Below are 243,844 nucleotides of genomic sequence, written 5' to 3' on the forward strand. Positions count from 1 at the left end.
CACCTTTTCTATCAGCATGGCGGGTGGTGTTGGCACGAGCACACACAGTTTCACTGCACACCCTGTTCATAATCACAAGGTTACTGTTCATTGTTCCACACGACCCAGTGGACATGAGTGACAAGGTGGGCAGCCGGACTCTGTGCTACTGTGGGGATAATTACCTCATGACGACAAAGTGAACTTTGATGTAGAGTCTCCTGCTGTAATGCTTTAATGACCTTAGAGCTGGTATTTCTGTACTTCTCTGTATGTGTTTGCGTGGAAAAAGCATGCACATGCTCCACACACATACATAGGTGCTGTAAAAGAGGACACACACACACAGGGTCTCTCACGCACACACTCACACACACATACTAAGCTTGAGCTGCCAGTAGGCTTGATGTCAATCAAGTGGGTGTCTAATTAAAAGTAACAGGAGGAAGCTGCTGGGGACAGCAATCGCTATCGGACTCCCATTTTCATATGAATGGCCTTTTTTAATTAAACTCAACAGCTAATAAGCCTCAGTATCCAGACCATGTAGCAGTTTAACAGACAAAGAGCCACAAAGAAACACACACACACACAGAGGATAATGGGGAATGAGAGGTAAAGACAGTAGGATGAATAATGAAGAGTCAGAAGCAGAGTGATGCATTGCCTTTGAACCTGTTGGCTCTCCTTTGTTTGTGGAGGCGCTTTGCCAGCAGCTATTGTTGTCAACAAAGTTTATTTAGCGCTGATGGTATTAAAGAACACAGTCCAACAGAATTTGCCTTTGCCATTAGACAGGAAGAAATGAAAGAGGGGTAAAAGCAAGAGCGCAGAGCACTATCGCGTCCTCAGATGAAAAGGAGAGTCTACAAGCAATTTGGGCACGTGTGTGTGAGTTACTCTGCCTCACAGCTGAAGGCTAATTCTAACCGTGTTTGAGTTAGGGTGACTGGATCAAACATAAAGCAGCATTAAAACCAAAACAGCTGTCTTTATTTAAGACGAGAGAGGCAAAACAATAAAGTGTTTCAGCAAATTAATTTGGTCCTGATAAAACGAAACATTACAGAAGCAAACTCTCACAATAAAACGCAATCGTATCCATCGGTGGATTTAGCAGCTATTGAAATAAAATGAAAAGCGTATGATTCAGCGGCGTGGTTTTATTCCTTACTATTGTAATGTTGGGATTTGCGCTGCCAAGCTCCTACAGTAACATTTACCAGCTCTAAATAACGCTTTGTTCACGGCCCAGACATAATTAATGCACTGATCCTCTTCTATAATATAATTAGCAAGCCACTCAAATCTGCTATTTTTGAAAAAAAAAAAAAAGGGACAGATTTTCTTCTTCATCATCCCTCGCTCTTACATCAACAACATGCCAGCAATCGTAGATAATCACGCCAGGTTGCCAAGACGTGTATGAAGAGAGAATGGGGACAAAGGGCTAAATAAACACGGCGTATGATTCCCATACTCCTAAGATTTCTCTGTGCAGGAGATTATGGTTCGGTTTTAACAAACAAGACAAATCTCCATTTTCCCAACCTTTTACAGCAGATAAAGGGCCTTGGATCCCTTTTCCACACTAAATCCCAGATCAACTTCTCCTTAGCTATTCAAACCACCCAGCAGGTTGTTTCTAAAAAGGCTTGAAAGTGAGCAGAGAGATAGCCAGCCCTGGCATCTCAAATGAGCTCTCTCTGCGCCGCCGTGACGTACGCGCGACTCGCTAATTCTCCCTCTTTCTCACTTCTTCAGAAACTTTTAACATCATGACCCCGAGAAACATTTGCAAACTATAACAATAAAATTAACATGTAATGAGCAAAATAATTGCACATCAAACGCTGCTCGACGGTGGAGCGCGAGCTCGGAAGAAAGGGCCCAATTTACAGATTACATGGCTCATGACTACCGAAGTTCAAAACACAGAGAAATTGGTTGTGAAGTGAGAAAAAAGGGCCCTTCCAAAACGGCTCCGAAGCATTCTTTAAACTTGTGTAATGGATACGCTGCGGGCAACTGGGCGAATTTACCATGCAAAGAATCTCCATTCTGCACGCAGCACTTCAAAGGAGAAAGGAACTGAGTTTCAGGGAGCCAGTGGGCACGGGGAGAGGGGGGAATGAACTCGGCGATGCACATTTGTCTCCTGGAGTGACAGAAATTGGCGGGGGGTGTTCAAAATGAGAGATTTAGCTGATCTAGGGCAGAGTAGTAGTTCAGTCAACACCACAGTGCTTCCCCAATCTTCAAAAACAGAAGAAAATCATAATACAGAGAAGAAGAAATGCTGAGAAAGTTAAAATGGAAGGCAAATGAAAAGTCAGAGAGGATGGGAGACATTTTTCTCTCCGCTGCTAGCAAGAAAAAGCGAGCGAGAGAGAGAGCGGGAGAGAGCAAACGAAAGACGGAGAGATAGAAGATAGAACGAAAGATGGCTCGGGCGTTGTATTTTTCTCTATCGGGCAGCGCTCTTTTATGTAGTGTTGGTAGAGGAAGTAGAGGGGAGCGAGAGATTACATTAGCAATGATAAAGTGACCAACGCCATGCCGTGTCTTACCATCAGATATACACAACCACAGACTGCACCAAAAAACAGTGCAGAGATAAACCCTGGACTGCGGTGGACAACTGATATCGCATACACGTCTGATTTTGCCAAAATAAAAACCTGGTGTGAAATGCTGGGGCTAAATTGTGTCAACGTGACTTTATACGTGTATACAGACACACGAAGCTGTATATTTTTGTTGCTTTTAAAGGTTCTTATCGCTAAAAAATGCTGAAAGTAGGCCAAAGAAGCTGCATGCTAAAATGCTGAAAGGTCAAAAAGTAAAGGGCTTCCTCAACCAAACCAAACGTACCAAACCAAAGTGCTCAGAAGAGAAACTTCCCTCGGTCACAATGTTTCGTGCTCAGTTCTCCCATCGCCTCCACTTTCACCCCTCACTCGCTCCGTCTCTCCTCCATCCCCCTCTCTGTCTCACAAGGCTGTATCCTTCTCCCTTTCCTGGAGTCTTATCTGATGGGAGCTCTGCCACTGTTTGCATAAAACACTGTTTATAAGGGGTTGCATATGTTAAAACATTAAAGCGCACACTAGAGCACATCCACACACACAACTAGTGCTGCGCGCAGATGAGTCGCGCTGTTATGAGCTTGCTAAAAGCTGTGCCGCTGACATGGAAGGGATTTGTTCTTCGTACATATTATGGGGTACACAAAACAAAAATTACACTGAGCACAAATGTTTAACAGCAGGCCATTGAATTACTAAACTCTCACCCGAATGCATTAATGATGTCGTATCAGCTCAGTTTTGTAGTACAAGTACACCAAGCTCAGCTGAATACTAACAAGGAAATCTGGGCTCTTAATTGATTTATCAATTATCAACAAGGTTTTCAATTTATCAGCTAACAGGTTCAGCACTAAATGATCAATCCCAGAAATGGTTACTATATATTAAGTAAATTTAGTATTTGTATGTGCAATGCCATTTTTAAACAAAGACAGACATATATGCGTAGCATAGATAACAATGCAACTGCTGTTCACTAACGATGATAGCAGCAATTCATGCCATCGTTAGGTCTTTTATGAGATTGGATTATCCATTCACATGATCATTATATTAGCTTATTCTGCTCTCTTTGATAAAGCAGAGGCCAGTGATAATTGCTGTGGCTGCAGCTTACACAAACCATTAGTCTTTCCATCAGTCTTGCTTCATTTTCCATATTTTGCCCAGTGTGCCACTCGCCTATTGCACTCAATTAAAATTCCGCCATTTGTTTTCCCTCAAAATTAGGTTACTTCTGCAAATTTACACTAATTTACTTAACTTGCGCAAACGTCAGGCTCCAGCCGTTCAAAAAGCTCAGCTGTTTGTTTAACATGCAACTTGAACTCTGCGACTTTTTACGTCAGCCCTTCCTCCACCGGTTGCCTCTCTGTCTCCATCCCGCTCCCTTAAACCCACAAATGACCCATTAATGCTTCATGTAGCTTAAGCCAGAGGCACCTTCCCCTTGGGTTGAAACTGTGAACTAGAGGAGGTTTGATCAGCGAGTTGTATCAAAATATCGAAATGTGGTTTCGACTGGTCAGCCACGGAACTTCCTGGGGTAGTTTTCCTCTCAGATCGCACCTCTAGAAAATGTCTCCCTGATCTCCCCGATGCCAACAATGGCTCTCTATGCTTCTATCGGTCGTGTCAACACGTCTTTTCCTGTGTGGACAGAGCCCTTTAAACTGAACAACCAGGGAGTAAGGTTCCCAGGAAGCCGAGGAGTGAGAGTTGTGTATAGATTGGAAAGGGTGCTGTCAACAAAGTCGAGCCTTCTGCCCTGACTCGTGACCCGACTACTTCCGGGTCGTGTCGCAATCGCCCTCCTGAAGGTTATTCAGAGTGCCAGCAGTGTTTCACATGACCTCCAACACATAACATTCCTCAGCACTAAAATCATGAAAAGCTTTCCCTCTCTCTCCTCTCTCCCACATATTGCACTTGTCCACTCTCTGTCTGCTTCTGTCACATCCGATCATGTCAGTCTAGCCACACAGACTGACTGAGATGTCGGCCATGGCTGTGTGATGTATGGAGTTTAAGCTATGAAAGGGAGGCGGCGGCGGCGGGGGGGGGGGGGGGGGGGGGGGCAGTGTTAGCAGATGGGTCATTGGGGTTAATGAAGATCATAGCGAGCCTAAGGATCTTTCTTTGGGCACGCGTGACTGAAGATCATCATCATTAGAGCTGAGAGTTATGCAGCTATGAACTCATGATGAAGCAATGATCATGCTCATTTGTCATGTCTATGGGGTGTGTAACTCATTCACTCAATGAAAGTGTTGTGCTTTGACACTAATAAATCTCATTACTTTGCTTTACAAGTGATATGCACTCAGACCACTTCATGATGCGCATAGAATGCACTCCTATAAACCGCGCCCTATGAACCAAATTCTGCTTTTATTTTTAAAGTGGTGGTTACGATGATGCATCTATCCACTCCATTAACAAACACAATGTAAAAAAAATTACAAAATTATAAAAAATGTAATGCAACACAGTAGGGCTGCTCAATTAATCGAATTTTAATCACGATTACGATCTGGGCTTTCAACGATCATTAAAAATGACTAAGCCGATTATTAGCCCCTCCCTCATTTATCCGCGACACCTTAAAGGCCGGTCTGTGAAAATATTGTCGGGCATAAACCGGTCCGTGGCGCAAAAAAGGTTGGAGACCGCTGATTAAGAGGACCCGAGGGAAGCTCGGAAAGCTAAGCAGAAGTTATTTGGAGAGTGACTGCCGTTGGTTGAAAAGAGAGTTTAAAAAAAAAAAACTTCAGTGGTGTTGCACACTATTTTATATTATTTTTTTAAAGTCATTGTTAACCCTTTAAAGCCGGTCAGAGCAGCACGCTCCGTTTTGCGTAACTATTTTTAAATCCCTGTAGAACCTGAACCGTGTAAGCTAGCGCAATAATTTGTTTTGCATATGAAACCGGAGGAGTTGTACTTACATCTTATGCCATCAGCTTGTCCTCGGTCACGGTTTCCTTCCACATATAGCTTTGCAAAAATTGCATAAAAAGCGCTTGCAGGAACAAAAACATAATATTCCAAAAACACGCTTTGCCGATCCGATCAGCTGTTCGTAACACTTCCCACAGTGAAATGATGCACATGCTGTTTTCTTTGCAAATTTGCATCATAGGATTGTTTTTTGTTTTTCCTGCAGTATATAAAAATTGCTGTATCTCCAAAATAAAACTATGAAGACACTCAAAATAAATTTCCTGTGGTGGGAAACTATTTTTTGCAACTTTATTGTATTTAAAGTTTTGAGGGATAAACCTCTTAAATTTCTCCAAGTAGGAATATATGTAAACAAAACAAAAGCGATTTTCAATTTTTTTTGTAGTTTATTGCACTTTTTTGCAATTTATGTAATTACTATGGACTTAATGCATACATATTATTAAAATATGGGCTATAACAGTTGTATTGATGTATAGCAACTTGAAATGCTCCCACAAATGGCACTACAGCATGTAAAAAAAATAATATAAGCTCTGGTGGACTTGGTTCTATAGTAGGTCTTAAAGGGTTAAATAAATATCGTCAAATAATCGTGATCTCAATTTCAGTGAAAATAATCGTGATTATCATTTTTGCCATAATCGAGCAGCCCTACAACACAGTACAGTAACCTTAATAGGTTGAAATTGAAATGAGGAGGTATTTTAAGCAAATTAAACCCAGATACTGTTCATATATAAGAGAAACAGATGAAAACATCTGCTACTGGCTTATTCAGTTAATCAAACAAAAACAAAATATTTCATCATCAGGTTTGAGTTGCTGGACTTCAGTACCAGCACCCGATGACATTTTTCTTTGTAACTTTTAGTCACTCTGAAATCGATTTTCTGTAACAAAATACATGCATAATTCTAAATTGGAATGTTTAAAACAGTTTAAACACCACACAAAAGTAATGTTTTCCTACCATTGTTGTCACGGCCAACTTTTTATTTTTGCATTTAGGTTGCTTTTTAAAAGTCTAGTCTTTTCAAGCTGCTGACAAAAAACTAATTAGAAATCGTTTTGATAATTAGGAGTGTGTGACATATCCACAGAATTATATCACAAAATTTCAAGTAAGTTTTGGATAATTGTATTTTTGACAATATCGAAACAGCTACTGAGTGTTTTTTTTTGTTTGTTTTGTTATTGTTGAGTGTTGCTTTTATTGTTTGCACCAATAAATGCTGCATGTCGGTTCAAACAAACAAAGGCCATCGTCTCTCCTTTTTTCCAATGGGCTACTGTCGCTGATGATAGACTAATTTAAAGTGTGATTCTACTGCCACAGGCTGCTAGCAGCAGCATTATGGTGCAACAGTAACACAGCATAAGTTAAATTGCAGAATAAAAGTAGACTAAGTAGTGTTTTCTCTGGAAATTTTAACGAAAAATATCACATACATGCTCAGCACTTCATCTTGATAAGGACATAAACTAATGTAACTTTGTAACTCTTAGGAGCCTGCACAATATTGCTATTTAATAAAACTAATGTAGGTTTCCTTCGAATGGAGCCTTAGCTTGACGCTCCGCTTAGTCCCTCTTTCAATATCCAAAAAAACCCCAAAACAACAGTCCTTGATAGTTTCTCAATATTTACTTCAAAAGTCCAAACAGGTACACAGCAACAGAATTCCAAATTACGAAAACTTATAAATCTCAATTCAAAATGGATGAAGAGAGATTGCGAGGTCAAAAAACCATGTGGCTCCACTCTCCTCTCGCCCAACTTCCTGTTTTTTCTGCACTATCAAAATAAAAGCATACATTTCAAATTAAACTGCATGTAGGCTTCTACACTGAAAATGAAAAATATTTTCCAACTCGGATATTTTATCTTAGGATGAGTTTTTTTTAACCTTTACACCTTTAGCAGGAGCGGTTTTCTCACATATTTTTGTAAATCGTTGTTTGTTGGAAGTTGTTGAAGTAGCTCTTTTTACTAAATCATCATCAGGCTGACACACGACTCTCGCTGTCAGACGTGTCTGGGCTTGTCTCGTGTGCTAGGGAATGTAAAGTCATGGCAACTCTATATCATCAGTACTGTGACATTACACATGTTTTATGACAGTATCATGGCTGATATGATATGACTCAGCCCTGCTACTAATAAATTCAATCTTTTAGTTAATTTTCAAGCAGAAATTCCAAACATCCCCTGGTCATAGTGACTTCTACTACAGATTTGTTATCTGCTTCATATCATTGGGTTTTGAACAGTGGTTCAGAAGGGCTTTCCAAATTACAAAAGACTACTTACGCTATATTTCACATTTAATAAACCAAAAAATAGCAACAACTAAGTATAAGATGTTAATCTTCTTAATATAATGATCACAGCGTACACACGCACAGATATATATCCAAATGAAACTGCACGAAAATCATCAAAAAGAAACATATTTCTAACATCTGTGTGTCTTAAAAAAAACGTTGATTATAAATCCCAACTTTTTTGATTTTTGTACATACTATGTTAATTCCATCATCCCCCCTGTGAATGCAATGTTCTGTTCTCTGTTTGTGTTTCTTTCACAGGTCACTTTCAATATACTTTGCCTGTATGCAACTTAACAGGCACCATAATTTGCTCCCATGTTGAAATCGAGAGCAGGTTGCTGCTAGTGTTTAAAAAATATTCTGTATTCATACAACAGTACATATGTGTGAAAACTAGTGAAAGACTAATAATAAACCTTGTATCAGCAGGTTAGATGTTTACAATCATCTTCATTCTTAAAATCAAACTTTTTTCATTCTCATTTTATTGCAAACATGTCATATTATACTACATTTCATTCTATAAAATAGCCCACTTTGTCATTTACTCTAGTTTGAGACTCACAGAGAGCCTTTAAAGTTCTCAGTGAACCCCGCGTTCTCATACACAGGCAGTCATGTCTGAACCCTTAGGGCAGATCAGAGGTATTGAGGGTGGACTGAGGTCACGTGATGCGCTCCCACAATTTAGAAATTCTGCATCAACAACAGGAAGTAGACTTTAGCAATGGCCTAATGGACAGTCATTATGCTTTCTGGCCCTGTTCACTCTCATTTGTTCTTCTAGTGTGAGAACATAGAGCTTCTAGCCCCCCGGCATATAAAGACAGTGATATCTGCACTTTGTTCATTATGCTGCACAAGTGATAGCCCATTTTCTCATTTCTTGGCTTTTATTCGTTTTAATTCATCCGCTAGTTGAGCCATTTCCCCGACCGTGCTGCTCTGCTCAGTCTCCAGGTCTCTACTCTATCTCTTAATTCCCCTGTGATTGGTGGAACTGAATGAAGCACCAAAGAAATAAAAAATGCATCTGCAAAGTTTCTACCGCTGCAAACTATTACTAAATTGTCTGTGTCTTTAAAGCCAAAAAAGAAAGAAAAAAGGAAAAAAAGCCATTCATTGTGTAAGGCTACACTGTGTTAAAAATTTGAGCATGTGGAGAGGTGGCAGTGATGAAGGCAGGTAATCAATGCACGCCTTTCCTCAAACACAAGACAACTTTTAATTCCTCCATTGTCTTTCTTCCAAAGTTAGATAACCTAGTATTGTTTGTTACAGCTGCTGACAGCGTTCTGTCTTCCTGTCTCAGCACCTGTCCACATGACTAAAATGGCCATGGATGGATAGAAGAAAGGCTGAAGCGCAGGCAATACGGCCGCAATTGTTAAAGTACGCTTGAGAGACAGCCAAAAGAGACAGACCCACCAAAGTGGGCCAAAAGAAAGCTAACTGAATGGTATGCGCATGATGTGTGTGTATTTAGGGGGCAGCGTGGATGGGAGATGTCAACATTTTTCCTTCAGAGTGCCCATCTCCATTTGCATAATTTCCATTCCCCACGGGCCACAAAGAAAGGACGGAGATGCTCATACAAAACCCAAATTGACGAGGGAACAATGGTGGCCTGAAGGGTCATTTTGCGGGGGGCTAAAATTTTCTAAATCAAAGTTTAATATTTTGTCAGGTTAATACTGGAAAGGCACTACTTTGCCAAAGCTCAATCATACCTCGGCTTTGTCTGATTCGACGAGCAAAATACTCTGAAGGTGAACAGTCGTCAAATATTCAAGAAAGAAAGAGAAAGAAAACAAAGCCTTTCATTTTTTTTATGTGACAGAATCGTACGATAGTGCTGGAAGACAAATATGAAAAGCATGTGAGAGCGCTCAGAGGATGGTGGGATGGTGGACGTATCAGTGATTAATGCTCCATCCTTCCAAACTTGGGTTTCAAATGCATAATTCAGCAGAGAGGACCCCTGAAATCATGTAAAACGTTAGCTTGTATGGACAAATGTTCAACAAAGGTTTGATTTAACTGAAAACAAAAAAATAGTTGCAGTTGCTCTATTGAAAGTTTTCTCCATTGGGTAAAAAGGTACACACAGCTGGCAGAGGGGCAGGTGTAGGGAGTGAGAGTGGATGATGTGAGGGCGAATGCGAGGGAGGGCAGGCAGGCAAAGATGGATGATGGATGGTGTTGATACAGAAGGCAGCAGCACTGCTTTATCTAGGCAGCACAAGGCAGACTTGCTGAGGTGATGGGTGGGCTGTCAGCCCTTTGTTTATGGACCACCGCCCATCTCCCATCTCCAATATGCCCCAAAAACTAAGATCATTCAAAAATAGGCTACTACCTACTGCCTTTTGTCTCTCCATCTCCAACTGTCACCCTTTTTCATTTTATGCTCTGACAAATGGCGTAAAGGAAGTTTGTTTCAGACGTACAGAAGGAAAAAGACGGACTCTATAACAGAGTCCATTCAATTTCTCTCCTTTGATTGGCAAATGTGGGGGGAGGAATAGAAATATTACATTCATTACGATCATTTTAACTTTTGATTATGGACTGTGTCTCTCACACGTTTGAGTCGACGGAGGAGGGCAGAGAATAAAGAGAGACAGAGAGCGTAGGGAAGAAGTGAATCTAATCCAACCACATCCCCACGAGTTGCACGCTTCCAATTAACAACTGCTTGGTTTATCAGTCTCCAACGGGTGATTGCTGTTTTTAATCATTTTCTTTCTCTACACGTTTTTTCCCCTCCCTCCACTCTATCAGTTCTTCCCACTCTTATCATCTAACCCCCTCCCCGTGCTGTCTCGCTTCCCACCCCATCTCCGTTGAGCGCTGCCTCTGTTTCATCGTTGTTCTCGGGGAGCTGTTCTCTCACGCTGAGTCCAACATTAAAGCCGCGTCTGACTATAAAATAAAAACTTTGATGTGTGACTTAAAAACCTGCCTGCAGTTATTTCTCGACCACTGACGCAGCACCTTCCACAGTGAATTATCGCACAAAAGTGAATGAAACTCCGAAGCTATTGTGTGATGGAGACACAACACCTGAAAAACAGGAGAAAAGAGCAGAGACCCGTGCACTGACCCACGGTATTAGGTAAAGCTTGAGTCTGTGGCTCTCGCCTGTTCTCCTGACTCATCTGGAAATGTAAGGCGTCTGTGGCCCTTTACAAACATCTCCCCTTTCAGCTGCCTTTGTTAGTCTGATTGATTTGAAGACCTGAAATGTGCCTGTCACCCTGATCGATCTGTCCATTTCACATAGGGAGGGTGGAGTTATCCCTCCACCCGTTGGCATGGTAATAAATGGGGGCTGACAGGCAGGTGACGGAGCAGCAGTTATGGCTTCTTTAATTTACCCGACGCCTCACACTGACAGAGACTCATAACAAGGTGACACGGCGCAGTAATGGTTACGCTCAGTCACCTCTTGTCAGGCAGAGAGATGAGAGCGGGGGCGGAGGTGTATGATTTGTGTGGATTTGGTTCGTGTGGCGTTCGCTGATTCGACGCCGCTGCCTCTCCTCCCTCTGGTCAAGGTGTTATTGAGAGCGGAGCCGTTATCTCTGTCGATGAGGTCGCCCGCTGCCTCACTAACGGGAGCAGAGCAGCCACACCAATCCCCGCGAGCTCAGCAGTGTGTCTGGGTGGGTCGTTGCTAGCCACATCCTCCTGGGTGGGCCATAACTCATCCTCATATGGGGATAGGGCCTTATCTCAGTCCCCCTCCGCAGGCCTGCCCCTCGCCTGCTCTGTCTTGGGGAAAAGATTTTCTGGTGCCCCGGTGTGTGAGTTATAGTTGGGGTTAAGGTGACTGAATGGGCCCGTCTTTCTGGGTTGTCTCCGTGAATTTATGTCTGTGTGGGCAGAGGAATGTGGAGCTGCACGCGTGCACTGTGATCCTAAGATTTATTCATCATGCAAACACCCCTAAGTTGTGTATGCCTCTATTCTATGAGGTAAAACATTATTGTCACAAGTTATTCAATCATGTGAAGGGCATCGTTACAGTTACATCTGAGGGTCGTACCCCACCACCACCACCTCTGCATGCACATGCACACTCCCCTCACCCACCTACCCTATCCTCACCGCCTCTCTCTGTCATCTGGGCCTATCAATCAAAAATGTATTAAGTCCGGAGTCGGGGCCGATCAAAGGCAGAATTCCTGGGAGGAGAGCAGATAAGGCCTATCTCATTAATAAGTGCTTTACCATCGTAGGGGCCTGCGCGCCTCGCCACACCCAGCCTGCCTTCCTTTGATATCTAATTATCCATCCGTTTCATTCTGTCAGAGAGGGAGGAGAGGGACGACTCAGTGTCATCACAAGCAAAATACTGTTGCGCGCGCGTGTGTCTGCATGTATCAAGATACGGGCAAGGGGCTGCACCAAAACACTGTGACATGCAGCAAATCCAAACATGCAGAGAGTGGCACATGTAAACAAATGCAAATAAGATGTTCTTGCAGAAGCGGCTGGGCCCGTGTTTGTACGGCACCCCTCCTGAAAAGCTGTCACGCATACAGTGTGAGCCTGAGATGGAGAGAGGGATCTGTTTTTCAAACTGTTATTCCAAGAGCCAATCGCTGCTTAGAAGTGGCTTACAGACCTACCTTTTAACAATCTCTAGGAGCAATGGCTTCTCCAAAGAGCTGAGGAGGGATAAGGTTGTTGTGGGTGAGGAGAGAAACAAGACATTAAAACATCAAGGTAAGATATGGAGGGGAGGGGACAATGGGAGGAGGTTCAGGGGTTAAGAGGATTTTTTAAGAAACACTGGGTAAAGACCAATGGACAAAAGAAGAAGAAGAAATGAAGAAGGAAGGGAGAGGCAGACAGGAGAAATGAGAGAATGGGAATTGGGAGGGAGAGAAAGAGCAGGGCATTCTTTTCCCTCCTCTCCTTGGTTTTCTGTAAGAGTAGCTCAGGAAGATAAGGCTAAAAGGTCCGTCAGTCTGTTGTGGAACAATTCGTTCTGTGTCTCTCTCTCAAGATACTGCCTTTCTCTCTGTCTAATGGCACAACTCAGATTTCTAGCGATGCCTCTTGTGATATGGCTCATCTCTGGTGGCACAGTTTACTGACATCACTTGTCCAATACAATATAGTCCCCTGCAATAAAGGAACAAACCAGCCTCGAGTCTAATGTGACAGAAAAATTCTTAAAACACTTTGGGCTGTATCTCTTTAAAGAAAAGCCCTTTATTATAGCTAATATTCAAACCAGTGTCATTTATTGATATAAAGAAAGACTATTCAAAGGCACAATAAAGGGCTGAAATTATGTCTTCATTCAACCAAGCTGTTTAAACCCTCGTCCCTAATCGCTCAAAGCAGAGCTCGGAGACAAACACAAACCAAGGAGGATTTAGAAGAACAAAACCAACACAAAACACAGGCCCATGTGCCTAACAAAGACTCCAAAGTCTGCCTCCCATCCCATGTCCTGTTTTAAAAAGAGACCTTCATCTCTTGCTGTTCCTGTTATGAAGAGACTTTCTTCAAGGAGGCGTGTCAAAGACATGGGTCACAATGTTTACAAAGACGACTTTTAATCCAGTCAGAGCATCCCCACAGCTTTTATTTCCTGTTTCATGGGATTAAAATTAAATGAAATATATTAAAACAAAATTAATTTATGGCTGAAAAACATTTTTTTTTCCAGTTTTAAAGGTTTTAAAGACTGAGCGGAAATCTACAAAGGTAATAATTAGCCAAAGAAGTACATTAGTTTCAATTCTATTTTGCATTTTTCCAAAGAATTTCTAATGCGAGTCCAGAAAACAAAGACAGTCTTTGAATATTATTCAAAAAGACATCAAAAACTCTCAGTTTTTGGTTTTCCCTGATCAACAAAAGTGACTTTCCCCATCCAATGTTAACACACCACTTTAAAAAAAATCTGTGTTTTTATATGAAACAAACCAAGAGCAAAGGAACAAACAAAAAGTACAAAAAAGATACACACACACACACACACACACACACACACCCTGCATCAGTACTCAATAAAGATACATATTAACACAATCCACTCCCTAGGACCTATGCCTTATGCATTGCTTAAAAAAAACCTAGATGAAGTCTCTACGTTTGCCTCTGTCAATGAAAGTTAGTGTCTCCAGACGAAACAAGGCATAAATGGATTCACCATCATATTGACGGCGAATCTGAATTCTTTCAACACAGTCCCAACAGTCTGGTCTTTGAATTCAGCTTCTTTTTTTTTTTTTTTTTAATACTCCAAGAAAATAGAGTTTGGGGCATAACTGGACTTTTATATATGTATATTTACATGTTAGCATACATCTCCAAAATATTAACAGGAAAGATGTAGCTCGACAGCAGTCATATACGTTTGCATCAACGCCTTGTACTGACAGTTTAAATATTCTGTGTATCATCTGTTTTTTTACTTTTTGCCTTTACTACATAGTCAAGTGAAGATGAAACAGGGAAAAGGGGAAACAAACGGGCAGCAAAGGGCTTTGGGTCAGGCGCAAACCGGGGAAGCTGCATTTAGCCTTGTAGCATATGGTCACCTACTCAACCTGTGAGCCAAACCAGGACCTTGTTTTTTTCGTTTTAAAACAGGCATACAGTGGGGCAAAAAAGTATTTAGTCAGCCACCGATTGTGCAAGTTCCCCCGCCTAAAATGATGACAGAGGTCAGTAATTTGCACCAGAGGTACACTTCAACTGTGAGAGACAGAATGTGAAAAAAAAATCCATGAATCCACATGGTAGGATTTGTAAAGAATTTATTCGTAAATCAGGGTGGAAAATAAGTATTTGGTCAATAACAAAAATACAACTCAATACTTTGTAACATAACCTTTGTTGGCAATAACAGAGGTCAAACGTTTACTATAGGTCTTTACCAGGTTTGCACACACAGTAGCTGGTATTTTGGCCCATTCCTCCATGCAGATCTTCTCGAGAGCAGTGATGTTTTGGGGCTGTCGCCGAGCAACACGGACTTTCAACTCCCGCCACAGATTTTCTATGGGGTTGAGGTCTGGAGACTGGCTAGGCCACTCCAGGACTTTCAAATGCTTCTTACGGAGCCACTCCTTTGTTTCCCGGGCGGTGTGTTTTGGATCATTGTCATGTTGGAAGACCCAGCCTCGTTTCATCTTCAAAGTTCTCACTGATGGAAGGAGGTTTTGGCTCCAAATCTCACGATACATGGCCCCATTCATTCTGTCCTTAACACGGATCAGTCGTCCTGTCCCCTTGGCAGAAAAACAGCCCCATAGCATGATGTTTCCACCCCCATGCTTCACAGTAGGTATGGTGTTCTTGGGATGCAACTCAGTATTCTTCTTCCTCCAAACACGACGAGTTGAGTTTATACCAAAAAGTTCTACTTTGGTTTCATCTGACCACATGACATTCTCCCAATCCTCTCCTGTATCATCCATGTGCTCTCTGGCAAACTTCAGACGGGCCTGGACATGCACTGGCTTCAGCAGCGGAACACGTCTGGCACTGCGGGATTTGATTCCCTGCCGTTGTAGTGTGTTACTGATGGTGACCTTTGTTACTTTGGTCCCAGCTCTCTGCAGGTCATTCACCAGGTCCCCCCGTGTGGTTCTGGGATCTTTGCTCACCGTTCTCATGATCAGTTTGACCCCACGGGATGAGATCTTGCGTGGAGCCCCAGATCGAGGGAGATTATCAGTGGTCTTGTATGTCTTCCATTTTCTGATGATTGCTCCCACAGTTGATTTTTTCACACCAAGCTGCTTGCCTATTGTAGATTCACTCTTCCCAGTCTGGTGCAGGTCTACAATACTTTTCCTGGTGTCCTTCGAAAGCTCTTTGGTCTTGGCCATGGCGGAGTTTGGAGTCTGACTGTTTGAGGCTGTGGACAGGTGTCTTTTATACAGATGATGAGTTCAAACAGGTGCCATTCATACAGGTAACGAGTGGGGGACAGAAAAGCTTCTTACAGAAGACGTTACAGGTCTGTGAGAGCCAGAGATTTTCCTTGTTTGAGGTGACCAAATACTTATTTTCCACCCTGATTTACGAATAAATTCTTTACAAATCCTACCATGTGAATTCATGGATTTTCTTTTCACATTCTGTCTCTCACAGTTGAAGTGTACCTCTGGTGCAAATTACTGACCTCTGTCATCATTTTAAGTGGGGGAACTTGCACAATCGGTGGCTGACTAAATACTTTTTTGCCCCACTGTATGTCTGTGAAGGTTCTCAGTCATCTAGGTCATTGTAGTCTAAGTAGCTTGGAAAGAAAAGTGTCTGGACTTCCTTAACTTTCCTTGAAGACGTTTCCCATCTCATCTGAGAAGCTTCTTCCAATCGCTTAATTATCCTGTGATTATTCATTAGGATACATAGCTAATATCCCATAATACTTACACATGTCCTCTCCGTAATTTCCTTAAGTGCTGATGACAGTATGCACATTACGTGTTTATTCTTTAAGAGCATAATGAGAATATTATTTTAGCTGTAAATACTTGAAGAAGTGTTTCTTTTGAATTTGATATCTCTGAGACAATTGGTCAAAGTTGTCTTAGAAAACTACCTAAAGGTGCATTTTGTGCCAGGTATAAACTGTTTATCACCCCAGATAGGTGTAAACTGGGACAATGAAGGTCTGTCAATCATATGTTTCTGTGCAGCATGCCAGACTGTAAATGTATTTTTAAAGAAAGCATCCATGGTAGATTTTAATTCTAGTCTTACCCAGGCTGCGGTAGTGTTGTATGGAAATAGTATCATGCTGAAGTCAGCTGGGCAGCCATTTAGCTCTCACAGGGCAAGTATAATAACCTAAGGCCAGGTCCAGGTTTCCTAATGTTCCATATGAGCCGACTAAATAATCTTTTATAGTTACTATAAAACATTTTTAGTAGCAGCAATGGGATTGTTTGAAAATAATGCGGGGATTTAGACATAATAGTCATTTTTAATATATTTATACATCCAACAATGGAAATACAAGAATTTGTCCTGTTACAATTTCTTTTGTGCATATTTGCCCCACTTGACATCACATCACATCACATCATGAAACAAATGTTAATGTTAGACAATGACAGCCTGAGTAAATGCAAAATGCAGTTTTAAATGAAAAACTAATCGCCCCTAAACTAAACTGGTTGTGCCGCTCTTGGCAGTGAGAACGGTTCTATCAATAACAGCAAGTTATCCATGTCCTGAAGCAGCAAAGCAGCCAGATATAAAGGGACTCAAACCCTCCAAGACGTTCACCTTTTATCTCGTCAGTCCACAGAAGTTTTCACTAAAAGTCTTCGGGATTATCAAGATGTTTTCTGGCAAACGTACGTTCTGAGATCTTTTGATCTACCTCACAGTCGAATCAGGATTTCCCTCTTGTCATCATTTAAAAACTACATGTTTTATTTAATTGTGTTATCTTTGCTAATATTACATTTTTTGGATGGTCTTAAAAATTTAAGTGTGACAAATGTACAGAATGTACAGATCAGTAAGCGTCCAATTATTTTTGCATTTTTTTAGATTAGTCAGAAAAGATATGATATAATCTGCAAATACAGAAATGTGATGCTGCCCTAAAATTGTGGAATCCTCGCCTTTTTGCACAAAGCTTTGTTGATAATCGTTTATTAGCTGGGGAGCTTCTGTGCAGATAACTACAAAGTATTCTAAGGATTTTTGTGTTAAATCCAATTTAAACTAATTGGTCTATATGATGAACATTCAGTTGGGGATTTATTTGGTTTTAATATGAGGGTTATTAGAGCTAATCTTAATGAATCTCAAAGAGTTCCTCTATCAAGGGACTCCTCATACCTATCAAGATAAGGGCTAGTGTATCATATTTGATCCATACAAATATTTTAATATAAACATTACTGTCACAGTCTGGCGAGGGCAGACTGTATGAATTGAAAAAAGGACCCAAAATGCAGACTCCAAGGAACAGGGAAAAAAACTTGAATTTTAACAAAAAGCGAGCCGTTTAATACGGCTGGTAAAAAAGGTCCAAACAAAGGGCAAGGCAAACTGAAGCAAAATTAACACAAACCTAAACTGGGAAATCTAAACAAACAATAAGCAAAACCTAGACAAGGCACTTGGAAGCATGGCATAGCATAGGAAACATGGTGTGGACAACAGACAACCTGACAATGACACACTGAAAACAGAGGACTTAAATACACAGGAGGTGATTAGGGGAAGTGGAAACACATGGAGGAACAGCTGACACTAATCTGACATAACGAGACAAAGGAAGCAAAGTTGACTACACTGACATAGGACACAGACCTTCAAAATAAAACAGGAAACATGAGACACAGACAAGACAATATAACCTTGACACAACTTAAGACACGCAGCATGAAACACATAGGGTGAGGGAAACTTAAATACAGGGGAAGAAAACACAAGGAGTCTAATAACCAAATTCACCTGCTTGCTGCTACTACTGCACATTCACCCAGTGTATATACTATATGTATGTATATATATATATATATATAATGTTCTTCCTCTACACCCCCCCCCCCCCCCAATTTTTGCACATGTCGAGGAGCGTGTCAGGCTACATTTCACTGTGTGTTATACTTGTATAACTATGCATGTGACAAATAAAGAACCTTGAACCTTGAACCTTGAACTTCACTAATCTAATGAACTTAAACATAAACAACATCCAAATAAACTAAAACTTAAAACGCTGGGTCAACAGACCCAGGAACGTGACAATTATGTTTTTTTAATTTGTCAAACGGTTCCATAAATGCTCTGTTTTTAAAAACATATTTTCTGTTCTTTATTTCATGGTACAGGCTTTAAAGGGTTACATTTTTTTATAAAACTCTATCAGGTACTAATGTCTAAGGTCTTCCATTGTACTATGCAGTACTTCTTGTTCCTCCTCTGATAATGATGGCAGCTGTAGCCGGTCAAGAAATGCATTCTGATGTATATAGTGACATATGAAAATATATAACTGTATCATTTATCTATCCAGGATCCATCCCAAACTACCAGACACAGTCGTTATACTACTTACTGTTAGCTCAGCTTGGATTGTCTTTAACATCAAAGCGAACAATTTTCCAGCCTTTTCCCTCTTGGACATAGTAGGCTTGATTGACCCGCATTAAACTTTTAGCCACTTTGTCAGCTGTTAGTTTGTCATAATTGTCTCTAAGAATTAACACAGCAGTTAATCAGTGGATAATCAGCTGCTCTCTGTCTCACTCACTCTCTCACTAACCCTCTCTGTTTCTGACCTGTTGTGTATCTGCCTGAGGGTTTGAATAACTGTCTGGTGCCAGGCTGCCTCACCCCAAAGGCCTTGTGGGAGATGAAGAAGAGGTCAGCAGAGGTGTGGGGGAGTGTTTTTGGTGTGTGTTAATGTGCGTGTGTGAAAGTGCATGTGCTTGACTGATGCAGTTCATATACCCCGGATAGACAGAGAGAAGGAACGGAAGAAAAGGGTAGTGTTTCACTGACAAGACATGGGAATAGGTGGAAAATGAGATGACTGTACACAGTCATGGAAGCTAGAACGTTTCATAAGTAGTAAAAAAATAGGTACCAAACCATTATTATACACTCACATTTGTTCTCAAAGCTAAGCAAAGCTAAAAGGAGTTTTGATAATTATAAATTATTACATAACACACTCAAGACACAAATGCGGCTGCAACCACAGCTCATCCTTTCACCTTGAATGGTGACTGGGTGTGAGAGAACACATCTGACCCACATGCACATGAAAGCGAAGTCAGTTCACTGGTATGAACCTCTGATAGAGCTCCAGGGTTGCCTACCTGGGTGGCAGTGTGCCTTGCCCAATATCCGCGAATGAAAAAGTCTGGTTGTGATTTGGTTCAGCAGACACCAAGCGAGAGCAGAATCTTCCTTCACTTTCTTTTCTTTTTTTTATTCCCAGGATGCCTTGGCTAACGTGGGGTAGGAAGGGGTGACAGAGAGGTCAGGGGGGCTCCAGTTGACTGTGCCCGGAGGGGGAATCCTGGGGAGGGATAGTAGAATAGTAGGTGGGTGGATGGGTGGCGGGGTGGGGGTATCCCTCAGGAGCTTGGCCCCTCCCAAAACAAAACAAATAAACAGAGTGGTCCTCTGATCTAATCTGGCTCTAAATCTGCCCTCCAAACAGGCTGCCTGGAAAGGCTGCGACGCCGGACAGCGGCTTGTCGTATCTTTTACAGCAACTTTAAAGTAGCACGACCACAGCGCTTTACAGGCTCTTATCACTGTGATTTTACAGTAAAGCCGAGGAAAACACGTTTACACTGATGCAGTTATGTAATCAGTGTAAACATGAAGGGTACCTGCAATATTCTCCAAAGACGCACTGTATGTTTGACTCAACTATTACCGCAGACACCTAGATTGAATTCACTGACATTCAGTCATGTAGGATTATTTCCTGAGCTACTGCCTGAGAAAGCTCAGTGTTTGGCTCTTTAAATTCCCGCTCCAAACACTGCTTGTTTTTCTGTGTTTTGAAGCTTTGCTACAGTTTAGACTGTGGACTAAACTTCTCACTGTCTAACTGCTACCCCAACACAGCGTTAAACCAATTCCTCCTCCTTAGCCGAGCGCCCACCAATCCCAGCGCGGCGTTCTGTCAGCTGACCAGTGAGAAAAGATAAGGGTGAGATTAGACCAATCAGGGGTCAGGCTGAGGTTATCACAACCACTCCAAAACTAAAACAGATGGAGAACGGAGCGCAGCACAACTCAACATCTACTGTCAGACTCATATTTGTAGGCCATGTATTCTCTCGCTCTGCTGGACTGGAAGAATGTCAGGCTTAGTTTTGGTTTTGAATTCTGGGTCATGTTGCTTTAGCAAAAGTCAGAGGCATACGATACGATACATGATAAGATTTGTAAGTCCTACACAGTAGTTAAACCTCTGCATAGCTGCACTTACATACAGATGCACATTGAGGCAAGGTTTCATCAAGTAAAATGTTAAAGTAATCATTTGTGATGCCCAAAACTCCCCTCAAGGGAGCAGAAATAAAAACGTGTCCAGTTTGGCTTGAACATCTCTTCTGTCGTCTGTCAGTCTGCTTGTGCCTTTCCCCCCTACTTTGTCTATTTTTGCATAATTGTTTGCTTATTTTCTTCATTATCTCAGCATCTGGAATTCAACTCCCTGCAGTGATAAACATTAGGCCCCTCTCAGTCTCTTTCTCCTTCCTTCTCTCTCCAAATCCTTGCACCTAGATCAGATGTAATTGTGATTAACAACGCTGTGACAAGAGGACACAAGACTTTCGTCACGACGGAAAAGCAAGCAAACAAACAAACACGATGAGATAAAATAGCAAAAATATGTTCAACATCTTATCACAGATGCTAACTGTTTCCGTATGCGAGGAGGAGGAGGGGAGGCGGCGGCCATGGAGAGGAGCGGAGCGGTGCACGTGAGGGAGTGAAAGAGGAACTTGAGAATATCCTCCCTGTGCCTTTGGCCTGCGCCTGACTTCAGAGCTAAGCCCGCTCTCAAGAGAAGGTCAACACCAGGTTCAACTTTTCACCTCGGCAGCCTGAGAGAACACACTAAATACCAAGGATTACACCAAGGTGCGCCGCAATATCGCCCAGCCTTCCAGGGCAATTCAGAACTGACCTACACAGCCCATTTAAAGAAAGGAAATGCATTTTGAGTATAAAATGTCTACTGCTATAGGGTTAGATGCACTTAAGCGTATGAGCTCAAACAGCATTCATAAAATAAGCACAGAAATAAAAGTATTATTTCATTACATGTGTCACATTTAGCCAGGTAGACAGTCTACAGTCAGGAGTCACGCCTTGTCCTTTATGATCTATATGTGGTTACGCACATGTGTGCTGGTACAGCAATGTCAGCGCAAGTCAGGTGTAACCGCACCGACAGACAGACAGACGGGCAGTCGGCCGGCTGGCGTCAGCAGCCACACGCCTGTCACAACACACCGCACGGCAAGAAGTCACATACCGCAGCGCCCACACTGTGTGCGCACAATGAGCGCTCAGTCTCCCGCATCACGCACCAGCGGCAGCAGCAATGTGAAATATTCACACGGGGACAAAAGGTGGAGAGACGGGTGGGCGAGGGGGGAAGACCTGCGAGGGGAGGACGGAGAACATAGTTTAAGAAGATCAAGTTCAGAATGGAAAGAAGTGACAAGAAGTAATAACGTGACAAACTCGGGAGATTTCAGAGAGATGCCATGTTGTGTGACTGAGGCAGGCATTCTTGCGTGTTCGTGGTTTGTGTACAATGAGGAAGAAAAGTTCATGAGGGAGAGATGATTAACGATAAAATAAGTAAGATGTACATTGATGAGTAAAGAAAAGGACAATGCAACTATTTTTACTTCCATGATTTTCAGTAATAATCAACTTCTGCCTGAAGCAATTAGTTACAAGTCGTATAGAACACAAAGCCTCCTATATGTGAGGATTTTCTGCTAGTCTCTCTTTTTCAGAGTTAACTGAATGTTTCTTGATGGGAATGAATTATTTCATTTACATCTTTAGTTTGGGCTCTGTCATTATAGCACAGGTGACAGGTAACTGATTAATCAAAATCCCAATCAACAGATTAGGCATCACCAATCAAATTAAAAACTTTTTTCTATTTTGCATGGAAAATTTGCCTTCTTCTTTAAAATATAATATCTATGCTACAATAAAATGTGAAAATAATTGTACATCTGTACATGAGAAACTGCAAAGCTCACTCAGGAAACTGCTGTATGCAAGCCTGAGTACAGAGCCTGAATTTACAGATACTACATGTTTGAAGTTCTCCTGCACTCTAGTGGAGGACCAGGAGATCTACACTTTAACCCTGCTGCTGCTCCACAAACTCCTTGTTAAAACCTCCTTTAATTCAGATTGACTTGATGTTAGTGACCTTGTGGAGATCTGTGAGACGAATGGCAAAGATATTAATATCAGCCATGTGTGAAGAAGTCACTCGGGCATTTTCTGCAACAACGGCCAAACAGAGTACAGGAGTGGGCCCTCTGAAGCTATTGCCCACACTGTGAGCCGTGGACATCTGGCGTTGATCAGCAAAGCTTACACTAACACATACATACAAAGAGATGGACACACATAGGCAAACACTTCTGCAAAGAACCCCCTTCAGAAAATCCCTCTCAACTCCTGAACTTCCGACATGACCTGAGTCAACACACTTGCCCTGGACCTGTTGGTGCACACACTGTGTAATAGGAGCTGGAGAGTTGTAACAGTACAAGGAGTTTTCACACCCTTCATACAAGTTTGCACAGCTATTCTTGGTAGTATATCACTTGGACTTCTATTCTCTGTGGCTAGCCAAACCTCAGTCCAAACCACCGGGGTTTTCCCTGCTCAGAATGTGCCTTTGGGGGGGGATTGAGTATGCATGTACGCACAACTGGTCAGTGCACTGTAAAGGTAATCAGTCTGTGTTACCGTATTTAACTAAAATCCATGCATTTTTCTGTTATTTCTGACCACTTTAAAAACAAAATTGTCTGTAAAGCTTGAGTAAATGAAACCCCAATTAAAAATAATTTTATTATAATGCTGAAAATTTTACTTTGGCTCTGGCTGAAACTTATTTGAAGGACAATTTAAAAAAGAATCCTTTGTGCAGTAAAGACCCCGACCAGGACCCTAAATTACCGTTGGCCTCATTAGGAGCAGGGATTGGTCCCCAAGAGGACCACTGGCTCTGACGGGATCTGTTTTTATACTGGATAAGGTCCCAAAGACACAAAGAAAACAAAACCGCGTAGACACACAAACACAATATATTTCAGGCTCACTGCGTTGGGGCAACTACAGCACCAAACCACCAATGCATGCAATAACATACAACAAAACTGTGGCTGTGATTGTTAATAAGACAACTACATTTCAAAGTGAACATCCTGATAGCTCAACATGTCCTGAACCTTTCTGCTAAAAATGTTTCCACTGTGTAGTAAATGCCATGCAGTGAAAGTCAGATAAACAAATAAAATTTCAATATTAGACACATAACCAGAGTAAATACAAATTGCTGTTTATAAATGATGATGTCATTTATTAAGGGATAAAAGCTATGAAACCTATCTGGCCCTGTGTGAAAAAGCAAATCCCCCCTAAACCTAATAACTGGTTGTGCCACTCTTGGCACTAAGAACAGCAACGAAGCATTTGTGATAACTGGCCAAAGGTCTTTCACATCACTGTTGAAGAATTTTGGACCACTGTTCTTCACAGATTTATTTAATTGAGCCACATTAGGAGATTCAAGTATAAAAGGCCCGTTTAAGGTCATGCTAAAACACCTTAGTCCTGCTGCTTAACCCGCGGGTGCTTGAACTTCAGCACATGAACTGATTCCAGACATTTTTCCATTGAGATTTTCTTGCAGAGAACAAAATTCATGGTTCCATCGATTACAGCAAGTAGTCCAGGTCCTGAAGCTGAAAAAAGCCCTGTTTTATCACACTACCGTCACTATCTTTGACTGTTGGTTAGTTTTACACCAGATTCAACAGGACTTAAATCAGAAAGTTGAACTTCAAGGTGCCTTAAAGCAAATGTGAGCCATGCCTTTGTGTTCTCTTTGGTCAGCAGTGGTTTTCTCCTTGGACCTCTCCCACAGATGACATTTTTGCCCAGTCTCTCTTATTTGTGGATAATGGCTCTCACCGTGGTTCACTGGAGTCCCAAAGCCTTAAAAATGGCCTCGTAACCTTTTCCTGACTGATAGACGTGAATGATTTTGGCATTATGTGCTGGTTTTTGAGATCTGTAAGCCTACTTTGTCAGACTGGTTCTATTTAAGTAATTGCTTGACTCAACAAGTCTGAAAGTAATCAGGCCTGGGTGTGGCACACCTTTCTTTTGAACAGACCTCTGCTCAGGTGGAGTTCTGTATGGAGTTAAATAATATTGCCAAAGAAATTGTATTTCTATCCACCGGCTATCTAGACTAGGCCAACTAAAAATCCCATTTATATTCGGTTTTGTCCAAACAAACAAACACAAGGTTTTCTAATTATGTGTCAGTGACCGCAGGTATGTTCACTGTATCTGCGCTGTAAGGGCTTTCTAAAGGATATAGCTTCGATTATTTATGACAAAATAATATTAACTAAAGAAACATCTGTAGTCAGTGAGAGGTGATACAATTTTGAACTGTTGTCACTGCCTCCTTTGTGTTTTTTTCTGTTAGATGTTTGTCTCTCTCTTTCTCTCTCTCTCTCTCTCGCTCTCTCACACACACACACACACACACACACACACACACACACACTATACAGCGTGATAACCATTTTGCTGTTTTGCAGTCTTGGAAGAATGACGTACCTCATATCCGCGCGTTTAAAGCAGGTCTGCCCCATGTTACCTGCCTCAGGTGGGTACCGTGTTCAGTGGGACACTGCCTGTTAACAAATGGCTGTACTTGCTGAAGGTGTTTGTAAGGGTAGCCTGCACCGCAGGGCTCTGGCCTACACATAAGGCAATATTTATTTCAATGTGACGTCGTTATAATCTTTCCTAAAACAATTCAAAACCGAGTAAACATAAAGTAATTCTGGGTTGTTTATGAGATGTGATATTAAGCATATAAAACACGTAAAGAAGACGTTCGTGCATTAGCATCTTATAAGCTAGTGACCAATTGGACCGTTCGCTTTTTTCTTTGTAACTGAAGGCACAGGTTTACCTGAGCTGTTTTTCATCGTCTCTCCATGTTTGTTCATTTCAAAGTATTTCCACTGCTCATCTCTCTCTGTAGTATCTCACTATTATATGATTGTCCCATTGTGAGTGGTGTATATATCTTTGACTTCCAGTTGGTGGCGCAGTCGCACGTTTATATGAGCTACTAATGATGAGTTGAACGTGTTGCTGCGCTGATTTACTGAGGACACATGTAAACGATCAGCTGTCGTTAGTACGTCCAACAGTGCTTTGTCAGCATACAATCACAGGTTGTTTTGAGGCTGAAAGTTTTTACTGAGGATGCATGACGTCAACGAATTTAGAAAAGTTATATAGATATGGTTTTTATCAAATGTGAAAACATCAAGTCACTGTAACGAGTTAGTCATTGTTTAATTAAAAAAAATGTTTTTAAGTGCACGAGTAGTTACAATGATGCATCTACTACTTACCAAGCACAACTCTGAATAATAATAATAATAATAATAATAATAATAATAATGATAATTTGCACGATTTACACAATTTACACAAACACATCCTTTCACGAAAAGTTAAAAGTTTCGCAATTTAGCATCGTCAAGTTTAGTTTAAACTTACAAAAGACCATCTTGATCCTTTTTGCCATATTCAATAATCAGAGCCATAAAACATGAAAGTCTTGATCGTGCCAGATGTGTGTGACACATTTCATAACTTTTCAAGCTTTCCAAACCCCACCACTTCACATTGCAGCGAGCCACAAGGGCAAAGATTCAGGATTTTACTTAATACATTTTACACCAACATACATTTTCTTATAGAAACTGTATCACAAACTCTTTATTACTGGTTGAATAAAGGGAATTAGTGTAGACAGCTTGAGCTAGGAAATTAATAAAGCAATTAAGGTAATGTTATTCAACCAACAGCAGCCTTTTAAAGGAACGTTTTAAAAAGATTAAAAGATTTAATAATTGATAAAATTATAATGTTAATTATATTATGATAAAAAATTGGAGGATATGCCCTCTGAAGTCTGAGAACTACTGCTTTAAAGTCAAAACTAACTTTCCAAATATTTCTAAAAAGGACTGTCATGAACCAAGCAGCCAGGAACACACAGGCACAAATGTAATCTTCAAAAAAAAAAAAAGGGTTTTATTATGCCTCAAAAAGGACAAGATGATTCCAAAAATTCAAAATGACAAAAAATAAACTTTTTTTAAGAACCAAGTGGGCCCATAAAAGAGGTTAACTTAACAAAACTCAACTCAAAAGTCACTTAACAAAACATAACTCAACAAACTGACCTGCCCAAATGAGAAACAGCTCCAGTTATATAGCAAATGAATAAACCATTATATACACCAAAGGTGAAAACTAGAGATAACAGCTAACCATCATTCAAGAAGAACCCCATTCCCCCTACATGATCACAATAGATGGTCCAGTCCATTCTATTGGCTTTTGCATTTAAACCAGCTCCATCCTCAGCCCCCTCTTTCAGCCAAACCAGGAAGGACTGGAGTGGAGGCCAGGTAACTCAGAAAGAACAGAAATATAATTAATATAACACATACCCATATAAAATAACAAACTGCAAAACAGAGTCTATGCCACCCTTTGGACTATAGCCTAGTGCCGTCATGCATTACAGGTAAACTCAAAATATCAAAAGTTAACTTATGATCACAGAAGCTTTAGAGCATAATGTAAACATAAGACAAAAAGATCAAATGAATATTACCCAAGTATTTCAATTGTGTGGTTGCATGCAGCCATCACAAGGACAACCCTACCCAGTGGTCCTGTTACACGTATAACCCCAGAAGATCACAATTTATCTGAGTTCTACACTGAAATGGAAAATGTATGTGTATGGGTGCATCAGGTCAGACAGGTACTGCAGGGCCAGGGCATTGAGGGTTTTTTAAGTGAGAAAAAGGATATAAGTAATGCGTGATGTGACCAGGAATCAATGGAAATTTATGAGGGTGGGGGTGATGTGTTCCCAGAGCTTGGTGCATGTTAGAAGCCTAGCAGCTTACCTGCTGCTTTCTGGCAGGTAGCTCCATGCCCTCCTGGGTTTTAAATGCACCTTAGAACACACATGCATCAACACTACAATGAGCGGGTGGAGGGAGGTTTGGAGTCTTCTCTCACCCCCATTCTCTGCGACCTGCTGGAGCGGGGGGGCTAGGAGGAGGAGTTGGCCGTCCGACTGCGGTCTGGAGTGTGGGGCCTCCCTGCTGCTGCGGAGTCGGGGCGGTCTGCCTCCCCCCACCGCAGGGAAAAGGGTAACACCACCTGGGTCTGGGTGCAGTTCCCCCTCCAGGGGCAAGGGTACCTAGACCCGGTTCGTAGAGTACGCTTGGGGAGTGTGATCGTGTGTACAGCGTCTCTTTATGTCTGTCTCCACGTTGGTTGAGTGTGGAGTAAGTGCATATGAGAGCATGAGGGTGGGAATGGATGTTTGTATCTGTGTGTGCCTGTATTTCTGTGTCTATATGTCAGGTTGGGTGTCAGGCGCCACCTCTCTGGGGACATCTTAGGCCCTCCAAGGTTTGGAGGCCTATCTCCACCTACCACCACTTCCCCTGCCAGTGGCGGACTCCCTCAGATATCGGTGCGTTGGTGGTTCTTTGTGTCCGGGGATGGGCGTCCAGGTACACACCGGCTCACTCCTTGGCGGCCGCTTATCGGGGCCTGGAGCCTGGGGCTCGCTCGGGCCACTTCGGAGGTGGGGTGCCCCCGGCCTCTCGGCCTGGGGCTCGGTCACTCAGGCACGGCTGGCTGCCGGCGGAGCTCACGGGCGCGTCACTGCAACTCCCCCTGGCTTCTGCTCCGCGGCTGCTGAGTGAGCCCTCATCTGGGACTCTCCTCAGCTCTTTCTGGGACAGTGGCGCGGCTGCCCCTCTGTTGGTCTTCCTTGGTCTCTTGTATTCTGGGGGCCTCTGGATGTCTGGAGTTTTGATCTCCTCCACACCTGCTTCATGCCCTGGAGGACGGGGCTGTGGCCCCCCCACACCCTCTAGCAGATTATTACATGAAGGAACCTTTAAAAAAAAAGGTCCATGCTCACAGGTGTACACACGGGTGATCACACCCACAAACTACACCCTTTCTGGCTCCTACCTCAAAGCACACTGTGTTCTGTTGATCTTATGTGCTGCACAATAATGTTTAATATTTAGTATTTACTGTCATATTCCCATATATCATTGTGATGCTGTTTATTCTATTACTCTTGTTCTCTTCTGCTTGTTTTCTTTTTTCTTTCTCAAATCAAATCAAATTCAAATTTATTTGTCACGTACACAGTCATACACAGTACGATATGTAGTGAAATGCTTGGACAACTGCTCGTGACCTAAAGAGAACAAAAAAGGAAAAGGCTATGAATAAGATAGGAAATAAATATGAAAAATTAAAAAGGGTAAATTTAACTAGGAAGGAATAAAATATAAATTAAGGTTAAAAATGAAATAACTGTACAACACAAATTAGAATGAAGGGTGATCCAGGTGATTGATATATGCATTTTTTTTTCTCTACCCGTTCTGTTGGTTTATGTTTTTTGCCCTTCTCCCCCGTCCCTCTTCTCAGCTGTTTCTCTTTCCCTCTTTCTTTCTCCCCTTCTTTCCCCCAGTCAAGTCTGTCCCGTATTCAGTAAGTGAAAATAAAATAAACAATAAAAGGTGAATCAAATGGACCATTACGGCAAGGCTGGGATGGTCAATTTGGTAAAGTAAATCCGTTGGGCATCTTTCTTTGCCTTTAGACAACAATTCTGAAGGCAAAAGAGCCAAACGGGACAGGCAAAAAAAGAAAAAAAAAGAAAAAAAAAACCTAGCAGCTGAGTTTCTGGACATACTGGAGCCTGTCCAGGACTCCAGGACCTCACTGCAATAATCCAGCCAGTTGGTGAAAAAGTCATGGATGAGGGTCTCTGCTCATCAGGTGACATTTCATTTATATGAGACTGGAATGGAAGTGTGAAACTCAAATTGTCACCCAGATTGTGAACTTCTGGGGATAGTAGGATGTGGCGACCGACTATCAGAATCAGAATCAGAATCAGAATACTTTATTGATCCCTGGGGGAAATTATTTTTTGTTACAGTGCTCCACTTTAAACCAACATTAAGACAAGACAGACAATACACTAACTAAGAATAGTACAATATATACATATATATACATACATAAGTCACTTATAAATAAATATTTGGAAAAGAAACATGTGTAGTTGTAGCAGTAACCAGTGTGTTAAGTGGATGCGTTGTACAGGGAGATGGCCACAGGCAGGAATGATTTCCTGTGTCGTTCAGTGGTGCTTTTCGGTAATCTCAGTCTCTCACTGAACGAGCTCCTGTGACTGACCAACATGTCATGGAGTGGGTGGGAGGTGTTATCCAACATTGTCTTTATCTTGGACAGCATCCGCCTCTCCGACACCACCTTGAGGGAGTCCAGCTCCATCCCCACAACATTGCTGGCCTTACGGATCAGTTTATTAAGTCTGTTGGCATCTGCGACCCTCAGCCTGCTCCCCCAGCATGCAACAGCTTAGAGGATTGCACTGGCCACAACAGACTCATAGAAAATCCTCAGCATTTTCTGGCATATGTTGAAGGACCTCAGTCGCCTCAAAAAATAGAGACGACTCTGGCCCTTCCTGTAAAGTGCTGTGGTGTTTTTAGCCCAGTCCAGTTTATTGTCAATGTGTACTCCAAGGTATTTATAGTCCTCCACAATGTCAACACTGACCCCCTGGATTGAAACAGGGGTCAAGTGTTTCCTGGTCTTCCTGAAGTCCACGATCAGTTCCTTGGTCTTTGCCACGTTGAGCTGCAGATGATTCTGCTCACACCACGTGACAAAGGAGTCGACCACAGCCCGGTACTCTGTCTCATCATCCCTGCTGATGCATCCAACCACCGCAGAGTCATCAGAAAACTTCTGAAGATGGCAGGTCTCTGTGCAGTGGCTGAAGTCTGTGGTGTAGAGGGTGAAGAGGAAGGGGGAGAGGACAGTCCCCTGTGGTGCCCCTGTGTTGCTAATCACCTTGTCAGACACACACTGTGGGAGACGTACATATTGTGGTCTTCCTGTCAGGTAATCAACAATCCAGGACACCAGAGAAGCATCCACCTGCATCGCTGCTAACTTATCACCCAGGAGGGTCGGCCTGATGGTGTTGAAAGCACTGGAAAAGTCAAACATGACCCTCACAGTGCTCGCCGGCTGGTCCAGATGGGTGTAGACACGATTGAGCAGGTAGATGATGGCGTCCTCTGTTCCGAGACGAGGCTGATAAGCGAACTGAAGGGGATCCAGATGTGGTCTTACTATGGGTCGCAGCTGGTCCAGGATGAGCCTTTCCAGGGTCTTCATGATGTGGGAGGTCAGTGCCACGGGCCTGTAATCCTGGGGGCCACTGGGACGGGGCGTCTTTGGTACAGGGACGAGGCATGATGTCTTCCACATCACCGGGACCCTCTGCAGACTCAGACTCAGCATAAACAGTTTATGAAAGACTCCACACAGCTGGGGGGCACAGGCCTTGAGGACGAGGGGACTCACTCCGTCTGGTCCAGCAGACTTGCCTGAGTGAAGTCTCCTCATTTGCATCTCAACCTGGTATTGAGTGAAGGTGATGGGTGGGGGAGGGGTGTCAGGAATCTCACAGGAGGCAACATGTGAAGAGAGAGGCTGGCACAGTGGTGTGGCTCTGGATTCCAGGCTGACTGCAGGTGAGGTTGTGGGGGTGGGAGCAGACACTGTGGTGTCGAATCTATTGAAAAACAGATTCAACTCGTCGGCTCTATTCTCACCTCCCTCAGCTCCCCTGCTGTTGGTTGGCCTGAACCCAGTGATGGTCTTCATGCCCCTCCACACCTCTCTCATGCTGTTCTGCTGGAGTTTCCACTCCAGCTTCCTCCTGTAATTGTCCTTAGCCTCTCTGATCTTGTCCTTTAGTAACACCTGGACCTTCCTCACCTCCTCTTTGTTGCCCCCTCTGAAAGCCCTCTTCTTGTTGTTGAGGAGGGCTTTGATGTCCTTAGTCACCCACGGCTTGTTATTTGGGTAACAATGAACAGTCTGAGCTGGAACAATGGAGTTGGTGCAGAAAGTTATGTAGTCTGTGATACACTCAGTAAGCCCATTGATGTCCTCGGCGTGAGGCTCACAGAGTGTTTCCCAGTCGGTCACCTCGAAACAGCCCTGTAGTTCCGCTATTGCCTCCTCTGACCACCTCCTAACAGTCCTGGTGGTCACAGGTTCCCTCCTCACAATTGGCACATAGCGGGGGGTGAGGTGAATCAGGTTATGATCTGACCTACCAAGTGGGGGGAGGGAGGAGGAGCTGTATGCATCCTTGACGTTAGCATACAGTAAGTCTAAAGTTTTCTCTCCCCTGGTGGGACAGTCCACATATTGTTTGAATGTTGGTAGTGTATTGTCCAGTGATACATGGTTGAAGTCACCCGAGATCACAATAAAGGCACTCGGGTGCTGAGTCTGTAGCCGAGCTATGGCAGAGTGGATAGTGTCACATGCAGCTGTGGGGTTAGCAGAGGGGGGAACATAGACAGCCACCAAGATGACGTGAGAGAATTCCCTGGGTAAATAATACGGCCTGAGTCCAACAGCACACAGTTCAGTGTCCGGGCAACAAATCCTTTCTTTGATTGTTATGTTGGCAGGGTTACACCACCGGTTGTTAACTAAAACAGCAAGCCCACCTCCTTTACGCTTACCGCTAGCGATGCTGTCCCTGTCCGCCCGAACAGTGTGGAAGCCTTCCACGGAAGCATTCTCATCGGGAATGTCCTGGTGCAGCCATGATTCGGTGAAACACATCAGGCTACACTCTCGGTATTCCCTCTGACTCCGTACCAGTGCTGAGAGCTCGTCGATTTTACTTGCCAACGATCGCACATTTCCCATCACGATAGACGGCAGACACGGTTTAAACCACCTCCTCGCTTCGAGCCTCCGCTGTCTCACCGTCACCTTTTTTCTTCTCTTCTGTCCTTGACCTCTGCATCCCCGATGTGTTTTCCTCCAAATTTCAGCTGGTACTTCTGCGGGCACTTCTGCGGGCCTGGCCAGCGAGCCGGTGTGCCAAAAAGTGATTGTCTGCCAAAAACTGATTTCCAGTGTTTCTGTGTATTTTTTTATGTGTAATATCTTTACGTATGTTCGTAAATAGACTTCAGTGAACAGGGGATACAAAGGGGTTACATAAAGAATTAAAAAATTATCTGTTTTTTAAGTATCTTTACAACTTGTACTTACATTATAACCAATCCGGTCCTTTATCCCCACTTAAAATATTTTTACAGAACTATTGTAATATTTGCTGCCGTTTCTGCTGTCCTGTTGGGCAACTTACTCTTACAAAATACATTTTTAATGTTAATGAGATTTTTTTTACTGCATAAATAAAGGTTATATAAAAGTCGCTGCCAAAAACTGATTGCGGCTTGTATCTTGTTACACGAATGTTGTTTGTGGCTCAAGATGACTTTATGTCATCCATAAGGGATGCATTTGACATATGTTTAACATATTATAGCCCAACAAGTTACTTATAGCACTTTAAATATGAGCAATCGCTTTTTGGCAAATACCGGAAATCAGTTTTTGGCAGACAATCACTTTTTGGCACAACACCGGCCGGCATCAGGGCGATCAGCTGATCTCTGGAGTAAACAGTCCGTGCGTGTAGGAGATGTGCCGCGGTCCCGTTCCATGATAAAAGTAACAGTTCCACGGCCACCAGAAGAACAAAAACTCTCTCAATCCACATGATTGAGTAAGAGATAGAAAACGGAGGAAAATACAAGTCAGAAAAAAAAGAATACGTAAGAAAAAAGAGCTAAACTAAGAGAAAAGCAGGAGCGACTGTAACAGGCTGCACGCTGGTTGGCGCATGCGCACTAATAAGGCCACAACAATAAGTTCTGTTTTATTACTGTTGAGCTTGACTAGGTTAGATGACATCTGTGTTATAATTGCAGCTGACATGACCAAACTCAGCCTGCTAACCAGTTTTTCAACAGCTGAAGCACAGAAAATGTGAACACTGTGTGCCATTCTCAAGTCCAATATCTTTTTTTTTTTTATGCTGACAGGGAGCACTTTTTTAAAAAGCAAAATATTTATTTAATTCCAAGAAAGCATGGAGAAATGAATGCAGTATGTCATATATGCAGACTATTCAGAAAGCTTTACCTGCCATGTTATTTGTGTCATCATTAAATCTATCTTGACTCACACACTGTCATTGTGTGAGTAAAGCAAACTATCTCACTGATGCTGTTTGACTAAATAACATTTAGCAGGAGAGGTTCGATTACACTCTGTAATGCCAGACGGACACAAACACGTACACTCAAAATATACTGTAACGTGATATGCTTGCATTAATATAAGCATGCACTTGCTTTCAGTTTTTGCATGTGTCACTTTGAAATAGAAAACACCCAGCGACTCACTACAATGCCTTCTCATCACACACCACCCAGAGCATGTAAATCTACCCTGCAGCTCCCAGTGCAATGCTGATCGCACTTTGCGTTTTCAAATAGCCGTAAAAAGGTCTGACACGGTGTAGTCTGAGGCTGTTCCATCGATCAGGCCTCTTCCCTCGTTGTCAACAAACCAGCAGGCGATGCTTTCTCCATTCTTCACATCCTTGTTGAAGTCTTTTTGCCAGTGTCTACAGAATATATAGATGTTTTTTTTCAAGGATGATTTGCACATACATGAAAGGAAACTAACTTTAAGGCTGAGTGAATATTATGCACACTTCTAAAATTTAAGAAGTCGCCTCACCTTGTCACATTCAGCCTTTGCCCCTTCACGTACATGGTGGCATCCAGTTTCTCCTGGCCTTCACCTGGATGCAGGTCTGTCAGCTCAAACACAACCCCACGGTAGAACTGACCTGCAGGAAAATAGCTTATGTGACATCTTTTGTTTCTGTTTTAAGAATTAGTTTTTAGTAAAAACAAAAGAGCTACACCAGGTGTGTCGAACTCCAGGCCTCGAGGGCCGGTGTCCTGCAGTTTTTATATCTCACCCTAGGTCAGCACACCTGAATCAAATGATTAGTTCATTACCAGGCCTCTGGATAACTTCAAGACATGTTGAGGAGGTCATTTAGCCTTTACGGTGTGTTGTCTTGTATCAAGGTTACATCTAAAACCTGCAGGACACCGGCCCTCGAGGCCTGGAGTTCGACACCTGTGAGCTACACAGTCACTTTATTACTATATCAAAGCTTCTTGCAGTTTAATACCTAGCAGACCATGAACTGAAGCAGACAAGTGCTGGCTGTCCAGAGTGTAGAAACCCAGGTAGTCTTGGTGGTCGTGGCGTCTCTTCCAAACCTTTGTGTGTCGGATGACCCTGAATTTCACTGAGTGCCTCAGCGTCACTGTCAGACTGCAGTTTTTAACTAGGTTGAGCTCCATACTTGGTCAGAGGCATCCAAGTTGGAAAACACATGAAAAAATGAAGGAAAAAAACTAACGTCATTTGCAAATGTGATTAAAGTACATATAGTAATTAGTGGGACTGAAAAATGGTTTAAAATATTTAATAATTTCAACTTTACGCATGTGTTTTGCCTGGGGATTTTACTCACTTGGCATCTCTGAGTGAGGTGGCATCAGACCACAGCAGCTTGACCTGCTTGTCATTGTAGAAAACAGAGATATCCTGAATGCTCACATCCAGTCTCACCCCCAGGTTCTGATGTGTGATACCAAAACGGCCAAAGTAGGTGTTCACGTTACCATCCAGAGCAACTTTCTTCTTGCTAATTATTTGGCCATTCACCACAAAGCCTGAAATGAGGGAGGATAATGAATTTGGAAAATTTGAAAAAAGAAAATTCTCCCATTAGAACGAGTCCTTCAGTATCTTCTTGATGCATGCTCAATCGTCCAGGTAAGTAAATCCCCAAAGTTTGATTCTGTTCATCTGGACGTAGTGGGAGAAATGTTTCATCTCTCATCCAAGTGACTCAGCTGACTGCAGGTTTCCCCAATCTTATAAACAGTACATTTGCATAATGACTGAAACCAGCCCACTGAAGGAACAATAGGCTGGGAGGTCAGTTCCTTGATCATTACAGTAGTGCTAGTTTCAGTTGTTATGCAAATGTACCATTTATGAGACTGGAGAAACCTGCAGTCAGCTGAGACTGAAGAAGTCACTTGGATGAGAGATGAACCGTTTCTCCCACTGAAAACGCTACCTCCAGATGAACAGAATCAAAGTTTGGGGAGTCCTTCAGAAAGACTCAGGACAGACCTGATTTGGGGTCTCTGACCAGACTGAAAATGGTTCCTGGTTTGTCGTTGATGTTGAAGCACAGAGCGTCGTTTTTATCTGGAAGCTCTATCATAAAATGGGGATCTCCATCAACTGCAGCAAGTAAGTCTAGAAAAAAAAGGTATATCTGAGTAAAAAGCTAATTTAATTATTGAGCTGACAGGTGTGTTATTATAATAAAACAGAGTCTGCACCAACAGTAAAACTATCTTACCTGCCCTTATGACAGCAGTGTACAGCCTGGTTTTTCAGAATTAAATGTTTTCAGTTAAATACACTTACTTAACATTTTATTAGGTACATCTTGGTAGTACGAGGCTGGACCCCACTTACCTTGAAAGCAGCCTTAATTCTTTGTGAAACGTGTTAAACAAGGCTCTGGTAACAGTTCTCAGACATTTTGGCCCAAATTGACATACCATGACCCCATTAATACATTAGTATTACTAATATTGTAACATTGTATTTGATATGGCAGATGTCTTAAATAATGACGGTCAAAACATTCACAACTCCTGAGTTTCTTGAGTCTTCTATGAATGTTTTCATTAACTGTATAAGGAAGCTGTAATGCTTACCTATTATAATAGCATGAAATGAAACAAAAACAAAACAAAACACTGAAACCACCTGTCAACTATTTAAGTCCGTAAAAATGTTACATATGAAACACTTACGATCAATTACACGCGAGCCGACAGCAGGCGATGCATGTGCACCTGCTAAAAGCACAGTTTCCTTCATATGCATTGTGCAAGTCAGATAAGATAAGAAAGGCTTTACTTTACCCAGATTTGGGAAATTCTTCTCTTATAGCAGTTTAAAAAGTAAATGAAAACACATTAAATTCCATTCAAAGACTTCCCATACCCATGTGTCTTTCTGCTTGCTGTCGCTGGCCTGTAAAATAGGAAAGTTCATGAAGCACTTACAGTTGGTAAGGTGGGTAGATATATGCTGGTAGGAACGTAGTACTAACTTTGTCATAGTTGTTTAAGGTATTTACACAGATCTGATCTTATAAGCATAGGTATTGTGCTTCACATAAGTATAAAGATGGATGAAAGCCACTAGCTTAGAATCTTAAGTTGAAAGCAGAAAAGAATGAAAAGTAATGAGACTCCACTTGATGTTCGGACTACAACAGTCAATTACAGCTCGGTTCATTTACAGTTCGTGAAATTCCATATTCAGCCACAGTAAGACTGAATAATAAGGCTCATTTGTATGAGCACTAACATAGATCTGAAGTCAAACTCATGTTGTAAAGGAAATACTTTAATAATGTGCTCTCCCTTTTCTCACCCCGTGGGCAAACACTTCCACCGAGAAGTTTTCCACGTCATTTTCCTTCAGCTGACCAGCGACCACGATCTCTGAGCCGTTGAACAGCTGGCTGTAGTGAGTTTTGGTTAAGAAGTCTGTATTCTCTGAATAACGCAGATCCACCTCCAAGAGCAGAGGGCTGGACACTTCCTCGTAGAAACCCTGCAACAAAGACACAAAATTGTTGCCATTTATGTAAGGCACAAACTAGCATTTCTACGCTTGCATTGATTTTCATGTTACAGTCATTAATGTTCTTAATTTCTTGCCTTACCTTGAGTTGAATGGCAGCATCTGAACCCTCAAAAATTCTGCGGGCCACTCCTTTATTTTGCCTGCACATAACATCCAGGAAGGAGTAATCCACATCATTTCCAAATCCAAGACAGAACAGAGACATGATTCCTCCAATAGCAGAAAATACATTCTGCTGGATTAGCTGGGGGCTGGTCACCCCTGCAGACACAAACACACTTACATATGAGCATGCATTAAAAAGCTTCCATTTCCAATGAAATTGTCGAGTTGGGTGTCAGCTTTACATAACAAATCAGTTCCATCTTACTCCCTAACATTGTTAATATTCATTTATATGCTATTATAAATGAGTAAAAAAATGCTGCGGATACAGGTTCCTCTCGCGTTCTTAGCTCAGGGTGAGCAGGTGGGTGAGCTGGTGGTGGGCCCAGCAGTTGCTTCGTGGCTTCCTCCGGTGAGCACCTGCCAGCCACATGCCGCTCCCACCTAAGGAGTGGGGATGGGTGAGGCAGCAGGCAGCGTCCTGGCTGATTGCAGGCCCCGCCCCACCACCTACCCCCATCGCCTGACTGAGGCCGCTGAGCCTGGCGGCCCTCCCCCTGGGAGCCGGCACGGGCGCCGGAGCAGCCCGGACCCCTGTCTCTCCCTGCTGTCCCATACGTGGATCCACCACAATTTTCAACACACAGAATGTTTAAGATTGTCTCACCACTGTTTGGCATCCCGTCAGTCAGTAGAAAAATCATATCCATACTCCTCTCTGGAACTTTCTTTTCTTTTCTTTCTTTCTTCAGCAAACTAACTGCATCCAGTATAGCACTGTTGATGTTGGTGCCTGAAAAGCAACAATGCTTTGAGTAACATGAAAATCTCATCATGTTCAAACTTTTACTTTACTCTTTTACTTGTTAAGCCTTGACCAAAAGATTGATAATATTCTCTCTATGCAGTATGACTGGATTCTGTTTAATTAGACTATAGCTCTGTACAAAAGTTCTGAAGACGTTTATTAAAGTTCTGAAATGAAAACACCACCTTGATTGTTTAATCTACACAAAACCTAAAAGTGTAAAAAAAATAATATTACTCTGTTTTCTATGGTATTTTGAGCATGACTCTTTCTTGGCCATGGCAGCTACTTCCTGTAGCTGTCTGTGGTCACTAATCATTGAATTGTTCTTTGTCCAGGGTGAAACAATTGTACAGGATAATTGTTTAAGAAATAAATAAAATTAATAAATTTCTCTAATCTACACATGGATAAATTATATATACATACACCTGCGTAATATTGGATTAAATATCACTTAGCAAGTTGCACCTCAACTAGATCCAATTGATAGCCATCAACAAGCTTCTGGCATAATTCTATATCAAATCACTCTTCTTAGCAGAATTGGTACAGTTCGCTTAAATCAGTTGGTTTAGAGGCATAAACCTTTAAAATGTAGCTCACAGATTTTCAATAGGGTTTAGGCTGCGGCTTTAGGAAGTTAGAAAGTTAATTTCAGAAGGTCATTGTTGCCCTGCTACAAATATTTTCCTGTTGGAACACCCGATTGTGTCCAAGTTCAATCATTTAGCAGCTGATCTGAGGTGAAGTTGAAGAGTTTGGAGGTAATCCTGCTTCTTCATTATTCCACCGATGTTGTGCAATGTACCAGTACCTCTTGCAGCAAATATATGATGATCACCCTGCTTGACAGCCTGTTCCGTGTTCTTAGGTTTGAAAGCCTCTCCTTTACTTCTCCAAATATTCTTCTCGTCATTGATATCAGATAGCTCAATCTTTGTCTTGTTTGACCATAAAACTTTTCCCTAAAGAACATCTGACTCGTCCATGTGGACTGCTGCAAATTTCATTTGAGCTTAAAGATGTCGATTTTGGTGCTGGGGTGTCTTTCTTGGTCGGCACCCTCTCAGTCCTTGATAGTGACGGTGGTGTTCCAGCAGTCTCCAGTTCATTGTAGCCTTGAGCCTTTGTGGTTTCTGTGACGTTCCTCAATATTCTGATGAATTTCCTCCCATCTGAAGATGACAGTTTGGGTCTTCTTACCAGTGTTGGTCAAGTAATCATGTTACTTTACTGATTACTTATTTTCAAAAGTAATTAATTACTTACTTTTTAAAAACATGATTTACAACCTGAATAGGTGATAAAGCGATAGATCATTCAGCCCAATTCTACTTTTTCTGCATCATCCATCATACAAAATGTAATCAAATGGAAAAGTCTCTTTTTAAAACTTGTTTTATTAGTTTTAATCCTTTAGCTTTATGCATCAAGCAAAAATGTAATTATATGCAACATTCTCTGACTGGAAACCTATTTTCAGCACATAAAATATTTTTTTGTGTTTACACTCACTCTTTCAAATATTTGCGAGGAAAACCCAGCAGAAAATAAATAAAATCAAAGACTAGCGGTCCTGTTGCTCTATTTTCACCTGTAAAGCAGGAGTGGTGTAGGCGGAGGTTTACCCTGGTGCAGGTGTGCCGCAGCGGTCAGTTGAAGAATCCGCGAGTTTCTCTGTGAATTTCCCATTACGTCGTTGCGCACTCGGTGCTTGCTTGGAAGTTTAGGGGGTTTTTTTCGCTGTAAAAAGAAGTTTTCTTCCCACGCACAACGGACACTAATGTTTTTGTCACTTTTTATGGAATCAAACTCAAAGTAAGGTCAGTACTTCCACGCTTTAAACGCTGCACGCTCATACTCTCTCCGTACTCGATATATTATCCATTGTTGATCTGCACACAGCTGTTGCCACGAATGTCACACTCGCTTAGGTCACTGTCATGAGACATTCTCAAAAAAAAAAAAAATAACGGTTTGAGTAACAGTGTTCCTACGGGAAAGTAACGGTAATCTAATTACCGTTTTTGCAATAGTAATCCCTTACTTTACTCGTTACTTGAAAAAAAGTAATCAGATTACAGTAACGCGTTACTGCCCACCTCTGCTTCTTACAGACCTTGGCAAAAAACTTGTGCAATTGAAGTGATGATCTTGGAATCTGCAGTCGCTTAGAAATTGGCCCGAGAGACCTTCCCGATTTGTGTAACTCTACACAATCTTCGCTGAGTTCCTTGTATATTTTCATTGTTCTGAGTATTGTTCAATCCAGTGAGGGATAACAAACTTTTTTTTTTTTTTTTATACTGGCAAAGAACTAATCAGTCATGATGACTAACAAGAAGTTAAAAGGTCTTGGCCTTGTCAAAACAAGATTTAAATGGGTGTATGTATACTTTTGCCCCAGTGTGGACTAAAGAAATTCATAAATAAATTAAAACTTGTCTATTTGTTTCATTAAAGTATGCCATACAATCAATCCACACTGGAAAAAGAATAGTTTAGAGAAGTCATTAAAAGCCCAAAATTACCATGAAATTCATGCCCGTGATGACTATGTAAACGTCTGATTACAACTGTACATGTTTAGTGGCAACCTCACACTCAAAACTTGACAAAGTTGCTTGTTTTAGCTATATAACAGTAACAGAGCAGAATGATGCCAGCCTTGTTGTGCAGTTGTCAATGACCCAGAATTTTGCCATTTTTCACTCATTCAATAATGCAGATAATAAGCAGAATAAAGAAAAAAAAATCACTGTACATAAAATTCAGCAATACTTACTTCCACTGTCCTGTATTTTCTTTACATAGTCAATGGCGTCAGAAACATTTCTCTTTGTTGCTTTGGTAAGATAATCCTTCCAGTAACTAATCTTACGCTCAAACAGGAGGATACCAAAGTGGTCCTCTTCGTGAAGGTCTTGCAGAATGGCAACCATTGATTCTCGGGTCTTTATATGTTTACAAAACATATATGGAGATGAACACACTGTCATGCATACAGTATGTAATTTGCCTCTAATTAGTCCCCTACCTGTTCAATCTTTGCTCCATGCATCGATCCACTAGTGTCAATTACATACACCACATTCTTTGGGACTCTGGCCAGGTCAGGGGGAGAAAAGAAGTGCACAAAGTATCCATTTACTGCCTGAAGGGAAAGAGTACTTTGGGTTAAGATGAGCAAGGAAATGTATAGCAGACAAATACAGCTAGGGAAGTAAACGTAAGACTAAAAGCAAAATAATGATTGCAGCTTCCAGTTCTATAAATAAAACTGCTGTCTATATGAGTGTGTTTGAGATCAGTAAAAATTCTGTGCTTTAGCTGAGATAAAGGCTGCTTGTGTGCTGCTTTAAGTTCTGTCTCATCAGCTGACCTGAACTTCCCCCAGGCTTGTTGCTCGTTTCACATCATACTTGATGATGAAATCTCCATTAATTAATGAGCCCTTACAACCTGGACATTTCTGTTGCTGCTCCACTGTTGGTGAGAATGAGATGTGTGCCTGAGAAACAGAAAAGTTTCATTTCACTTTAGATTATTGTAGATATATCCTTTATACCTAAATGCTACATTGTAAAAACACAAGGACAGACATCTTGCCAAAATATCACCTTTGTGTCTGTGACAGTTTTCTCTATCAGAGGGATCAGCTCATTGGTGAGGAACGTTGCAGAAGCCTCAACAAAAGCAATGCCTTGAGGCTCATAGATGTCTGCCTCAATCTGTCACACCATCCATGGAAGTAAATGAAGCATAAAAGAAGAGGTCATTATGGCGTAAAGACTCACTAAGTCAACGCAAGTTCCTTACACAAACTACTTCAGACAGCCCATCATTAATCATCATGAAGAACAATAAAAGTGAAAAGTGAGTCCTACCTGAAACTCCTGCACTGGTTGTTCTACTTTGACTCGGATCAAGATCTCATAACTGCCCAGTGTTCTCTGAAGGAGCTCCTCGTAGATCAGAATGAAAGACACGCTGCTCTGGGCAGCAATGTTTACAGATACAGAAAACATTTCCATCTTTCTTCCAGAAGCCCTGCAATAATAGATATGGATTACATTATTGCAGGTTAAGGGTGGAGGTTGGGATGTTTAATCTTTATCTTATTCCAGTATACTTGACAAGTCCAGCAGTCTTTCCAGAAGAAACAGCCTTCTCATACTGCTCCTTGGCGCTCTCTTTCTCCTTCACCTCTCCAACATACACCTGACCATCAATTTCCCTGTGACCCACGAGGATATGTGTCAACATTAAAGGAGGATGCGCTCTATGATCATTGTCAAAAATGCTGTACTATTGACTGACATGCTAAAGTTGGTGATGAAGGCCATCTTGGGCAACTCTACTTCAAAAAAGATTTCCTGGGATGAGTTCTCCTTGTTTAGCGCCTTGGAAGACATGACCGTGTGTGCGAAACGAGACGACACTGTGCAGGTGATTCGAATGCTTTGCACTTCCACCTTTTGAATAAATGGAAAATGTAATGTGCTGACAGAAAAAGATTATTAGTGTAGTTCAAGAGAATTATTGTTAGGTCTGTCTGGCACAGACCCACCGCTGGAACGAGACAATTCTACTACAACAGCAAAAAGCATTGGACACCAAACAGAGCTCTTTGTTTGATCTCGTGCACGAGGGAGAGAACTGTGACGAGCGCCATTCCTTCTGCTCGAACCCCAGTCGCTCTCGTCTGCTCCCTCGTAGCACTGCTCTTTATTGTGGTTACATGAATATGCATAAGTTCATTAACATGACGTCTTACACAGGTATACATGTGAACAAAGAGTACCTTGTCTGCGTGTACGTGTGTGTGTGTGTGGTCAAGATGTGACCCTGTGAAGACTCCCCAAAGCTGGTGCCAGGAGTCCAGCGGTCCACCTAAACAAAGGGCTCTTATACTTAAGCAGATACAAAGTAGGTGTCCTCCTATACCATAAATCAGTAAGAGAAGGTACGACCGCTCTCATGACCTTAAGATGTGTGTGTTTGCCAGAGTGCTCCGGGAGGCACGCAAAGTCTTTGCAGACTGCTAAGGATCAGACCTCTATCATTATGCAATCGATTATAAAACTAAGTATATGTGAGCATATATTTCTAAGCATAAATGACAACCCACATGTTAACCCAACAATTATAAAATTTTACAACAACCAATTTAATAAAAGCACAAGAAAAATTAAAAAGTATTTGCCTCTTTCTTGATTTTTTCATACCGTATTTCTCACACTTACATGCTTCAGATCATGCAGTTTATAAATGATGATTTAATTTATTAAGGGAGACAAAGTTATCAAAGTTATTAAATCCATTTGGCTCCCTACTCTTTCCCTCCTAATCCTAATAACTGGTTGCACCACCCTTGGCAGCACAAACTGGAATCAAGCATTTGTAATAAGTGGCAATGAGTCTGAAATCACCTCGCATGTGGAGGAATTTGGCCCACTTTTCTGAATTATTTTCATTCAGCCACACTGGAGGGTTTTTGAGCATGATCGGCCTGTATTGCTTTTTTTTTTTGTTTGTTTGTTTGGGGTTTTTTGAGCCATTTGGACTTGCTAGTATGTTTCAGATCATTGTCCTGCTGCATAACCCAGGTGTGCTTGAGCTCCAGAGAATGAACTTTGTGATCTTCTGGATGAGTTGTTGATGGCTTCTGGGGTAATTTTGGTCAATTTCTGGATATTGGCTCTCGCCATGGTTCACTGGAGTCCCAAAGCTTTAGAAATAGTTTATAACCCTTTCCAAACTGATAGATGTCACTGACTTTATTTCCCAGTCATTTCTTCAGATTATGGCATGATAATGTCATAGTTTTGTTTAATCTTTCTGCCTGCTTCACTTTGTCAGACCAGTTATACTTTTAGCGATTCCCTGATTCAACAGGTTTGATAGTTATCACACTTGGGTGTGGCTAGTGAAATTGAATACAGCTTTCCAACTAATGTTGTTAATTCATGATTTTACTTTTTCACATAAGGCCAAATAAGTTTGGTTTTTACATTAATAAATGAAATCCTCATTTAAAAATTGGATGTTGTATTTATTCTTTGTCTAATAATAAAATTGGTTTGATGATCTGAAACATTTAAGAGTGATAAATATGCCAAAAAAGAAATTAGGAAGAGGCAAGTACTTTTTCACAGCACTGCATAGCCTAGACCAGGTGTGTCAAACTCAAATACACAGTGGGCCAAAATTCAAAACTGGAACAAAGTCGCGAGCTAACGTTAATATTTATTGAAATATATTTATTCCTCCAGATATAAGAATGAATCTTTTCTTATGGACTCAAACACGTTTTGCTGAAAAACTGAATATGGAACAAGCAAAGCTTAATACTAAACAATATATATATTAGCTGTATAATACCAGTAGGCCAGCTCTAATAGTAATTTGGTGTGGCTTCGCGGGCCAAATGTAATTAGCCAGAGTTTGAAACCTATGGCCTAGACCCTAACATTAAAATTGCATGTAGTTTCTTATAAGCAGAGAGTAAATAAATACATTTTCAGTGGGCACCAGGGGGAGGGACAAGTGGGACAAGTGCAGCTGGAAGCGATAAACTTTACTGGAAGTATGGACTTAATTTTGGAAAAAGCTGGTAACACTACTGTAAGTTAGAAGTTATAAGTCATGTTGACCAGGGTCTATTTTTGAAAATTGTCCGCCTCTGTTTCTTACATTTGCAGAGCTTGAACTTCTTTTCTGTAAAAAGAAAATTGATAAATAGTTTCATGAACGTGTTTAGCAGGGTCAAAACATAAATGAATGACATATAAACAATGCACAGAATGAAGTATCAGCAAATGTGTCTACTTTCATAATTAGACACTGTGACATGAGTACCTTCATCGACCTGATGCCCACGGTTTCTTTGGTTTCCTGGAACACAGCACAGAATGACTGTAATGTTACTAAACAATTAAAAAGATGACTGTAAAAAGACAAGTATAAAAACTGCTTGTATCACCTACAACATGCAACGACACTTCTGCATTGAATTCTCAGAGCTTTATTTTAAACCATGTACCAATTATGCCAATCTGAAAAATTGGTGCTTTTGAAATATTTAATCTCAACTAAAATAACCTTCTCTACGTCTTGTAGAGGTTTTCCAGACACCGCGCTTCTAAAAGATTCTCAGATGTAAATGCAATAGTCACTCTCTGAGTTGTGACTCATGCTCTGTCCTGTATAAACTGAAGAAGTATTGTGCAATACTCAAGCGTATTTATTTTCAAAAATAAAAGCCTAACTCCAGACTACAAGTCTCTGCAAAAATGTGAAACCATGAAAGAAAACAAGACAAGAAACAAAGTTTGTAACGCTCACAATTTGAGTTACAGGTTAGAGTTATGTCTTCAAGTAACTATGTCACTTCTTTCAAAAGAAATGTTTAGATATGACACCACAGTTTTTCCCAATTTTACTCTATTAAGGAATAATGAAAAAAAAGTATGGACTGAAAAAGAAAACATTAAAACAGGAGTCTCTTTACATCCAAAAAGTGTACATAGCTTATTTAAGATACCTGTGTTAGAGCATCTCTCCTGGAAATAACCAGAGCGCCATAGGTCTGAGCTAGAAGACTGATGTAGACACAAGCAGACAGTAGCAGGACTCTCCACACCACAGGCATGTCTGGGAATGCAACAGCCTTTCCCGTGGCTGAAAACAAATGTGGAAGGAATTCTTAGCATTTGAGGAGTTTGTTCCTTCAGTGAGACTCCACCCACACTATGGTTGAAAAAGAGGAGGGTTACTCTGCTCCCACAACTGTTTACTAGAATATTGTCCTGTAAATTAGTGTGTGTGACTTCCTTAAAATAGTGTGTGCCAGGGACATTGGGAACACAAGGAAGCGAGTTAAAATTATCCAGTTCCAACTTGCCTATCCAGTGCCTGACTTGTGTGTGGGTGTGAAATTCATATTCTTTACGAAACTTTTACTTTTACAATACTTACTCACAGTTGTCTATTAAATATGGAAATATGACTCATGAAAAAAAGAAAGTAAATGTCAATAGCATGATGCTTGATAACAGCAAACATTTTAACCATGATTTTTAAGAAACTGCGGTTTTCACTTTTTAAGAATCATACGATTTTTAAAAAGTGTTTTCATATTGTGAAAAATCCTGTAAAACAAACTAAACTATAACTTTGATTTGGCGCTATATTAATAAAATTTGCTTGTTTTGAATTATGGGAGAGTTCAGGTAGAAGAAGGTGGAGGAATTATACTCTTAAAGTTATTTACAACAGACAGGCGGTTACATCAGAAAGTCATTTACAATGAAATGTATTCCCCACTTCTGTGTAATCCTTTATTGTAAATGTAAATGTTATTATGAAGTGATCAGACAAAAGAGGGTTTTCAGAGAATACTGTTATGTTCAATGTCTATGCCATATGTCAGAACAAGATCTTGAGTGTGATTACAGTGATGGGTGGGTTCTTTTACATTTTGCGGGAAAACAATTGATTCTAATAATAGGTTACATACATTTTTGAGGTTGTCATTTTTAGCATCTATTTAGGGAAATAAAATAAAAGAGGCCTATAAACCAGATAAAATATGATTAAATCCATTTGCAATCTGAAGAAAAACAAAATAAGAAAGAGTAATAAATATTGAAAAACAAGGCAATAAAGCAATAAAGATCCAGCTTGAAGATAGAAATTGAGTATAGATAACTCTATCTGAACTGTATATGGTGTACTTACCAAAATAATTGTAATGCCATGAATACGACTCCATGGGCGAATCATCATAATCATATTCTTGAACAGGGAGAACAAAAATCCAAATCAACACGAATACAACAAATTGACTTTGTCCCATAAATCTTTTTTGTGATTTATCGTAAAGACCATACAGATATTCATTATCTGAGAGCAATGAAGAGCATTTCCACACATCTTTGGACCAGTTAGTGCAGCAGGACTTGAAATAATAATTAGCAATAATTTAAAGTGGCACCAAATTTTAACTCAAGCAGTCACCAAGTCCTCCTATGTTTGTGAAAGATGCCATGGCATTTTATCTAGTTAACTGTGCCTCTTAATGCAGATCTGTAAATATCAGCAAAGTCAGACGTCATAGCTGGAGCACAATCTATCCTATCTGAACTGTATATGATGTACTTACCAATTGCGGGTGCTGGCTGGTAATGCCGTGGATGCGGCTGCGCAGGTATATAATTATATGCTTTGAACAGGGAGAATAAAATCCAAATCAACACGAATACAACAAATTGACTTTGTCCCATAAATCTTTTTTGTGATTTATCGTTAAAAAAAAAATCACTTACTCATTTTTTCAGCCTGCTGTCTTTGCTCTGTGAGAAAAAACAGACAGATAACAGTTTTAAACTGGAGCTCCAGCTTCTGCTTTTATACTTCACTAAAGGGGAATAATATGTGGAAAATGTAAACTCAGTCACCAGTTCTCTTCATGAATGAGCTGCAGCCATGCTTTGCTTTTGTGGTAAAGCTTGACTGCAGCCATTTCAAAGTGACACTTGACAAACACACACAACCACACGCACACACACCCCTCCGATTCATCAGTCAATATAGTTTTTGTCTCTTTAAGAAAAGCCAGTCCAGTGTTTTACATTTTTAAACTCTGTTTTCTCCAGGTACCTTCAGTCAGCTTGTCAGCAATAAGAGGGCTGCTTGTCGAGTCTTCGGTTTCGGGCTTGGTAACAACCATGGATGTGAGAGGGGTGACAAAGCTGTACTGCAGGGACATATCCAGGGCCTTGGCTGTTGTGTTGGCTTTCTCATCTGGTGTACCGCTCTTGCTGCCAGAAGGAAAATATATGTATTACTACAGGGAAATCTATAAAAGAACATCAAATGATTAAAATGAGCGTCCTGGTAAAAGAACAAGTGTCATCAAAGACTATATATCATACCATATTTCTTATGAGAACAATGTGCCTTAGCAGCCAAACTGAACTGATTTAAACTGACCTCTTGTCCAGTAACTGCTGGATAGTGAGGTAGGCCCACAACCGCTCGGTAAAATCTCCAAAGATGTACTCCTCGTCTGGGTAAAAAACATCCCAGTCTGCGGCACTCACTTGACCCTGGACTCTGAAGTCTTCTTCGAGCTTCAGGAGAAACAAAAGATAAAATCCATATGAACCAGAGTAAAACAAATAAATATAGGCTATGTCTACTCAATGTCTCAATGTTTCTGCCATTTCTTTTGTTTTTCTTTTTTTCCTCACCCCCTGTCCAACCACTTCCACCAGGAAGTTGTCAAGGTTGTCGTCAATTAAATGGCCAGCCACAACAATCTCTGTGCCATTAAACAAGTAGCTAAAGTGGCTGGTGGTCAGAGAATCCACTGCATTGTCAGGATAGTGCATGTCCACCTCTAAAAGTAGAGGGCTGGCCACTTCGTCATAGAAACCCTGAAATAAAAGCATACACACACTTTATCACTTTTGCTTATTCCAATTTTCTGTTATAAATTTAGCATGAAATATTGACTACATAATTCATAGGAATATGGCATAACTGCAGTGCTTTAAATGAAGATGTACCAAACATAAAATCAAAGAAAAAATGACAATGTTTGTCTGGCGCCAGAAATCGAACCCACAGAAGGGGGGCCTGAAAGCAGAAGGTTCAGCCTCCCATTCTACTTTAAAATAACCTAGGAACCACAAGTAAGAGAGCTCTAAGTGCCCTACTGAGGTGCTAAATTACTATGAGGTCTTTAAGAGAAGGCGGGGCCTGAGTATTTAAGAGCTTGTATGTGATGTAACAGGGAGCCAATAAAGAGAAGCCAGTCCCAGAGAAATATACTCTCTCTTTTTAGTCAGTACTCTCACTGCAACATTTTGGATCAACTGAAGTCTTTTAGAGAATTTTTTAGAAGTTAGAAATGCATGAACTAGTTTTTCAACATTATTCTGAAACAGGATTTTTGAAATTTCAGAATCAGAATCAGAATCAGAATGGGGTTTATTGCCAAATGTTGAGCAGGTTTACAACATTAGGAAATTGCTGCGGTGCTTCAGTGCAAACATGCTGTCATAAATAGCACTTAAATAGACATGGAAAAAAATAAAAGTAGGGATAAGAATTAAAAGTGCTACGTGGAAAGATATGTGCAAGAGATATACATGAGATATATACATGAGAATAAGAATTAAGAGTGCTACGTTGAAAGATATATACATGAGTGCAGGTGGTGATCAGTGCCAAACATAGAATGATGCAGTGACACAGCGTAGGGTCATGTGTTAGTGGCGGGTACAGTCATATGGTTATTGTTCATGTGTCCAACAGCAGAGGGGAAGAAACTGTTCTTATGGCGAGAGGTTCTGGTGCGAATGGACCGGAGCCTCCTGCCTGAGGGGAGCAGGTCAAACAGACTGTGTCCAGGGTGAGAAGGGTCAGCTGAGATCCGAGCTGCACGCCGCAATGTCCTGGAGGTGTACAGGTTCTGCAAAGATGGGAGTCTGCAGCCAATCACCTTCTCAGCAGAGCACACAACACGCTGCAGTCTCTGTTTGTCCCTGATAGTGGCTCCAGCGTACCACACGGTGATGGAGGAGGTGAGGATGGACTCGATGATTGCAGTGTAGAACTGCATCATCGTCCGTGTTGGCAGGTTGAATTTCTTCAGCTGCCTCAGGAAGTACATCCTCTGCTGGGCTTTCTTGATGACGGAGGTGATGGTGGGCTCCCACTTCAGGTCCTGGGTGATGGTGGTACCCAGGAAGCGGAATGAGTCCACAGAGGTGATGGGGGTGTCAGTCAGGATGATGGGGGGGAGTGGGGCTGTGTGCTTCCTGAAGTCCACAATAATCTCCACTGTCTTCTGGGCATTCAGCACCAGGTTGTTGTGGCTGCACCAGGACACCAGACGTTCAACCTCCCTCCTGTAGGCAGACTCGTCCCCGTCCGAGATGAGTCCAATAACGGTGGTGTCATCTGCAAACTTGATTAGCTTGACAGACTGGTGAGTGGAGGTGCAGCAGTTGGTGTACAGGGAGAAGAGCAGAGGAGAAAGAACACAGCCCTGAGGGGAGCCGGTGCTGATGGTCCGGGAGTCCGAGACATTCTTTCCCAGCCTCACATGCTGCTTCCTGTCCGTCAGGAAGTCAGTGATCCACCGGCAGATGGGATCAGGCACATTCATCTGGGAAAGCTTGTCTCGGAGATGGTCTGGAAGGATGGTGTTGAAGGCAGAGCTGAAGTCCACAAACAGGATCCTGGCGTAGGTTCCTGGGGAGTCCAGATGCTGCAGGATGAAGTGTAGGGCCATGTTGATGGCGTCGTCTACAGACCTGTTGGCTCTATATGCAAACTGCAGGGGGTCCAGGAGGGGGGCCGTGAGGGTCCTGAGATGGGAGAGAACTAGGCGCTCAAAAGACTTCATGATCACAGATGTCAGAGCCACGGGTCTGTAGTCATTTAGTCCAGTGATCCTAGGTTTCTTGGGGACAGGGATTATGGTGGAGGACTTGAAGCAGGCAGGCACATGACATGCCTGCAGTGAGGAGTTGAAAATGCCAGAAAACACTGGGGCCAGCTCGTTTGCACAGTGTCTGAGGGTGGCAGGAGACACACCGTCTGGGCCGGGAGCTTTCCGAGCATTCAGGTTCTTAAACTGCTTCCTCACATCTGCTTCATGAATATGAAGAGTTGTGGTGGGAGGAGGTGGTGTGAAATCCTCTTTTGTGTGGGGTGAGGAGGGGGGTGTTGTAGGTGAATGGTTTGAAGGTGGTGATGGCTCTATGTAGGGGGGAGAGGTGGAATTAGTGTCCAAAGTGTCTCTATTGTTGGGGCCGTTGGAGGTGTGAAGGCTGCCTGATGGCTCGTCAAAACGGCAGTAGAAGTCGTTAAGGGTGTTGGCTAAGAGCAAGTCATCAGTGGAGTGGGGGGTTTTAGGCTTGTAGTTTGTGATATTCCTAAAACCTTTCCACACAGAGGCCGAGTCATTCTCTGAGATCTGCTGCTGCATTTTCTCAGAGTGCTGATGTTTAGCAATGTCCACTTCTTTAGTGAACCTGTACTTGGCCTCTCTGTAGCAGTCCCTGTCTCCGCTTCTGAACGCCTTTCTCTTTTCCAGCCACAGCTTTTTGAGTTTAGGAGTAAACCAGGGTTTGTCATTGTTATAACTCACCCTGGCACAATGCTGTCCTCACAGAAGTGGATATAGGAGGTGACAGTGTCCGTAAACTCGTCCAAGGACCCCAAAGCGCTTTACATATCCAGTCATCCACACATTCACACACTGGTGATGGCAAGCTACATTGTAGCCACAGCCACCCTGGGGCGCACTGACAGAGGCGAGGCTGCCAGACACTGGCGCCACCGGGCCCTCTGACCACCACCAGTAGGCAACGGGTGAAGTGTCTTGCCCAAGGACACAACGACCGAGACTGGCCAAGCCGGGGCTCGAACCGGCAACCTTCCGATTACAAGGCGAACGCCCAACTCTTGAGCCACGATCGCCCCCAAGAAGACTGTTTACTTAGCCTAGCAGGGCGAAGGACACTGTCTCAGCTGAACTCTGGACACGCACACACATACATATACACTGATATGCACACACTCATCCCTCCTCTCTTTCCAAACGCCTTCGATGCTTGTTCCCTCCTGGGAACACGGCGGATCTGAATGGTAGCGCTGGGCAGTGTGGAGATACAGAAATTCTTTTATTGCTGCCATATAATCTGCATCATTATAATTGCATTAATAACATTCTTTACAGCATTATTTCATGTAATAATATTTCTCACAGTATTGATACTGCATTACATTTGTTTATTGAAGATGTCCATTTGAGGATCCTTCCATTATGTTAACTTTTATTACAAGTACGGTTAGACGTATTTTATACACATTGCATATCTGTGCTTATTTTGAGTTGATGTTCAGTTCATTAAGGGTCTTAAGCTTCACTGGCGTGACTGTCCAGGTGATACATGCTGAGGGAAACTAGAACATAGAAGGATAACTGCAATGCATGCTTACAGTACATATAATACATATAATCTAGGAATGTGTCCGGCCTGAGGCCTCAACTCATTTGGTGTCTTACTATATTTTATTCTACTTGGTAATAGATGATCAGAGTCAATAATTAGCCTCAGAGACCCTGAGGGCTTGAAGTTTATTACCTTGTATGGAAGGTATTATAGAAAAGAGAAGTTCTATGTCTGCTTATAGCTATTAAAGATGTACGATTAACTGTGACTAATGTCTGGAACCTATTTTAATCTGTCATTGACGCCATGGGGGGGGCGTGTACCCCACTGCTTTATAAGTAGCCAAAACATGCATTTTGGTCAGAAGACATATCTTGATGTTTTCTCCGGGCTGTTAATAAACTCATCGGTTGATTGCACTTTTCTGGGGCCTCCGTGGTTTGTGACACTGCTCTACATTGATTGATTTCGCGACAGCAGGATGGCTGCTGCGTTTGCTTCGGATTACTCCTCACCCCCCACCCGACCCTGTGGCTTGTCACGTGTTCCATAATGTTGTGCTGTGGACATTTGTGCTTTTTTTCCCCAATTCAATTCAATTTTATTTATATAGCGCCAAATCACAACAAAAGTCGCCTCAAGCCGCTTCATAGATACAGAGAAAAACCCAACAATCATATGACCCCCTATGAGCAAGCACTTTGGCAACAGTGGGAAGGAAAAACTCCCTTTTAACAGGAAGAAACCTCCGGCAGAACCAGGCTCAGGGAGGGGCGGCCATCTGCTGCGACCGGTTGGGGTGAGAGAAGGAAGACAGGATAAAAGACATGCTGTGGAAGAGAGACAGAGGTTAATAACAGATATGATTCAATGCAGAGAGGTCTATTAACACATAGTGAGTGAGAAAGGTGACTGGAAAGGAAAAACTCAATGCATCATGGGAATCCCCTGGCAGCCTACGTCTATTGCAGCATAACTAAAGGAGGATTCAGGGTCACCTGGTCCAGCCCTAACTATATGCTTTAGCAAAAAGGAAAGTTTTAAGCCTAATCTTAAAAGTAGAGATAGTGTCTGTCTCCCGAATCCAAACTGGAAGCTGGTTCCACAGAAGAGGGGCCTGAAATCTGAAGGTTCTCCCTCCCATTCTACTTTTAAATACTCTAGGAACAACAAGTAGGCCTGCAGAGCGAGAGCGAAGTGCTCTAATAGGGTGATATGGTACTACAAGATCATTAAGATAAGATGGGGCCTGATTATTTAAGACCTTGTATGTGAGGAGCAGGATTTTGAATTCTGGATTTAACAGGAAGCCAAAACAGGAGAAATCTGCTCTCTCTTTCTAGTCCCTGTCAGGACTCTTGCTGCAGCATTTTGGATTAACTGAAGGCTTTTCAGCGAGTTTTTTGGACATCCTGATAATAATGAATTGCAGTAGTCCAGCCTGGAAGTAATAAATGCATGAACTAGTTTTTCAGCGTCACTCTGAGACAGGATATTTCTAATTTTAGAGATGTTGCGCAAATGAAAGAATGCAGTCTTACATATTTGTTTAATATGTGCGTTGAAGGACATATCCTGGTCAAAAGTGACTCCAAGGTTCCTCACAGCGTTACTGGAGGCCACGGTAATGCCATCCAGAGTAAGAATCTGGTTAGATACCATATTTCTAAGCTTTTCAGGGCCGAGTACAATAACCTCAGTTTTATCTGAATTAAGAAGCAGAAAGTTAGCAGCCATCCAGGTCTTTATGTCTTTAAGACATTCCTGCAGTTTAACTAATTGGTGTGTGTTATCTGGCTTCATGGACAGATAGAGCTGGGTGTCATCTGCATAGCAGTGAAAATGTATGCTATGTCTTCTAATGATACTGCCTAAGGGAAGCATGTATAATGTAAACAGAATTGGTCCTAGCACTGAACCCTGTGGAACTCCTCAGTGTGTGAAGAGGACTCTCCATTTACATGTACAAATTGGAGTCTATTAGATAGATATGATACAAAACCACTGCAGTGCAGTACCTGTAATACCTACAGCATGTTCTAATCGCTCTAATAGGATATTATGGTCGACAGTATCGAATGCTGCACTAAGGTCTAGCAGGACAAGCACAGAGATGAGTCCACTGTCAGAGGCCATAAGAAGATCTTTTGTAACCTTCACTAAAGCTGTTTCTGTGCTGTGCTGAGCTCTGAAACCTGACTGAAACTCTTCAAATAAACCATTCCTCTGCAGATGATCTGTTAGCTGTCTGACAACTACTCTTTCAAGGATTTTCGATATGAAAGGAAAGTTGGAGATTGGCCTATGATTAGCTAAGACTGCTGGGTCTAGAGATGGCTTTTTGAGTAAAGGTTTAACTACAGCCAGCTTGAAGGCCTGTGGTACATAGCCGATTATGTGCCGGGGTGGCTGTAGCTCAGGTGGCAGAGCAGGTCAGCCACTAATCAGAAGGTCGGTGGTTCGATCCCAGGCTGCATGCCAAATATCCTTGGGCAAGATACTAACCCCATGTTTGCCTACTGGTGGTGGTCAGAGGGCCCGGTGGCGCCTGTGTCCGTCAGCCTCGCCTCTGTCAGTGCGCCCCAGGGCAGCTGTGGCTACAATGTAGCTTGCTATCGCCAGTGTGTGAATGTGTGTGAGAATGGGTGAATGACTGAATGTAGTGTAAAGCGCTTTGGGGTCCTATGGACTAGAAAAGCGCTATACAAATGCAGGCCATTTACCATTTACCATTATTAGAGATAGGTTGATCATATTTAAGATCGAAGAATTAATTAATGGCAGGACTTCTTTGAGCAGTTTTGTAGGAATGGGGTCTAAAAGACACATTGATGGTTTGGAGGAAGTAATTATTGAAGTTAACTCAGAAAGATCAACTGGAGAAAAAGAGTCTAACTTAACATCGATGGTACTAAGAATAGCTGTAGATAATATTACATCTGTGGGATGATTACTGGTAATTTTTTCTCTAATGATAAAAATTTTATTTGTGAAGAAGTTCATGAAGTCATTACTAGTTAACGTTAAAGGGATGGTTGGCTCAAAAGAGCTGACTTTTTGTCAGCCTGGCTACAGTGCTGAAGAGAAACCTGGGGTTGTTCTTATTTTCTTCAATCAGTGACGAATAGTAAGATGTTCTGGCTTTGCGGAGGGCTTTCTTATAAAGCAACAAACTATTTCTCCAGGCTAAATGATGATACTCTAAATTTGTGACACGCCATTTCCTCTCCAGATTACGAGTCATCTGCTTTAGGGTACGTATTTGAGAATTATACCACGGAGTCAGGTACTTCTGATTAGAGACCTTAGTTTTCACAGGAGCTACAGTATCCAGAGTCGTACGTAGTGAGGAGGTAAAATTATTAACAAGATAATCGACCTCTGTTGGAGTAGTATTCAGATAGCTGCTCTGCTCTATGTTGGTACAGGGCATTGAAGATGATTATATTCTTAAACTTAGTTACAGCGCTTTCAGAAAGACATCCACTTTGATAAAGTCTACTCTCCACCGCTGTGTAATCAATTATTGTAAATGTAAATGTTATCAGGAAATGATCAGACAGGAGAGGGTTTTCAGGAAACACTGTTAAATGTTCCGCTTCTATGCCATATGTTAAAACAAGATCTAGAGTGTGATTAAAGTGGTGGGTGGGTTCTTTTACAATGAGAGAAGCCAATTGAGTCTAATAACAGATTAAATGCCATGTTGAGGCTGTCATTTTTAGCATCTACATGGATGTTAAAATCACCCACAATAATTATTTTATCTGAGCTCAGAACTAAATTAGATATAAAGTCTGAGAAATCAGACAGAAACTCTGTGTAAGGCCCAGGTGGACGATAGATGATAACAAGTAAGACTGGTTTCTGAGTTTTACAGCTGGGGTGGACAATGTTAAGCATCAGGCTTTCAAATGAATTAAAAGTCTGTCTTGGTCTTTCATTAATTAATAGGGTGGTGTGAAAAATTGCTGCCACACCGCCCCCTCGGCCTGTGCTTCGAGATTTCTGGTAGTTAGAATGACTCGGGGGTGTTGATTCATTTAAACTAACATAATCATCTTGCTGCAACCAGGTTTCTGTAAGGCAGAGTAAATCAATTTGTTGATCAATTATTAAGTCACTTGGAGGAGAGAGACCTAATATTTAATAATCTACATTTCACTGTTTTACTCTTTGGTTCAGATGTGGATACTGTATTGTTCTTTCTTTGTAATTGTTTATGTTTAAGTTGTTTGTTGCTGGTTTTTAGTTTGTTTTTTGTCTTTTTGGGAGCTGACACAGTCTCTATGGAGACGGGTTTTTGGGGGGGGTAGCAGGAGGAGAGAAGCTGCAGAGAGGCGTGTAAGACTGCAACTCTGCTTCCTGGTCCCTTGTGCAGAGGAGTTTTTTTGTTTCCTGTTCTCATGCTGTCCTCCCAGGAGCCCAGCATGAGTGGAGGTCTCTTTTTTTCCCTCTTGTACTTTCCCATTGTAGTGTATATTTCAGTGTTTTTTCTGTAACGCTACCGATCTCCGACCTGTATCCCCATGTGATGCTATTTCACAGCAGGGCAACCTGCACGTGGCGAATAAAGCCTTGATTGATTGATTGATTGATTGATTGACTGATTGATATGAGTGCTTGTGTATAAATACACAAACAATACACATATGCTTTCAATTGTATAATTTAAGTGATCTAGATAGCTCTGTTTTGGAAGTTCAGTTAATGCTAGAAATGCGCATTAGAATTTGTATGTGCTTTTTGTAGTTTGTACGTGTTTTGTCTCTGGGGCCACCGCATATATTTATATATAAACATATATAAATAAACCCACTTTTTTATATTAGTAATTCCTTTTGTGCATAATTTTATATTATTGTTAATAATAAATTAATTAAAGCAACAAAACAACCTGAAGAGCCGGTTCGGAGCTGAAAGAGCCAACTCTTTTTAGTGAGTCAAGCCAAAAGAGCCAGTTCTCTAAAAAGAGCCGGAAATCCCATCACTGCTGCTGCTCTGTACAAGCTGCTGGGGGGCTGTTAACAATGGCCAAGCTATCGTTGCCCACATGGACTACAGGGCTCTGGCTAGCTGCAGGATTTTCAAGGGTCTGGAGCTGGGATTCCAACTCAGTGATTCTGGTTTCCAAAGCTACAAACAGGCTGCATTTATTCTAATTATAATTTGCAGGTGATTTAGCAGAAAGTATGTTTGGATAAAGCACACGAGGTTACACTGTGGAAGAAGTTATTATCTAAAGGTTTCTAAATAAGGGAGCTACACAGATTAGTGTGGAAGAGGAACTCGCACCTGGAGCTGAGCAGCAGCATCTGAAGCTTCAAAGATTCTGCGGGCCAGGCCTTTGTTTTGTTTGCTCATCACATCCAGGAAGGAATAATCCACATCATTTCCAAATCCAAGACAGTACAGAGACATTTTTCCCCCAATAGCTGTACGCACATTCTCCTGGATCTTGCCAGTGTTGCGCTCTCCTAAAAATGCATGCATGCAACACACAATGATAAAAATGCTAAACGCAATGTAATGTTAAATGCTGAACAAACATAATCTAGCCTATGGTATGTTTGCACTCTACATACTTACCCTCATTTGGCATTCCATCAGTCAGTAATATAATCATATCAGCACTTCTCTCTGGTAGCCTCTCCATCTGTCTGTCTTTGACCAGCATGTGTACAGCAGTCAACACTGCATCATTAATATTGGTTGCTAAAAGAAAAACACAATTCATGTTTTAAAATGCATAAACTATTAATGTTTTTGTGCTGTTAGGTGTTTGTTTTTTTGTTTTGTTTACTTGTTTTTTTGTATTTCTTACCTCCTCCGCTACGCATTCTTTTGATGTAATTCATGGCTTCATTTATGTTTTCCTTTGTTGCTTTGGTAAGTGAATCCTTCCAGGTTTCAATAACAGAATCAAACAGGATGATGGCAAAGTGGTCGTCTTCATGGACTTGTTGAAGAATGGCCAGCATAGCTTCTCTTGTCTACAAAGAGTCAGAGGATGACGTGTGTCCACGTGAACTTTGACATATTAGAAGCACATCAGGGGTCAGAACAACTTCTTACCTGCTCCATCTTTCTTCCACTCATTGATCCACTTATATCAATTACAAAGACCACATTCTTTGGGAGTTTGGGTAATTCAGGAGCAAAGAAGTGCACAAAGTATCCATTTACAATCTGAAGAAGAGACAGATTCCAAAAAGTAATGAATTTTAAAACAATGGTGTAATAAATCACTTTTTCAATTTGATCTTATTCAGTACTTGAAGCTTTCACTGACCTGTATGTCCCCAAGGTTCTTCTCTCGCTTCACATCATAGCTGACAATAAAATCTCCATCAATAAGTGTTCCATCACAACCTGGACACTTCCTCTGCTGCTCCATGGTTGGTGAGAAGGAGATGTGTGCCTGAAAAGGGAATAATACATACACAATTATGATCCCAACTGAGATTCAACCGTGCAATAAAATGCAGCACAATAATCAGAAGGTTTATTATTGTATGAAGGTACCTTTCTGTCTGTGACAGTTTTCTCCACCAGAGGGAGCAGCTCATTCGAGAGGAAGGTTGCATGGGCGTCAACATAAGAAATGCCCTGAGGCTCATAGATGTTTGTCACAATCTGTTTCCACAAAGGCAAACATGGAGACAAGAGATCATTTCTAATGTAAATCAGGAAATCACCCTATGGGGGTTAAAATGTCTTAATGCAGGGGTCACCAACCTTTTTGAAAGTGAGAGCTACTTCTTGGGTAGCGATTAATGTGAAGGGCTACCAGTTTGACACACACTTCTCAAATAACAAATTTCGTCAGTTTAACTTAATTATGTGTTATTATTAATAATTAATGATATTCATCTATGTACGGACACTAATTATGTTAATTATTTTTCACCATAATTATAAAGAATGCAAGTAGGAAACAAGGTAGGAAACCTAAATATCAATATGCAACGCTTTATTTCTATATGTCTCTGCAAGTATTTACATTTTGAAGTGATCACTTCTACAACATTTTCACTTACCACTAACAAATTTTAACAAATCATGCACTGTTACATACATTATTTTTGTATGTATGTAACATACAAAAAATCAACTTTCAAATTTTACAGAACTTTTCACCAAATTGGCAGCATTTTAAAGCAAATTGTCACATGTTACACTTAACAAACACATTTGTTTTTCAATAATTAAATTCAACTTTGACATGACACTGTAATGTTGCCACTGAGAACATCTAATATGGCTTTCTTTGTCTGTTAGTGGGAAACCTGGCATTGCATGCTGTTCACCAGTGTGTTGTAATCTGGGGTATAACTTGACACTGCAACTCTGAGTGAGTCTTGCAGATGTGCATCGGAGAGGCGTGTTCTGTGTTTGTTCTTGATGAAGTTCATGTCAGAAAAGGCTGATTCACAAAGATAGGTTGAACCAAACAGGCTGGCAACCTTCATAGCTGCTGTGCACACACCACTGTACTTTTCTGTGTCAACAAGGCACCAAAAGTTTGGTGCACCCAGATAGGCTTTGAGGTGGACGTCATTTTGCAATGTTACAATTTCGATTTCCACCTGTCCAGCATCCAAGCTGAACATTGAACTTAGTTGCTCAGCAATGCATGTTGTGTCCACATTCATGAAAGGATTGGAAACAAATGAGACACATGGCTCAAGCTGATCAAGGTCACAAAACCTGTTCTCAAACTCTTGACCAAGTCGGTTTATGACTTGAGTGTACTTTTCTGCAACTTTGTCAAAAGTCTCAGATGCAGAAGCATTGTCTTTCAGCACCATCTGCACAGAGGGAAAGTGCAGCACCTTTTTTCTCTGTAAATGCACAGAGAAAATGTTCATCTGGGCTTTAAATCCATTTAAAGCACTTATCATGTCAGCAACAGTCTTACCTTTGCCTTGCAGCTCACAGTTCAAATGGTTCAGTTTCCCAGTAAGGTCTGTTAAAAACGCAAGGTCAAGTGTCCACTCAGTGTCCTCCAGCAGAGATGTGTCTTCCCCTTTGGATTGCATGAACTCCTTGATTTCACCCAAAAGTGACAAAAAACGAAGCAAAATCCGTCCCCTGCTGAGCCATCGGATTTCCGTATGTAGTAGCAGGTCACCATATTCAGCTGACAGCTCCTCCAATAGCACCTTGAATGTTCTGTACTGTTTAGCTCTGGAGCGGATGCTGTTTATGATCTTCACGACGGGAGTCATGACGTGCTCGAAGCCGATCACCTTTGCGCATAACGCCTGCTGGTGAATGATGCAGTGGTAATGCATGAAGTTTGGGAACTCTGTGTCACCTTTACAGTGAGCGATGAATCCCGTATGTCGGCCGATCATAGCAGGAGCCCCGTCGGTAGTCACTGATACCAGCTTTTCCAACGGTACCTTTTTCTTCGCGAAAAACTCCTTCACCGCGTTATAGATGTCAACTCCCTTCGTAGTTGTCTTTAGCGGCAGTAGTGTCAGAAGTTCTTCTTTTGTGGAGAAACCATCAAATACCATCCGGATAAAGACCATCAGCTGTGCTGTACTGCTGCTGTCGACGGACTCGTCACACTGGATGCTAAACCAACTGCACTTTGCCAGATCCTGATCCAACTGATCGGCCAAGTTCCCGGACATAGCCGACACTCTTCTAACAATTGTAGTTGCCCCCAGCTGGACATCAGAGAGAGTGGAGATTACATCGTTTCCATATTTCTCGTCTTTAAGCACAGTTTTTGCAATTATCATCATTGCTTCTTTGAAATACTCCCAGTCTAAAAATGCCTTCTTTTTCTTAATCATGAAATGTGTAGCTCTAAATGAGGCTTCGGTTGCTTTTTGAGAGTTTTTCACCGGTCTCGTGAAAAAAGACTGCTGTTTGCTCAAACCTGCCTTTAATTCGCGGGCCTTTTCCGCTCGCAGTGTGCTGCCCTTTGGGTAGTTAGCATGGTAGCTTGTGTGACACGTTCGGAAATGTCTCTCCACGTTGTGCCGCTTTGCTGTTGCCACAGTTGCCCCGCAAATGAGACACACGCATGAATCTTTCACAGTGGTAAAAAAGAACTCTTCCTCCCATTAACTGTGAAAATTATGTTTTCTTCCTTTTTTCCGCCAAGTTTTCCTCATCTCCTCACCTTTGCCTTTGCTGGTCTTCACGGCAACTGTTTCCGTGGAGACCAGCTAGCACTATAAATATTAGATCATGATCTAATATTTAATAATAAACATTTTTTATATATTATCTCTAACAAATTAACACCAATGCAATTGTGATTAAAAAAAAAAATAGCAAGAAAAAATAAAAATAGATGCAGCTTACTGGTAAGTTGTTATGGTGAGCTATTTTTAGAACAGGCCCGCGGGCGACTCATGTGGTCCTTGCGGGCGACCTGGTGCCCGCGGGCACCGTGTTGGTGACCCCTGTCTTAATGCATGCTCAATCATCCAGGTAAGGAAATCCCAAAAAGTTCATTTGTGGATTCTGTTAGTGTGGACCTAGCGTTTTTAGAGGGAGAAATGTTTCGTCACTCATCCAAGTGACTTCTTCAATCTCAGCTGACTGCATGTTTGTGCAACCTGGATTCACCTGAAAGTCCTGAACCAGTGTTTTGGGTTTGACTCTGGTCAAAAGCTCATATCGGCCCAGTTTCCTCTGAAGGAGCTCCTCATATGTCAGGACAAAGGTCACGTTGCTTTCAGCTGCAATATTGACAGAGACTGAAAACTTCTCCATCTTTCTTCCAGAAGCCCTGGAAATAACAACAACAAAAATGTCGCAGAGATATCTGAGAGCTGTTCCGGTGAATTTACATGATCTGTGTTTCTGGTTCATCTGGACGACTCACTTGACGAGTCCAGCAGTCTGTCCAGAGGAAACAGCCTTCTCGTACTGTTTCTTAGCTTTCTCTTTGTCCTTCACCTCTCCGACATACACCTGACCCTCAATTTCCCTGTGAGGCACAAAGATGGAGATAGACATGAGGGATGTAAAGCACATAAATGGACACCAAGATAGTGACAAATTCAGCTTTGGAGCACAGTTGTGAAATGAAGGACTGGCCTATAAAACTGTCAGAATGATTAGAGAGGAAACAGACTAACATGCTGAAGTTTGTGATGAAAGCAGTCTTGGGCAGCTCCACTTCAAAAAAGATTTCCTGTGACGAGCTTGCTTTGTTGAACGCCTTGGAGGTCATGACAGTGTGGGCAAAACAAGAGGTCACAGTGCAGTCCACTGTCACACTGTGCACCTCCACCTGAGACAGAGACAGAAGGAAATGTAGGAAGATAAAAATGGGTTTCTCTCTATGAATCTGATTTTTTAATCTGAATTAAATCAACTCTCTCACATGTGTAATGAATCAGCATATAAGAAAAGAGCTGCCCTTTTATTTTCTGTTTAAAACACAATTGTTACTCTGCTCAGATCTTCACAAAAGCAGCAGGTGTTGCATAAATGTACAATTTATAATCTCTTGACCCTTTTTTTAAACACTCCTTGTTTGTATCACATCACTAAACTGAGCTGAGAGTATTTTACAAATTTTACCTGTGTGCTGTTCATCTGGATGGACTAGCTTAATATGTCCACCTGCTGTTTAAAGGAGTTTGCATTCTCCTTTCATGTTGCAGCATTGTTTTGGGTGGGATTTTTTTTGCCAAACTGACCTTTGGTAACTCACATATTCCTATTTGTTTATACATTAATGAGGTCTAGTTTATATCAAGTGTAGTGTTTGAATTAAAAAAGCCTTTCAAAGTAATGAAAGGTAGGGCTGTTCGATATAACGATACATATCGGATGACAATATAAAAACATCTATCGTTTCATTTTACGCTGTCGTTTGTTTCGTGGTGTCGCAAAATAAACTGTTGACGGCAATATTTTTTCCATCGTTCTGATGGTCACTTTAGTCAGTGGCGTGTCTAGAAAATTTTTGTTGGGGGGGCCAGGTATGGGCACAGATTTGGAGAAGGGTGGCAGATGTAATTGGCAGATAATGTTAAAAACAATTCTACCAACCATTAACCATAATTCAATAACCCTATAAACCTAATAACCGAATGCGCTTTTAACGCTTATTAGAATGAGATTTTAACCACTACGGTTTTTAGATACTGCGTCGATAAAGTACAAGAGATACAATCAGTGCTTTGTCAGTGTTTATTCAGCATTCAAGGACAGCAATATTTGCATAGTATATTTACTGAGATATAGTGCACATATGTTTTGGGCAAAAACATTATTGAATATTAAAATACGAACATTTTTAACATACACAGCAAATTCAAAAGTGTTAAATGTTTTGGTGTTAATAGTCTTCTTGCAAAAGTAGAGTTAATTTTACTCTAAGCAGAGTCACATTCTTTTAATGTAACTCTGAGGTGTAAAATGATAGTAGTTAAAATCGAGTGTTAAAAATGAGTGTTTCTCTGTCAAATCTGGAGGTGTTACAATGGAAACATTAACTCCTGACCTCTTAACTCTGAACTCCTAGAGGGGCTATGACACCAACAGAGTAAATTCACAGACTCCGCCCCCAGCACGGCTCCAATCGAAGCTGAAGTGAAGCCGTTTCAGAACATTTTGCTCTACATATTTGAGTTGTTTGCCATGCTTGGTAAGTCATTTTTTCAAAGATTGTTTCAATTGTTATTAGCTTTTACTTCTGTGGCTCTTTGGAGTTGAGACAAAGCTGTGTGGAAGGCATTAGCCATGTTGCTCGCTGATAGCATAATATTCTGTTTTAGCTAGCTGAAAGGTATTGTTTGCGGGCAAATACCACAGCCTTGGAAAAAAAGCTTGCATGTGAATTTTCAGTCAAACTTTTGGTCAAATACACCTAAAACAATGTCTAGAATGTGAAATGTTGGTATAATGGTGCTACTTGAAGCCTGAAAACGATCGCACATAAAAAATAAAAAATAAACGAGCAAACAGCAGTAGCAGGCGTCCTGACTGGGTTCTACGTTAGCATAGATCCCTCCAGAGTTTTGTGCACACGGTTTAGGTAAAAATTAAAAAGGCTGAGGTTTTACCTTTAGTTCAGTATTACCTGTTGCCTGCGTCCTTGTCTTTTGGGAAAATACTTTACACAAGTAATGGCTCAAAAAGGATTCTTTTTTTTTTTTTTTTTTTTTTTACTGTGCTGCAATTGTTTACTGGATTATTTGTGCCATTAATTAGTGTCAACTAATTTTTATTCGATCTCCGCACAGGATATGCTTGTGAAGATGGAATATGGGGGAGAGCAGAAGTGCGTTGAAGTTCCACAAAGGGATGAATGAAGGACATGCATATTGTATTGAAGAAATAAGTGTTGAGAATGCTGTTATTTGCATTTACCATGTCAGACCTTTTGATAAACAAAATTCTAATGAAAGTGAGAACATGTATACTGTTACATCTTTCAGAAAATGTTTTGAAATTGTGGTGCACAGTTCAGAATAAATGTTTTTCAAAAACCATTGCATCTTTTTAGTAAATGTTTATTTCCAAAAGAAATTTCTAGAAGTTCAGAACAGTAAAATTCCCGCTTTTTAGAATGAATTAGAAGATAACTCTTACGTAGTTAAACTAAAATACTCTTTGAGAGTTAATATATAAACTCTTAACACCAAGTGTTAAATTATCAACTCCAGACAGATTTGGTGTTTAACACTAAATCAGAGTTAACGTACCAACTCTCCAAAAAGAGTTAAATTAACACTCTCTGGTGTGGACCCATATAGACACTTTAATAGTGTTGAAATCAAATCCGACAGTGTTAATTTGGACATGATGGATTTGCTGTGTACAATTGGGCAAATTAGCCAATGCAAAACTTTATCTGCCTGTTAAAAAAAGAAGATAATCTTCTCACAAACTGGTGTTTGATTTTGAAACGGAAAAAGTGGGGAAACAACTGAAAAGACTAACATTTGAATAAAACCTGAAAGCAAGTAAATACTTTCTATGCTGCCTTATGGTAAACTTTGGTAATATTGATGTATAAAGAACAATACTGGCTGATGATGAAATACAGTCAGCTGGCATGGTGACACTGCCAGTATTAACCTGCAGGGCTGGACTGGGACAAAAAAAAAAAATCAGCCCGGGCATTTTGACTAGAGACCGGCCCACCATGTATTAAAGCCATAAAGCCTTTGAATGAAAACAAATGCTGTTGTGACAGTGATGTACAGTCTTGTTGGTATATGCATGATTTCTATACATTTTATGCCAGATAAAAACTTTGTTTGCAAGATTCAGATAATTATTTAATAAAAGTGAGACATTTTAAATGAGAATAAGAAAGTAAAGTATTTCTTTGTGCCCCCCTCTCCCTGTTAATGCCCTACCTGGCCCCCTGGAAACACTTTGCTAGATCCGCCCCTGCACAACTATCAGCTGTCAGCTACTTAGAAAAGGATCCTGGTGTTATTTGTCTCTCAGAAACAGTTCATAACTTCCCTTCAACTCATTCATGTCACCTAAAAGGTAAACCTGTTTCTCCATCACCTGTTCAGCTCTGATGATTCAGTAAGGACATCTCCTGGTTTCATCTTCATGTTTCCCTCTCACCAGATATCCAAACCGACATCATGACCAGCAGCTTTACAGCTGTGGCTCCAGCAAACATCAGCTGATACTAGAAATTAATATTAAATAAATTCTAACAACAGCTGATCAAGCTTAAACATGCTGCTGTTGTTTAGCGGGAAATCCGCTGGTTTCCTCTTTCTGGCGCAAAGTGGGCGATAAACAAACAAGAGAGGAAAGCCGATCAGCTGATCATTGATCAGTTTCATGATTGAAGTAGAAACAGGAGAGGGAGGGGGAGAGAATGAGAGAAGAAGAGGCAGCTGTGCAGCAAAGACACAGAATAACTCCAGCTTTGTGTCTTTTTTTTTCCATTCTAGCTGAAGTACGGGACAAACTGCGTCCCCTCTCAGCTCAATACGAAACATGTAATATTTTCTCTGAATGAGGGACCATTCCATTTTTTAAGGAGCCGTTGGCAACTCTACTAACTAACCTTATGAATAAAATAAAGTTCACTATCAATAACATCATAGCACCCACCCAGCTGTATAGAAACTCCGTCATACTAGCTAGCACGCAGAACGAGTTATTGTAACTGACTGTAAAAAGTCAGCACAACGAAAATAAACTCCACCTAAACTTGGTTTATATCTGACCCAGACAGACTGCAGGTCATAACTTCTTACCTGAAATTCAGTTCACCTGACACTTGGGCCGGCGGCCTCCTCGGGTCTCTCCTCCTCCTGCCTCCCCTTCCCTCATCCACCTGCTGGCCTCTGTGGAAGCTCCGCCATAGCCACCACCAAACAACTGAGTTATTTTTACACATCGGCCAGCATCTGGCCAGCCCACCACCTGTCATTGTTCATGCCATTACAAAAAAAAAAAAAAAAAAAAGTCATCAGGCCACTGGGTAAATGCCCGGTATGCCTGATGGCCAGTCCAGCTATGTTAACTTGTTAATCTTTTGCCGAAAAATTGTTTTTTGCGGTGCCGGCTCTCCTTCCTTTGCTAACATGATGCTCATAGTGCAGAAGCCGATGCTGCATTCACTTACAATCGGATATCTGAGCTTCACTGTGAAAACATAAATCGTACATTTGATATTTCATTGAATTTTATTGTTTTAGCTTCGGGGTGGCACCTGGGGTGGCCAGCCTGGTTGCGGGATGGCCTGTGCCCCCCCAGGCCACCCCGCTGGCACGCCACTGACTGTAGTGACTATATTAATTTCTTAAAGTTCTCTCTTTCTCTTATATTTAATATAACCACACTACTGACGGACAAGCGCCTGTTTTTATGCGTTGTCGTTAGCAACAGCGACGGTAACACCTTCGCGTGTCCGCTTGTTTATGTTCCACATAAACCTTTCACAATAAAGCTCAAGATCCTGTTGGGACTTTTCATAAACTGAATCATGTGAAAGAGCAGATTATTTACGGATGAGAAATAAAAAAGAGCCGTCAGGTGCTAAAAAATAAACCTTAGACTCAAACGTTAGAACAGGCTTTTCCCCGCAGCACGCCGTCTAATGAATACAAAGAAAACAGCGGCAGTTACAACTTATGTCTAAAAATGTATCGTTTCATGCATCGGTTAAAACACTCGACTCCAGGTAAAGGACGCGCAGCTGGAAATGCTTCACGCAAGTCGAGCTGCCCGAGATTCACAGAATTTACAGAAAATGTTAAATTTTTGTGATTTATATCGTTATGGGACGACAGAATTCTTATATCGGGATATGAGATTTTGGTCATATCGCACAGCCCTAATGAGAGGCTGTTATAATGAGTTTGCTCATTTGGGGAAAGTAATAGAAGACAGGAGAAATCTTTACAGATTAATCAGCAGCCCCGACACTACACTTTGATCACACAGTTTATTTGGCAGCCATCACTTCAGGTCCCTGTGAGCTTATCCACACATCCCATCGAGAACAACAAGCAGGTTTCTCTCCATGAATCTGATCTGTTAATCTGAATTAAATCAATTATCTCCCATCACCATTATCATCACCAGGAATATGAATGGATACATTTCTTACCATTGCTTCATTTGTACTTCTTTTCTGTAAGAAAAAAGGGCGATAGATTCAGTTCACACATAGTCTCTTTGTCTTAGTGAAAACACCTCATTAGGTTTAAATCACTGTTAAACTGCAGTTTCTAGTACTGCATCATATCAGCTCAACTTCATAACACAGATCACACCATTTTTTAAGACATATCTACTGGTAAACTGACAAATACATAAATATACGATGGAAATGTAGATCTTAGTGCTGCCTTGTTTTTTTTTAATGCGAATCGTTTGCCAAGTACCTGCAGTGATCTGGCAGCTCCTCTTCTTTCCTGAAATACACACACAGGATATTATGGAGAATACATGAAGTAAGTTTTAAGAAAAAACTCAGACAGTTTGTGATTAAGTTTTGCTTTGTTGTTTTAAATTAAATTACAGGACTACTTTCTGAGGACAATGCTGTCAAAATCATACCAAAATGTTTTTTCAGTTTCATATCACAAAAGTGTTTGACGTTACCTGTATGGCTTCATCGTGCCTGGAGATGACCAGAGCTCCTGAGGCTGAGCTGCTCAGCCAGAGGCAGGCGCAGCCCCACAGCAGCAGCAGGCGAACACCCAACAGTCCAGACATGATCAAACTCTGACTGAACACTGGCTGACTTCAGTGCAGAGCAAAACTCTCAGTGTCCTGTGGGAGGGACACGTATCTGTGTGTTTTCCTATATTGACCAGCTGCCCTAAGCTCAGTGTCCAGGAGGCTGTGAGGTGCTGTGAACCACAAAGATAATATTTGCTAGTTTGTGGAAGTCTGGGAGAGTGAATCCAATCGACACTTATTTAAACACTTAGCAAAGTGACAATAAAATCGACATCCATGGTTTCAAGATCAAGAAAGAAATCTGAAAAAGTTGGTTCTGTTCATCTGGACGTAACGTTTTCAGTGGGAGAAACGTTTCATCACTCATCCAAGTGACTTCTTCAGGCTCAGCTGACTGCAGGCTTCCCCAACCATATTGACAGAGACTGAAAACTACAGTGCTTTCTTCCAGAAGCCCTGTAAACAAATAAAAACAAATTAAAAAAGTAAAAACACAACAACAACAACAAGACTATCACACTATCACACTATCACACATTAACAGCTCCAGTTAATTTGTACAATCTGTCTTTCTGGTTCATCTGGACGACTCACTTGACGAGTCCAGCAGTCTGTCCAGAGGAAACAGCCTTCTCCTACCGTTTCTTAGCTTTCTCTTTCTCCTTCACCTCTCCGACAAACACATGACCCTCAATTTTCCTGTGAGGCACAAAGATGGTGATTGACATGAGGGATGTAAAGCACATAAATTGACTGCATGATAGTGACAAATTCAGCTTTGGAGCACAGTTGTGAAATGAAGGACTGTCCTATAAAAACTGTCAGAATGATTAGAGAGGAAACAGACCAATGTTGTTCCCTAAAACAGGGGAAATAGTGAGGAGAAGTGAAAGAATGGCACGGACACGCAGCTCTCACTCTCACGCGTCTGTATATAGTGACAATACTTTACATAACATTAACGGACAAAAACATATTTTTAACTTGCAGATGTTAGCTGACACAGTCACGAACTTTCCACAGCAATGAAATAATACTTTAAGTACTGCATGTCGTTCAGTAGTTAACTTTTACAGACAGTAACAGAAAAAAATCTTCACACAATATGGCGGAGTAATAGCGAAAACAAGCATACACAACAACAGAGGTTTTCAGCAAAAACAGTCCGCAATTCACATCTTCCGCTACAACGAACAATGATAATGGGCTAATAAGCAACAGTAACACATGCTGCCACGTTTATACAGATCTGTGCATGGCACTTACTATAAACAGGGGAAATAGTGAGGAGAGCCAGATCTTTGAAGTGAGCGACGCGAAACCGCTCCCAATGGATTTTTATTTTTTTTATTTTTCTCACGCTCTCTCTCGCACTTTTTTCCGCTTCTTCTTCTTCTTCTTTTACGTATTATTGGCGGTTGGCAAACAACTGCATGGTGCATTACCGACACCACTGGTATGGAGTGTGGACAGAAATCACGCTAAAAAACAAAACAAAATAAAAACAAACAAAAAAACCCACTTCATATCCTCCCAAACAACCTTCCTTCTCTCAAAAACTGAAACAATGCCTGATAACATTTATCCCCTGACTCCTTCTGCAGTAAATCTACAAGATCAAGTTTCATAGCAATGCTACTGAGATTTTGGACCAACCGTCTCCTCTCTACCGTATAATTCCGACACTGCAAAATAACATGCTCCAAAGTTTCATCCGCTCCACAATAATCACATTTCCCTGATGCATGTTTCCCTATCAAGAACAGTGTGGAATTCAAACCCGTATGCCCAAATCTCAGTCTTGACACCACCATCACCTCCTCTCGCCTACTCCTTCTTGTGGATCTCCTCACTCCCACCCCCCTTTGAATTTTATATAACCACCTTCCCCTCCTGTCTTCTTCCCACTGTTTCTGCCATCTACCTGCCTAAAATCTTCCACCCACTGCACTGCTAATAGAATCGCTATCATTTCTCCTGTAAACACAGACAATCCATTATTAATCCTCTTCCCAATTTTTACCATAAAGTCCGGAATTACTACTGCCACCCTCACTTGACTAGCTGGATTCTTTGAAGCATCCGTATATACTTGCACATACCCATAATACTGATCTATGAAACCCTGAATTGAGTGTAGACCACCTGCCCCGTCCTTACTCTTCTCAAAGAAAAATCTACAGCTGCTTCAGGAAGTATCCATGGAGGGATTGCAGGCACTCACCGACATATGTCTAAGTGGTCCAATTTAAGTTCCCTAGCTCTTCCCCCCACCACCTATCCAAAGCTCTTTAACTCCCTACTGCCCATCTCACAGCAAGGTCTAAGTACATCTAATGTAGGGTGACCCGTCCCCTGACCCTGTAAGTTTGCCCAATATGTCAATTTAAACTGTTCCCTCCTCAACCCTAGTGGCATTTCCCCCATCTCCACCTGCAAGGCTACAGTGGGAGTCATCCTAAATGCCCCTGTACAAAGTCTCAACACCTGATACTGAATCAAATCTAGCTTGCTAAGAGAAGTGTCTGCTGCCGAATTATATGCCAGACAACCATAATCTAACGTTGACCTTATCAATCCAGTGTATATAGCCCTCAGGGACTCCCTATCCGCGCCCCAATCCTTCCCAACCAAACACCTCAAAATGTTCAAAACTTTTTTACACTTATCCATAGTGGTGCAACGGATCAAAAATCTCACGGTTCGGATCGGATCACGGTTTTAAAGTCACGGATCGGATCAATTTTCGGATCAGCAAAAATAAAAAAAAGACAAAAATTCTACTTGCCATTTACTTATTTAAGTATTTTTTGCCTATTAAAAAACATTCAACTGAAGACTCATTCCACGCACTTATATAAAAACAAGTTAAGGTGCAATATGGACATTATGGACCATGCTGGGCAGCCTCTGCATCCTCTGCACAGAGCCATAAACAACCAGAGGCAGTGGCGGTCCTAGCCTGTTTCGCGCCCCGGGCGAACACCCCCCCCCGCCCCACACACACACACACACACACACACAAAACATATCAAGGATTATACATTAACATAAAACTGTTGTCGGAACCATACTGAATTTCGCCAGAGACACACAAACACACATATGAAGAGAGGGAGAGTATGCATTGTATGCAAACGGCTACCAAACAGCCATCATAATTCATCATACAATGAGAACAGGACGAATCAACAATTAACAAGGACTAATTAATATTAAAATCTGTAACATAATGTATTGTTTGGAATTTAGTCTGTTACTGTTAGTATTTTTACCATTTCTTTTTGGAGCAACTGTAACCCACATAATTTCCTTAGGGATTAATAAAGTATTCTGATTCTGATAGTTTCAGGATGACCTGCCATTATCCAATGACACATCTGCTTACCTGTATCTTTTGCTCGTTTCTCCTCCTCTTGTTTTCCCTTTTTTCTAAACTGAGGACCTGATGGCTTTGAACTTTTCTTTTCTATCTTCCATTGGTTTTAATTTTGCACTCCAGTATGAACACAAATCCCCCAACACGAGGATCACCACAACATAACCTAATAGACCTACACCTTAGTTCACAGATTTGCTTTGTCTAAGGTTTATTTCTGGGATTTCACACAACCTAGGATTCAAATCATGAATACATAATGGACTTGGATTTACATCATTATGAATGAAATGTGCTCTATTTGGAAGCAGCCGGCCCCCTCCCCTTTCGACGGGTTGTGTGTGAGACTTTAAATCATCAAACTGTAAATTATAAATTTTAAATTGTTATTGATCCCTTTACCCCTGGTCCCTAAAGTGTATATTTATTTTCTTACTCTTCTTATATATATTGTTTGTTTACTTGCACTGCTGTAACTGGAGCCTAGTCTCGTCTCTCTATATACTGGACTGTATGTAGCGAAGATGACAATAAAGTTTACTTTGACTTCAGCAGCGAGCAGGCGCACCGAGGGCTAAAGAATTTTGAAAAAACATCGGTGCAAATTATAAGTCTGTATCATAATGTCTGGTGTTTTCGTGTTTGTTGTTTTGTTTTTATTTTGTTTTATTTTGCGAGTTGGTTATTAGATGCTGCTCCAGCCAGCTAGAGAATCCCCCGCCGCCCCGCCCTCTCCTCCCAGTGCCGCAAGCAGCAGGCGCACCTCGCAAACGTGTCGCCCGTATCAAAACCCGCTACTGACCAGAGGAGTCTGTTCAGTGACATGTTGCTTCTCCCAAAGTCAAGGACCAGCAAGTCCTTTGTCCCACACGCCAACAAACTGTTTAACTCCTCGCTGGAGGGGAAACGGGGACAGAGGAGGGGGAACAAGTAGCTGTAGTGCCTTTTCACTGTGCAATAGTTTTTGTTAATATCCAACGGTGTAATAGACTCACAATACTTAAAATGTGCCGTTCCCTTGTATTCTTATTCCTATTTATTCTATTTATCTCTTTTGCATTCTCTGTATTTATAAATGTGTATATATGGTATATTTCTGCTCACATTCTGCAACTTCTGTTGGTGCTGTGCTACTGGAAACTGAATTTCCCGGAGGAACCCACCCGAGGGATAAATAAAGTTTCATCTAATCTAATGTAATCTATAGTGCAGTGCAGGGCTTTGTACCACCCCGCTGTGACGGTCACGTGGCTTTCCGTTGCCCTGGAGCTCCACCCAGGGGCGATTTTAGCCCATTTTTGGGGCATGAATCAAAGCACCCCCAAAGATTTCTTACTTTTTCGACTTTTTTTTTTTGACAATATTTGCTGTTTGTGTGACACACTACTAAAAATATAAAAAGCATACAGTACTTGGTTGAGACGTAACATTTTAACAACAAAAGTATAGATAACCCCCCCTCCCTCCCAAAATGGTTTGTTCCAGCTCTCCCCTACTCTGGCTCTAGCGTCCTTTTTGCCAGAGTGATGGTGGCTGAGACGCAGCTGAGTGGATGTGTAAGTGCCTGGCTTAAAACTAGCTACATTTAACCTTCAGTTACTCTTTATATAGTTAGGAAGGAGTCAGACCATGTTTCTTTTTAGCTGAAAAACATTACACCAGGTAACCTGCAGTGTTGAAAACGTGTTTTCCGACAATGTTGGCTACCCTACAATCCGTCCTGCTCTGTAGTAAAATCAGCGACATTTGACCGTCCTGTTGCTCCCATTGAAATGTATACAGCCTATTTAAAATCTAAAACTTAAAATTGTCCGTAGCCTAAAGTTGTTACCACTGTCCTGTTAGAAATGGATACTAACTAGCTAACTGACTGAATGCCCATTAACCTTATAACTCCTGTTGTGTGTGTGTACAGAGAGACAGCCAGGTTTATAAGGGATATAAGGAAGTTTTTTTCAAAAACAGGAGCCACATTCAAGTAAAAGTGTAAAATCAAATGATCCGTGAATCAGGAATAATGTTGGATCAGTGTTTGAATAATTATATCTTTTATTAGATGTGGTTTGGTTATTTGCCTTTTGGTTGAAAGTACACTGAGAGAGGACTTTTTCATTAGTGATCTTAATAGTATTTTTTTATATTAATGTAATTTTTCATCTAATTGTATGCAATCTATTTGTGTATGATTGTCAGTCCAAAGAGGGAGAGAGGAAAGAGGGGAATGTGAGGGGAAAGTAAGAACCAGGTAAGAAAACAGACAGGGGAACAGTGACAGGCAAAACAGAAACTGTTAAACTGACAAAGAGAAAAAACCTGGAAGTTGTGTTCCCCCTATATTAAAGGTGCTATACAGAATCTGCTAAATAAAAAAAAAACTGGGTTGAAACATTTTTGACCCTCTTTAACAACATTCCAACATAACATTATCATTGATTGGGGAGATTAAAATTAATGATATATTTTTATGTAGTTCAGCCACAACTCTACTAAAACCTCAGCCAGTAATAGGTAGGCCAACTTTTGGACCGTCCAGTTGTCTGTATGACTGCCGCAGTACTAGGGGTGGATTTTAATAATCAATTCATTGATTAAAATTGATTCTGGCTTGGATAACGTGATATCGATTCATTAAAATCCTGAATCGATTTTTTTTTTATATAAATGTATTTTTCCCAAAATTCCAGAATCTCAGGTGAAACGTCACAAAATTCTGACAACCACCAAACATTTAAAACAGTAAATGAGAGCAGGTACATGGCTTCTGCACAAAGACGTAAACACAAAGAGCGGACCGCGGATCAGAATCAGTGAGATGTCGCCTTTCTCACCCGACGGCACGGACACGGTCGGGGCTGAAAGCTGACAGCTCGCTGATTCAGATGTTTCGGCGGATCCGCGCTTTGTGTTTACGCCCTTTTTGCGCTGATTCTAAAGCTGTTCGTTTTATCTCTCTCCAAACAATATTGACTGAACCAGCAGCAAAAGAAGATCCAAACTAAGCTTCACATAAACATTGTCATACTTTTGCTGTTTTGCTTCCACCACAATAAGATCACACTTCATGCACAGCTCTCTCTCTCTCTGTACTTCAAGAACAGTTTCCCGTCTATCCCCGAAATTTGTTTTCTGCATTATTCATTTGCTTGTTAAGCACAAGACTACCGTTATTTACAGCGCTGTCGGCCGATGTTTTTTTTTTCCTTTTACTTCCGAAAAGAAAACCTAATTTCTGCCGTTCAATACTGAACAAATCTAAACTTTTTAAAATTATGCAAAATACAAAATGCTTAGCCGTGTCTCTAATAAAACCGCTGTAACTTCAGAGGTAATGTTCATATGTTGATTAATGTTTTTCTTTCGTTTTTGATGTACTGCAGAATATTTTTTAAAAATCCCAGGAAAACCACCTTCATGTTTTTCTGTGTTTTATCTTCAGCTACTTTGACACAAAGGCATCTGCTGTGATGCTCACACCTTTGATAAAGTCTCGCAAGTGTCAGCTTCCTTTTTATAGATACAAAAATATGTAAACGTACTGATTTGAATTATAATATTTCTGACTGTCTGAGGCAAAATTTCCCAGATTCAAATTGAATTGAATCAAATCGAATCGAATCGTTGATCGAATCGATTCAGGACCTTGTGAAACGGAATCGAATCAATTCTAGAAATCAGTGACGATACCCAGCCCTACGCAGTACGTACATCACATTTGCACACTATCAGAAAGTGCCAAATGGTGCCCTGGTGGAGTGAGGAGCTGTAAAGAGAAGCAGAGTGCTCTGTTTATATTCTAAAAATGTTTTAAGCTTGTTTCAAAAGATTCTGTACAGCAGCTTTAAATGTTTTCCAAAAGGACACTTACCTTTTCAGTGTTTCTCAAACTTTTTACAGTGTGTACTACCTGATAAAAATGTCAAGCTCTCCCAAGTACCACTATGAAAGCATGAAACTCATAAATCTTACAACACAAAATTAGTATTATTAAATTAGTAAAATTAGTATCTGCAGTAAAGATTTTTTCATACATTGTATACATTGTACCACAGGCAAAGTTGCCTCCATTTTTATAGTTTTTTTTATTAATATTTTGTAATAATTTATTTGTAATAATTTATTCTGTTTTGGGAGTGTTTTTTATGTATCTGTATTATATTATACATACACATTAAAAGTGAATCTCTGTCCAAAAAATGCAGTCAGTTTACTTTTTACTCACTATGAGCATCATTTATTATTCTCCCGCAGTAATTAAGGTTAGGATATGTTTTTTTTTTATTCCAATCCATTCTTCTTTTGCAGCATTTAAATAACCTTTATCAGATTTGATGGTTTTGTTACAGACTTTTCAAATAGGTGTTTTGTTTTTCTTTCACAAATGTGGGATTAAATTGTTAAAATGTACAAAACAGTGATGTCATGTTTTGTGATGAGGACCCAGGCACAGAGAGACTTGATGAATTTATCTTATGATTTAATAAAGAAATTTGCAGACTTGCACAGAGATGGTAAAATTATGATTACTGATAACGGAGAAGAAGACAACAGACGACGAGGACAGGGAGGAACAGGGGTTTAAATGCACCAAGGAGACAGTCATAGAGAACTTGGGACAACTGGAGACATTTAAGGATGCAGGGATTGACAGGGAAGAAGTATCATCGTGACGTGTAAAGTTTATCTTGCCTGGTTGGCTGTAGGGTGGCTGTAGCTCAGGTGGTAGAGCAGGTCATCTACAGATCGGAAGGTTGGTGGTTCGATTCTTGGCTTCCCCCAGTCTGCATGCCAAATATCCTTGGGCAAAATATTAACCCCAAATTGCTCACCGATGCAATGTGTGAATGTTACTTAGAAAGCACCTAGAACAATGTGCTTGTGTGAATGGGTGAATGCACAAGTTGTGTAAAGTGCTTTGAGTGCTCAGAAGAGTAGAAAAGCGCTATATAAGAACCAGTCCATAGTTGGGCAGCTCTCTGGGTGCTCAGCACCCCCAAAGCTCTAATCCTAGAATCGCCCCTGCCCACAGCCATCTTTGAAACATTGTTCAGGCATAACTGTATATATTGCATGACAAAGATGTTAAAAAAGCATAAATAACAGTAGTTGTTAAAAAAATACATTTTATTTGTAGCTCATAAAGGTCGATTTGTACGTATTAAAAAGCATTTGCTTTGATGATCATTACTGCTGCTCAAGTTAATAGAAAGATGCAAAATCTTATTTTGAGTTATTTCATAATGCAGGATTTATGTAAATCAGATTAGTTTTTCTATTTTGTATTTCTTTACAACTACAGTTTTACCACTTGTCAAATGAAGATTATGAGAGTAAAAAGTCAACTCTACAAACACCAAGCTAAACCTTTGTATTCACTGACAAAGGTTCCAAACATTGTGGAGGGAGTGTGTGTGAACAAACATCCACAGTTGTTAGGATGCCTGGGTCGTTGACCCAGGGTTTTGAGTTTATTATATTATTTCTAGTCTTTGGTTTCTTTGAGTTCTGTCTTATGGTTTATGTCTCTGTGTTCTCTAGTTGTTCTGTCTCCCCTGTCAGCTGTATCCCCTTGTCAAGTTCTCGTCTCTGTGTTATGTTTCCTGTTTTACTTTCTAAGTCCGTGTCTCATGTAAATGCATCTGATTTTGCTTCCTTTGTCTCGTTAGTCCTGATTTGCCCCAGCTATGTTTCCCTCCTGTTACCCATTCCCTGATTGCTCCCTCTGTGTATTTAAGCCCTGTGTTTCTCTGTCTCCGTGTCACAATCTACCCTTATCTAGCTGTGTGTTCTGGCTGTGTAAGTGTATTTTGTATTCCTAGTTTTGTTACACTTTTGAGTAGTGATGGGCAGATGAAGCTTCATGACGCACTGAAGCTTTTCATCCAATTGGTTCACCCCAGCGCAAAGTGTCTTGAAGCTTCATTTGCTCTAGTAGGACATCTACTGGATGTAAAAATATTAGTTGGCATGAATTTGAAGACTGTGGCCTTTTGCACACAGCCTGTAAATGTCAACAACAAAAGGAGTGTGTAAAACATCTATATTGTAGTGATGGCAGCATACTTTGTATATTTATACTGGCAGTATGGAAAATGATCATTTGGAAATGCTTAAAATGGAAATGATCATATACAGTGAGGTGAGGTGTGGTTGGGGTGTGGACAGTAGTTGTGCTTTTGTAACGTTGAGGTATTGACAGCTACACACTGAGGCTTTGAGCCTCAGTCCTGCCCACATTTTATTCTGTAAAAACTAAATTTTCACTGCTTTTATGACCTTTTTAGTGGGGAGAACATAGCTAGGATTTAATGATTTAACAAATCTTTTGAATCCTTTGTCCTCCACAATGCTAAATGGCTGGGAGTCCTCCATCACCATGCTAACCAGGTCTTCATCTATTTGAGATTGTTCTCCTGAGGAAAGACAACAACAAAAAAGCACAAATATAAATATCACACACATAACTTATTACACTTGTATAATATTGTTATATCATTTAGTAACATTACGGCATGCTATATTATCATGGCATTTGATGGTTCACCTGGTCTTGCTCCACAATTAGTGTTCCCCCTATTCTCATGCAAAGCTCTGTAGCGCCTAAGCATGGATGAGGTGTTGTTGTTATATCCCAGCCCCCTGGCACATAGCAAACACTTCACCTTGTACAAAAGTAAAGCCGCTTAACATAAATTGTATTGCACCACCAGTATTATGAAAATACATCTTCTGTAGAAATTTACATACCTTGTTGGGAGGAATAAAATCAAAATGTTCCCACACAGGGGAGGACATCCTCCTCTTCTTAGCTGGCTCCATTCTCTTCTGACTTTCTCTCCTCACTCTCATAAACCTCCAAACTGTCTCCAAACTGTCTCCAAACTCTCACTAACCGCAACTCTCCATCAAACACCTACATTTTGAATGAAGTCTGAGGGGTTTATATCGCTGTCATAGCTCGCGGCAAAGTTCGAACCACTTCATGAACCAGTCACGTGGTAAAGCCGGGCAGCGAGGCTTCGGACGTCATCATTTTCAGCTCCTCCCATAAATCAAGCAAGCCTCGATACGCTCATCGCAGAAACGCCCCCTCAATTACTCGACACAAGCTTTGAAGCCTCGATACAGAATGTCACATCACTACTTTTGAGTTCATGTTCCGCCTCTGAGTGTCTGCACATTGGGTCCTCCTACTACCACTTCTGCCTGTACACAGCCTTCACATAACAGAAGATCGCGACCAGAACATGGACCCCGCAGACTCATTTTCCTCGGAGTTCAACGCCGAGATGATGCGGATGGTGAGTCTGCTCGACCGCATTGCCCAGTCACAGGATTTACGGACTATGGCAGTCGGGCTAAGCGCAGTAGATGCCATCATTCGGCATAACCCTCAGCTTTCTCAGTTTGCTAAGGACACTAAGTTGGATGGCACCATTACTGCCTGGAGAGAGCAAGTCAGGGTTGGTGAGCTTGCTCTCTCACTCACTAAATCTTCCCCATCGCTGCTTCAGCAAGACACACACTCTCCACCTGCCTCTATGCTGCCACGGACTTCCTCTCCTTCCGGGACCTTGTTCACCTGTCCATTCACCTCTTTCCTGGCAGCTATGTGGTCGGAAGATCAGGAGGAGGTCTCCATTTCTTCACCGGTTCCTGTTTCCTTGTCCCGAAGGAAACGGCACCACCGCCACTCCTCTCCCCAGTCATCTGTTCTGCAACCTGGTCCTGCTGGAGGGTCCGAGGAGCCCGTCCGGCCTTCATCTGTTGTTCCCGCTGGGGGTTCTGGAGAACCGCACCAGCCTTTGTTTGCCTCTGCTGGAGGGTCCGAGGGGCCCGCCCAGCCTTCTGCCTCTGCTGGAGGGTCCGAGGGGCCTGTTCAGCCTTCTGTTCCTGCTGGGGGTTCTGGAGAGCTGCACCAGCCTTTGTTCGTCTCCGCTGGAGGGTCCGAGGGGCCCGTCCAGCAACCTGCCTCCGCTGCAGTGCCATCACCTGCGGCTCCCACGCTGTCGCCTGCAGCGCCACCACCTGCGGCTCACGCCGTCGCCTCCCACAGCCTCAGCTACAGCTACAGCTTTAGCTTCGCCTGGTCCAGCCTCAGCTACAGCTTCAGCTTTGCCTGGTCCTGCCTCGCCTGGTCCTGCCTCGCCCTGTCCGGCCTGCACGTCCTCGACCTGTCCGACCTGTCCAGCCTGCACGTCCTCGCCCTGTCCGGCCACCTTCCAGGCCGTTGGCTAGACATTGTCGTTGTTGCGGCCGGCCTCCGGACCTGCCCCGCCGTCGCCGTCCGCACGGTCGGCCCCCTGAACTGTTCGGGCTCCTGTGCTGTTGGCCCCCGGGCCGGCCCCCTGAACCGTTCTGTTTTGGACTCTGTTTTCTTGGGTTCCGGTGTGTTTCTGTTGTTGTTGTTGTTGTTGTTGGGTTTTTTGTTGTTGTTGTTTTGGACTCGTTTTGTTTTTTGGCCCTCTTGGTGCTCTTGTTTTGGTTTGTTTCGATGTGCTCGTTCAAGCCCAAAACACACTAGATTTTTACATTTTCGTTTTTAACATCATGCATCAGCATTGTTTTGGGAAATATTGATTAGATAGTAATAAAATGTTGGCATGTTTACGATGCCTGTTTCACATTTTCATTGCCCAGTTATAGCTCCTACTCTTACCAGTAGCTGAGATTACAGTTATAAAGAGAACTGATTTCATCTTATTGGTGCTGCCCTCAACAACAGTCCCAGTTTCTCATGTACCCCGTTGGGAAAATTAATTGTCCAGCCCTGTTTTGAAAGTGTCTAAGTTAAATACATTTTCCAGTAAATAGGAGGAAACACGAACAGTGTTTGAAACCATGAAAAAGGGACACATATTGACCAATCTTGAGCACATCTTTAATGACTGTTTTGCACATATTTTAATACAAGGAAACACTGAGACAGTCTCCAAGTACTTGACACTGTTGAGATTATTATGTATGCAGCACTATGAATGAAAGCTGTCTTGTGTTGGTTGCTGGTTATTGGTGCTGTAAGTGCCTGCGGATTTGAATATTTATTTAAAAGAATTGCATTTTGATGATTTCAGCAGCTGGTACGGCCGTGTGGCCTCTTCTTAAACAGATTTAAAAAGGCCGGAAACAATGTAGTCTCTCACATGTCCGTCAATGAGGCCAGTCCCATTATTGTGAATGAACCAGCACGGAACATTTTCCCCGTTCTTCACATCGTTCCTGAAATCCCTCTGCCAGCCTCTGTTGACAGAGAGAGATGTTTCATTTAGAAGATTCACACTGCGAGAGCACAAACACAGCAACAACACATTTAAAATTCATTTTGCATGCAAACACTTCCAGACTGAAGTCTTTAGTGTACCTGGTTACATTGAGCTCCTGTCCTTTCACATACATGGTGGCATCTGGTTTCTCTGGGACTTTTCCTGGATGCAAGTGTGCCACCTCATAGTTAATCCCATGATAGAACTGACCTGGAGGATGGTAAACCATTTAAATTATAAAAATATTTGAATTTGGACCCTTTCCAACACTGGTAATTGTAAATTATACCTAAATAATTTGAGTTTTGCTGTATTTGTTTTACTGATGCAAGAGATTAGTGGTCCTATATTGTTGTTAAATATTATTTATTAATAATTGCATTAACATAGAACATGGAAACATCTTCAAAATCATCAGTGATAAACCACAAATTTAGAGAAGAAATGTGTCATGTTGTACCTAGCAGGCCATGAACACCAGGGGACAGGAGGTGACTGTCCAGGGTGTAGAAACCCAAGTAGTCCCGGTGGTATGGGTGCTTCTTCCACACTTTGTGAAGCAAAATCACAAACTTAACTGAATCTCTTAGTGTTACAGTTAGGCTGCGATCCTTGGTCACAAGAAGATCCACACTGTAGGAGAAAGAATAAAAATCAATCATAAGAGCTTGAAAAGAAGGCAGTCTGACTTCTTTCAGTTTCATGGAAATGTTTCATCTCACATCTAAGAAACGTCTTTGATTCAAAAACCAAAAGGTGGAGAGTCCCAGGTATTTAAACCACAGTGAGGGTTGTGCCTTAGGAGGTGATCATTGGCTCATGATTAATCATGCAGAAAATCACATGAGCCAAAGTGTGAAAAAAAGCAGTGGATCATTACCACCAGACCTTTTGAGAGAAACCACTGTGAGACCTTGCCTCACCTGTCATGTGGCATACTCGTAAGACTCCCTGGATGATGGAGAAACTATGTAGACCTTTTTTTTTTTTTTGCTGTGACTTTAACAATGTAATCACTCACTTGGATCCTTTAATGGAGGCTGCGTCAGACCAAAGCAGTTTGACCCATTTGCCATCCTGGAACAGCGAGATGTCCTCAGTGCTCACCTCTAGCCTGACCCCAAGGGTCTGGTGGACAATGCCAAAACGCCAAAAATAGGTGTTTATTTTCCCATCAGGGGGAGTTTTCTTGTCTCCAATAATCTCACCATTCACCAAAATACCTGGAGACAGTGGGATCCAGTCAGTCACATGATATCTGGACTTTCTGGCACATATTGCATAACTCATGTATGAACTGAGGAAAAAAATATCAGTACAAGTTTTCGATCTATAAAATTATACATGAAGAAAAACAACGACGACACTAAGACTGCATTTCCTAAGTCTTAAGACAGCTGTGTACACGGGGCTGACCTGAATTTGAGTCTCTGACCAGGTTGAAAATGGTTCCTGGTTTGTCGTTGATGTTGAAACACAAAGCATCACCTCGGTCTGGTAGCTCTATCATGAAGTGAGGATCTCCATCCACTGCAGGGGCCCCAGAATAGTGTGACAGGAATAAATACATATTGCAGAAAAACACACAAGCAACATGAAGGTCATGACGTTCCACCCATGAAAAGTCCACACTCATGGGTGGAACCACGTCCATATACTTCATTTTAGTTCCAGCTACATAATCTTAAGTGTTGTTGTCAGTGTTTTGAAACACTGATACTGTTTTCAAAGAAATTCTGTCCATCACAGGCTCTATATTAAAGATGGAGATAGTTTCTGGATCCAAAAAGAGAAGCAAATATGGAGATGTCTTAAATCTGCTGTCATTCTTATGGCCAGCAGGGGGAGGCTTGTCAGGGTTTCAAAAAAAAAATTATATTTATCAATATCTTTGGGAAATGGCACACGGTTTCAGTGATCTATTTCCTGACTAATTTATAAACATGGGGTTCATTTTGTAAACTGTCCCCATTAGAATAAAAAGGAATTCAAAAGCAGCATATTAAGAAAGGACTACAAGTGAGCCTTTCCTTACTCAGAGCCAAAAAGATTGCTCTCCTTAATGTTTCATCTGCATCTATCCATTTTAACCAGAGTCTAAACATGTCTTTTCATTCAAAGAAATGGCATCTTTCTGGCATACTATTGAAAACATGCCAACAAAGCTAAAATTTAGATGAAGCCAAAATTAGTCATTATCTGAGAGCAATGAAGAGCATTTCCACACATCTTTGGACCAGTTAGTGCAGAAGGACTTGAAATAATAATTAGCAATAATTTAAAGTGGCACCAAATTTAAAGTGGAGCAGTCACCAAGTCCTATGTTTGTGAAAGATGCCATGGCATTTTATCTAGTTAACTGTGCCTCTTAATGCAGATCTGTAAATATCAGCAAAGTAAGACGTCATGGCTGGAGCACAATCTATCCTATCTGAACTGTATATGATGTACTTACCAAAATATGCGGGTGCTGGCTGGTAATGCCGTGGATACGACTGCGCAGGTATATAATTATATGCTTTGAACAGGGAGAATAAAATTCAAATCAACACGAATACAACAAATTGACTTTGTCCCATAAATCTTTTTTGTGATTTATCGTTACAAAAACAATCACTTACTCATTTTTTCAGCCTGCTGTCTTTGCTCTGTGAGAAAAAACAGACAGATAACAGTTTTAAACTGGAGCTCCAGCTTCTGCTTTTATACTTCACTAAAGAGGAATAATATGTGGAAAATGTAAACTCAGTCACCAGTTCTCTTCATGAATGAGCTGCAGCCATGCTTTGCTTTTGTGGTAAAGCTTGACTGCAGCCATTTCAAAGTGACACTTGACAAACACACACAACCACACACACACACACACAACCACACACGCACACACACACACACACACCTCTCCAATTCATCAGTCAATATAGTTTTTGTCTCTTTAAGAAAAGCCAGTCCAGTGTTTTACATTTTTAAACTCTGTTTTCTCCAGGTACCTTCAGTCAGCTTGTCAGCAATAAGAGGGCTGCTTGTCGAGTCTTCGGTTTCGGGCTTGGTAACAACCATGGATGTGAGAGGGGTGACAAAGCTGTACTGCAGGGACATATCCAGGGCCTTGGCTGTTGTGTTGGCTTTCTCATCTGGTGTACCGCTCTTGCTGCCAGAAGGAAAATATATGTATTACTACAGGGAAATCTATAAAAGAACATCAAATGATTAAAATGAGCGTCCTGGTAAAAGAACAAGTGTCATCAAAGACTACATATCATACCATATTTCTTATGAGAACAATGTGCCTTAGCAGCCAAACTGAACTGATTTAAACTGACCTCTTGTCCAGTAACTGCTGGATAGTGAGGTAGGCCCACAACCGCTCGGTAAAATCTCCAAAGATGTACTCCTCGTCTGGGTAAAAAACATCCCAGTCTGCAGCACTCACTTGACCCTGGACTCTGAAGTCTTCTTCGAGCTTCAGGAGAAACAAAAGATAAAATCCATATGAACCAGAGTAAAACAAATAAATATAGGCTATGTCTACTCAATGTCTCAATGTTTCTGCCATTTTTTGTGTTTTTCTTTTTTTCCTCACCCCCTGTCCAACCACTTCCACCAGGAAGTTGTCAAGGTCGTTGTCCATTAAATGACCAGCCACAACAATCTCTGTGCCATTAAACAAGTAGCTAAAGTGGCTGGTGGTCAGAGAATCCACTGCATTGTCAGGATAGTGCATGTCCACCTCTAAAAGTAGAGGGCTGGCCACTTCATCGTAGAAACCCTGAAATAAATACACACACTTTATCACATTTGCATGTTCCAATTTTCTATCGTAAACTCAGCATGAAATAGTGACGGCATGTAATTCATAGGAATATGGCATAACTGCAGTGCTTTAAATGAAAATCTAAGAAATCATGACAATGTCTGTCTGGCTCCTGAAATCAAACCCACAGAAGAGGGCCCTGAAAACTGAAGGGTTTGCCTCCCACTCTTCTTTTAAATAACCTGGGAACCACAAGTAAGAGAGCGAAGTGCTCTGTTCAGGTGCTACATTACTTTGTTTTGGTGGTCTTTAAGAGAAGGTGGGATCTGAGTATTTAACACCTTGTATATGAAGATTGAATTTGATTTGGGATGTAACAGGAAGCCAATAAAGAAAAGCCAGTATGGGAGAAATACTTACTGGCTTTTAGTCAGTACTCTCACTGCACCATTTTGGATCAACTGAAGGCTTTTAGTGAGTTTTTTTAGAAGTTAGAAATGCATGAACTAGTTTTTCAACATCATTCTGAAACAGGATGTTTGTAATTTCAGAGATATTGCGAAGATGCAAGAAAACAGTCCTGCATATTTGTTGATTATGCACATTTAAGGACATATCTTGGTTAAAAACAACTATGGCTTTAGGGGTTTTTTTTTCTGCAGCCGAAGTAATTAGTGTGTATTATCTGGCTTCACTGATAGATAAAGCTGGATATCATCTGCATAGAAATGAAAATGAAATGTACACTATGCCTTCTTGTTTTACTGCCTAAGGGAACCATGTATAATATAAACAGAAATGGTCCGAGCACAGAACCCTGCGGAACTCCATAACGAATCTTTGTGAAGAGGATTCCCCATTTACATGAACAAATTAGAGTCTATTAGATAGAATTTATTTAAAACGGTTACACTGCAGTACATTTGACACCTAAAGCATACTCTAATCGCATCTTTTAAGAGCAAAAAACTCTTTTTCCAGGCTCAATGAAGAACTTCTAATTAGTGAGAAACCATGTTCTTCTCCTCTTGAGTAAGGTATGCATTTGTGAGTTATAATAGGGTGTGAGGTACTTCTGATTTGAGGCTATTTTCAGGGAAGCAGTCAGTGGCAGGTTTTGATTTGGGTGACTTGGGCTGTTGACCAGGGCGGTATCGTGGTTGGGACGGCATCATGGCATCTGCAAAAAAAAGTTGCTTGCACCCATCCTGCCTTGACATCATGCCAGCACATTTTGGAGATTGCATAGGCACATGTCTATTTGCGAGGAGTAAGGGTGCCCTCCATTTATGAGGTGCCTGCTCCTTGCTGCACAGGGAGGAGAGGGGTGGAATGGCAGAGTACTCTCTGGCTGGCTAATGCGGCACCTAAAACCAGCTTGCAAAATAAAACTAAATTGAAAACCAAACAAATCAGGGCTGTCAACGTTAACGCCCTCATCACGATTAACACATTTAAAATTTTTAATGCAATTAATCCATCTGGAGCGCAGAATGACTCAAAATCGCTGGCATGTCTCTGTCAACGCATTTCGGTAGTTTGTCCAAGTTTATGTTGTAGGGTTGGGTGTTGATACTGGAGTGCAAAATTACTGATGGAAGATGGAAAAGAAAAGTTCAAAGCCATCAGGTCCTCAGCTTAGAAAAAAAAGAGAAAAGAAGAGAGAAACGAGCAAAAGATACAGGCAAGCAGATGTGTCTTTGGATAATAGCAGGTATTATGTATGACATGTATCCTGAAACAAGATAGCATTCATTAGTAGGGATTGGGACAACTTCTGTTTACCTTTCTTAGCCACTTGGCTATGATCGTAAGCAGTAGGCAGACAGTAGACACTGATGTGGTTTATTGACTCTTTTGGACTGTTTTCAGCACAATATTAATTAGCCATTAATTGGAAGAGCTGTAATGTTGATTTGTCTGCTATTCTCAATGCATGACGAATTATAATGACTGCTTGTTAGCCATTTGCATAGTCTCTCTCTCTCTCACTATATAAAATATTTATCTTGTTAATTTCAGTACGTTTCCATCATCAGTTTTCACAATAAGATATGTTAATGTATAATCCTTAATATGTTTTGTGTGTGTGTGTGTGTGTGTGTGTGTGTGTGTGTGTGTGTGTGTGTGTGTGTGTGTGTGTGTGTGTGTGTGTGTGTCAGGGGGTGGCAGAGGGAGTGTTTGCCCAGAGCACCAAACAGGCTAGGACTGCCCCAGGGAGCAGTGATGGTAATAATGCCATTAAAATGGTAAATGGTGAATGGCCTGTATTTATATAGCGCTTTACTAGTCCCTAAGGACCCCAAAGCGCTTTACATATCCAGTCATCCACCCATTCACACACACATTCACACACTGGTGATGGCAAGTAACGGTGTTACTTTTTTCAGCAATTAGTAATCTAACTAATTACTATTTCTGTCATTACAATGTCGTTACTGTTACTAAGAAGAAAATGCAGTGCAGACGCCTTACTATTTTTCAACACACAGAAGAAGGCTGAAGCTATGGTGGCCCTGAGAGGCCAAATGGACTGCAACTTCAGAAAACACTTGCAAAAAGAAAAATGCTGCCAAAAGAAAAATGCTGCAATAAGAAAAATGCTGCAAAAAGAAAAACACTTGCAAAAAGAAAAACACTTGCAAAAAGAAAAATGCTGCAAAAAGAAAAACGCTGCAAAAAGAAAAATGCTGCAAAAAGAAAATCGCTGCAAAAAGAAAAATGCTGCAAAAAGAAAAACACTTGCAAAAAGAAAAATGCTGCAAAAAGAAAAACACTTGCAAAAAGAAAAACACTTGCAAAAAGAAAAATGCTGCAAAAAGAAAAACGCTGCAAAAAGAAAAATGCTGCAAAAAGAAAAACACTTGCAAAAAGAAAAACACTTGCAAAAAGAAAAATGCTGCAAAAAGAAAAACGCTGCAAAAAGAAAAACGCTGCAAAAAGAAAAACACTTGCAAAAAGAAAAACACTTGCAAAAAGAAAAACACTTGCAAAAAGAAAAATGCTGCAAAAAGAAAAACGCTGCAAAAAGAAAAATGCTGCAAAAAGAAAATCGCTGCAAAAAGAAAAACACTTGCAAAAAGAAAAATGCTGCAAAAAGAAAAACACTTGCAAAAAGAAAAATGCTGCAAAAAGAAAAACGCTGCAAAAAGAAAAACACTTGCAAAAAGAAAAACACTTGCAAAAAGAAAAATGCTGCAAAAAGAAAAACGCTGCAAAAAGAAAAATGCTGCAAAAAGAAAAATGCTGCAAAAAGAAAAACACTGCAAAAAGAAAAATGCTGCAAAAAGAAAAACGCTGCAAAAAGAAAATCGCTGTAAAAAGAAAAATGCTGCAAAAAGAAAAACACTGCAAAAAGAAAAACACCTGCAAAAGCACACAAGACACAACGGAAATGTTTCTGGGGAGACAATAACCCGACAGACCAGTTGCACGAACCAAAACATGCTAACAAGTGCACTGGGACTGGGAGACACTTCAAAGAAGTGGAAGCGGGGCGGCCAAAGAGTAAGCTTTTGTAGGTTTTGCTTATAATAACCAGTCCGCTGTAACTGTATGCCAGGCGTTTATTATCAGCCAACATGAACGTCCGTACACTCGTTTTTAGGAAGTACACATAACATCTAGAGAGAACCACAGCGACACCTGCTGGAACTCTCCGTAACGGCAGCAACAGGAGGCAGTATGGACAAACATAACATTGCTGTTATCTACATCCCCCTTTTCAGTTTTTTTTTCTTCTTCTTAATTTTGCACTTTTCAGGCAAACCCAAATCAAACAACACCACCGTGATGGAAGAACTTATCAGGTTATGGATTACACAACAAAATGAGGCTTCAAATATCAAATGAAATTCACAGTAATCATTGTCATAACTGCGACAAATATGCAACAACATAACACGAGATAAAACACATTTCAAAACAGAAAATACAGCACCGGTGTGCTTTTAATCCACGTATTTACTATTCGGTTTAGACACTCTACCAGATCTGGTTCGGTACAAGTTGTCATCAGAGCGTACTTGGCATTTTGTAGGTGTTATCACCTGTTCTGACTGTTTTGTGCCATGTTGTGGTGGGTTGAGTTGAACTGTTTCATGTTTGTTGGTTTGTGTTTTATTAGGTTCAGTTTCATCCGCTCGTCGAGATGAGTCCAGTTCATCTTGTGTTGTAGCGAGCTTTTCGGGTTGAGGCTCGCTCACAGGCAGAAGATGTTGTCTGTTGCGCCTGTATTCTTTTCCACCCGACTCAACGACATATGAGCGAGGTTCAGCACATACTTTACTTACAACTCCAATCTTGTCATGTCCTCTCTGTGTTTGTAATCTCACCACCTCGTTTGGTGTTAATGGACTGAGCAGCTTGCTGGACTTGTCGTAGTGCTGTTTTTGAGTTTTACGCTTTTTTGTGAGTTGAGTTTTGATAGTGGTTGTCACTTTTGCTGTTGGTGTTAGCAGTTTTTTGCACACAGGAAGGGTTGACCGCGTTCGTCTTGATAGCAGCCTCTGTGCTGGTGAGCCAAGAATGTTGTCTCGTGGCGTGTTGCGTAGATGTAACAGGTTCAAATAGAAATCAGTTCCATCTCTTTTTGATGTTTCAAGGAGTCTTTTAGCACTCCGGACAGCTCTTTCACTGAGTCCATTTGACTGAGGGAACTCAGGGCTGCTTGTGACGTGTATGAACTCCCAGTGTGTGGCAAACTCACGAAAGGTCTGGCTGGTAAACTGGGTGCCATTGTCTGAGTACAGTTTCTGTGGTATCCCATGTACTGAGAAGTGGTGTTTGAGTTTGTTAATGACTGAGGCCGATGTTAGGTTTTCAAGTTTATCTATTTCAAACCATCCAGAATATGAATCCACGAGCACAAGGTAGTGGCGATTGTCCCATTCGAATAAGTCTGTGGCTGTGATGGACCAGGGAAGATCAGGAATTTGGTGTAGTTTCAGGGGTTGTTTTTGTTGGTGAGGCTTTAGACTGTTGCAAATGCTGCATGATTTGACTTTGTTCTCAATGTCAGAGTTTATTGTCAGCCAGAATACGCTGTCCCTTGCTCTCCTTTTTGTAGACTCCATGCCTGGATGTCCCTTGTGTAGTTCCTGCAGATAGGTTTCATGTAGTGATGCTGGAACGATGGCTCTGTTGCCTTTCATAATGACATTGTTGTCGATGATTAGTTCATCGTGGTAGCTGAAGAATGGTTTTATTTCTATAGGCACACTACTTGCTTGTTTTGGCCACCCCTGCTGGATGTAGCGAGCAAGTGTCTGTAGGGTAGCGTCCTTCGAGGTGTGTTCGGTGAGCTCTTGTAGGCGTTTTGGTGAGATGAGCTGAAGTGACATTACCTCGAAGTCGCGCCCCTCTTCCTTTAGAGGTTGCTCATCCAGCGTTGGTGTGCGAGAGAGTGTGTCTGCGATGTAAAGGTGTTTGCCTTTCTTGTACACCAGAGTCAAGTTGAACTTTTGTAATCGTAGCATCATGCGCTGTAGCCGTGCCGGGACTGTGTGGAAAGGTTTGTTTTGGATTGTGACCAAAGGCTGATGGTCAGTTTCAATCACCACTGGCTTTCCGTAGATGTAGTCGTAAAACCTGTAACATGCGAACACTACAGCTAGTAACTCCTTCTCTATCTGAGCGTACCTTCTCTCCGTTGGAGTTAAAGTTCTTGATGCATATGCCACAGGTTTGTCGTCCTGAAGGCATGCAGCCCCCAGACCATGCTGGGAAGCGTCACATGTGAGAGTCACTGGCTTGTGCATGTCATAGTATTGAAGTACTGGTGGGCTAGTGAGGCATGCTTTAAGTTTGTTGAAAGCATCCTGCTGATGTTGAGTCCAGCTCCACACCACATCCTTGTGAAGCAACTGACGAAGTGGTGCCGACAGTTCACTTAAGTTTGGGATGAACTTGCCCAGGTAGTTGATCATTCCCAGGAAACGTTGGAGAGACGTCTTGTCCTCTGGTGGTGGCATTTCATTGATCGCGGAGATTTTAGTTGGATCTGCTTTTAGTCCTTCGTCAGTGAATATGTGTCCCACGTAGCTCACTTCTTTAAGTCTGAACTTGCACTTTTTTGGATTCAGTTTGAGTTTTACTTGTCTGGCTCGCTCCAGAACCTTTTTTAAATTTTTGTCATGCTCCTCTATTCCTTTGCCTCCCACTATGATGTCATCCACTATCACTGCGCATGGATATCCCATGAATATTTGTTCCATGGCTCTCTGGAAGACTTCAGAAGCGGTGTTGATGCCAAAGGGCATCCTCAGGAATTTGAATCTGCCGAAAGGTGTTGCAAACGTAGTGAGAAGAGATGAGGCAGGATCTAGTTTGATTTGCCAGAAGGAGCTCTTTGCATCCAGAACTGAGAAGATGGTTGCTCCCGACATCTGAGCAGCTACTTCCTCCACAGTTCGCATGGGATGGTGAGGTCGCATTAGTGCCTTGTTCAGATCCCTTGGATCAATGCAGATACGAACATCATCTGTATTCTTTTTGTGTGTTGCGACCATGTTAGATACCCATTCCGTGGGCTCCTCCACTGGTTCAATTACTCCCAGGGCCTGCATTCTTTGAAGTTCCTCTTTAACTCTTTTCTGCATAGGAACAGGAACGCGTCTTGGAGGGTTGACGACAGGTGACACGTTTGGAGTGAGTTTCATTGAGTAAGTTATAGGTAAGTCACCGACTTCATCTTTAAACAGGTCTGTGTATTCATGAAACACTTTCTGCGCTAGTGTCTCATCCTGATCTGTGTCAACTTGGTAGACTTCCTTGCTGAAACTAACCAGTTTCATTCGCACGCTGTCCTTTAATCCGATGATGGGTTGCACATCGTGTTTTACAACTTGGAATTGCAGGTCATATAACTGTCCAGCTAGCTTGCACTTGAGAGTAACTGTGCCTGTGGTCTTGATCTTCGTGCCTCCAAAAGCAACAAGATTTACCTGTTTTTGTGACTTGAATAGGGTTTCGTTGTTGCCGATCTTTCTGTAAGTGTCTAGTGAGATTACGTTACATTTTGCCCCAGTGTCTACTTTTAGTTTGAGGGCCTTATCAGAAACTTTGACTGTGCAGTATCCTTCTTTGTTGTGATTGTTCTCACCCTCCATTGTTAGGTGCTCAATGCAAAATGTCTCATCACTGTCTGGGTCAGCATCCTCTGAAATTTGGTTCACTTGTTTGCCTCTGTGATGTGGTTTTGCTGATCTGCATTGTTTTTTGTAATGATTGTATTTTTTGCAGACGTGACACTGTTGTCCGAAAGCAGGACATTGCGCCCTGGATGCGAACCACCACAGTTTCTGCAATTTTGAATGTTCGTTAGAGGTTTATTTATTTTCCTTTTGAACTTGCCATGTTTAATCTGTACAGTGTCCACACTAGCAGATGTAATATGCTTTGGTGTAGAGAGGGCTTTGCTATGTTGATCTGTGAGCTCGCTTATTTGGCATATACGCACCGCCTTGGCAAGAGTGAGTTCCGTCTCTTTAAGAAGGGAACGTCTGACGCTGTCACTGGTTATACCACATACTAATCTGTCTCTGATTAACTCGTCTTGTAGTGCACCAAAGCTGCAGGTTCTGGCCATGTTCTTTAACGTGCTCACGTATGCTTCAATGGTTTCACCGGGTTTCTGTTGTCTTTTGTTAAAGTTATGCCTCTCCATTATGACATTGGTCTCTGGGTTGCAGATTTCCCTGAACTTTCTCTTTAGGCATGCGGGGTCTTCCCTCGATTCCGCGGCGACTTCTACTATGCCTTCAGCTGATATGACTGCGGGGGCATACGTGAATGATCGCTCTCTTTCAATGGCCTCTGGTCCCGCCAGATTGAGGAGTATATAGGCCTTAGTCTTAGCATTTTTGTCACTGTGGGCAGCGGCGATAAAGATGTCATATTCGCGCTCGAACTTACGCCAGTTTTCAGCGACGTTGCCGTCAAAGATGAGAGGATCTGGGCGCCGGAATCCGTCCGCCATGTTGTGCGGTGATTGCTTTTTTCGTCGTCCTTACCGGCTCCGCTTTTCTTCTTGGACTGTGCAGGCTTTCTAATATATCCCACTTCTGACACCATGTAGGTTTTGCTTATAATAACCAGTCCGCTGTAACTGTATGCCAGGCGTTTATTATCAGCCAACATGAACGTCCGTACACTCGTTTTTAGGAAGTACACATAACATCTAGAGAGAACCACAGCGACACCTGCTGAAACTCTCCGTAACGGCAGCAACAGGAGGCAGTATGGACAAACATAACATTGCTGTTATCTACAGCTTTCAAAAGTTAGTTCTGAATATTATGTCACTTATTTATGTGCAAATGTTTAATAATGAAGAACATTAAAACATTACTGTTGGCCACATGCCGGCAAAGTTATGTGACATTAGCGATGTTTGTACTTTTAGCGTTTACTTTGTTTTAAAGCCTATACTTTATACGCCGTTCGATAGTTGACCTTAATCTTACAGAGAATCTGACGATTTTGTGGATAATTAAAGTCAGTCATATATCCACAAACACAACAAGCTGAAAGTCAGTGAATGCTGCTCAGTTTGCGGTCCTGAATATCACGGCACAAGCAGGATTCACTACACTGTTAATGTTAGCTATGTTATATTGCTGCCTCTGTTCGGTGGTGTCGAGCCAAACGGACTTTAACGTGTGTTTGAACGAGCTGACGGTTTACTCGTTAAGCTGAAAGATATATATATATATATATATATATATATAAACCAACACCCAGCACGCCCCTGCGGGCGGTTTATCCTTCAAGCTCGGGTCCTCTACCAGAGGCCTGGGAGCTTGAGGGTCCTGCGCAGTATCTTAGCTGTTCCCAGGACTGCGCTCTTCTGGACAGAGATCTCCGATGTTATTCCCGGGATCTGCTGGAGCCACTCGCCTAGCTTGGGAGTCACCGCACCTAGTGCTCCGATTACCACGGGGACCACCGTTACCTTCACCCTCCACATCCTCTCGAATTCTTCTCTGAGCCCTTGGTATTTCTCCAGCTTCTCGTGTTCCTTCTTCCTGATATTGCTGTCATTCGGAACCGCTATATCGATCACTACGGCCGTCTTCTTCTGTTTGTCTACCACCACTATGTCCGGTTGGTTAGCCACCACCATTTTGTCCGTCTGTATCTGGAAGTCCCACAGGATCTTAGCTCGGTCATTCTCCACCACCCTTGGGGGCATCTCCCATTTTGACCTCGGGACTTCCAGGTTATACTCGGCACAGATGTTCCTGTACACTATGCCGGCCACTTGGTTATGGCGTTCCATGTATGCCTTGCCTGCTAGCATCTTGCACCCTGCTGTTATGTGCTGGATTGTCTCTGGGGCATCTTTACACAGCCTGCACTTGGGGTCTTGCCTGGTGTGATAGACCCCAGCCTCCATGGATCTTGTACTCAGAGCTTGTTCTTGTGCTGCCATGATTAGTGCCTCTGTGCTGTCTTTCAGTCCAACTTTGTCCAGCCACTGGTAGGATTTCTGGATATCAGCCACTGTGGTGCTGACACTCACCAGTCCCCGGCCCCCTTCCTTCAGCTTAGCGTACAGCCTCAGGGTGCTGGACTTGGGGTGAAACCCTCCATGCATGGTAAGGAGCTTTCTTGTCTTTATGTCAGTGGCTTCTATCTCCTCCTTTGGCCAGCCTATTACCCCAGCAGGGTACCTGATCACGGGCAGGGCGTACGTGTTGATGGCCCGGATCTTGTTTTTACCATTCAGCTGACTCCTCAGGACTTGCCTGACCCTCTGCAGGTACTTGGTGGTTGCAGCTTTTCTAGCGGCCTCTTCATGTTTCCCATTCGCCTGCGGGATCCCCAGGTACTTGTAACTGTCCTCTATGTCTGCAATGTTGCCTTCTGGTAGTTCAATCCCCTCAGTTCTGACTACCTTCCCTCTCTTTGTTACCATCCGACTACACTTCTCCAGTCCGAACGACATTCCAATGTCATTGCTGTATAGCCTGGTAGTGTGGATCAGTGAATCGATGTCTCGTTCACTCTTGGCATACAGCTTGATGTCATCCATGTACAGGAGGTGGCTGACAACTGAATCAGAATCAGAATCAGAAACTTTATTGTCATTGTCATGAGAACAACGAAATTAAGAATGGTCCCCGATCATTGCATCATCCCTAGCAATATCAAAATATAAATAAAACAATAAAATTCAATAAATAAAATAGATAGAATACTTAAAATACTAATAAGATATAACAGTAAAACATTCACATACATTCCCACACACATGCTTCAGACCGTGCATAGATTAACACAAGAGTGGCGTGATGGACATTTTTTTGTAGTATTCAGATGTGTTATTGCAGTTGGATAACAGCTGTGTTTTGAGTCTATGCTCCGTTCCGTAGTCGGTATCCGTAGTCGGTATCCGTAGTCGGTATCCGTAGTCGGTATCCGTAGTCGGTATCCGTAGCCAGTCTTGTTAATGATCTCACTGAGGGGGTTCAGGCCTATGCAGAACAGCAGTGGGGACAGAGCATCTCCTTGGTAGATCCCGCACTTGATGGTGACTTGTGCTATGGGCTTGGAGTTGGCCTCTAGTGTTGTACGCCACATCCCCATTGAGTTCCTGATGAAGGCTCTTAGGGTCCCATTGATCTTGTACAATTCTAGGCATTCCAGTATCCAGCTGTGGGGCATTGAGTCATAGGCCTTCTTGTAATCAATCCAGGCAGTGCACAGGTTGGTCAGTCTGGTCTTGCAGTCTCGGCTGACTGTTCTGTCTACCAGTAGCTGGTGTTTTGCGCCTCTGGTATTCTTGCCAATTCCTTTCTGTGTCCCGCTCATGTATTGACCCATGTGCCTGTTCATCTTAGCCGATATGATGCCTGACAGGAGCTTCCATGTAGTACTGAGGCAGGTTATTGGTCGGTAGTTGGAGGGGACCGGTCCCTTCTTGGGGTCCTTGGGGATCAGGACCATCCGACCTTCGGTTAGCCATTCCGGATGTCTCTCGTTAACTAGCAGCTGGTTCATTTGTGCTGCCAGACGCTCGTGGAGTGCAGTCAGCTTCTTTAGCCAATAGGCGTGAACCATGTCGGGCCCTGGTGCTGTCCAACTCTTCATACTGGAGACCCTTTCTTGGATATCTGCCACTGTGATGGTTACTGGACCCTGTTCAGGGAGGTCGCTGTGGTCTGCCCTCAGATCCACTAGCCACTGAGCATTGCCGTTATGGGTTGTGTCCTTCTCCCATATGCTCTTCCAGTATTGCTCCGTCTCCAGTCTCCAGTAGGGCTGAACGATTATGGAAAATAATCTAATTGCGATTTTTTGCCCCAATATTGCGATTGCGATGCGATATGCGATTATTTTTTAAGGTCTTTGTCTTCTGTATTATTAAACAAAGACAAGCAATACATCATATAGTATGGCCAATACTATATTACATTAATTTTAAACTGTTCTTTCCTGGAAGACAGACCTCTGTTATGATGACATGAGGTGATGCATGAATTGATGACTGACATTTTTATTTAACTTCTTCAATCACAACAGTATATTTGAACATACACAATAGTTAATTTTTAGCTTACAAACATCTGAGCATAAAGTGCTGACAAGGAACCCTGGTGTAAACATTAAAATGAAAGTCAGTACAATGTGCAGATTGCAGAAATATACATAAAAAAAATCAGTGGCTTTACCACACTCAGTTTTTCGACATCTGTGAACTACTAGACAGTCATTCAATTAAAAAATAATATTAAATAAATAAAACTAATAAATAAAAAATACACACATCTTACTGATCTCTGCAGTCAGTAACATTACACATAAAGTGCAAACATAATAGCAATTGTATAAACACACACACAAACACGCCTTTCAAATTTAAAGGCGTGAAATTGGACGGTCTAGTTCTGATTAGCGTCACCGCTGTCTCGGTGGAGTTTAATAAACTCGGCCGTCTGCTTCTTGCTATCTAAAATATAACCAGACACTGGTGTAAATTCTCGACTGTCTCATACTTCTGTTTAATAAGTTTTCTGTTTGACGTTTAGTCAGCTGTGTGAAAACCAAGGAGGAACCCACCCGGGGGATTAATAAAGTTTTATTTTATCTAATCTAATAACTTTAATCTCAGCCAAACCGATTTTTTCATACCGTATTTCTCACACTTACATGCTTCAGATCATACAGTTTATAAATGATGATTTAATTTATTAAGGGAGACAAAGTTATCAAAGTTATTAAATCCATTTGGCTCCCTACTCTTTCCCTCCTAATCCTAATAACTGGTTGCACCACCCTTGGCAGCACAAACTGGAATCAAGCATTTGTAATAAGTGGCAATGAGTCTGAAATCACCTCGCATGTGGAGGAATTTGGCCCACTTTTCTGAATTATTTTCATTCAGCCACACTGGAGGGTTTTTGAGCATGATCGGCCTGTATTGCTTTTTTTTTTTGTTTGTTTGTTTGGGGTTTTTTGAGCCATTTGGACTTGCTAGTATGTTTCAGATCATTGTCCTGCTGCATAACCCAGGTGTGCTTGAGCTCCAGAGAATGAACTTTGTGATCTTCTGGATGAGTTGTTGATGGCTTCTGGGGTAATTTTGGTCAATTTCTGGATATTGGCTCTCGCCATGGTTCACTGGAGTCCCAAAGCTTTAGAAATAGTTTATAACCCTTTCCAAACTGATAGATGTCACTGACTTTATTTCCCAGCCATTTCTTCAGATTATGGCATGATAATGTCATAGTTTTGTTTAATCTTTCTGCCTGCTTCACTTTGTCAGACCAGTTATACTTTTAGCGATTCCCTGATTCAACAGGTTTGATAGTTATCACACTTGGATGTGGCTAGTGAAATTGAATACAGCTTTCCAACTAATGTTGTTAATTCATGATTTTACTTTTTCACATAAGGCCAAATAAGTTTGGTTTTTACATTAATAAATGAAATCCTCATTTAAAAATTGGATGTTGTATTTATTCTTTGTCTAATAATAAAATTGGTTTGATGATCTGAAACATTTAAGAGTGATAAATATGCCAAAAAAGAAATTAGGAAGAAGCAAGTACTTTTTCACAGCACTGCATAGCCTAGACCAGGTGTGTCAAACTCAAATACACAGTGGGCCAAAATTCAAAACTGGAACAAAGTCGCGAGCTAACGTTAATATTTATTGAAATATATTTATTCCTCCAGATATAAGAATGAATCTTTTCTTATGGACTCAAACACGTTTTGCTGAAAAACTGAATATGGAACAAGCAAAGCTTAATACTAAACAATATATATATTAGCTGTATAATACCAGTAGGCCAGCTCTAATAGTAATTTGGTGTGGCTTCGCGGGCCAAATGTAATTAGCCAGAGTTTGAAACCTATGGCCTAGACCCTAACATTAAAATTGCATGTAGTTTCTTATAAGCAGAGAGTAAATAAATACATTTTCAGTGGGCACCAGGGGGAGGGACAAGTGGGACAAGTGCAGCTGGAAGCGATAAACTTTACTGGAAGTATGGACTTAATTTTGGAAAAAGCTAGTAACACTACTGTAAGTTAGAAGCTATAAGTCATGTTGACCAGGGTCTATTTTTGAAAATTGTCCGCCTCTGTTTCTTACATTTGCAGAGCTTGAACTTCTTTTCTGTAAAAAGAAAATTGATAAATAGTTTCATGAACGTGTTTAGCAGGGTCAAAACATAAATGAATGACATATAAACAATGCACAGAATGAAGTATCAGCAAATGTGTCTACTTTCATAATTAGACACTGTGACATGAGTACCTTCATCGACCTGATGCCCACGGTTTCTTTGGTTTCCTGGAACACAGCACAGAATGACTGTAATGTTACTAAACAATTAAAAAGATGACTGTAAAAAGACAAGTATAAAAACTGCTTGTATCACCTACAACATGCAACGACACCTCTGCATTGAATTCTCAGAGCTTTATTTTAAACCATGTACCAATTATGCCAATCTGAAAAATTGGTGCTTTTGAAATATTTAATCTCAACTAAAATAACCTTCTCTACGTCTTGTAGAGGTTTTCCAGACACCGCGCTTCTAAAAGATTCTCAGATGTAAATGCAATAGTCACTCTCTGAGTTGTGACTCATGCTCTGTCCTGTATAAACTGAAGAAGTATTGTGCAATACTCAAGCGTATTTATTTTCAAAAATAAAAGCCTAACTCCAGACTACAAGTCTCTGCAAAAATGTGAAACCATGAAAGAAAACAAGACAAGAAACAAAGTTTGTAACGCTCACAATTTGAGTTACAGGTTAGAGTTATGTCTTCAAGTAACTATGTCACTTCTTTCAAAAGAAATGTTTAGATATGACACCACAGTTTTTCCCAATTTTACTCTATTAAGGAATAATGAAAAAAAAGTATGGACTGAAAAAGAAAACATTAAAACAGGAGTCTCTTTACATCCAAAAAGTGTACATAGCTTATTTAAGATACCTGTGTTAGAGCATCTCTCCTGGAAATAACCAGAGCGCCATAGGTCTGAGCTAGAAGACTGATGTAGACACAAGCAGACAGTAGCAGGACTCTCCACACCACAGGCATGTCTGGGAATGCAACAGCCTTTCCCGTGGCTGAAAACAAATGTGGAAGGAATTCTTAGCATTTGAGGAGTTTGTTCCTTCAGTGAGACTCCACCCACACTATGGTTGAAAAAGAGGAGGGTTACTCTGCTCCCACAACTGTTTACTAGAATATTGTCCTGTAAATTAGTGTGTGTGACTTCCTTAAAATAGTGTGTGCCAGGGACATTGGGAACACAAGGAAGCGAGTTAAAATTATCCAGTTCCAACTTGCCTATCCAGTGCCTGACTTGTGTGTGGGTGTGAAATTCATATTCTTTACGAAACTTTTACTTTTACAATACTTACTCACAGTTGTCTATTAAATATGGAAATATGACTCATGAAAAAAAGAAAGTAAATGTCAATAGCATGATGCTTGATAACAGCAAACATTTTAACCATGATTTTTAAGAAACTGCGGTTTTCACTTTTTAAGAATCATACGATTTTTAAAAAGTGTTTTCATATTGTGAAAAATCCTGTAAAACAAACTAAACTATAACTTTGATTTGGCGCTATATTAATAAAATTTGCTTGTTTTGAATTATGGGAGAGTTCAGGTAGAAGAAGGTGGAGGAATTATACTCTTAAAGTTATTTACAACAGACAGGCGGTTACATCAGAAAGTCATTTACAATGAAATGCATTCCCCACTTCTGTGTAATCCTTTATTGTAAATGTAAATGTTATTATGAAGTGATCAGACAAAAGAGGGTTTTCAGAGAATACTGTTATGTTCAATGTCTATGCCATATGTCAGAACAAGATCTTGAGTGTGATTACAGTGATGGGTGGGTTCTTTTACATTTTGCGGGAAGACAATTGATTCTAATAATAGGTTACATACATTTTTGAGGTTGTCATTTTTAGCATCTATTTAGGGAAATAAAATAAAAGAGGCCTATAAACCAGATAAAATATGATTAAATCCATTTGCAATCTGAAGAAAAACAAAATAAGAAAGAGTAATAAATATTGAAAAACAAGGCAATAAAGCAATAAAGATCCAGCTTGAAGATAGAAATTGAGTATAGATAACTCTATCTGAACTGTATATGGTGTACTTACCAAAATATTTGTAATACCATGAATACGACGCCCTGGGCGAATCATCATGATCATATTCTTGAACAGGGAGAATAAAATCCAAATCAACACGAATACAACAAATTGACTTTGTCCCATAAATCTTTTTTGTGATTTATCGTTGAAAAAAAAAAAATCACTTACTCATTTTTTCAGCCTGCTGTCTTTGCTCTGTGAGAAAAAACAGACAGATAACAGTTTTAAACTGGAGCTCCAGCTTCTGCTTTTATACTTCACTAAAGGGGAATAATATGTGGAAAATGTAAACTCAGTCACCAGTTCTCTTTATGAATGAGCTGCAGCCATGCTTTGCTTTTGTGGTAAAGCTTGACTGCAGCCATTTCAAAGTGACACTTGACAAACACACACACACACACACACACACACACACACACACAGACCCCTCCGATTCATCAGTCAATATAGTTTTTGTCTCTTTAAGAAAAGCCAGTCCAGTGTTTTACATTTTTAAACTCTGTTTTCTCCAGGTACCTTCAGTCAGCTTGTCAGCAATAAGAGGGCTGCTTGTCGAGTCTTCGGTTTCGGGCTTGGTAACAACCATGGATGTGAGAGGGGTGACAAAGCTGTACTGCAGGGACATATCCAGGGCCTTGGCTGTTGTGTTGGCTTTCTCATCTGGTGTACCGCTCTTGCTGCCAGAAGGAAAATATATGTATTACTACAGGGAAATCTATAAAAGAACATCAAATGATTAAAATGAGCGTCCTGGTAAAAGAACAAGTGTCATCAAAGACTATATATCATACCATATTTCTTATGAGAACAATGTGCCTTAGCAGCCAAACTGAACTGATTTAAACTGACCTCTTGTCCAGTAACTGCTGGATAGTGAGGTAGGCCCACAACCGCTCGGTAAAATCTCCAAAGATGTACTCCTCGTCTGGGTAAAAAACATCCCAGTCTGCGGCACTCACTTGACCCTGGACTCTGAAGTCTTCTTCGAGCTTCAGGAGAAACAAAAGATAAAATCCATATGAACCAGAGTAAAACAAATAAATATAGGCTATGTCTACTCAATGTCTCAATGTTTCTGCCATTTCTTTTGTTTTTCTTTTTTTCCTCACCCCCTGTCCAACCACTTCCACCAGGAAGTTGTCAAGGTTGTCGTCAATTAAATGGCCAGCCACAACAATCTCTGTGCCATTAAACAAGTAGCTAAAGTGGCTGGTGGTCAGAGAATCCACTGCATTGTCAGGATAGTGCATGTCCACCTCTAAAAGTAGAGGGCTGGCCACTTCGTCATAGAAACCCTGAAATAAAAGCATACACACACTTTATCACTTTTGCTTATTCCAATTTTCTGTTATAAATTTAGCATGAAATATTGACTACATAATTCATAGGAATATGGCATAACTGCAGTGCTTTAAATGAAGATGTACCAAACATAAAATCAAAGAAAAAATGACAATGTTTGTCTGGCGCCAGAAATCGAACCCACAGAAGGGGGGCCTGAAAGCAGAAGGTTCAGCCTCCCATTCTACTTTAAAATAACCTAGGAACCACAAGTAAGAGAGCTCTAAGTGCCCTACTGAGGTGCTAAATTACTATGAGGTCTTTAAGAGAAGGCGGGGCCTGAGTATTTAAGAGCTTGTATGTGATGTAACAGGGAGCCAATAAAGAGAAGCCAGTCCCAGAGAAATATACTCTCTCTTTTTAGTCAGTACTCTCACTGCAACATTTTGGATCAACTGAAGTCTTTTAGAGAATTTTTTAGAAGTTAGAAATGCATGAACTAGTTTTTCAACATTATTCTGAAACAGGATTTTTGAAATTTCAGAATCAGAATCAGAATCAGAATGGGGTTTATTGCCAAATGTTGAGCAGGTTTACAACATTAGGAAATTGCTGCGGTGCTTCAGTGCAAACATGCTGTCATAAATAGCACTTAAATAGACATGGAAAAAAATAAAAGTAGGGATAAGAATTAAAAGTGCTACGTGGAAAGATATGTGCAAGAGATATACATGAGATATATACATGAGAATAAGAATTAAGAGTGCTACGTTGAAAGATATATACATGAGTGCAGGTGGTGATCAGTGCCAAACATAGAATGATGCAGTGACACAGCGTAGGGTCATGTGTTAGTGGCGGGTACAGTCATATGGTTATTGTTCATGTGTCCAACAGCAGAGGGGAAGAAACTGTTCTTATGGCGAGAGGTTCTGGTGCGAATGGACCGGAGCCTCCTGCCTGAGGGGAGCAGGTCAAACAGACTGTGTCCAGGGTGAGAAGGGTCAGCTGAGATCCGAGCTGCACGCCGCAATGTCCTGGAGGTGTACAGGTCCTGCAAAGATGGGAGTCTGCAGCCAATCACCTTCTCAGCAGAGCGCACAACACGCTGCAGTCTCTGTTTGTCCCTGATAGTGGCTCCAGCGTACCACACGGTGATGGAGGAGGTGAGGATGGACTCGATGATTGCAGTGTAGAATTGTATCATCGTCCGTGTTGGCAGGGTGAATTTCTTCAGCTGCCTCAGGAAGTACATCCTCTGCTGGGCTTTCTTGATGACGGAGGTGATGGTGGGCTCCCACTTCAGGTCCTGGGTGATGGTGGTACCCAGGAAGCGGAATGAGTCCACAGAGGTGATGGGGGTGTCAGTCAGGATGATGGGGGGGAGTGGGGCTGTGTGCTTCCTGAAGTCCACAATAATCTCCACTGTCTTCTGGGCATTCAGCACCAGGTTGTTGTGGCTGCACCAGGACACCAGACGTTCAACCTCCCTCCTGTAGGCAGACTCGTCCCCGTCCGAGATGAGTCCAATAACGGTGGTGTCATCTGCAAACTTGATTAGCTTGACAGACTGGTGGGTGGAGGTGCAGCAGTTGGTGTACAGGGAGAAGAGCAGAGGAGAAAGAACACAGCCCTGAGGGGAGCCGGTGCTGATGGTCCGGGAGTCCGAGACATTCTTTCCCAGCCTCACATGCTGCTTCCTGTCCGTCAGGAAGTCAGTGATCCACCGGCAGATGGGATCAGGCACATTCATCTGGGAAAGCTTGTCTCGGAGATGGTCTGGAAGGATGGTGTTGAAGGCAGAGCTGAAGTCCACAAACAGGATCCTGGCGTAGGTTCCTGGGGAGTCCAGATGCTGCAGGATGAAGTGTAGGGCCATGTTGATGGCGTCGTCTACAGACCTGTTGGCTCTATATGCAAACTGCAGGGGGTCCAGGAGGGGGGCCGTGAGGGTCCTGAGATGGGAGAGAACTAGGCGCTCAAAAGACTTCATGACCACAGATGTCAGAGCCACGGGTCTGTAGTCATTTAGTCCAGTGATCCTAGGTTTCTTGGGGACAGGGATTATGGTGGAGGACTTGAAGCAGGCAGGCACATGACATGCCTGCAGTGAGGAGTTGAAAATGCCAGAAAACACTGGGGCCAGCTCGTTTGCACAGTGTCTGAGGGTGGCAGGAGACACACCGTCTGGGCCGGGAGCTTTCCGAGCATTCAGGTTCTTAAACTGCTTCCTCACATCTGCTTCATGAATATGAAGAGTTGTGGTGGGAGGAGGTGGTGTGAAATCCTCTTTTGTGTGGGGTGAGGAGGGGGGTGTTGTAGGTGAACGGTTTGAAGGTGGTGATGGCTCTATGTAGGGGGGAGAGGTGGGGGAATTAGTGTCCAAAGTGTCTCTATTGTTGGGGCCGTTGGAGGTGTGAAGGCTGCCTGATGGCTCGTCAAAACGGCAGTAGAAGTCGTTAAGGGTGTTGGCTAAGAGCAAGTCATCAGTGGAGTGGGGGGTTTTAGGCTTGTAGTTTGTGATATTCCTAAAACCTTTCCACACAGAGGCCGAGTCATTCTCTGAGATCTGCTGCTGCATTTTCTCAGAGTGCTGATGTTTAGCAATGTCCACTTCTTTAGTGAACCTGTACTTGGCCTCTCTGTAGCAGTCCCTGTCTCCGCTTCTGAACGCCTTTCTCTTTTCCAGCCACAGCTTTTTGAGTTTAGGAGTAAACCAGGGTTTGTCATTGTTATAACTCACCCTGGCACAATGCTGTCCTCACAGAAGTGGATATAGGAGGTGACAGTGTCCGTAAACTCGTCCAAGGACCCCAAAGCGCTTTACATATCCAGTCATCCACACATTCACACACTGGTGATGGCAAGCTACATTGTAGCCACAGCCACCCTGGGGCGCACTGACAGAGGCGAGGCTGCCAGACACTGGCGCCACCGGGCCCTCTGACCACCACCAGTAGGCAACGGGTGAAGTGTCTTGCCCAAGGACACAACGACCGAGACTGGCCAAGCCGGGGCTCGAACCGGCAACCTCCCGATTACAAGGCGAACGCCCAACTCTTGAGCCACGATCGCCCCCAAGAAGACTGTTTACTTAGCCTAGCAGGGCGAAGGACACTGTCTCAGCTGAACTCTGGACACGCACACACATACATATACACTGATATGCACACACTCATCCCTCCTCTCTTTCCAAACGCCTTCGATGCTTGTTCCCTCCTGGGAACACGGCGGATCTGAATGGTAGCGCTGGGCAGTGTGGAGATACAGAAATTCTTTTATTGCTGCCATATAATCTGCATCATTATAATTGCATTAATAACATTCTTTACAGCATTATTTCATGTAATAATATTTCTCACAGTATTGATACTGCATTACATTTGTTTATTGAAGATGTCCATTTGAGGATCCTTCCATTATGTTAACTTTTATTACAAGTACGGTTAGACGTATTTTATACACATTGCATATCTGTGCTTATTTTGAGTTGATGTTCAGTTCATTAAGGGTCTTAAGCTTCACTGGCGTGACTGTCCAGGTGATACATGCTGAGGGAAACTAGAACATAGAAGGATAACTGCAATGCATGCTTACAGTACATATAATACATATAATCTAGGAATGTGTCCGGCCTGAGGCCTCAACTCATTTGGTGTCTTACTATATTTTATTCTACTTGGTAATAGATGATCAGAGTCAATAATTAGCCTCAGAGACCCTGAGGGCTTGAAGTTTATTACCTTGTATGGAAGGTATTATAGAAAAGAGAAGTTCTATGTCTGCTTATAGCTATTAAAGATGTACGATTAACTGTGACTAATGTCTGGAACCTATTTTAATCTGTCATTGACGCCATGGGGGGGGCGTGTACCCCACTGCATTTTGGTCAGAAGACATATGTTGATGTTTTCTCCGGGCTGTTAATAAACTCATCGGTTGATTGCACTTTTCTGGGGCCTCCGTGGTTTGTGACACTGCTCTACATTGATTGATTTCGCGACAGCAGGATGGCTGCTGCGTTTGCTTCGGATTACTCCTCACCCCCCACCCGACCCTGTGGCTTGTCACGTGTTCCATAATGTTGTGCTGTGGACATTTGTGCTTTTTTTCCCCAATTCAATTCAATTTTATTTATATAGCGCCAAATCACAACAAAAGTCGCCTCAAGCCGCTTCATAGATACAGAGAAAAACCCAACAATCATATGACCCCCTATGAGCAAGCACTTTGGCAACAGTGGGAAGGAAAAACTCCCTTTTAACAGGAAGAAACCTCCGGCAGAACCAGGCTCAGGGAGGGGCGGCCATCTGCTGCGACCGGTTGGGGTGAGAGAAGGAAGACAGGATAAAAGACATGCTGTGGAAGAGAGACAGAGGTTAATAACAGATATGATTCAATGCAGAGAGGTCTATTAACACATAGTGAGTGAGAAAGGTGACTGGAAAGGAAAAACTCAATGCATCATGGGAATCCCCTGGCAGCCTACGTCTATTGCAGCATAACTAAAGGAGGATTCAGGGTCACCTGGTCCAGCCCTAACTATATGCTTTAGCAAAAAGGAAAGTTTTAAGCCTAATCTTAAAAGTAGAGATAGTGTCTGTCTCCCGAATCCAAACTGGAAGCTGGTTCCACAGAAGAGGGGCCTGAAATCTGAAGGTTCTCCCTCCCATTCTACTTTTAAATACTCTAGGAACAACAAGTAGGCCTGCAGAGCGAGAGCGAAGTGCTCTAATAGGGTGATATGGTACTACAAGATCATTAAGATAAGATGGGGCCTGATTATTTAAGACCTTGTATGTGAGGAGCAGGATTTTGAATTCTGGATTTAACAGGAAGCCAAAACAGGAGAAATCTGCTCTCTCTTTCTAGTCCCTGTCAGGACTCTTGCTGCAGCATTTTGGATTAACTGAAGGCTTTTCAGCGAGTTTTTTGGACATCCTGATAATAATGAATTGCAGTAGTCCAGCCTGGAAGTAATAAATGCATGAACTAGTTTTTCAGCGTCACTCTGAGACAGGATATTTCTAATTTTAGAGATGTTGCGCAAATGAAAGAACGCAGTCTTACATATTTGTTTAATATGTGCGTTGAAGGACATATCCTGGTCAAAAGTGACTCCAAGGTTCCTCACAGCGTTACTGGAGGCCACGGTAATGCCATCCAGAGTAAGAATCTGGTTAGATACCATATTTCTAAGCTTTTCAGGGCCGAGTACAATAACCTCAGTTTTATCTGAATTAAGAAGCAGAAAGTTAGCAGCCATCCAGGTCTTTATGTCTTTAAGACATTCCTGCAGTTTAACTAATTGGTGTGTGTTATCTGGCTTCATGGACAGATAGAGCTGGGTGTCATCTGCATAGCAGTGAAAATGTATGCTATGTCTTCTAATGATACTGCCTAAGGGAAGCATGTATAATGTAAACAGAATTGGTCCTAGCACTGAACCCTGTGGAACTCCTCAGTGTGTGAAGAGGACTCTCCATTTACATGTACAAATTGGAGTCTATTAGATAGATATGATACAAACCACTGCAGTGCAGTACCTGTAATACCTACAGCATGTTCTAATCGCTCTAATAGGATATTATGGTCGACAGTATCGAATGCTGCACTAAGGTCTAGCAGGACAAGCACAGAGATGAGTCCACTGTCAGAGGCCATAAGAAGATCTTTTGTAACCTTCACTAAAGCTGTTTCTGTGCTGTGCTGAGCTCTGAAACCTGACTGAAACTCTTCAAATAAACCATTCCTCTGCAGATGATCTGTTAGCTGTCTGACAACTACTCTTTCAAGGATTTTCGATATGAAAGGAAAGTTGGAGATTGGCCTATGATTAGCTAAGACTGCTGGGTCTAGAGATGGCTTTTTGAGTAAAGGTTTAACTACAGCCAGCTTGAAGGCCTGTGGTACATAGCCGATTATGTGCCGGGGTGGCTGTAGCTCAGGTGGCAGAGCAGGTCAGCCACTAATCAGAAGGTCGGTGGTTCGATCCCAGGCTGCATGCCAAATATCCTTGGGCAAGATACTAACCCCATGTTTGCCTACTGGTGGTGGTCAGAGGGCCCGGTGGCGCCTGTGTCCGTCAGCCTCGCCTCTGTCAGTGCGCCCCAGGGCAGCTGTGGCTACAATGTAGCTTGCTATCGCCAGTGTGTGAATGTGTGTGAGAATGGGTGAATGACTGAATGTAGTGTAAAGCGCTTTGGGGTCCTATGGACTAGAAAAGCGCTATACAAATGCAGGCCATTTACCATTTACCATTATTAGAGATAGGTTGATCATATTTAAGATCGAAGAATTAATTAATGGCAGGACTTCTTTGAGCAGTTTTGTAGGAATGGGGTCTAAAAGACACATTGATGGTTTGGAGGAAGTAATTATTGAAGTTAACTCAGAAAGATCAACTGGAGAAAAAGAGTCTAACTTAACATCGATGGTACTAAGAATAGCTGTAGATAATATTACATCTGTGGGATGATTACTGGTAATTTTTTCTCTAATGATAAAAATTTTATTTGTGAAGAAGTTCATGAAGTCATTACTAGTTAACGTTAAAGGGATGGTTGGCTCAAAAGAGCTGACTTTTTGTCAGCCTGGCTACAGTGCTGAAGAGAAACCTGGGGTTGTTCTTATTTTCTTCAATCAGTGACGAATAGTAAGATGTTCTGGCTTTGCGGAGGGCTTTCTTATAAAGCAACAAACTATTTCTCCAGGCTAAATGATGATACTCTAAATTTGTGACACGCCATTTCCTCTCCAGATTACGAGTCATCTGCTTTAGGGTACGTATTTGAGAATTATACCACGGAGTCAGGTACTTCTGATTAGAGACCTTAGTTTTCACAGGAGCTACAGTATCCAGAGTCGTACGTAGTGAGGAGGTAAAATTATTAACAAGATAATCGACCTCTGTTGGAGTAGTATTCAGATAGCTGCTCTGCTCTATGTTGGTACAGGGCATTGAAGATGATAACAGTGGGTGGATTATATTCTTAAACTTAGTTACAGCGCTTTCAGAAAGACATCCACTTTGATAAAGTCTACTCTCCACCGCTGTGTAATCAATTATTGTAAATGTAAATGTTATCAGGAAATGATCAGACAGGAGAGGGTTTTCAGGAAACACTGTTAAATGTTCCGCTTCTATGCCATATGTTAAAACAAGATCTAGAGTGTGATTAAAGTGGTGGGTGGGTTCTTTTACAATGAGAGAAGCCAATTGAGTCTAATAACAGATTAAATGCCATGTTGAGGCTGTCATTTTTAGCATCTACATGGATGTTAAAATCACCCACAATAATTATTTTATCTGAGCTCAGAACTAAATTAGATATAAAGTCTGAGAAATCAGACAGAAACTCTGTGTAAGGCCCAGGTGGACGATAGATGATAACAAGTAAGACTGGTTTCTGAGTTTTACAGCTGGGGTGGACAATGTTAAGCATCAGGCTTTCAAATGAATTAAAAGTCTGTCTTGGTCTTTCATTAATTAATAGGGTGGTGTGAAAAATTGCTGCCACACCGCCCCCTCGGCCTGTGCTTCGAGATTTCTGGTAGTTAGAATGACTCGGGGGTGTTGATTCATTTAAACTAACATAATCATCTTGCTGCAACCAGGTTTCTGTAAGGCAGAGTAAATCAATTTGTTGATCAATTATTAAGTCACTTGGAGGAGAGAGACCTAATATTTAATAATCTACATTTCACTGTTTTACTCTTTGGTTCAGATGTGGATACTGTATTGTTCTTTCTTTGTAATTGTTTATGTTTAAGTTGTTTGTTGCTGGTTTTTAGTTTGTTTTTTGTCTTTTTGGGAGCTGACACAGTCTCTATGGAGACGGGTTTTTGGGGGGGGTAGCAGGAGGAGAGAAGCTGCAGAGAGGCGTGTAAGACTGCAACTCTGCTTCCTGGTCCCTTGTGCAGAGGAGTTTTTTTGTTTCCTGTTCTCATGCTGTCCTCCCAGGAGCCCAGCATGAGTGGAGGTCTCTTTTTTTCCCTCTTGTACTTTCCCATTGTAGTGTATATTTCAGTGTTTTTTCTGTAACGCTACCGATCTCCGACCTGTATCCCCATGTGATGCTATTTCACAGCAGGGCAACCTGCACGTGGCGAATAAAGCCTTGATTGATTGATTGATTGACTGATTGATATGAGTGCTTGTGTATAAATACACAAACAATACACATATGCTTTCAATTGTATAATTTAAGTGATCTAGATAGCTCTGTTTTGGAAGTTCAGTTAATGCTAGAAATGCGCATTAGAATTTGTATGTGCTTTTTGTAGTTTGTACGTGTTTTGTCTCTGGGGCCACCGCATATATTTATATATAAACATATATAAATAAACCCACTTTTTTATATTAGTAATTCCTTTTGTGCATAATTTTATATTATTGTTAATAATAAATTAATTAAAGCAACAAAACAACCTGAAGAGCCGGTTCGGAGCTGAAAGAGCCAACTCTTTTTAGTGAGTCAAGCCAAAAGAGCCAGTTCTCTAAAAAGAGCCGGAAATCCCATCACTGCTGCTGCTCTGTACAAGCTGCTGGGGGGCTGTTAACGATGGCCAAGCTATCGTTGCCCACATGGACTACAGGGCTCTGGCTAGCTGCAGGATTTTCAAGGGTCTGGAGCTGGGATTCCAACTCAGTGATTCTGGTTTCCAAAGCTACAAACAGGCTGCATTTATTCTAATTATAATTTGCAGGTGATTTAGCAGAAAGTATGTTTGGATAAAGCACACGAGGTTACACTGTGGAAGAAGTTATTATCTAAAGGTTTCTAAATAAGGGAGCTACACAGATTAGTGTGGAAGAGGAACTCGCACCTGGAGCTGAGCAGCAGCATCTGAAGCTTCAAAGATTCTGCGGGCCAGGCCTTTGTTTTGTTTGCTCATCACATCCAGGAAGGAATAATCCACATCATTTCCAAATCCAAGACAGTACAGAGACATTTTTCCCCCAATAGCTGTACGCACATTCTCCTGGATCTTGCCAGTGTTGCGCTCTCCTAAAAATGCATGCATGCAACACACAATGATAAAAATGCTAAACGCAATGTAATGTTAAATGCTGAACAAACATAATCTAGCCTATGGTATGTTTGCACTCTACATACTTACCCTCATTTGGCATTCCATCAGTCAGTAATATAATCATATCAGCACTTCTCTCTGGTAGCCTCTCCATCTGTCTGTCTTTGACCAGCATGTGTACAGCAGTCAACACTGCATCATTAATATTGGTTGCTAAAAGAAAAACACAATTCATGTTTTAAAATGCATAAACTATTAATGTTTTTGTGCTGTTAGGTGTTTGTTTTTTTGTTTTGTTTACTTGTTTTTTTGTATTTCTTACCTCCTCCGCTACGCATTCTTTTGATGTAATTCATGGCTTCATTTATGTTTTCCTTTGTTGCTTTGGTAAGTGAATCCTTCCAGGTTTCAATAACAGAATCAAACAGGATGATGGCAAAGTGGTCGTCTTCATGGACTTGTTGAAGAATGGCCAGCATAGCTTCTCTTGTCTACAAAGAGTCAGAGGATGACGTGTGTCCACATGAACTTTGACATATTAGAAGCACATCAGGGGTCAGAACAACTTCTTACCTGCTCCATCTTTCTTCCACTCATTGATCCACTTATATCAATTACAAAGACCACATTCTTTGGGAGTTTGGGTAATTCAGGAGCAAAGAAGTGCACAAAGTATCCATTTACAATCTGAAGAAGAGACAGATTCCAAAAAGTAATGAATTTTAAAACAATGGTGTAATAAATCACTTTTTCAATTTGATCTTATTCAGTACTTGAAGCTTTCACTGACCTGTATGTCCCCAAGGTTCTTCTCTCGCTTCACATCATAGCTGACAATAAAATCTCCATCAATAAGTGTTCCATCACAACCTGGACACTTCCTCTGCTGCTCCATGGTTGGTGAGAAGGAGATGTGTGCCTGAAAAGGGAATAATACATACACAATTATGATCCCAACTGAGATTCAACCGTGCAATAAAATGCAGCACAATAATCAGAAGGTTTATTATTGTATGAAGGTACCTTTCTGTCTGTGACAGTTTTCTCCACCAGAGGGAGCAGCTCATTCGAGAGGAAGGTTGCATGGGCGTCAACATAAGAAATGCCCTGAGGCTCATAGATGTTTGTCACAATCTGTTTCCACAAAGGCAAACATGGAGACAAGAGATCATTTCTAATGTAAATCAGGAAATCACCCTATGGGGGTTAAAATGTCTTAATGCAGGGGTCACCAACCTTTTTGAAAGTGAGAGCTACTTCTTGGGTAGCGATTAATGTGAAGGGCTACCAGTTTGACACACACTTCTCAAATAACAAATTTCCTCAGTTTAACTTAATTATGTGTTATTATTAATAATTAATGATATTCATCTATGTACGGACACTAATTATGTTAATTATTTTTCACCATAATTATAAAGAATGCAAGTAGGAAACAAGGTAGGAAACATAAATATCAATATGCAACGCTTTATTTCTATATGTCTCTGCAAGTATTTACATTTTGAAGTGATCACTTCTACAACATTTTCACTTACCACTAACAAATTTTAACAAATCATGCACTGTTACATACATTATTTTTGTATGTATGTAACATACAAAAAATCAACTTTCAAATTTTACAGAACTTTTCACCAAATTGGCAGCATTTTAAAGCAAATTGTCACATGTTACACTTAACAAACACATTTGTTTTTCAATAATTAAATTCAACTTTGACATGACACTGTAATGTTGCCACTGAGAACATCTAATATGGCTTTCTTTGTCTGTTAGTGGGAAACCTGGCATTGCATGCTGTTCACCAGTGTGTTGTAATCTGGGGTATAACTTGACACTGCAACTCTGAGTGAGTCTTGCAGATGTGCATCGGAGAGGCGTGTTCTGTGTTTGTTCTTGATGAAGTTCATGTCAGAAAAGGCTGATTCACAAAGATGGGTTGAACCAAACAGGCTGGCAACCTTCATAGCTGCTGTGCACACACCACTGTACTTTTCTGTGTCAACAAGGCACCAAAAGTTTGGTGCACCCAGATAGGCTTTGAGGTGGACGTCATTTTGCAATGTTACAATTTCGATTTCCACCTGTCCAGCATCCAAGCTGAACATTGAACTTAGTTGCTCAGCAATGCATGTTGTGTCCACATTCATGAAAGGATTGGAAACAAATGAGACACATGGCTCAAGCTGATCAAGGTCACAAAACCTGTTCTCAAACTCTTGACCAAGTCGGTTTATGACTTGAGTGTACTTTTCTGCAACTTTGTCAAAAGTCTCAGATGCAGAAGCATTGTCTTTCAGCACCATCTGCACAGAGGGAAAGTGCAGCACCTTTTTTCTCTGTAAATGCACAGAGAAAATGTTCATCTGGGCTTTAAATCCATTTAAAGCACTTATCATGTCAGCAACAGTCTTACCTTTGCCTTGCAGCTCACAGTTCAAATGGTTCAGTTTCCCAGTAAGGTCTGTTAAAAACGCAAGGTCAAGTGTCCACTCAGTGTCCTCCAGCAGAGATGTGTCTTCCCCTTTGGATTGCATGAACTCCTTGATTTCACCCAAAAGTGACAAAAAACGAAGCAAAATCCGTCCCCTGCTGAGCCATCGGATTTCCGTATGTAGTAGCAGGTCACCATATTCAGCTGACAGCTCCTCCAATAGCACCTTGAATGTTCTGTGCTGTTTAGCTCTGGAGCGGATGCTGTTTATGATCTTCACGACGGGAGTCATGACGTGCTCGAAGCCGATCACCTTTGCGCATAACGCCTGCTGGCGAATGATGCAGTGGTAATGCATGAAGTTTGGGAACTCTGTGTCACCTTTACAGTGAGCGATGAATCCCGTATGTCGGCCGATCATAGCAGGAGCCCCGTCGGTAGTCACTGATACCAGCTTTTCCAACGGTACCTTTTTCTTCGCGAAAAACTCCTTCACCGCGTTATAGATGTCAACTCCCTTCGTAGTTGTCTTTAGCGGCAGTAGTGTCAGAAGTTCTTCTTTTGTGGAGAAACCATCAAATACCATCCGGATAAAGACCATCAGCTGTGCTGTACTGCTGCTGTCGACGGACTCGTCACACTGGATGCTAAACCAACTGCACTTTGCCAGATCCTGATCCAACTGATCGGCCAAGTTCCCGGACATAGCCGACACTCTTCTAACAATTGTAGTTGCCCCCAGCTGGACATCAGAGAGAGTGGAGATTACATCGTTTCCATATTTCTCGTCTTTAAGCACAGTTTTTGCAATTATCATCATTGCTTCTTTGAAATACTCCCAGTCTAAAAATGCCTTCTTTTTCTTAATCATGAAATGTGTAGCTCTAAATGAGGCTTCGGTTGCTTTTTGAGAGTTTTTCACCGGTCTCGTGAAAAAAGACTGCTGTTTGCTCAAACCTGCCTTTAATTCGCGGGCCTTTTCCGCTCGCAGTGTGCTGCCCTTTGGGTAGTTAGCATGGTAGCTTAGGGCTGCTCAATTAATCGAATTTTAATCACGATTACGATCTGGGCTTTCAACGATCATTAAAAATGACTGAGCCGATTATTGGCCCCTCCCTCATTTATCCGCGACACCTTAAAAGCCGGTCCGTGGGGCATAAACCGGTCCGTGGCGCAAAAAAGGGTGGAGACCGCTGATTAAGAGGACCCGAGGGAAGCTCGGAAAGCTAAGCAGAAGTTATTTGGAGAGGAGAGTGACTGCCGCTGGTTGAAAAGAGAGGTAAAAAAAACTTCAGTGGTGTTGCACACTATTTTATATTATTTTTTAAAGTCATTATTCAATACGTTGTCATCGTTAACCCTTTAAAGCCGGTCAGAGCAGCACGCTCCGTTTTGTGTAACAATTTTTAAATCCCTGTAGAACCTGAACAGTGTAAGCTAGCGCAATAATTTGTTTTGCATATGAAACCGGAGGAGTTGTACTTACATCTGATGCCATCAGCTTGTCCTCGGTCACGGTTTCCTTCCACATAAAGCTTTGCAAAAATTGCATAAAAAGCGCTTGCAGGAACAAAAACATAATATTCCAGAAACACGCTTTGTGATCCGATCAGCTGTTCATAACACTTCCCACAGTGAAACGGAGTCAGCAGTGTTGCCAACTCCTCAGTAAGGAAAATCGCTATTGGTTGTCCTAAAAGTCGCTAGAAGTCGCTAAATGACGTCATCGCCAAATTTGCATAATAGGTCATGCTAATCTAATTGTAACCTATGTTGTTGGAGACATAAAGTGAGTAAAAAACGTCCTAAATGCATTTAGAATTTATTTAGAACTACAAATTAAATTTCTTTTAGCAATTATTGTTTTTTTTAATGTCACAATTCCAACCCTGCTCCTTTACCCGGGCTTGGACCGGCAAAAGTGACCCGAAATAGGCGCTCTGGTGGAGTTACTTTGTGTGTGTGTGTTTATAAGTAGTTTTAAACCTTGTGATCCACAAAACAGCATAAGAGTAAAAGAAGAACTGACTGCGTCACAGCACCCGCTACTTGTTGAGAGTAAAAGCAATAAGGGCTTTCACGTCTTTTTTTTAGCGGGTCTGAAAACTTGCTAAATATAGCGACAAAGTTGGCAACACTGGAAGTCGCGAACTATCGCATGTGCGCCATTTCCTGCCCGAAACCGGAAGTGACGTCATTTTCGCGGAAATGTAGTTTTTTACTTGTAGGTCTTAATTGCCTATACTGGTGTTTTTATAAGTCATGTTTGACTCTATACTTTTCTGAATAGTTTCTGTGATGCTTAGAACTCGAATTGTACTGCTGGAAATGGTTTATTTTGATGCACCTGCTGTTTTCTTTGCAAATTTGCATAATAGGATTGTTTTTTCGTTTTTCCTGCAGTATATAAAAATTGGTGTATCTCCAAAATAAAACTATGAAGACACTTAAAATAAATTTCCTGTTGTTGTAAACTATTTTTTGCAACTTTTTTTGTATTTCAAGTTTTGAGGGATAAACCTCTTAAATTTCTCCAAGTAGAAATATATGTAAAAAAAAAAAACCAAAAACGATTTTCTATTTTTTTGTAGTTTATTGTACTTTTTTGCAATTAATGTAATTACTATGGACTTAATGCATACATATTATTACAATATGGGCTATAACAGTTGTATTGATGTATAGCAACTTGAAATGCTCCCACAAATGGCACTACAACATGTAAAAAAAAAAAAATAATAATAATAATATAAGCTCTGGCGGACTTGGTTCTATAGTAGGTCGTAAGGGTTAAATAAATATCGTCAAATAATCGAGATCTCAATTTCAGTGAAAATAATCGTGATTATCATTTTTGCCATAATCGAGCAGCCCTATGGTAGCTTGTGTGACACGTTCGGAAATGTCTCTCCACGTTGTGCCGCTTTGCTGTTGCCACAGTTGCCCCGCAAATGAGACACACGCATGAATCTTTCACAGTGGTAAAAAAGAACTCTTCCTCCCATTAACTGTGAAAATTATGTTTTCTTCCTTTTTCCGCCATGTTTTCCTCATCTCCTCACCTTTGCCTTTGCTGGTCTTCACGGCAACTGTTTCCGTGGAGACCAGCTAGCACTATAAATATTAGATCATGATCTAATATTTAATAATAAACATTTTTTATATATTATCTCTAACAAATTAACACCAATGCAATTGTGATTAAAAAAAAAAATAGCAAGAAAAAATAAAAATAGATGCAGCTTACTGGTAAGTTGTTATGGTGAGCTATTTTTAGAACAGGCCCGCGGGCGACTCATGTGGTCCTTGCGGGCGACCTGGTGCCCGCGGGCACCGTGTTGGTGACCCCTGTCTTAATGCATGCTCAATCATCCAGGTAAGGAAATCCCAAAAAGTTCATTTGTGGATTCTGTTAGTGTGGACCTAGCGTTTTTAGAGGGAGAAATGTTTCGTCACTCATCCAAGTGACTTCTTCAATCTCAGCTGACTGCATGTTTGTGCAACCTGGATTCACCTGAAAGTCCTGAACCAGTGTTTTGGGTTTGACTCTGGTCAAAAGCTCATATCGGCCCAGTTTCCTCTGAAGGAGCTCCTCATATGTCAGGACAAAGGTCACGTTGCTTTCAGCTGCAATATTGACAGAGACTGAAAACTTCTCCATCTTTCTTCCAGAAGCCCTGGAAATAACAACAACAAAAATGTCGCAGAGATATCTGAGAGCTGTTCCGGTGAATTTACATGATCTGTGTTTCTGGTTCATCTGGACGACTCACTTGACGAGTCCAGCAGTCTGTCCAGAGGAAACAGCCTTCTCGTACTGTTTCTTAGCTTTCTCTTTGTCCTTCACCTCTCCGACATACACCTGACCCTCAATTTCCCTGTGAGGCACAAAGATGGAGATAGACATGAGGGATGTAAAGCACATAAATGGACACCAAGATAGTGACAAATTCAGCTTTGGAGCACAGTTGTGAAATGAAGGACTGGCCTATAAAACTGTCAGAATGATTAGAGAGGAAACAGACTAACATGCTGAAGTTTGTGATGAAAGCAGTCTTGGGCAGCTCCACTTCAAAAAAGATTTCCTGTGACGAGCTTGCTTTGTTGAACGCCTTGGAGGTCATGACAGTGTGGGCAAAACAAGAGGTCACAGTGCAGTCCACTGTCACACTGTGCACCTCCACCTGAGACAGAGACAGAAGGAAATGTAGGAAGATAAAAATGGGTTTCTCTCTATGAATCTGATTTTTTAATCTGAATTAAATCAACTCTCTCACATGTGTAATGAATCAGCATATAAGAAAAGAGCTGCCCTTTTATTTTCTGTTTAAAACACAATTGTTACTCTGCTCAGATCTTCACAAAAGCAGCAGGTGTTGCATAAATGTACAATTTATAATCTCTTGACCCTTTTTTTAAATACTCCTTGTTTGTATCACATCACTAAACTGAGCTGAGAGTATTTTACAAATTTTACCTGTGTGCTGTTCATCTGGATGGACTAGCTTAATATGTCCACCTGCTGTTTAAAGGAGTTTGCGTTCTCCTTTCATGTTGCAGCATTGTTTTGGGTGGGATTTTTTTTGCCAAACTGACCTTTGGTAACTCACATATTCCTATTTGTTTATACATTAATGAGGTCTAGTTTATATCAAGTGTAGTGTTTGAATTAAAAAAGCCTTTCAAAGTAATGAAAGGTAGGGCTGTTCGATATAACGATACATATCGGATGACAATATAAAAACATCTATCGTTTCATTTTACGCTGTCGTTTGTTTCGTGGTGTCGCAAAATAAACTGTTGACGGCAATATTTTTTCCATCGTTCTGATGGTCACTTTAGTCAGTGGCGTGTCTAGAAAATTTTTGTTGGGGGGGGCCAGGTATGGGCACAGATTTGGAGAAGGGTGGCAGATGTAATTGGCAGATAATGTTAAAAACAATTCTACCAACCATTAACCATAATTCAATAACCCTATAAACCTAATAACCGAATGCGCTTTTAACGCTTATTAGAATGAGATTTTAACCACTACGGTTTTTAGATACTGCGTCGATAAAGTACAAGAGATACAATCAGTGCTTTGTCAGTGTTTATTCAGCATTCAAGGACAGCAATATTTGCATAGTATATTTACTGAGATATAGTGCACATATGTTTTGGGCAAAAACATTATTGAATATTAAAATACGAACATTTTTAACATACAATTGGGCAAATTAGCCAATGCAAAACTTTATCTGCCTGTTAAAAAAAGAAGATAATCTTCTCACAAACTGGTGTTTGATTTTGAAACAGGAAAAAGTGGGGAAAAAAACTGAAAAGACTAACATTTGAATAAAACCTGAAAGCAAGTAAATACTTTCTATGCTGCCTTATGGTAAACTTTGGTAATATTGATGTATAAAGAACAATACTGGCTGATGATGAAATACAGTCAGCTGGCATGGTGACACTGCCAGTATTAACCTGCAGGGCTGGACTGGGACAAAAAAAAAAAAAAATCAGCCCGGGCATTTTGACTAGAGACCGGCCCACCATGTATTAAAGCCATAAAGCCTTTGAATGAAAACAAATGCTGTTGTGACAGTGATGTACAGTCTTGTTGGTATATGCATGATTTCTATACATTTTATGCCAGATAAAAACTTTGTTTGCAAGATTCAGATAATTATTTAATAAAAGTGAGACATTTTAAATGAGAATAAGAAAGTAAAGTATTTCTTTGTGCCCCCCTCTCCCTGTTAATGCCCTACCTGGCCCCCTGGAAACACTTTGCTAGATCCGCCCCTGCACAGCTATCAGCTGTCAGCTACTTAGAAAAGGATCCTGGTGTTATTTGTCTCTCAGAAACCGTTCATAACTTCCCTTCAACTCATTCATGTCACCTAAAAGGTAAACCTGTTTCTCCATCACCTGTTCAGCTCTGATGATTCAGTAAGGACATCTCCTGGTTTCATCTTCATGTTTCCCTCTCACCAGATATCCAAACCGACATCATGACCAGCAGCTTTACAGCTGTGGCTCCAGCAAACATCAGCTGATACTAGAAATTAATATTAAATAAATTCTAACAACAGCTGATCAAGCTTAAACATGCTGCTGTTGTTTAGCGGGAAATCCGCTGGTTTCCTCTTTCTGGCGCAAAGTGGGCGATAAACAAACAAGAGAGGAAAGCCGATCAGCTGATCATTGATCAGTTTCATGATTGAAGTAGAAACAGGAGAGGGAGGGGGAGAGAATGAGAGAAGAAGAGGCAGCTGTGCAGCAAAGACACAGAATAAATCCAGCTTTGTGTCTTTTTTTTCATTCTAGCTGAAGTACGGGACAAACTGCGTCCCCTCTCAGCTCAATACGAAACATGTAATATTTTCTCTGAATGAGGGACCATTCCATTTTTTAAGGAGCCGTTGGCAACTCTACTAACTAACCTTATGAATAAAATAAAGTTCACTATCAATAACATCATAGCACCCACCCAGCTGTATAGAAACTCCGTCATACTAGCTAGCACGCAGAACGAGTTATTGTAACTGACTGTAAAAAGTCAGCACAACGAAAATAAACTCCACCTAAACTTGGTTTATATCTGACCCAGACAGACTGCAGGTCATAACTTCTTACCTGAAATTCAGTTCACCTGACACTTGGGCCGGCGGCCTCCTCGGGTCTCTCCTCCTCCTGCCTCCCCTTCCCTCATCCACCTGCTGGCCTCTGTGGAAGCTCCGCCATAGCCACCACCAAACAACTGAGTTATTTTTACACATCGGCCAGCATCTGGCCAGCCCACCACCTGTCATTGTTCATGCCATTACAAAAAAAAAAAAAAAAAAAAAGTCATCAGGCCACTGGGTAAATGCCCGGTATGCCTGATGGCCAGTCCAGCTATGTTAACTTGTTAATCTTTTGCCGAAAAATTGTTTTTTGCGGTGCCGGCTCTCCTTCCTTTGCTAACATGATGCTCATAGTGCAGAAGCCGATGCTGCATTCACTTACAATCGGATATCTGAGCTTCACTGTGAAAACATAAATCGTACATTTGATATTTCATTGAATTTTATTGTTTTAGCTTCGGGGTGGCACCTGGGGTGGCCAGCCTGGTTGCGGGATGGCCTGTGCCCCCCCAGGCCACCCCGCTGGCACGCCACTGACTGTAGTGACTATATTAATTTCTTAAAGTTCTCTCTTTCTCTTATATTTAATATAACCACACTACTGACGGACAAGCGCCTGTTTTTATGCGTTGTCGTTAGCAACAGCGACGGTAACACCTTCGCGTGTCCGCTTGTTTATGTTCCACATAAACCTTTCACAATAAAGCTCAAGATCCTGTTGGGACTTTTCATAAACGTTAGAACAGGCTTTTCCCCGCAGCACGCCGTCTAATGAATACAAAGAAAACAGCGGCAGTTACAACTTATATCTAAAAATGTATCGTTTCATGCATCGGTTAAAACACTCGACTCCAGGTAAAGGACGCGCAGCTGGAAATGCTTCACGCAAGTCGAGCTGCCCGAGATTCACAGAATTTACAGAAAATGTTAAATTTTTGTGATTTATATCGTTATGGGACGATAGAATTCTTATATCGGGATATGATATTTTGGTCATATCGCACAGCCCTAATGAGAGGCTGTTATAATGAGTTTGCTCATTTGGGGAAAGTAATAGAAGACAGGAGAAATCTTTACAGATTAATCAGCAGCCCCGACACTACACTTTGATCACACAGTTTATTTGGCAGCCATCACTTCAGGTCCCTGTGAGCTTATCCACACATCCCATCGAGAACAACAAGCAGGTTTCTCTCCATGAATCTGATCTGTTAATCTGAATTAAATCAATTATCTCCCATCACCATTATCATCACCAGGAATATGAATGGATACATTTCTTACCATTGCTTCATTTGTACTTCTTTTCTGTAAGAAAAAAGGGCGATAGATTCAGTTCACACATAGTCTCTTTGTCTTAGTGAAAACACCTCATTAGGTTTAAATCACTGTTAAACTGCAGTTTCTAGTACTGCATCATATCAGCTCAACTTCATAACACAGATCACACCATTTTTTAAAACATATCTACTGGTAAACTGACAAATACATAAATATACGATGGAAATGTAGATCTTAGTGCTGCCTTGTTTTTTTTTAATGCGAATCGTTTGCCAAGTACCTGCAGTGATCTGGCAGCTCCTCTTCTTTCCTGAAATACACACACAGGATATTATGGAGAATACATGAAGTAAGTTTTAAGAAAAAACTCAGACAGTTTGTGATTAAGTTTTGCTTTGTTGTTTTAAATTAAATTACAGGACTACTTTCTGAGGACAATGCTGTCAAAATCATACCAAAATGTTTTTTCAGTTTCATATCACAAAAGTGTTTGACGTTACCTGTATGGCTTCATCGTGCCTGGAGATGACCAGAGCTCCTGAGGCTGAGCTGCTCAGCCAGAGGCAGGCGCAGCCCCACAGCAGCAGCAGGCGAACACCCAACAGTCCAGACATGATCAAACTCTGACTGAACACTGGCTGACTTCAGTGCAGAGCAAAACTCTCAGTGTCCTGTGGGAGGGACACGTATCTGTGTGTTTTCCTATATTGACCAGCTGCCCTAAGCTCAGTGTCCAGGAGTGTCCAGTGCTGTGAACCACAAAGATAATATTTGCTAGTTTGTGGAAGTCTGGGAGAGTGAATCCAATCGACACTTATTTAAACACTTAGCAAAGTGACAATAAAATCGACATCCATGGTTTCAAGATCAAGAAAGAAATCTGAAAAAGTTGGTTCTGTTCATCTGGACGTAACGTTTTCAGTGGGAGAAACGTTTCATCACTCATCCAAGTGACTTCTTCAGGCTCAGCTGACTGCAGGCTTCCCCAACCATATTGACAGAGACTGAAAACTACAGTGCTTTCTTCCAGAAGCCCTGTAAACAAATAAAAACAAATTAAAAAAGTAAAAACACAACAACAACAAGACTATCACACTATCACACATTAACAGCTCCAGTTAATTTGTACAATCTGTCTTTCTGGTTCATCTGGACGACTCACTTGACGAGTCCAGCAGTCTGTCCAGAGGAAACAGCCTTCTCCTACCGTTTCTTAGCTTTCTCTTTCTCCTTCACCTCTCCGACAAACACATGACCCTCAATTTTCCTGTGAGGCACAAAGATGGTGATTGACATGAGGGATGTAAAGCACATAAATTGACTGCATGATAGTGACAAATTCAGCTTTGGAGCACAGTTGTGAAATGAAGGACTGGCCTATAAAAACTGTCAGAATGATTAGAGAGGAAACAGACCAATGTTGTTCCCTAAAACAGGGGAAATAGTGAGGAGAAGTGAAAGAATGGCACGGACACGCAGCTCTCACTCTCACGCGTCTGTATATAGTGACAATACTTTACATAACATTAACGGACAAAAACATATTTTTAACTTGCAGATGTTAGCTGACACAGTCACGAACTTTCCACAGCAATGAAATAATACTTTAAGTACTGCATGTCGTTCAGTAGTTAACTTTTACAGACAGTAACAGAAAAAAATCTTCACACAATATGGCGGAGTAATAGCGAAAACAAGCATACACAACAACAGAGGTTTTCAGCAAAAACAGTCCGCAATTCACATCTTCCGCTACAACGAACAATGATAATGGGCTAATAAGCAACAGTAACACATGCTGCCACGTTTATACAGATCTGTGCATGGCACTTACTATAAACAGGGGAAATAGTGAGGAGAGCCAGATCTTTGAAGTGAGCGACGCGAAACCGCTCCCAATGGATTTTTATTTTTTTTATTTTTCTCACGCTCTCTCTCGCACTTTTTTCCGCTTCTTCTTCTTCTTCTTTTACGTATTATTGGCGGTTGGCAAACAACTGCATGGTGCATTACTGACACCACTGGTATGGAGTGTGGACAGAAATCACGCTAAAAAACAAAACAAAATAAAAACAAACAAAAAAACCCACTTCATATCCTCCCAAACAACCTTCCTTCTCTCAAAAACTGAAACAATGCCTGATAACATTTATCCCCTGACTCCTTCTGCAGTAAATCTACAAGATCAAGTTTCATAGCAATGCTACTGAGATTTTGGACCAACCGTCTCCTCTCTACCATATAATTCCGACACTGCAAAATAACATGCTCCAAAGTTTCATCCGCTCCACAATAATCACATTTCCCTGATGCATGTTTCCCTATCAAGAACAGTGTGGAATTCAAACCCGTATGCCCAAATCTCAGTCTTGACACCACCACCACCTCCTCTCGCCTACTCCTTCTTGTGGATCTCCTCACTCCCACCCCCCTTTGAATTTTATATAACCACCTTCCCCTCCTGTCTTCTTCCCACTGTTTCTGCCATCTACCTGCCTAAAATCTTCCACCCACTGCACTGCTAATAGAATCGCTATCATTTCTCCTGTAAACACAGACAATCCATTATTAATCCTCTTCCCAATTTTTACCATAAAGTCCGGAATTACTACTGCCACCCTCACTTGACTAGCTGGATTCTTTGAAGCATCCGTATATACTTGCACATACCCATAATACTGATCTATGAAACCCTGAATTGAGTGTAGACCACCTGCCCCGTCCTTACTCTTCTCAAAGAAAAATCTACAGCTGCTTCAGGAAGTATCCATGGAGGGATTGCAGGCACTCACCGACATATGTCTAAGTGGTCCAATTTAAGTTCCCTAGCTCTTCCCCCCACCACCTATCCAAAGCTCTTTAACTCCCTACTGCCCATCTCACAGCAAGGTCTAAGTACATCTAATGTAGGGTGACCCGTCCCCTGACCCTGTAAGTTTGCCCAATATGTCAATTTAAACTGTTCCCTCCTCAACCCTAGTGGCATTTCCCCCATCTCCACCTGCAAGGCTACAGTGGGAGTCATCCTAAATGCCCCTGTACAAAGTCTCAACACCTGATACTGAATCAAATCTAGCTTGCTAAGAGAAGTGTCTGCTGCCGAATTATATGCCAGACAACCATAATCTAACAATCCAGTGTATATAGCCCTCAGGGACTCCCTATCCGCGCCCCAATCCTTCCCAACCAAACACCTCAAAATGTTCAAAACTTTTTTACACTTATCAACGGATCAAAAATCTCACGGTTCGGATCGGATCACGGTTTTAAAGTCACGGATCGGATCAATTTTCGGATCAGCAAAAATAAAAAAAAGACAAAAATTCTACTTGCCATTTACTTATTTAAGTATTTTTTGCCTATTAAAAAACATTCAACTGAAGACTCATTCCACGCACTTATATAAAAACAAGTTAAGGTGCAATATGGACATTATGGACCATGCTGGGCAGCCTCTGCATCCTCTGCACAGAGCCATAAACAACCAGAGGCAGTGGCGGTCCTAGCCTGTTTCGCGCCCCGGGCGAACCCCCCCCCCCCCCCCCCGCCCCACACACACACACACACACACACACACACACAAAACATATCAAGGATTATACATTAACATAAAACTGTTGTCGGAACCATACTGAATTTCGCCAGAGACACACACACACACATATGAAGAGAGGGAGAGTATGCATTGTATGCAAACGGCTACCAAACAGCCATCATAATTCATCATACAATGAGAACAGGACGAATCAACAATTAACAAGGACTAATTAATATTAAAATCTGTAACATAATGTATTGTTTGGAATTTAGTCTGTTACTGTTAGTATTTTTACCATTTCTTTTTGGAGCAACTGTAACCCACATAATTTCCTTAGGGATTAATAAAGTATTCTGATTCTGATTGTTTCAGGATGACCTGCCATTATCCAATGACACATCTGCTTACCTGTATCTTTTGCTCGTTTCTCCTCCTCTTGTTTTCCCTTTTTTCTAAACTGAGGACCTGATGGCTTTGAACTTTTCTTTTCTATCTTCCATTGGTTTTAATTTTGCACTCCAGTATGAACACAAATCCCCCAACACGAGGATCACCACAACATAACCTAATAGACCTACACCTTAGTTCACAGATTTGCTTTGTCTAAGGTTTATTTCTGGGATTTCACACAACCTAGGATTCAAATCATGAATACATAATGGACTTGGATTTACATCATTATGAATGAAATGTGCTCTATTTGGAAGCAGCCGGCCCCCTCCCCTTTCGACGGGTTGTGTGTGAGACTTTAAATCATCAAACTGTAAATTATAAATTTTAAATTGTTATTGATCCCTTTACCCCTGGTCCCTAAAGTGTATATTTATTTTCTTACTCTTCTTATATATATTGTTTGTTTACTTGCACTGCTGTAACTGGAGCCTAGTCTCGTCTCTCTATATACTGGACTGTATGTAGCGAAGATGACAATAAAGTTTACTTTGACTTCAGCAGCGAGCAGGCGCACCGAGGGCTAAAGAATTTTGAAAAAACATCGGTGCAAATTATAAGTCTGTATCATAATGTCTGGTGTTTTCGTGTTTGTTGTTTTGTTTTTATTTTGTTTTATTTTGCGAGTTGGTTATTAGATGCTGCTCCAGCCAGCTAGAGAATCCCCCGCCGCCCCGCCCTCTCCTCCCAGTGCCGCAAGCAGCAGGCGCACCTCGCAAACGTGTCGCCCGTATCAAAACCCGCTACTGACCAGAGGAGTCTGTTCAGTGACATGTTGCTTCTCCCAAAGTCAAGGACCAGCAAGTCCTTTGTCCCACACGCCAACAAACTGTTTAACTCCTCGCTGGAGGGGAAACGGGGACAGAGGAGGGGGAACAAGTAGCTGTAGTGCCTTTTCACTGTGCAATAGTTTTTGTTAATATCCAACGGTGTAATAGACTCACAATACTTAAAATGTGCCGTTCCCTTGTATTCTTATTCCTATTTATTCTATTTATCCCTTTTGCATTCTCTGTATTTATAAATGTGTATATATGGTATATTTCTGCTCACATTCTGCAACTTCTGTTGGTGCTGTGCTACTGGAAACTGAATTTCCCGGAGGAACCCACCCGAGGGACAAATAAAGTTTCATCTAATCTAATGTAATCTATAGTGCAGTGCAGGGCTTTGTACCACCCCGCTGTGACGGTCACGTGGCTTTCCGTTGCCCTGGAGCTCCACCCAGGGGCGATTTTAGCCCATTTTTGGGGCATGAATCAAAGCACCCCCAAAGATTTCTTACTTTTTCGACTTTTTTTTTTTTTTGACAATATTTGCTGTTTGTGTGACACACTACTAAAAATATAAAAAGCATACAGTACTTGGTTGAGACGTAACATTTTAACAACAAAAGTATAGATAACCCCCCCTCCCTCCCAAAATGGTTTGTTCCAGCTCTCCCCTACTCTGGCTCTAGCGTCCTTTTTGCCAGAGTGATGGTGGCTGAGACGCAGCTGAGTGGATGTGTAAGTGCCTGGCTTAAAACTAGCTACATTTAACCTTCAGTTACTCTTTATATAGTTAGGAAGGAGTCAGACCATGTTTCTTTTTAGCTGAAAAACATTACACCAGGTAACCTGCAGTGTTGAAAACGTGTTTTCCGACAATGTTGGCTACCCTACAATCCGTCCTGCTCTGTAGTAAAATCAGCGACATTTGACCGTCCTGTTGCTCCCATTGAAATGTATACAGCCTATTTAAAATCTAAAACTTAAAATTGTCCGTAGCCTAAAGTTGTTACCACTGTCCTGTTAGAAATGGATACTAACTAGCTAACTGACTGAATGCCCATTAACCTTATAACTCCTGTTGTGTGTGTGTACAGAGAGACAGCCAGGTTTATAAGGGATATAAGGAAGTTTTTTTCAAAAACAGGAGCCACATTCAAGTAAAAGTGTAAAATCAAATGATCCGTGAATCAGGAATAATGTTGGATCAGTGTTTGAATAATTATATCTTTTATTAGATGTGGTTTGGTTATTTGCCTTTTGGTTGAAAGTACACTGAGAGAGGACTTTTTCATTAGTGATCTTAATAGTATTTTTTTATATTAATGTAATTTTTCATCTAATTGTATGCAATCTATTTGTGTATGATTGTCAGTCCAAAGAGGGAGAGAGGAAAGAGGGGAATGTGAGGGGAAAGTAAGAACCAGGTAAGAAAACAGACAGGGGAACAGTGACAGGCAAAACAGAAACTGTTAAACTGACAAAGAGAAAAAACCTGGAAGTTGTGTTCCCCCTATATTAAAGGTGCTATACAGAATCTGCTAAATAAAAAAAAACTGGGTTGAAACATTTTTGACCCTCTTTAACAACATTCCAACATAACATTATCATTGATTGGGGAGATTAAAATTAATGATATATTTTTATGTAGTTCAGCCACAACTCTACTAAAACCTCAGCCAGTAATAGGTAGGCCAACTTTTGGACCGTCCAGTTGTCTGTATGACTGCCGCAGTACTAGGGGTGGATTTTAATAATCAATTCATTGATTAAAATTGATTCTGGCTTGGATAACGTGATATCGATTCATTAAAATCCTGAATCGATTTTTTTTTTATATAAATGTATTTTTCCCAAAATTCCAGAATCTCAGGTGAAACGTCACAAAATTCTGACAACCACCAAACATTTAAAACAGTAAATGAGAGCAGGTACATGGCTTCTGCACAAAGACGTAAACACAAAGAGCGGACCGCGGATCAGAATCAGTGAGATGTCGCCTTTCTCACCCGACGGCACGGACACGGTCGGGGCTGAAAGCTGACAGCTCGCTGATTCAGATGTTTCGGCGGATCCGCGCTTTGTGTTTACGCCCTTTTTGCGCTGATTCTAAAGCTGTTCGTTTTATCTCTCTCCAAACAATATTGACTGAACCAGCAGCAAAAGAAGATCCAAACTAAGCTTCACATAAACATTGTCATACTTTTGCTGTTTTGCTTCCACCACAATAAGATCACACTTCATGCACAGCTCTCTCTCTCTCTGTACTTCAAGAACAGTTTCCCGTCTATCCCCGAAATTTGTTTTCTGCATTATTCATTTGCTTGTTAAGCACAAGACTACCGTTATTTACAGCGCTGTCGGCCGATGTTTTTTTTTTCCTTTTACTTACTTCCGAAAAGAAAACCTAATTTCTGCCGTTCAATACTGAACAAATCTAAACTTTTTAAAATTATGCAAAATACAAAATGCTTAGCCGTGTCTCTAATAAAACCGCTGTAACTTCAGAGGTAATGTTCATATGTTGATTAATGTTTTTCTTTCGTTTTTGATGTACTGCAGAATATTTTTTAAAAATCCCAGGAAAACCACCTTCATGTTTTTCTGTGTTTTATCTTCAGCTACTTTGACACAAAGGCATCTGCTGTGATGCTCACACCTTTGATAAAGTCTCGCAAGTGTCAGCTTCCTTTTTATAGATACAAAAATATGTAAACGTACTGATTTGAATTATAATATTTCTGACTGTCTGAGGCAAAATTTCCCAGATTCAAATTGAATTGAATCAAATCGAATCGAATCGTTGATCGAATCGATTCAGGACCTTGTGAAACGGAATCGAATCAATTCTAGAAATCAGTGACGATACCCAGCCCTACGCAGTACGTACATCACATTTGCACACTATCAGAAAGTGCCAAATGGTGCCCTGGTGGAGTGAGGAGCTGTAAAGAGAAGCAGAGTGCTCTGTTTATATTCTAAAAATGTTTTAAGCTTGTTTCAAAAGATTCTGTACAGCAGCTTTAAATGTTTTCCAAAAGGACACTTACCTTTTCAGTGTTTCTCAAACTTTTTACAGTGTGTACTACCTGATAAAAATGTCAAGCTCTCCCAAGTACCACTATGAAAGCATGAAACTCATAAATCTTACAACACAAAATTAGTACTATTAAATTAGTAAAATTAGTATCTGCAGTAAAGATTTTTTCATACATTGTATACATTGTACCACAGGCAAAGTTGCCTCCATTTTTATAGTTTTTTTTATTAATATTTTGTAATAATTTATTTGTAATAATTTATTCTGTTTTGGGAGTGTTTTTTATGTATCTGTATTATATTATACATACACATTAAAAGTGAATCTCTGTCCAAAAAATGCAGTCCGTTTACTTTTTACTCACTATGAGCATCATTTATTATTCTCCCGCAGTAATTAAGGTTAGGATATGTTTTTTTTTTTTATTCCAATCCATTCTTCTTTTGCAGCATTTAAATAACCTTTATCAGATTTGATGGTTTTGTTACAGACTTTTCAAATAGGTGTTTTGTTTTTCTTTCACAAATGTGGGATTAAATTGTTAAAATGTACAAAACAGTGATGTCATGTTTTGTGATGAGGACCCAGGCACAGAGAGACTTGATGAATTTATCTTATGATTTAATAAAGAAATTTGCAGACTTGCACAGAGATGGTAAAATTATGATTACTGATAACGGAGAAGAAGACAACAGACGACGAGGACAGGGAGGAACAGGGGTTTAAATGCACCAAGGAGACAGTCATAGAGAACTTGGGACAACTGGAGACATTTAAGGATGCAGGGATTGACAGGGAAGAAGTATCATCATGACGTGTAAAGTTTATCTTAACTGGTTGGCTGTAGGGTGGCTGTAGCTCAGGTGGTAGAGCAGGTCATCTACAGATCGGAAGGTTGGTGGTTCGATTCTTGGCTTCCCCCAGTCTGCATGCCAAATATCCTTGGGCAAAATATTAACCCCAAATTGCTCTCCGATGCAATGTGTGAATGTTACTTAGAAAGCACCTAGAACAATGTGCTTGTGTGAATGGGTGAATGCACAAGTTGTGTAAAGTGCTTTGAGTGCTCAGAAGAGTAGAAAAGCGCTATATAAGAACCAGTCCATAGTTGGGCAGCTCTCTGGGTGCTCAGCACCCCCAAAGCTCTAATCCTAGAATCGCCCCTGCCCACAGCCATCTTTGAAACATTGTTCAGGCATAACTGTATATATTGCATGACAAAGATGTTAAAAAAGCATAAATAACAGTAGTTGTTAAAAAAATACATTTTATTTGTAGCTCATAAAGGTCGATTTGTACGTATTAAAAAGCATTTGCTTTGATGATCATTACTGCTGCTCAAGTTAATAGAAAGATGCAAAATCTTATTTTGAGTTATTTCATAATGCAGGATTTATGTAAATCAGATTAGTTTTTCTATTTTGTATTTCTTTACAACTACAGTTTTACCACTTGTCAAATGAAGATTATGAGAGTAAAAAGTCAACTCTACAAACACCAAGCTAAACCTTTGTATTCACTGACAAAGGTTCCAAACATTGTGGAGGGAGTGTGTGTGAACAAACATCCGCAGTTGTTAGGATGCCTGGGTCGTTGACCCAGGGTTTTGAGTTTATTATATTATTTCTAGTCTTTGGTTTCTTTGAGTTCTGTCTTATGGTTTATGTCTCTGTGTTCTCTAGTTGTTCTGTCTCCCCTGTCAGCTGTATCCCCTTGTCAAGTTCTCGTCTCTGTGTTATGTTTCCTGTTTTACTTTCTAAGTCCGTGTCTCATGTAAATGCATCTGATTTTGCTTCCTTTGTCTCGTTAGTCCTGATTTGCCCCAGCTATGTTTCCCTCCTGTTACCCATTCCCTGATTGCTCCCTCTGTGTATTTAAGCCCTGTGTTTCTCTGTCTCCGTGTCACAATCTACCCTTATCTAGCTGTGTGTTCTGGCTGTGTAAGTGTATTTTGTATTCCTAGTTTTGTTACACTTTTGAGTAGTGATGGGCAGATGAAGCTTCATGACGCACTGAAGCTTTTCATCCAATTGGTTCACCCCAGCGCAAAGTGTCTTGAAGCTTCATTTGCTCTAGTAGGACATCTACTGGATGTAAAAATATTAGTTGGCATGAATTTGAAGACTGTGGCCTTTTGCACACAGCCTGTAAATGTCAACAACAAAAGGAGTGTGTAAAACATCTATATTGTAGTGATGGCAGCATACTTTGTATATTTATACTGGCAGTATGGAAAATGATCATTTGGAAATGCTTAAAATGGAAATGATCATATACAGTGAGGTGAGGTGTGGTTGGGGTGTGGACAGTAGTTGTGCTTTTGTAACGTTGAGGTATTGACAGCTACACACTGAGGCTTTGAGCCTCAGTCCTGCCCACATTTTATTCTGTAAAAACTAAATTTTCACTGCTTTTATGACCTTTTTAGTGGGGAGAACATAACTAGGATTTAATGATTTAACAAATCTTTTAAATCCTTTGTCCTCCACAATGCTAAATGGCTGGGAGTCCTCCATCACCATGCTAACCAGGTCTTCATCTATTTGAGATTGTTCTCCTGAGGAAAGACAACAACAAAAAAGCACAAATATAAATATCACACACATAACTTATTACACTTGTATAATATTGTTATATCATTTAGTAACATTACGGCATGCTATATTATCATGGCATTTGATGGTTCACCTGGTCTTGCTCCACAATTAGTGTTCCCCCTATTCTCATGCAAAGCTCTGTAGCGCCTAAGCATGGATGAGGTGTTGTTGTTATATCCCAGCCCCCTGGCACATAGCAAACACTTCACCTTGTACAAAAGTAAAGCCGCTTAACATAAATTGTATTGCACCACCAGTATTATGAAAATACATCTTCTGTAGAAATTTACATACCTTGTTGGGAGGAATAAAATCAAAATGTTCCCACACAGGGGAGGACATCCTCCTCTTCTTAGCTGGCTCCATTCTCTTCTGACTTTCTCTCCTCACTCTCATAAACCTCCAAACTGTCTCCAAACTCTCACTAACCGCAACTCTCCATCAAACACCTACATTTTGAATGAAGTCTGAGGGGTTTATATCGCTGTCATAGCTCGCGGCAAAGTTCGAACCACTTCATGAACCAGTCACGTGGTAAAGCCGGGCAGCGAGGCTTCGGACGTCATCATTTTCAGCTCCTCCCATAAATCAAGCAAGCCTCGATACGCTCATCGCAGAAACGCCCCCTCAATTACTCGACACAAGCTTTGAAGCCTCGATACAGAATGTCACATCACTACTTTTGAGTTCATGTTCCGCCTCTGAGTGTCTGCACATTGGGTCCTCCTACTACCACTTCTGCCTGTACACAGCCTTCACATAACAGAAGATCGCGACCAGAACATGGACCCCGCAGACTCATTTTCCTCGGAGTTCAACGCCGAGATGATGCGGATGGTGAGTCTGCTCGACCGCATTGCCCAGTCACAGGATTTACGGACTATGGCAGTCGGGCTAAGCGCAGTAGATGCCATCATTCGGCATAACCCTCAGCTTTCTCAGTTTGCTAAGGACACTAAGTTGGATGGCACCATTACTGCCTGGAGAGAGCAAGTCAGGGTTGGTGAGCTTGCTCTCTCACTCACTAAATCTTCCCCATCGCTGCTTCAGCAAGACACACACTCTCCACCTGCCTCTATGCTGCCACGGACTTCCTCTCCTTCCGGGACCTTGTTCACCTGTCCATTCACCTCTTTCCTGGCAGCTATGTGGTCGGAAGATCAGGAGGAGGTCTCCATTTCTTCACCGGTTCCTGTTTCCTTGTCCCGAAGGAAACGGCACCACCGCCACTCCTCTCCCCAGTCATCTGTTCTGCAACCTGGTCCTGCTGGAGGGTCCGAGGAGCCCGTCCGGCCTTCATCTGTTGTTCCCGCTGGGGGTTCTGGAGAACCGCACCAGCCTTTGTTTGCCTCTGCTGGAGGGTCCGAGGGGCCCGCCCAGCCTTCTGCCTCTGCTGGAGGGTCCGAGGGGCCTGTCCAGCCTTCTGTTCCTGCTGGGGGTTCTGGAGAGCTGCACCAGCCTTTGTTCGTCTCCGCTGGAGGGTCCGAGGGGCCCGTCCAGCAACCTGCCTCCGCTGCAGTGCCATCACCTGCGGCTCCCACGCTGTCGCCTGCAGCGCCACCACCTGCGGCTCACGCCGTCGCCTCCCACAGCCTCAACTACAGCTACAGCTTTAGCTTCGCCTGGTCCAGCCTCAGCTACAGCTTCAGCTTTGCCTGGTCCTGCCTCGCCTGGTCCTGCCTCGCCCTGTCCGGCCTGCACGTCCTCGACCTGTCCGACCTGTCCAGCCTGCACGTCCTCGCCCTGTCCGGCCACCTTCCAGGCCGTTGGCTAGACATTGTCGTTGTTGCGGCCGGCCTCCGGACCTGCCCCGCCGTCGCCGTCCGCACGGTCGGCCCCCTGAACTGTTCGGGCTCCTGTGCTGTTGGCCCCCGGGCCGGCCCCCTGAACCGTTCTGTTTTGGACTCTGTTTTCTTGGGTTCCGGTGTGTTTCTGTTGTTGTTGTTGTTGTTGGGTTTTTTGTTGTTGTTGTTTTGGACTCGTTTTGTTTTTTGGCCCTCTTGGTGCTCTTTTTTTGGTTTGTTTCGATGTGCTCGTTCAAGCCCAAAACACACTAGATTTTTACATTTTCGTTTTTAACATCATGCATCAGCATTGTTTTGGGAAATATTGATTAGATAGTAATAAAATGTTGGCATGTTTACGATGCCTGTTTCACATTTTCATTGCCCAGTTATAGCTTCTACTCTTACCAGTAGCTGAGATTACAGTTATAAAGAGAACTGATTTCATCTTATTGGTGCTGCCCTCAACAACAGTCCCAGTTTCTCATGTACCCCGTTGGGAAAATTAATTGTCCAGCCCTGTTTTGAAAGTGTCTAAGTTAAATACATTTTCCAGTAAATAGGAGGAAACACGAACAGTGTTTGAAACCATGAAAAAGGGACACATATTGACCAATCTTGAGCACATCTTTAATGACTGTTTTGCACATATTTTAATACAAGGAAACACTGAGACAGTCTCCAAGTACTTGACACTGTTGAGATTATTATGTATGCAGCACTATGAATGAAAGCTGTCTTGTGTTGGTTGCTGGTTATTGGTGCTGTAAGTGCCTGCGGATTTGAATATTTATTTAAAAGAATTGCATTTTGATGATTTCAGCAGCTGGTACGGCCGTGTGGCCTCTTCTTAAACAGATTTAAAAAGGCCGGAAACAATGTAGTCTCTCACATGTCCGTCAATGAGGCCAGTCCCATTATTGTGAATGAACCAGCACGGAACATTTTCCCCGTTCTTCACATCGTTCCTGAAATCCCTCTGCCAGCCTCTGTTGACAGAGAGAGATGTTTCATTTAGAAGATTCACACTGCGAGAGCACAAACACAGCAACAACACATTTAAAATTCATTTTGCATGCAAACACTTCCAGACTGAAGTCTTTAGTGTACCTAGTTACATTGAGCTCCTGTCCTTTCACATACATGGTGGCATCTGGTTTCTCTGGGACTTTTCCTGGATGCAAGTGTGCCACCTCATAGTTAATCCCATGATAGAACTGACCTGGAGGATGGTAAACCATTTAAATTATAAAAATATTTGAATTTGGACCCTTTCCAACACTGGTAATTGTAAATTATACCTAAATAATTTGAGTTTTGCTGTATTTGTTTTACTGATGCAAGAGATTAGTGGTCCTATATTGTTGTTAAATATTATTTATTAATAATTGCATTAACATAGAACATGGAAACATCTTCAAAATCATCAGTGATAAACCACAAATTTAGAGAAGAAATGTGTCATGTTGTACCTAGCAGGCCATGAACACCAGGGGACAGGAGGTGACTGTCCAGGGTGTAGAAACCCAAGTAGTCCCGGTGGTATGGGTGCTTCTTCCACACTTTGTGAAGCAAAATCACAAACTTAACTGAATCTCTTAGTGTTACAGTTAGGCTGCGATCCTTGGTCACAAGAAGATCCACACTGTAGGAGAAAGAATAAAAATCAATCATAAGAGCTTGAAAAGAAGGCAGTCTGACTTCTTTCAGTTTCATGGAAATGTTTCATCTCACATCTAAGAAACGTCTTTGATTCAAAAACCAAAAGGTGGAGAGTCCCAGGTATTTAAACCACAGTGAGGGTTGTGCCTTAGGAGGTGATCATTGGCTCATGATTAATCATGCAGAAAATCACATGAGCCAAAGTGTGAAAAAAAGCAGTGGATCATTACCACCAGACCTTTTGAGAGAAACCACTGTGAGACCTTGCCTCACCTGTCATGTGGCATACTCGTAAGACTCCCTGGATGATGGAGAAACTATGTAGACCTTTTTTTTTTTTTTGCTGTGACTTTAACAATGTAATCACTCACTTGGATCCTTTAATGGAGGCTGCGTCAGACCAAAGCAGTTTGACCCATTTGCCATCCTGGAACAGCAAGATGTCCTCAGTGCTCACCTCTAGCCTGACCCCAAGGGTCTGGTGGACAATGCCAAAACGCCAAAAATAGGTGTTTATTTTCCCATCAGGGGGAGTTTTCTTGTCTCCAATAATCTCACCATTCACCAAAATACCTGGAGACAGTGGGATCCAGTCAGTCACATGATATCTGGACTTTCTGGCACATATTGCATAACTCATGTATGAACTGAGGAAAAAAATATCAGTACAAGTTTTCGATCTATAAAATTATACATGAAGAAAAACAACGACGACACTAAGACTGCATTTCCTAAGTCTTAAGACAGCTGTGTACACGGGGCTGACCTGAATTTGAGTCTCTGACCAGGTTGAAAATGGTTCCTGGTTTGTCGTTGATGTTGAAACACAAAGCATCACCTCGGTCTGGTAGCTCTATCATGAAGTGAGGATCTCCATCCACTGCAGGGGCCCCAGAATAGTGTGACAGGAATAAATACATATTGCAGAAAAACACACAAGCAACATGAAGGTCATGACGTTCCACCCATGAAAAGTCCACACTCATGGGTGGAACCACGTCCATATACTTCATTTTAGTTCCAGCTACATAATCTTAAGTGTTGTTGTCAGTGTTTTGAAACACTGATACTGTTTTCAAAGAAAATCTGTCCATCACAGGCTCTATATTAAAGATGGAGATAGTTTCTGGATCCAAAAAGAGAAGCAAATATGGAGATGTCTTAAATCTGCTGTCATTCTTATGGCCAGCAGGGGGAGGCTTGTCAGGGTTTCAAAAAAAAAATTATATTTATCAATATCTTTGGGAAATGGCACACGGTTTCAGTGATCTATTTCCTGACTAATTTATAAACATGGGGTTCATTTTGTAAACTGTCCCCATTAGAATAAAAAGGAATTCAAAAGCAGCATATTAAGAAAGGACTACAAGTGAGCCTTTCCTTACTCAGAGCCAAAAAGATTGCTCTCCTTAATGTTTCATCTGCATCTATCCATTTTAACCAGAGTCTAAACATGTCTTTTCATTCAAAGAAATGGCATCTTTCTGGCATACTATTGAAAACATGCCAACAAAGCTAAAATTTAGATGAAGCCAAAATTAGTCATTATCTGAGAGCAATGAAGAGCATTTCCACACATCTTTGGACCAGTTAGTGCAGAAGGACTTGAAATAATAATTAGCAATAATTTAAAGTGGCACCAAATTTAAAGTGGAGCAGTCACCAAGTCCTATGTTTGTGAAAGATGCCATGGCATTTTATCTAGTTAACTGTGCCTCTTAATGCAGATCTGTAAATATCAGCAAAGTAAGACGTCATGGCTGGAGCACAATCTATCCTATCTGAACTGTATATGATGTACTTACCAAAATATGCGGGTGCTGGCTGGTAATGCCGTGGATACGACTGCGCAGGTATATAATTATATGCTTTGAACAGGGAGAATAAAATTCAAATCAACACGAATACAACAAATTGACTTTGTCCCATAAATCTTTTTTGTGATTTATCGTTACAAAAACAATCACTTACTCATTTTTTCAGCCTGCTGTCTTTGCTCTGTGAGAAAAAACAGACAGATAACAGTTTTAAACTGGAGCTCCAGCTTCTGCTTTTATACTTCACTAAAGAGGAATAATATGTGGAAAATGTAAACTCAGTCACCAGTTCTCTTCATGAATGAGCTGCAGCCATGCTTTGCTTTTGTGGTAAAGCTTGACTGCAGCCATTTCAAAGTGACACTTGACAAACACACACAACCACACACACACACACACAACCACACACGCACACACACACACACACACCTCTCCAATTCATCAGTCAATATAGTTTTTGTCTCTTTAAGAAAAGCCAGTCCAGTGTTTTACATTTTTAAACTCTGTTTTCTCCAGGTACCTTCAGTCAGCTTGTCAGCAATAAGAGGGCTGCTTGTCGAGTCTTCGGTTTCGGGCTTGGTAACAACCATGGATGTGAGAGGGGTGACAAAGCTGTACTGCAGGGACATATCCAGGGCCTTGGCTGTTGTGTTGGCTTTCTCATCTGGTGTACCGCTCTTGCTGCCAGAAGGAAAATATATGTATTACTACAGGGAAATCTATAAAAGAACATCAAATGATTAAAATGAGCGTCCTGGTAAAAGAACAAGTGTCATCAAAGACTACATATCATACCATATTTCTTATGAGAACAATGTGCCTTAGCAGCCAAACTGAACTGATTTAAACTGACCTCTTGTCCAGTAACTGCTGGATAGTGAGGTAGGCCCACAACCGCTCGGTAAAATCTCCAAAGATGTACTCCTCGTCTGGGTAAAAAACATCCCAGTCTGCAGCACTCACTTGACCCTGGACTCTGAAGTCTTCTTCGAGCTTCAGGAGAAACAAAAGATAAAATCCATATGAACCAGAGTAAAACAAATAAATATAGGCTATGTCTACTCAATGTCTCAATGTTTCTGCCATTTTTTGTGTTTTTCTTTTTTTCCTCACCCCCTGTCCAACCACTTCCACCAGGAAGTTGTCAAGGTCGTTGTCCATTAAATGACCAGCCACAACAATCTCTGTGCCATTAAACAAGTAGCTAAAGTGGCTGGTGGTCAGAGAATCCACTACATTGTCAGGATAGTGCATGTCCACCTCTAAAAGTAGAGGGCTGGCCACTTCATCGTAGAAACCCTGAAATAAATACACACACTTTATCACATTTGCATGTTCCAATTTTCTATCGTAAACTCAGCATGAAATAGTGACGGCATGTAATTCATAGGAATATGGCATAACTGCAGTGCTTTAAATGAAAATCTAAGAAATCATGACAATGTCTGTCTGGCTCCTGAAATCAAACCCACAGAAGAGGGCCCTGAAAACTGAAGGGTTTGCCTCCCACTCTTCTTTTAAATAACCTGGGAACCACAAGTAAGAGAGCGAAGTGCTCTGTTCAGGTGCTACATTACTTTGTTTTGGTGGTCTTTAAGAGAAGGTGGGATCTGAGTATTTAACACCTTGTATATGAAGATTGAATTTGATTTGGGATGTAACAGGAAGCCAATAAAGAAAAGCCAGTATGGGAGAAATACTTACTGGCTTTTAGTCAGTACTCTCACTGCACCATTTTGGATCAACTGAAGGCTTTTAGTGAGTTTTTTTAGAAGTTAGAAATGCATGAACTAGTTTTTCAACATCATTCTGAAACAGGATGTTTGTAATTTCAGAGATATTGCGAAGATGCAAGAAAACAGTCCTGCATATTTGTTGATTATGCACATTTAAGGACATATCTTGGTTAAAAACAACTATGGCTTTAGGGGTTTTTTTTTCTGCAGCCGAAGTAATTAGTGTGTATTATCTGGCTTCACTGATAGATAAAGCTGGATATCATCTGCATAGAAATGAAAATGAAATGTACACTATGCCTTCTTGTTTTACTGCCTAAGGGAACCATGTATAATATAAACAGAAATGGTCCGAGCACAGAACCCTGCGGAACTCCATAACGAATCTTTGTGAAGAGGATTCCCCATTTACATGAACAAATTAGAGTCTATTAGATAGAATTTATTTAAAACGGTTACACTGCAGTACATTTGACACCTAAAGCATACTCTAATCGCATCTTTTAAGAGCAAAAAACTCTTTTTCCAGGCTCAATGAAGAACTTCTAATTAGTGAGAAACCATGTTCTTCTCCTCTTGAGTAAGGTATGCATTTGTGAGTTATAATAGGGTGTGAGGTACTTCTGATTTGAGGCTATTTTCAGGGAAGCAGTCAGTGGCAGGTTTTGATTTGGGTGACTTGGGCTGTTGACCAGGGCGGTATCGTGGTTGGGACGGCATCATGGCATCTGCAAAAAAAAGTTGCTTGCACCCATCCTGCCTTGACATCATGCCAGCACATTTTGGAGATTGCATAGGCACATGTCTATTTGCGAGGAGTAAGGGTGCCCTCCATTTATGAGGTGCCTGCTCCTTACTGCACAGGGAGGAGAGGGGTGGAATGGCAGAGTACTCTCTGGCTGGCTAATGCGGCACCTAAAACCAGCTTGCAAAATAAAACTAAATTGAAAACCAAACAAATCAGGGCTGTCAACGTTAACGCCCTCATCACGATTAACACATTTAAAATTTTTAACGCAATTAATCCATCTGGAGCGCAGAATGACTCAAAATCGCTGGCATGTCTCTGTCAACGCATTTCGGTAGTTTGTCCAAGTTTATGTTGTAGGGTTGGGTGTTGATACTGGAGTGCAAAATTACTGATGGAAGATGGAAAAGAAAAGTTCAAAGCCATCAGGTCCTCAGCTTAGAAAAAAAAGAGAAAAGAAGAGAGAAACGAGCAAAAGATACAGGCAAGCAGATGTGTCTTTGGATAATAGCAGGTATTATGTATGACATGTATCCTGAAACAAGATAGCATTCATTAGTAGGGATTGGGACAACTTCTGTTTACCTTTCTTAGCCACTTGGCTATGATCGTAAGCAGTAGGCAGACAGTAGACACTGATGTGGTTTATTGACTCTTTTGGACTGTTTTCAGCACAATATTAATTAGCCATTAATTGGAAGAGCTGTAATGTTGATTTGTCTGCTATTCTCAATGCATGACGAATTATAATGACTGCTTGTTAGCCATTTGCATAGTCTCTCTCTCTCTCACTATATAAAATATTTATCTTGTTAATTTCAGTACGTTTCCATCATCAGTTTTCACAATAAGATATGTTAATGTATAATCCTTAATATGTTTTGTGTGTGTGTGTGTGTGTGTGTCAGGGGGTGGCAGAGGGAGTGTTTGCCCAGAGCACCAAACAGGCTAGGACTGCCCCAGGGAGCAGTGATGGTAATAATGCCATTAAAATGGTAAATGGTAAATGGCCTGTATTTATATAGCGCTTTACTAGTCCCTAAGGACCCCAAAGCGCTTTACATATCCAGTCATCCACCCATTCACACACACATTCACACACTGGTGATGGCAAGTAACGGTGTTACTTTTTTCAGCAATTAGTAATCTAACTAATTACTATTTCTGTCATTACAATGTCGTTACTGTTACTAAGAAGAAAATGCAGTGCAGACGCCTTACTATTTTTCAACACACAGAAGAAGGCTGAAGCTATGGTGGCCCTGAGAGGCCAAATGGACTGCAACTTCAGAAAACACTTGCAAAAAGAAAAATGCTGCCAAAAGAAAAATGCTGCAATAAGAAAAATGCTGCAAAAAGAAAAACACTTGCAAAAAGAAAAACACTTGCAAAAAGAAAAACACTTGCAAAAAGAAAAATGCTGCAAAAAGAAAAACGCTGCAAAAAGAAAAACACTGCAAAAAGAAAAACGCTGCAAAAAGAAAATCGCTGCAAAAAGAAAAACACTTGCAAAAAGAAAAATGCTGCAAAAAGAAAAACACTTGCAAAAAGAAAAACACTTGCAAAAAGAAAAATGCTGCAAAAAGAAAAACGCTGCAAAAAGAAAAATGCTGCAAAAAGAAAAACACTTGCAAAAAGAAAAACACTTGCAAAAAGAAAAATGCTGCAAAAAGAAAAATGCTGCAAAAAGAAAAATGCTGCAAAAAGAAAAATGCTGCAAAAAGAAAATCGCTGCAAAAAGAAAAATGCTGCAAAAAGAAAAACGCTGCAAAAAGAAAATCGCTGTAAAAAGAAAAATGCTGCAAAAAGAAAAACACTGCAAAAAGAAAAACACCTGCAAAAGCACACAAGACACAACGGAAATGTTTCTGGGGAGACAATAACCCGACAGACCAGTTGCACGAACCAAAACATGCTAACAAGTGCACTGGGACTGGGAGACACTTCAAAGAAGTGGAAGCGGGGCGGCCAAAGAGTAAGCTTTTGTAGGTTTTGCTTATAATAACCAGTCCGCTGTAACTGTATGCCAGGCGTTTATTATCAGCCAACATGAACGTCCGTACACTCGTTTTTAGGAAGTACACATAACATCTAGAGAGAACCACAGCGACACCTGCTGGAACTCTCCGTAACGGCAGCAACAGGAGGCAGTATGGACAAACATAACATTGCTGTTATCTACATCCCCCTTTTCAGTTTTTTTTTCTTCTTCTTAATTTTGCACTTTTCAGGCAAACCCAAATCAAACAACACCACCGTGATGGAAGAACTTATCAGGTTATGGATTACACAACAAAATGAGGCTTCAAATATCAAATGAAATTCACAGTAATCATTGTCATAACTGCGACAAATATGCAACAACATAACACGAGATAAAACACATTTCAAAACAGAAAATACAGCACCGGTGTGCTTTTAATCCACGTATTTACTATTCGGTTTAGACACTCTACCAGATCTGGTTCGGTACAAGTTGTCATCAGAGCGTACTTGGCATTTTGTAGGTGTTATCACCTGTTCTGACTGTTTTGTGCCATGTTGTGGTGGGTTGAGTTGAACTGTTTCATGTTTGTTGGTTTGTGTTTTATTAGGTTCAGTTTCATCCACTCGTCGAGATGAGTCCAGTTCATCTTGTGTTGTAGCGAGCTTTTCGGGTTGAGGCTCGCTCACAGGCAGAAGATGTTGTCTGTTGCGCCTGTATTCTTTTCCACCCGACTCAACGACATATGAGCGAGGTTCAGCACATACTTTACTTACAACTCCAATCTTGTCATGTCCTCTCTGTGTTTGTAATCTCACCACCTCGTTTGGTGTTAATGGACTGAGCAGCTTGCTGGACTTGTCGTAGTGCTGTTTTTGAGTTTTACGCTTTTTTGTGAGTTGAGTTTTGATAGTGGTTGTCACTTTTGCTGTTGGTGTTAGCAGTTTTTTGCACACAGGAAGGGTTGACCGCGTTCGTCTTGATAGCAGCCTCTGTGCTGGTGAGCCAAGAATGTTGTCTCGTGGCGTGTTGCGTAGATGTAACAGGTTCAAATAGAAATCAGTTCCATCTCTTTTTGATGTTTCAAGGAGTCTTTTAGCACTCCGGACAGCTCTTTCACTGAGTCCATTTGACTGAGGGAACTCAGGGCTGCTTGTGACGTGTATGAACTCCCAGTGTGTGGCAAACTCACGAAAGGTCTGGCTGGTAAACTGGGTGCCATTGTCTGAGTACAGTTTCTGTGGTATCCCATGTACTGAGAAGTGGTGTTTGAGTTTGTTAATGACTGAGGCCGATGTTAGGTTTTCAAGTTTATCTATTTCAAACCATCCAGAATATGAATCCACGAGCACAAGGTAGTGGCGATTGTCCCATTCGAATAAGTCTGTGGCTGTGATGGACCAGGGAAGATCAGGAATTTGGTGTAGTTTCAGGGGTTGTTTTTGTTGGTGAGGCTTTAGACTGTTGCAAATGCTGCATGATTTGACTTTGTTCTCAATGTCAGAGTTTATTGTCAGCCAGAATACGCTGTCCCTTGCTCTCCTTTTTGTAGACTCCATGCCTGGATGTCCCTTGTGTAGTTCCTGCAGATAGGTTTCATGTAGTGATGCTGGAACGATGGCTCTGTTGCCTTTCATAATGACATTGTTGTCGATGATTAGTTCATCGTGGTAGCTGAAGAATGGTTTTATTTCTATAGGCACACTACTTGCTTGTTTTGGCCACCCCTGCTGGATGTAGCGAGCAAGTGTCTGTAGGGTAGCGTCCTTCGAGGTGTGTTCGGTGAGCTCTTGTAGGCGTTTTGGTGAGATGAGCTGAAGTGACATTACCTCGAAGTCGCGCCCCTCTTCCTTTAGAGGTTGCTCATCCAGCGTTGGTGTGCGAGAGAGTGTGTCTGCGATGTAAAGGTGTTTGCCTTTCTTGTACACCAGAGTCAAGTTGAACTTTTGTAATCGTAGCATCATGCGCTGTAGCCGTGCCGGGACTGTGTGGAAAGGTTTGTTTTGGATTGTGACCAAAGGCTGATGGTCAGTTTCAATCACCACTGGCTTTCCGTAGATGTAGTCGTAAAACCTGTAACATGCGAACACTACAGCTAGTAACTCCTTCTCTATCTGAGCGTACCTTCTCTCCGTTGGAGTTAAAGTTCTTGATGCATATGCCACAGGTTTGTCGTCCTGAAGGCATGCAGCCCCCAGACCATGCTGGGAAGCGTCACATGTGAGAGTCACTGGCTTGTGCATGTCATAGTATTGAAGTACTGGTGGGCTAGTGAGGCATGCTTTAAGTTTGTTGAAAGCATCCTGCTGATGTTGAGTCCAGCTCCACACCACATCCTTGTGAAGCAACTGACGAAGTGGTGCCGACAGTTCACTTAAGTTTGGGATGAACTTGCCCAGGTAGTTGATCATTCCCAGGAAACGTTGGAGAGACGTCTTGTCCTCTGGTGGTGGCATTTCATTGATCGCGGAGATTTTAGTTGGATCTGCTTTTAGTCCTTCGTCAGTGAATATGTGTCCCACGTAGCTCACTTCTTTAAGTCTGAACTTGCACTTTTTTGGATTCAGTTTGAGTTTTACTTGTCTGGCTCGCTCCAGAACCTTTTTTAAATTTTTGTCATGCTCCTCTATTCCTTTGCCTCCCACTATGATGTCATCCACTATCACTGCGCATGGATATCCCATGAATATTTGTTCCATGGCTCTCTGGAAGACTTCAGAAGCGGTGTTGATGCCAAAGGGCATCCTCAGGAATTTGAATCTGCCGAAAGGTGTTGCAAACGTAGTGAGAAGAGATGAGGCAGGATCTAGTTTGATTTGCCAGAAGGAGCTCTTTGCATCCAGAACTGAGAAGATGGTTGCTCCCGACATCTGAGCAGCTACTTCCTCCACAGTTCGCATGGGATGGTGAGGTCGCATTAGTGCCTTGTTCAGATCCCTTGGATCAATGCAGATACGAACATCATCTGTATTCTTTTTGTGTGTTGCGACCATGTTAGATACCCATTCCGTGGGCTCCTCCACTGGTTCAATTACTCCCAGGGCCTGCATTCTTTGAAGTTCCTCTTTAACTCTTTTCTGCATAGGAACAGGAACGCGTCTTGGAGGGTTGACGACAGGTGACACGTTTGGAGTGAGTTTCATTGAGTAAGTTATAGGTAAGTCACCGACTTCATCTTTAAACAGGTCTGTGTATTCATGAAACACTTTCTGCGCTAGTGTCTCATCCTGATCTGTGTCAACTTGGTAGACTTCCTTGCTGAAACTAACCAGTTTCATTCGCACGCTGTCCTTTAATCCGATGATGGGTTGCACATCGTGTTTTACAACTTGGAATTGCAGGTCATATAACTGTCCAGCTAGCTTGCACTTGAGAGTAACTGTGCCTGTGGTCTTGATCTTCGTGCCTCCGAAAGCAACAAGATTTACCTGTTTTTGTGACTTGAATAGGGTTTCGTTGTTGCCGATCTTTCTGTAAGTGTCTAGTGAGATTACGTTACATTTTGCCCCAGTGTCTACTTTTAGTTTGAGGGCCTTATCAGAAACTTTGACTGTGCAGTATCCTTCTTTGTTGTGATTGTTCTCACCCTCCATTGTTAGGTGCTCAATGCAAAATGTCTCATCACTGTCTGGGTCAGCATCCTCTGAAATTTGGTTCACTTGTTTGCCTCTGTGATGTGGTTTTGCTGATCTGCATTGTTTTTTGTAATGATTGTATTTTTTGCAGACGTGACACTGTTGTCCGAAAGCAGGACATTGCTCCCTTTTGGCTGGATGCGAACCGCCACAGTTTCTGCAATTTTGAATGTTCGTTAGAGGTTTATTTATTTTCCTTTTGAACTTGCCATGTTTAATCTGTACAGTGTCCACACTAGCAGATGTAATATGCTTTGGTGTAGAGAGGGCTTTGCTATGTTGATCTGTGAGCTCGCTTATTTGGCATATACGCACCGCCTTGGCAAGAGTGAGTTCCGTCTCTTTAAGAAGGGAACGTCTGACGCTGTCACTGGTTATACCACATACTAATCTGTCTCTGATTAACTCGTCTTGTAGTGCACCAAAGCTGCAGGTTCTGGCCATGTTCTTTAACGTGCTCACGTATGCTTCAATGGTTTCACCGGGTTTCTGTTGTCTTTTGTTAAAGTTATGCCTCTCCATTATGACATTGGTCTCTGGGTTGCAGATTTCCCTGAATTTTCTCTTTAGGCATGCGGGGTCTTCCCTCGATTCCGCGGCGACTTCTACTATGCCTTCAGCTGATATGACTGCGGGGGCATACGTGAATGATCGCTCTCTTTCAATGGCCTCTGGTCCCGCCAGATTGAGGAGTATATAGGCCTTAGTCTTAGCATTTTTGTCACTGTGGGCAGCGGCGATAAAGATGTCATATTCGCGCTCGAACTTACGCCAGTTTTCAGCGACGTTGCCGTCAAAGATGAGAGGATCTGGGCGCCGGAATCCGTCCGCCATGTTGTGCGGTGATTGCTTTTTTCGTCGTCCTTACCGGCTCCGCTTTTCTTCTTGGACTGTGCAGGCTTTCTAATATATCCCACTTCTGACACCATGTAGGTTTTGCTTATAATAACCAGTCCGCTGTAACTGTATGCCAGGCGTTTATTATCAGCCAACATGAACGTCCGTACACTCGTTTTTAGGAAGTACACATAACATCTAGAGAGAACCACAGCGACACCTGCTGAAACTCTCCGTAACGGCAGCAACAGGAGGCAGTATGGACAAACATAACATTGCTGTTATCTACAGCTTTCAAAAGTTAGTTCTGAATATTATGTCACTTATTTATGTGCAAATGTTTAATAATGAAGAACATTAAAACATTACTGTTGGCCACATGCCGGCAAAGTTATGTGACATTAGCGATGTTTGTACTTTTAGCGTTTACTTTGTTTTAAAGCCTATACTTTATACGCCGTTCGATAGTTGACCTTAATCTTACAGAGAATCTGACGATTTTGTGGATAATTAAAGTCAGTCATATATCCACAAACACAACAAGCTGAAAGTCAGTGAATGCTGCTCAGTTTGCGGTCCTGAATATCACGGCACAAGCAGGATTCACTACACTGTTAATGTTAGCTATGTTATATTGCTGCCTCTGTTCGGTGGTGTCGAGCCAAACGGACTTTAACGTGTGTTTGAACGAGCTGACGGTTTACTCGTTAAGCTGAAAGATATATATATATATATAAACCAACACCCAGCACGCCCCTGCGGGCGGTTTATCCTTCAAGCTCGGGTCCTCTACCAGAGGCCTGGGAGCTTGAGGGTCCTGCGCAGTATCTTAGCTGTTCCCAGGACTGCGCTCTTCTGGACAGAGATCTCCGATGTTATTCCCGGGATCTGCTGGAGCCACTCGCCTAGCTTGGGAGTCACCGCACCTAGTGCTCCGATTACCACGGGGACCACCGTTACCTTCACCCTCCACATCCTCTCGAATTCTTCTCTGAGCCCTTGGTATTTCTCCAGCTTCTCGTGTTCCTTCTTCCTGATATTGCTGTCATTCGGAACCGCTATATCGATCACTACGGCCGTCTTCTTCTGTTTGTCTACCACCACTATGTCCGGTTGGTTAGCCACCACCATTTTGTCCGTCTGTATCTGGAAGTCCCACAGGATCTTAGCTCGGTCATTCTCCACCACCCTTGGGGGCATCTCCCATTTTGACCTCGGGACTTCCAGGTTATACTCGGCACAGATGTTCCTGTACACTATGCCGGCCACTTGGTTATGGCGTTCCATGTATGCCTTGCCTGCTAGCATCTTGCACCCTGCTGTTATGTGCTGGATTGTCTCTGGGGCATCTTTACACAGCCTGCACTTGGGGTCTTGCCTGGTGTGATAGACCCCAGCCTCCATGGATCTTGTACTCAGAGCTTGTTCTTGTGCTGCCATGATTAGTGCCTCTGTGCTGTCTTTCAGTCCAACTTTGTCCAGCCACTGGTAGGATTTCTGGATATCAGCCACTGTGGTGCTGACACTCACCAGTCCCCGGCCCCCTTCCTTCCGCTTAGCGTACAGCCTCAGGGTGCTGGACTTGGGGTGAAACCCTCCATGCATGGTAAGGAGCTTTCTTGTCTTTATGTCAGTGGCTTCTATCTCCTCCTTTGGCCAGCCTATTACCCCAGCAGGGTACCTGATCACGGGCAGGGCGTACGTGTTGATGGCCCGGATCTTGTTTTTACCATTCAGCTGACTCCTCAGGACTTGCCTGACCCTCTGCAGGTACTTGGTGGTTGCAGCTTTTCTAGCGGCCTCTTCATGTTTCCCATTCGCCTGCGGGATCCCCAGGTACTTGTAACTGTCCTCTATGTCTGCAATGTTGCCTTCTGGTAGTTCAATCCCCTCAGTTCTGACTACCTTCCCTCTCTTTGTTACCATCCGACTACACTTCTCCAGTCCGAACGACATTCCAATGTCATTGCTGTATAGCCTGGTAGTGTGGATCAGTGAATCGATGTCTCGTTCACTCTTGGCATACAGCTTGATGTCATCCATGTACAGGAGGTGGCTGACAACTGAATCAGAATCAGAATCAGAAACTTTATTGTCATTGTCATGAGAACAACGAAATTAAGAATGGTCCCCGATCATTGCATCATCCCTAGCAATATCAAAATATAAATAAAACAATAAAATTCAATAAATAAAATAGATAGAATACTTAAAATACTAATAAGATATAACAGTAAAACATTCACATACATTCCCACACACATGCTTCAGACCGTGCATAGATTAACACAAGAGTGGCGTGATGGACATTTTTTTGTAGTATTCAGATGTGTTATTGCAGTTGGATAACAGCTGTGTTTTGAGTCTATGCTCCGTTCCGTAGTCGGTATCCGTAGTCGGTATCCGTAGTCGGTATCCGTAGCCAGTCTTGTTAATGATCTCACTGAGGGGGTTCAGGCCTATGCAGAACAGCAGTGGGGACAGAGCATCTCCTTGGTAGATCCCGCACTTGATGGTGACTTGTGCTATGGGCTTGGAGTTGGCCTCTAGTGTTGTACGCCACATCCCCATTGAGTTCCTGATGAAGGCTCTTAGGGTCCCATTGATCTTGTACAATTCTAGGCATTCCAGTATCCAGCTGTGGGGCATTGAGTCATAGGCCTTCTTGTAATCAATCCAGGCAGTGCACAGGTTGGTCAGTCTGGTCTTGCAGTCTCGGCTGACTGTTCTGTCTACCAGTAGCTGGTGTTTTGCGCCTCTGGTATTCTTGCCAATTCCTTTCTGTGTCCCGCTCATGTATTGACCCATGTGCCTGTTCATCTTAGCCGATATGATGCCTGACAGGAGCTTCCATGTAGTACTGAGGCAGGTTATTGGTCGGTAGTTGGAGGGGACCGGTCCCTTCTTGGGGTCCTTGGGGATCAGGACCATCCGACCTTCGGTTAGCCATTCCGGATGTCTCTCGTTAACTAGCAGCTGGTTCATTTGTGCTGCCAGACGCTCGTGGAGTGCAGTCAGCTTCTTTAGCCAATAGGCGTGAACCATGTCGGGCCCTGGTGCTGTCCAACTCTTCATACTGGAGACCCTTTCTTGGATATCTGCCACTGTGATGGTTACTGGACCCTGTTCAGGGAGGTCGCTGTGGTCTGCCCTCAGATCCACTAGCCACTGAGCATTGCCGTTATGGGTTGTGTCCTTCTCCCATATGCTCTTCCAGTATTGCTCCGTCTCCAGTAGGGCTGAACGATTATGGAAAATAATCTAATTGCGATTTTTTTGCCCCAATATTGCGATTGCGATGCGATATGCGATTATTTTTTAAGGTCTTTGTCTTCTGTATTATTAAACAAAGACAAGCAATACATCATATAGTATGGGCAATACTATATTACATTAATTTTAAACTGTTCTTTCCTGGAAGACAGACCTCTGTTATGATGACATGAGGTGATGCATGAATTGATGACTGACATTTTTATTTAACTTCTTCAATCACAACAGTATATTTGAACATACACAATAGTTTATTTTTAGCTTACAAACATCTGAGCATAAAGTGCTGACAAGGAACCCTGGTGTAAACATTAAAATGAAAGTCAGTACAATGTGCAGATTACAGAAATATACATAAAAAAAATCAGTGGCTTTACCACACTCAGTTTTTCGACATCTGTGAACTACTAGACAGTCATTCAATTAAAAAATAATATTAAATAAATAAAACTAATAAATAAAAAATACACACATCTTACTGATCTCTGCAGTCAGTAACATTACACATAAAGTGCAAACATAATAGCAATTGTATAAACACACACACAAACACGCCTTTCAAATTTAAAGGCGTGAAATTGGACGGTCTAGTTCTGATTAGCGTCACCGCTGTCTCGGTGGAGTTTAATAAACTCGGCCGTCTGCTTCTTGCTATCTAAAATATAACCAGACACTGGTGTAAATTCTCGACTGTCTCATACTTCTGTTTAATAAGTTTTCTGTTTGACGTTTAGTCAGCTGTGTGAAAACCAAGGAGGAACCCACCCGGGGGATTAATAAAGTTTTATTTTATCTAATCTAATAACTTTAATCTCAGCCAAACCGATTTTTTCATACCGTATTTCTCACACTTACATGCTTCAGATCATGCAGTTTATAAATGATGATTTAATTTATTAAGGGAGACAAAGTTATCAAAGTTATTAAATCCATTTGGCTCCCTACTCTTTCCCTCCTAATCCTAATAACTGGTTGCACCACCCTTGGCAGCACAAACTGGAATCAAGCATTTGTAATAAGTGGCAATGAGTCTGAAATCACCTCGCATGTGGAGGAATTTGGCCCACTTTTCTGAATTATTTTCATTCAGCCACACTGGAGGGTTTTTGAGCATGATCGGCCTGTATTGCTTTTTTTTTTTGTTTGTTTGTTTGGGGTTTTTTGAGCCATTTGGACTTGCTAGTATGTTTCAGATCATTGTCCTGCTGCATAACCCAGGTGTGCTTGAGCTCCAGAGAATGAACTTTGTGATCTTCTGGATGAGTTGTTGATGGCTTCTGGGGTAATTTTGGTCAATTTCTGGATATTGGCTCTCGCCATGGTTCACTGGAGTCCCAAAGCTTTAGAAATAGTTTATAACCCTTTCCAAACTGATAGATGTCACTGACTTTATTTCCCAGCCATTTCTTCAGATTATGGCATGATAATGTCATAGTTTTGTTTAATCTTTCTGCCTGCTTCACTTTGTCAGACCAGTTATACTTTTAGCGATTCCCTGATTCAACAGGTTTGATAGTTATCACACTTGGATGTGGCTAGTGAAATTGAATACAGCTTTCCAACTAATGTTGTTAATTCATGATTTTACTTTTTCACATAAGGCCAAATAAGTTTGGTTTTTACATTAATAAATGAAATCCTCATTTAAAAATTGGATGTTGTATTTATTCTTTGTCTAATAATAAAATTGGTTTGATGATCTGAAACATTTAAGAGTGATAAATATGCCAAAAAAGAAATTAGGAAGAAGCAAGTACTTTTTCACAGCACTGCATAGCCTAGACCAGGTGTGTCAAACTCAAATACACAGTGGGCCAAAATTCAAAACTGGAACAAAGTCGCGAGCTAACGTTAATATTTATTGAAATATATTTATTCCTCCAGATATAAGAATGAATCTTTTCTTATGGACTCAAACACGTTTTGCTGAAAAACTGAATATGGAACAAGCAAAGCTTAATACTAAACAATATATATATTAGCTGTATAATACCAGTAGGCCAGCTCTAATAGTAATTTGGTGTGGCTTCGCGGGCCAAATGTAATTAGCCAGAGTTTGAAACCTATGGCCTAGACCCTAACATTAAAATTGCATGTAGTTTCTTATAAGCAGAGAGTAAATAAATACATTTTCAGTGGGCACCAGGGGGAGGGACAAGTGGGACAAGTGCAGCTGGAAGCGATAAACTTTACTGGAAGTATGGACTTAATTTTGGAAAAAGCTAGTAACACTACTGTAAGTTAGAAGCTATAAGTCATGTTGACCAGGGTCTATTTTTGAAAATTGTCCGCCTCTGTTTCTTACATTTGCAGAGCTTGAACTTCTTTTCTGTAAAAAGAAAATTGATAAATAGTTTCATGAACGTGTTTAGCAGGGTCAAAACATAAATGAATGACATATAAACAATGCACAGAATGAAGTATCAGCAAATGTGTCTACTTTCATAATTAGACACTGTGACATGAGTACCTTCATCGACCTGATGCCCACGGTTTCTTTGGTTTCCTGGAACACAGCACAGAATGACTGTAATGTTACTAAACAATTAAAAAGATGACTGTAAAAAGACAAGTATAAAAACTGCTTGTATCACCTACAACATGCAACGACACCTCTGCATTGAATTCTCAGAGCTTTATTTTAAACCATGTACCAATTATGCCAATCTGAAAAATTGGTGCTTTTGAAATATTTAATCTCAACTAAAATAACCTTCTCTACGTCTTGTAGAGGTTTTCCAGACACCGCGCTTCTAAAAGATTCTCAGATGTAAATGCAATAGTCACTCCCTGAGTTGTGACTCATGCTCTGTCCTGTATAAACTGAAGAAGTATTGTGCAATACTCAAGCGTATTTATTTTCAAAAATAAAAGCCTAACTCCAGACTACAAGTCTCTGCAAAAATGTGAAACCATGAAAGAAAACAAGACAAGAAACAAAGTTTGTAACGCTCACAATTTGAGTTACAGGTTAGAGTTATGTCTTCAAGTAACTATGTCACTTCTTTCAAAAGAAATGTTTAGATATGACACCACAGTTTTTCCCAATTTTACTCTATTAAGGAATAATGAAAAAAAAATATGGACTGAAAAAGAAAACATTAAAACAGGAGTCTCTTTACATCCAAAAAGTGTACATAGCTTATTTAAGATACCTGTGTTAGAGCATCTCTCCTGGAAATAACCAGAGCGCCATAGGTCTGAGCTAGAAGACTGATGTAGACACAAGCAGACAGTAGCAGGACTCTCCACACCACAGGCATGTCTGGGAATGCAACAGCCTTTCCCGTGGCTGAAAACAAATGTGGAAGGAATTCTTAGCATTTGAGGAGTTTGTTCCTTCAGTGAGACTCCACCCACACTATGGTTGAAAAAGAGGAGGGTTACTCTGCTCCCACAACTGTTTACTAGAATATTGTCCTGTAAATTAGTGTGTGTGACTTCCTTAAAATAGTGTGTGCCAGGGACATTGGGAACACAAGGAAGCGAGTTAAAATTATCCAGTTCCAACTTGCCTATCCAGTGCCTGACTTGTGTGTGGGTGTGAAATTCATATTCTTTACGAAACTTTTACTTTTACAATACTTACTCACAGTTGTCTATTAAATATGGAAATATGACTCATGAAAAAAAGAAAGTAAATGTCAATAGCATGATGCTTGATAACAGCAAACATTTTAACCATGATTTTTAAGAAACTGCGGTTTTCACTTTTTAAGAATCATACGATTTTTCATATGTTTTCATATTGTGAAAAATCCTGTAAAACAAACTAAACTATAACTTTGATTTGGCGCTATATTAATAAAATTTGCTTGTTTTGAATTATGGGAGAGTTCAGGTAGAAGAAGGTGGAGGAATTATACTCTTAAAGTTATTTACAACAGACAGGCGGTTACATCAGAAAGTCATTTACAATGAAATGCATTCCCCACTTCTGTGTAATCCTTTATTGTAAATGTAAATGTTATTATGAAGTGATCAGACAAAAGAGGGTTTTCAGAGAATACTGTTATGTTCAATGTCTATGCCATATGTCAGAACAAGATCTTGAGTGTGATTACAGTGATGGGTGGGTTCTTTTACATTTTGCGGGAAGACAATTGATTCTAATAATAGGTTACATACATTTTTGAGGTTGTCATTTTTAGCATCTATTTAGGGAAATAAAATAAAAGAGGCCTATAAACCAGATAAAATATGATTAAATCCATTTGCAATCTGAAGAAAAACAAAATAAGAAAGAGTAATAAATATTGAAAAACAAGGCAATAAAGCAATAAAGATCCAGCTTGAAGATAGAAATTGAGTATAGATAACTCTATCTGAACTGTATATGGTGTACTTACCAAAATATTTGTAATACCATGAATACGACGCCCTGGGCGAATCATCATAATCATATTCTTGAACAGGGAGAATAAAATCCAAATCAACACGAATACAACAAATTGACTTTGTCCCATAAATCTTTTTTGTGATTTATCGTTGAAAAAAAAAAAATCACTTACTCATTTTTTCAGCCTGCTGTCTTTGCTCTGTGAGAAAAAACAGACAGATAACAGTTTTAAACTGGAGCTCCAGCTTCTGCTTTTATACTTCACTAAAGGGGAATAATATGTGGAAAATGTAAACTCAGTCACCAGTTCTCTTTATGAATGAGCTGCAGCCATGCTTTGCTTTTGTGGTAAAGCTTGACTGCAGCCATTTCAAAGTGACACTTGACAAACACACACACACACACACACACACACACACACACACAGACCCCTCCGATTCATCAGTCAATATAGTTTTTGTCTCTTTAAGAAAAGCCAGTCCAGTGTTTTACATTTTTAAACTCTGTTTTCTCCAGGTACCTTCAGTCAGCTTGTCAGCAATAAGAGGGCTGCTTGTCGAGTCTTCGGTTTCGGGCTTGGTAACAACCATGGATGTGAGAGGGGTGACAAAGCTGTACTGCAGGGACATATCCAGGGCCTTGGCTGTTGTGTTGGCTTTCTCATCTGGTGTACCGCTCTTGCTGCCAGAAGGAAAATATATGTATTACTACAGGGAAATCTATAAAAGAACATCAAATGATTAAAATGAGCGTCCTGGTAAAAGAACAAGTGTCATCAAAGACTATATATCATACCATATTTCTTATTAGAACAATGTGCCTTAGCAGCCAAACTGAACTGATTTAAACTGACCTCTTGTCCAGTAACTGCTGGATAGTGAGGTAGGCCCACAACCGCTCGGTAAAATCTCCAAAGATGTACTCCTCGTCTGGGTAAAAAACATCCCAGTCTGCGGCACTCACTTGACCCTGGACTCTGAAGTCTTCTTCGAGCTTCAGGAGAAACAAAAGATAAAATCCATATGAACCAGAGTAAAACAAATAAATATAGGCTATGTCTACTCAATGTCTCAATGTTTCTGCCATTTCTTTTGTTTTTCTTTTTTTCCTCACCCCCTGTCCAACCACTTCCACCAGGAAGTTGTCAAGGTTGTCGTCAATTAAATGGCCAGCCACAACAATCTCTGTGCCATTAAACAAGTAGCTAAAGTGGCTGGTGGTCAGAGAATCCACTGCATTGTCAGGATAGTGCATGTCCACCTCTAAAAGTAGAGGGCTGGCCACTTCGTCATAGAAACCCTGAAATAAAAGCATACACACACTTTATCACTTTTGCTTATTCCAATTTTCTGTTATAAATTTAGCATGAAATATTGACTACATAATTCATAGGAATATGGCATAACTGCAGTGCTTTAAATGAAGATGTACCAAACATAAAATCAAAGAAAAAATGACAATGTTTGTCTGGCGCCAGAAATCGAACCCACAGAAGGGGGGCCTGAAAGCAGAAGGTTCAGCCTCCCATTCTACTTTAAAATAACCTAGGAACCACAAGTAAGAGAGCTCTAAGTGCCCTACTGAGGTGCTAAATTACTATGAGGTCTCTAAGAGAAGGCGGGGCCTGAGTATTTAAGAGCTTGTATGTGATGTAACAGGGAGCCAATAAAGAGAAGCCAGTCCCAGAGAAATATACTCTCTCTTTTTAGTCAGTACTCTCACTGCAACATTTTGGATCAACTGAAGTCTTTTAGAGAATTTTTTAGAAGTTAGAAATGCATGAACTAGTTTTTCAACATTATTCTGAAACAGGATTTTTGAAATTTCAGAATCGGAATCAGAATGGGGTTTATTGCCAAATGTTGAGCAGGTTTACAACGGTGCTGCGGTGCTTCAGTGCAAACATGCTGTCATAAATAGCACTTAAATAGACATGGAAAAAAATAAAAGTAGGGATAAGAATTAAAAGTGCTACGTGGAAAGATATGTGCAAGAGATATACATGAGATATATACATGAGAATAAGAATTAAGAGTGCTACGTTGAAAGATATATACATGAGTGCAGGTGGTGATCAGTGCCAAACATAGAATGATGCAGTGACACAGCGTAGGGTCATGTGTTAGTGGCGGGTACAGTCATATGGTTATTGTTCATGTGTCCAACAGCAGAGGGGAAGAAACTGTTCTTATGGCGAGAGGTTCTGGTGCGAATGGACCGGAGCCTCCTGCCTGAGGGGAGCAGGTCAAACAGACTGTGTCCAGGGTGAGAAGGGTCAGCTGAGATCCGAGCTGCACGCCGCAATGTCCTGGAGGTGTACAGGTTCTGCAAAGATGGGAGTCTGCAGCTAATCACCTTCTCAGCAGAGCGCACAACACGCTGCAGTCTCTGTTTGTCCCTGATAGTGGCTCCAGCGTACCACACGGTGATGGAGGAGGTGAGGATGGACTCGATGATTGCAGTGTAGAACTGCATCATCGTCCGTGTTGGCAGGTTGAATTTCTTCAGCTGCCTCAGGAAGTACATCCTCTGCTGGGCTTTCTTGATGACGGAGGTGATGGTGGGCTCCCACTTCAGGTCCTGGGTGATGGTGGTACCCAGGAAGCGGAATGAGTCCACAGAGGTGATGGGGGTGTCAGTCAGGATGATGGGGGGGAGTGGGGCTGTGTGCTTCCTGAAGTCCACAATAATCTCCACTGTCTTCTGGGCATTCAGCACCAGGTTGTTGTGGCTGCACCAGGACACCAGACGTTCAACCTCCCTCCTGTAGGCAGACTCGTCCCCGTCCGAGATGAGTCCAATAACGGTGGTGTCATCTGCAAACTTGATTAGCTTGACAGACTGGTGGGTGGAGGTGCAGCAGTTGGTGTACAGGGAGAAGAGCAGAGGAGAAAGAACACAGCCCTGAGGGGAGCCGGTGCTGATGGTCCGGGAGTCCGAGACATTCTTTCCCAGCCTCACATGCTGCTTCCTGTCCGTCAGGAAGTCAGTGATCCACCGGCAGATGGGATCAGGCACATTCATCTGGGAAAGCTTGTCTCGGAGATGGTCTGGAAGGATGGTGTTGAAGGCAGAGCTGAAGTCCACAAACAGGATCCTGGCGTAGGTTCCTGGGGAGTCCAGATGCTGCAGGATGAAGTGTAGGGCCATGTTGATGGCGTCGTCTACAGACCTGTTGGCTCTATATGCAAACTGCAGGGGGTCCAGGAGGGGGGCCGTGAGGGTCCTGAGATGGGAGAGAACTAGGCGCTCAAAAGACTTCATGACCACAGATGTCAGAGCCACGGGTCTGTAGTCATTTAGTCCAGTGATCCTAGGTTTCTTGGGGACAGGGATTATGGTGGAGGACTTGAAGCAGGCAGGCACATGACATGCCTGCAGTGAGGAGTTGAAAATGCCAGAAAACACTGGGGCCAGCTCGTTTGCACAGTGTCTGAGGGTGGCAGGAGACACACCGTCTGGGCCGGGAGCTTTCCGAGCATTCAGGTTCTTAAACTGCTTCCTCACATCTGCTTCATGAATATGAAGAGTTGTGGTGGGAGGAGGTGGTGTGAAATCCTCTTTTGTGTGGGGTGAGGAGGGGGGTGTTGTAGGTGAACGGTTTGAAGGTGGTGATGGCTCTATGTAGGGGGGAGAGGTGGGGGAATTAGTGTACAAAGTGTCTCTATTGTTGGGGCCGTTGGAGGTGTGAAGGCTACCTGATGGCTCGTCAAAACGGCAGTAGAAGTCGTTAAGGGTGTTGGCTAAGAGCAAGTCATCAGTGGAGTGGGGGGTTTTAGGCTTGTAGTTTGTGATATTCCTAAAACCTTTCCACACAGAGGCCGAGTCATTCTCTGAGATCTGCTGCTGCATTTTCTCAGAGTGCTGATGTTTAGCAATGTCCACTTCTTTAGTGAACCTGTACTTGGCCTCTCTGTAGCAGTCCCTGTCTCCGCTTCTGAACGCCTTTCTCTTTTCCAGCCACAGCTTTTTGAGTTTAGGAGTAAACCAGGGTTTGTCATTGTTATAACTCACCCTGGCACAATGCTGTCCTCACAGAAGTGGATATAGGAGGTGACAGTGTCCGTAAACTCGTCCAAGGACCCCAAAGCGCTTTACATATCCAGTCATCCACACATTCACACACTGGTGATGGCAAGCTACATTGTAGCCACAGCCACCCTGGGGCGCACTGACAGAGGCGAGGCTGCCAGACACTGGCGCCACCGGGCCCTCTGACCACCACCAGTAGGCAACGGGTGAAGTGTCTTGCCCAAGGACACAACGACCGAGACTGGCCAAGCCGGGGCTCGAACCGGCAACCTTCCGATTACAAGGCGAACGCCCAACTCTTGAGCCACGATCGCCCCCAAGAAGACTGTTTACTTAGCCTAGCAGGGCGAAGGACACTGTCTCAGCTGAACTCTGGACACGCACACACATACATATACACTGATATGCACACACTCATCCCTCCTCTCTTTCCAAACGCCTTCGATGCTTGTTCCCTCCTGGGAACACGGCGGATCTGAATGGTAGCGCTGGGCAGTGTGGAGATACAGAAATTCTTTTATTGCTGCCATATAATCTGCATCATTATAATTGCATTAATAACATTCTTTACAGCATTATTTCATGTAATAATATTTCTCACAGTATTGATACTGCATTACATTTGTTTATTGAAGATGTCCATTTGAGGATCCTTCCATTATGTTAACTTTTATTACAAGTACGGTTAGACGTATTTTATACACATTGCATATCTGTGCTTATTTTGAGTTGATGTTCAGTTCATTAAGGGTCTTAAGCTTCACTGGCGTGACTGTCCAGGTGATACATGCTGAGGGAAACTAGAACATAGAAGGATAACTGCAATGCATGCTTACAGTACATATAATACATATAATCTAGGAATGTGTCCGGCCTGAGGCCTCAACTCATTTGGTGTCTTACTATATTTTATTCTACTTGGTAATAGATGATCAGAGTCAATAATTAGCCTCAGAGACCCTGAGGGCTTGAAGTTTATTACCTTGTATGGAAGGTATTATAGAAAAGAGAAGTTCTATGTCTGCTTATAGCTATTAAAGATGTACGATTAACTGTGACTAATGTCTGGAGCCTATTTTAATCTGTCATTGACGCCATGGGGGGGGCGTGTACCCCACTGCTTTATAAGTAGCCAAAACATGCATTTTGGTCAGAAGACATATGTTGATGTTTTCTCCGGGCTGTTAATAAACTCATCGGTTGATTGCACTTTTCTGGGGCCTCCGTGGTTTGTGACACTGCTCTACATTGATTGATTTCGCGACAGCAGGATGGCTGCTGCGTTTGCTTCGGATTACTCCTCACCCCCCACCCGACCCTGTGGCTTGTCACGTGTTCCATAATGTTGTGCTGTGGACATTTGTGCTTTTTTTCCCCAATTCAATTCAATTTTATTTATATAGCGCCAAATCACAACAAAAGTCGCCTCAAGCCGCTTCATAGATACAGAGAAAAACCCAACAATCATATGACCCCCTATGAGCAAGCACTTTGGCAACAGTGGGAAGGAAAAACTCCCTTTTAACAGGAAGAAACCTCCGGCAGAACCAGGCTCAGGGAGGGGCGGCCATCTGCTGCGACCGGTTGGGGTGAGAGAAGGAAGACAGGATAAAAGACATGCTGTGGAAGAGAGACAGAGGTTAATAACAGATATGATTCAATGCAGAGAGGTCTATTAACACATAGTGAGTGAGAAAGGTGACTGGAAAGGAAAAACTCAATGCATCATGGGAATCCCCTGGCAGCCTACGTCTATTGCAGCATAACTAAAGGAGGATTCAGGGTCACCTGGTCCAGCCCTAACTATATGCTTTAGCAAAAAGGAAAGTTTTAAGCCTAATCTTAAAAGTAGAGATAGTGTCTGTCTCCCGAATCCAAACTGGAAGCTGGTTCCACAGAAGAGGGGCCTGAAATCTGAAGGTTCTCCCTCCCATTCTACTTTTAAATACTCTAGGAACAACAAGTAGGCCTGCAGAGCGAGAGCGAAGTGCTCTAATAGGGTGATATGGTACTACAAGATCATTAAGATAAGATGGGGCCTGATTATTTAAGACCTTGTATGTGAGGAGCAGGATTTTGAATTCTGGATTTAACAGGAAGCCAAAACAGGAGAAATCTGCTCTCTCTTTCTAGTCCCTGTCAGGACTCTTGCTGCAGCATTTTGGATTAACTGAAGGCTTTTCAGCGAGTTTTTTGGACATCCTGATAATAATGAATTGCAGTAGTCCAGCCTGGAAGTAATAAATGCATGAACTAGTTTTTCAGCGTCACTCTGAGACAGGATATTTCTAATTTTAGAGATGTTGCGCAAATGAAAGAATGCAGTCTTACATATTTGTTTAATATGTGCGTTGAAGGACATATCCTGGTCAAAAGTGACTCCAAGGTTCCTCACAGCGTTACTGGAGGCCACGGTAATGCCATCCAGAGTAAGAATCTGGTTAGATACCATATTTCTAAGCTTTTCAGGGCCGAGTACAATAACCTCAGTTTTATCTGAATTAAGAAGCAGAAAGTTAGCAGCCATCCAGGTCTTTATGTCTTTAAGACATTCCTGCAGTTTAACTAATTGGTGTGTGTTATCTGGCTTCATGGACAGATAGAGCTGGGTGTCATCTGCATAGCAGTGAAAATGTATGCTATGTCTTCTAATGATACTGCCTAAGGGAAGCATGTATAATGTAAACAGAATTGGTCCTAGCACTGAACCCTGTGGAACTCCTCAGTGTGTGAAGAGGACTCTCCATTTACATGTACAAATTGGAGTCTATTAGATAGATATGATACAAACCACTGCAGTGCAGTACCTGTAATACCTACAGCATGTTCTAATCGCTCTAATAGGATATTATGGTCGACAGTATCGAATGCTGCACTAAGGTCTAGCAGGACAAGCACAGAGATGAGTCCACTGTCAGAGGCCATAAGAAGATCTTTTGTAACCTTCACTAAAGCTGTTTCTGTGCTGTGCTGAGCTCTGAAACCTGACTGAAACTCTTCAAATAAACCATTCCTCTGCAGATGATCTGTTAGCTGTCTGACAACTACTCTTTCAAGGATTTTCGATATGAAAGGAAAGTTGGAGATTGGCCTATGATTAGCTAAGACTGCTGGGTCTAGAGATGGCTTTTTGAGTAAAGGTTTAACTACAGCCAGCTTGAAGGCCTGTGGTACATAGCCGATTATGTGCCGGGGTGGCTGTAGCTCAGGTGGCAGAGCAGGTCAGCCACTAATCAGAAGGTCGGTGGTTCGATCCCAGGCTGCATGCCAAATATCCTTGGGCAAGATACTAACCCCATGTTTGCCTACTGGTGGTGGTCAGAGGGCCCGGTGGCGCCTGTGTCCGTCAGCCTCGCCTCTGTCAGTGCGCCCCAGGGCAGCTGTGGCTACAATGTAGCTTGCTATCGCCAGTGTGTGAATGTGTGTGAGAATGGGTGAATGACTGAATGTAGTGTAAAGCGCTTTGGGGTCCTATGGACTAGAAAAGCGCTATACAAATGCAGGCCATTTACCATTTACCATTATTAGAGATAGGTTGATCATATTTAAGATCGAAGAATTAATTAATGGCAGGACTTCTTTGAGCAGTTTTGTAGGAATGGGGTCTAAAAGACACATTGATGGTTTGGAGGAAGTAATTATTGAAGTTAACTCAGAAAGATCAACTGGAGAAAAAGAGTCTAACTTAACATCGATGGTACTAAGAATAGCTGTAGATAATATTACATCTGTGGGATGATTACTGGTAATTTTTTCTCTAATGATAAAAATTTTATTTGTGAAGAAGTTCATGAAGTCATTACTAGTTAACGTTAAAGGGATGGTTGGCTCAAAAGAGCTGACTTTTTGTCAGCCTGGCTACAGTGCTGAAGAGAAACCTGGGGTTGTTCTTATTTTCTTCAATCAGTGACGAATAGTAAGATGTTCTGGCTTTGCGGAGGGCTTTCTTATAAAGCAACAAACTATTTCTCCAGGCTAAATGATGATACTCTAAATTTGTGACACGCCATTTCCTCTCCAGATTACGAGTCATCTGCTTTAGGGTACGTATTTGAGAATTATACCACGGAGTCAGGTACTTCTGATTAGAGACCTTAGTTTTCACAGGAGCTACAGTATCCAGAGTCGTACGTAGTGAGGAGGTAAAATTATTAACAAGATAATCGACCTCTGTTGGAGTAGTATTCAGATAGCTGCTCTGCTCTATGTTGGTACAGGGCATTGAAGATGATAACAGTGGGTGGATTATATTCTTAAACTTAGTTACAGCGCTTTCAGAAAGACATCCACTTTGATAAAGTCTACTCTCCACCGCTGTGTAATCAATTATTGTAAATGTAAATGTTATCAGGAAATGATCAGACAGGAGAGGGTTTTCAGGAAACACTGTTAAATGTTCCGCTTCTATGCCATATGTTAAAACAAGATCTAGAGTGTGATTAAAGTGGTGGGTGGGTTCTTTTACAATGAGAGAAGCCAATTGAGTCTAATAACAGATTAAATGCCATGTTGAGGCTGTCATTTTTAGCATCTACATGGATGTTAAAATCACCCACAATAATTATTTTATCTGAGCTCAGAACTAAATTAGATATAAAGTCTGAGAAATCAGACAGAAACTCTGTGTAAGGCCCAGGTGGACGATAGATGATAACAAGTAAGACTGGTTTCTGAGTTTTACAGCTGGGGTGGACAATGTTAAGCATCAGGCTTTCAAATGAATTAAAAGTCTGTCTTGGTCTTTCATTAATTAATAGGGTGGTGTGAAAAATTGCTGCCACACCGCCCCCTCGGCCTGTGCTTCGAGATTTCTGGTAGTTAGAATGACTCGGGGGTGTTGATTCATTTAAACTAACATAATCATCTTGCTGCAACCAGGTTTCTGTAAGGCAGAGTAAATCAATTTGTTGATCAATTATTAAGTCACTTGGAGGAGAGAGACCTAATATTTAATAATCTACATTTCACTGTTTTACTCTTTGGTTCAGATGTGGATACTGTATTGTTCTTTCTTTGTAATTGTTTATGTTTAAGTTGTTTGTTGCTGGTTTTTAGTTTGTTTTTTGTCTTTTTGGGAGCTGACACAGTCTCTATGGAGACGGGTTTTTGGGGGGGGTAGCAGGAGGAGAGAAGCTGCAGAGAGGCGTGTAAGACTGCAACTCTGCTTCCTGGTCCCTTGTGCAGAGGAGTTTTTTTGTTTCCTGTTCTCATGCTGTCCTCCCAGGAGCCCAGCATGAGTGGAGGTCTCTTTTTTTCCCTCTTGTACTTTCCCATTGTAGTGTATATTTCAGTGTTTTTTCTGTAACGCTACCGATCTCCGACCTGTATCCCCATGTGATGCTATTTCACAGCAGGGCAACCTGCACGTGGCGAATAAAGCCTTGATTGATTGATTGATTGATTGATTGACTGATTGATATGAGTGCTTGTGTATAAATACACAAACAATACACATATGCTTTCAATTGTATAATTTAAGTGATCTAGATAGCTCTGTTTTGGAAGTTCAGTTAATGCTAGAAATGCGCATTAGAATTTGTATGTGCTTTTTGTAGTTTGTACGCGTTTTGTCTCTGGGGCCACCGCATATATTTATATATAAACATATATAAATAAACCCACTTTTTTATATTAGTAATTCCTTTTGTGCATAATTTTATATTATTGTTAATAATAAATTAATTAAAGCAACAAAACAACCTGAAGAGCCGGTTCGGAGCTGAAAGAGCCAACTCTTTTTAGTGAGTCAAGCCAAAAGAGCCAGTTCTCTAAAAAGAGCCGGAAATCCCATCACTGCTGCTGCTCTGTACAAGCTGCTGGGGGGCTGTTAACGATGGCCAAGCTATCGTTGCCCACATGGACTACAGGGCTCTGGCTAGCTGCAGGATTTTCAAGGGTCTGGAGCTGGGATTCCAACTCAGTGATTCTGGTTTCCAAAGCTACAAACAGGCTGCATTTATTCTAATTATAATTTGCAGGTGATTTAGCAGAAAGTATGTTTGGATAAAGCACACGAGGTTACACTGTGGAAGAAGTTATTATCTAAAGGTTTCTAAATAAGGGAGCTACACAGATTAGTGTGGAAGAGGAACTCGCACCTGGAGCTGAGCAGCAGCATCTGAAGCTTCAAAGATTCTGCGGGCCAGGCCTTTGTTTTGTTTGCTCATCACATCCAGGAAGGAATAATCCACATCATTTCCAAATCCAAGACAGTACAGAGACATTTTTCCCCCAATAGCTGTACGCACATTCTCCTGGATCTTGCCAGTGTTGCGCTCTCCTAAAAATGCATGCATGCAACACACAATGATAAAAATGCTAAACGCAATGTAATGTTAAATGCTGAACAAACATAATCTAGCCTATGGTATGTTTGCACTCTACATACTTACCCTCATTTGGCATTCCATCAGTCAGTAATATAATCATATCAGCACTTCTCTCTGGTAGCCTCTCCATCTGTCTGTCTTTGACCAGCATGTGTACAGCAGTCAACACTGCATCATTAATATTGGTTGCTAAAAGAAAAACACAATTCATGTTTTAAAATGCATAAACTATTAATGTTTTTGTGCTGTTAGGTGTTTGTTTTTTTGTTTTGTTTACTTGTTTTTTTGTATTTCTTACCTCCTCTGCTATGTATTCTTTTGATGTAATTCATGGCTTCAGTTATGTTTTCCTTTGTTGCTTTGGTAAGTGAATCCTTCCAGGTTTCAATAACAGAATCAAACAGGATGATGGCAAAGTGGTCGTCTTCATGGACTTGTTGAAGAATGGCCAGCATAGCTTCTCTTGTCTACAAAGAGTCAGAGGATGACGTGTGTCCACGTGAACTTTGACATATTAGAAGCACATCAGGGGTCAGAACAACTTCTTACCTGCTCCATCTTTCTTCCACTCATTGATCCACTTATGTCAATTACAAAGACCACATTCTTTGGGAGTTTAGGTAATTCAGGAGCAAAGAAGTGCACAAAGTATCCATTTACAATCTGAAGAAGAGACAGATTCCAAAAAGTAATGAATTTTAAAACAATGGTGTAATAAATCACTTTTTCAATTTGATCTTATTCAGTACTTGAAGCTTTCACTGACCTGTATGTCCCCAAGGTTCTTCTCTCGCTTCACATCATAGCTGACAATAAAATCTCCATCAATAAGTGTTCCATCACAACCTGGACACTTCCTCTGCTGCTCCATGGTTGGTGAGAAGGAGATATGCGCCTGAAAAGGGAATAATACATACACAATTATGATCCCAACTGAGATTCAACCGTGCAATAAAATGCAGCACAATAATCAGAAGGTTTATTATTGTATGAAGGTACCTTTCTGTCTGTGACAGTTTTCTCCACCAGAGGGAGCAGCTCATTCGAGAGGAAGGTTGCATGGGCGTCAACATAAGAAATGCCCTGAGGCTCATAGATGTTTGTCACAATCTGTTTCCACAAAGGCAAACATGGAGACAAGAGATCATTTCTAATGTAAATCAGGAAATCACCCTATGGGGGTTAAAATGTCTTAATGCAGGGGTCACCAACCTTTTTGAAAGTGAGAGCTACTTCTTGGGTAGCGATTAATGTGAAGGGCTACCAGTTTGACACACACTTCTCAAATAACAAATTTCCTCAGTTTAACTTAATTATGTGTTATCATTAATAATTAATGATATTCATCTATGTACGGACACTAATTATGTTAATTATTTTTCACCATAATTATAAAGAATGCAAGTAGGAAACAAGGTAGGAAACATAAATATCAATATGCAACGCTTTATTTCTATATGTCTCTGCAAGTATTTACATTTTGAAGTGATCACTTCTACAACATTTTCACTTGCCACTAACAAATTTTAACAAATCATGCACTGTTACATACATTATTTTTGTATGTATGTAACATACAAAAAAATCAACTTTCAAATTTTACAGAACTTTTCACCAAATTGGCAGCATTTTAAAGCAAATTGTCACATGTTACACTTAACAAACACATTTGTTTTTCAATAATTAAATTCAACTTTGACATGACACTGTAATGTTGCCACTGAGAACATCTAATATGGCTTTCTTTGTCTGTTAGTGGGAAACCTGGCATTGCATGCTGTTCACCAGTGTGTTGTAATCTGGGGTATAACTTGACACTGCAACTCTGAGTGAGTCTTGCAGATGTGCATCGGAGAGGCGTGTTCTGTGTTTGTTCTTGATGAAGTTCATGTCAGAAAAGGCTGATTCACAAAGATAGGTTGAACCAAACAGGCTGGCAACCTTCATAGCTGCTGTGCACACACCACTGTACTTTTCTGTGTCAACAAGGCACCAAAAGTTTGGTGCACCCAGATAGGCTTTGAGGTGGACGTCATTTTGCAATGTTACAATTTCGATTTCCACCTGTCCAGCATCCAAGCTGAACATTGAACTTAGTTGCTCAGCAATGCATGTTGTGTCCACATTCATGAAAGGATTGGAAACAAATGAGACACATGGCTCAAGCTGATCAAGGTCACAAAACCTGTTCTCAAACTCTTGACCAAGTCAGTTTATGACTTGAGTGTACTTTTCTGCAACTTTGTCAAAAGTCTCAGATGCAGAAGCATTGTCTTTCAGCACCATCTGCACAGAGGGAAAGTGCAGCACCTTTTTTCTCTGTAAATGCACAGAGAAAATGTTCATCTGGGCTTTAAATCCATTTAAAGCACTTATCATGTCAGCAACAGTCTTACCTTTGCCTTGCAGCTCACAGTTCAAATGGTTCAGTTTCCCAGTAATGTCTGTTAAAAACGCAAGGTCAAGTGTCCACTCAGTGTCCTCCAGCAGAGATGTGTCTTCCCCTTTGGATTGCATGAACTCCTTGATTTCACCCAAAAGTGACAAAAAACGAAGCAAAATCCGTCCCCTGCTGAGCCATCGGATTTCCGTATGTAGTAGCAGGTCACCATATTCAGCTGACAGCTCCTCCAATAGCACCTTGAATGTTCTGTGCTGTTTAGCTCTGGAGCGGATGCTGTTTATGATCTTCACGACGGGAGTCATGACGTGCTCGAAGCCGATCACCTTTGCGCATAACGCCTGCTGGTGAATGATGCAGTGGTAATGCATGAAGTTTGGGAACTCTGTGTCACCTTTACAGTGAGCGATGAATCCCGTATGTCGGCCGATCATAGCAGGAGCCCCGTCGGTAGTCACTGATACCAGCTTTTCCAACGGTACCTTTTTCTTCGCGAAAAACTCCTTCACCGCGTTATAGATGTCAACTCCCTTCGTAGTTGTCTTTAGCGGCAGTAGTGTCAGAAGTTCTTCTTTTGTGGAGAAACCATCAAATACCATCCGGATAAAGACCATCAGCTGTGCTGTACTGCTGCTGTCGACGGACTCGTCACACTGGATGCTAAACCAACTGCACTTTGCCAGATCCTGATCCAACTGATCGGCCAAGTTCCCGGACATAGCCGACACTCTTCTAACAATTGTAGTTGCCCCCAGCTGGACATCAGAGAGAGTGGAGATTACATCGTTTCCATATTTCTCGTCTTTAAGCACAGTTTTTGCAATTATCATCATTGCTTCTTTGAAATACTCCCCGTCTAAAAATGCCTTCTTTTTCTTAATCATGAAATGTGTAGCTCTAAATGAGGCTTCGGTTGCTTTTTGAGAGTTTTTCACCGGTCTCGTGAAAAAAGACTGCTGTTTGCTCAAACCTGCCTTTAATTCGCGGGCCTTTTCCGCTCGCAGTGTGCTGCCCTTTGGGTAGTTAGCATGGTAGCTTGTGTGACACGTTCGGAAATGTCTCTCCACGTTGTGCCGCTTTGCTGTTGCCACAGTTGCCCCGCAAATGAGACACACGCATGAATCTTTCACAGTGGTAAAAAAAGAACTCTTCCTCCCATTAACTGTGAAAATTATGTTTTCTTCCTTTTTTCCGCCATGTTTTCCTCATCTCCTCACCTTTGCCTTTGCTGGTCTTCACGGCAACTGTTTCCGTGGAGACCAGCTAGCACTATAAATATTAGATCATGATCTAATATTTAATAATAAACATTTTTTTATATATTATCTCTAACAAATTAACACCAATGCAATTGTGATTAAAAAAAAATAGCAAGAAAAAATAAAAATAGATGCAGCTTACTGGTAAGTTGTTATGGTGAGCTATTTTTAGAACAGGCCCGCGGGCGACTCATGTGGTCCTTGCGGGCGACCTGGTGCCCGCGGGCACCGTGTTGGTGACCCCTGTCTTAATGCATGCTCAATCATCCAGGTAAGGAAATCCCAAAAAGTTCATTTGTGGATTCTGTTAGTGTGGACCTAGCGTTTTTAGAGGGAGAAATGTTTCGTCACTCATCCAAGTGACTTCTTCAATCTCAGCTGACTGCATGTTTGTGCAACCTGGATTCACCTGAAAGTCCTGAACCAGTGTTTTGGGTTTGACTCTGGTCAAAAGCTCATATCGGCCCAGTTTCCTCTGAAGGAGCTCCTCATATGTCAGGACAAAGGTCACGTTGCTTTCAGCTGCAATATTGACAGAGACTGAAAACTTCTCCATCTTTCTTCCAGAAGCCCTGGAAATAACAACAACAAAAATGTCGCAGAGATATCTGAGAGCTGTTCCGGTGAATTTACATGATCTGTGTTTCTGGTTCATCTGGACGACTCACTTGACGAGTCCAGCAGTCTGTCCAGAGGAAACAGCCTTCTCGTACTGTTTCTTAGCTTTCTCTTTGTCCTTCACCTCTCCGACATACACCTGACCCTCAATTTCCCTGTGAGGCACAAAGATGGAGATAGACATGAGGGATGTAAAGCACATAAATGGACACCAAGATAGTGACAAATTCAGCTTTGGAGCACAGTTGTGAAATGAAGGACTGGCCTATAAAACTGTCAGAATGATTAGAGAGGAAACAGACTAACATGCTGAAGTTTGTGATGAAAGCAGTCTTGGGCAGCTCCACTTCAAAAAAGATTTCCTGTGACGAGCTTGCTTTGTTGAACGCCTTGGAGGTCATGACAGTGTGGGCAAAACAAGAGGTCACAGTGCAGTCCACTGTCACACTGTGCACCTCCACCTGAGACAGAGACAGAAGGAAATGTAGGAAGATAAAAATGGGTTTCTCTCTATGAATCTGATTTTTTAATCTGAATTAAATCAACTCTCTCACATGTGTAATGAATCAGCATATAAGAAAAGAGCTGCCCTTTTATTTTCTGTTTAAAACACAATTGTTACTCTGCTCAGATCTTCACAAAAGCAGCAGGTGTTGCATAAATGTACAATTTATAATCTCTTGACCCTTTTTTTTTTTTTTTTTTTTTTAAACACTCCTTGTTTGTATCACATCACTAAACTGAGCTGAGAGTATTTTACAAATTTTACCTGTGTGCTGTTCATCTGGATGGACTAGCTTAATATGTCCACCTGCTGTTTAAAGGAGTTTGCGTTCTCCTTTCATGTTGCAGCATTGTTTTGGGTGGGATTTTTTTTGCCAAACTGACCTTTGGTAACTCACATATTCCTATTTGTTTATACATTAATGAGGTCTAGTTTATATCAAGTGTAGTGTTTGAATTAAAAAAGCCTTTCAAAGTAATGAAAGGTAGGGCTGTTCGATATAACGATACATATCGGATGACAATATAAAAACATCTATCGTTTCATTTTACGCTGTCGTTTGTTTCGTGGTGTCGCAAAATAAACTGTTGACGGCAATATTTTTTCCATCGTTCTGATGGTCACTTTAGTCAGTGGCGTGTCTAGAAAATTTTTGTTGGGGGGGCCAGGTATGGGCACAGATTTGGAGAAGGGTGGCAGATGTAATTGGCAGATAATGTTAAAAACAATTCTACCAACCATTAACCATAATTCAATAACCCTATAAACCTAATAACCGAATGCGCTTTTAACGCTTATTAGAATGAGATTTTAACCACTACGGTTTTTAGATACTGCGTCGATAAAGTACAAGAGATACAATCAGTGCTTTGTCAGTGTTTATTCAGCATTCAAGGACAGCAATATTTGCATAGTATATTTACTGAGATATAGTGCACATATGTTTTGGGCAAAAACATTATTGAATATTAAAATACGAACATTTTTAACATACAATTGGGCAAATTAGCCAATGCAAAACTTTATCTGCCTGTTAAAAAAAGAAGATAATCTTCTCACAAACTGGTGTTTGATTTTGAAACAGGAAAAAGTGGGGAAACAACTGAAAAGACTAACATTTGAATAAAACCTGAAAGCAAGTAAATACTTTCTATGCTGCCTTATGGTAAACTTTGGTAATATTGATGTATAAAGAACAATACTGGCTGATGATGAAATACAGTCAGCTGGCATGGTGACACTGCCAGTATTAACCTGCAGGGCTGGACTGGGACAAAAAAAAAATCAGCCCGGGCATTTTGACTAGAGACCGGCCCACCATGTATTAAAGCCATAAAGCCTTTGAATGAAAACAAATGCTGTTGTGACAGTGATGTACAGTCTTGTTGGTATATGCATGATTTCTATACATTTTATGTCAGATAAAAACTTTGTTTGCAAGATTCAGATAATTATTTAATAAAAGTGAGACATTTTAAATGAGAATAAGAAAGTAAAGTATTTCTTTGTGCCCCCCTCTCCCTGTTAATGCCCTACCTGGCCCCCTGGAAACACTTTGCTAGATCCGCCCCTGCACAGCTATCAGCTGTCAGCTACTTAGAAAAGGATCCTGGTGTTATTTGTCTCTCAGAAACAGTTCATAACTTCCCTTCAACTCATTCATGTCACCTAAAAGGTAAACCTGTTTCTCCATCACCTGTTCAGCTCTGATGATTCAGTAAGGACATCTCCTGGTTTCATCTTCATGTTTCCCTCTCACCAGATATCCAAACCGACATCATGACCAGCAGCTTTACAGCTGTGGCTCCAGCAAACATCAGCTGATACTAGAAATTAATATTAAATAAATTCTAACAACAGCTGATCAAGCTTAAACATGCTGCTGTTGTTTAGCGGGAAATACGCTGGTTTCCTCTTTCTGGCGCAAAGTGGGCGATAAACAAACAAGAGAGGAAAGCCGATCAGCTGATCATTGATCAGTTTCATGATTAAAGTAGGAACACGAGAGGGAGGGGGAGAGAATGAGAGAAGAAGAGGCAGCTGTGCAGCAAAGACACAGAATAACTCCAGCTTTGTGTCTTTTTTTTTTCATTCTAGCTGAAGTACGGGACAAACTGCGTCCCCTCTCAGCTCAATACGAAACATGTAATATTTTCTCTGAATGAGGGACCATTCCATTTTTTAAGGAGCCGTTGGCAACTCTACTAACTAACCTTATGAATAAAATAAAGTTCACTATCAATAACATCATAGCACCCACCCAGCTGTATAGAAACTCCGTCATACTAGCTAGCACGCAGAACAAGTTATTGTAACTGACTGTAAAAAGTCAGCACAACGAAAATAAACTCCACCTAAACTTGGTTTATATCTGACCCAGACAGACTGCAGGTCATAACTTCTTACCTGAAATTCAGTTCACCTGACACTTGGGCCGGCGGCCTCCTCGGGTCTCTCCTCCTCCTGCCTCCCCTTCCCTCATCCACCTGCTGGCCTCTGTGGAAGCTCCGCCATAGCCACCACCAAACAACTGAGTTATTTTTACACATCGGCCAGCATCTGGCCAGCCCACCACCTGTCATTGTTCATGCCATTACAAAAAAAAAAAAAAAAAAAAGTCATCAGGCCACTGGGTAAATGCCCGATGGCCAGTCCAGCTATGTTAACTTGTTAATCTTTTGCCGAAAAATTGTTTTTTGCGGTGCCGGCTCTCCTTCCTTTGCTAACATGATGCTCATAGTGCAGAAGCCGATGCTGCATTCACTTACAATCGGATATCTGAGCTTCACTGTGAAAACATAAATCGTACATTTGATATTTCATTGAATTTTATTGTTTTAGCTTCGGGGTGGCACCTGGGGTGGCCAGCCTGGTTGCGGGATGGCCTGTGCCCCCCCAGGCCACCCCGCTGGCACGCCACTGACTGTAGTGACTATATTAATTTCTTAAAGTTCTCTCTTTCTCTTATATTTAATATAACCACACTACTGACGGACAAGCGCCTGTTTTTATGCGTTGTCGTTAGCAACAGCGACGGTAACACCTTCGCGTGTCCACTTGTTTATGTTCCACATAAACCTTTCACAATAAAGCTCAAGATCCTGTTGGGACTTTTCATAAACGTTAGAACAGGCTTTTCCCCGCAGCACGCCGTCTAATGAATACAAAGAAAACAGCGGCAGTTACAACTTATATCTAAAAATGTATCGTTTCATGCATCGGTTAAAACACTCGACTCCAGGTAAAGGACGCGCAGCTGGAAATGCTTCACGCAAGTCGAGCTGCCCGAGATTCACAGAATTTACAGAAAATGTTAAATTTTTGTGATTTATATCGTTATGGGACGATAGAATTCTTATATCGGGATATGAGATTTTGGTCATATCGCACAGCCCTAATGAGAGGCTGTTATAATGAGTTTGCTCATTTGGGGAAAGTAATAGAAGACAGGAGAAATCTTTACAGATTAATCAGCAGCCCCGACACTACACTTTGATCACACAGTTTATTTGGCAGCCATCACTTCAGGTCCCTGTGAGCTTATCCACACATCCCATCGAGAACAACAAGCAGGTTTCTCTCCATGAATCTGATCTGTTAATCTGAATTAAATCAATTATCTCCCATCACCATTATCATCACCAGGAATATGAATGGATACATTTCTTACCATTGCTTCATTTGTACTTCTTTTCTGTAAGAAAAAAGGGCGATAGATTCAGTTCACACATAGTCTCTTTGTCTTAGTGAAAACACCTCATTAGGTTTAAATCACTGTTAAACTGCAGTTTCTAGTACTGCATCATATCAGCTCAACTTCATAACACAGATCACACCATTTTTTAAGACATATCTACTGGTAAACTGACAAATACATAAATATACGATGGAAATGTAGATCTTAGTGCTGCCTTGTTTTTTTTTAATGCGAATCGTTTGCCAAGTACCTGCAGTGATCTGGCAGCTCCTCTTCTTTCCTGAAATACACACACAGGATATTATGGAGAATACATGAAGTAAGTTTTAAGAAAAAACTCAGACAGTTTGTGATTAAGTTTTGCTTTGTTGTTTTAAATTAAATTACAGGACTACTTTCTGAGGACAATGCTGTCAAAATCATACCAAAATGTTTTTTCAGTTTCATATCACAAAAGTGTTTGACGTTACCTGTATGGCTTCATCGTGCCTGGAGATGACCAGAGCTCCTGAGGCTGAGCTGCTCAGCCAGAGGCAGGCGCAGCCCCACAGCAGCAGCAGGCGAACACCCAACAGTCCAGACATGATCAAACTCTGACTGAACACTGGCTGACTTCAGTGCAGAGCAAAACTCTCAGTGTCCTGTGGGAGGGACACGTATCTGTGTGTTTTCCTATATTGACCAGCTGCCCTAAGCTCAGTGTCCAGGAGGCTGTGAGGTGCTGTGAACCACAAAGATAATATTTGCTAGTTTGTGGAAGTCTGGGAGAGTGAATCCAATCGACACTTATTTAAACACTTAGCAAAGTGACAATAAAATCGACATCCATGGTTTCAAGATCAAGAAAGAAATCTGAAAAAGTTGGTTCTGTTCATCTGGACGTAACGTTTTCAGTGGGAGAAACGTTTCATCACTCATCCAAGTGACTTCTTCAGGCTCAGCTGACTGCAGGCTTCCCCAACCATATTGACAGAGACTGAAAACTACAGTGCTTTCTTCCAGAAGCCCTGTAAACAAATAAAAACAAATTAAAAAAGTAAAAACACAACAACAACAAGACTATCACACTATCACACATTAACAGCTCCAGTTAATTTGTACAATCTGTCTTTCTGGTTCATCTGGACGACTCACTTGACGAGTCCAGCAGTCTGTCCAGAGGAAACAGCCTTCTCCTACCGTTTCTTAGCTTTCTCTTTCTCCTTCACCTCTCCGACAAACACATGACCCTCAATTTTCCTGTGAGGCACAAAGATGGTGATTGACATGAGGGATGTAAAGCACATAAATTGACTGCATGATAGTGACAAATTCAGCTTTGGAGCACAGTTGTGAAATGAAGGACTGGCCTATAAAAACTGTCAGAATGATTAGAGAGGAAACAGACCAATGTTGTTCCCTAAAACAGGGGAAATAGTGAGGAGAAGTGAAAGAATGGCACGGACACGCAGCTCTCACTCTCACGCGTCTGTATATAGTGACAATACTTTACATAACATTAACGGACAAAAACATATTTTTAACTTGCAGATGTTAGCTGACACAGTCACGAACTTTCCACAGCAATGAAATAATACTTTAAGTACTGCATGTCGTTCAGTAGTTAACTTTTACAGACAGTAACAGAAAAAAAATCTTCACACAATATGGCGGAGTAATAGCGAAAACAAGCATACACAACAACAGAGGTTTTCAGCAAAAACAGTCCGCAATTCACATCTTCCGCTACAACGAACAATGATAATGGGCTAATAAGCAACAGTAACACATGCTGCCACGTTTATACAGATCTGTGCATGGCACTTACTATAAACAGGGGAAATAGTGAGGAGAGCCAGATCTTTGAAGTGAGCGACGCGAAACCGCTCCCAATGGATTTTTATTTTTTTTATTTTTCTCACGCTCTCTCTCGCACTTTTTTCCGCTTCTTCTTCTTCTTCTTTTACGTATTATTGGCGGTTGGCAAACAACTGCATGGTGCATTACCGACACCACTGGTATGGAGTGTGGACAGAAATCACGCTAAAAAACAAAACAAAATAAAAACAAACAAAAAAACCCACTTCATATCCTCCCAAACAACCTTCCTTCTCTCAAAAGCTGAAACAATGCCTGATAACATTTATCCCCTGACTCCTTCTGCAGTAACTCTACAAGATCAAGTTTCATAGCAATGCTACTGAGATTTTGGACCAACCGTCTCCTCTCTACCATATAATTCCGACACTGCAAAATAACATGCTCCAAAGTTTCATCCGCTCCACAATAATCACATTTCCCTGATGCATGTTTCCCTATCAAGAACAGTGTGGAATTCAAACCCGTATGCCCAAATCTCAGTCTTGACACCACCACCACCTCCTCTCGCCTACTCCTTCTTGTGGATCTCCTCACTCCCACCCCCCTTTGAATTTTATATAACCACCTTCCCCTCCTGTCTTCTTCCCACTGTTTCTGCCATCTACCTGCCTAAAATCTTCCACCCACTGCACTGCTAATAGAATCGCTATCATTTCTCCTGTAAACACAGACAATCCATTATTAATCCTCTTCCCAATTTTTACCATAAAGTCCGGAATTACTACTGCCACCCTCACTTGACTAGCTGGATTCTTTGAAGCATCCGTATATACTTGCACATACCCATAATACTGATCTATGAAACCCTGAATTGAGTGTAGACCACCTGCCCCGTCCTTACTCTTCTCAAAGAAAAATCTACAGCTGCTTCAGGAAGTATCCATGGAGGGATTGCAGGCACTCACCGACATATGTCTAAGTGGTCCAATTTAAGTTCCCTAGCTCTTCCCCCCACCACCTATCCAAAGCTCTTTAACTCCCTACTGCCCATCTCACAGCAAGCTCTAAGTACATCTAATGTAGGGTGACCCGTCCCCTGACCCTGTAAGTTTGCCCAATATGTCAATTTAAACTGTTCCCTCCTCAACCCTAGTGGCATTTCCCCCATCTCCACCTGCAAGGCTACAGTGGGAGTCATCCTAAATGCCCCTGTACAAAGTCTCAACACCTGATACTGAATCAAATCTAGCTTGCTAAGAGAAGTGTCTGCTGCCGAATTATATGCAGACAACCATAATCTAACGTTGACCTTATCAATCCAGTGTATATAGCCCTCAGGGACTCCCTATCCGCGCCCCAATCCTTCCCAACCAAACACCTCAAAATGTTCAAAACTTTTTTACACTTATCCATAGTGGTGCAACGGATCAAAAATCTCACGGTTCGGATCGGATCACGGTTTTAAAGTCACGGATCGGATCAATTTTCGGATCAGCAAAAATAAAAAAAAGACAAAAATTCTACTCGCCATTTACTTATTTAAGTATTTTTTGCCTATTAAAAAACATTCAACTGAAGACTCATTCCACGCACTTATATAAAAACAAGTTAAGGTGCAATATGGACATTATGGACCATGCTGGGCAGCCTCTGCATCCTCTGCACAGAGCCATAAACAACCAGAGGCAGTGGCGGTCCTAGCCTGTTTCGCGCCCCGGGCGAACCCCCCCCCCCCCCCCCGCCCCACACACACACACACACACACACACACACACACACACACACAAAACATATCAAGGATTATACATTAACATAAAACTGTTGTCGGAACCATACTGAATTTTAAAATCTGTAACATAATGTATTGTTTGGAATTTAGTCTGTTACTGTTAGTATTTTTACCATTTCTTTTTGGAGCAACTGTAACCCACATAATTTCCTTAGGGATTAATAAAGTATTCTGATTCTGATTGTTTCAGGATGACCTGCCATTATCCAATGACACATCTGCTTACCTGTATCTTTTGCTCGTTTCTCCTCCTCTTGTTTTCCCTTTTTTCTAAACTGAGGACCTGATGGCTTTGAACTTTTCTTTTCTATCTTCCATTGGTTTTAATTTTGCACTCCAGTATGAACACAAATCCCCCAACACGAGGATCACCACAACATAACCTAATAGACCTACACCTTAGTTCACAGATTTGCTTTGTCTAAGGTTTATTTCTGGGATTTCACACAACCTAGGATTCAAATCATGAATACATAATGGACTTGGATTTACATCATTATGAATGAAATGTGCTCTATTTGGAAGCAGCCGGCCCCCTCCCCTTTCGACGGGTTGTGTGTGAGACTTTAAATCATCAAACTGTAAATTATAAATTTTAAATTGTTATTGATCCCTTTACCCCTGGTCCCTAAAGTGTATATTTATTTTCTTACTCTTCTTATATATATTGTTTGTTTACTTGCACTGCTGTAACTGGAGCCTAGTCTCGTCTCTCTATATACTGGACTGTATGTAGCGAAGATGACAATAAAGTTTACTTTGACTTCAGCAGCGAGCAGGCGCACCGAGGGCTAAAGAATTTTGAAAAAACATCGGTGCAAATTATAAGTCTGTATCATAATGTCTGGTGTTTTCGTGTTTGTTGTTTTGTTTTTATTTTGTTTTATTTTGCGAGTTGGTTATTAGATGCTGCTCCAGCCAGCTAGAGAATCCCCCGCCGCCCCGCCCTCTCCTCCCGGTGCCGCAAGCAGCAGGCGCACCTCGCAAACGTGTCGCCCGTATCAAAAACCGCTACTGACCAGAGGAGTCTGTTCAGTGACATGTTGCTTCTCCCAAAGTCAAGGACCAGCAAGTCCTTTGTCCCACACGCCAACAAACTGTTTAACTCCTCGCTGGAGGGGAAACGGGGACAGAGGAGGGGGAACAAGTAGCTGTAGTGCCTTTTCACTGTGCAATAGTTTTTGTTAATATCCAACGGTGTAATAGACTCACAATACTTAAAATGTGCCGTTCCCTTGTATTCTTATTCCTATTTATTCTATTTATCTCTTTTGCATTCTCTGTATTTATAAATGTGTATATATGGTATATTTCTGCTCACATTCTGCAACTTCTGTTGGTGCTGTGCTACTGGAAACTGAATTTCCCGGAGGAACCCACCCGAGGGATAAATAAAGTTTCATCTAATCTAATGTAATCTATAGTGCAGTGCAGGGCTTTGTACCACCCCGCTGTGACGGTCACGTGGCTTTCCGTTGCCCTGGAGCTCCACCCAGGGGCGATTTTAGCCCATTTTTGGGGCATGAATCAAAGCACCCCCAAAGATTTCTTACTTTTTCGACTTTTTTTTTTTGACAATATTTGCTGTTTGTGTGACACACTACTAAAAATATAAAAAGCATACAGTACTTGGTTGAGACGTAACATTTTAACAACAAAAGTATAGATAACCCCCCTCCCTCCCAAAATGGTTTGTTCCAGCTCTCCCCTACTCTGGCTCTAGCGTCCTTTTTGCCAGAGTGATGGTGGCTGAGACGCAGCTGAGTGGATGTGTAAGTGCCTGGCTTAAAACTAGCTACATTTAACCTTCAGTTACTCTTTATATAGTTAGGAAGGAGTCAGACCATGTTTCTTTTTAGCTGAAAAACATTACACCAGGTAACCTGCAGTGTTGAAAACGTGTTTTCCGACAATGTTGGCTACCCTACAATCCGTCCTGCTCTGTAGTAAAATCAGCGACATTTGACCGTCCTGTTGCTCCCATTGAAATGTATACAGCCTATTTAAAATCTAAAACTTAAAATTGTCCGTAGCCTAAAGTTGTTACCACTGTCCTGTTAGAAATGGATACTAACTAGCTAACTGACTGAATGCCCATTAACCTTATAACTCCTGTTGTGTGTGTGTACAGAGAGACAGCCAGGTTTATAAGGGATATAAGGAAGTTTTTTTCAAAAACAGGAGCCACATTCAAGTAAAAGTGTAAAATCAAATGATCCGTGAATCAGGAATAATGTTGGATCAGTGTTTGAATAATTATATCTTTTATTAGATGTGGTTTGGTTATTTGCCTTTTGGTTGAAAGTACACTGAGAGAGGACTTTTTCATTAGTGATCTTAATAGTATTTTTTTATATTAATGTAATTTTTCATCTAATTGTATGCAATCTATTTGTGTATGATTGTCAGTCCAAAGAGGGAGAGAGGAAAGAGGGGAATGTGAGGGGAAAGTAAGAACCAGGTAAGAAAACAGACAGGGGAACAGTGACAGGCAAAACAGAAACTGTTAAACTGACAAAGAGAAAAAACCTGGAAGTTGTGTTCCCCCTATATTAAAGGTGCTATACAGAATCTGCTAAATAAAAAAAACTGGGTTGAAACATTTTTGACCCTCTTTAACAACATTCCAACATAACATTATCATTGATTGGGGAGATTAAAATTAATGATATATTTTTATGTAGTTCAGCCACAACTCTACTAAAACCTCAGCCAGTAATAGGTAGGCCAACTTTTGGACCGTCCAGTTGTCTGTATGACTGCCGCAGTACTAGGGGTGGATTTTAATAATCAATTCATTGATTAAAATTGATTCTGGCTTGGATAACGTGATATCGATTCATTAAAATCCTGAATCGATTTTTTTTATATATAAATGTATTTTTCCCAAAATTCCAGAATCTGAGGTGAAACGTCACAAAATTCTGACAACCACCAAACATTTAAAACAGTAAATGAGAGCAGGTACATGGCTTCTGCACAAAGACGTAAACACAAAGAGCGGACCGCGGATCAGAATCAGTGAGATGTCGCCTTTCTCACCCGACGGCACGGACACGGTCGGGGCTGAAAGCTGACAGCTCGCTGATTCAGATGTTTCGGCGGATCCGCGCTTTGTGTTTACGCCCTTTTTGCGCTGATTCTAAAGCTGTTCGTTTTATCTCTCTCCAAACAATATTGACTGAACCAGCAGCAAAAGAAGATCCAAACTAAGCTTCACATAAACATTGTCATACTTTTGCTGTTTTGCTTCCACCACAATAAGATCACACTTCATGCACAGCTCTCTCTCTCTCTGTACTTCAAGAACAGTTTCCCGTCTATCCCCGAAATTTGTTTTCTGCATTATTCATTTGCTTGTTAAGCACAAGACTACCGTTATTTACAGCGCTGTCGGCCGATGTTTTTTTTTTCCTTTTACTTACTTCCGAAAAGAAAACCTAATTTCTGCCGTTCAATACTGAACAAATCTAAACTTTTTAAAATTATGCAAAATACAAAATGCTTAGCCATGTCTCTAATAAAACCGCTGTAACTTCAGAGGTAATGTTCATATGTTGATTAATGTTTTTCTTTCGTTTTTGATGTACTGCAGAATATTTTTTAAAAATCCCAGGAAAACCACCTTCATGTTTTTCTGTGTTTTATCTTCAGCTACTTTGACACAAAGGCATCTGCTGTGATGCTCACACCTTTGATAAAGTCTCGCAAGTGTCAGCTTCCTTTTTATAGATACAAAAATATGTAAACGTACTGATTTGAATTATAATATTTCTGACTGTCTGAGGCAAAATTTCCCAGATTCAAATTGAATTGAATCAAATCGAATTGAATTGTATCGAATCGAATCGTTGATCGAATCGATTCAGGACCTTGTGAAACGGAATCGAATCAATTCTAGAAATCAGTGACGATACCCAGCCCTACGCAGTACGTACATCACATTTGCACACTATCAGAAAGTGCCAAATGGTGCCCTGGTGGAGTGAGGAGCTGTAAAGAGAAGCAGAGTGCTCTGTTTATATTCTAAAAATGTTTTAAGCTTGTTTCAAAAGATTCTGTACAGCAGCTTTAAATGTTTTCCAAAAGGACACTTACCTTTTCAGTGTTTCTCAAACTTTTTACAGTGTGTACTACCTGATAAAAATGTCAAGCTCTCCCAAGTACCACTATGAAAGCATGAAACTCATAAATCTTACAACACAAAATTAGTATTATTAAATTAGTAAAATTAGTATCTGCAGTAAAGATTTTTTCATACATTGTATACATTGTACCACAGGCAAAGTTGCCTCCATTTTTATAGTTTTTTTTATTAATATTTTGTAATAATTTATTTGTAATAATTTATTCTGTTTTGGGAGTGTTTTTTATGTATCTGTATTATATTATACATACACATTAAAAGTGAATCTCTGTCCAAAAAATGCAGTCAGTTTACTTTTTACTCACTATGAGCATCATTTATTATTCTCCCGCAGTAATTAAGGTTAGGATATGTTTTTTTTTTATTCCAATCCATTCTTCTTTTGCAGCATTTAAATAACCTTTATCAGATTTGATGGTTTTGTTACAGACTTTTCAAATAGGTGTTTTGTTTTTCTTTCACAAATGTGGGATTAAATTGTTAAAATGTACAAAACAGTGATGTCATGTTTTGTGATGAGGACCCAGGCACAGAGAGACTTGATGAATTTATCTTATGATTTAATAAAGAAATTTGCAGACTTGCACAGAGATGGTAAAATTATGATTACTGATAACGGAGAAGAAGACAACAGACGACGAGGACAGGGAGGAACAGGGGTTTAAATGCACCAAGGAGACAGTCATAGAGAACTTGGGACAACTGGAGACATTTAAGGATGCAGGGATTGACAGGGAAGAAGTATCATCGTGACGTGTAAAGTTTATCTTGCCTGGTTGGCTGTAGGGTGGCTGTAGCTCAGGTGGTAGAGCAGGTCATCTACAGATCGGAAGGTTGGTGGTTCGATTCTTGGCTTCCCCCAGTCTGCATGCCAAATATCCTTGGGCAAAATATTAACCCCAAATTGCTCACCGATGCAATGTGTGAATGTTACTTAGAAAGCACCTAGAACAATGTGCTTGTGTGAATGGGTGAATGCACAAGTTGTGTAAAGTGCTTTGAGTGCTCAGAAGAGTAGAAAAGCGCTATATAAGAACCAGTCCATAGTTGGGCAGCTCTCTGGGTGCTCAGCACCCCCAAAGCTCTAATCCTAGAATCGCCCCTGCCCACAGCCATCTTTGAAACATTGTTCAGGCATAACTGTATATATTGCATGACAAAGATGTTAAAAAAGCATAAATAACAGTAGTTGTTAAAAAAATACATTTTATTTGTAGCTCATAAAGGTCGATTTGTACGTATTAAAAAGCATTTGCTTTGATGATCATTACTGCTGCTCAAGTTAATAGAAAGATGCAAAATCTTATTTTGAGTTATTTCATAATGCAGGATTTATGTAAATCAGATTAGTTTTTCTATTTTGTATTTCTTTACAACTACAGTTTTACCACTTGTCAAATGAAGATTATGAGAGTAAAAAGTCAACTCTACAAACACCAAGCTAAACCTTTGTATTCACTGACAAAGGTTCCAAACATTGTGGAGGGAGTGTGTGTGAACAAACATCCACAGTTGTTAGGATGCCTGGGTCGTTGACCCAGGGTTTTGAGTTTATTATATTATTTCTAGTCTTTGGTTTCTTTGAGTTCTGTCTTATGGTTTATGTCTCTGTGTTCTCTAGTTGTTCTGTCTCCCCTGTCAGCTGTATCCCCTTGTCAAGTTCTCGTCTCTGTGTTATGTTTCCTGTTTTACTTTCTAAGTCCGTGTCTCATGTAAATGCATCTGATTTTGCTTCCTTTGTCTCGTTAGTCCTGATTTGCCCCAGCTATGTTTCCCTCCTGTTACCCATTCCCTGATTGCTCCCTCTGTGTATTTAAGCCCTGTGTTTCTCTGTCTCCGTGTCACAATCTACCCTTATCTAGCTGTGTGTTCTGGCTGTGTAAGTGTATTTTGTATTCCTAGTTTTGTTACACTTTTGAGTAGTGATGGGCAGATGAAGCTTCATGACGCACTGAAGCTTTTCATCCAATTGGTTCACCCCAGCGCAAAGTGTCTTGAAGCTTCATTTGCTCTAGTAGGACATCTACTGGATGTAAAAATATTAGTTGGCATGAATTTGAAGACTGTGGCCTTTTGCACACAGCCTGTAAATGTCAACAACAAAAGGAGTGTGTAAAACATCTATATTGTAGTGATGGCAGCATACTTTGTATATTTATACTGGCAGTATGGAAAATGATCATTTGGAAATGCTTAAAATGGAAATGATCATATACAGTGAGGTGAGGTGTGGTTGGGGTGTGGACAGTAGTTGTGCTTTTGTAACGTTGAGGTATTGACAGCTACACACTGAGGCTTTGAGCCTCAGTCCTGCCCACATTTTATTCTGTAAAAACTAAATTTTCACTGCTTTTATGACCTTTTTAGTGGGGAGAACATAGCTAGGATTTAATGATTTAACAAATCTTTTAAATCCTTTGTCCTCCACAATGCTAAATGGCTGGGAGTCCTCCATCACCATGCTAACCAGGTCTTCATCTATTTGAGATTGTTCTCCTGAGGAAAGACAACAACAAAAAAGCACAAATATAAATATCACACACATAACTTATTACACTTGTATAATATTGTTATATCATTTAGTAACATTACGGCATGCTATATTATCATGGCATTTGATGGTTCACCTGGTCTTGCTCCACAATTAGTGTTCCCCCTATTCTCATGCAAAGCTCTGTAGCGCCTAAGCATGGATGAGGTGTTGTTGTTATATCCCAGCCCCCTGGCACATAGCAAACACTTCACCTTGTACAAAAGTAAAGCCGCTTAACATAAATTGTATTGCACCACCAGTATTATGAAAATACATCTTCTGTAGAAATTTACATACCTTGTTGGGAGGAATAAAATCAAAATGTTCCCACACAGGGGAGGACATCCTCCTCTTCTTAGCTGGTGTAGCTGTTGCTGTTCTGAGAGTCTATTGTGCAAGTGGTGTGATATGCCCATGTAGAAAGGACGGCACTGCAACGCTGGACTTGCCCTTACTCTGGGCTCCCTCTTTATTCTGGCAACTGGTACAAAGAAAACAGCACACAGTCTTCATTAACAATCTGCAAAGCAACTGCAACATTCAGTTCACCAGCTTGGGAGTTTTTTTCCTTTGCTGAGGCATGCTCTGTGCAGCAATTTGGAACCTTAACAGTTGCAGTTGCTGTGTTTGTCCACCAGGTGGCTCCAACTATTCACAAAGCACATCAAGTTTGAGGAAATTCATTAAGCTATTTTCTAACTCTGTTACATCCACCCCCGCAGAATTTCACTCAAAATTAAAGATGCACAACCCACAGCATCCACCAAAATCAACAAAACAAAAGAGAAACCCAAAAGAAAACAGACCCGACATGGTTATATAGACACACCAACTCAAGAAGTATCCCCAAAAGGATGAAGCAGAGTGAGCGGCGCCAACTCACTACCAGCTCCTGGATGCAGGATGCCGTCTACACCCCACACAAACCATGCCCCACAGAAAAAGAAATGTCCCCGCATCGGGACCGAAGTTCATACATGGTGGTGCAATGGAAAACCAGAATGGAACAAAGAATACACCAAACTGGAAACCACAATGTAGAAAATAAAAAAAACTTACTGAAAAGCCTGACGTAATGACTTAGAGACTTTGCCAATCATCTGACTTGCATCATTAACAACCTCTTGAGTGGACATTACATGGAGCAACCGATTGACTGGTTTGACAATGCGTCCAAAACGAGATCTGACTGGTTGTACATCGCCAGGACCAGAGTGGGTGGAAGGCGTGAGTTGTCTGTTCCCTCCCTGAGTGATAGTCGAGGGGGCCGATAAGCAGTCTCGTTCAGAGGTCACTGAACCGGCTTGATGGTGCAAATCACTCACACTCTCAGGCTCATCAGCCATGCTCAAAACATGACCAGAGGGCTCAGCGCCCTCACAGCTGTCCGAACGTGCAGCCGACAATTTGTCAACCCATTGCCGAGTTCTGTTCACAGAATCCCCACTCTCTGAGAAAGACAGCAATCCCGTCGCATCCATGGCATCGCCAGATCCAGCTTCAGAAGAAGACTGAAAGGTGCGATCTGCGTGACTGTCCACGTCCACAGGCAAGAAGTTAACAAGCATCAACAGGTTACGGTGCACAACCCTCTCCTGTCCAGTGATAGGATTCTTGATCACATATGTGTGAGTAGCAGGTTTCACACCAACGACAGTGTATATGGCGGACTCCCACCTGTCTGCTGTTTTTCGCTTCCCTCTCTCACGTCTGTTGGAAACCAGGACTCTATCACCCGTAGCGATCAAGTTCCCCTTCACACGGCGGTTATAGAGCTCAGCCTGACGTCTCTGTTCTTTGTCAACATGTCCTTGAGCAATAGCCATTGCCTCTTGAAGATCCTTTGTCAGGGACACCACGTAGCTATCATAACAACCGATTTCAGGATCTTTCAGTATGCTTTTGAACAGCACATCAACTGGAAGACGGGGGACCCTACCAAACATGAGATAGAAAGGAGCGTAACCTGTTGTCTCATGCACAGTACAGTTATACATGAATGTCAGGGTCTGGAGGCGCCGGGGCCAGTCGTGTTTCGCATCAGGAGGGAGGGCACGAATCATGTTGCCCAGTGTCCTGTTAAAACGTTCCACACTACCGTTGCCCATTGGATGGTACGGCGTCGTCCGAGACTTCTTCACACCAGCAACCCTGAGCAATTCGGCAACCAGCTGACTTTCGAATGATGCGCCCTGGTCAGAATGGACCCTCTCTGGGAATCCATAAATGCAGAAATACTTGTCCCAGAGTTGCTTCGCAACCTGTTTAGCAGACTGATCTCGGCAAGGGAAGGCCTGGGCCATCCTAGTAAAATGGTCTGTCACTACCAGCACATCAACAGGTTTCTTGTTAGAATCCTCCGCAGTCCAAAAATCAATGCACACAATTTCCAAAGGTGCAGATGTCTTGATACTCTCCAGGGGTGCCCTCCCCTCAGGATCAGCTGCCTTACCAATGACACACCGCTGGCATTGTCGCACATAATCCTTCACATCTCTGTCAATGTGCGGCCAAAAGAACCTCTGGCGGGCCAGACACAAGCTCCTAAACTGCCCCTGGTGGCCAGCATTGTCATGTGTGCCCTGGAGGACCTCGGGTTTAAGGGCATCAGGAACAACAAATTGGTATCTCTTCTTCTTGGAGACCTGATCCCTAGATACTCTGTAAAGGACACCATTACACATCGTCAGTTTGTCCCAGTGTTTAAGGTACCTAATGACCATGGCACACTCACTGGATCTTTCCCTCCGGGAAGGTCGACGGCCACGTTCCACAAAGTACAGCACTCTGGAGAGGACAGGATCCCTCAACTGCCCCTCACGAAGCTCACCCTCAGAGAACACAGGTTGAGCATCCGTTGCAGGGAGAAGTAGCTGTGGAAGCTGTTGGAGGATGTCAACAGCACGCGTTCTGGCACCCGACTCCCAAAGGGTATGTGTCTCAAAGATGGCAGAGACCTCTTCTTTAGTCAAGGACTGGTTCTTAGCATGCACCGACACATTAGGCTCCTCCTCGACCTGGCCATCGAAGAGATGTCGACTGGAGTTCGACTGTCGAAATGCCTCCTGTACTGAGCCAACAGAGATGGGAAGAGCTTCTCCAACTAGGTTGCTATAGGGACAGCAGAGCAACCTCTCTCCGACAGCCAACTTCACAAACGGTCGACGGCTTAGTGCATCTGCGACAATGTTCTTAGAACCAGGGACATATTTGATATCAAACTCGTAAGATGCCAGCTTCGCCACCCACCGCTGCTCACAGGCGTCCAGATGAGGTTTAGTCATAATGTGTGTAAGTGGATTATTATCAGTCCACACCGTGAAGGCATGTCCCTTGAGCCAGTGGCTGAACTTGTCACACACAGACCATTTCAACGCAAGGAATTCAAGGCGATGAGCAGGGTACTTACGCTGGGCACGGGAAAGGGATTTACTGGCAAATGCAACTGGTCTAGCCACAAAATCACCTTCCTGAACTTGTGAAAGAACTGCTCCCAGCCCATCCAAGGAGGCGTCGGTGGACAAGACAAAAGGGCGAGCAAAGTCAGGATGGGCCAAAACTACTGAGGACACCAAAGCAGCCTTCAGATCCTCAAATGACTGTTGATGATCATGTGTCCAGTCAGTAGGTGTCAGCTTCCGAGATTGCATAGCACGGCTCACACGTGCCCGCCCCTTGCGCTTCTGCTTCTGGCCAGACAGAAGGTCAAAGAGGGGCCTTGCCAAGGCAGAGCAATTGGGCACAAAATGCTGGTAATAGTTCACCATCCCCAGAAATGATCTGACACGGGACTGTGACGGGGTGATCCCATCAGGCTCCATTAGGTCCGCAATGGTCATATTGCTGACAGCCTCGACCTTAGCAGGATCTGTGGACACACCAGACTCATTAATGATGTGCCCGAGGAATTTCACCGTCCTCCTGAGAAGCCAGCACTTCTTTGGGGCCAATTTCAGGTTGTGTTGGCGAAGTCGGCTGAAAACCATTTCCAATCTCTCCAAAGCCAACTGCTCAGATGGTGCAAAGACCAACAGGTCATCAAGGTAGCACAGCAGGCTGAGGAAATTTTGATCGCCAAAAATGCAGGTCATCATTCTCATGAAGCTGGCTGGGCTGTTGCACAAACCCTGAGGGAGGCGGTTATACTCGTACAAACCCATGGGTGTTGTGAATGCAGAGTATTTGCGATCCTCCTCATGTAGCGGCATGTTATAGAAGCCAGAAGTCAAGTCCATCGTGCTAAAAAACGCATTGCCACCAAGGGCTGCCAAGCAATCAGCTTGATGTGGCAGGGGATGAGCGTCCTTTAGCGTCCGCCTGTTGAGCCATCGAAAATCGGTGCACACTCGCAAGTCGCCATTTCTCTTCCACACAAGGACAAGAGGTGAGGCAAACTCGCTAGTAGACTTCCTGACTATGTCTCTCTCCTCCATCTCGTTAAGAACCTGGCGGAGCTTGTGGTATTCGGCAGGAGGCACACGCCTGTAGGGGAGACGAAATGGCCTGTCATCTGTCAGTCGAATCCTGTGTACAAAGCCCTTAGCCTCACCACAGTCCAGATGATGGCGAGAAAAGACATCTTGATAATTGACCACAAGGTCAGCCAACTTTTCTTGCCAGTCCGATGACACATCACAGGATTTCAGGTCCAGGTCACCCAGGCCAACACGGTCCAGCCTCTCCTGTACAGTACCAACATCCACTGTGGGTACAGATGTCCCAGTGGGCTCTGTACGAGTAGACTGTTGACTGAGCTCTGGAACCTCCATATCCTCCAATGCAAGGCAGGTGTAGACATCAGCAAGCTTGGCATTCCTCCGCAGAATAACAGGGTTATCTGTGACATTAAGGAGCTTGAGTGGGACCCACCTGTCTCCCCAGAGAGGAGTCACCACTCTAGCGACCATGATGCCCCTGGGTGCAGAGCGAGAGGTGGTTGGCTCAGTAACTACAGTAGAGCCGGGAGATATCTTAACATCTTTCGGAAGTTTCCCCCATACAAGAAACTCACTGTTACCTGGCAGGGTGACAGCCCTGTTGCACCTGACTGTGCCCACTTTGTCTGGTATCTCAGTACCAGACCAGCGTTCCAGGCCAGCAAGCAGAGAGAGGAACTGTTCAAGTTCCTGATGCCCTGAACGCGACATCGAAACTGCCTCCCAGTAGCTTGCATCTTTCTTGAACTGACGGATTAAATGTCTGATGACATTCGAGCCAACTATTAAGTCATCTTGTTGATTCTCAACAACAAAGGTTGGAACCAAGATACGACACCCATACACTTCCATGTCAAGCTCCACCACTGATTTAGGCTTCACTCGTACACCACCACAGCCAACAAAAACAACAGTGGGTGCCCCCTGATTTCTCAAATCAATAGCACCAGCAGCAGCAAGCCTCTGCAGCGCTACTTCACTCAAAGAACAGGCCATTGAACCACTATCCAACATAGCACCAAGGGATGACTTGCCTCCGATTGTAACAGGAGTGTAGAACAGGCTGTCACTGCTGCTGATTCTCTGTGTGTCCTGAAAAATAACTCTCTCAGACTTGTCTAAGTCCTTTACATTGTCATACAGTTCTGCTGCATCATGTGTGTGGGAGTGTTCTTCATGACCTGTACAGCCTCCCTCAAAGCACAGGTCGTCTAGTTTCCCTGGGCATTGTCACCCGTAGAGGCCCCATTGGCACACGAGCGACGTGTGTGACCGGGCTGAAAGCATGTGAAACAGAGTCGGGCAAAGCGGCAATGGGACTGTGTAGTGTGGTCCTCCTTATTACAGACCTGACAGCTCCTGCCATTGAACAAAGGGGCCCGATTCTGTACTCGTCTGCCACCCTGCCGTGAGGGGGAATGTCCATCCCCAGCCTTCGCTTTATTCAACAGCTCCCTGAGCATCGACATCATCTCACCAAGCACAGCATTGTCGCTGGGCTGCTGACTGTGGGGGAACTGCTGCTCAGGAGCAGGGAGGGCAGACTGCTTCTGGTAATGCAGGGGAATAGTCTGGCATCTATTCTGAGTTGAGGTCGTCGGATTCCGTTCCCCATCCTGTGACAATAGAGGAGGAACAGTGGGACAGCTTGGAGCAAGAAACATCTGCTGCGTCTGGGACAAGAGAGGAGAGGGTGAGACAGAGGGTCCTACCCCAGGTGACGGGGGTGACGTAGGAAGCGCGTCAACACCAGAAGACTTCCTGTCATCGTTATTCAAGAGCTCAACACGCGTGTCATCACGAATTAGCGCTGCTGCATGGGCCTCAACCACGCGCACTCTCACAGAAGACACCCTCTCGCGCCGATACTCATCTATCCTCTCCTGAATCTCCTTGCACGTCCACTCATGTATCTGTTTGTACTTAAACACAGATGCGAGCTCAGGATCTGGGCAGTGTTTCACAAACATTTTAGCGATCTCACCACCAATGTCCTCCATTCGCCTGCCTTGACGCTTCAAACCTTCCTCAGCCATATCAGCAGCCTTGTTGAGGCGTATCCAGTAATCAACAGGATTCTCCCTGTGAGAAGGCAGAGTTGAGTAGAAGTCCTGCAGGGGTAGGCAAGAGGAAGTGCTGCTGAAGTACCTTATCAGCATGTTGAATATGACATCAGGGGCGCAGGAAGTAATAAGCGCAGGATCACTTCTCAAGCCTATCTTAACTACATCCCTGGCCTTCCCCATTAGCCTCCCCATCACCTCCTCTGTCTGCAACGACACATCAAGACTCTGCTTCCTGATGTATGATTTCATCAACTCAACCCATTCAGTCACTGTGTACTTGTCTGTACCATCACCCCTGAAAATGACAGGTTCCCTGTCGGATTTTACAATAACACTGAATTGAGTGTTTTCACTAGGTGTATTCGTATCGCCACCCGAATGTGAAGTCTGGTTATGTGAGTGAGCATTATTTCGGTCGACATCACCAACAGCTCCACTAGACATAAGTCTGGCCGCAATAGATTCACCTATCTGTGAACCAAGTTGAAAGATCATGTCACTAAACTGGTTTAATGTGTCATTCCCATCACCGGGAGTGGAGTGACGTGCTTCGCCCCGCAAAAATTGCCCCACGGGAGACTCATCCGGATCTAAATCCGACCCAAAGGCTCCAACCCTCCCAGGCAACACAGGTGAAGCTCCCTCATCCCTCCCAACTGACCCATGTGACAGTAAATGAGCACGTGCTGCACCTCTACCCCGCCCAACAGAGGAGAGAACATTTTCACATATATCACTCAGCTGGAATTTGCTTGCCATATTAGCATATAAACAGAAAAAAAAAAGGAAAAGCAAGAAAAACAAACCAAAACAAAACGTAGACAATAACAAATATTCAGAGTTGCAGGTGTCAGCACAAGCAGTCCGGAGAGAGTCCCATCAAATCAAAGAACAAACAGTCCAGTACCTCAACGTAATTCACAGTCCAAGACGAGCAAAGGATGAATCTTTAAGCACAATACACTGCAACCTGGGTTGGAGATCTGCATCAAGTTGATCTCAAATCACAGAGTCACGGCACCAATGTAGCTGTTGCTGTTCTGAGAGTCTATTGTGCAAGTGGTGTGATATGCCCATGTAGAAAGGACGGCACTGCAACGCTGGACTTGCCCTTACTCTGGGCTCCCTCTTTATTCTGGCAACTGGTACAAAGAAAACAGCACACAGTCTTCATTAACAATCTGCAAAGCAACTGCAACATTCAGTTCACCAGCTTGGGAGTTTTTTTCCTTTGCTGAGGCATGCTCTGTGCAGCAATTTGGAACCTTAACAGTTGCAGTTGCTGTGTTTGTCCACCAGGTGGCTCCAACTATTCACAAAGCACATCAAGTTTGAGGAAATTCATTAAGCTATTTTCTAACTCTGTTACACTGGCTCCATTCTCTTCTGACTTTCTCTCCTCACTCTCATAAACCTCCAAACTGTCTCCAAACTCTCACTAACCGCAACTCTCCATCAAACACCTACATTTTGAATGAAGTCTGAGGGGTTTATATCGCTGTCATAGCTCGCGGCAAAGTTCGAACCACTTCATGAACCAGTCACGTGGTAAAGCCGGGCAGCGAGGCTTCGGACGTCATCATTTTCAGCTCCTCCCATAAATCAAGCAAGCCTCGATACGCTCATCGCAGAAACGCCCCCTCAATTACTCGACACAAGCTTTGAAGCCTCGATACAGAATGTCACATCACTACTTTTGAGTTCATGTTCCGCCTCTGAGTGTCTGCACATTGGGTCCTCCTACTACCACTTCTGCCAGCACACAGCCTTCACATAACAGAAGATCGCGACCAGAACATGGACCCCGCAGACTCATTTTCCTCGGAGTTCAACGCCGAGATGATGCGGATGGTGAGTCTGCTCGACCGCATTGCCCAGTCACAGGATTTACGGACTATGGCAGTCGGGCTAAGCGCAGTAGATGCCATCATTCGGCATAACCCTCAGCTTTCTCAGTTTGCTAAGGACACTAAGTTGGATGGCACCATTACTGCCTGGAGAGAGCAAGTCAGGGTTGGTGAGCTTGCTCTCTCACTCACTAAATCTTCCCCATCGCTGCTTCAGCAAGACACACACTCTCCACCTGCCTCTATGCTGCCACGGACTTCCTCTCCTTCCGGGACCTTGTTCACCTGTCCATTCACCTCTTTCCTGGCAGCTATGTGGTCGGAAGATCAGGAGGAGGTCTCCATTTCTTCACCGGTTCCTGTTTCCTTGTCCCGAAGGAAACGGCACCACCGCCACTCCTCTCCCCAGTCATCTGTTCTGCAACCTGGTCCTGCTGGAGGGTCCGAGGAGCCCGTCCGGCCTTCATCTGTTGTTCCCGCTGGGGGTTCTGGAGAACCGCACCAGCCTTTGTTTGCCTCTGCTGGAGGGTCCGAGGGGCCCGCCCAGCCTTCTGCCTCTGCTGGAGGGTCCGAGGGGCCTGTCCAGCCTTCTGTTCCTGCTGGGGGTTCTGGAGAGCTGCACCAGCCTTTGTTCGTCTCCGCTGGAGGGTCCGAGGGGCCCGTCCAGCAACCTGCCTCCGCTGCAGTGCCATCACCTGCGGCTCCCACGCTGTCGCCTGCAGCGCCACCACCTGCGGCTCACGCCGTCGCCTCCCACAGCCTCAGCTACAGCTACAGCTTTAGCTTCGCCTGGTCCAGCCTCAGCTACAGCTTCAGCTTTGCCTGGTCCTGCCTCGCCTGGTCCTGCCTCGCCCTGTCCGGCCTGCACGTCCTCGACCTGTCCGACCTGTCCAGCCTGTCCAGCCTGCACGTCCTCGCCCTGTCCGGCCACCTTCCAGGCCGTTGGCTAGACATTGTCGTTGTTGCGGCCGGCCTCCGGACCTGCCCCGCCGTCGCCGTCCGCACGGTCGGCCCCCTGAACTGTTCGGGCTCCTGTGCTGTTGGCCCCCGGGCCGGCCCCCTGAACCGTTCTGTTTTGGACTCTGTTTTCTTGGGTTCCGGTGTGTTTCTGTTGTTGTTGTTGTTGGGTTTTTTGTTGTTGTTGTTTTGGACTCGTTTTGTTTTTTGGCCCTCTTGGTGCTCTTGTTTTGGTTTGTTTCGATGTGCTCGTTCAAGCCCAAAACACACTAGATTTTTACATTTTCGTTTTTAACATCATGCATCAGCATTGTTTTGGGAAATATTGATTAGATAGTAATAAAATGTTGGCATGTTTACGATGCCTGTTTCACATTTTCATTGCCCAGTTATAGCTCCTACTCTTACCAGTAGCTGAGATTACAGTTATAAAGAGAACTGATTTCATCTTATTGGTGCTGCCCTCAACAACAGTCCCAGTTTCTCATGTACCCCGTTGGGAAAATTAATTGTCCAGCCCTGTTTTGAAAGTGTCTAAGTTAAATACATTTTCCAGTAAATAGGAGGAAACACGAACAGTGTTTGAAACCATGAAAAAGGGACACATATTGACCAATCTTGAGCACATCTTTAATGACTGTTTTGCACATATTTTAATACAAGGAAACACTGAGACAGTCTCCAAGTACTTGACACTGTTGAGATTATTATGTATGCAGCACTATGAATGAAAGCTGTCTTGTGTTGGTTGCTGGTTATTGGTGCTGTAAGTGCCTGCGGATTTGAATATTTATTTAAAAGAATTGCATTTTGATGATTTCAGCAGCTGGTACGGCCGTGTGGCCTCTTCTTAAACAGATTTAAAAAGGCCGGAAACAATGTAGTCTCTCACATGTCCGTCAATGAGGCCAGTCCCATTATTGTGAATGAACCAGCACGGAACATTTTCCCCGTTCTTCACATCGTTCCTGAAATCCCTCTGCCAGCCTCTGTTGACAGAGAGAGATGTTTCATTTAGAAGATTCACACTGCGAGAGCACAAACACAGCAACAACACATTTAAAATTCATTTTGCATGCAAACACTTCCAGACTGAAGTCTTTAGTGTACCTGGTTACATTGAGCTCCTGTCCTTTCACATACATGGTGGCATCTGGTTTCTCTGGGACTTTTCCTGGATGCAAGTGTGCCACCTCATAGTTAATCCCATGATAGAACTGACCTGGAGGATGGTAAACCATTTAAATTATAAAAATATTTGAATTTGGACCCTTTCCAACACTGGTAATTGTAAATTATACCTAAATAATTTGAGTTTTGCTGTATTTGTTTTACTGATGCAAGAGATTAGTGGTCCTATATTGTTGTTAAATATTATTTATTAATAATTGCATTAACATAGAACATGGAAACATCTTCAAAATCATCAGTGATAAACCACAAATTTAGAGAAGAAATGTGTCATGTTGTACCTAGCAGGCCATGAACACCAGGGGACAGGAGGTGACTGTCCAGGGTGTAGAAACCCAAGTAGTCCCGGTGGTATGGGTGCTTCTTCCACACTTTGTGAAGCAAAATCACAAACTTAACTGAATCTCTTAGTGTTACAGTTAGGCTGCGATCCTTGGTCACAAGAAGATCCACACTGTAGGAGAAAGAATAAAAATCAATCATAAGAGCTTGAAAAGAAGGCAGTCTGACTTCTTTCAGTTTCATGGAAATGTTTCATCTCACATCTAAGAAACGTCTTTGATTCAAAAACCAAAAGGTGGAGAGTCCCAGGTATTTAAACCACAGTGAGGGTTGTGCCTTAGGAGGTGATCATTGGCTCATGATTAATCATGCAGAAAATCACATGAGCCAAAGTGTGAAAAAAAGCAGTGGATCATTACCACCAGACCTTTTGAGAGAAACCACTGTGAGACCTTGCCTCACCTGTCATGTGGCCTACTCGTAAGACTCCCTGGATGATGGAGAAACTATGTAGACCTTTTTTTTTTTTTTTTGCTGTGACTTTAACAATGTAATCACTCACTTGGATCCTTTAATGGAGGCTGCGTCAGACCAAAGCAGTTTGACCCATTTGCCATCCTGGAACAGCGAGATGTCCTCAGTGCTCACCTCTAGCCTGACCCCAAGGGTCTGGTGGACAATGCCAAAACGCCAAAAATAGGTGTTTATTTTCCCATCAGGGGGAGTTTTCTTGTCTCCAATAATCTCACCATTCACCAAAATACCTGGAGACAGTGGGATCCAGTCAGTCACATGATATCTGGACTTTCTGGCACATATTGCATAACTCATGTATGAACTGAGGAAAAAAATATCAGTACAAGTTTTCGATCTATAAAATTATACATGAAGAAAAACAACGACGACACTAAGACTGCATTTCCTAAGTCTTAAGACAGCTGTGTACACGGGGCTGACCTGAATTTGAGTCTCTGACCAGGTTGAAAATGGTTCCTGGTTTGTCGTTGATGTTGAAACACAAAGCATCACCTCGGTCTGGTAGCTCTATCATGAAGTGAGGATCTCCATCCACTGCAGGGGCCCCAGAATAGTGTGACAGGAATAAATACATATTGCAGAAAAACACACAAGCAACATGAAGGTCATGACGTTCCACCCATGAAAAGTCCACACTCATGGGTGGAACCACGTCCATATACTTCATTTTAGTTCCAGCTACATAATCTTAAGTGTTGTTGTCAGTGTTTTGAAACACTGATACTGTTTTCAAAGAAAATCTGTCCATCACAGGCTCTATATTAAAGATGGAGATAGTTTCTGGATCCAAAAAGAGAAGCAAATATGGAGATGTCTTAAATCTGCTGTCATTCTTATGGCCAGCAGGGTTTCAAAAAAAAAATTATATTTATCAATATCTTTGGGAAATGGCACACGGTTTCAGTGATCTATTTCCTGACTAATTTATAAACATGGGGTTCATTTTGTAAACTGTCCCCATTAGAATAAAAAGGAATTCAAAAGCAGCATATTAAGAAAGGACTACAAGTGAGCCTTTCCTTACTCAGAGCCAAAAAGATTGCTCTCCTTAATGTTTCATCTGCATCTATCCATTTTAACCAGAGTCTAAACATGTCTTTTCATTCAAAGAAATGGCATCTTTCTGGCATACTATTGAAAACATGCCAACAAAGCTAAAATTTAGATGAAGCCAAAATTAGTCATTATCTGAGAGCAATGAAGAGCATTTCCACACATCTTTGGACCAGTTAGTGCAGAAGGACTTGAAATAATAATTAGCAATAATTTAAAGTGGCACCAAATTTAAAGTGGAGCAGTCACCAAGTCCTATGTTTGTGAAAGATGCCATGGCATTTTATCTAGTTAACTGTGCCTCTTAATGCAGATCTGTAAATATCAGCAAAGTAAGACGTCATGGCTGGAGCACAATCTATCCTATCTGAACTGTATATGATGTACTTACCAAAATATGCGGGTGCTGGCTGGTAATGCCGTGGATACGACTGCGCAGGTATATAATTATATGCTTTGAACAGGGAGAATAAAATTCAAATCAACACGAATACAACAAATTGACTTTGTCCCATAAATCTTTTTTGTGATTTATCGTTACAAAAACAATCACTTACTCATTTTTTCAGCCTGCTGTCTTTGCTCTGTGAGAAAAAACAGACAGATAACAGTTTTAAACTGGAGCTCCAGCTTCTGCTTTTATACTTCACTAAAGAGGAATAATATGTGGAAAATGTAAACTCAGTCACCAGTTCTCTTCATGAATGAGCTGCAGCCATGCTTTGCTTTTGTGGTAAAGCTTGACTGCAGCCATTTCAAAGTGACACTTGACAAACACACACAACCACACACACACACACACAACCACACACGCACACACACACACACACACCTCTCCAATTCATCAGTCAATATAGTTTTTGTCTCTTTAAGAAAAGCCAGTCCAGTGTTTTACATTTTTAAACTCTGTTTTCTCCAGGTACCTTCAGTCAGCTTGTCAGCAATAAGAGGGCTGCTTGTCGAGTCTTCGGTTTCGGGCTTGGTAACAACCATGGATGTGAGAGGGGTGACAAAGCTGTACTGCAGGGACATATCCAGGGCCTTGGCTGTTGTGTTGGCTTTCTCATCTGGTGTACCGCTCTTGCTGCCAGAAGGAAAATATATGTATTACTACAGGGAAATCTATAAAAGAACATCAAATGATTAAAATGAGCGTCCTGGTAAAAGAACAAGTGTCATCAAAGACTACATATCATACCATATTTCTTATGAGAACAATGTGCCTTAGCAGCCAAACTGAACTGATTTAAACTGACCTCTTGTCCAGTAACTGCTGGATAGTGAGGTAGGCCCACAACCGCTCGGTAAAATCTCCAAAGATGTACTCCTCGTCTGGGTAAAAAACATCCCAGTCTGCAGCACTCACTTGACCCTGGACTCTGAAGTCTTCTTCGAGCTTCAGGAGAAACAAAAGATAAAATCCATATGAACCAGAGTAAAACAAATAAATATAGGCTATGTCTACTCAATGTCTCAATGTTTCTGCCATTTTTTGTGTTTTTCTTTTTTTCCTCACCCCCTGTCCAACCACTTCCACCAGGAAGTTGTCAAGGTCGTTGTCCATTAAATGACCAGCCACAACAATCTCTGTGCCATTAAACAAGTAGCTAAAGTGGCTGGTGGTCAGAGAATCCACTACATTGTCAGGATAGTGCATGTCCACCTCTAAAAGTAGAGGGCTGGCCACTTCATCGTAGAAACCCTGAAATAAATACACACACTTTATCACATTTGCATGTTCCAATTTTCTATCGTAAACTCAGCATGAAATAGTGACGGCATGTAATTCATAGGAATATGGCATAACTGCAGTGCTTTAAATGAAAATCTAAGAAATCATGACAATGTCTGTCTGGCTCCTGAAATCAAACCCACAGAAGAGGGCCCTGAAAACTGAAGGGTTTGCCTCCCACTCTTCTTTTAAATAACCTGGGAACCACAAGTAAGAGAGCGAAGTGCTCTGTTCAGGTGCTACATTACTTTGTTTTGGTGGTCTTTAAGAGAAGGTGGGATCTGAGTATTTAACACCTTGTATATGAAGATTGAATTTGATTTGGGATGTAACAGGAAGCCAATAAAGAAAAGCCAGTATGGGAGAAATACTTACTGGCTTTTAGTCAGTACTCTCACTGCACCATTTTGGATCAACTGAAGGCTTTTAGTGAGTTTTTTTAGAAGTTAGAAATGCATGAACTAGTTTTTCAACATCATTCTGAAACAGGATGTTTGTAATTTCAGAGATATTGCGAAGATGCAAGAAAACAGTCCTGCATATTTGTTGATTATGCACATTTAAGGACATATCTTGGTTAAAAACAACTATGGCTTTAGGGGTTTTTTTTTCTGCAGCCGAAGTAATTAGTGTGTATTATCTGGCTTCACTGATAGATAAAGCTGGATATCATCTGCATAGAAATGAAAATGAAATGTACACTATGCCTTCTTGTTTTACTGCCTAAGGGAACCATGTATAATATAAACAGAAATGGTCCGAGCACAGAACCCTGCGGAACTCCATAACGAATCTTTGTGAAGAGGATTCCCCATTTACATGAACAAATTAGAGTCTATTAGATAGAATTTATTTAAAACGGTTACACTGCAGTACATTTGACACCTAAAGCATACTCTAATCGCATCTTTTAAGAGCAAAAAACTCTTTTTCCAGGCTCAATGAAGAACTTCTAATTAGTGAGAAACCATGTTCTTCTCCTCTTGAGTAAGGTATGCATTTGTGAGTTATAATAGGGTGTGAGGTACTTCTGATTTGAGGCTATTTTCAGGGAAGCAGTCAGTGGCAGGTTTTGATTTGGGTGACTTGGGCTGTTGACCAGGGCGGTATCGTGGTTGGGACGGCATCATGGCATCTGCAAAAAAAAGTTGCTTGCACCCATCCTGCCTTGACATCATGCCAGCACATTTTGGAGATTGCATAGGCACATGTCTATTTGCGAGGAGTAAGGGTGCCCTCCATTTATGAGGTGCCTGCTCCTTGCTGCACAGGGAGGAGAGGGGTGGAATGGCAGAGTACTCTCTGGCTGGCTAATGCGGCACCTAAAACCAGCTTGCAAAATAAAACTAAATTGAAAACCAAACAAATCAGGGCTGTCAACGTTAACGCCCTCATCACGATTAACACATTTAAAATTTTTAACGCAATTAATCCATCTGGAGCGCAGAATGACTCAAAATCGCTGGCATGTCTCTGTCAACGCATTTCGGTAGTTTGTCCAAGTTTATGTTGTAGGGTTGGGTGTTGATACTGGAGTGCAAAATTACTGATGGAAGATGGAAAAGAAAAGTTCAAAGCCATCAGGTCCTCAGCTTAGAAAAAAAAGAGAAAAGAAGAGAGAAACGAGCAAAAGATACAGGCAAGCAGATGTGTCTTTGGATAATAGCAGGTATTATGTATGACATGTATCCTGAAACAAGATAGCATTCATTAGTAGGGATTGGGACAACTTCTGTTTACCTTTCTTAGCCACTTGGCTATGATCGTAAGCAGTAGGCAGACAGTAGACACTGATGTGGTTTATTGACTCTTTTGGACTGTTTTCAGCACAATATTAATTAGCCATTAATTGGAAGAGCTGTAATGTTGATTTGTCTGCTATTCTCAATGCATGACGAATTATAATGACTGCTTGTTAGCCATTTGCATAGTCTCTCTCTCTCTCACTATATAAAATATTTATCTTGTTAATTTCAGTACGTTTCCATCATCAGTTTTCACAATAAGATATGTTAATGTATAATCCTTAATATGTTTTGTGTGTGTGTGTGTGTGTGTGTGTGTCAGGGGGTGGCAGAGGGAGTGTTTGCCCAGAGCACCAAACAGGCTAGGACTGCCCCAGGGAGCAGTGATGGTAATAATGCCATTAAAATGGTAAATGGTAAATGGCCTGTATTTATATAGCGCTTTACTAGTCCCTAAGGACCCCAAAGCGCTTTACATATCCAGTCATCCACCCATTCACACACACATTCACACACTGGTGATGGCAAGTAACGGTGTTACTTTTTTCAGCAATTAGTAATCTAACTAATTACTATTTCTGTCATTACAATGTCGTTACTGTTACTAAGAAGAAAATGCAGTGCAGACGCCTTACTATTTTTCAACACACAGAAGAAGGCTGAAGCTATGGTGGCCCTGAGAGGCCAAATGGACTGCAACTTCAGAAAACACTTGCAAAAAGAAAAATGCTGCCAAAAGAAAAATGCTGCAATAAGAAAAATGCTGCAAAAAGAAAAACACTTGCAAAAAGAAAAACACTTGCAAAAAGAAAAATGCTGCAAAAAGAAAAACGCTGCAAAAAGAAAAACACTGCAAAAAGAAAAACGCTGCAAAAAGAAAATCGCTGCAAAAAGAAAAACACTTGCAAAAAGAAAAATGCTGCAAAAAGAAAAACACTTGCAAAAAGAAAAACACTTGCAAAAAGAAAAATGCTGCAAAAAGAAAAACGCTGCAAAAAGAAAAATGCTGCAAAAAGAAAAACACTTGCAAAAAGAAAAACACTTGCAAAAAGAAAAATGCTGCAAAAAGAAAAATGCTGCAAAAAGAAAAATGCTGCAAAAAGAAAAATGCTGCAAAAAGAAAATCGCTGCAAAAAGAAAAATGCTGCAAAAAGAAAAACGCTGCAAAAAGAAAATCGCTGTAAAAAGAAAAATGCTGCAAAAAGAAAAACACTGCAAAAAGAAAAACACCTGCAAAAGCACACAAGACACAACGGAAATGTTTCTGGGGAGACAATAACCCGACAGACCAGTTGCACGAACCAAAACATGCTAACAAGTGCACTGGGACTGGGAGACACTTCAAAGAAGTGGAAGCGGGGCGGCCAAAGAGTAAGCTTTTGTAGGTTTTGCTTATAATAACCAGTCCGCTGTAACTGTATGCCAGGCGTTTATTATCAGCCAACATGAACGTCCGTACACTCGTTTTTAGGAAGTACACATAACATCTAGAGAGAACCACAGCGACACCTGCTGGAACTCTCCGTAACGGCAGCAACAGGAGGCAGTATGGACAAACATAACATTGCTGTTATCTACATCCCCCTTTTCAGTTTTTTTTTCTTCTTCTTAATTTTGCACTTTTCAGGCAAACCCAAATCAAACAACACCACCGTGATGGAAGAACTTATCAGGTTATGGATTACACAACAAAATGAGGCTTCAAATATCAAATGAAATTCACAGTAATCATTGTCATAACTGCGACAAATATGCAACAACATAACACGAGATAAAACACATTTCAAAACAGAAAATACAGCACCGGTGTGCTTTTAATCCACGTATTTACTATTCGGTTTAGACACTCTACCAGATCTGGTTCGGTACAAGTTGTCATCAGAGCGTACTTGGCATTTTGTAGGTGTTATCACCTGTTCTGACTGTTTTGTGCCATGTTGTGGTGGGTTGAGTTGAACTGTTTCATGTTTGTTGGTTTGTGTTTTATTAGGTTCAGTTTCATCCACTCGTCGAGATGAGTCCAGTTCATCTTGTGTTGTAGCGAGCTTTTCGGGTTGAGGCTCGCTCACAGGCAGAAGATGTTGTCTGTTGCGCCTGTATTCTTTTCCACCCGACTCAACGACATATGAGCGAGGTTCAGCACATACTTTACTTACAACTCCAATCTTGTCATGTCCTCTCTGTGTTTGTAATCTCACCACCTCGTTTGGTGTTAATGGACTGAGCAGCTTGCTGGACTTGTCGTAGTGCTGTTTTTGAGTTTTACGCTTTTTTGTGAGTTGAGTTTTGATAGTGGTTGTCACTTTTGCTGTTGGTGTTAGCAGTTTTTTGCACACAGGAAGGGTTGACCGCGTTCGTCTTGATAGCAGCCTCTGTGCTGGTGAGCCAAGAATGTTGTCTCGTGGCGTGTTGCGTAGATGTAACAGGTTCAAATAGAAATCAGTTCCATCTCTTTTTGATGTTTCAAGGAGTCTTTTAGCACTCCGGACAGCTCTTTCACTGAGTCCATTTGACTGAGGGAACTCAGGGCTGCTTGTGACGTGTATGAACTCCCAGTGTGTGGCAAACTCACGAAAGGTCTGGCTGGTAAACTGGGTGCCATTGTCTGAGTACAGTTTCTGTGGTATCCCATGTACTGAGAAGTGGTGTTTGAGTTTGTTAATGACTGAGGCCGATGTTAGGTTTTCAAGTTTATCTATTTCAAACCATCCAGAATATGAATCCACGAGCACAAGGTAGTGGCGATTGTCCCATTCGAATAAGTCTGTGGCTGTGATGGACCAGGGAAGATCAGGAATTTGGTGTAGTTTCAGGGGTTGTTTTTGTTGGTGAGGCTTTAGACTGTTGCAAATGCTGCATGATTTGACTTTGTTCTCAATGTCAGAGTTTATTGTCAGCCAGAATACGCTGTCCCTTGCTCTCCTTTTTGTAGACTCCATGCCTGGATGTCCCTTGTGTAGTTCCTGCAGATAGGTTTCATGTAGTGATGCTGGAACGATGGCTCTGTTGCCTTTCATAATGACATTGTTGTCGATGATTAGTTCATCGTGGTAGCTGAAGAATGGTTTTATTTCTATAGGCACACTACTTGCTTGTTTTGGCCACCCCTGCTGGATGTAGCGAGCAAGTGTCTGTAGGGTAGCGTCCTTCGAGGTGTGTTCGGTGAGCTCTTGTAGGCGTTTTGGTGAGATGAGCTGAAGTGACATTACCTCGAAGTCGCGCCCCTCTTCCTTTAGAGGTTGCTCATCCAGCGTTGGTGTGCGAGAGAGTGTGTCTGCGATGTAAAGGTGTTTGCCTTTCTTGTACACCAGAGTCAAGTTGAACTTTTGTAATCGTAGCATCATGCGCTGTAGCCGTGCCGGGACTGTGTGGAAAGGTTTGTTTTGGATTGTGACCAAAGGCTGATGGTCAGTTTCAATCACCACTGGCTTTCCGTAGATGTAGTCGTAAAACCTGTAACATGCGAACACTACAGCTAGTAACTCCTTCTCTATCTGAGCGTACCTTCTCTCCGTTGGAGTTAAAGTTCTTGATGCATATGCCACAGGTTTGTCGTCCTGAAGGCATGCAGCCCCCAGACCATGCTGGGAAGCGTCACATGTGAGAGTCACTGGCTTGTGCATGTCATAGTATTGAAGTACTGGTGGGCTAGTGAGGCATGCTTTAAGTTTGTTGAAAGCATCCTGCTGATGTTGAGTCCAGCTCCACACCACATCCTTGTGAAGCAACTGACGAAGTGGTGCCGACAGTTCACTTAAGTTTGGGATGAACTTGCCCAGGTAGTTGATCATTCCCAGGAAACGTTGGAGAGACGTCTTGTCCTCTGGTGGTGGCATTTCATTGATCGCGGAGATTTTAGTTGGATCTGCTTTTAGTCCTTCGTCAGTGAATATGTGTCCCACGTAGCTCACTTCTTTAAGTCTGAACTTGCACTTTTTTGGATTCAGTTTGAGTTTTACTTGTCTGGCTCGCTCCAGAACCTTTTTTAAATTTTTGTCATGCTCCTCTATTCCTTTGCCTCCCACTATGATGTCATCCACTATCACTGCGCATGGATATCCCATGAATATTTGTTCCATGGCTCTCTGGAAGACTTCAGAAGCGGTGTTGATGCCAAAGGGCATCCTCAGGAATTTGAATCTGCCGAAAGGTGTTGCAAACGTAGTGAGAAGAGATGAGGCAGGATCTAGTTTGATTTGCCAGAAGGAGCTCTTTGCATCCAGAACTGAGAAGATGGTTGCTCCCGACATCTGAGCAGCTACTTCCTCCACAGTTCGCATGGGATGGTGAGGTCGCATTAGTGCCTTGTTCAGATCCCTTGGATCAATGCAGATACGAACATCATCTGTATTCTTTTTGTGTGTTGCGACCATGTTAGATACCCATTCCGTGGGCTCCTCCACTGGTTCAATTACTCCCAGGGCCTGCATTCTTTGAAGTTCCTCTTTAACTCTTTTCTGCATAGGAACAGGAACGCGTCTTGGAGGGTTGACGACAGGTGACACGTTTGGAGTGAGTTTCATTGAGTAAGTTATAGGTAAGTCACCGACTTCATCTTTAAACAGGTCTGTGTATTCATGAAACACTTTCTGCGCTAGTGTCTCATCCTGATCTGTGTCAACTTGGTAGACTTCCTTGCTGAAACTAACCAGTTTCATTCGCACGCTGTCCTTTAATCCGATGATGGGTTGCACATCGTGTTTTACAACTTGGAATTGCAGGTCATATAACTGTCCAGCTAGCTTGCACTTGAGAGTAACTGTGCCTGTGGTCTTGATCTTCGTGCCTCCGAAAGCAACAAGATTTACCTGTTTTTGTGACTTGAATAGGGTTTCGTTGTTGCCGATCTTTCTGTAAGTGTCTAGTGAGATTACGTTACATTTTGCCCCAGTGTCTACTTTTAGTTTGAGGGCCTTATCAGAAACTTTGACTGTGCAGTATCCTTCTTTGTTGTGATTGTTCTCACCCTCCATTGTTAGGTGCTCAATGCAAAATGTCTCATCACTGTCTGGGTCAGCATCCTCTGAAATTTGGTTCACTTGTTTGCCTCTGTGATGTGGTTTTGCTGATCTGCATTGTTTTTTGTAATGATTGTATTTTTTGCAGACGTGACACTGTTGTCCGAAAGCAGGACATTGCTCCCTTTTGGCTGGATGCGAACCGCCACAGTTTCTGCAATTTTGAATGTTCGTTAGAGGTTTATTTATTTTCCTTTTGAACTTGCCATGTTTAATCTGTACAGTGTCCACACTAGCAGATGTAATATGCTTTGGTGTAGAGAGGGCTTTGCTATGTTGATCTGTGAGCTCGCTTATTTGGCATATACGCACCGCCTTGGCAAGAGTGAGTTCCGTCTCTTTAAGAAGGGAACGTCTGACGCTGTCACTGGTTATACCACATACTAATCTGTCTCTGATTAACTCGTCTTGTAGTGCACCAAAGCTGCAGGTTCTGGCCATGTTCTTTAACGTGCTCACGTATGCTTCAATGGTTTCACCGGGTTTCTGTTGTCTTTTGTTAAAGTTATGCCTCTCCATTATGACATTGGTCTCTGGGTTGCAGATTTCCCTGAATTTTCTCTTTAGGCATGCGGGGTCTTCCCTCGATTCCGCGGCGACTTCTACTATGCCTTCAGCTGATATGACTGCGGGGGCATACGTGAATGATCGCTCTCTTTCAATGGCCTCTGGTCCCGCCAGATTGAGGAGTATATAGGCCTTAGTCTTAGCATTTTTGTCACTGTGGGCAGCGGCGATAAAGATGTCATATTCGCGCTCGAACTTACGCCAGTTTTCAGCGACGTTGCCGTCAAAGATGAGAGGATCTGGGCGCCGGAATCCGTCCGCCATGTTGTGCGGTGATTGCTTTTTTCGTCGTCCTTACCGGCTCCGCTTTTCTTCTTGGACTGTGCAGGCTTTCTAATATATCCCACTTCTGACACCATGTAGGTTTTGCTTATAATAACCAGTCCGCTGTAACTGTATGCCAGGCGTTTATTATCAGCCAACATGAACGTCCGTACACTCGTTTTTAGGAAGTACACATAACATCTAGAGAGAACCACAGCGACACCTGCTGAAACTCTCCGTAACGGCAGCAACAGGAGGCAGTATGGACAAACATAACATTGCTGTTATCTACAGCTTTCAAAAGTTAGTTCTGAATATTATGTCACTTATTTATGTGCAAATGTTTAATAATGAAGAACATTAAAACATTACTGTTGGCCACATGCCGGCAAAGTTATGTGACATTAGCGATGTTTGTACTTTTAGCGTTTACTTTGTTTTAAAGCCTATACTTTATACGCCGTTCGATAGTTGACCTTAATCTTACAGAGAATCTGACGATTTTGTGGATAATTAAAGTCAGTCATATATCCACAAACACAACAAGCTGAAAGTCAGTGAATGCTGCTCAGTTTGCGGTCCTGAATATCACGGCACAAGCAGGATTCACTACACTGTTAATGTTAGCTATGTTATATTGCTGCCTCTGTTCGGTGGTGTCGAGCCAAACGGACTTTAACGTGTGTTTGAACGAGCTGACGGTTTACTCGTTAAGCTGAAAGATATATATATATATATAAACCAACACCCAGCACGCCCCTGCGGGCGGTTTATCCTTCAAGCTCGGGTCCTCTACCAGAGGCCTGGGAGCTTGAGGGTCCTGCGCAGTATCTTAGCTGTTCCCAGGACTGCGCTCTTCTGGACAGAGATCTCCGATGTTATTCCCGGGATCTGCTGGAGCCACTCGCCTAGCTTGGGAGTCACCGCACCTAGTGCTCCGATTACCACGGGGACCACCGTTACCTTCACCCTCCACATCCTCTCGAATTCTTCTCTGAGCCCTTGGTATTTCTCCAGCTTCTCGTGTTCCTTCTTCCTGATATTGCTGTCATTCGGAACCGCTATATCGATCACTACGGCCGTCTTCTTCTGTTTGTCTACCACCACTATGTCCGGTTGGTTAGCCACCACCATTTTGTCCGTCTGTATCTGGAAGTCCCACAGGATCTTAGCTCGGTCATTCTCCACCACCCTTGGGGGCATCTCCCATTTTGACCTCGGGACTTCCAGGTTATACTCGGCACAGATGTTCCTGTACACTATGCCGGCCACTTGGTTATGGCGTTCCATGTATGCCTTGCCTGCTAGCATCTTGCACCCTGCTGTTATGTGCTGGATTGTCTCTGGGGCATCTTTACACAGCCTGCACTTGGGGTCTTGCCTGGTGTGATAGACCCCAGCCTCCATGGATCTTGTACTCAGAGCTTGTTCTTGTGCTGCCATGATTAGTGCCTCTGTGCTGTCTTTCAGTCCAACTTTGTCCAGCCACTGGTAGGATTTCTGGATATCAGCCACTGTGGTGCTGACACTCACCAGTCCCCGGCCCCCTTCCTTCCGCTTAGCGTACAGCCTCAGGGTGCTGGACTTGGGGTGAAACCCTCCATGCATGGTAAGGAGCTTTCTTGTCTTTATGTCAGTGGCTTCTATCTCCTCCTTTGGCCAGCCTATTACCCCAGCAGGGTACCTGATCACGGGCAGGGCGTACGTGTTGATGGCCCGGATCTTGTTTTTACCATTCAGCTGACTCCTCAGGACTTGCCTGACCCTCTGCAGGTACTTGGTGGTTGCAGCTTTTCTAGCGGCCTCTTCATGTTTCCCATTCGCCTGCGGGATCCCCAGGTACTTGTAACTGTCCTCTATGTCTGCAATGTTGCCTTCTGGTAGTTCAATCCCCTCAGTTCTGACTACCTTCCCTCTCTTTGTTACCATCCGACTACACTTCTCCAGTCCGAACGACATTCCAATGTCATTGCTGTATAGCCTGGTAGTGTGGATCAGTGAATCGATGTCTCGTTCACTCTTGGCATACAGCTTGATGTCATCCATGTACAGGAGGTGGCTGACAACTGAATCAGAATCAGAATCAGAAACTTTATTGTCATTGTCATGAGAACAACGAAATTAAGAATGGTCCCCGATCATTGCATCATCCCTAGCAATATCAAAATATAAATAAAACAATAAAATTCAATAAATAAAATAGATAGAATACTTAAAATACTAATAAGATATAACAGTAAAACATTCACATACATTCCCACACACATGCTTCAGACCGTGCATAGATTAACACAAGAGTGGCGTGATGGACATTTTTTTGTAGTATTCAGATGTGTTATTGCAGTTGGATAACAGCTGTGTTTTGAGTCTATGCTCCGTTCCGTAGTCGGTATCCGTAGTCGGTATCCGTAGTCGGTATCCGTAGCCAGTCTTGTTAATGATCTCACTGAGGGGGTTCAGGCCTATGCAGAACAGCAGTGGGGACAGAGCATCTCCTTGGTAGATCCCGCACTTGATGGTGACTTGTGCTATGGGCTTGGAGTTGGCCTCTAGTGTTGTACGCCACATCCCCATTGAGTTCCTGATGAAGGCTCTTAGGGTCCCATTGATCTTGTACAATTCTAGGCATTCCAGTATCCAGCTGTGGGGCATTGAGTCATAGGCCTTCTTGTAATCAATCCAGGCAGTGCACAGGTTGGTCAGTCTGGTCTTGCAGTCTCGGCTGACTGTTCTGTCTACCAGTAGCTGGTGTTTTGCGCCTCTGGTATTCTTGCCAATTCCTTTCTGTGTCCCGCTCATGTATTGACCCATGTGCCTGTTCATCTTAGCCGATATGATGCCTGACAGGAGCTTCCATGTAGTACTGAGGCAGGTTATTGGTCGGTAGTTGGAGGGGACCGGTCCCTTCTTGGGGTCCTTGGGGATCAGGACCATCCGACCTTCGGTTAGCCATTCCGGATGTCTCTCGTTAACTAGCAGCTGGTTCATTTGTGCTGCCAGACGCTCGTGGAGTGCAGTCAGCTTCTTTAGCCAATAGGCGTGAACCATGTCGGGCCCTGGTGCTGTCCAACTCTTCATACTGGAGACCCTTTCTTGGATATCTGCCACTGTGATGGTTACTGGACCCTGTTCAGGGAGGTCGCTGTGGTCTGCCCTCAGATCCACTAGCCACTGAGCATTGCCGTTATGGGTTGTGTCCTTCTCCCATATGCTCTTCCAGTATTGCTCCGTCTCCAGTAGGGCTGAACGATTATGGAAAATAATCTAATTGCGATTTTTTTGCCCCAATATTGCGATTGCGATGCGATATGCGATTATTTTTTAAGGTCTTTGTCTTCTGTATTATTAAACAAAGACAAGCAATACATCATATAGTATGGGCAATACTATATTACATTAATTTTAAACTGTTCTTTCCTGGAAGACAGACCTCTGTTATGATGACATGAGGTGATGCATGAATTGATGACTGACATTTTTATTTAACTTCTTCAATCACAACAGTATATTTGAACATACACAATAGTTTATTTTTAGCTTACAAACATCTGAGCATAAAGTGCTGACAAGGAACCCTGGTGTAAACATTAAAATGAAAGTCAGTACAATGTGCAGATTACAGAAATATACATAAAAAAAATCAGTGGCTTTACCACACTCAGTTTTTCGACATCTGTGAACTACTAGACAGTCATTCAATTAAAAAATAATATTAAATAAATAAAACTAATAAATAAAAAATACACACATCTTACTGATCTCTGCAGTCAGTAACATTACACATAAAGTGCAAACATAATAGCAATTGTATAAACACACACACAAACACGCCTTTCAAATTTAAAGGCGTGAAATTGGACGGTCTAGTTCTGATTAGCGTCACCGCTGTCTCGGTGGAGTTTAATAAACTCGGCCGTCTGCTTCTTGCTATCTAAAATATAACCAGACACTGGTGTAAATTCTCGACTGTCTCATACTTCTGTTTAATAAGTTTTCTGTTTGACGTTTAGTCAGCTGTGTGAAAACCAAGGAGGAACCCACCCGGGGGATTAATAAAGTTTTATTTTATCTAATCTAATAACTTTAATCTCAGCCAAACCGATTTTTTCATACCGTATTTCTCACACTTACATGCTTCAGATCATGCAGTTTATAAATGATGATTTAATTTATTAAGGGAGACAAAGTTATCAAAGTTATTAAATCCATTTGGCTCCCTACTCTTTCCCTCCTAATCCTAATAACTGGTTGCACCACCCTTGGCAGCACAAACTGGAATCAAGCATTTGTAATAAGTGGCAATGAGTCTGAAATCACCTCGCATGTGGAGGAATTTGGCCCACTTTTCTGAATTATTTTCATTCAGCCACACTGGAGGGTTTTTGAGCATGATCGGCCTGTATTGCTTTTTTTTTTTGTTTGTTTGTTTGGGGTTTTTTGAGCCATTTGGACTTGCTAGTATGTTTCAGATCATTGTCCTGCTGCATAACCCAGGTGTGCTTGAGCTCCAGAGAATGAACTTTGTGATCTTCTGGATGAGTTGTTGATGGCTTCTGGGGTAATTTTGGTCAATTTCTGGATATTGGCTCTCGCCATGGTTCACTGGAGTCCCAAAGCTTTAGAAATAGTTTATAACCCTTTCCAAACTGATAGATGTCACTGACTTTATTTCCCAGCCATTTCTTCAGATTATGGCATGATAATGTCATAGTTTTGTTTAATCTTTCTGCCTGCTTCACTTTGTCAGACCAGTTATACTTTTAGCGATTCCCTGATTCAACAGGTTTGATAGTTATCACACTTGGATGTGGCTAGTGAAATTGAATACAGCTTTCCAACTAATGTTGTTAATTCATGATTTTACTTTTTCACATAAGGCCAAATAAGTTTGGTTTTTACATTAATAAATGAAATCCTCATTTAAAAATTGGATGTTGTATTTATTCTTTGTCTAATAATAAAATTGGTTTGATGATCTGAAACATTTAAGAGTGATAAATATGCCAAAAAAGAAATTAGGAAGAAGCAAGTACTTTTTCACAGCACTGCATAGCCTAGACCAGGTGTGTCAAACTCAAATACACAGTGGGCCAAAATTCAAAACTGGAACAAAGTCGCGAGCTAACGTTAATATTTATTGAAATATATTTATTCCTCCAGATATAAGAATGAATCTTTTCTTATGGACTCAAACACGTTTTGCTGAAAAACTGAATATGGAACAAGCAAAGCTTAATACTAAACAATATATATATTAGCTGTATAATACCAGTAGGCCAGCTCTAATAGTAATTTGGTGTGGCTTCGCGGGCCAAATGTAATTAGCCAGAGTTTGAAACCTATGGCCTAGACCCTAACATTAAAATTGCATGTAGTTTCTTATAAGCAGAGAGTAAATAAATACATTTTCAGTGGGCACCAGGGGGAGGGACAAGTGGGACAAGTGCAGCTGGAAGCGATAAACTTTACTGGAAGTATGGACTTAATTTTGGAAAAAGCTAGTAACACTACTGTAAGTTAGAAGCTATAAGTCATGTTGACCAGGGTCTATTTTTGAAAATTGTCCGCCTCTGTTTCTTACATTTGCAGAGCTTGAACTTCTTTTCTGTAAAAAGAAAATTGATAAATAGTTTCATGAACGTGTTTAGCAGGGTCAAAACATAAATGAATGACATATAAACAATGCACAGAATGAAGTATCAGCAAATGTGTCTACTTTCATAATTAGACACTGTGACATGAGTACCTTCATCGACCTGATGCCCACGGTTTCTTTGGTTTCCTGGAACACAGCACAGAATGACTGTAATGTTACTAAACAATTAAAAAGATGACTGTAAAAAGACAAGTATAAAAACTGCTTGTATCACCTACAACATGCAACGACACCTCTGCATTGAATTCTCAGAGCTTTATTTTAAACCATGTACCAATTATGCCAATCTGAAAAATTGGTGCTTTTGAAATATTTAATCTCAACTAAAATAACCTTCTCTACGTCTTGTAGAGGTTTTCCAGACACCGCGCTTCTAAAAGATTCTCAGATGTAAATGCAATAGTCACTCCCTGAGTTGTGACTCATGCTCTGTCCTGTATAAACTGAAGAAGTATTGTGCAATACTCAAGCGTATTTATTTTCAAAAATAAAAGCCTAACTCCAGACTACAAGTCTCTGCAAAAATGTGAAACCATGAAAGAAAACAAGACAAGAAACAAAGTTTGTAACGCTCACAATTTGAGTTACAGGTTAGAGTTATGTCTTCAAGTAACTATGTCACTTCTTTCAAAAGAAATGTTTAGATATGACACCACAGTTTTTCCCAATTTTACTCTATTAAGGAATAATGAAAAAAAAGTATGGACTGAAAAAGAAAACATTAAAACAGGAGTCTCTTTACATCCAAAAAGTGTACATAGCTTATTTAAGATACCTGTGTTAGAGCATCTCTCCTGGAAATAACCAGAGCGCCATAGGTCTGAGCTAGAAGACTGATGTAGACACAAGCAGACAGTAGCAGGACTCTCCACACCACAGGCATGTCTGGGAATGCAACAGCCTTTCCCGTGGCTGAAAACAAATGTGGAAGGAATTCTTAGCATTTGAGGAGTTTGTTCCTTCAGTGAGACTCCACCCACACTATGGTTGAAAAAGAGGAGGGTTACTCTGCTCCCACAACTGTTTACTAGAATATTGTCCTGTAAATTAGTGTGTGTGACTTCCTTAAAATAGTGTGTGCCAGGGACATTGGGAACACAAGGAAGCGAGTTAAAATTATCCAGTTCCAACTTGCCTATCCAGTGCCTGACTTGTGTGTGGGTGTGAAATTCATATTCTTTACGAAACTTTTACTTTTACAATACTTACTCACAGTTGTCTATTAAATATGGAAATATGACTCATGAAAAAAAGAAAGTAAATGTCAATAGCATGATGCTTGATAACAGCAAACATTTTAACCATGATTTTTAAGAAACTGCGGTTTTCACTTTTTAAGAATCATACGATTTTTCATATGTTTTCATATTGTGAAAAATCCTGTAAAACAAACTAAACTATAACTTTGATTTGGCGCTATATTAATAAAATTTGCTTGTTTTGAATTATGGGAGAGTTCAGGTAGAAGAAGGTGGAGGAATTATACTCTTAAAGTTATTTACAACAGACAGGCGGTTACATCAGAAAGTCATTTACAATGAAATGCATTCCCCACTTCTGTGTAATCCTTTATTGTAAATGTAAATGTTATTATGAAGTGATCAGACAAAAGAGGGTTTTCAGAGAATACTGTTATGTTCAATGTCTATGCCATATGTCAGAACAAGATCTTGAGTGTGATTACAGTGATGGGTGGGTTCTTTTACATTTTGCGGGAAGACAATTGATTCTAATAATAGGTTACATACATTTTTGAGGTTGTCATTTTTAGCATCTATTTAGGGAAATAAAATAAAAGAGGCCTATAAACCAGATAAAATATGATTAAATCCATTTGCAATCTGAAGAAAAACAAAATAAGAAAGAGTAATAAATATTGAAAAACAAGGCAATAAAGCAATAAAGATCCAGCTTGAAGATAGAAATTGAGTATAGATAACTCTATCTGAACTGTATATGGTGTACTTACCAATATAATCGTAATCCCATGAATACGACGCCCTGGGCGAATCATCATAATCATATTCTTGAACAGGGAGAATAAAATCCAAATCAACACGAATACAACAAATTGACTTTGTCCCATAAATCTTTTTTGTGATTTATCGTTGAAAAAAAAAAAATCACTTACTCATTTTTTCAGCCTGCTGTCTTTGCTCTGTGAGAAAAAACAGACAGATAACAGTTTTAAACTGGAGCTCCAGCTTCTGCTTTTATACTTCACTAAAGGGGAATAATATGTGGAAAATGTAAACTCAGTCACCAGTTCTCTTTATGAATGAGCTGCAGCCATGCTTTGCTTTTGTGGTAAAGCTTGACTGCAGCCATTTCAAAGTGACACTTGACAAACACACACACACACACACACACACACAGACCCCTCCGATTCATCAGTCAATATAGTTTTTGTCTCTTTAAGAAAAGCCAGTCCAGTGTTTTACATTTTTAAACTCTGTTTTCTCCAGGTACCTTCAGTCAGCTTGTCAGCAATAAGAGGGCTGCTTGTCGAGTCTTCGGTTTCGGGCTTGGTAACAACCATGGATGTGAGAGGGGTGACAAAGCTGTACTGCAGGGACATATCCAGGGCCTTGGCTGTTGTGTTGGCTTTCTCATCTGGTGTACCGCTCTTGCTGCCAGAAGGAAAATATATGTATTACTACAGGGAAATCTATAAAAGAACATCAAATGATTAAAATGAGCGTCCTGGTAAAAGAACAAGTGTCATCAAAGACTATATATCATACCATATTTCTTATGAGAACAATGTGCCTTAGCAGCCAAACTGAACTGATTTAAACTGACCTCTTGTCCAGTAACTGCTGGATAGTGAGGTAGGCCCACAACCGCTCGGTAAAATCTCCAAAGATGTACTCCTCGTCTGGGTAAAAAACATCCCAGTCTGCAGCACTCACTTGACCCTGGACTCTGAAGTCTTCTTCGAGCTTCAGGAGAAACAAAAGATAAAATCCATATGAACCAGAGTAAAACAAATAAATATAGGCTATGTCTACTCAATGTCTCAATGTTTCTGCCATTTCTTTTGTTTTTCTTTTTTTCCTCACCCCCTGTCCAACCACTTCCACCAGGAAGTTGTCAAGGTTGTCGTCAATTAAATGGCCAGCCACAACAATCTCTGTGCCATTAAACAAGTAGCTAAAGTGGCTGGTGGTCAGAGAATCCACTGCATTGTCAGGATAGTGCATGTCCACCTCTAAAAGTAGAGGGCTGGCCACTTCGTCATAGAAACCCTGAAATAAAAGCATACACACACTTTATCACTTTTGCTTATTCCAATTTTCTGTTATAAATTTAGCATGAAATATTGACTACATAATTCATAGGAATATGGCATAACTGCAGTGCTTTAAATGAAGATGTACCAAACATAAAATCAAAGAAAAAATGACAATGTTTGTCTGGCGCCAGAAATCGAACCCACAGAAGGGGGGCCTGAAAGCAGAAGGTTCAGCCTCCCATTCTACTTTAAAATAACCTAGGAACCACAAGTAAGAGAGCTCTAAGTGCCCTACTGAGGTGCTAAATTACTATGAGGTCTCTAAGAGAAGGCGGGGCCTGAGTATTTAAGAGCTTGTATGTGATGTAACAGGGAGCCAATAAAGAGAAGCCAGTCCCAGAGAAATATACTCTCTCTTTTTAGTCAGTACTCTCACTGCAACATTTTGGATCAACTGAAGTCTTTTAGAGAATTTTTTAGAAGTTAGAAATGCATGAACTAGTTTTTCAACATTATTCTGAAACAGGATTTTTGAAATTTCAGAATCGGAATCAGAATGGGGTTTATTGCCAAATGTTGAGCAGGTTTACAACGGTGCTGCGGTGCTTCAGTGCAAACATGCTGTCATAAATAGCACTTAAATAGACATGGAAAAAAATAAAAGTAGGGATAAGAATTAAAAGTGCTACGTGGAAAGATATGTGCAAGAGATATACATGAGATATATACATGAGAATAAGAATTAAGAGTGCTACGTTGAAAGATATATACATGAGTGCAGGTGGTGATCAGTGCCAAACATAGAATGATGCAGTGACACAGCGTAGGGTCATGTGTTAGTGGCGGGTACAGTCATATGGTTATTGTTCATGTGTCCAACAGCAGAGGGGAAGAAACTGTTCTTATGGCGAGAGGTTCTGGTGCGAATGGACCGGAGCCTCCTGCCTGAGGGGAGCAGGTCAAACAGACTGTGTCCAGGGTGAGAAGGGTCAGCTGAGATCCGAGCTGCACGCCGCAATGTCCTGGAGGTGTACAGGTCCTGCAAAGATGGGAGTCTGCAGCCAATCACCTTCTCAGCAGAGCGCACAACACGCTGCAGTCTCTGTTTGTCCCTGATAGTGGCTCCAGCGTACCACACGGTGATGGAGGAGGTGAGGATGGACTCGATGATTGCAGTGTAGAATTGTATCATCGTCCGTGTTGGCAGGGTGAATTTCTTCAGCTGCCTCAGGAAGTACATCCTCTGCTGGGCTTTCTTGATGACGGAGGTGATGGTGGGCTCCCACTTCAGGTCCTGGGTGATGGTGGTACCCAGGAAGCGGAATGAGTCCACAGAGGTGATGGGGGTGTCAGTCAGGATGATGGGGGGGAGTGGGGCTGTGTGCTTCCTGAAGTCCACAATAATCTCCACTGTCTTCTGGGCATTCAGCACCAGGTTGTTGTGGCTGCACCAGGACACCAGACGTTCAACCTCCCTCCTGTAGGCAGACTCGTCCCCGTCCGAGATGAGTCCAATAACGGTGGTGTCATCTGCAAACTTGATTAGCTTGACAGACTGGTGGGTGGAGGTGCAGCAGTTGGTGTACAGGGAGAAGAGCAGAGGAGAAAGAACACAGCCCTGAGGGGAGCCGGTGCTGATGGTCCGGGAGTCCGAGACATTCTTTCCCAGCCTCACATGCTGCTTCCTGTCCGTCAGGAAGTCAGTGATCCACCGGCAGATGGGATCAGGCACATTCACCTGGGAAAGCTTGTCTCGGAGATGGTCTGGAAGGATGGTGTTGAAGGCAGAGCTGAAGTCCACAAACAGGATCCTGGCGTAGGTTCCTGGGGAGTCCAGATGCTGCAGGATGAAGTGTAGGGCCATGTTGATGGCGTCGTCTACAGACCTGTTGGCTCTATATGCAAACTGCAGGGGGTCCAGGAGGGGGGCCGTGAGGGTCCTGAGATGGGAGAGAACTAGGCGCTCAAAAGACTTCATGACCACAGATGTCAGAGCCACGGGTCTGTAGTCATTTAGTCCAGTGATCCTAGGTTTCTTGGGGACAGGGATTATGGTGGAGGACTTGAAGCAGGCAGGCACATGACATGCCTGCAGTGAGGAGTTGAAAATGCCAGAAAACACTGGGGCCAGCTCGTTTGCACAGTGTCTGAGGGTGGCAGGAGACACACCGTCTGGGCCGGGAGCTTTCCGAGCATTCAGGTTCTTAAACTGCTTCCTCACATCTGCTTCATGAATATGAAGAGTTGTGGTGGGAGGAGGTGGTGTGAAATCCTCTTTTGTGTGGGGTGAGGAGGGGGGTGTTGTAGGTGAACGGTTTGAAGGTGGTGATGGCTCTATGTAGGGGGGAGAGGTGGGGGAATTAGTGTCCAAAGTGTCTCTATTGTTGGGGCCGTTGGAGGTGTGAAGGCTGCCTGATGGCTCGTCAAAACGGCAGTAGAAGTCGTTAAGGGTGTTGGCTAAGAGCAAGTCATCAGTGGAGTGGGGGGTTTTAGGCTTGTAGTTTGTGATATTCCTAAAACCTTTCCACACAGAGGCCGAGTCATTCTCTGAGATCTGCTGCTGCATTTTCTCAGAGTGCTGATGTTTAGCAATGTCCACTTCTTTAGTGAACCTGTACTTGGCCTCTCTGTAGCAGTCCCTGTCTCCGCTTCTGAACGCCTTTCTCTTTTCCAGCCACAGCTTTTTGAGTTTAGGAGTAAACCAGGGTTTGTATACGGTTATAACTCACCCTGGCACAATGCTGTCCTCACAGAAGTGGATATAGGAGGTGACAGTGTCCGTAAACTCGTCCAAGGACCCCAAAGCGCTTTACATATCCAGTCATCCACACATTCACACACTGGTGATGGCAAGCTACATTGTAGCCACAGCCACCCTGGGGCGCACTGACAGAGGCGAGGCTGCCAGACACTGGCGCCACCGGGCCCTCTGACCACCACCAGTAGGCAACGGGTGAAGTGTCTTGCCCAAGGACACAACGACCGAGACTGGCCAAGCCGGGGCTCGAACCGGCAACCTTCCGATTACAAGGCGAACGCCCAACTCTTGAGCCACGATCGCCCCCAAGAAGACTGTTTACTTAGCCTAGCAGGGCGAAGGACACTGTCTCAGCTGAACTCTGGACACGCACACACATACATATACACTGATATGCACACACTCATCCCTCCTCTCTTTCCAAACGCCTTCGATGCTTGTTCCCTCCTGGGAACACGGCGGATCTGAATGGTAGCGCTGGGCAGTGTGGAGATACAGAAATTCTTTTATTGCTGCCATATAATCTGCATCATTATAATTGCATTAATAACATTCTTTACAGCATTATTTCATGTAATAATATTTCTCACAGTATTGATACTGCATTACATTTGTTTATTGAAGATGTCCATTTGAGGATCCTTCCATTATGTTAACTTTTATTACAAGTACGGTTAGACGTATTTTATACACATTGCATATCTGTGCTTATTTTGAGTTGATGTTCAGTTCATTAAGGGTCTTAAGCTTCACTGGCGTGACTGTCCAGGTGATACATGCTGAGGGAAACTAGAACATAGAAGGATAACTGCAATGCATGCTTACAGTACATATAATACATATAATCTAGGAATGTGTCCGGCCTGAGGCCTCAACTCATTTGGTGTCTTACTATATTTTATTCTACTTGGTAATAGATGATCAGAGTCAATAATTAGCCTCAGAGACCCTGAGGGCTTGAAGTTTATTACCTTGTATGGAAGGTATTATAGAAAAGAGAAGTTCTATGTCTGCTTATAGCTATTAAAGATGTACGATTAACTGTGACTAATGTCTGGAACCTATTTTAATCTGTCATTGACGCCATGGGGGGGGCGTGTACCCCACTGCTTTATAAGTAGCCAAAACATGCATTTTGGTCAGAAGACATATGTTGATGTTTTCTCCGGGCTGTTAATAAACTCATCGGTTGATTGCACTTTTCTGGGGCCTCCGTGGTTTGTGACACTGCTCTACATTGATTGATTTCGCGACAGCAGGATGGCTGCTGCGTTTGCTTCGGATTACTCCTCACCCCCCACCCGACCCTGTGGCTTGTCACGTGTTCCATAATGTTGTGCTGTGGACATTTGTGCTTTTTTCCCCCAATTCAATTCAATTTTATTTATATAGCGCCAAATCACAACAAAAGTCGCCTCAAGCCGCTTCATAGATACAGAGAAAAACCCAACAATCATATGACCCCCTATGAGCAAGCACTTTGGCAACAGTGGGAAGGAAAAACTCCCTTTTAACAGGAAGAAACCTCCGGCAGAACCAGGCTCAGGGAGGGGCGGCCATCTGCTGCGACCGGTTGGGGTGAGAGAAGGAAGACAGGATAAAAGACATGCTGTGGAAGAGAGACAGAGGTTAATAACAGATATGATTCAATGCAGAGAGGTCTATTAACACATAGTGAGTGAGAAAGGTGACTGGAAAGGAAAAACTCAATGCATCATGGGAATCCCCTGGCAGCCTACGTCTATTGCAGCATAACTAAAGGAGGATTCAGGGTCACCTGGTCCAGCCCTAACTATATGCTTTAGCAAAAAGGAAAGTTTTAAGCCTAATCTTAAAAGTAGAGATAGTGTCTGTCTCCCGAATCCAAACTGGAAGCTGGTTCCACAGAAGAGGGGCCTGAAATCTGAAGGTTCTCCCTCCCATTCTACTTTTAAATACTCTAGGAACAACAAGTAGGCCTGCAGAGCGAGAGCGAAGTGCTCTAATAGGGTGATATGGTACTACAAGATCATTAAGATAAGATGGGGCCTGATTATTTAAGACCTTGTATGTGAGGAGCAGGATTTTGAATTCTGGATTTAACAGGAAGCCAAAACAGGAGAAATCTGCTCTCTCTTTCTAGTCCCTGTCAGGACTCTTGCTGCAGCATTTTGGATTAACTGAAGGCTTTTCAGCGAGTTTTTTGGACATCCTGATAATAATGAATTGCAGTAGTCCAGCCTGGAAGTAATAAATGCATGAACTAGTTTTTCAGCGTCACTCTGAGACAGGATATTTCTAATTTTAGAGATGTTGCGCAAATGAAAGAATGCAGTCTTACATATTTGTTTAATATGTGCGTTGAAGGACATATCCTGGTCAAAAGTGACTCCAAGGTTCCTCACAGCGTTACTGGAGGCCACGGTAATGCCATCCAGAGTAAGAATCTGGTTAGATACCATATTTCTAAGCTTTTCAGGGCCGAGTACAATAACCTCAGTTTTATCTGAATTAAGAAGCAGAAAGTTAGCAGCCATCCAGGTCTTTATGTCTTTAAGACATTCCTGCAGTTTAACTAATTGGTGTGTGTTATCTGGCTTCATGGACAGATAGAGCTGGGTGTCATCTGCATAGCAGTGAAAATGTATGCTATGTCTTCTAATGATACTGCCTAAGGGAAGCATGTATAATGTAAACAGAATTGGTCCTAGCACTGAACCCTGTGGAACTCCTCAGTGTGTGAAGAGGACTCTCCATTTACATGTACAAATTGGAGTCTATTAGATAGATATGATACAAACCACTGCAGTGCAGTACCTGTAATACCTACAGCATGTTCTAATCGCTCTAATAGGATATTATGGTCGACAGTATCGAATGCTGCACTAAGGTCTAGCAGGACAAGCACAGAGATGAGTCCACTGTCAGAGGCCATAAGAAGATCTTTTGTAACCTTCACTAAAGCTGTTTCTGTGCTGTGCTGAGCTCTGAAACCTGACTGAAACTCTTCAAATAAACCATTCCTCTGCAGATGATCTGTTAGCTGTCTGACAACTACTCTTTCAAGGATTTTCGATATGAAAGGAAAGTTGGAGATTGGCCTATGATTAGCTAAGACTGCTGGGTCTAGAGATGGCTTTTTGAGTAAAGGTTTAAATACAGCCAGCTTGAAGGCCTGTGGTACATAGCCGATTATGTGCCGGGGTGGCTGTAGCTCAGGTGGCAGAGCAGGTCAGCCACTAATCAGAAGGTCGGTGGTTCGATCCCAGGCTGCATGCCAAATATCCTTGGGCAAGATACTAACCCCATGTTTGCCTACTGGTGGTGGTCAGAGGGCCCGGTGGCGCCTGTGTCCGTCAGCCTCGCCTCTGTCAGTGCGCCCCAGGGCAGCTGTGGCTACAATGTAGCTTGCTATCGCCAGTGTGTGAATGTGTGTGAGAATGGGTGAATAACTGAATGTAGTGTAAAGCGCTTTGGGGTCCTATGGACTAGAAAAGCGCTATACAAATGCAGGCCATTTACCATTTACCATTATTAGAGATAGGTTGATCATATTTAAGATCGAAGAATTAATTAATGGCAGGACTTCTTTGAGCAGTTTTGTAGGAATGGGGTCTAAAAGACACATTGATGGTTTGGAGGAAGTAATTATTGAAGTTAACTCAGAAAGATCAACTGGAGAAAAAGAGTCTAACTTAACATCGATGGTACTAAGAATAGCTGTAGATAATATTACATCTGTGGGATGATTACTGGTAATTTTTTCTCTAATGATAAAAATTTTATTTGTGAAGAAGTTCATGAAGTCATTACTAGTTAACGTTAAAGGGATGGTTGGCTCAAAAGAGCTGACTTTTTGTCAGCCTGGCTACAGTGCTGAAGAGAAACCTGGGGTTGTTCTTATTTTCTTCAATCAGTGACGAATAGTAAGATGTTCTGGCTTTGCGGAGGGCTTTCTTATAAAGCAACAAACTATTTCTCCAGGCTAAATGATGATACTCTAAATTTGTGACACGCCATTTCCTCTCCAGATTACGAGTCATCTGCTTTAGGGTACGTATTTGAGAATTATACCACGGAGTCAGGTACTTCTGATTAGAGACCTTAGTTTTCACAGGAGCTACAGTATCCAGAGTCGTACGTAGTGAGGAGGTAAAATTATTAACAAGATAATCGACCTCTGTTGGAGTAGTATTCAGATAGCTGCTCTGCTCTATGTTGGTACAGGGCATTGAAGATGATAACAGTGGGTGGATTATATTCTTAAACTTAGTTACAGCGCTTTCAGAAAGACATCCACTTTGATAAAGTCTACTCTCCACCGCTGTGTAATCAATTATTGTAAATGTAAATGTTATCAGGAAATGATCAGACAGGAGAGGGTTTTCAGGAAACACTGTTAAATGTTCCGCTTCTATGCCATATGTTAAAACAAGATCTAGAGTGTGATTAAAGTGGTGGGTGGGTTCTTTTACAATGAGAGAAGCCAATTGAGTCTAATAACAGATTAAATGCCATGTTGAGGCTGTCATTTTTAGCATCTACATGGATGTTAAAATCACCCACAATAATTATTTTATCTGAGCTCAGAACTAAATTAGATATAAAGTCTGAGAAATCAGACAGAAACTCTGTGTAAGGCCCAGGTGGACGATAGATGATAACAAGTAAGACTGGTTTCTGAGTTTTACAGCTGGGGTGGACAATGTTAAGCATCAGGCTTTCAAATGAATTAAAAGTCTGTCTTGGTCTTTCATTAATTAATAGGGTGGTGTGAAAAATTGCTGCCACACCGCCCCCTCGGCCTGTGCTTCGAGATTTCTGGTAGTTAGAATGGCTCGGGGGTGTTGATTCATTTAAACTAACATAATCATCTTGCTGCAACCAGGTTTCTGTAAGGCAGAGTAAATCAATTTGTTGATCAATTATTAAGTCACTTGGAGGAGAGAGACCTAATATTTAATAATCTACATTTCACTGTTTTACTCTTTGGTTCAGATGTGGATACTGTATTGTTCTTTCTTTGTAATTGTTTATGTTTAAGTTGTTTGTTGCTGGTTTTTAGTTTGTTTTTTGTCTTTTTGGGAGCTGACACAGTCTCTATGGAGACGGGTTTTTGGGGGGGGTAGCAGGAGGAGAGAAGCTGCAGAGAGGCGTGTAAGACTGCAACTCTGCTTCCTGGTCCCTTGTGCAGAGGAGTTTTTTTGTTTCCTGTTCTCATGCTGTCCTCCCAGGAGCCCAGCATGAGTGGAGGTCTCTTTTTTTCCCTCTTGTACTTTCCCATTGTAGTGTATATTTCAGTGTTTTTTCTGTAACGCTACCGATCTCCGACCTGTATCCCCATGTGATGCTATTTCACAGCAGGGCAACCTGCACGTGGCGAATAAAGCCTTGATTGATTGATTGATTGATTGATTGATTGACTGATTGATATGAGTGCTTGTGTATAAATACACAAACAATACACATATGCTTTCAATTGTATAATTTAAGTGATCTAGATAGCTCTGTTTTGGAAGTTCAGTTAATGCTAGAAATGCGCATTAGAATTTGTATGTGCTTTTTGTAGTTTGTACGTGTTTTGTCTCTGGGGCCACCGCATATATTTATATATAAACATATATAAATAAACCCACTTTTTTATATTAGTAATTCCTTTTGTGCATAATTTTATATTATTGTTAATAATAAATTAATTAAAGCAACAAAACAACCTGAAGAGCCGGTTCGGAGCTGAAAGAGCCAACTCTTTTTAGTGAGTCAAGCCAAAAGAGCCAGTTCTCTAAAAAGAGCCGGAAATCCCATCACTGCTGCTGCTCTGTACAAGCTGCTGGGGGGCTGTTAACGATGGCCAAGCTATCGTTGCCCACATGGACTACAGGGCTCTGGCTAGCTGCAGGATTTTCAAGGGTCTGGAGCTGGGACTCCAACTCAGTGATTCTGGTTTCCAAAGCTACAAACAGGCTGCATTTATTCTAATTATAATTTGCAGGTGATTTAGCAGAAAGTATGTTTGGATAAAGCACACGAGGTTACACTGTGGAAGAAGTTATTATCTAAAGGTTTCTAAATAAGGGAGCTACACAGATTAGTGTGGAAGAGGAACTCGCACCTGGAGCTGAGCAGCAGCATCTGAAGCTTCAAAGATTCTGCGGGCCAGGCCTTTGTTTTGTTTGCTCATCACATCCAGGAAGGAATAATCCACATCATTTCCAAATCCAAGACAGTACAGAGACATTTTTCCCCCAATAGCTGTACGCACATTCTCCTGGATCTTGCCAGTGTTGCGCTCTCCTAAAAATGCATGCATGCAACACACAATGATAAAAATGCTAAACGCAATGTAATGTTAAATGCTGAACAAACATAATCTAGCCTATGGTATGTTTGCACTCTACATACTTACCCTCATTTGGCATTCCATCAGTCAGTAATATAATCATATCAGCACTTCTCTCTGGTAGCCTCTCCATCTGTCTGTCTTTGACCAGCATGTGTACAGCAGTCAACACTGCATCATTAATATTGGTTGCTAAAAGAAAAACACAATTCATGTTTTAAAATGCATAAACTATTAATGTTTTTGTGCTGTTAGGTGTTTGTTTTTTTGTTTTGTTTACTTGTTTTTTTGTATTTCTTACCTCCTCCGCTACGCATTCTTTTGATGTAATTCATGGCTTCATTTATGTTTTCCTTTGTTGCTTTGGTAAGTGAATCCTTCCAGGTTTCAATAACAGAATCAAACAGGATGATGGCAAAGTGGTCGTCTTCATGGACTTGTTGAAGAATGGCCAACATAGCTTCTCTTGTCTACAAAGAGTCAGAGGATGACGTGTGTCCACATGAACTTTGACATATTAGAAGCACATCAGGGGTCAGAACAACTTCTTACCTGCTCCATCTTTCTTCCACTCATTGATCCACTTATATCAATTACAAAGACCACATTCTTTGGGAGTTTGGGTAATTCAGGAGCAAAGAAGTGCACAAAGTATCCATTTACAATCTGAAGAAGAGACAGATTCCAAAAAGTAATGAATTTTAAAACAATGGTGTAATAAATCACTTTTTCAATTTGATCTTATTCAGTACTTGAAGCTTTCACTGACCTGTATGTCCCCAAGGTTCTTCTCTCGCTTCACATCATAGCTGACAATAAAATCTCCATCAATAAGTGTTCCATCACAACCTGGACACTTCCTCTGCTGCTCCATGGTTGGTGAGAAGGAGATGTGTGCCTGAAAAGGGAATAATACATGCACAATTATGATCCCAACTGAGATTCAACCGTGCAATAAAATGCAGCACAATAATCAGAAGGTTTATTATTGTATGAAGGTACCTTTCTGTCTGTGACAGTTTTCTCCACCAGAGGGAGCAGCTCATTCGAGAGGAAGGTTGCATGGGCGTCAACATAAGAAATGCCCTGAGGCTCATAGATGTTTGTCACAATCTGTTTCCACAAAGGCAAACATGGAGACAAGAGATCATTTCTAATGTAAATCAGGAAATCACCCTATGGGGGTTAAAATGTCTTAATGCAGGGGTCACCAACCTTTTTGAAAGTGAGAGCTACTTCTTGGGTAGCGATTAATGTGAAGGGCTACCAGTTTGACACACACTTCTCAAATAACAAATTTCCTCAGTTTAACTTAATTATGTGTTATCATTAATAATTAATGATATTCATCTATGTACAGACACTAATTATGTTAATTATTTTTCACCATAATTATAAAGAATGCAAGTAGGAAACAAGGTAGGAAACATAAATATCAATATGCAACGCTTTATTTCTATATGTCTCTGCAAGTATTTACATTTTGAAGTGATCACTTCTACAACATTTTCACTTACCACTAACAAATTTTAACAAATCATGCACTGTTACATACATTATTTTTGTATGTATGTAACATACAAAAAATCAACTTTCAAATTTTACAGAACTTTTCACCAAATTGGCAGCATTTTAAAGCAAATTGTCACATGTTACACTTAACAAACACATTTGTTTTTCAATAATTAAATTCAACTTTGACATGACACTGTAATGTTGCCACTGAGAACATCTAATATGGCTTTCTTTGTCTGTTAGTGGGAAACCTGGCATTGCATGCTGTTCACCAGTGTGTTGTAATCTGGGGTATAACTTGACACGGCAACTCTGAGTGAGTCTTGCAGATGTGCATCGGAGAGGCGTGTTCTGTGTTTGTTCTTGATGAAGTTCATGTCAGAAAAGGCTGATTCACAAAGATAGGTTGAACCAAACAGGCTGGCAACCTTCATAGCTGCTGTGCACACACCACTGTACTTTTCTGTGTCAACAAGGCACCAAAAGTTTGGTGCACCCAGATAGGCTTTGAGGTGGACGTCATTTTGCAATGTTACAATTTCGATTTCCACCTGTCCAGCATCCAAGCTGAACATTGAACTTAGTTGCTCAGCAATGCATGTTGTGTCCACATTCATGAAAGGATTGGAAACAAATGAGACACATGGCTCAAGCTGATCAAGGTCACAAAACCTGTTCTCAAACTCTTGACCAAGTCGGTTTATGACTTGAGTGTACTTTTCTGCAACTTTGTCAAAAGTCTCAGATGCAGAAGCATTGTCTTTCAGCACCATCTGCACAGAGGGAAAGTGCAGCACCTTTTTTCTCTGTAAATGCACAGAGAAAATGTTCATCTGGGCTTTAAATCCATTTAAAGCACTTATCATGTCAGCAACAGTCTTACCTTTGCCTTGCAGCTCACAGTTCAAATGGTTCAGTTTCCCAGTAAGGTCTGTTAAAAACACAAGGTCAAGTGTCCACTCAGTGTCCTCCAGCAGAGATGTGTCTTCCCCTTTGGATTGCATGAACTCCTTGATTTCACCCAAAAGTGACAAAAAACGAAGCAAAATCCGTCCCCTGCTGAGCCATCGGATTTCCGTATGTAGTAGCAGGTCACCATATTCAGCTGACAGCTCCTCCAATAGCACCTTGAATGTTCTGTGCTGTTTAGCTCTGGAGCGGATGCTGTTTATGATCTTCACGACGGGAGTCATGACGTGCTCGAAGCCGATCACCTTTGCGCATAACGCCTGCTGGTGAATGATGCAGTGGTAATGCATGAAGTTTGGGAACTCTGTGTCACCTTTACAGTGAGCGATGAATCCCGTATGTCGGCCGATCATAGCAGGAGCCCCGTCGGTAGTCACTGATACCAGCTTTTCCAACGGTACCTTTTTCTTCGCGAAAAACTCCTTCACCGCGTTATAGATGTCAACTCCCTTCGTAGTTGTCTTTAGCGGCAGTAGTGTCAGAAGTTCTTCTTTTGTGGAGAAACCATCAAATACCATCCGGATAAAGACCATCAGCTGTGCTGTACTGCTGCTGTCGACGGACTCGTCACACTGGATGCTAAACCAACTGCACTTTGCCAGATCCTGATCCAACTGATCGGCCAAGTTCCCGGACATAGCCGACACTCTTCTAACAATTGTAGTTGCCCCCAGCTGGACATCAGAGAGAGTGGAGATTACATCGTTTCCATATTTCTCGTCTTTAAGCACAGTTTTTGCAATTATCATCATTGCTTCTTTGAAATACTCCCAGTCTAAAAATGTCTTCTTTTTCTTAATCATGAAATGTGTAGCTCTAAATGAGGCTTCGGTTGCTTTTTGAGAGTTTTTCACCGGTCTCGTGAAAAAAGACTGCTGTTTGCTCAAACCTGCCTTTAATTCGCGGGCCTTTTCCGCTCGCAGTGTGCTGCCCTTTGGGTAGTTAGCATGGTAGCTTGTGTGACACGTTTGGAAATGTCTCTCCACGTTGTGCCGCTTTGCTGTTGCCACAGTTGCCCCGCAAATGAGACACACGCATGAATCTTTCACAGTGGTAAAAAAAGAACTCTTCCTCCCATTAACTGTGAAAATTATATATGTTTTCTTCCCTTTTTCCGCCATGTTTTCCTCATCTCCTCACCTTTGCCTTTGCTGGTCTTCACGGCAACTGTTTCCGTGGAGACCAGCTAGCACTATAAATATTAGATCATGATCTAATATTTAATAATAAACATTTTTTTATATATTATCTCTAACAAATTAACACCAATGCAATTGTGATTAAAAAAAATAGCAAGAAAAAATAAAAATAGATGCAGCTTACTGGTAAGTTGTTATGGTGAGCTATTTTTAGAACAAGCCCGCGGGTGACTCATGTGGTCCTTGCGGGCGACCTGGTGCCCGCGGGCACTGTGTTGGTGACCCCTGTCTTAATGCATGCTCAATCATCCAGGTAAGGAAATCCCAAAAAGTTCATTTGTGGATTCTGTTAGTGTGGACCTAGCGTTTTTAGAGGGAGAAATGTTTCATCACTCATCCAAGTGACTTCTTCAATCTCAGCTGACTGCATGTTTGTGCAACCTGGATTCACCTGAAAGTCCTGAACCAGTGTTTTGGGTTTGACTCTGGTCAAAAGCTCATATCGGCCCAGTTTCCTCTGAAGGAGCTCCTCATATGTCAGGACAAAGGTCACGTTGCTTTCAGCTGCAATATTGACAGAGACTGAAAACTTCTCCATCTTTCTTCCAGAAGCCCTGGAAATAACAACAACAAAAATGTCGCAGAGATATCTGAGAGCTGTTCCGGTGAATTTACATGATCTGTGTTTCTGGTTCATCTGGACGACTCACTTGACGAGTCCAGCAGTCTGTCCAGAGGAAACAGCCTTCTCGTACTGTTTCTTAGCTTTCTCTTTGTCCTTCACCTCTCCGACATACACCTGACCCTCGATTTCCCTGTGAGGCACAAAGATGGAGATAGACATGAGGGATGTAAAGCACATAAATGGACACCAAGATAGTGAGAAATTCAGCTTTGGAGCACAGTTGTGAAATGAAGGACTGGCCTATAAAACTGTCAGAATGATTAGAGAGGAAACAGACTAACATGCTGAAGTTTGTGATGAAAGCAGTCTTGGGCAGCTCCACTTCAAAAAAGATTTCCTGTGACGAGCTTGCTTTGTTGAACGCCTTGGAGGTCATGACAGTGTGGGCAAAACAAGAGGTCACAGTGCAGTCCACTGTCACACTGTGCACCTCCACCTGAGACAGAGACAGAAGGAAATGTAGGAAGATAAAAATGGGTTTCTCTCTATGAATCTGATTTTTTAATCTGAATTAAATCAACTCTCTCACATGTGTAATGAATCAGCATATAAGAAAAGAGCTGCCCTTTTATTTTCTGTTTAAAACACAATTGTTACTCTGCTCAGATCTTCACAAAAGCAGCAGGTGTTGCATAAATGTACAATTTATAATCTCTTGACCCTTTTTTTTTTTTTTTTTTTTTAAACACTCCTTGTTTGTATCACATCACTAAACTGAGCTGAGAGTATTTTACAAATTTTACCTGTGTGCTGTTCATCTGGATGGACTAGCTTAATATGTCCACCTGCTGTTTAAAGGAGTTTGCGTTCTCCTTTCATGTTGCAGCATTGTTTTGGGGGGGATTTTTTTTGCCAAACTGACCTTTGGTAACTCACATATTCCTATTTGTTTATACATTAATGAGGTCTAGTTTATATCAAGTGTAGTGTTTGAATTAAAAAAGCCTTTCAAAGTAATGAAAGGTAGGGCTGTTCGATATAACGATACATATCGGATGACAATATAAAAACATCTATCGTTTCATTTTACGCTGTCGTTTGTTTCGTGGTGTCGCAAAATAAACTGTTGACGGCAATATTTTTTCCATCGTTCTGATGGTCACTTTAGTCAGTGGCGTGTCTAGAAAATTTTTGTTGGGGGGGCCAGGTATGGGCACAGATTTGGAGAAGGGTGGCAGATGTAATTGGCAGATAATGTTAAAAACAATTCTACCAACCATTAACCATAATTCAATAACCCTATAAACCTAATAACCGAATGCGCTTTTAACGCTTATTAGAATGAGATTTTAACCACTACGGTTTTTAGATACTGCGTCGATAAAGTACAAGAGATACAATCAGTGCTTTGTCAGTGTTTATTCAGCATTCAAGGACAGCAATATTTGCATAGTATATTTACTGAGATATAGTGCACATATGTTTTGGGCAAAAACATTATTGAATATTAAAATACGAACATTTTTAACATGTATGTTAAAAATGTTCGTATTTTAATATTCAATAATGTTTTTGCCAATTGTAATTGGCAAATTAGCCAATGCAAAACTTTATCTGCCTGTTAAAAAAAAGAAGATAATCTTCTCACAAACTGGTGTTTGATTTTGAAACAGGAAAAAAGTGGGGAAACAACTGAAAAGACTAACATTTGAATAAAACCTGAAAGCAAGTAAATACTTTCTATGCTGCCTTATGGTAAACTTTGGTAATATTGATGTATAAAGAACAATACTGGCTGATGATGAAATACAGTCAGCTGGCATGGTGACACTGCCAGTATTAACCTGCAGGGCTGGACTGGGACAAAAAAAAAAATCAGCCCGGGCATTTTGACTAGAGACCGGCCCACCATGTATTAAAGCCATAAAGCCTTTGAATGAAAACAAATGCTGTTGTGACAGTGATGTACAGTCTTGTTGGTATATGCATGATTTCTATACATTTTATGTCAGATAAAAACTTTGTTTGCAAGATTCAGATAATTATTTAATAAAAGTGAGACATTTTAAATGAGAATAAGAAAGTAAAGTATTTCTTTGTGCCCCCCTCTCCCTGTTAATGCCCTACCTGGCCCCCTGGAAACACTTTGCTAGATCCGCCCCTGCACAGCTATCAGCTGTCAGCTACTTAGAAAAGGATCCTGGTGTTATTTGTCTCTCAGAAACAGTTCATAACTTCCCTTCAACTCATTCATGTCACCTAAAAGGTAAACCTGTTTCTCCATCACCTGTTCAGCTCTGATGATTCAGTAAGGACATCTCCTGGTTTCATCTTCATGTTTCCCTCTCACCAGATATCCAAACCGACATCATGACCAGCAGCTTTACAGCTGTGGCTCCAGCAAACATCAGCTGATACTAGAAATTAATATTAAATAAATTCTAACAACAGCTGATCAAGCTTAAACATGCTGCTGTTGTTTAGCGGGAAATCCGCTGGTTTCCTCTTTCTGGCGCAAAGTGGGCGATAAACAAACAAGAGAGGAAAGCCGATCAGCTGATCATTGATCAGTTTCATGATTAAAGTAGGAACACGAGAGGGAGGGGGAGAGAATGAGAGAAGAAGAGGCAGCTGTGCAGCAAAGACACAGAATAACTCCAGCTTTGTGTCTTTTTTTTTTCATTCTAGCTGAAGTACGGGACAAACTGCGTCCCCTCTCAGCTCAATACGAAACATGTAATATTTTCTCTGAATGAGGGACCATTCCATTTTTTAAGGAGCCGTTGGCAACTCTACTAACTAACCTTATGAATAAAATAAAGTTCACTATCAATAACATCATAGCACCCACCCAGCTGTATAGAAACTCCGTCATACTAGCTAGCACGCAGAACAAGTTATTGTAACTGACTGTAAAAAGTCAGCACAACGAAAATAAACTCCACCTAAACTTGGTTTATATCTGACCCAGACAGACTGCAGGTCATAACTTCATACCTGAAATTCAGTTCACCTGACACTTGGGCCGGCGGCCTCCTCGGGTCTCTCCTCCTCCTGCCTCCCCTTCCCTCATCCACCTGCTGGCCTCTGTGGAAGCTCCGCCATAGCCACCACCAAACAACTGAGTTATTTTTACACATCGGCCAGCATCTGGCCAGCCCACCACCTGTCATTGTTCATGCCATTACAAAAAAAAAAAAAAAAAAAAAAAAAAAGTCATCAGGCCACTGGGTAAATGCCCGATGGCCAGTCCAGCTATGTTAACTTGTTAATCTTTTGCCGAAAAATTGTTTTTTGCGGTGCCGGCTCTCCTTCCTTTGCTAACATGATGCTCATAGTGCAGAAGCCGATGCTGCATTCACTTACAATCGGATATCTGAGCTTCACTGTGAAAACATAAATCGTACATTTGATATTTCATTGAATTTTATTGTTTTAGCTTCGGGGTGGCACCTGGGGTGGCCAGCCTGGTTGCGGGATGGCCTGTGCCCCCCCAGGCCACCCCGCTGGCACGCCACTGACTGTAGTGACTATATTAATTTCTTAAAGTTCTCTCTTTCTCTTATATTTAATATAACCACACTACTGACGGACAAGCGCCTGTTTTTATGCGTTGTCGTTAGCAACAGCGACGGTAACACCTTCGCGTGTCCGCTTGTTTATGTTCCACATAAACCTTTCACAATAAAGCTCAAGATCCTGTTGGGACTTTTCATAAACTGAATCATGTGAAAGAGCAGATTATTTACGGATGAGAAATAAAAAAGAGCCGTCAGGTGCTAAAAAATAAACCTTAGACTCAAACGTTAGAACAGGCTTTTCCCCGCAGCACGCCGTCTAATGAATACAAAGAAAACAGCGGCAGTTACAACTTATGTCTAAAAATGTATCGTTTCATGCATCGGTTAAAACACTCGACTCCAGGTAAAGGACGCGCAGCTGGAAATGCTTCACGCAAGTCGAGCTGCCCGAGATTCACAGAATTTACAGAAAATGTTAAATTTTTGTGATTTATATCGTTATGGGACGATAGAATTCTTATATCGGGATATGAGATTTTGGTCATATCGCACAGCCCTAATGAGAGGCTGTTATAATGAGTTTGCTCATTTGGGGAAAGTAATAGAAGACAGGAGAAATCTTTACAGATTAATCAGCAGCCCCGACACTACACTTTGATCACACAGTTTATTTGGCAGCCATCACTTCAGGTCCCTGTGAGCTTATCCACACATCCCATCGAGAACAACAAGCAGGTTTCTCTCCATGAATCTGATCTGTTAATCTGAATTAAATCAATTATCTCCCATCACCATTATCATCACCAGGAATATGAATGGATACATTTCTTACCATTGCTTCATTTGTACTTCTTTTCTGTAAGAAAAAAGGGCGATAGATTCAGTTCACACATAGTCTCTCTGTCTTAGTGAAAACACCTCATTAGGTTTAAATCACTGTTAAACTGCAGTTTCTAGTACTGCATCATATCAGCTCAACTTCATAACACAGATCACACCATTTTTTAAGACATATCTACTGGTAAACTGACAAATACATAAATATACGATGGAAATGTAGATCTTAGTGCTGCCTTGTTTTTTTTTAATGCGAATCGTTTGCCAAGTACCTGCAGTGATCTGGCAGCTCCTCTTCTTTCCTGAAATACACACACAGGATATTATGGAGAATACATGAAGTAAGTTTTAAGAAAAAACTCAGACAGTTTGTGATTAAGTTTTGCTTTGTTGTTTTAAATTAAATTACAGGACTACTTTCTGAGGACAATGCTGTCAAAATCATACCAAAATGTTTTTTCAGTTTCATATCACAAAAGTGTTTGACGTTACCTGTATGGCTTCATCGTGCCTGGAGATGACCAGAGCTCCTGAGGCTGAGCTGCTCAGCCAGAGGCAGGCGCAGCCCCACAGCAGCAGCAGGCGAACACCCAACAGTCCAGACATGATCAAACTCTGACTGAACACTGGCTGACTTCAGTGCAGAGCAAAACTCTCAGTGTCCTGTGGGAGGGACACGTATCTGTGTGTTTTCCTATATTGACCAGCTGCCCTAAGCTCAGTGTCCAGGAGGCTGTGAGGTGCTGTGAACCACAAAGATAATATTTGCTAGTTTGTGGAAGTCTGGGAGAGTGAATCCAATCGACACTTATTTAAACACTTAGCAAAGTGACAATAAAATCGACATCCATGGTTTCAAGATCAAGAAAGAAATCTGAAAAAGTTGGTTCTGTTCATCTGGACGTAACGTTTTCAGTGGGAGAAACGTTTCATCACTCATCCAAGTGACTTCTTCAGGCTCAGCTGACTGCAGGCTTCCCCAACCATATTGACAGAGACTGAAAACTACAGTGCTTTCTTCCAGAAGCCCTGTAAACAAATAAAAACAAATTAAAAAAGTAAAAACACAACAACAACAACAAGACTATCACACTATCACACATTAACAGCTCCAGTTAATTTGTACAATCTGTCTTTCTGGTTCATCTGGACGACTCACTTGACGAGTCCAGCAGTCTGTCCAGAGGAAACAGCCTTCTCCTACCGTTTCTTAGCTTTCTCTTTCTCCTTCACCTCTCCGACAAACACATGACCCTCAATTTTCCTGTGAGGCACAAAGATGGTGATTGACATGAGGGATGTAAAGCACATAAATTGACTGCATGATAGTGACAAATTCAGCTTTGGAGCACAGTTGTGAAATGAAGGACTGTCCTATAAAAACTGTCAGAATGATTAGAGAGGAAACAGACCAATGTTGTTCCCTAAAACAGGGGAAATAGTGAGGAGAAGTGAAAGAATGGCACGGACACGCAGCTCTCACTCTCACGCGTCTGTATATAGTGACAATACTTTACATAACATTAACGGACAAAAACATATTTTTAACTTGCAGATGTTAGCTGACACAGTCACGAACCTTCCACAGCAATGAAATAATACTTTAAGTACTGCATGTCGTTCAGTAGTTAACTTTTACAGACAGTAACAGAAAAAAATCTTCACACAATATGGCGGAGTAATAGCGAAAACAAGCATACACAACAACAGAGGTTTTCAGCAAAAACAGTCCGCAATTCACATCTTCCGCTACAACGAACAATGATAATGGGCTAATAAGCAACAGTAACACATGCTGCCACGTTTATACAGATCTGTGCATGGCACTTACTATAAACAGGGGAAATAGTGAGGAGAGCCAGATCTTTGAAGTGAGCGACGCGAAACCGCTCCCAATGGATTTTTATTATTTTTATTTTCCTCACGCTCTCTCTCGCACTTTTTTCCGCTTCTTCTTCTTCTTCTTTTACGTATTATTGGCGGTTGGCAAACAACTGCATGGTGCATTACTGACACCACTGGTATGGAGTGTGGACAGAAATCACGCTAAAAAACAAAACAAAATAAAAACAAACAAAAAAACCCACTTCATATCCTCCCAAACAACCTTCCTTCTCTCAAAAACTGAAACAATGCCTGATAACATTTATCCCCTGACTCCTTCTGCAGTAACTCTACAAGATCAAGTTTCATAGCAATGCTACTGAGATTTTGGACCAACCGTCTCCTCTCTACCATATAATTCCGACACTGCAAAATAACATGCTCCAAAGTTTCATCCGCTCCACAATAATCACATTTCCCTGATGCATGTTTCCCTATCAAGAACAGTGTGGAATTCAAACCCGTATGCCCAAATCTCAGTCTTGACACCACCACCACCTCCTCTCGCCTACTCCTTCTTGTGGATCTCCTCACTCCCACCCCCCTTTGAATTTTATATAACCACCTTCCCCTCCTGTCTTCTTCCCACTGTTTCTGCCATCTACCTGCCTAAAATCTTCCACCCACTGCACTGCTAATAGAATCGCTATCATTTCTCCTGTAAACACAGACAATCCATTATTAATCCTCTTCCCAATTTTTACCATAAAGTCCGGAATTACTACTGCCACCCTCACTTGACTAGCTGGATTCTTTGAAGCATCCGTATATACTTGCACATACCCATAATACTGATCTATGAAACCCTGAATTGAGTGTAGACCACCTGCCCCGTCCTTACTCTTCTCAAAGAAAAATCGACAGCTGCTTCAGGAAGTATCCATGGAGGGATTGCAGGCACTCACCGACATATGTCTAAGTGGTCCAATTTAAGTTCCCTAGCTCTTCCCCCCACCACCTATCCAAAGCTCTTTAACTCCCTACTGCCCATCTCACAGCAAGGTCTAAGTACATCTAATGTAGGGTGACCCGTCCCCTGACCCTGTAAGTTTGCCCAATATGTCAATTTAAACTGTTCCCTCCTCAACCCTAGTGGCATTTCCCCCATCTCCACCTGCAAGGCTACAGTGGGAGTCATCCTAAATGCCCCTGTACAAAGTCTCAACACCTGATACTGAATCAAATCTAGCTTGCTAAGAGAAGTGTCTGCTGCCGAATTATATGCCAGACAACCATAATCTAACGTTGACCTTATCAATCCAGTGTATATAGCCCTCAGGGACTCCCTATCCGCGCCCCAATCCTTCCCAACCAAACACCTCAAAATGTTCAAAACTTTTTTACACTTATCCATAGTGGTGCAACGGATCAAAAATCTCACGGTTCGGATCGGATCACGGTTTTAAAGTCACGGATCGGATCAATTTTCGGATCAGCAAAAATAAAAAAAAGACAAAAATTCTACTCGCCATTTACTTATTTAAGTATTTTTTGCCTATTAAAAAACATTCAACTGAAGACTCATTCCACGCACTTATATAAAAACAAGTTAAGGTGCAATATGGACATTATGGACCATGCTGGGCAGCCTCTGCATCCTCTGCACAGAGCCATAAACAACCAGAGGCAGTGGCGGTCCTAGCCTGTTTCGCGCCCCGGGCGAACACCCCCCCCCCCCCCCCCGCCCCACACACACACACACACACACACACACACACACATACACACACACAAAACATATCAAGGATTATACATTAACATAAAACTGTTGTCGGAACCATAATGAATTTCGCCAGAGACACACACACACATATGAAGAGAGGGAGAGTATGCATTGTATGCAAACGGCTACCAAACAGCCATCATAATTCATCATACAATGAGAACAGGACGAATCAACAATTAACAAGGACTAATTAATATTAAAATCTGTAACATAATGTATTGTTTGGAATTTAGTCTGTTACTGTTAGTATTTTTACCATTTCTTTTTGGAGCAACTGTAACCCACATAATTTCCTTAGGGATTAATAAAGTATTCTGATTCTGATTGTTTCAGGATGACCTGCCATTATCCAATGACACATCTGCTTACCTGTATCTTTTGCTCGTTTCTCCTCCTCTTGTTTTCCCTTTTTTCTAAACTGAGGACCTGATGGCTTTGAACTTTTCTTTTCTATCTTCCATTGGTTTTAATTTTGCACTCCAGTATGAACACAAATCCCCCAACACGAGGATCACCACAACATAACCTAATAGACCTACACCTTAGTTCACAGATTTGCTTTGTCTAAGGTTTATTTCTGGGATTTCACACAACCTAGGATTCAAATCATGAATACATAATGGACTTGGATTTACATCATTATGAATGAAATGTGCTCTATTTGGAAGCAGCCGGCCCCCTCCCCTTTCTACGGGTTGTGTGTGAGACTTTAAATCATCAAACTGTAAATTATAAATTTTAAATTGTTATTGATCCCTTTACCCCTGGTCCCTAAAGTGTATATTTATTTTCTTACTCTTCTTATATATATTGTTTGTTTACTTGCACTGCTGTAACTGGAGCCTAGTCTCGTCTCTCTATATACTGGACTGTATGTAGCGAAGATGACAATAAAGTTTACTTTGACTTCAGCAGCGAGCAGGCGCACCGAGGGCTAAAGAATTTTGAAAAAACATCGGTGCAAATTACAAGTCTGTATCATAATGTCTGGTGTTTTCGTGTTTGTTGTTTTGTTTTTATTTTGTTTTATTTTGCGAGTTGGTTATTAGATGCTGCTCCAGCCAGCTAGAGAATCCCCCGCCGCCCCGCCCTCTCCTCCCGGTGCCGCAAGCAGCAGGCGCACCTCGCAAACGTGTCGCCCGTATCAAAAACCGCTACTGACCAGAGGAGTCTGTTCAGTGACATGTTGCTTCTCCCAAAGTCAAGGACCAGCAAGTCCTTTGTCCCACACGCCAACAAACTGTTTAACTCCTCGCTGGAGGGGAAACGGGGACAGAGGAGGGGGAACAAGTAGCTGTAGTGCCTTTTCACTGTGCAATAGTTTTTGTTAATATCCAACGGTGTAATAGACTCACAATACTTAAAATGTGCCGTTCCCTTGTATTCTTATTCCTATTTATTCTATTTATCTCTTTTGCATTCTCTGTATTTATAAATGTGTATATATGGTATATTTCTGCTCACATTCTGCAACTTCTGTTGGTGCTGTGCTACTGGAAACTGAATTTCCCGGAGGAACCCACCCGAGGGATAAATAAAGTTTCATCTAATCTAATGTAATCTATAGTGCAGTGCAGGGCTTTGTACCACCCCGCTGTGACGGTCACGTGGCTTTCCGTTGCCCTGGAGCTCCACCCAGGGGCGATTTTAGCCCATTTTTGGGGCATGAATCAAAGCACCCCCAAAGATTTCTTACTTTTTCGACTTTTTTTTTTTGACAATATTTGCTGTTTGTGTGACACACTACTAAAAATATAAAAAGCATACAGTACTTGGTTGAGACGTAACATTTTAACAACAAAAGTATAGATAACCCCCCCTCCCTCCCAAAATGGTTTGTTCCAGCTCTCCCCTACTCTGGCTCTAGCGTCCTTTTTGCCAGAGTGATGGTGGCTGAGACGCAGCTGAGTGGATGTGTAAGTGCCTGGCTTAAAACTAGCTACATTTAACCTTCAGTTACTCTTTATATAGTTAGGAAGGAGTCAGACCATGTTTCTTTTTAGCTGAAAAACATTACACCAGGTAACCTGCAGTGTTGAAAACGTGTTTTCCGACAATGTTGGCTACCCTACAATCCGTCCTGCTCTGTAGTAAAATCAGCGACATTTGACCGTCCTGTTGCTCCCATTGAAATGTATACAGCCTATTTAAAATCTAAAACTTAAAATTGTCCGTAGCCTAAAGTTGTTACCACTGTCCTGTTAGAAATGGATACTAACTAGCTAACTGACTGAATGCCCATTAACCTTATAACTCCTGTTGTGTGTGTGTACAGAGAGACAGCCAGGTTTATAAGGGATATAAGGAAGTTTTTTTCAAAAACAGGAGCCACATTCAAGTAAAAGTGTAAAATCAAATGATCCGTGAATCAGGAATAATGTTGGATCAGTGTTTGAATAATTATATCTTTTATTAGATGTGGTTTGGTTATTTGCCTTTTGGTTGAAAGTACACTGAGAGAGGACTTTTTCATTAGTGATCTTAATAGTATTTTTTTATATTAATGTAATTTTTCATCTAATTGTATGCAATCTATTTGTGTATGATTGTCAGTCCAAAGAGGGAGAGAGGAAAGAGGGGAATGTGAGGGGAAAGTAAGAACCAGGTAAGAAAACAGACAGGGGAACAGTGACAGGCAAAACAGAAACTGTTAAACTGACAAAGAGAAAAAACCTGGAAGTTGTGTTCCCCCTATATTAAAGGTGCTATACAGAATCTGCTAAATAAAAAAAAAACTGGGTTGAAACATTTTTGACCCTCTTTAACAACATTCCAACATAACATTATCATTGATTGGGGAGATTAAAATTAATGATATATTTTTATGTAGTTCAGCCACAACTCTACTAAAACCTCAGCCAGTAATAGGTAGGCCAACTTTTGGACCGTCCAGTTGTCTGTATGACTGCCGCAGTACTAGGGGTGGATTTTAATAATCAATTCATTGATTAAAATTGATTCTGGCTTGGATAACGTGATATCGATTCATTAAAATCCTGAATCGATTTTTTTTTTATATAAATGTATTTTTCCCAAAATTCCAGAATCTGAGGTGAAACGTCACAAAATTCTGACAACCACCAAACATTTAAAACAGTAAATGAGAGCAGGTACATGGCTTCTGCACAAAGACGTAAACACAAAGAGCGGACCGCGGATCAGAATCAGTGAGATGTCGCCTTTCTCACCCGACGGCACGGACACGGTCGGGGCTGAAAGCTGACAGCTCGCTGATTCAGATGTTTCGGCGGATCCGCGCTTTGTGTTTACGCCCTTTTTGCGCTGATTCTAAAGCTGTTCGTTTTATCTCTCTCCAAACAATATTGACTGAACCAGCAGCAAAAGAAGATCCAAACTAAGCTTCACATAAACATTGTCATACTTTTGCTGTTTTGCTTCCACCACAATAAGATCACACTTCATGCACAGCTCTCTCTCTCTCTGTACTTCAAGAACAGTTTCCCGTCTATCCCCGAAATTTGTTTTCTGCATTATTCATTTGCTTGTTAAGCACAAGACTACCGTTATTTACAGCGCTGTCGGCCGATGTTTTTTTTTTCCTTTTACTTACTTCCGAAAAGAAAACCTAATTTCTGCCGTTCAATACTGAACAAATCTAAACTTTTTAAAATTATGCAAAATACAAAATGCTTAGCCGTGTCTCTAATAAAACCGCTGTAACTTCAGAGGTAATGTTCATATGTTGATTAATGTTTTTCTTTCGTTTTTGATGTACTGCAGAATATTTTTTAAAAATCCCAGGAAAACCACCTTCATGTTTTTCTGTGTTTTATCTTCAGCTACTTTGACACAAAGGCATCTGCTGTGATGCTCACACCTTTGATAAAGTCTCGCAAGTGTCAGCTTCCTTTTTATAGATACAAAAATATGTAAACGTACTGATTTGAATTATAATATTTCTGACTGTCTGAGGCAAAATTTCCCAGATTCAAATTGAATTGAATCAAATCGAATTGTATCGAATCGAATCGTTGATCGAATCGATTCAGGACCTTGTGAAACGGAATCGAATCAATTCTAGAAATCAGTGACGATACCCAGCCCTACGCAGTACGTACATCACATTTGCACACTATCAGAAAGTGCCAAATGGTGCCCTGGTGGAGTGAGGAGCTGTAAAGAGAAGCAGAGTGCTCTGTTTATATTCTAAAAATGTTTTAAGCTTGTTTCAAAAGATTCTGTACAGCAGCTTTAAATGTTTTCCAAAAGGACACTTACCTTTTCAGTGTTTCTCAAACTTTTTACAGTGTGTACTAGAGCAGGGCGATATGGCCAAAAATATTTATCACGATATATATTTGAAAATTTGCGATAACGATATAACTGACGATATAATTGATGCGAGACAAAATACAACTCCACAACATTACTAGCGCAAAAAGACAACCTTCCATTTATTTTCACTTAAACAAGAAGCTGGTTTTTATGTACATTAAAGCTTTATAAAAATGTAACAGTGCAAATGCAAATTCCTTGCTGAAAGTTTAACCCAAAGGCATTTCCAGTAGAAATGGGCTGACATATCCTGAGCATAACCATGTATAATATCCACTGAAGTTAAAAAGAGGTGCTTTGCAACATTAAACTGCAGTGTGCAGTACGCATTTTTCGGACCATAAGGTGCACGGGATTATAAGGCACATTAAGCGAAACAAAGCAGTCAGATAAATCAAACTTTATTAAACTCATTCTTCTTGCTTCCTCCACTTCTGTACCATTGATTCATTAATGTTGAATTCTCTGGCAGCTGCTCTATTCCCATGTTGTTGCAGTATATTAATGACTAACCTCGTATTGTGGATGGATTATCTCAGTTGTTCTCCTGACTGAAGTTTGGTCCGTTTACAGCATCCTGCCATGCGATTGCATTTGTCTCTAACCATTAGGAACCTTCACGTTAACTTTTATAAGTGGAAAAGTGTTAGCGTTCGTCCTCCAGCTTCACTGTTTATGTTATGCTAACAAAGCTGTGTCGCTAGCGATCACGTAGCACATCATTATATACCAGCTAGCCCAACTTCAGTAACCCTACAAACGTCACTGCTGTTTAGTTTCCTGTCTTCATTTATGTTGGAAGTGATAGCAGAGCTGTACGTTTGAATTTTTTCAGAAATCTCTCAGTCAGAACATGCTATATCATGCTTAGGTAACTAGCGAAACTAGCGAGCTAACTTCCGCTAGCTTCCTGCTAACTTCTAACTCCGTTAAATGTAATACATTTTGTTTTCATGGATGCCTGGAAGTTAAACTTCATAGTTACACCTGGTAAAGCAGCAATGCTGATCGTTTTATTAAAGATGAAAGAATTTAGACAGTTTTCAACTCTCAGTGATGCTGCAGTGTTGTTTGACCTGAAGTCAAATATACGGAGTTTAGGACCCAGATTACTCCCAGATTTAAGAGCATCTTAGTCCGACAAATACGACAATAACGACGACCGCTTGCATGTTCTGCAAAAAAATGTGCTTTGTTGTGTATCTGACGGACAAACACCAAACCAGTTCCACATCACGGAAGTTGCACCATTTTTACAAACCAATTCTGGTTCCTCAACAATCGGCCATGTGCGTATGAAAACAAAGGCACTGCGCGTTTTACTCCCATTCTATCGCGATATTTCATTTTCCTATCGTTGCCTAACATTATACCGGTATTACCGTGAACGGTATAATATGGCCCAGCCCTAGTGTGTACTACCTGATAAAAATGTCAAGCTCTCCCAAGTACCACTATGAAAGCATGAAACTCATAAATCTTACAACACAAAATTAGTATTATTAAATTAGTATCTGCAGTAAAGATTTTTTCATACATTGTATACATTGTACCACAGGCAAAGTTGCCTCCATTTTTATAGTTTTTTTTATTAATATTTTGTAATAATTTATTTGTAATAATTTATTCTGTTTTGGGAGTGTTTTTTATGTATCTGTATTATATTATACATACACATTAAAAGTGAATCTCTGTCCAAAAAATGCAGTCAGTTTACTTTTTACTCACTATGAGCATCATTTATTATTCTCCCGCAGTAATTAAGGTTAGGATATGTTTTTTTTTTATTCCAATCCATTCTTCTTTTGCAGCATTTAAATAACCTTTATCAGATTTGATGGTTTTGTTACAGACTTTTCAAATAGGTGTTTTGTTTTTCTTTCACAAATGTGGGATTAAATTGTTAAAATGTACAAAACAGTGATGTCATGTTTTGTGATGAGGACCCAGGCACAGAGAGACTTGATGAATTTATCTTATGATTTAATAAAGAAATTTGCAGACTTGCACAGAGATGGTAAAATTATGATTACTGATAACGGAGAAGAAGACAACAGACGACGAGGACAGGGAGGAACAGGGGTTTAAATGCACCAAGGAGACAGTCATAGAGAACTTGGGACAACTGGAGACATTTAAGGATGCAGGGATTGACAGGGAAGAAGTATCATCGTGACGTGTAAAGTTTATCTTGCCTGGTTGGCTGTAGGGTGGCTGTAGCTCAGGTGGTAGAGCAGGTCATCTACAGATCGGAAGGTTGGTGGTTCGATTCCTGGCTTCCCCCAGTCTGCATGCCAAATATCCTTGGGCAAAATATTAACCCCAAATTGCTCTCCGATGCAATGTGTGAATGTTACTTAGAAAGCACCTAGAACAATGTGCTTGTGTGAATGGGTGAATGCACAAGTTGTGTAAAGTGCTTTGAGTGCTCAGAAGAGTAGAAAAGCGCTATATAAGAACCAGTCCATAGTTGGGCAGCTCTCTGGGTGCTCAGCACCCCCAAAGCTCTAATCCTAGAATCGCCCCTGCCCACAGCCATCTTTGAAACATTGTTCAGGCATAACTGTATATATTGCATGACAAAGATGTTAAAAAAGCATAAATAACAGTAGTTGTTAAAAAAATACATTTTATTTGTAGCTCATAAAGGTCGATTTGTACGTATTAAAAAGCATTTGCTTTGATGATCATTACTGCTGCTCAAGTTAATAGAAAGATGCAAAATCTTATTTTGAGTTATTTCATAATGCAAGATTTATGTAAATCAGATTAGTTTTTCTATTTTGTATTTCTTTACAACTACAGTTTTACCACTTGTCAAATGAAGATTATATGAGTAAAAAGTCAACTCTACAAACACCAAGCTAAACCTTTGTATTCACTGACAAAGGTTCCAAACATTGTGGAGGGAGTGTGTGTGAACAAACATCCACAGTTGTTAGGATGCCTGGGTCGTTGACCCAGGGTTTTGAGTTTATTATATTATTTCTAGTCTTTGGTTTCTTTGAGTTCTGTCTTATGTTTTATGTCTCTGTGTTCTCTAGTTGTTCTGTCTCCCCTGTCAGCTGTATCCCCTTGTCAAGTTCTCGTCTCTGTGTTATGTTTCCTGTTTTACTTTCTAAGTCCGTGTCTCATGTAAATGCATCTGATTTTGCTTCCTTTGTCTCGTTAGTCCTGATTTGCCCCAGCTATGTTTCCCTCCTGTTACCCATTCCCTGATTGCTCCCTCTGTGTATTTAAGCCCTGTGTTTCTCTGTCTCCGTGTCACAATCTACCCTTATCTAGCTGTGTGTTCTGGCTGTGTAAGTGTATTTTGTATTCCTAGTTTTGTTACACTTTTGAGTAGTGATGGGCAGATGAAGCTTCATGACGCACTGAAGCTTTTCATCCAATTGGTTCACCCCAGCGCAAAGTGTCTTGAAGCTTCATTTGCTCTAGTAGGACATCTACTGGATGTAAAAATATTAGTTGGCATGAATTTGAAGACTGTGGCCTTTTGCACACAGCCTGTAAATGTCAACAACAAAAGGAGTGTGTAAAACATCTATATTGTAGTGATGGCAGCATACTTTGTATATTTATACTGGCAGTATGGAAAATGATCATTTGGAAATGCTTAAAATGGAAATGATCATATACAGTGAGGTGAGGTGTGGTTGGGGTGTGGACAGTAGTTGTGCTTTTGTAACGTTGAGGTATTGACAGCTACACACTGAGGCTTTGAGCCTCAGTCCTGCCCACATTTTATTCTGTAAAAACTAAATTTTCACTGCTTTTATGACCTTTTTAGTGGGGAGAACATAGCTAGGATTTAATGATTTAACAAATCTTTTGAATCCTTTGTCCTCCACAATGCTAAATGGCTGTGAGTCCTCAATCACCATGCTAACCAGGTCTTCATCTATTTGAGATTGTTCTCCTGAGGAAAGACAACAACAAAAAAGCACAAATATAAATATCACACACATAACTTATTACACTTGTATAATATTGTTATATCATTTAGTAACATTACGGCATGCTATATTATCATGGCATTTGATGGTTCACCTGGTCTTGCTCCACAATTAGTGTTCCCCCTATTCTCATGCAAAGCTCTGTAGCGCCTAAGCATGGATGAGGTGTTGTTGTTATATCCCAGCCCCCTGGCACATAGCAAACACTTCACCTTGTACAAAAGTAAAGCCGCTTAACATAAATTGTATTGCACCATCAGTATCATGACAATACATCTTCTGTAGAAATTTACATACCTTGTTGGGAGGAATAAAATCAAAATGTTCCCACACAGGGGAGGACATCCTCCTCTTCTTAGCTGGCTCCATTCTCTTCTGACTTTCTCTCCTCACTCTCATAAACCTCCAAACTGTCTCCAAACTCTCACTAACCGCAACTCTCCATCAAACACCTACATTTTGAATGAAGTCTGAGGGGTTTATATCGCTGTCATAGCTCGCGGCAAAGTTCGAACCACTTCATGAACCAGTCACGTGGTAAAGCCGGGCAGCGAGGCTTCGGACGTCATCATTTTCAGCTCCTCCCATAAATCAAGCAAGCCTCGATACGCTCATCGCAGAAACGCCCCCTCAATTACTCGACACAAGCTTTGAAGCCTCGATACAGAATGTCACATCACTACTTTTGAGTTCATGTTCCGCCTCTGAGTGTCTGCACATTGGGTCCTCCTACTACCACTTCTGCCTGCACACAGCCTTCACATAACAGAAGATCGCGACCAGAACATGGACCCCGCAGACTCATTTTCCTCGGAGTTCAACGCCGAGATGATGCGGATGGTGAGTCTGCTCGACCGCATTGCCCAGTCACAGAATTTACGGACTATGGCAGTCGGGCTAAGCGCAGTAGATGCCATCATTCGGCATAACCCTCAGCTTTCTCAGTTTGCTAAGGACACTAAGTTGGATGGCACCATTACTGCCTGGAGAGAGCAAGTCAGGGTTGGTGAGCTTGCTCTCTCACTCACTAAATCTTCCCCATCGCTGCTTCAGCAAGACACACACTCTCCATCTGCCTCTATGCTGCCACGGACTTCCTCTCCTTCCGGGACCTTGTTCACCTGTCCATTCACCTCTTTCCTGGCAGCTATGTGGTCGGAAGATCAGGAGGAGGTCTCCATTTCTTCACCGGTTCCTGTTTCCT

At 41.7% G+C, this 243,844-nt stretch overlaps 3 protein-coding genes, 2 long non-coding RNA genes and 1 pseudogene across 9 annotated transcripts; 1 reads left to right on the plus strand and 5 right to left on the minus strand.

The window, feature by feature from the left end:
* Nucleotides 1–33,736: 33,736 nt before the first annotated feature.
* On the minus strand, nt 33,737–69,905 carry LOC146709037 (inter-alpha-trypsin inhibitor heavy chain H3-like; annotated as a pseudogene). The gene is made up of 40 exons (XR_014920412.1): nt 69,774–69,905; nt 69,102–69,206; nt 68,427–68,963; nt 68,207–68,236; nt 67,930–67,953; nt 62,462–62,616; nt 62,206–62,310; nt 61,947–62,109; nt 58,878–58,988; nt 58,645–58,773; nt 58,428–58,541; nt 58,177–58,345; nt 57,942–58,067; nt 57,648–57,829; nt 48,633–48,818; nt 48,373–48,512; nt 48,040–48,200; nt 47,706–47,732; nt 47,543–47,602; nt 47,119–47,175; nt 45,923–46,059; nt 45,238–45,273; nt 45,073–45,096; nt 42,697–42,851; nt 42,509–42,613; nt 42,264–42,426; nt 41,997–42,107; nt 41,759–41,887; nt 41,414–41,530; nt 41,162–41,330; nt 38,233–38,358; nt 37,540–37,721; nt 36,984–37,427; nt 36,810–36,834; nt 36,629–36,661; nt 35,919–36,047; nt 35,248–35,449; nt 34,900–35,075; nt 34,434–34,545; nt 33,737–34,317 (listed from the first exon to the last, which is right to left on the minus strand). The product of XR_014920412.1 is annotated as an inter-alpha-trypsin inhibitor heavy chain H3-like (transcript).
* Nucleotides 63,640–64,828, plus strand: LOC146709038 (uncharacterized). Its single transcript, XR_014920637.1, has 2 exons — nt 63,640–63,981; nt 64,580–64,828. It is a non-coding gene; the product is annotated as an uncharacterized LOC146709038 (long non-coding RNA).
* Nucleotides 69,906–80,742: 10,837 nt separating the features above from the next.
* LOC146709039 (inter-alpha-trypsin inhibitor heavy chain H3-like) lies at nt 80,743–121,895 on the minus strand. The gene is made up of 22 exons (XM_085456003.1): nt 121,690–121,895; nt 121,470–121,499; nt 121,193–121,216; nt 117,324–117,478; nt 117,068–117,172; nt 116,809–116,971; nt 111,881–111,991; nt 111,648–111,776; nt 111,431–111,544; nt 111,180–111,348; nt 110,945–111,070; nt 110,651–110,832; nt 84,727–84,912; nt 84,467–84,606; nt 84,134–84,294; nt 83,768–83,794; nt 83,602–83,664; nt 82,563–82,676; nt 82,168–82,369; nt 81,607–81,779; nt 81,245–81,356; nt 80,743–81,123 (listed from the first exon to the last, which is right to left on the minus strand). The coding sequence occupies exons 1-22, from the start codon at nt 121,801–121,803 to the stop codon at nt 80,985–80,987; spliced, it is 2,739 nt and encodes a 912-aa protein (XP_085312129.1). The 5' UTR covers nt 121,804–121,895; the 3' UTR covers nt 80,743–80,984.
* On the minus strand, nt 96,378–100,603 carry LOC146709040 (uncharacterized). The gene is made up of 4 exons (XR_014920413.1): nt 100,547–100,603; nt 99,351–99,487; nt 98,666–98,701; nt 96,378–98,524 (listed from the first exon to the last, which is right to left on the minus strand). It is a non-coding gene; the product is annotated as an uncharacterized LOC146709040 (long non-coding RNA).
* Nucleotides 121,896–133,976: 12,081 nt separating the features above from the next.
* On the minus strand, nt 133,977–174,173 carry LOC146709041 (inter-alpha-trypsin inhibitor heavy chain H3-like). 2 transcript variants are annotated; one of them, XM_085456005.1, is made up of 22 exons: nt 172,711–172,853; nt 172,491–172,520; nt 172,214–172,237; nt 168,345–168,499; nt 168,089–168,193; nt 167,830–167,992; nt 164,760–164,870; nt 164,527–164,655; nt 164,310–164,423; nt 164,059–164,227; nt 163,824–163,949; nt 163,530–163,711; nt 154,513–154,698; nt 154,253–154,392; nt 153,920–154,080; nt 153,572–153,598; nt 136,836–136,898; nt 135,797–135,910; nt 135,402–135,603; nt 134,841–135,013; nt 134,479–134,590; nt 133,977–134,357 (listed from the first exon to the last, which is right to left on the minus strand). In XM_085456005.1, exons 1-22 carry the CDS (start codon nt 172,822–172,824, stop codon nt 134,219–134,221), a joined length of 2,739 nt encoding a protein of 912 aa, XP_085312131.1. In that variant the 5' UTR covers nt 172,825–172,853; the 3' UTR covers nt 133,977–134,218. The 2 variants fall into 2 exon arrangements, with proteins under 2 accessions (XP_085312131.1, XP_085312130.1); XM_085456004.1 differs by lacking the exons at nt 133,977–134,357; nt 134,479–134,590; nt 134,841–135,013; ... (1 more) ...; nt 135,797–135,910; nt 136,836–136,898 and adding exons at nt 149,245–151,389; nt 151,531–151,566; nt 152,216–152,352; ... (1 more) ...; nt 173,375–173,479; nt 174,048–174,173 and having other exon boundaries at nt 172,711–173,247.
* Nucleotides 174,174–192,423: 18,250 nt separating this feature from the next.
* LOC146709042 (inter-alpha-trypsin inhibitor heavy chain H3-like) lies at nt 192,424–232,691 on the minus strand. 3 transcript variants are annotated; one of them, XM_085456008.1, is made up of 24 exons: nt 232,610–232,674; nt 231,938–232,042; nt 231,271–231,807; nt 231,051–231,080; nt 230,774–230,797; nt 226,762–226,916; nt 226,506–226,610; nt 226,247–226,409; nt 223,175–223,285; nt 222,942–223,070; nt 222,725–222,838; nt 222,474–222,642; nt 222,239–222,364; nt 221,945–222,126; nt 196,395–196,580; nt 196,135–196,274; nt 195,802–195,962; nt 195,436–195,462; nt 195,270–195,332; nt 194,246–194,359; nt 193,851–194,052; nt 193,288–193,460; nt 192,926–193,037; nt 192,424–192,804 (listed from the first exon to the last, which is right to left on the minus strand). In XM_085456008.1, exons 3-24 carry the CDS (start codon nt 231,382–231,384, stop codon nt 192,666–192,668), a joined length of 2,739 nt encoding a protein of 912 aa, XP_085312134.1. In that variant the 5' UTR covers nt 231,385–231,807; nt 231,938–232,042; nt 232,610–232,674; the 3' UTR covers nt 192,424–192,665. The 3 variants fall into 3 exon arrangements, with proteins under 3 accessions (XP_085312134.1, XP_085312136.1, XP_085312135.1); XM_085456010.1 differs by lacking the exons at nt 195,436–195,462; nt 195,802–195,962; nt 196,135–196,274; ... (1 more) ...; nt 231,938–232,042; nt 232,610–232,674 and adding exons at nt 211,992–212,018; nt 212,330–212,490; nt 212,663–212,802; nt 212,923–213,108 and having other exon boundaries at nt 231,271–231,413; XM_085456009.1 differs by lacking the exons at nt 192,424–192,804; nt 192,926–193,037; nt 193,288–193,460; ... (5 more) ...; nt 196,135–196,274; nt 196,395–196,580 and adding exons at nt 207,665–209,809; nt 209,951–209,986; nt 210,636–210,772; ... (3 more) ...; nt 212,663–212,802; nt 212,923–213,108 and having other exon boundaries at nt 232,610–232,691.
* Between the last annotated feature and the right edge of the window lie 11,153 nt (nt 232,692–243,844).

The sequence above is a fragment of the Copadichromis virginalis genome, linkage group LG5, assembly GCF_057382275.1.
Source record: "Copadichromis virginalis isolate Kocher_CV1m ecotype Utaka linkage group LG5, C_Virginalis_male_GT1.1, whole genome shotgun sequence".
NCBI lineage: Eukaryota > Metazoa > Chordata > Actinopteri > Cichliformes > Cichlidae > Copadichromis > Copadichromis virginalis.

Excerpts from the sequence above, each read along its gene's own strand:
- LOC146709039 (XM_085456003.1), bottom strand. The coding sequence starts at position 121,803 with ATGTCTGGACTGTTGGGTGTTCGCCTGCTGCTGCTGTGGGGCTGCGCC. Across the intron at positions 111,777-111,880 it reads AAACTGTCACAGACAGAAAG|GCACACATCTCCTTCTCACC; the intron begins GTACCTTCATAC and ends TTCCCTTTTCAG. Across the intron at positions 81,780-82,167 it reads GCCTCCATTAAAGGATCCAA|TGTGGATCTTCTTGTGACCA; the intron begins GTGAGTGATTAC and ends TTTCTCCTACAG.
- LOC146709041 (XM_085456005.1), bottom strand. The coding sequence starts at position 172,824 with ATGTCTGGACTGTTGGGTGTTCGCCTGCTGCTGCTGTGGGGCTGCGCC. Across the intron at positions 154,699-163,529 it reads ATGCTGCTGCTCAGCTCCAG|GGTTTCTATGACGAAGTGGC; the intron begins GTGCGAGTTCCT and ends CTTTTATTTCAG. Across the intron at positions 135,604-135,796 it reads GGTCAGAGACTCAAATTCAG|GTATTTTGGTGAATGGTGAG; the intron begins GTCAGCCCCGTG and ends CACTGTCTCCAG.
- LOC146709042 (XM_085456008.1), bottom strand. The coding sequence starts at position 231,384 with ATGTCTGGACTGTTGGGTGTTCGCCTGCTGCTGCTGTGGGGCTGCGCC. Across the intron at positions 222,365-222,473 it reads AAGAATGCGTAGCGGAGGAG|CAACCAATATTAATGATGCA; the intron begins GTAAGAAATACA and ends TTTTTCTTTTAG. Across the intron at positions 192,805-192,925 it reads CAGGAGCTCAATGTAACCAG|AGGCTGGCAGAGGGATTTCA; the intron begins GTACACTAAAGA and ends CTCTGTCAACAG.